General features: G+C 47.7%; 2 protein-coding genes across 2 annotated transcripts; one reads left to right on the forward strand and one right to left on the reverse strand.

Annotated features, from left to right (window-relative positions):
* Nucleotides 1-45684: 45684 nt before the first annotated feature.
* Nucleotides 45685-231490, reverse strand: LMF1 (lipase maturation factor 1; the record flags this gene model as incomplete). The annotated part of the gene is made up of 11 exons (XM_080619377.1): nucleotides 45685-45859; nucleotides 54973-55085; nucleotides 64329-64512; nucleotides 67358-67511; nucleotides 70227-70395; nucleotides 105418-105585; nucleotides 160004-160069; nucleotides 178094-178242; nucleotides 206941-206951; nucleotides 220656-220965; nucleotides 231289-231490. The coding sequence occupies 11 exons, from the start codon at nucleotides 231488-231490 to the stop codon at nucleotides 45685-45687; spliced, it is 1701 nt and encodes a 566-aa protein (XP_080475503.1).
* Nucleotides 231491-237999: 6509 nt separating this feature from the next.
* SOX8 (SRY-box transcription factor 8) lies at nucleotides 238000-241582 on the forward strand (the record flags this gene model as incomplete). The annotated part of the gene is made up of 3 exons (XM_080618414.1): nucleotides 238000-238442; nucleotides 239614-239852; nucleotides 240846-241582. The coding sequence occupies 3 exons, from the start codon at nucleotides 238000-238002 to the stop codon at nucleotides 241580-241582; spliced, it is 1419 nt and encodes a 472-aa protein (XP_080474540.1).
* Nucleotides 241583-288358: the final 46776 nt, after the last annotated feature.

A 288358-nucleotide genomic window follows, 5' to 3' on the forward strand; every position in this document is an offset into this window, starting at 1 on the left:
CTCAACGTCTGGGGTTGACATCATAGGCTCCTGCTTCGTGGGCTCTGTTTGTTTCGTTTGGGGTGAAGAGACAGCTCTCCTGCTCCTTGAGCCTGTAAGGCAAACACAGTGCCTCATCCTGAGCTCCAGGCTGTGAGGCGAATAAACCAAGGATAGAGCATCCCACAGAGGGCCAGTGATGAGGCTGGTGTTTGATCCATTTCAAGTGGCCAGCCAGAAGTGGTCCATAAAGTACTAAAAATGCCTCAAAATACACATGGAAATGCAAACAAGATTCTTCTATTCATGTTTCAGCATGAGAGCAACAGCTTTCCTGTCCCCTCACAGCACAGGTTGCTTTGCCATGCGCTCCCCCTGCCCCTTTCTATGTGAAGGGAGCTGGAGCTCTGCCATGCTGTTTGCTTGGGCTTGGAGCAACATGGGGCTGTGTTTGTCAGCTGCATGGAATGGGGGTAAAGATCCAGGGATAAAGGAGATGAGGGTGTATTTGGGGATAGCTGGAAAGCCCAGAATAAAGAAGTGGAACATTGACAATAATTATCTGCGGGCTGGAAGGTGGAACATCAAGGAGGGAGTACGTGGTGCCCTGCATCATTAAACTGCTGCAGATTATTGATGCTGCACCTATTGCTTCCCCAGAGGGGTAAAATAAGAGGTCCCCAATTGGATCCACATCAGTCCTGCCTGACAGGAGCAGTCTGGACATTAACTGAAGATGCAGAAGACTTCTGCTCGCTGGGAATGAGGACCGGGGTAGTGGGTTTCTATCCACCAGCTCCAGAAGCAGAAAGGGAATTTCTCTTTGACCGCAAGAGCAGAGCTGTGGAGCGAACGGACCATTAAAATGTCTGTGCAAAACAATTGTCACGTCCCATTTCTATTTGCTGCTGCTTCATTCTGCTGAAAGGCAAAGGCCTGTTTGTACCTGATGACAGGCTTGGGATAGATCAATTGGCTGGAAAAGACTCTGAGGATTGAAACCTACAATTCCACGTGGACAAGTGCTAATCCATCAGCCTGCTGAGCCCAACCAAGGTGCCGCAGGTCTTTCCAGGCACTTGGAGCTGACTCATGTCATGGCTCTTGTGCTTGTTTGGCCCCAAAAAGGGATGTTCAGTGTTGGAACTGTAAAAGAGATTCTTATAACTGAGCTTCTGGGAAAAGAGTTGTGGTCTTTTCTAGCTACCCTTGGCATCTCTACAGATTCACTGCCTCTGTTAATGGGCAAACTTTCCATGGTGACATGAAGGCGGGTTCCCCCTCGCTTTAATCTTTGAAGTGCCTCCTGGTACATTGCAATGGGCTGACGAAGTGTCGTCTGCTGTACGGAATCAGCTCTGCTCAGGTTTCATAGGGAAACAGGACTTACGTGATTATAACGTGTGTATGAGTGAATGACAGGCCCTATTTGTATCCTGATGTTGCTGAGATGGGAGGAAACCATCCTTTTTCTCCAAAAAGCAGGATCCAAGAGGAGGGGTTGAGGAAAAAACATGCCTTACATTGCAGGAGGAGAGAAATGGTGGCAGAGCAAGGAAAATGGGTTAGCTTGGAGCCTGACTTAGTGGCCCACCCCTTGCTAAATAAGAAATAAGCTTTTACTTGAACGCTGATTTTGTGAGGAAATGAGATTTCTGTGGTGATAGCCCCATAGGTGTAAGATTCCCTCCTGTTTCCCTCACAGCCCCAACCCTTGGGAATTACTGAATTCTGGTGCCCATTTCAACCAAATGGACAGCAGGTAGAAACCCCAAAGGTAACAGGTTCCTAAAAGTACTATGGTAAGAGATATGCATGTGCAAGAGAGAGACACCCTCCATCCATGCCTCTCGGAGCTCATAAAGCTTCAAATCCAGGAAGAGATGGGGCCAAAATTCCCAAACCATGGAAAAAGCTTGGTAGTATTCATGCCTATGAGACACCAGAGAGTCCACACAGGATAAGATGCCTAAGGAAGGGACTCTGGGTGGCTGATCAGGCAGGAAGTGCTCTGGGTGAGGTATTCATCATGTCTTTTTTCCCCACGTGGCTTTTCTGGTGTGTAAGAAGGGGTGAAAGCCCCAGTACAACTCAAAGTCCATCAACCATGAGGCAGGAATCCATTGGAAACTATCAGGACAATGTGGGTTTTTTAATGCTTGAAAGAAAATGGTTCATTTAGCTCTTTCCCCCTGTAATGTTTCCTTCCCCAAGACCAAATAAAGTCGAAATGAGATGCCGTGAGAAAGACTGTTCTCAGGGTGTTTCAGGCCCTGTAAAAGTGGTCTGGTTTGATGGCTTGCAGGGGGACAACAGCCAGGCCAGGTTGGGAGAATCACAAGGACCCACCGGTGCTAATTCCCCTTTGGCTTGGAGCCAGCCTGCGTGCCGGGCGGGAGAGAAGAGAAGTGGGGATGCTCCCTACCTCGGCACAGCGGCAGCCAAGAGCTCTCGATGTAAGAAACAGATGAATGTGAACCACGTTGGAATGCCTTCAACAATCTGCTAGCACTCTGCTCCCCACCGAAAGCCCAGTAAATCCCCTTCGCATTTCAGGCTCCTAGAGAGACCCTGAAATATTATCAGTGCTCTTTGACACTCTACCTGCCCCTCATCCCACCTGGCTTTCCACAAAATGCATTTCCTCTGCTTTCAGGACAAACCCCCCCTCAGGTTCATGCAAACCCTGACACTTCCATAGCACGAGGGTGATCAAGTCTCCTCCATTTTATATTTGGTATTTTAATAGGGTTTCCTTTTAGACCTTTAATGAGTTTTTATTCCCCTTTGTATATCAGACGCTTCAGTCCGACCGACAGTTTTACTCACCCCATGTGGAGTAATATGAACAGTCAGGACAACCTTTTATTCCTGTGGCAAGCTTTGCTCTGCCAACATTTTTCCTTCACTCACAGTCGAGGGGATGTGTTTTGACCCTTTCCTCACCGCTGCTTCACCCATCTTCCAGCCTTGGAGCAAGGATGTTCCCTTTGTTGCGGTGGCAGGAACCAGCCCCGCTGACCGTGCTCTCTAATGCCGGCAGCTCTGTATCAAGGAAAGGTTAAAAACAACCCAACAAACCCAAAACAAAAGCAAATGTGGGTTTTGGCTCATCAAAGCATCTGAGTTTTGCTACTTCAGCCTGAGCCCAGGCTTGCAGAATGTTTTATTACAGCTTGCAGTGAGTGGGTCAGGCTGGGGCTGTCCTCATGCCTTTGGGGAGCTCATGGGCCACGTAGGTCCCTGGTGTCACGGTCATGCTGCAAGGTCAGTGGGAAGAAGTGTGTGCCTGAGCTGCTCGTGGGTTTGAGGCCATCCCCACCGGTCCTGGACTAAGTCAAGAGGTGCCCAGATCCTGTTTTCCTTAGCCATGGATGGCAAGCAGTCACTGACACCGTGCAGGAGGGGTGTTGCAGGACGCAACGAAGGATTACACACGTCAGGGTGGGTGCTGCACAAATAAAGAGATGTCAGTCGTGACCCCCACTGGTCAAACAGTGGGTGAATGGGAAGGGAGGAGGGCATGAAAGAGGGGGAGAAAATCAGAGCCACTCTGAGAAGTCGGGAACACACGTGCGGACAGGCATGGAGTGAGCCCCTGCTCCAAGTGATCTCGAGGTATTGGCAGTCTTCAGCCACAGGGATTCATGGCAACATGAAAAGGCAAATTTTGGGGTAAGAGGACTTTTGGGAACACTCTTTTGGATGTTTTTTCCTGCATTTGGGAGCAGGGGATATGTGTGTGCCTACTGCTGTCTGCAAGGCAGGCAGAGTGGCTTCAGGCATTCCTTGTGTTTAATCACATAGGTCCAGTGGAGTCAGACTTTAAAAACACATGCCATTAAAGGTTACATATTAAGCAGGGCTTGGTTTTTTGATGTCGCAGAAGGCTTATACTCATCTGCTGAGAATTAGGAGGTTATTATTCTGCGGAAGCTAATCCAAATTGCCTGTTATCCATAGGCAGAAAATTAAAGGAATATTTAAGCCCATTCCACAGATTACAAACTCAGTGGCATAGCTCTGCAACCAGTAGTATTAGTATCTTGCATTTGATAGTTGCCAATAATTTAAGTCAACTGTTTAACATCTGGCATTACTATATAATGTCTGGCTTAAGCTATAACCTTTCCCCCCCCCGCTTTTAAAATAGCTTTTTCTGCTTTGAGAGCATTTTGATTACTAAAACCCTTCCCAGAACAGATTTATCCTGTGATTTAACATTTTGTGATGGAGTCTCATTTTGAATCAGTCGAATAATTGGCAGCAACTTTGGTATTAAACTGATTCATGATGTACATCCAGGCCCTTCAATAATTGAACATTATTGTCTTTATAATCGAAACCCTTTTTGCCCATTAAAAAGTATTGGAAACAGTCTAGTGATCTGCTTTGATTAAAAATAAAGTGCAGAGGATTGGGAATGATGAGGGATGGTCAGTCCTTCCCTCAGGTCAGCTGAAAGGCATTGCTTGGCTCTGCACAGCACCAAGCATAGGCTGTTGTGCTTGGTGGTTCACTAACCAGCAGTAACTGTGGCTGCACAGGGATTTGAACAGTCTCCATCCAAGTGATGAACACAAAAATACACCCATTACCCCACCAAGCACTGGCAATACCTTTGTGCTCACCGAGCAGTTGGTCCAGGAGCAAGGCACGTGGCTGAGGACAGCACGCAGCACCCCTTGCCAAGCCCATCAGGTAGCCAGGGATGTCCTCCCCATGACGGTGTCCAACAGCCTTTGTCTCACTGCAGGGTCTTGGAAGAAAACACTGTGCAGAAATTCGTTCTGATCTCTTCTTTTTGGGAAGCTCTAAATTATAATCAATAAACCTGGGTGAGAAACCGAGGCAGTGCATTAGAGCAGATCTACGGCTCTCAACACCACCGAGGGACTAACGGAGGGTGAAAAAGGTGCTTTGGGTCCCAGCGCCACCCGGGAGAGGAAGGCTCAGCGCCGCGGAGCCTCAGCACGCCAAATTAAAAGCTGTCCGGTTCACACTCCACTCTTCCCCGGCCTTTGGCAGGGGCTATGATATAACAGGTTTTGCATAGCTGCTAGACATCTTCCTAATAGTATCCCCTGTGAATTCTAAATTTCAGTCACAGCCTCTAAATTTTCATTAAGAGCAGTCACACAGAGAGGATGATGGATTAGATTTTATTGTTGGAAAATCTCCAGATAAAATTAAAGTGCTTCTTTCTTTTCTGAAACCTTTACCTTTCCCCTGTGGTGCCCTATAAATAAGGTATCAAATAATGTTTATCCTTTTGAGTTCTGCAATCTTACATGTTTCATACTTACTCCTGACCGCTCTCCTTCCTCTTCAGAGATGTCACTCTTCAGTTAAAGACACACTACCTCATGGACTTTGCTTTATTGCAAAGCAGCCTCACTTTGTGTCCCAGCAGCATTTAGGAGACTCCACTTAAGCCCAGGTACGTATTTGTAAATACATCGTTGTCTCCTTCCTTTTCCTGGAAGGTTTGCTTTCATTTCCTTCCTCCTCCCCATCCAATTCCCTATGTCCTTACTTTTTTTTCCCTGGCTCTCCATCCTCTCTGCGCACATCTAATCTGTCCAGCTTGCAGACAGATGAGACACCACTTTGGTATACGCCGTGATCATGGGGCCCACTTTCTGCTGGGAACCAGCCGCTGCCTCCAATAGCCAAACCATGATAAGTGGTATCCGCTCCCACTGCCCCTGGCCAGCAGATTTTTATAGCAGATGTTGTTTCTTCCTACAGTGAAAAGGAGAGGAAAAAACCCCGTGTTCTTTTAAGACCGAGATCTTAACCAGTTTTAGATGCTTTTAGCCTTCACTTAACTAAAAAGCAAGCGCCCTGCAGGCAGTTGGTAGGAAGCGTTCAGGAGCTGGTAATGCTGGCATGATTCATACTGGTGTCAGCTCGTTTAAATTAAATTCCACGGGGATTTATCCAGCAAAGGCTCCGAAGGAGTTTTAGACAGCATCCCCCACCCCGCTCACTTCACAGCATCTTAAATTAATACAGTGCACAAAGGCCAGGTCTGCACCAAGACAAATGTCTGGTTGAGAGAGGAGCTTTTTGGGGAACCAAATGGGAGGAAGGGTCCCTGCTTCCCACCACGAGCACAGGGAATCAACAGCCATAACGGGAAGAGAGAAAAGCAGTTTTTCTGCTGGAATAACACAAGTCATCATTGTCAAAGGGGGTCCCCGTGTCCTGAATTGGAGTCTCATGTGGGGACTCAGCCCTGGGGGTTATGTGACTTAGCCTAGGTGACCTCAAAGGACATCCTCCATCCTCAGCAGGGCTGCAGCCAGCAGCAGGACTTCCCCACTCCAGAAAGCTATGGCTGATTTACCCTACTTGGATAGGAAGGTAATCCACACTACCAGGGAGCCAAGCCAGCTCCTTGTCTCAAAGATCCACCACGGATCAGCTAGGGCCCAGCTCCCTCGATGTCTGCAGAGAAGGTGGAAGGATTTCCAAGAGCACACGCTATCCTTCTCCTCCTTACAATGCCTCTCCCCAGGACTATGCAGGGAGCTATCAGCACAGGTGATGTGTGGATGTCAAACTCCTTAAAATCATACGAATTTGACTCATTTGCAGCACTTGGGCAGCAGTATCTTGGTTTTCACTGCAGCTTTGATTAGCCACCACTGCCCTAAGGACTGGTTAACAGAGAAAGGACCCCAGGGCCCACCGGCACCCATGGCAGTTGTCTCTATAACTTCCCTTTGTCAAAAGCTGCCTCAGAACCACTCTCACACCAGCGGAAAAGTCATCCACGGGCCGGGAAGCAAACAGAACAGGATCCGAGTCTCATCCTCTCTGCTGCATTTTAATGTCATCCCAAAGGAAGCGGCGCGGCCTTGGCCACTTGCGGCAAAGGAAAGCGAAGCCGCTGAGTTTATTGGCCACTTTTATTAGCTTGTCTGTACCACGTTTCGCAGCCTGCAGTGCCAGAGACGGGGCCTTGGAGAGGCAGAGGTGAGCCCAGGAGAAGAGTGAAAAGCGCGAAAGAGGAACCTTGTAAATTGGGTACCAGCAAGGATGGAAGGGGGCCAGAGCTGACCGAAATCTGCCATGAAACGAATGAGATCGCAGCCTCCCCTTCCCTGTGCAGGAGTCACGACGCCCACAGCTGGGAGAGCGGCCAGTGTTATTTTTGGGCAAGATTTATGCAAGTTCCAAGCAGAGCCTCAGCAAAAAGGAAACGAGGGGGAGAGATGGAGGTTTCTTTTTTAACAGAGATGTTGGAAACACATGGGAGTCATGAGCAAAGAGTTCGAGCATCTACTCTGGGGTCGAATACCTCTGGACTGGACAGACCATGAACAGACCACCACAAACACAACTACTCCTGAGGAACAGCTAAACCAGGCTCCCTGTCTCTGCCCCAGGTCCCACTGCACGTGCTGCGTGCAGGATCACAAGGCCACAGTCCCACATTAGCTCATGCAAGGAGGCAGAATTGCTTTGGCCATTTCCTAAAAGGCCAGTCTCCATGGACAGGGTGAGAGCAAGCAGCATAGGGAAGGACAGGACCTTTAACTCCGTTTTCATTTGGGAGGGAGGTGTTGATGTTTTAAATGCCATGAATGATAGATAATTGGCAGTGTCTTGCATTCATGAAGTCACTGGAAAGCAAAGAAAAAGCTCCTTTTTCAATGCCTATGGTAACAACCCAGTACTGGGTTACAAGTGACTCAAGTGATGGAAGGGCACACTTGGAGCCGGGAAGCTGGGAAACGTGCCCGTAGGCCAGCACACTCAGCAGGCTGTTTCACAAGGATCTGGCCACCATCCTATCCTTGCGCCGCTGGTGAAGTCATTGTGGCTTTGTGCCCCTCCCCTTGTCCCATTCCCAAGAGGATGGGGTAGAGCAGCTCAGCATGTCAGGCAAAACATCATCGTCTTCGTGCCTGATGTCTCTCTGGGGCCCCAGTATCACAGGCACTTGGAAGACAGGTTTGAGCTGTCTGGGCTGAGCTCTTCACCTCCTGCCTTGTGCCAAGTACCCACAGAGTGGAGCAGAGGAGCTGAGTCAAGAGCAGTTCCTCGCTGGAGGACTTTGCTCATGGGCTCACCTACCCATCACCATGGCTAGAAGATCCTGGGAAAATGCCATCTCTGCATGGGGAGATGCTGGCAACCACAGGATTCTGGTGGTCCCTTTTAGGAGCAGATCTCAAGGTCCCTTCCAACCTTATCCATTCTGTGATTCTATGATCACAGCAAAATTCCCAGGAACCTCAGACCCTGGGGATTATGGAGGCATCTGTGCATTGTTTTGCCAATACACCCTGATCTTCTCTCTCCCTGGATAATTCTAATCTCAGGCACACTCAAGATAAGCCTCAAGACATTACACTGAAAGAAACAGGCAGCTGAAAGGACATGTGTGGCCTTATCTTCTCTATGCATTCATTTGAATAAATCTGTTCCAAAGGTACTTTACATCAATGTGTTGAGGGACAAACCCTAGCTCCCCTCTAGGGAGTTTGTCTTATAAATGAAGCCTATAGGAGGCTTTGAACTGACTCACAAGGGCACTGATGTTGCCCTTAGGAAAGGCTCTGAAAGGCGAAACCCCAGGATGCAATTCCATTTGTGCTCAACCAAACCATCCCTCTGCCTGTGCTCAGCTTTCCTGTTCATAAAGATCCCGTAATTAATACTGAATAACTGCTGAGGGGTTTTACAGGTCTTGGTGAAAGATCTGTTATTTACTGAGATGGGGAAGTTTAACTTGGAGAACATCACTGTGAGTCCAAGGCTTTCAGAAGAGTTTTATCAAATGGAAACTCAATGGTTTGTGGCAATAAGGAAGTTACCTTCAGGAAAAACCACCAAACTGAAGTTACTCCTATAGTATTGTATTCCTATATTAATATATTATTATATTCCTATATTCCTATATTAATATATTCCTAATATATTAGCTGAAGCAGATTGTTTTAGTATGGAGATGTGTAAGAACAAAGATCAAAACTCAACCACGTATCCATATATCAGTAAGAACAAATATCTTTGCTAAGGAACTCAGTATGGAATCATGGAAAGAAAACCATTTTGAGGAAGACCACCCCCAAAAATGCAATTCTTTTTTTCTTCATCAAAAATAAGGTTCTGAGTTTTACCAACAACAACAATGCTCAAAAGGATCTGGATTAACTTGAAAGCTGCTTCACTTTCACTCCATTTCTTTTGCCCCTCCGCAGGGAACTCCTCAGTGCACAGTTTCCAAATGGTAATGAACAACAGCCCTTTCTCTGTACCTTTTAGGGCCCGATCCACCAGGATCATCCATAAATATTACTTTAAAACCATTCCTGAGGAGCTCCCGGGGGCTGGGAGAGCAGCCAGTGTCAGGAAGTGTGAGCTCCTGCTCCCTCTCCTCCTCGGGACGCTGGTAGCCTGGTTGGGAAAGAACAGATGTGATAAATGCTGAGAGATTTACAGCACACCCCCCCCCCACGGGAGCCATAAGCCCACAATTTGTTCAATTTCAAAAGCAGACCTCTGCCCAATGCAGGACCTTTCAGCACTGCTTATAAAGCTGGGCTTAAAAAGCCCGTGATCCTTCGTGATAAAATACACCCAAAGTTCACTTTTCAACCATTGCAATGCCTAAAAGATGGAGATGGGACAGCTGGAGGGGAAGAAGGAGAGAAAGGGACCAACAGATCCTGCCCTGGCCTCGCTCCTGTCTTACTTTGGCACAGAGGTATCCTGTACTGGGCATACTTAAGGCGACGAGGCCAGGAGGGGTTGGAAACTGGTGTAGCAGATTGAATGACACTCAAGGGCTGCTCCCAGATTCCCTGCATGAACCTCGGGTGACCACTGATGGACCGCATACCTGTTCCTGACCTCCAGTGGGAGGGTAAAAACCCACTCACAACCAAGACATGGTTTGGTGTCACAGCATGACAGCACCAGTCCAGTCGATCAAACCTGGCCTTGATAAAGGTGTCTGCACAAATACCTGAAGGTCAAGATCTCTGTCTGACCTAGCTCCCCCATCACCTCCCCATCTAAGATGATCAGCCTTCAGGTAGTCAGGGTGCAACACCTCTTTTGAGAGCCTTACACATCACCACCCACAGGGCAAAAGGAGATTTTGGCATTACACGCAGATGGCTTCTTGACCTCTTCCAAGCCCACAAGTGTTTAGTTTTGGCTTCGCACTCAATGTGGCCCCAAACTGAAGCACTGGATCACCCCCTCCGACAGACCTGTGATGTCCACAGTGTTGATTTGGCTCCGAATGCTGAGCTGGGTCCTCCTCTGGCACCCCAGCCCTGGAAACCAAGTGAGGAGTGAAGCAACGTTACCCATATAATGGTTGAATAAGAGCAGAGTTCTGCATTTATTGCTTAAGTAGTTTGAAGTGATTGTAATGCAGCCAGATTTATTTCTTATATACAGTGGTGGACTTATTAAACTTCCAGAGGAGCTCTTTAAACTGTCACTTGGGGTTTAATTGCTGAACGTAACTCCCTGCTTCTACAAAGCTGCTGTGGAACAACCCCCCTTCCACTCACCCTCTTCTTCTGCTCAGACGGAGAAGATCCCCAAAAGCACAAAGGGTTAAAGCTTTGGCCTGCCTAGTCCAGTCCATCCCCTCCTCCCCCAGATAGCAAACAGTAGAAAGGAAAGGATTAGAGGGGAGAGATTTATGGACTAGCCCATCACAGAGCCTCAGTTCGCACTTTGATGATGGGGGAACAGCCCCGCTCCAACAAAGGGGCTGTAAAGCATGCCCACCAGTAGACTATCTATTCAGGGGAGCCAAATCCCTCCTTGGATTATTAAGGGCTCTGTAAGTCCTTGGAAAGAAAGGCTGCACCTTTTTTATTGCTGCATTATTAATAAAGAGCTGGTGAAATACTTACTGCTGGTCCGTAAATCTTCCAAGGGCAGGAGTAGGTTGCACAGACTTTTGGGCTGGAAGGAAATGGAGGGGCCATGGGGCTTGACCTACATCCCCCATCCCAACCATGTTGAGAGTCTCTGGAGCAGGGACACGGCAGGAGCCCAGCTCCACTCCTGGCATGCTGTGGTGTGCTGGCACTACCCAGCCAACAAGCAGCTGGAGTTGAATATGAGCTCAAACCAAACTAGCATCCACCAGGGTCGGATTTACAGGGCGGGCTGAGAGGAAATAATAGAATCATAGAAGGGTTTGGGTTGGAAGGGACCTTAAAGCTCATCCAGCTCCAACCCCTGCCACGGGCAGGGACCCCTTCCACTGGAGCAGCTTGCTCCAAGCCCCTGTGTCCAACCTGGCCTTGAGCACTGCCAGGGATGGGGCAGCCACAGCTTCTCTGGGCACCCTGGGCCAGCGCCTCAGCACCCTCACAGGGAAGAGCTTCTGCCTAAGAGCTCATCTCAGTCTCCCCTCTGTCACTTTAATAGCTCACACTTTTGCACAGTTACTTTGCTCCCATCACAAGCCCATTCCAAGCTGGACACCCAGGACCTGTGTCCCACGCAATGGAACATTTGCTCTCCCACACTTATGTCCTATTCTGAAAGAGCCATGAAACCCCTGCTTGCTCGAGGTGACCACAGCACCAGAGGGGGGACATCACCCATCTGCTTGCTCTGTGCAGGGCTCAGCTTCCCCTACGTTAGCACCTGTTTGGAACAAGCATCCCCACAATAGCCCGGAGGAGTTGGCTGAGCTTTAGAAAGAGTGCAAATAAATAACCCCTCAGGACTACCAACAAAATCTAGGCCTTGACAACAACAACAACAAAAAGTTTCCTTCCTAATTTCAGCTTCTGGTCATAAAATTTTACTTTCATGTAACAGCATGAAATCCGCACAACCGGAGCAGGGGTTTCTAATAAAAGGCAGAGTTGATGGAATACCCGAGCCAAGGTGGTTTTATAAGCCAGAAGAAGAGAGACAGAAACACAGAAGGAAAATAGTTTTCTTGAATTCCTTCCAGAAAAGAATTCTCTTTAGATTCCCTTTAGCCATGCTGGAGATCTTCCTCTTCTTGCATGGGTTTTCTCCCCTTAAATGCTGTCTCTCTTAACCTGTGCATTAATGCCAGCAAGTCCAAGCCTCTCACTTCTTTTTGCATCTCAGCCCTAATGCTTTTAAAGTGTTTACACACAGAGAACAGAGCAATTTTCATTAAGCTCCACCTTGCCCCAAAGCCCAAACTACGTGAAGCAAAGTGCAACGTGTCCTGCACCCAGGATAATGCTCCCCTTCCAACACACAAGACGACGGAGGGAAAACACTTCCCCATGTCCTAAACTATGAGGTTTGAGAAGAGAATAATGTCTGCTAAAGGGCCAGCAGCAGCTTTCAGCTCAGTGAAAAATGACTTCCAAATGCCCCCTGCCCTGGGGATTTTATAAGGGAAGATGGATCTTTCTATCTGTTTTCCTTTCTTCTTCATTTTTCAACTCTTGACCTACACTGTGAACAGAAACCTCCCGGGTGTGAGCCTTAGGAAGAGGAAATGCTTCCTCCAGTTCATTTGTCTTCAGTGGTCTGTGCAGCTGAAGAGACAGACGCATGTGGCCAAAGAGATGCTGTTCCCAACCCTGCCCATCCTGCCCTGGCTGCCAGAGGGTTGGATTTGCAGCTCCATTAGCAGGGATGAGACCGGCCATCCCTCACCTGGCCCTTTACAACTGGGAAAACAAGAGTCAGGGCAGCCTTGGCATCACTTATGGGCAGTCCAAATAGATCAATTTGAAAACCTAAGGTTAATGTATTTACCTGGGCTTGAAGGGCCAGATCGTAGAGCTGGGAAGGGCATTGTTGGACACTGCCTCGCAGACACCGTGAGTCCCAGGAGAGCTGCTCTGGTCAACTCCCACAGCCACCACGGATCAAAGCATCCCTTCTCTCATGACAGAGCACTGCAAGAGTCACAGATTCCAGACACAGCTTTCAAATGCCTTAAACCCCACGATTCCCAACTCAAAGGTTCAAGGGCAACATATTGCCACAAGATGTTCCTGCTTCCAGCATCATTCATGGTCATTGGAAATCACCATGGCAATAACCCCAACAGGGAAAGGATGGTGTGGTTTGCAGCAACCTGTTTGGGAGATAATCCAAACTGGATGACTGGGAACCAGTTCCTAAAGGTTTCCGGATGAAGAAAGTTCTGCTTAGCACATTATTTATAACCAGGGTGGAAATACCTAAAATGGGAGGATCTGCATAATTCAGGCCTAAGGGAAGTTCTTTGTTGCATCTTAGACAGCTCCAACACACATTGCCCTGGACATTGTCCACCTCCAGGAACAGAGCAAGGCCTGTGAAGGAAGGAAGGAAAGGGAAGAGGGAGTGAAAAGGAGCATGTCCAGGTCTCCCCACCAAGCCTTTTCCCTCTCTTAATGTGGGGCCCTGATTTTCTTATTGTTTCCCAAAGTGCCTCAAGCATGACCATGGATGGCAATATCCCTCCAGTGTCCAGCAGAACCATTCCATAAAGGCAGCCCAGGTGTTTCACATGGCAAACAGGAAGTGATGGATCTCCAGGAAAACAATTTATCAGACCTGTGGAGCTGAAACCGGCTGCACTTGTTCCTGCGTGATGTTGAGGAGCTAATGGCATAAGCAGGGGAAAGCATAGATGTGAGCAGCACAGCCACAGACAGCAAGAGATGATGCTTTGGGACAGGGCTCATGGACCTTTGGCTCTTTGGTACACCTACAGCATGACTTCCAAGTGGGATGTGGAGAGGAAGAGGCTGGGGGCAGCAGTTCCCATCCTCACCCCAAATTACCTTTATGGGAAGATGGAGGTGAGGCTAGACCACATCCTTCAAGCCTGGCACTTGGGCCATGAGCTCTTGTCTCTCCTCAGATGGAAGATAAGCAAAAGTCCTTGCAAGGTTTTCTCCTTTTGACAGTTGCTGAGAGTCTGCATGAGATGGGCACCAGCTGAGCCCACAAAATGGGCTTTCCACAACCAGGAAAAGGATGCTTCAGATGCAGATTTAGGGAGGGAGAGAGGCAGAACCTAAAGACCCCATGAGATTTCAGTGTCATGGTTTCCATCACGGACTTTGTTGTCCATCTAAGAAGCAGGAGATTTCAGTCTCAAGTTCACAACTTGGGCCTGTCTCCTTAGAAAAATAAAATGCAAGAAAAGAATCTTTATAGGACAATTTGTTGCTCTCCATGAAGGCTCGAGAAAGCCAAACTGCCCGGCCTGGAGCGCTGCAGCTCTGCTGTGGAAATGGATACGGCAGCATCCCGCCTGCCCTCTCCTTCTTTCAGCAGGAAGATTCCCTTTGGTTTACAGCAGCCCATGCTCCAGGGGAAAAAACAACAACTGCCGCTGTTCTTCTTTATGAAGGCAGCAAGAGGGCTGAATAAAAGAGGTTGCATCCAAAGCACAATATGAGATGAAAAAGACATCCAAGCTCCATGGCGCTAGATAAAACAAAGCACACAGCAAAAGAATCAAATGCTGAAATATGTATTTCTTGTGGGTATGAATAGAACTGTCTATGTTTGCCTTGGAGACAGGGGGAAGGAGGCCAAATGGTTTCATCTCAGCAGGTATTGCTTTTCAGTACAGAGACATCGAGCAATTTAAAGCCCTCCTGCCAGGCCATTTCAGCAGTCACAGTGGTGCTCTCGCTGAGCTGCTCGGTGCTGGCTCATGGAGAGGTCACCTCCATGCTGCAGCCCATGTACAGGTAGATGCCCTCATACCTCTTGCCCTATCACAGATGTTAGCAATAAGAAAAGCTCAACAAGGTCAAGGTAAATCAGCCATCTCCATGAGCTTTATCCAGCTATCACCCTGCTCCTCCCAGCCTGGCTCCCACACTGGGCCGTGCCAGACCATTTGGTGCCTCCTCTCTTCCATGAGCTCAGGGACTTTCGACTGGAAGGCAGGGAAATGGGATTTGTTCTGGTGGGCTGTAAAGCACTGGATAGCAGATAGCCATTATCCCTGGCACACACTGATGTCTCTAGCCGTCCCACAAGGACACACAGGAACCAAGACCCACAGATTTATGTCTTCTTCCTCCAAACAGCATTGCCCACTGCCATCCCTGGTTGTGCATGACCATGTTTCCCTTCATCTCTGATCTTGCCCCAGTACTTACATGCTCACAAGATGTCTCAGTGTGCCCAGCACCAGGAGGGTGCACACCATGCCAGCGTGGCCATGATATCACACAGTGCTTTCCTCTGCCTAGGAGGCAGGAGGGACCCATCTGGTGTTGCGTGATGAACAGGTCAGAGGAGCAGGGCCGGGTCCCAGAGGTGATGAGTGAGCGCAGCCAGTCGTTCAAAGAGGTGAAGGCAGAAGGTCTCCAGGTGTGAAGGTGCAGGAGCAGGTGCCCTGCAAATGTTTTCCATGTGTTTGCCTGGAAACTGGGATGAGCTATGATCATTATTATCTTCTCCAATGATGGAGAAGAGCCCTGTGGATGCTGAGCGCACCCAACTGCCCACCGGCAGGTTGGGCACGTCAGTAGTTCTGATATGCTGTGCTTCACAGAAAGTGCATGGTTGGGTTTCACCATCTGCTTCCCTCACGCTGGACAGCATCAGCATCTCCCCTGTTTCTGAGCAGCCCATCCATGAGCAGAAACTCGGTGCCTGACAGTGATGGAGAGCAGAAGCAATTGATGAATGACATTAAGCACAGGAGGAGGTAGGAGATGTTTCCTAGCTAACCCGTTCCTCCTGAGCAAGGCCAGACCTGCTCCAGTGTCTCCTCTGTGGTGGTTTGGGCCAGCCCGTTACCCAATCTTGTTGCTGTTCATCTCCATAGAGAAGCACCCCCATCCTCCCTGGGCATGTTGCCTCCTGTACCACCCACTGGTTCCCCCATGCTCTGAGGCTGAAAATATGGGTTTAATAATGTGTCCATGAATCATTCTGTCCATAGCAGCTGATATGGGCAGTGGTGCTGGGAATAGGCCCAAACTTCCCAGGTGCAGGAAAGCCAACACAGTCAGTTCCAGAGCTGGTGCCACAACTGGTGGCTCCCATCAGCCCATGGCATGAAGGTGACTGCCAATGAGACCCAAGGGCAGTGGTCACCATCAGTGCAACCCACCCTCCAGAGAAGCAAGGGTGGGATTCAGGACCCTGAGTAAATGGTACCATGTGAGATGCTCTGGGGTCTCAGGACAAACCATGGAACTGCAGGATCTATGGGACACTTGAGCCTGCTGGAAGAGCAGTTGGAGGCCAGGTAAGGTCCTGCAGGGCACCTCAATGGCACCAGGCACCTACATTCAGGCACCCAAAACATGCCGAAGGTCTTGACATGGGACCTGGGTCTTGGCTGTGGCATCAACTATTAATATCATGCAAGGATAACCCTGTGGTGAACCTAACTGTGCATCCTCAGCCATACAGACCTGAGCTCACAAGTGTCTGGGAAGGATCACTGCTGTTATAATCTCTCTTCTGCAGCCAAGGAACTGGAGTACAGGGAGATGAAGTAACCCAACCATGCTCCTGTAGTTCTTGGCTGTCTGCGATCTGCCTCAGAGCACTGCACTGACAGCATCTGTGCATGGGACACATGTTCTCTCCATTCACAAGACCACAAGAGAATCCTGCTTTCTCAGCAGCAGCGAGAGCCATAGCAGAGATGTTGTTGGCAGAGATGGCACCACCTCAGTGGCAGCACAGATCCCTTAAAGCTGACTAAAAAGAAATGTCATGTCAAAACGACCACATCAACATGCGTATTTCACAGCCCTCCCTAGATTTTTGCCATGGATTCTCCCAATGGAGTCACACCGGCCTCTGACAGACACAGGATATGTCTCATGACAGATTGGTTGTTTTAAAGGGATCCTGTTCTCCAGCTCTAATAATTTGGGAAGCTCATTTGCAGCCTTGGAAGCCATTAGCCAGCAATCCTCTGAGTCTGCACTGGGTTTGCAGCCTGCCGGGCTCCCTTGTCCCCAAGCATCCATCACTCTCACACCTCACTCCTGCGCTGACACTGAAACAACAAATGAGATCCTGCACCGGTGCAAAGCAAAGACCCACAGCTGCACATCAGAGCAGTTCCCCAGTAAATAAACTGGCTGGGATGACTCTTTCCCTGATCTTATGATGGATGATTTCAGATTCCGAGCGTGGCTTGGGTTCAGGGCAAGGGATCCTGTGATGAGCAGCACCCCATCACTGCAGCCCAGACCTTCCTGTTCACCTTGCTCTTTCCATCACCTCTTTGCACTCAGCAGTGATGACAGAAAAGGCAAGAAAAGTAAAGAAAAAGAAGAAATCACAGCAAAGACATATACCTGTGGCACGGTTTTGCACCACAAGGCCCGTTTGCTGCCCATACAGACATATGAAGGGCAGAAACCATTCCCACATTGAAGACTTTGACTCTTCCCAGCCTGCTTCTTTGTCTCTGGCACTCAGAGGACGGATGGGAAAAGCAGCCGTCCAGGCGCGGCGTCTTCACAGTGGGACTTCACCTGATATCAAGGCAACAAGAGGGGTTTTCACCTGATCCTGGAAACAATGCCATCCATAGAAGCCCACATTGTTACCTTGCCATTTGGAAGCAATTACCTGCATGTTATGTAAAACGCTTTATGAAACGACTGGAGAAATTCAGTAATGTGTTAATCATGGCTTGAATGACATCTGCTTAATACCAGAGCTTTCTGAGCTGCAGGAGGAGGGGTCAGCAGTTCAGAATGATTACCAAAACATATTGCTCCTTTTTGCCTTCTCCTACGTGTTAATTTTTCAGATTTATTATCTTAGGCTCCTGCCTTGAGTATTTTCACTGCATGTCAACATCTGTTATATCTCTGCATTTCACAGCTCTTTAGGCTTTGCCCCATGAAGCCTTAGGCACTCGGATGAGAGGTGCAGCCAGCTCTAACCCAGGGCTTATGCAATTTTCCAAACTAATCCAAAGGACAATTACAAAGGAAATTTGGCTCATGGAGGCATTTCTGGCATTAAAAAAGGCATCGGTAGATGGACTCCAACCCAAAGAAACCAGGTAGGTTTAGAGATAAACTTGGCTGTCAGGACAAGACGTGGTACATCTGGAGCGCTGCAAGTCTGCTGCTCTTTGAGAAGCATGCCGTGGTGGAAATGTGTCATGGAAAGATGCTCAGTTCATTTCCACTCCTTTTCTTTGCTCACACAAACCTGGTGTCATTCCATAAATGCCAGAAAATCCTCCAGGGATGCTCATCCTTTCAAAATGCAGAGCAAGGAATAAGCGATGTTCTGCCCAAGCCATTGTGGCCAAGGGGCTTGACAGGACCATGGAGATCTGGGAGCTGGCTGGGACATTGGGCTCCAGTCTGGGCACAGAGGTGAGGGACTGGACACTGCCCATAATAAACCCACAGTTTGGGCTAGGATTCTTCCTGATTCCTTCTATTTTTTGGGAAGGGGAAGCGTGAGGCTTACAAACACAGTGCTAACATTTACCTGCTGGTAACATCTTTTCCCTTATCTCCCATTCCTGTCTCCCTGGGGCTGCTTTTGCTGGCAGATATATAAGAAAGTCCCTGTCCCTGCTGTCTGAGATGCAGGCAGGAGCCTCCTGCCCATCACCTTGCAAAGGCAGCTCTTACCCATGGGAAACCAGCTGCTGGCTCATCCAGGGGGAATCTCCACCAGGATCCCATTTGCTCCTGTGGACAACGTGGCCTCAGCATGCGGATGGAGGGAAGAATCATCCTTGGAACGCCAGGATTCCTCTCAGGGCATCAGTCAATGGAGCTGTGATAGAGAAAGTTCACCTTAACATGACTGAACAGCACATCTTTATGCAGTGCCCTGGATCATGTTGCAGAAGACATTCACATTATATATGACCCAAATGATTTCTGCTCCCAACCATCAGCCACGCTTCAGATTTATGCTTTTTTGATGATTTTATTCCTTCACCCATGATCTGCCCCTTTTCCCAATAAAAATTACAGCTTCCATTTATCATTTCTCTGAGGATTGCTGTAGTTCAGCTGGGCCCCATCTCTCCTGCTTCACCTGACACGCACTTTCTGTCTACCTCCCTTTGTAGTTGTGTTGTTTCTGTAACCTTACACATCTTTCAACATCCTCTTTTTCTGGGGGTGAAATAGAACATAAAATAACCTCCAAATCCTTCAATGCCACCTCCAAAGCTGCAGAACGGTATCACATCAAATAAAACTTGTGTTTTATTTAACAAAGGAACTTCCTGCTCCTATTTTTTTGCTGCTTTGCTTAATTAGGTAGTTCCACTTGCTGTCTTTGGAGCAGTGATCCCCTTTTCCTCCAGATCCATTCACTTGTGGAGGGTTCATGCCATTTTTCTGGGAAGCACACAGAGAAAGGCACATCCCAATGCTCTGCTTCCTGTCACTGTGCTGCCATGAGCCTGAAAACACTCATTCCTTCTAAACTCCCGCCTGGAGTAATGAAATCATAAAGATGTGGGAATGGCTGCATTCCCCCAGGCTCATGGTCCCGTATCCATCCTGTGACGGTGGCCAGTGCACTTCAGAGGGAAGCAGAGACAACCCCATGCCCAGGGCTGTGCTGGGATGAGCTTCTGCCTCCCCTCAAGCAGAGCCCGGCTCCAGTTTGTGCTCAGAGCTGGGCAGGGACCCTTCCCGTGCTCTGAAAACTGCTGCTGGAATCAAAAGGGTTTGCTGCTGGTTGGGATTTGTTGTGTTTTGTCAAAAAATTCCTCCTTTTTCTCCATCTCGGAACACAACTTCCCAAACTTTCCATGAAAAAGGTAAAATACAGAGTGGTCGGTACCCAGGATGGGATTTTTCAGGACTGATTTTGAGTAGGAAAACAAGGAATGCTTGCAGACGTTCATTGAAACCTTCTTCCAAGCCTGAGCAGAAAGAGGGAAGAACAGAAATGCCGACATGGAAGCATAACCTATAGGCAAGAACTTTTGGAAGACTCTACTTTACTCTTTCATATTAAATCCAGAGCTTAAAGATGCTGCTCTGTACTTAAAGATGATTTGAAAGCACTGAGCTCTGGCAGTTGTTCTCCTGCACAAATGTGTGACCTTGGATGACACCGACCTGCCAAAAAAGAAGGGGAAAAAGAAGGTGTTGCTGATAGTTATTTATTTAATCCTCCGATTCCTCATTCATCATCAGGTAAATTTGCTCTTGGCAGCGTCGGCAACTTCCTCAACCGCAGCCAAGGTGACCACTAAAATTAGCATCAAATCCCAGCAACACTTTACATCATGGACACGTTATTTTTCACTGGACATAAATTGGGAGGTGTTTCGCCTTTGTTTGTAATCCCGGGGGATCTGGTCGTTACTCCGGGCATTGGTCCATGCTGGGGACGGAACCGGCCGACGCAACCGGCTCCAAATGTGGAAGTTCAGCTTTGTGTTTTAGTGGAGAGGTTTTTTTCTCAGCCCTTGCCAAGATGAATGAGTAAAACCTCTGAAGAAACGGCCCTGACGGAGACCTCGGACAGTAAAACACCATTTTCATCCTCTCTCATAAATTCTTTGCTTAATGAAAAGTCCTCGAGGAGCACATTTCCCTGTCAGAGCCAAGGAAAACAAACGTGTGCGTGGTTAAAGAGCACCGAGAGCTGTGAACGCCAGTAACCCTCCCCGTGTCCTGGTGTTACCAAACAGCTGCTGGAGACCTCCTCGTCATTCCCAGGTAGGAGAGCAGAGGGATGCTCTTTTTCATCATGCTCGTGCCATGCTGGGAGTTCAGTCCTCACATCCACACTGCTTTAACAGGCAGGAAACACAGACTTCTCCTCAGCAGAATACAATGTTTGGCTAAGGCAGATGTGAAAGGCCCATGGTGAGTGGGACAGCACAGGCTGGGGTGGCAACGGGTGCCCAGTGGACATCCAGTCATGTCCTCTCTCATCCCTAGGCATGATTTTGAGCTAGAGAAGTGAAGCAAGGCAAGTAGTGCAGGGAGGTGTAATTAATGAGATGCTTGTCATTAATGTATAGGTGTCGGATCATCCAGGGATGCTCACAACTCACCGGGCTGGTGTCCTAGGAGCCAGAAGTGTGGAGAGATGGAAGGTGAGGGCAGGTAATGGGGCATCACACACTGCCTGAGCCTGGAGAAGGCGGGTTATGACTTGCTCCATAACGTGCAGGATCCAGTTTGCCACAGACCTCATCCTCCTTGTCCTCTGAGGAAGCTGCAAGCATAAGAATCAGGAAAAATCCATCCCTGGAGACATTTAAGGCCAGGCTCGATGTGGTTTGGGGCCACCTGATGTAGTTGAAGATGTCCCTGCTCACTGCAGGGGGCTTGGACTGGTTGAGCTTTGAAGGTCCCTTCCAACTCAAACTGTTCTTTGATGCTAAAAAATCCATCAGCAATGGGAAGATGAACATTTCCTGCAGAAGCAGCCAGCAGGGATAACACGTGAGACCGACAGTCCTGACATCTCCAGGCACCACCCAAAATGATGGTTTAAGGTCATCGAGTCCAACCATAAACCTAAAATATTTAAGAAGCTGATCCCTCGGGATCACATAACCAGCGCACATGCCAGAGTCTCCTTTGTATGGGAATAGGGGACAGGAACACCAAAGGGTCAGAAGCCTGCGGTGCCAGGCTGCTCTGCAACACCCACCTGCACCCCAGTGCAGCCCCAGTACGTGAGAGCCCATTCCTGGGGCTGGGACACTTCAGCTGGGCAGAAGCACCAGGATCCCATCAGAAACAAGAAATTAAATGGGCTGCTGAGGAGCCTTATTGATTTCAGATGAAGGAATCCCCAGACAGCAGGAAGAGGGGGGCCTGGGGATGCCAAGGACATGGTCCTACCTATTGAGATGCTGCTTTCATGGTACTAAAGGGGTTGGGGGATAGGGTGGGAGGGGGGGGTCATGGTGCACTAGAGGGCACTGTCGCCTGCATATCCCGACAGGGGGGATGCGGAGGATTTGTAAAGATGCCCTGAGCCCACAGAGAATATAGGAAAAATCACAGAGTGGTTTGGGTTGAAGGGACCTCAAAGCTCATCCAGTTCCAAACCCTGCCACGGGCAGGGACACCTTCCACTAGAGCAGCTTGCTCCAAGCCCCTGTGTCCAACCTGGCCTTGAGCACTGCCAGGGATGGGGCAGCCACAGCTTCTCCAGGCACATCTGCATCACAACCTTTGCTGTGTAACATCTATCTATAGTATCTCTCCCATCTTCTCAGGTTGCAGAGGGATGCTGCATGAGAACTTCTGGGTGCAATGGTCAAACCTTTGCTCTCTGAATACTGCAATACCTTTTTTAACACGTTTCAACCCAGAAACACTCAGCCTTGCGCCAGGTCTGGATGTAATCAGGTTGCTTCCTCGGCTGGAGATGGTCAGACCTTTGGAGGGTGCAGCAGAGGCGTGTGTCTTCCTCTGGATTTTTCCTTTATAGATGGGATTTTGTTTGGGATTTTGGATGTGAGCAACAAGGAGCAGTCCTGGGAGGGGAGGAAGGCAGCACAGGGGCTGTATAGGCAAAAAACATCACTTGTTAAAGAAACTAAATGAACAAAGAGGCAAATCCTGCCCCTGCAATGCATCCTTCCCTGGGGCAGGCTGCTCCAGGGAGCAGCCAGACGGGACGGGAGCAGCTCCGATTTCCATGGATGCAGAGACAGAACACAAACTCCCCGGCTGGAGTTGGGCCAGGAGCCCAAGGCCGGAAGTGCCACAAGGCTCCTAACCACGAGGCGGTCAGGATTTGGGTTTTACATCACACCTATTTGTAGAGGAAGAGATTAAAGGCCTTGCGGACTCCTACGAAATCCCCAGTAGCAGCAGCTCTAGTGACTGGAGTCAAATCAGTTCCAGACTGAGACCTTCCATGAGTGGAGACCATTTAGGGGAAAAACAAGGAGAATATTCCAGTTGCTTCCCCAAAACAGTGATTTCTCAGCTCCTGGCACTGCTGGAGAGAGGTCCATAGGTCAGGAGATGTTTCCGAGTGACCTCACTCCTGCCTTTCACACCATTCCACAACAGTGGCCATACATGCCAAAGGGACAGAGAAAATCCTGATTTACATCACACACACATCCTGTCTTACCTGAGCTGCACCTCTGGAGCGTGGGGCCGTTGGGAATAGCTGTAGCTCAGGCTGGTCTGAATCCCAGGTCTCCCAGAAGAGCTCAAAGGGTGGGTGAGGACCTGATCCAATGTGGAGCATCCATTGGGAGACCATGGCTGTGCGGAGACTGCACCCCCCCAGCTGAAGCCAAACCCAAACTCCCCAGGGTTTGTTCTGATGAAGTGACCTGGCAGGAATTAAACTTCCCAACCACCTCGAGATGCCTTCGGAAGATGCTTTGTTTCAGGAGGGGTGATTTCAGCAGGAAGGGCTGAGGAAGAAGGTGTGAGGTGTCCTTGGGAACTACGCGCTCCTGTTTGAGACCCTGCAGAGAAACAGCTTTATTTGGGGGGGGGGGGGGGACCACCAAAGAGGATGGGTGCCCCTCTCCATCCCCAGCAAGCAGATATTATCTACTAGAGCTTTCTTTCCAGTCTTCTTTTCAAGACATGATGTCAGGGTTCTAATAACCTGACTAAGGCAAAGCCCTGGATGGAATTGCTATTGTGTTTATCAATTTCCTTTCTTCTTTTCTTGTCTCGGTTAATCATGGAACAACGTGATGGAAAAGTCCTGTTAGACCAACCTGCCTCCCAGCCAAGGCAGGACTGATCCCTACACCCACCGTCTTCTGTTTCATCCAGCCTATTTTTAACACATCCCTAGTGACAAGACATCTTGAATCACAGGAGCGAGGAATGGAAAAGACCTATTAGATCATGCAGTCTGTCTCCTGGCCAGTGCAGGCTGTTCCCTGCAGCCCAGTTTTTAGTGGTTTAGCTTCCACCTTTCTTTCCCTTGGGACATTATCCTGCTGGCTAACAGATCCCACACTCAGGTTTGCTTGATGTCATGCTGGAAAGCAGGAACATTCCTCAGCTGAAGGTGCTTGAAGACTGATGTGTGGGATGGGAACAGGGCGAACGACCTGTCCTGCTCCATGAACCCCTCATGTTCCCCTGTGCTGATGCTGTGGCCAGCACAAGCTGGGCAGACCAACCTCAGACAGACAAATTAGCTCTGCAGCATCACTGTTAATTGGCTTTTAGGCAGGAATGGCACAGAGCTGTCTGCAAATAGCCTGCCCGCAGCACACAAGTGCCTGCACACCTGCACATCCCTATGCAATCACCCCCAACCTGCTCTGCTTCCCCCAGCATGATCCCTCGGCACCATGCAGGGAGCTTACAAGGGTGCTGGGGGCTCCCATGGGTGCATGGAGCAGCCCAGACACATGCCCAAGCCACGAGGTGCCCTTTATCCCTTGCGGCGCGCGGTTTTCGGCTCTGCCCCAGCCTTATCTGCCTTGAGTAATGCAAAAGAATTGGTTGCTCCCCAGTGGACTGATCTAATAGCAGCACGAATAAAGTTATTTTGAACAGTTGTTCATGAGTTCATCTCCTGGAAAGCCTCAGCCCCAGCTGTTGCTGTGCTTTTGATTAAAATATAGAGAAAAAACATTAAACTCAAACTGGGGATTAGCTGAGCACGTCCCAGCCCTCCCTCCTCCCCGTGTCAGGTGCCCGGCCGGGCTATAAACCACTCTTTGTGTGCAGCTCCCTCACCCCTTTCTCTCTGAGTTGGCACCAGCGCCGCTGGGATTTGGCAGCGCTCGGCTGTGTGCCGATAGCGGGATGCGGGATGCTGGCAGCGCCGGCGCGGCTCGCGGGTGCCTGGCTGGCAGGGGTAGCGTGCAAATGGTCAGCCAGGCCTCCAGCCAAGTCCGTTTGTTAATGGGCAAGCTATGGGGAACTGTTTGGGGAGAAGCAAATTGAATTAGGCACGAGCAGGGATAAAGGGAGGGTGGGAGCGGGGATGCAGGTCCATGATCACCCCTCTGGGACTCTGACCTGCAGCAGACACAAGCATAAGTGCAGCCCCATGCAAGCCCATGGTGGTGGTGGGGTGTCCTCTCTGGGATATCTAAGTCTCCACCATAAGCAGCTTGTGGAGGAGCTGGGAAGCAGGATTGACCCACCACCCATCCAAAGCAATAACCACCACTCGTGCACCACGGACAAGCTCTGAGCCAAAGGCTGACCACAGGGCAGGGATGTGCAGGCTCCGTGTGCAGGTCATCCCGCACGTACGACCTGTTCCCGGGGTCTGTGGGTGAGCAGGGAGTGCAGCTCCTCCTCCCACCCTGCAGCCCATATGTTTTGCTGCTCCGTGGCCGCCTTCCTCTGCAGACGGTGAATCAGCCTCGTCGCTCCAGCAGCTCAGCCTCTGCAGGCTTTGTTTGTAAAGCCCTAACCCCTCTGATAGGCAGGAGAGCGCAGGATGGAAGCGTCCCCTCTCCCCTCTGCAGCCAGGGTGAGCCCATAGCCAGACGCGTGGTGAGAGCCAGGGCTCAGGCTCTGAAAAGTCAGCGCCGGAGCAGCTCGTCTCGCTCCTCTGCCTGCCAGAGCAGGGCCGAGCTCAGCTCCCACCTCCTGCTCCGGGGTTTGGCCAGGACAACCTGTGCTCTGGCAGCAGTGGGTTCAGGATGGGTGGGAGATGGTGCTGTGATCCCCACTAATGCCCCTCTGCCCAGCACTGCAGGGCAAGTGGACAGTGATGCTCCAGCTTCCCCCTTGCCATCAACACCTGGGTGCACTCAGTCCCTTCTCTCCAACATAAAATACAGCTGGACACATGTCCCAGTAGCTGGATGGACACCAATGCTGGGCTGGGAGAGGTGGGGGGTCACCCTCTTCCCACATCAATGTGGACTTAGCTGGGCTCCAGCTGAGACCCCTCTGGAAGGGCTGGATTAGCAGCCTGGACATCTGGAGCAGTGCTTGCTGAGGGAGAACTACTATAGAGCATGGAGCAGTCCCTGGGAGGTGTTCTTGCTGAGACAGGATAATTGGAGAGAGGATACGGACAATAAAGAAGAGTTTCACACTTAACTTTCCTTGTCCAATCAATTAGGTAATGACAGAGTTATTCCACACGTCCGCCTAAGGAGGTCTCTCCTCCTCCTGAATAAAGATAATTTTAAAAGCAGACCGATGAACTCACACCAATCATTGTCCCGAAGTTGGGAAAACTTGGGAGAAATGCAGCGAAATAGGGAGAATCAGATCAAAAGGCAGGAAAAGATGCTTAATAGTACCAAACCCTGCATGCATTTGAGGCTGAACATGCATACTGTCTTAAAGCTGAACTATATGGTCGCCCGTAAGGAGATGTGCAGCTGGGCTAAGTCATCACTATACCAACTAAATTAAGATATTAATCCATAACATCCGAGTCTCCTTCTCTAATTCTCTTCCCTGCTTTGCAAAGAGAGATGCTGTACCCAAAGCAGCGCAGTTTCTAGAAGCAAGTTTCACACAGCATCCCCCTGCCCTGGCTTTCTCGCCATGGCTCTTATTTTCCTTTTCAGCATCAGCATCTAAACATCTGGGTCGTGGTGGAGCTCAGAGCTGGAAGCGACACAATATAGTGAGAAAGGATGTTTTTGTGCTATTTCCAACCCTCCCAGAACAGAGAACTTCAGAAACCCCTTTACAAAGGCTGCTTTCTTCCTTGAGGCTACTTTGAAAAGATGGGTCGAATCCTCAGTTATCTGCCTCTACCAGGCTTGTACAAGACAGAGCCGATCAAACAGGAGGGGGAAGGGGATGATGAAAACACAGCCAAGTGTGGGTTTGTTGGGTTTTTGTTTGTTTCTTTTAGCTTCTTTTGGTTAAAACTGCAGTTCTGGAGCACCTCCAGGCTCCTCTGTGCTTGGGGAGGACGCGGGATCTCAATGATTTACTGAAGATCCCCACTGACATTTCAATTTGGTTTTTTTTCCCCACACTAAAATTCCAGTTTCTTGCTGAAATGTTGAAATTTTGGGGGCTTTTTGGGAGCTTTTTTGGGGCTTTTTAAAGAAGCTTCAGGTTCAGCTGGCCATTGATGCTGGTAGGAAGAACCAGGCCCTCTGAGCATCCCTCACTGGCAGCCAAAAGCCCTGGATGGGCTTGACAGGCATCAAGGCTGGGTTGGGAATGGGGACAGGGAATTGTCCCAATTTCCCTCCTCCAGCCAGAAAGGTGGTGAAAGACACTAAGAGACCTGGAGTCTCCTTAAACTCTGCACCCAGTGGTGAGGGTGATGCTCAGCTCAATCCCCCTTCTCCTACCCATTTGGGTGCTTCAGAGGATGCCGCACCTGCGGGACAGAGCCAATACCAACACCAAAATGATGCGAGTCCTGCTCCCTCCTCCTGAGCACTCCTGGGACAAGAGGTTATTCCGGCTCCTCGGCATGAGCTCAGTGTTGAGCCTGTTTGGAGGGGGCTGCCAGCGGGAGCAGCGCTGCCAAGCCCGATGCAATGCAGTTGTTTCGGGAGGTGGAGTCTGGCTGCAGAGCGCTGGCCTGAGCGATGCATTGGCCGGTGCTCAACTATGTCCCTGTGATGCTGACCGAAGGAAGCCCCATGTTTCACCTCCTTCCACACATCCCCAAGGCTAATCCCCAGCTGCCCAGGGGCAAACCTCCATTTTCCAGCTAGTCTCCAATTGAGGAACCGGATCCTCTTTGCCTGCCCCCAGCCTGCAGCAAACACTTGTGCACAGCAGCTTGTCCCCACAGGGAAAGCTCCTGGTCCCATTCTTGCTCCTGCATGCAAGAGCCCATGTAGAGTTGATTACCAAAGTCCTGCTCTGCCTTCCTTCTCCTGTGTGCCCTCACAGCCTCGGCAGGGCTCTGAAGTGCATCCCCCTGCTCCTATTCCCACCTCACTCTCTCTTCAAGGGTACAACCCCCTGCCAGGAATGCTTGGAAACACCAGGGTTTATTGCCATACAAAGCTGCATCCCACAGATGCTTAAAGCATCACCCAAACAGCATGAGCAGTGATAAGGAGAAATGAACAACATGGATAAAGCCAGCCCTGTTCAGAGCATCCTCACAGTGGTACCCACATGTGTAATGCTGGCCAAGCATCCCTATTGCATCCCATCCCCTGCCACAGCCATGGGATCCCTGGCATATCCCTGGTGCAGCAGAGCCCACAGAACCTGAGCAGGGTGGTTTTGACCCCACTCTGCAGAAGACACACACACCTCCCTGCTCTGGCAATGGTACCACGTACCAAACGGAGCAGAGGTGGGAAGAACCCAGCCCTGTGGTTGCCTCAGCCCACAGAGCTGCCAATTCCCATGTACTGGAAAACCAGGCGACATCACTTTTGTAGCGCATCCCTTGTTGCAGGCAGCCCAAGAGTCAGGAGAGCATACTTTGTCATATACATAATCTCCAAGTAAAAAACCCCTCATCTTCTGGATTCCCAGACAGTACACTCAGCATCCTCATGCTACTGATGTAATCCCGAAGGAAGGTCCCTAGGGCCCAGCCTTGCTAAGCTGAATCTGCACTGAGCCCTCACTGGTGCATGGAGGTGGACCAGTCTCCCCACAGCCCCTCAGCACTGGGACACCCCAGGCATGTTTTATGGAGCTGTTTATACACTTGCTGAGTGTCTAACTCCACTCTGCACCCATGGGGAGCATTAATAGCTCAGTAAAGTTCTTTGCTAATACTGTTCTTGCAGTCCTACATGTTCAGCTGCAATAAAAATTAGCCAGGAATAAAACTGACATAATAACAAAGAGGAATAAACCCAACACAGCACATTCCTTGGTTAAGTCCATAAGCAGGTACCCACCTCCAACCCCACAGACTTTACCAATAACTAAAAGCAGCAGCAAAGCAACCCCTGAGCTGAGGTACAACAAGTGGAACGCAGGAGCAGGCAGTGGCGTGACGCCAGGGTGAATATTTGACCCAAATTGCTTCAACTCCAGCTGGTTGCAGTGATTCACTGCATCCAGCCCCATCGCTGGCCTGGCCGGGCTCTCTGTTTGGGACCTGTCTCCAGAGAGACCGAAGGTTTCTTTGTTTTGTTTGTATGAACGCCTTGGTTATTCAGGGAAGCGTGACACCATTGTGGGAACACTGGTGTTCCTGGAGGAGACGTATGTGGTGGATCCATATTTGGACCGGGCTGCTTGGCTCCTCTGGGACCTCTCCTGCTCTTGCTTGACCTCAGGAGCATCATCTTGTCTTCGTGTGGCCCCATAGCTCTGTCCTGCTCCTCAGCTTGCCTGGCATAAGGAGGGCTATGGCCAAGAGAGGTCTATGTAGTGTATGAGGTGGGTAGGTGAAGGAGGATGTAAGGACTTGGATGGATCCCAACCATCCCTCTAGCCCAGTGTCTCGTACTCAGTGGATGGATATCACTGGAGCACCAGGAGGGAACAGACATGGTCAGAGATACCCAAAGCTGAAGAAGACCTCTCTGTGTTTAACAGCCCTTGGTGCTTGCTCTCCCTCGAATTCCCTGTATCCACCTTGAAGGAAGTGGGTGCACAGAGTGGGGCACTTGGTCTACCCAAGGACTAGGGATACAGAAGGGCCTCTGCACCCAGAAAAGCATGCACCCTAAGGCAGGTTAGACCCAAATGGGCTCAGGCAAAGGAGAAGGACTGGGAATGCTCCCCAAAACCTTGTCCCTCCACTGCATGGTGCCTCCTGCCACCCTGCCTTGTCATGCCGGCTTTAAAACACTTGGGAGTTGGGAATCTTAAATAGAGCCAGGCCCTCAGCTGTAATGTTCCCTCTGTCCTAAAGAGAAACACACCCCAAATACTTGAAATACAAAAATCCCAACCTGGGATCAATTCTTTTCCTTTTTGAGCCAATTTGTGGGAAGAAAAATCCCCCCGACTTTAGGAGCGGGTGGAGGAAGGGGATGAAAACAATTAGATACCATCTGAGCGGCTGTTCCGTGCCCTTCCAGGCTGAAATTGGCTCCTTTCTCCCAGAGAACTTCCCATAATGTGGAATACTGCCTTCAAGGGGTTTGGAAATACCAAACACAAGGATATCCAGAGCTGCTGGAGCTTCCCGTGTCCATAACATCATTCCTAGACTGTGGGGTTCCTGCTCCATGAAATGACCTTAGTGACAGATTTATGACAGGACCATCCACAGTCCCTCCTGGGGGAGGGTGCAGACCAAGTCATTCTTGCTCCTTCGCCTTCTAAGCACGTTTTCCAACAGAAAAACACCATTTTTCCTCAAAATGAGAATTTCTTCCTTTCACTTTGCCATTCAAACCACCCAAAAATACACATTTCCTTTCCATGGCCAGTAAAACCAGAAGCCACCCCAGCATCACCAATGCTGACCATGGTGCCAACGCCTCATCCACCCTGTGGACTCCTACTTTGAAGCTGTTTGGGCTTTGCCACGACCATGGACATCAAGGTTACATCCCAAAAGGTAGGGATAGAGGGAAACCCAAATGCTCACCCCATCCGAGCATGACCAGAGCAAGCTTTTAGGACTTTAGGACTCATTTTGTGGGCTTCTGGCTGTGGATTGAGCAGAGAAGCTGACAGATATGGGGGGAACCTCAGCATCCAGCCCAGCCTGACTCCAACACCACCTCATTTTGGGAGGTCGCGCACAACCCAGGTCCCCTTCCAGCCACTGGGGCAGCAGATGGCAAATTGAGGTGAAAAAATGCTGGAAAGGCAAAGGCAGGAGCGCGCTGCACTGTTGCCTGTCCCTTTGCATTCAGTTCTTGGTCAGCTAAATTGTTATTGAATAAGGCAAGCTGCGTCAAAAATGTGCTTTAATGAAGTGCAGCAGGGGCTCTGGCATCGTTTCCCAAGCGCCACGAAGGTTTTAATCCCCCGGCTCTCCAAGCCACTGCGCGACATATGCTTTAAAGAGGAGATTTCTTGCTCCCTGGTATTTCATGCATGTTATATTTTAAAGACATGCTGCCAGTTTAGTTTAGGCCCAAAACGCTGGTGTCATTTAGGGGGGGATGGAGAAAGGGGGAGATACTTCACCAAAGGGATTAAAAATAATCCCAATGCCACACAGAGCACAGTCCAAGTCCCCCCATGTCCCCACCAACAAGCCTAAAGGTGTCCAAAAGGATTTGGGAAGGTCTGAAAATGGCAGGGGGGCGATGGGCATCCTCTACACCCAGCCTCACATTCCACGGAGGATAATCCCAAGGGATTCTCCAGGCACCAAGAACGGACTTTGCTAATTAGTCCTGGCTTATCTCAAGCAAACTTTCTGCTCTGTTTGCTTAAGACGGGCCTGCAGTGACTAATATCTGGAGCAGGGGGAAAAAGCCCTCCTGGCATCTCTCTTCTTGCCTGGGAGAGCCTCGCTCGGGGAGATATTAAAGGCTTTTGTTTCCAGGAGCTGTCAAACCCCTCACCTTTCACAAGCACTAAAACGGCCAAGGGAACAAATCTATGTGAGTGGAATAATAATGTTTAAGTCGTAAATTGGAGCCTGTAAATCAAGGAGTGACGGGGCGGGCGGTGTAATGTCTCGTGAGTTAACATTCGAGGTTTGCTTTCACCTGAGGAAAAGGGGAAAAACAGCAAAGTCTCTGCCCTCCCACTCCAGAGATTGCTATAAATCACCCTAATGTTACACTTTTGCTCTTAAATAGACCGAAAGCATGAGCATGAGGAACAGACAGTGGAAGTGGGTGATTTAAAAAGTACAGTGCTGGGAAGAAAGCTTTAAAAACCCCCAAACAGACCCAAACCATTCCCTCTGTGCTTTTAAAGCACAGGGTAAATCCTGCACTCCAATAAACACACCCCCATGGACCAAACCTTGGTCCTGCCATGGTGCTGAGCTTGGAGAGGGCATGGGGACAGTTTGGGTGCAGCTGGCAAACCACGGAACAGGCCTGTCTGTCTCCATGGGTTTGCATTTTGGAACCAAACTGGGTTCCCAACTGGAAGCAACAGAACAGGAACCAACCCCAATCACCCCATACAGGGGACATTTGGAGACCTGGGGCTGTCACTCACCTGCTAATGAAGTCCCACTACTCCAGCTCATCTCCTGGGAGGGCAGTGGTGGGAAGTAGGGAACATGAGTGGAAAAGCACTGTGCAGTTGGGCATTGGGCTGTGTCCACATCCAGATTCTGCTCTCCCAAAGTTGAAAATACTGTTGTTTATTTTCCTCTGGGAATTCCTATTTTATCTGTTTTGGATAAGAAGAATAAAACTCAGCAAATCTGAACGTAGTGTCCCAAACACTGAAGATGCTTTGACCCTCACCTCCTCCCTCCTCCATCACCGTGGCATCCGGTCCATCCAAGAGCAGATCCCTGCTGCTCCCACTCAGTGCTCTGCAGGGACAGCAGCCACCAGCTCATGGGGCTCCAACCCCAGGACCCAAAGGGGTCTTTGCCACCCCTGGGGCTGTCCCAGGACAGCAGTGAGGAGCGAGGAGCTGGTGTGGAAGATGCTGAATGGAGACATTGGGATAGGGAGGCTGTGGCCACATGGCCAGGGGAGCACAGGGAGGAGGAGGAAGGCATTGGCATGCGGAGCACAAGTGCATGCGGGGCACTCTCTTCTGCCTAATCCAGTGGGTTCAAAGCAGCCTGGGCACAGCTGCAGTGTCTGAGCCCCAACAGGTGACAGCTCAGCTGTCCTCTCCCCACGGGGCTGTTATCTCTGGAAGGGGCTGGCCTGGGGGCCAGCTCCATTCTGCCCTCGGGAAGCATCCTGCAGCTCTGCAGCTTCCTGAGGGTCCCTACCCTCTGTGCCCATCGAGGTGGGATGGGGCACGGCTGAGGGGAGGCTCTGGTTGTGCAGAGTCCTCCTAAAAGGGGCTCTTGACTTGCTGGGAAAGGCAGGACCGAGCTCTTCTGCAGGGTGCTGGTGGTGTGGAGCTGGCACTGACACCCTGAGAGCAGCACACAGGGACAGCCCATGGAATCATGGAATCAGCCAGGTTGGGAAAGACCTCTAAGCTCACCCAGTCCAACCTTTACCCCAGCACTGCCAAGGCCACCACTAACCCATGGCATGGAGGGCCTCATCTACACGGTGTGTGAACACTTGCAGGGATGGTGACTCCAGCACTGCCCTGGGAAGCCTGGATCATGGTCCCCTCCAGCCCCTGGTCCTCTGCTGATGGAGCTAGGAATAGGATGGATCCCACCTCCAGCCCTGGGTGAATTCCAGTGCAAGGGCTACAGTGCAGCAGGGAAATATTTTATCCCATCACTTTGAAAACCCCTTTGCAAACTGCATCCTTCCATGCAACGGCCCTCGCTCCCAGTGCATCCAGCAGCAGGACCCGGAGAGGCAAATCCAGCCAAGCCTCTGTGCATCCACTGAAGCTGGAGGGATTTCTATTTCTCCTCCCAACTGTCTGGTTCCTCTCTGGAGGCTGCACCAGCTGAAGAGACCATCTGCCACCAGCGGGGTCAAAACACAGCGATGGGCAGCGGAATATGGCAGGAACACTTGTGCCTGCCCTGGCCAGAATCACAGAGCCACAAAATGATTTGTGTTGGCAGGGACCATAAAGCTCATCCCCCTGCCACAGGCAGGGACACCTTCCACTAGAGCAGGTTGCTTCAAGCCCCATCCAACCTGGCCTTGAACACTGCCAGGGATGGGGCATCCCTGTCCCCCAGGGATGCACCCGCATCCACAGCAGTCAGTGGTCACTGCAGGGTTCAGGCTGGGACAGTGGCACAGGCAGAGAGAGTCTGGGTCCACTTCATCCTGCAGTGATCCCATCCCCACTGTGAAGAGATGCCCCAATTTCCCTCATTTATATACAAAAATAACAAAGTGTGACCTGAAATATTTCCCCAGCAGCTGCAGCGAGGCACAAAGGGTCACACAAACACCTCACTCACCTCCATGCACCCAAGAAACACCCATTAAAATCCTCAACAGTGCAGGTGGGGGGCAGATCTGTGTACCCCCATCCCACTTAGCTGCTGCATTGCCAGCGACCCACTCGAGTTCCCCTTAAGCCAACTCAAGCTGCTATTGTCTGAGCAGCACCATTATCCAGGCAGCCACCAGACCCCCTTCCCCACTGCTCATTTCTCCTTATCTGCATAGTTTATTGAAAATTAAAATCCCTTTGCTTTTTTCCCAGGGCTCGGTCGGGAACGATCTCTTCTCTTGGCCCTACTTGACTCCAATTAGTTGGGATAACAAAGCTGCTGCTGTTGGAGGATTATTGACAAATGCTCAATGCAAAAAAGAATGGCAAGAGAAGGGTCTATTAAAATGACAACTTTCTAAGCCTGGAAACAAAACCTCCTGGTGATTTATAGTGCTGGGGAGGCACAGAAAATACCAATTCTTAGGTTTTTGATGGCATTTCAATTGATCGGACCCCTCCTGCCATGACTTCGTGTCTTGCTTCTCTTCATTAACCAACGGGTGACCATCAGCATCCTGCAACGTCGAAGCATCCTCTCCCCTCCCAGGACCACAGGGACATCACCACCAGCCATGGCTCCAGGACAGGAGCCTGGGGATACTGGAAGTATGGAAATACATCCCATAACAGAGAAGCAGCCCCATCCCTGCTGGTTTCCCAGGCCTAGGGCTCGCTGACACCGTTCCCATGGGCGTCCGTCGGCGCCGGCGTTGGGCTCCTGCCCCTAAAAACCTGCTCGATGCAGCTGCAACTATGGCACAAAAGGACTGAGGAGCATTGAGAGCAGCACAACTCCCTCACTGATAACTCCTTAATGGCGTTTCATAATTTTTTCCCTGGCATTTTTTTTCCTTGTAGATAAAAGAATAGGGGAGGGGGCTGTGTGCGTAAAAATGAAGGATACTTGATAAAGGGCAGTGAGTGTTATCCCTAAGAAAAAAATAAATGAAATAAATAGGAACCTCACAGAGCTTTTTCTCTTCCCTAGGTGGCTGGGGCAGCTGGCTCTTTAAATATTAATCAGGGCCTCATTGAGATGCAAATATGGGGAGAGGGAATAATGCTCCCGCAGCTGCGCAGCCCCGGCCTCCTCTCCACCATGAATGGGAATATCTGAGGACACAGGTGCAGGGAGCCGACCGCGAGCAGGATCCTGCTTAATAAGGTAATTTGTGAGCGATGCTCTATAGAGACGAACCGGAGCAATCTTTTACCACTTGACAGTATCTGACCACTAAACAAGGTGTTAATCTTCTAATTGTGGTGTTGACTGTTCCCTAGCACAGCGTTCCTGGCCTTTTGCCCTGACACTTGGCCAGTTAAAATCAACTTCACTGACGGGTCGGACGCGCGCCAACCGATCGGCGATAAATTATTTATTGTTCTATTTCCAGCATAACAAGTAAACAGGAAAGACTGAGCATCCCGCAGGGAAAAACAGTTTGGATGCACATCATTGGACCGCGTTGTGTTGCTCCACATGGGCACCCTCATCCCCTGTCCCCCCTTGAGGCCGTGCCATGCTCCCCTGCCTCTCACCTCTTTCTGCCGCGAAGGTGACTGCATCCCAGCTTGTAAGAGCAAAGCTGTGTCCAGTGATGGGTCTGGTGGTGGCATATGTGTCCAGGGTCCTGCAGATAGGGTTTCTGGGGTGGTCACCTCCTGTTCCTCTTCAGCTCTTGGTGCCCACTCTCTTCTTGGTGAACCAGGAGGGCAAGAAGAGAGACTAGAGGCATAAGAGCCCGTTATGGGCATCACTGCCTGCAATGACTGTGAAGCTGGACCAGGATGCGGGTGGCAAACATGAGCTCCCTATCACTGTGTCCTCGCTCCAAGGCCATCCATGATGGGGACCTTCAGCTGCTGCAGGAGAGACAATGGGGAAAGTGGGTCAGAGCCTTCAGCAGCATTTCACATAACCAGAGCCAGCAGTCAGAGGCCCATAAATACCTGTAAGGCTGAACTCACGTATTTTGCTCTCTTCTGTAATTTCCCATTAGCACAGGTGGGTCTACAGAACAGGGAAAAACAGGAAGGAAAGGCCTCCATGAGGGCACCAGAAAGGCACCCTCCATCACCACCCAACATAACCCAATGTGCTGCATCGCTGATTTAAACACTCATCCCCCGTTGCCATGCTTCTTGAGAAGGGATGCCCTTTCCATATCCCATTCCCAGCTCTTGGGGCAGAGCTGGCCCTGGGGCATGGCTCATTCTTCCCTCTGACAGGCTCGATGGAGGCGTATTGGGGCCGCTCCATCCACATGGGACACAACGGACGCATTCCATCCTTCTGTAACAGCAAGAGGAAAACGGCTTCGAGGCTGCGGATACAACACCCGCTGCGGCAGAGTATATTTAAGGTTTGCCTCCTGTGGTTGCCATCCTCCCTTTTCCCTGCCAAGCTTCCTTGCCCAGGCTCCCGGTGATGAATGACCTCGTCCGGGTACCGCCGGTACCAGGCGCGCGCAGCTGCGAGGCTGTTTCCCGGGGCGGGCGCTGCAGATGGCTGCTCCATCACAGCTGCCCGCTCCCTGCTCACAAAGGGACGGGAAACGCAATTAATTAGAGAGCAGGAGGGAGCGGGAAGGGATGCCGGGATGTCACAAGGAGCCGACCCGGAGCTCGCCCTGTGACCGGCACGTCCAGCCTCGCTGCAGCAGGCTCCGGCTGTGAGAAGATGCCAAGGGGTCTTGGGGCAATGGTTTCTGTGTGGTGCTGTCATTCCCAAATTGCTGGAGACAGGGAAAAGCACAACTTCTCATCCTTGTCTTCTGACTCAACTTCTGACTCTTCTGATGTTCGATCCTGGCCTCTGCGTTCTGCTCAAGGGGCAAAGCTTGGCTGTGCTGTGTTCCCTCGCAGGCAGGGCTGGATGTGGCTGCTACAGCCTTTGTAGGCGAGTGCTACAACCACCGTAGGTACAGGCAGCACCTCCACGCTGTCTGGGAACAGGCAAGATCATCTCGGAGACTGAAATCATGTAAATTCAGTCACCTTTGAATTTGTTGACAGTTCAGCAAAACCTTCTTAGCATGGGTAAAAGTTACTTTATTCCTGGAGATCAGAACAATTCTACTTAGCCTTATAGACTGGCCTTTTGTTTCCAAAGTACATTTATCTGCCTTATTATCTCAGCACTCTCAATATTATTAACAATAAATCACGACTAATTATTGTTATTTTCCAGACAAGGAATTTGCCTCCTTCAACACTTCATTGGGAACAAAACTGGAACTATAACCTGGAGTGCGGAGATGCCACTTCCCCACTTAGAACCCACTTTCCTTCACTTCAGGGCTCTCAGATTTGGCGTAGGAGACAAAGATTAATTTGCCAATTCAAGGCACCCTGCCAGGGCAGCACCCCAGGGGTTGCTTGTGCTGCACTGGGAGGTTTAAGACCCCCAGCGCAAGAGCCATTGTGTCTTACATTGCTGCCAGAGCTCACTGCATGGATCCATCTCCCATCCCTCCCATTTGTCACCACTGTCTTAAAAGCAACTCTTATCCGAGCTGACAAGCAGCAGGGACACATCATGGGCCTCAGCTCAAACAATCCCAAAAGGGCCAAACCCCATGGACCCGGAGCTGCTCTGGGAGGATGGAGTTTGCTCCTGTGGGCTGGAGGAGGATGTGGCAGTGCCAGCACCAAGCACCGTGCAGCAGGCAGCTGCTGCTGAGGTGTCTTTTACCCTGGACCTTGTTAATGAACTGAAGCTTAGGAGAGAGTGTGTGGCTGGGCTAGACAGAGAATCAACCAGGATTAGCAGCACAGAGCCCCCGAGCGAGGATTGGGCTCTTTATCCCTACACTTGAAACCCAACTCCTTGCCACAGCCGCCTGGAGGGATTCCTCCCTTCCTGACACTCCAGCCATCCATCACTAGCTGGGAAAATTACCTTATACAAGAGCCTTTACACCAATGGGACAGCTAGCCCTTGGGCTTCTGTTTTTCATTCCATTTTTCCATGGAAAAACAGAGGTCAGGCAATGCCTCAGCCATGGTGCATCTCTGCCCAGCCTGCCTGCATCAGGGAGCAAACACTGGGATAAACTCTCCAACATTCCTCAAACCAACCCACACAGGGCAATCTGCCTGCAGCATGGCATGGCCTGGTGGTAGATCACCTGTGAGAAGGGAAAACAAAGACATCTAAGGGGAAAAACAAATTCCTTGTCTCAGCCAGCCATGCATGTACATGGGGAGAGGCAAGGTGAGGGCATGGAGTAATAAACAGCTCATTCCCGGCAAAGAGGCGCTGCCAGCCGGCAGTGATGCACTTTGTGTGTGTGCTCTACATGCACACCATAAAAATAATGCTTTGTGGAGGATATGGAAGTATCCAGGCGGGGCCAGGCAGCTGGGAATCTGTTAGGAGGAAGTGCAGGCAGTGGGATCCTGCCAGAAGAATTGATCCAGCTTCTTGTGGGGTGGAAATGACTTAAAAGTCCAATTCAAAGCATCCTGCTTCCCCTGCAGAAATAGCTCTGAGCACAAATCACAGCATCATAGAATGGTTTGTGTTGGAAGGGACCTTAAAGCTCATCCAGCTCCAGCCCCTGCCACGGGCAGGGACACCTTCCACTGGAGCAGCTTGCTCCAAGCCCCTGTGTCCAACCTGGCCTTGAACACTGCCAGGGATGGGGCAGCCACAGCTTCTCTGGGCACCCTGTGCCAGCGCCTCAGCACCCTCATAGTAAAGAATGTCTTTCTAAAATCTAATCTCAGTTTCCCCTCTGTCAGTTTAAAGCCATTTGCCCTTGTCCTGTTCCTACAGGCCCTTGTCAAAAGCCCCTCTCCAGGTTTCTTGTAGCCCCTTTAGGTATTGGAAGACTTACAACAGAAACAATGCAATCCATGCTTTTTTCCCCTTGTAAAACCAAACATTTCATCTTAACATGAGGGGTGAAGAAAAGCAATAATTCATTTGAACCTTCCTCCCTGGAAACCAATCTGGAGAATGCCCCATTCTGCAGAAACACATAGGTAAAACCAGAGTGACCCGTCCTGCTGCTCATCCCCTGCGTTTCCAGAGCACATCCCCGCAGCATCCGCAGTGCTGGGTGGGATGCTCCAGTCATTCCTTCCCAAAGAGCCATCCTGCAGTGGGTATTCCATATATTGGGCCCAACATGAGGTAAGGCTTTGCACTAGACTAACACTTAATAAATGTTCACAAGAATTAGCCGAAGGTGACATTGCACAGCCTGATTCCTGACCACGAGCTGCCAGCCCAGGCTGGGGCTGGTGCTGCAGATGTGTGTTCCTGGAAAATGGAAGGCCATATGGTAAATATGGGGAAAAAACCTCAAATATATATATATATATACGTATCTTTATATATCTCTAAATGCTTTTTCAGCTGATCAGATTTTACTTGGTTAATCAAAGGTTGCATGATAAGCTGAATACCCATGAGCTGATGCTCAGTCCCATCCCTCTCGCCTCTCCTGTGAGCATCATTCCTTATCCTAGACATGTGCACTGGAATGGGACAAGCTCTGGGACAAAGCTCCACCAACTAACCAACAAAGCTCCCCTGACCACTTTTACAAGGATAAAATGATGCTCCTCAAAGTAAGGATCAGAAAATACCTATTCAGCCCTAAAGTGTGTTTGACAGCCAAACACTGGGATTTCCTCTTCTATAAACCTGGAAAAGGATCCAGTCCAGGTCGCTTCATGCTCTATAACGAGCAATTATTCCTTTCCAAAGTAAAATGAAATGAGAACCATTCCCATAATCACCCACTGGATTTTATCAGCATGTTTGGGTTACGCTTTCTGCCCCTTTGGCTAATACCTAATTGATTCTTTAATCTTGACAAGTTTTTTATTGACTGATACAAGAGCTATTTAGCCCATGGAAAGCAGGCTGCAAACCCTCCGAGACCCACGACACGGGGCTGGGATGACCTCATCTGAAGCCAACGCTTTATTTGATAATCTATCACTTATTTATTATTCTAAGTAACCACTTGCAGGTGGTGTGATTTTAGTGTAATTGTCCCAGCAACAGGCACGCACAGGGAAAAGGCTCAGCAATGTGCAACCTTATCCAGAGCAGCTACCGTGGAGGGAGCAGGCTCCCGGCCTGTGCTGGGGGAAATGGGGGGAAAACCCTGTGTTTTGGGGATGGGAAGGACATGGCAAAATCCAACTCACTGTGGAAGATTGAAGGCTAGGCCTCATCCTGCTCGCAGGGGGCAAGAAGGAGGCAGAAGAGGATGTAAAACACCAATGCCACTGGTGGGGACCTGTGTGGTGCCCAGCATCCACACAGGGATGATTTGGCACCTTCCTCCCTACCTGCCTGTGTGAGAAACATGAGCAAAAGGAGGATTTTAGGGAGTTACAAGGTACCAGGACACAGATGGCCCTGGAGAGCCTTGCACCAGGTTAGCATGGTCCTGTTTCCCAGCGGGTTCAGTGCTGGGATCACTTACCGGAGCAGCATGGATGGTACATGGACTCCAGAGGGTTCAGGCTGGCACAATCAAAGTAAATCATGCATAAATAAAGGTTTTGGGGTTTATTTGTTGATGTCTCCATATTGGTTTTTATCTACCTCAGTCTTGGGGTGGGTTCCTAGCCCTTTGCCATCCCCTTTGGAGCAATGGGCCAAAGTGGGACAGATGCTCCAGGGATGTGCCTTCAGCTCAGCAACACCAGGAGGCCTGAAGGCACAAAGCTGCCACTACTGTGCAAAAACCAGACCTGCCAAGGGTGTCCTCACAGCACAAACCATGGGGTCTGTTCCCTTCCCATCCCAAGGGGGGCTGCTTCCATTGGACCCCTTGCCAGGCTGTGCTGCTCTCCAGATTGGAATCTAGGAGGAGGCAGCAGACAAACCAGCCAGTGAATTGGCAGTGTGACTCGGAGCCATCCAGCAACAGGCTTTTAAGATCAATTAGTAATGCATTAGTCTCTGAGGCTTCAGAGCTAGGAATCCCCCCAGGATTCAAGCCACTTCGAGTATTTTCCCAGTGAGGAGAACCAGGCAGGTACTGGGAAGCATTGCTGGGAGCAGAGTATCTGCCTTTGGGCATTATCTACCCCTTCACTGCCTGCCCAAGCTCCTTCAACCAAGCCAAGAGCCCTCAGGAAAAGAGGAAAATGGTATTTTGAGTGGCAAGACCCTGTTGTGGCTTTGGTTTTAACCCCAGCTGGGGGGGGAAGAAAAGGCAGGGGGTTGGGAGAATGATTTTTTCATTAAAATAAGAATTAATCCACAATGAAAATAGACTTCTAATGGGAAAAGCTGAGTGGAAATGGAAGCTTTTAAAGATCCTTTTGAGTGACAATAACCTGAAGACCCTCCAGGAACTCCAGCCTAGAATAATCAGATTAAATGAAAACTAATATACGATCCTGAAATTCATCCCATGCTGGTCTAAACTTGGAGCAGCTGCGTAATTTAGCCTACAGGTTTCTGCCTCATGCCCAGCAGTTCACACTGAATTGTTTAGCCAAACTTAATCTACTGGGAAGGGAAAAAGCTCTTTCCTTTAATATGTGTTAAAGTAAAGCCAGCTTCTAAAAGCAGCTGGGAGCAGGGAAGGTACAGCAATCGTATAGGAATCCATGTATTTTTTCACAGGAACTCCCAGACTGAAGGTTGGCTACTTTAAAACAAATAACTACAAGTTAGAAATGATCCAGGAATAAGGAAATCTCGGGGCTGGTGCATTGTAGCTGCTGGTGTGGGTAATACCAGGGCTGAGCCCTGCATGAGGATCTTGCATAGGCACAAGCCCACCTTCTCCAGCAGCTCCTCACCACTGAACCCACTGGGGCCACATTCCCAAAACACGGATCAAATCCACACTTTTAGCCAGTGAAAGGTTTGAAAATGCAACCTGGGTGGATGTCAAAAGATCAAATGAAAGGAATAGCTTTTTCCCTCCCAAATCTTAGGGGTTTTACAGCAGCCCTAGAGGTTTTCATTACAGGAAGGCTGTCTCTTTGAGGAGTCTGGCAATGGGGAGATGCCCTCCCAGGGCCCAGTGACCAGCGTGGTGATGGTGGAGTTGGGAACCTCTCTGGTCCTGCAGCAGAAATAAATCCCAATGGGAAAACAGAACAGAAGCTGCTTCGTTTTGACCTGACAATGTCCCCTGAGATGCCCCAGTGGTGGTGGGAGCCTGAGCTGCTCAAGGCTGATATGTGGCAAACAGCCGTGCTGCATCCTTCCTGTCAAGTGGCTTTGGGACCTAGTTGGACCTCAGAGAGAAACAGTAAAGAGGGAAAACAGGATGCAGAGAAACCTCTGGATCATTGGGATGAGCTGGGAAAACACAGCCAAGATAAGTGAGTTGTCACAGAGGGGTTCAGCTGATCATTGTTTTGACTGATGGATCCAAACCCTGCACCCCAGGCCCATGGAACTGATGTCACGACTCCAATTCTCTCTGCTGGGTGCTTGGTGTGATCCCCCATCTCCTCACCTGAGGAAGAGGAGCCTGTGAGGAACAGAGCAGAGTCATCTTCCAAACGGATTTACGGCACATTGACTTGGGAACGCCACAGTTTCACAGAGCAAAACCCCCTCTCCAAGCAAACTTCTAGTCAACAGATAACACAATGTGGTTCCGATTTCCTCCCCCCTGAAAGAATTGTTTCTTCTTTACAATTTTTATCCCAGGGAAACGTTTCTAATTTAATCCCCTCATGCACCTTCCTCACTGCCTTTGAATGTGTATTATCTTCCAGGCAGCGCTCCGGAGTGGAGCGAAGAGTTTTGATTGAAAAAGAAAAGGAAGAGAAAAGGGGGAGAAAGAAAAGCTCCACAAGCACAAACAGGAATGGAAATGCTGGTCTGGGTTCCATTAGCCCTGACCCAGAGGTTGGGAAGCAAAAGAAGTTAATTGAATTGGGAAGGAGGGAGGCCAGCACCATTTGGGGATGCCCGGGGGATGTCTGTCACCCATAACCCGTCACCCATGCACGGGAGCACCCTCACCCCGTGCCCTGGCACATACAGAGATGGATGGGAATGGGGAGTACAGAGTGACTTAAATCCCCTGGCTTTGTGTGGAGGATCCCAAGGCAGAAGGATGGGTGTAGCCATGGAGATGGGATCCTAAAGGGCTTTTTGCTGTGGGAAGTGCCCTCCGGGGAGCAGAGTTGGCCTCAAAGAGGTAGGGATGGTGCTGGTGACGGGCTCTGCAAGTGGATGTCCCCAGAGCTGGGAAGGAGAAAAGTGCCTTTTCATGGGAGGCTCTATAATCCCATCACAGCAGAGAGCACATGGATGTGTGCTGCTCTCGGCCAACTCACCTGCCAAAAGCATCCTGCCCACGGTCCTGGGAGAGATGAGACAGGACCATGAGACAGGTCCAGCCTTGCTCTGTGCATCCAACTCCAGGATCCAATTCCAGACATGGAGAAGAAAACAAAAATGAAGAAAATGCTTGAAGAAACATCTGTCAGTGCTGGATCACACATCACACAGATGGGAGATGCTTGCCATGAGGCTGTGCTGGTATCTCCCATACCTATGGAAATACACTCCCACACTCCATATCTCTATGGAGATAAAACCCTGCACCTGAGACCTACACCAGCTCCTCCATTTGCAGCCCCTTGGTAGGTTAACCAAGCCAGGAAGGATGATAATGGGAGCGAGATGCGGGATCGCGGCACTCACCCTCGTCCCTCTGCGCGCTAATCGGAACAAAATGTTCTTCCATTGTTCACACAGAGAGATGGTTTCCAACTATGGCAAATATTTAGGAAAACACAATTGAGTCATAAATGTGATTCACAATTTGGAGCACCCTGTATGTTACTACAAGCCCTGCAATTCGTCTGGGTTTGAAAAAGACCCAAGGAACAGAAAGGACTTTCCCAATCCCTGGCCAAGAGCATTAACATCTTGCAGACGCATGTCAGCTCCAAGTGATAGGCACTGTATTCCCAGCGTCAACCACCAGCCATCACTCCCAGAATACTGGCTCATCCCTGAGAAAGTTGGGCACACACCGAGACTCCACATACTTTGGACCCTCCTGCTCCCTCCAGCCATCCTGAGCTGGATCCGTCAGAGATGGAGCAGCCGGGAAGGAAAAGCAACCCCAAACCAAGAGGAAGCCCAAATATACCCTTGGACACACCAGAGAAGGGGAGTGGTGCTTCCACAGCCTGGGATCAACAGGATTGTGATCAGATGCTTGGACACAACACCAGACACTCCTCAAACACAAATAAGTGCCAGGACACCCAGGACTCACCTTATTTATCACCCATCATCTTGGTCCCATGGGAGCTGGCATCAGGGCAGGCCATCACAGGACTGCACCCAGGGCCTGGCTGCCCTCCTGAGGCTGTTGCTCTTGGCCAACACTTTTAATGCTGGACTCAAAAATGAGTGAAGCTCCTGCTGGTTATTCAAAGCTGTTTGCTTTCATCCCTTGCCAGAAATATGCCCATTTGGTTCAGGCAGGCAAAACGGGGGCAGAAATGTGTAAAATGGCATTTCTGTGCCCGCACCCACAGCCTGTGCTGCCCCGGGACAGTGACAGTTACTGGTTGCTTTGCTTTTCCCAGTTTGGACCCATATTTCTTTCAAAACCACATTCAGATGCTTTTGGCACATCTCACATGGGAGGGGATGGGCCCTGAGGACAGAGATGTGGCCACCACCACTGCCTGTTGGTCCCCGCAAGGTTGGTGGCCCCTGCCTGGCACACAGCAACGCTTTCCCCTTGCACATGGATTGGGCTCAATTTGCTCTGGAAGGGTGAAAGCCTCATTGTAAGCTTTCCGGCCACTGGAATTCCTCCCCTGGGTGCCAAGGGGCACGTCTGCAAGAACCAAGAAGGAAAAGCCTGGAAAGCTCCTTTCTGTGCTTCTGCCTGCCCTCTCCTGCCTGGGTGTGTGGCTGTGCAGACTGTGGTGCTGGACCATGCCCATGGGATGCTCAACTCCTCCTGGATCCCAGCCGCTCAGACACCTCCAGCTCCCCAAACAGGCGGATTTCAGCCCTGGGGCCAACAACGAAAAAGCCCCAATTGTACAAATCCCAGGTTAAGCAAACAGGAAGGCGCAGCCCAGGCCAGGCCCCATTCAAACAAGCCCTGTTCAGAGGTGGTGGGGCTGGCGGCAGATGTGTTGACTCCAGCCTCCTTCCCAACCTAGAGACCCAGGAGCATCGGCAGCACTGGGACACAGGACAGGGCAGCCACACAGGGATGTGCTTGTCCTCAGGGCTGAGTCACAGAGCCCACATGGCAGCTCCAGCAAGGAGCTATTTTGGGTTCCTCAGTAAACCTGTGGCTTCCTGCAGGCGAGCCTGATACAACGGGGTTTTATGCGTGGCTTTGATCTCTTTTTTCCCCTTGCAAGAAGAACCATGTGCAGCAGAAGGTGCTAACAAGGAATTGATTATGATAAACCACCCCAGGCACTTGCTGGCTGTTTCGGACATCAGCCACGTCATGCTCGCACTTCCCTCCCATCACTGTGATTTGGGCTCACCAAGTAAAACGCATTTGATGGGACAATTTGGGGTGATTTTAAACACAGACTGAGACGAGAGGAGACTCCAAGCAGGAGGGACAAGGGAAATTCAGGGTGAGGTGGTCCCAGGGTGTTTGGGTCAGCAAAAGCAACACCAACACCTACCCCAAACTAACTGTGATGTTTGTTCATCTTTCTCCCATATTCTACTGCTGATGATTTCTGGAGCAGCCTGGCAATAGAAACCAGTTACCAGGCAAGGCTGTGATGAGAAAGATGAACAAAATGAAAGATGAGAAAAATCAGAGCACAACAGCAGGTGGGCAGGTTGGCTGGGAGTCTTCTGTAAAATATGTGTAAGCAAGGGTATGGGTAAAAAATACAGAGAGAGGCAAGAGATATTGTTTGTAAGGGAGCTGCTGCTCTCCCTCCTCCCCAGCTGGTCCCTCTTGACCTTGCTCATCCTCCTCCATCAGTCCCGCATGGGGTATGGCCAATTCCTGTCTTCATAGAACTTCTTCAGGCCCTTGAGATTGACAGGGGGGAAGTAAGGGCCGAGCCTCTTCCGAATCCACCACTTCCCCTCGCTGGCGTGCTTTCCCCCGGGTTGGCTGAATTTGTACTTGAAGTGTTCCCCTCGGATCCACCTGCAGAGAGACAAAGCACAGCCTCATCAGGAGGGGATGGCAATGCTGCTGAGTGAAGGTGGAAAGGCATCGGTCCATATTTACAGGCCCTGGGAGTGAAGGTTTTGAGTTTTTCCATAGCTGGATGGAGAAATGAGCTTGACAGCACTCAGTCTGGCTGGCTCCTGCATCCTGGTGGCTCCATTCATCCATCCTTGGGATGCTCACATTCAGATGCAGCGATGCGGCCATTCCTGATGGAAAGAGGCAGTGGGGAGCTTTCGCGCTCCTCTTAGAATCCCAGACTGATTTGTGTTGGAAGGGACCTTAAAGCTTCTCCAGCTCCAACCCCTGCCTGTGGCAGGGACACCTTCCACTGGAGCAGCTTGCTCCAAGCCCCTGTGTCCAACCTGGCCTTGAACACTGCCAGGGATGGGGCAGCCACAGCTTCTCTGGGCACCCTGTGCCAGCACCTCAGCATCCTCACAGGGATGCAATTTAATAATGATGCACCAGGCAGAGGAGCTTTACCACCCCCCTGTGCACTCCCACCACCACCAGCAGCTGCATACACCTCTCTACAACCAAGTTTGGAAGAAAAACAGCAGGAAAATTGTTTTCTAAGAGCAACTATGGAGAGTTTCTGCCTGAGACATTTCTAGGTATAGAGCTCAACTCCAGCCCCAGCATCCCTCAGCCCCAGCCCACGGCTGCTCCTTCTGCTCCGCAGCTTATTAGCAGAGCTACGAGCGCATCTGTTTTCTGGCTGCCTTGGGAGCTGCCAGAAAAGGAGCTTTGCAAACAGTGCAGAAAGAAGCATTCATCAGTGTCGCCAAACACATTCGGAGCCTGACCGTGCCGCTCGGTTCGGTGCCGCTTGATGTAGGGCATGCTGACATGAGAAGGAGTAACACCCCGGTCCTCCAGCGATGTGGTCCCTGTTTGCAGAGTGCATCGCTGCCTTTACTGGCTAAGTTCATAAAATAAGCCACAAAATAAAAATGTCAAAGTCATGTCAATGCTCATTTAAACCTGCTTTGCTTCACTACTAAAATACAAACCTTGCTACTGAGCAGGGCACGGCGCTCCCGCAGCTGCTCGCTGCACCTCGGGCAGCCATAAAGTTCCTTCCTACTGCTAAAATAATTAGGGATGACTCCTGTATATTTACCATTAGTGCTCACCTTTGGAACGCTGCCACTCCAATGGGTGATTGGAGACAACAGATTAAAAGGTCTGCTGTCATCATCGCATCTCGACATCTCAATTTAGATCTTGCTGGGTACCCAGATGGGCGATACAGGAGCGATTCTCCTAACACAGCACATGAACACGGAGCTGTTCCTCACGCCCATCACTTGCTGCTGCCTTGCAGCAACCCACAATAAATCTGTTTTCTGATTGTCTCCTGGCTGAAATGAAAGCAGGAAAAATATCCCCATGCTTCCCCCTCTGCTGAGGATAAAGGGATGGATCCAAGGAAACCCAGATTAAAGCATTTGGAGCTGCACAGGGACAGCTCTAATTTAAGCAATGGGTTAAGGCTGAGTGCTGAGGGAAGAGAGGGGATGGAGATGTTCCCCAGTTCCATACCACTCCACAGCAGAGCCTCCTGGGCCACCCCAGCATTCCTGCTTCCTGCCTGCTGATAGAAGCTGCAGGGAAGCAGGATACCACCCTCCAAATACAGGCAGGTCAATGGGAAAAGGCAGAGGTGATGCCTTAGCCCTGGCTGGGGCTCAGGGTGCACAAACCTGCATCTCATCACCATAAATGTAGCCCTGCAGCTGCTGGCTTCATTACAGCCAGGGCTGCTTCTGCACCTTCTCTCCCTCCTCTTTGCTGAGGCTGCTCAAAGTCAAACGGGGGCTGAAGTGTTGCTCCCACAGTGTTTACTTCACAGGAGCACAAAATTTCCTGTTAATAATTAGACATTACAGAGCAGCAACATTCCCGTGGGCCTGGGTCGCCTCCAGGCTCCTGCGCGGGATGGCTGGAGATTTCCAAGCTGCTTCCTTGCTTTCTTGAATTCAAAATACCACATCCACCTCCCCCAAAAGCTTCAGGGGCTGATTTTACGTCAGTTCCTCTCCTGCTTGACGCCTCCCTCTGCCTCCCACACTGGGGATTTTGGGGGTTTTCTTCACTAAGCAACTGCAGAGCATCTACCAAGTTGGACCCATCTCCATGTATACCCATGATGTGGGGATAACGGAGTGCCCCATGCAGAAGGAGCTATCTGCAAACCACATCAGGCAGAATTCCCATTTTCCAGATGGGGATGCAGAGAGCACAGAGAGCAGTTGACTTATCTGAGAAGACCTGGGATACCCCAGGAGATGTCAGGTCTCTGCACCAGACACAGAAGCGCCTTCTCCCCAACCTCAAGGACTGTCCTATAACCCCTCTGGAATGAAAATTTCCTTGTCCCTTTTGAACAGGCTTTGCCCACATTAAATAATACCTATCATCTGATTTGGTATGATTTTTCCCATATGTTCTCTGTCTATTAAAACTCTCATTATCAAAGGGGTTGACATGTAAAACTAGAACCGTGTGAGCATTAAAGCAACCACATGCAACTGAAGATGCATTTTTGTGGCATAAAGTTTGCCTTTCTATCTGACTACGTTTCAAACTCATCTGTTCAGAGCCTAAAAAAGAATCTGAAGAGTCCCCCCCAAACCCCCAACTTCTAAATTCAGCCACAGTCTTGTCCCAACCACAATCACTCTGCTTCCTCCAGCATGCTCCATCTGAGCCATGATCTGCTGTGTTGTGATGCATGGTCCACATCAGGATGACAAGATCCATGGAAGAGGAACCTACATAGCTCTGTGGGCTATGGAGCTTGTAAACTCCATGCTGAGCAATTCCAGGAGCTGAACCACTCACCCAGTGATGAGTTATAAAGCTCTGGAACACCACAACCTCAGGGCTCCTTCACCGCCAGCACTTCTCTGGGATCCAGGACACAAGACTTGAAGGTTTTCGGGAAATGGAGGTACCAAAGAGCCTTCACACAGCTACAGCAACCAAAGTGTGGAGAAACCGCAATGGAAATACCTCTGTGCAGCAGAATACCTCTTAGCATCAGAATCTGGATGACGACAGCAGCATCTGGACCCTGCGCTATCCATTCTCTCCATCCGTCCCACGGTTAGTGGGAGAAACATGGAAAACCTGGAACCTTTCCTTGCAAGACTCAAGTATGTAAAAGCTGCAGAGTTTAATACTCACCAGAGCGTCTCATTTCAGGGCTCACAGAGTTTACAAGCATCACTTGGAGCCCTGGACAGCTTGTAACTCAGGTGAGATGCTCGCATGCATAGTCACCTGCATCCCAAGATACCACTACAAGCTATAGCTCACCTTATCAGCAATTGCTTGTGTTTTGTGCAACTCTGTGGCTCACACAAAGACCTTCTGGCTGGTGGAAGAGATCCAGAGGTCTCTGAGCCCCCTATGATGCAGGAGACCGCCAGCATGCATGAACCATACTTGCTGCTCTGGAGACATGGGAACATCCTCAAGAAGGTCATGAAGAAGTTATCTGACTTCATCTACATCAAAAGGAGTCTAATGCCACATGGGTCACTCATGCTGGGAGAAGGATGGGCAAGACTCCTCTTTCAGAGGAGACAGACAGAAAGGTCAGGAAGGACAATCCCGGCTGCAAGCAGTTTCCCAGGATTTATGGAGCAAACACAACCGGCAGCTACTCCTGGCTCCCTGGGAAGCACCAGAACCAGATACCACAGCCAGGCAGGAAATGGCTCAGGAGAAGAGTTAGGCTGAATCCAGTCAGATCCGTGTGGAAACACACAAGGGATAAATAATCATTTGAGAAGCCAGAATGAAGCCTAGAACGGTTTGGGGTGAAGGTAACTTAAAGCTAATCCACTTCCAACCCCTGTCACGTCCAGGGACACCTTTCAGCAGAGCAGTTTGCTCCAAGCCCCATCCAACCTGGCCTTGAACACTGCCAGGGATGGGGCAGCCACAGCTTCTCTGGGCAACCTGTGCCCAGAATCAAGATACGATCAGATAAAGCAAGTGAAGTCATTTCTCCTCCAGGAGATGGAAAATTCTCTCTGCTATGACCACAACAGGGCAAGGGACAGAAAGGCCCCTTTGGCAGCTTCTTCTGAGCCCAGTGAAGGTGCTGGCAGAGCGACAGTGCTGATGCCCATGTAGATAGATGGAAGAGAGAGGACAGAACTACAGGGATGCCCAGAAGGACCCCACCACCCCACATGGGATACCAGGACCCGTCTGCAACCACTCTTCTGGACAAGCACTCTCTCCATCACCACCCACATCGGGCATCACCACCACAGCCTCGGGGAGGGCAGAAAGGCTAAAAATAAAAAGCCTTATTTTTTACATCAATATCTCCATCCCCCAGATGCCCGGTAGCAGCTGCACTGCAGCACTTTCAACATTCGATCATATATCAGCCTCTTATGACATCTTCCAACTGGACGTGTTAGAAATTAGCAGCAAGACTGGAGTTGGTGGGATGCAGGGCTAAATCTCCCAGACAGCTGTAATTAGTTCCAGAGGGTGCAGCTGTCTCCATGCAACAGCTGAGGGCTTCGAGGGAAAAAACCAGAGCCCATGGTTTCTGTTAGAATTAATGGCCTGACAGGCCAAGGCAGGCTGGGAGAGGGAAGAAAGAAACCAAAACATGGGGCGGCTCTTCCATTTTTAGGGGCTTTTTTTTGTTGTTCTTGAGGTTCCCCACTCCATTGTAAATCAGGGAGCAAGGGGCAGTGGAAAGTACAAATTCATTATAGTAACAGAGCCTCCATCATCGGCTTTCTTGCTTCTTCGAGCCCTGTTAGTAGGAGGGATCATAAATTCATCTTGGCCCACGTTTGCAGAAAAAGGGCAGTTTTATGGGTTGTTTTTCAATGCTGCTGAGTTCTCTTTCTCCAAGGCTCCTGCGAGGTCTGGGCCTGCAGAGCCAGAGCATCCCATGGGCAGTTTCTCCTCAAAACTCTCCTGGGAGATGGCAAAGTGGGGGTTTTCCCCCATGGACAGGTTAGGAAGGGAGGCTGGAGGCTGGGGCTACACTGAGGGGAGAGCAAACTTGGGTTTCACTGAAACCAGGTGTGATGGGGATGCAGCTGATGCTCCCAATGTAGCCCAGGCAGGAGCTGCCCTCACCAAAGAAGATGCTCCCACAGCCACGGGACAGACTAAACTTCCCCTCACTCAGCTTGAGCTTGCTACCCCTTGTTCTATCACTTACTACTTGAGAGACAAGACCAGCCACCTCCTGGCTCCATCCTCCTTTCAGGTAGCTGTAGATGAGCTCTGCCATCCTGACAATGCTCAGACACTGAGGTTGTTTTTAACCACAAGAAAATCACTCAAACTTTCACTCAGGACAATGGAATTATTTCATTCTGGCAATATCAGACATTACAATGTTGATGATAAATTAAAGATATTCTTTTAAATTATAGTATAGAGGGAAAGAAGCAGCAAACTGCAATAAAACATTTCACCATGATGAAACCCACTGCAAAAGTCAAAAGAACATGTTTCTACCTTTTCACCTCTGAGGATCCTGTCACCTCCCAGGACAGGTTCATTACTCGTCCCCTCTGGACCATATGGGGACATGGAGGGAGACTTGTCTGAACTGCCACAGGGTCAGAGGAGGCACTTGATTCAGCCAAACCCAAGTTCAAACCTTGAAGGACTCACATCCCTATGGATGCTCCTAAGCACCGCTTCTGTCACCCTGAAAGATATTTTGGGAGAGACCTTGCACAACAGAAATGCCATTTCCATCTACATCCCAGTGATGCCCATGTCTTCCAATAATCCTATATTCCCTGCTGCTACGAGTAAAGGACACCAAACACTATATTCGTCTTGTGTTCCTACAGCCAGGTAGCATCGAATGGGAAATGCTGCCTCCATAAATAACACCACCACTACAAATCCAGGTCTTCAGATCCATGTTGGGGCCTTTTTCAACAAAGTGCTACTATAATTGGAATAAAAGTCCTTAAGTGAACATGATTTAATATCAGAGACATCGAACACTTCAGGTCAAAAATAACAAACTGGGGTTTCTTTTTACCTCCTCCTGTAGGCAAAACTCTGATTTTTGTTTTCTTTTATTGTTGCAGTCTGCTTCCATGACGGTGTGTTAAACACTTATGAATTTCTCAGCCAAAGCCCTACCGTTCAGATTTACGAGGGCTGGTGTTTTATGAACTATCCGCTGCCCAAGCATATTTGGTAAATCCACATTCCACAAACATCACTGTGCTTGAAGTAAAGCTTCACACTCAGCTAGGCTGAGCGCTCAACAATACCCTCATTTTTAATCAGTCACCTGTTTCTCATTTTAAGTTTATCACACTTGAAAAAATACTATAATTTCTGGAGTTGTAAAGAAACCTACAAACTTTGGTCTCCGAAATTTCATTTCGAAGGCATTAACTCATTCTGAAAGTCCCTTGGCTATTGAAGGTGTAGAGTTTCCATTAACAGAATAAACTCCGTGGAGTATGGAGTGTAATGTTCTTATGGAAAACAGTCCCTTCCCCTAATTATTTAGTCTAGCAGGGAATGAAAATAATTAAGTCTCAAAATTCCCTTTTGAGTGAAGGGGGGTGCAATATGGTAGGAAAATTAGGCTTTTTTTCAACCCAGCTACTGAAGGGAGCTGAGCTGTGGTGGGCACAATCAGAGAATCAGAATCACAGACTGGTTTGGGTTGGAAGGGACCTTAAAGCTCCTCCAGCTCCAACCCCTGCCATGGGCAGGGACACCTTCCACTGGAGCAGCTTGCTCCAAGCCCCTGTGTCCAACCTGGCCTTGAACACTGCCAGGGATGGGGCAGCCACAGCTTCTCTGGGCACCCTGTGCCAGCGCCTCAGCACCCTCACAGGGAAGAGCTTCTGCCTAAGATCTAATTCTTCTATTAATCTAGTTCTATTCACCTAAACCTGTCAGAATCGGGATGAGGCACAAAAACAGGGAAAAAAGAAGGCAAATAGTCACACAACACAAACCAGGAATGACCAAAGAAATGCAAATAGCAACAGGCATCAGTGACTGATGGGAGATCTCAGTGCAGGATCCAACCCAGACCCCAGCCCAGGGCAGGCTAAGCTGTGTTCCAAGCCCTCACCTTCACCCCTGGGTGCAATCCTGGTGGTGCCAGTGTTCCAGGTGTTGGGATTTGGCCCAAATTGTGAGCCACAACCTGGGATGCAGAGTGAAAGGGGGTGTTGGATGTTGGCCTGAGCCCAAACAAGCATTTGTAAATTGTTATTTTTATTTTACACCACCCAAAAATACCCCAGACCCATGAAAAACTTTGAAAGCAAAGTTAATGCCAGAGCAAAGGCAGCTGCCACATAAACCCAGCGCTGGATCCTGATCTTTTCCTACTATAAACTAGCTGCTAAGGAGTGAAAACAGAGGCTGGGCTTTGGTTAAACCAAGGTAACACATGAATCGAGATCCTGTTCCACAAAATCTATAGCCCCGTGTGTTCAGCTGCATCCATGCTTCTGTGTAATTACTCACTGGACCTGCCTGTGTTCCTCTGAATGCTCTGCAATCCTTATCCTATAAAAGCTAACAAAGATAAAGATTTGCTTTAAATGCCTGAACATTTCATTTCCTCACCTGTTAGAGACTACAATAAACCACCCCCATTCCCCATCTGGAGCAATGCAGTGTTATCCCAGCGACGTCTCACTTCATTATTTCATTTTAAAATGAGTTCTTGTGTTCAACTACTTTATTTTCCTTTTCATTAACATCACCGATGCCAGAAAGCAGAGCAGAGATGCAGCCTGTCTATGGTAAAGTCTTGCAAGGCAAGATGTCATGTACATTTATCGATCTTTAATCTGTTACGATGTCTTATTTTCAGCCTCAAACATGATGAACACCAACATTTTTTGGCACTTGGGGACATGTGATAATAAACAGGCCCGGGATTATCAAATGCTTCTGTCGCTCCACGAACCACAAGAGCTGTTTATTGCCAGCAGGCACCAGATGGTCCTGGCTTCTGGCTGCTGGCACCAGGGGACACCTAATTCGAACTGGTGACTTGGTGTCTAAAGGGCCCAGGTCCTGCTAAAATCCCAGGGTCAGCCAGTACTCATCTTTCTTCTAGTTATTGTTAATAAAAGAAATCAATGCAGAGGAACATCCTGCAGTGAATGGCACTCAGTGAATTTCTGGCACTGAACCTTGAGGACATGAGGGAAGTTTGGTGAGACTCAGGTAATAAATCCACCTGAGATGAAGCCAATGCAATACAGGTTGTATGTAAACCATCTCAGAGGAAGTGCCTTGGTAAAAGGTGGAAGTCTATGGTGTCTTAGCTGGCAGAGGAGTCTTTCCTCAGCAGGTTTGGGGGATGCACTGTTCTAAAGCTGAAAAACATCAGCAGGGTTCAAGAGGAAGTTCATTTCATGGTGCTGTGAACCTTCCTCCCTGTTTGCAGTGCATCCTAAGAGCCTCAAATGGAAAATATTAGCAAGAGCCTAATATTACTTGAGTTGATCCAAAATTCCCTTAAAATGTTTTCTCAGCTAAAAATAACTTCTTCAACAAAATAGAGACTTTTGTGAGAAATTTCCTTTTGTTAAAAACATTCAGTTTTTCATCTGTGTCTTTCACTTGCTGATGTTTGCTTTGTCTCCTCACTGAAAACACAAACACTTCCAAGACAAGTGTCCACAAAAACAATCATTTCTGCAGGACTGCTTTGTCTTTGAACTACCTCAGTAGGCCGGTAGAACTGGGGGTCACAAAGTGATCATGGCAAAAAATCTAAGGCCTTTGGGCAGGAAACCACTTCAGTGGTCATGATTCCTGTCCAAGAGAAGCAATGCTGAGCCCTTCACAGACCCGCTTTGGAACAAGCTCAGCCATGGTCCTTGTGTCCCCACTGGGAAGGTATTAAGGTGCTGAGAGCACCAGCTCTTCCTGGTGTCCTCATATAAACTCCACTATTTAAAGATCACCTGGGTGCCACCAAATACAGACACCCATCTATCAACAGAAACCATGTGTGCACAGCCAAGACAGGAACACCACTGAGTCCAGGTACTTCCAGGTCCTTGACGAAACTCAAAGCTTACCGTGGAGGTGCTCTGCCTGCAAAGGGGTTCGTTGCCATCAAGGACAAGGTTTCCTCTTCCTGGGCCAGCAGCTTCCCAGCCAAGTGGATGATCCATTCATTCTGCTCATAGGTCTTGGGGAAAGAATAGGAAACATAAATGTTAGGTGCTGCTGGGCTTGTTATGGAGTGTTACTAGTACTAAAGAATTCACATGGTCTCTGGGGAGAGATTACAACTGATTCAGGTAGCAAACAATGTGTTGCAGGGAACAGATCCCATGGGATCCAACACCCTGAGGTCTACACCAAGACCTTCTGTCATCTGCAGGGAGCAGGGAGAGCTTCACTGAGCTTTTCTCATCTGGAAATTGTTCCCAAGGGTACGGACACAACCAAGGGTGTGCAAATCACAAAGGCTGAATGAGTTGTTTGTTAGCTGAGCTGGGACGGCTACGTGCACCTTCCCAGTCTCCCCAGGCTGCAAAGCAGCATCCTTCATCCTCTAAGCATCCCCAAAGGAATTCACATCACAGCCGAGGGACCCAAGAGTGTGCCCATGGCCAGCGATCACAGCTCTGCTCATGACAGAGACTAGGTGACAGTCAGGGATTCATCTTCACCCTCACCCAGCCCAGTGACCTCTGCTCAAGGCCTGGGTGGGTATTTCTGCCCACCTGCATCATTCCTGTGCCAGGAAGAAGCCTACAACTGCTGCTGCCAGGAAAACATAGAGCATCACTGGTCTAGGGGACATGCAGCACACAGCCTCTCCTGGGCAAAGGCACCTATCACCTCTTGTTCTCCCCAACACCCATCAGCTGTGGCTCCTCCAAACCTTGGATCAGAAATCAATTTGTGACTTCACACATCTCTAACATGGTTGGAGCATTCTTGCCAATTCTGCACCCCAAATACTTGATCTAAATAATTTCTTTTGGCAGCAAGCCCCACAGAGGACAGTAATGGCATGTTTTGAAATGCCAATCCATCCATTGCTTTAAATAGGTTGCTTTCTCTGTTGTGTTATCCAAGAGAAAACAGAAGAAAGTGACTTCTCTATTCCCAGTTCCAATCTCCTCTTTATTTCCTTGCATCTCTCTGTCCTCCTGACACCCCATGCCTGTGCCTTACCCTTCACCACACAGCCACTGAAGAGAAGCAGCTCGGCTCTTGGGAACCGCAGAGGCAGAACCTGACTGCATTTCCCTCTCTGCAGGAATCCATGCATCTCATGTTCCTGCTGAAGTTCCATAAAAAGCATTTCCCCTTCTGATGACTTTCTGTGCCTTCTGCTTCCATTATGATTCTATTTGCCTCCTTTTCTCATGTGTACCTAAATGGATTTTTGAATGCAAGCAGTAGGGGACACTGTGGGAAAGCGAAACCCAGCAGCTGTACCTGCAGGACTGTGACTAAGGCAGAGCATGAAGGCAAAATTACTCTGCAAAGCTTCTCTAATGGCAAAGTTTGTTATTCCCGTTGCTAAGGGAAGCAGAGGAGAGAAACACCAGAGATGGAGAACATCAAACACTGGTGGGAAGGTGCATCAAGCAGCGGCTCTACCTCACAGGGTTCCTCATCTGTGCTCATCACAACTGAGAGGAAAACCACAGCTATTTAAGACAACAACATCGTAAAAAAGATTCTCTCCCCTTCCGCCTGCTTCCATCCTGCCTCACTGCGTGGTTCATTCCAGCATCACCATGGATGGGTGCTGGAGTCAGGGATGCTTCCCACCACCAGCCCCGTGCTTGCTCTGCCCACCCCAAGGCCCCGTTTACCCTCTGGTGCATCCCTCTGTTCACCAGCATCCTGTGCCACCCTGTCTCCCATCTCCTGGTGCAGAAGAGGTGGTGGCGGCTCTCAAGGAGGGACAGGGCAACCTCAGTCCCTGGGGGATCGAGGTCACCATGGCCCCAGCACAGAGATCCGAGAGGTAAAACATGGTGGGTCCTGGAGCCAGGAGCTTGGCATCATGTGAGATGTTAAACACCAACCTTGCAAATCTGGCAGGGATGCTGCAGCCCTGCCAAGGACCTGGCCATGTCATCATGGGACAACTCACACCAAGACACCCACTGTGCCAAGCAACCCTATACCCCTTGAGAGCTCCATGATGCCTGAGATGCTTATTTCAGGCCAGGCTTTACATGGATGCCGGCACCTGGGGAGTCCTTTCCAAGAGGTGAAACAGCAACTGCAGATGACCAAGTATCTTGAGTCAGATCCTCAGCATCCAGTGCCTCCCTGGACATCCCTTTTTAAAGTGCTCTGTTTGATTTTAAGCTCTATTTGTAGGAGGGCCTGGGAGGTGTGAGGGTACCTTTGTGCAAGCTGGGGACAAGAGAAGAACAGAAAGAGAAATCACCAGACCCCCATAGAGCTTTACGGAGGACCCCAAATCTTCAAAGCCTGATTCAAGAGCAGGAGGGTCTGTAGTGGTGGGACTGGCTCCCTGGCTCACACAGTCTCCAAATCATTAATTAGCAGCTCTATGTGCCCCAGAGTTGGACTTCTGGTTTGTAAAGTGTTTTGCTTGTAAAATTTACAACATGTCTGGCCCCAGCAAAGTCTGTGGTGAGAAGTTTCCACCCGGAGCAGCCCCCTGCACTCCCCCCAGCACCAAGGCTTAGATACTGCACACCACTGATGCTCAGAGTAGTGACAACCATGCTGTTTAACTCATCACTCTGTAAACGGATACGGTGGCAAAGGGAGAGAAAAAAGAGCCCAGGAGATCTGGGCTGCGTCCAGGGAAGCATCACACCCATAAAGTGGGAGGGTGATGGTTCCTCTGTCTGTGGATCCAGTGGGACCCAGACCTAAACACCATCTGCAGAGTGGCAATGGTCAGGATGGGAGGGATTCCCTGGTACTGACGTTCTGCCAGCTCTTGAGTGTGCCAAGCAAGAGAGTCATAGCTGGAATCATCCAGTAGATTAACAGTAATAATAACAAAAGCCAGGACAGATGCACACATTGCATCTATCTACACATACTGTGCGTATCAGGTTTATCTTTAGGTTTTGGATCTTCAAAGAGCACAAAGAGAAGCAGCTGGGACTGACCCTGCACCAGCGACATAAGGCCCCAGGCTGCTCTGATTCCATCAAGACATGTGCATGGATCAAGGCTCCAACACATACCTCCTGCCCTCCAAAATCTGAGCTGCACAAGTCACTGTCGAACCTGAGCAGAGCATCCCTGAGGAGGTGCAGTCCCCTCAAAAGGAGGGACATGCCTCCCTCCTTCATCTTTTGAGAGTTTTCTTTCTGTTTTAGCATAGAAAGTAACTAAGGAACCCTAAAACCACAAAAAACCATCATCAACCCAATGAAAATGCATGAGGAAGGACCTTCACCACCAAGCCAAAGCCTTTCCATGTTCACAGACAGTCCATGCAGATCCTCAGTAATGCAACAGACACAGTCCTCCAGCAAATCAGATCATCTCCAACTCTCCTTACAACTGGTACCAGCACTCAAGACCTCCAAAAATCAGGCTTTAGGTACAACACTGTGGACTAACAAAGAGGATCTGGGACTAGGTATTAAAACACCACGAGCTTTTATTTCTTGACAGGCTTTCCCTGCCAGTCTCACTGCCTACACTGCTTTGGGATGGGGGTTTCCTCCTCCTTACCCACACATAGCCCAACACGAGGGGCTGAGCATCCCTGCACACTGGAAGCCACACTGCCCTCAGACTTCTCCTTAGCTGTTGATATTCTCTGACACTTCACCAGTGTATAAGCACATTCTCACCTTGAATACATTAGCTTCTATACAGAAGCATTTAATAACTTTACACAATTTAAACCCCAATCACTGCTAAGTCAGGCAGCAGCAAGGAGCTGGGGCAAAGCAGCTGCAGCAGCGACAGAACTGCAGAGATAACAAAGCAGAAGAGAACATAATCATCACCAAAAATCCATATAAAACCCACCCGGCGCTACAGGGAACATGTTCCCAACTGGAATAATAATAAGAAGAACCCTTTTCCTCTAGCTTTAATTGGTCATTTAATGAAAAAGGACTGTGGATTAGCGTGGCATTTTATTGAATCTCAGACCTGGCACAGGCGCACGGGAGGAGGGAAGTATGAGATGCACATGTGGAAACAGCTGGAAACTTGGCAAGGGAACCCAGCATTATTATTTCACATGGTTGGGAGCCCTGCACCATTTCACCTCGGTGTCAGTGAGTGAGGGTGGATGACAGAGGGGAAGGGGAGGTTTATGTTTCCTGTGCTGTGTCATAAGGAGCATTTTGCATCACAGCCTGCCCACCATGGGATGGAAAGCCGTAACTCCACCATCCTGGATATTTTCACCCAATATTCCCATTGCTGTTTACACTGCTGTAGTTAAGCACCTTCAACTGTTGCTGTTTAGGGAGTCTGAGCTATCAGCTGGAGAAATAACCCACATCCCACAGAACAGAGGGTATAACTAATGCATCCCTTTGCTTTCTTACAATATTCTAGCTTGCTGCTGTTTGTGACCATCCTGCTTCCCAACTGACTTAGCCAAGGAAGGTCAAAGGCTACACCAAGGGCATCCCTTCTCATTATCCCCAATAACCACATCCCCTTCTTTCTATTAGTTTCCCAAAGAGGCAAGCTGTTTCCCTGCAGGTCTGGCTCAATGTATAGTATTTCAGCAGGGGCAGTTTCTCAAGCCTCACTAAAAGCCATCCCTTAGCTTGTCCTATTGGAAAATGCCTGGGAAAGCAGCAGGTCCCCGGAGGCAGAGGGTGCAGTGAGAGCACAACAGGTCCAGCTGAGGAATAAAAGGCTGTGTGAGAGAATGGAGCAAGACTTTGGGAACTGGCTTTTAGATCTTGCCTATACAGGGAAATCACACACCTGGCATAGCTCCCGTATCACCTCTGCTTTGGAAAGAAAAGTCACTTTGTTCCAGAATGGAGTCTAGACAGGGAGATACAATAGCCACTGTAGACAAGAATCATTCCCTCCATAGACAAGGTCTCACTGTATTTATACAGCCTGTGGCACGATAGGCTATCAGTCTTATTTGGGTTTCTGGGCACTTCCATCACAATATGACTCTTACAGGTGAGCCCCATGATCCAGCCTGCAGGCTGTCCAAATGCAGCCTGGGGGTTTGGAACGATTCATATTCATAGGGAGACAACTCATGATGGTTAAAAGAAGAAAATCAAATCCTTCCACGCTGAACGTGGACCAAACTGGATGAATGCTGCAATGGAAAGTGGAAGTGAACAGAGGCCTGTATTTTTAGAAGGGGGAAGAAAGGAAATGTAAAAGGCTGAGCTTAGTACACTGCGCAGGAGGTTTAGGTTTTATTACGTTACACACCTCCTCCTCCATTCTGCTGCCTGTAAGCACCTTCTGGCTGGAAGACCAAGACATCAGAGGCTTGAATCAAGCATTTCACAAAAGTATTAATCTGCCTTCTCTATAAACTGAGGTACTTTTTCTCAGCTCTTCCAGTTCATGTCACAGTGATAACGTGAAGTCTCTGTCACAGCTATCTCCCTGTTACCAACCAGCGGAGACCCTCAGAGCATCAATCCCATTGCTGAAGGTTCTCTCTTCTCTTAGGGAGGCAGCTCAAGTTTATAAATAAGCTTACTTACATGTTGTATTTGAAAAACACACGTTGCTTCTCAGGGCCTCACAAATACTGCCTGGTGGTAGGTTTGCTGATGGTTTGTGTAGGACACAGTGACCTGGGCCACTGGTCTGACACACAGAGACCTTTGGAACCCCTTCAAGGTACAATGCAACAAGACACTGGGCTTTAAGAAATGGTATGAAGATGGCATTAGCTTTGTTATTTTCTGAGCTATTTGGTAAGCACCAAGAATGTGCCTTCACTTTGACCAGATGTAGTCCCCTAACAGAATAAATAACCTTCATGCCACAGTAAGGAAGGGAAAAGCCTTCCCTTTGATTTTTCTTTATTCAGAGCACTGAAGGCTTTCCACTGCTGCCCACTGGTGAGGAACAAATCTGTGGGAGGATAAACAAGTGGCTTTCGTAAAGTCCAAGCCATCCCACTACCAGGAAAAGTGACCAACGCGAAGCCCCAAAACTATGAGCAGTATTTTGTTTTCTGGCTGCTGTTTATTAACGATGCTGAATCCACCCACAGCCTGCCAAAAGTTGTAACACTTCTTGTGCCAGTAGCAAAGCGTAGCTCAGTTCTGGGTTGTGATGGCTGGGCTCCTACAAATGCCCACCAGAAATGAGATATCAATTACAGGAGTGTTGCCATCAGCAGCTGGAGGACAGACATTGCCTATCATGGTACCATGTTTGCCTTTTCACATTGTGCTCATCTCATGATGCACACTCAGCCCAAGAGGCTTCCATGGAGCCCACAGGCATCACCACTCACCCCTCTGTGTCTGTTCAGACCATCACCAGTTTCATTGCCCTTCTCTGGAACTTCCCCAGCAATAGCATTCATTAAGTGTGAATGAGGTGGAATCAGACCTTGGTTTAAACTCCTTTGATGGAGGTCACTGATCCGGAGTGACCAACCTCAGCAACAAGTGCCTGAACATCAGCTTCTGACTGACAGACACATTACTGCTGTTGAGAGCACCCTGCACAGAGGAGTCCAGGTTATCAGCTGAGTGATGGAGCAAAAGGGTCCTGTCCGAGGCAGCTGCTGGGAAACTACTGAAAAGGGCCACACAGATTTCCACAGACTGCTGCCGGTTTGTGGGAGTTTTTCCCCTTCTACAGACGGGAAGAAGCAACACAGACATGTTTCTGGATGGGTTCTGTCCCTGCCAGAACTAAATGAAGGGCTTCAATTCAGAGCTACAGCACCCTCGGGATGTCGAGACATAGGAAACAAAGAGGGGATTTAGGGAACAAGTGAAAAGGCATATTATATTTAGATAATAAAATTAACATGAGGAAAATTGTTTCCTGGAAAATAATGCCGTGTTACATGACGTATAATTATGGCACTACTGGAATGGTAATTAAGAGGCAGTCAACTAATAACTGCAATCCAGAGGTGGAGCAGCACCGTGGCTGCTCTGTGCCAAGGGCCTGGCCCACCCGAGCTCCGACTCTTCAAAGGGAATCCTGCAGCTACAGCCAAGGTGGAACGTTTCGCAGGAAACCCGGAGCGGAGGAAGGCGTCGTATGTCAAGTGGTGATGAGGTGCAAAGAGGAACCTGTCACAAGCAGCACAAAGGGATGGTAAATATCTTTCCCCCAAGTCCCCACCTTTTCTGCAGCCTGTCAGAGCTGGAGATGTCAGCTCCTGACCTGGCCACTGCCAAGAAACTGCAGAACCAGCCCTGTGGCCGCCTGCTTGGGAAGTGATGGGGCAGACGGCGAGCCGTGGTGCAGAAAATATCCAGAACTTCTAAACCCAAATTCCACTAATCCAGAGGCTGAAGTAACGTGGTTTTATGGACTCTGTAAACTGGTGTATGGGGTTTGCAAAACTTGCCTGGCTGCACAGTTTTCTTCTGGGGTTTTGGCTTCTGGTTCCTCATCCTTTCTGCAGCTCGGTGCGGCCCAAGTCTAAACAACACCCCAACAGCAGTGAGCTCTCCTGGACAACAGCAGGACAGGCAGCTTTGCCAGGAGCTGGCACCCAAGGTACAGCTCACAGTTTGCAAACAAACATTTGGCTACTCTGAATGGGATTTCCTTCCATGCTTAAGCAGGTATCGACATGCCTGAACATCCAGATTTGCTGCTGTGACTGGCTACTTGCCCTCCCATGGTTTTCAACAGGAGTCATCCCCACTTTTCTGAAGGTTTTTTTCTCCTTTCCACTCCTTTTGTTAAAACCTTTTCTAAGCAGGGTCTAGAACTGCTTCATGGAGACCTGTGTGCACCAGGAGCCATGGGAAGGTCCCCAGGGACAAGAAGGGGTGAGAGAGTCCTACAGTGGGCACAGGATGCACATGCTGGGACAGAGCAATGGACCCATTTCCACCCCGTGCCGTGCTCCAGAGCTGCACTAACACCTAGCTACACCTCCAGCACTAACCCACCAGAGCAGGAGCCACACTCCCTCCTCCTGCCAGCATCAGGAGACCCGCAGTGCTAATTGCTGCTAATGAGCTGGTGTGGACAGACACCTCGTCAGGCACACGCTGCAGCAGCCCCTGGGCCCAGGTGAACAGAAACTCTTGGGGGGACCTTTCAGTGAGTTAAACACTAATAACAAAGATGCAAAGAGGCCATTTCCTCTTCCTCCTTCTCCCTAGGCTGTCCTGTCCATCCCAGCCACTCAGCACCCGACCCAGCTCTGCAGAGAGACAGCACTGGGTATAACAGTATCAGAGCCTCCACTCGTCTCTGATGCATCAGTATTTATGCCCTGTCCTTTGATTTTAAACCTGAGATCACTTTGTATTTTCAAGCCTTCAAGACATTCCTGCCCTGGAAACAAACAGCTTTACTCTCATCTCAGAAATAACCTTCTGTTGGGATTGCTGGATTCCTCTTTGCTGCTGAATACAGTCAGATTCAAACCAAGAGCTCCCATTCAGCCTTCTGCACCTTTATGTAATGCTGAGCACAGTTGGTGGCTTGAGTTTTAACTTTTGCTGTCATTTTGCTGAGGGATAAGCATATCTAATGCAGATTAAATGAAATTCCAGCACATAAGAACTATGGGGGTAAATATAAACCCATGGCCAGAGAGCGATGGTTATGTCATCGCTGAGGAATCCGAACGGCGCCTAAATGAAAATACCACAAAGAAAGCAAACCCGGAAGTTTGGGGCGGGGGAGAGGAGTGAGGGAAGAGGAAGATACAGGATACAGGAACAAAGAGAAAAGCCCTGGATAATCTGAGATGGGTTTGCCTCATGCCATTGCTGTAAGCCCCAGTTTTGTAAAACCCGGTCTAAGTTCTCACGCTCACATGAAGGAGATTTTGCAGAATAAGCTAAAAGATACAGGAGAGTTAGTCTAACCAGCTTCCCCCTGTTTTAATTTATAGCTGTCACCTGTTTGCTGGTACTATGTGGGGAAATTATTTTGAGGGACTCTATATCTATAGGTAGGCAGTGGAAGCAACTACTGGCATCCCCAGAGGTGTCCCAGCAGGGATGCAGGCTGGAGTGGGCAGCCAGGGATGCCACCACCCTGGCACATCCAGGGGCTTTGTCAATGTCTTTAACTCTTTATTGCAGAGAAACAATTAAAAAACCTCACATAAATTTTCCAAGAGTTTCATTATGCTGTTAGCAGCCATCCTTTAGAAATAACAACACTTCTTTTAACATAATTAACTTAGAAGGGGCTTCAAGTATCCCCTGATCCATACCAATACGCAGTAAATCCATATAAATCGTTTTCCTTGGTCAAGGGACACCCAAGTCTCAGAAGCCCCAAAGGCATGTACCTGGAAGGCAGCAAACCACATCAGCCAGTCCAGGCGGTAGTGGTAGGGGCTGATGAAGCATGGCCTCCTTTTCAAGTTCCCAGGCTTGCATTTGAAGTCAAACTCCTCCCAGACAGCAGCAGGGTCATTGGGATCCAGGCTGGATGTCCCCTGAAGGATGACCTCTGTTCTCTCCTTGGTTATACTGTGGGATACAACATGATATTGGCTTTTGTCTCAGGTCAGGTAAAATGAGAGTCAACATGACAACAGAAGTCAATAGCCTTGTGGTAAGGTTGGATCCTGATGGCTCAAGCTACAAGACAAGCTTTGTGTCCAGACTTTTCTCCCTCCAGCAGCAAAGGACATGGAAAACTTCAACTTCCATTCCCTCTCACGCTCCCTTCTATCACACTCCAGTTGTGTCAGTTGAAGGAGGGGAGGTTTCACAGGCAACTGCACACAGAAATCCTGCCTTGAAGGTCTGGCCCCCAGACCTCCATCTGCAGGATCAGCAGAGCAACTTCTAGCTGGGACCACTCCAGCATCCCCTTTGCAAGCCTGGCTCTCCCTGAAGCACCGCTGGCCACAGGGTGCTGAGCTTCAGCTCCAACCTTGGATGGCAAAGGGCAGGACACACTCACCATGAGCCCAGGTCAACTGGCTGCAGCTCCCTGAGCTTTGGGGTGGTGGTTGGCCCCATATGGAGTACCCCCCAGGTGCTGCTCTTGGGGTACCATTAACAGCTGTCTCTATGTGCCCAACCATTTCACCATCCTGGCTGGAAGACAGGTCTTGTGGAGCTATTACTCAGCAAGAGGAGGAGGAGGTAACATGTGAGCCAACACAAACCAAGCCAAGAAAAGCAGAAAATGAAAACAAAAAGGCCCCCCATACCCAGTTGATGTATAGAAACTCAGTTAAAAGCTCCTCAGCTTTATGGCAGGTCATAGGTATTCCCTATGGGGCTTGGTTGGACTCTCTCTGCACAGCAAGGTGGTAGAGCTGTGAGGATGGCAAACTCAAGGCCATGGAAAGCTCATGTGAAAACAGCACCATCAAGTTCTCAATGACCTGTCAGTGACGCTTGCCTACACTGGAGAGCTGTTTTCCATAACTAATACAGAACGGCCTAACTCTGCCTATCAAAGCTGTCCAGCTCCCAACACCCTGCTCATTTTTTACTACTTTGGTCCTTCCTCCTCCAAACCAAGAAACTGAAAGTTTGGAAACAGCCTCCACCTTCTCCCCCAATGGCTTCCAGTGATAGATGCTTACAACCCAAGGAACGCTGCACGTCTCTGCTTATAATTGTTACCTACATTTAATAGATTTCTGGATTCTCCAGCCAAGTTCCATATTATTCACTGGGTTGAGTTATGAGCTGTGGCCAGCTGCCCAATGGTTAGAAACACACTGTAAATCAGGGACACCAAATTACTAATAAAAGTATGTTCCTACTGTGTGATTCAAAATATGTCAAGTTTCACATAATCGTATATTCATTATAAGCTGCAATCCTCTTTTTATTGGTTTACATAGGCTGGAATTACAAACATATTACAGCAGCATTTCATCACATGCTCTTTAGGTTCTGGTAACTGTTGAAACAGAAACCATAGACTGAAGAAGAATAAGAACAACAACCCAAAGAAAACAATCTCCCGTAGCTTCACCACTCCAGCCTTCAAAGAGGTTCAGGGGCTATTTCTCCTTCTCTCTCAAAGAAGAGGGAACTTCAGCATTTTCCACAACTAGTGCTTATTTTTACTATATTAAGCATGATATTTTTAACCCTGTTTTTTTCCGAACTTTTTTCTTTCCACAGAAATTTCTGCTATGTGAAAAATGGGGGAAAACATCATATTAATTTGATGGGCTTCAAGGTGTCCTCTGCATCTCCAGTGCTCACAGTGAGACCTGCTCCTCCCCTTCACCACCCGCTCAGCCAATCCTCCCAACAGCCAACCTGCTTAGAAATTCTATTTAATTACTATTGGCATCTCCTCTGGGACCTTGTCCAGAGATCACTAACCCATGAGCTGCCATCCCACCAGCTCAGACCTCTGGGGAACACTCCATGGCCACCATGGTGGTGGCCAAGCCAGAGGTCCATGCGAAGAAGACTGGCCCTGTTGCTGTCCCTGGGACAAGCTGTTGTGATGAAGCCCTGTTTCACAGAATCATGGAACGATTTGTGTTGGAAGGGACCTTAAAGCTCATCCAGTTCCAATCCCCTGCCACGGGCAGGGACCCCTTCCACTGCAGCAGCTTGCTCCAAGCCCCTGTGTCCAACCTGGCCTTGAACACTGCCAGGGATGGGGCAGCCACAGCTTCTGTGGGCACCCTGTGCCAGCGCCTCAGCACCCTCACAGGGAAGAGCTTCTGCCTAAGAGCTCATCTCAGTCTCCCCTCTGGCAGGTTAAAGCCATTCCCCTTGGCCTGTCCCTGCAGGCCCTTGTTCAAAGCCCCTCTCCAGATTTCTTGTAGGCCCCCTTTAGGCACCAGAAGACTTAAGGAAGATGTCTCAGAAGGCAGCAGCCACAGTGCTGCTGGGTCTGTCCCCTCAATCTGTCTTGGTCTTTTTTGAGGTCATTTATACTTTCGTCTCCACAATTTCCTGTAGCATGAATTCCCCAAGTCACTCGTTGGAAAAAGCACTTCCTCTTGTTGGCTTAAAACCTGCTACTCAATAGCTTGTGTGAATATCTACATGAGGGAGAGCAAATGTGAGCAGGGGAAGAGAAGCTCACCATAAATAAAGCTGGCTGGTGATGGTGAACACTATCCACTGGCTTAACTCTCCTATGGATATTTTCATACCACTATTACATTTGCTACAACAATATAATGAGGTAACTAAATGTAGCTCAAAGAAAATAAATGATAATTCAGTGGGAAAGAAACTTGCTCCTTTTCTCCTTCTCCCCCATAAACAGACATTCCAAGTCTATTGGCTACTGGAAGGATTTCTGTGTTGGTTTAAGGCACACACACTGGCTGTTGGACTATTCTGGAGAGAGGAACAAAGCAAAATGATGTGCATGTACCTCCCAAAAGCTCCGTAGGTATTCACTATCCTGAGAGGGTTGAACGACGTGTTCATGACTTGTCTGGAGTTGAGCAGGTTTAGGACAACTGGGATGCTGAGATAAACAATGAGGAGGCCGAAGGAGATGTTCACTACTTTGCGGATATAGCAGCCTGTTTGGGACACAGAAGCAGATCAGAAGAAGGTGATTTCACTGCCAGCAATGGGCTCTGCTCCCCCAGCTCCCCTAAATGACCCTCCTATGGTGGCCAGGACCCTGCCTGGGTACTTACAGCTGTTCTCAGGCTGGGGCAGACACACACTCCACCGTAATCAACCTGACCTTGCCAAGGGCCATACACAATCGCTCCCAAGATCTGCCTTTCTCTAAATAGTCTCAGAAAGGGCTGAAAAGAAAAATGTCTAAAATGTCACATTAAACAGTGCTTTTATACAGGGGAAAAAACACAGCTGGCACTTGCACCTTGCTCAGAATTGCCCTCCTGGTTTGTAAGCTGTGTATGGAGAGACTCCAGCTCCCCATGGCTGCCCCAAACTCTCACCACCCAGATTATTTCTTGCATTTTCCTCCTTCTTGCTCACTACCTCCATTTAAACCTCATTTTCCTTTTGCAAAGTCTCTATTGCTTATTCTATGCACCAGCACTTTGGTATTGGGTTTGCAGGAGCAGCACAGGGCTGTGCCGGATTTCAGTCTAAGGAGACACTGACTGCAATCAGACAAATAAGCAGATGTGACCTCGGAGGGGTTCCTACCCTTATGGCCATTTTAGATTTATTTAACATCAACAGCCAAAGGATCAGATTCAAAGCAATTGCATGGAGCTTCCCCCTTATCTCTGCAGGAGAGGGATGTTTATTTGAACCTCTCTCAGAAGCTATTAATAATTGTTTAGTCTGAGAACATTTCTGGAGAACATGTGATTTGGAAGGAGCTCACTGAGATGCTTCCACTTGCCCCCTGTGCTGCTGTGGGAGTTCTATAAGGCTGTTGGGCATTTTCTTGTCTTTTAGATGGGCTGAACTTCTTAACCTGTAATTAAAGAACACGTACAAACACATGGACATGGACTGTGCATGGCCATGACTGTCCTTCAGCAGGTGGTGATTGTCATCATCATGCCCTTGGAGTCACAAACGATCTACATGGCAAGAATGGAGCAAAACCTGGGGACATGAGCTAATGGGATCTGGATGGAGCAGGCAGGAACAGAGCACTAGCAATGGGAATTGGAGGTCTCTGTAGGAATTACACACACACACTTCAAGGATGTGGTCAAAGCTTTGTAAAATCAGGCCACGAGTGGGGCATGGCTGCATGCCCTCTTGTCTTCTGCTCCGGTGACCCAGGGGTGAGGGCTCCTCTAAGTCTTTTGCCATCAGCACCAGCTCAATGGCCTCTGCTTTGTTAGCAGGAAAAATATGTAGGAATCCAATTCTACCCAGAACATTACACCCTGGCCTTTACTTATAGATTACCCCTTTGTAAAAGCCCAGAAGGGACACCTCAACTCTCCAGAGCGGTGGCATGTATTGATGGCTCTCCTTGCTTGGGCATCTTGGCTCAGTTAAGGTGTTTTCTGGAGAACATCACAGAAAAGGAGCAAGTTCCTCAATAAAAAGGATCTACCTCCCCTTCACAGTGACTCACCAAGTGCCAAACCAAAGAGCTGCCCTTTGGCTTCTCTTTCAGAAAGGAAAGTGCAACTTCAGTGTTGTTTGGGACTGGATGCAAAAACAGAGCTGGTAGGAAAGCTTTAGGCATTCTCAGCCTCTAAAGGAAAGCTACTGGTGGAGGGAAAGCTGGTAAAGATTTTTTCCAGCAAAATATGTAATATAGGAGACAGAAAGCTTAATGGAACTGCATTAGCCTTGCTGGAACTAAAGCTCCTGGTTAATAACCCATGTTTCTTGGTAGATGAGAAAGGACTAGAGACAGATGCTGTCTCCTGCTGATATTTTTCATTCTTCTGACAGATGTTTGGTATATCTAAAAACGAGCATCTGTGATTGTTGTTGATATGAGAGGCAATTTGTTGCTTATACATGGTTTATAAAACTGCTACAAACACAAGCCTACATCTGTTATGCAGCCCCATGAAAAATATTCCAGTGTTGCTTGTGCAGGGGATGTTCTGGAACAGGGCTGCTTGAAAACTCCCTTCAGAGGAAACACCGGCTGCATCGATCCCTTTCCTTCAGTTACACACCCCCTTGTATTTGGTTTTCCATATTCCCAGCAGCCAGGGCTCTTTTCCTGTTAGCAAAAGAGTTGTTGGACCAACACTGGATCAACAATTTATTTCTTTCTAGAAGACCAACCTCATGTCCAGTTACTTAATCAGGGAAGCACGGTGTTCGTGCAGCCCTAGCACCCATGGGTGCAAAAGGCAGGAGGGCAGATGGGTCACAGGGCCACTGTGCCATGGGGCAGAGAGGAGAGCAAATGTGAGAGCTGCTTCTGTGCCCAACTTCCAACACAAAAATCTTCACCTCACAACAAAATCACAAAATCTTCACCTCAAGCTGCGCTGGGGGCTTCATCCTTGACTTTAAATCACAGAGCCACAGACTTGTTTAGGATTGGAAGGGACCTTAAAGCCCATCCAGCTCCAACCCCTGCCACAAGCAGGGACCCCTTCCACTGGAGCAGCTTGCTCCAAGCCCCTGTGTCCAACCTGGCCTTGAACACTGCCAGGGATGGGGCAGCCACAGCTTCTCTGGGCACCCTGTGCCAGCGCCTCAGCCCCCTCACAGGGAAGAACTTCTTCCTAATGCCCAATCTCAATCTCCCCTCTGTCAGTTTAAAACCCTTGATCTGTCCCTTCATGCCCTTGTAAAATGCCTTTGCTAGGGGAATAACTCACCCAGGGGAAGCTTCTCCTTGGCTGCCTCTTTGCTCTGCATCTGCACCACACGCTCTTTCACCCTGGAGCTGAAGAGGAACCCCAGGCTGACGTCATCAAAGCAGGCGATGCTGGGCACCATGGTTAGCCAGTTGAGGAAACTCAGGTTTCCACTGATGATCAGAAGCACCTACATGGGAAAGAAGACAGCAGAGGGTGTTGCATCAGCTTAAATGACAAGCGAAAAGTGTGGTAAGGGAACTGCTGGATGGATTTTAGCACCTCAGCACATACTTTGCTGCTTTTCCATGATTGCAGCAGTGATGGCAAACCTTTCCCTCCCTGTTCAGGCTCCAGCCCAAATGTACCCCACTGGCTTGCAATTGCTTTCAGCAGGAGAAAGCTCAGCCAGGGTACAGTGTGATTGGATTTCCATAGAGCTCCTGGGGCTGGCACAGCGGGTCAGCCCTTTGGAATAGTCTGCTTCCAGCTTATGCCAATGTATCTGTGATAGCAATGTTCCTGAACCCTTTCAGGAGGAAATACTGGAGCTTCTAATTAAAGAGCTGCATTAAATATGAAAGTGTGGATTTTTAAGAGGTCTTTAAAAAGAATTTTAGCTTTTGTTGGCCACTGAGATTGTCTTGCATGTGTAAGGCAGAGAAAGTGGAAAAATCTGAACCTCTGGAAGAGTCTCCATAAGCATCTGTACACACTGGGAAGGGCCTTTTGAAGGCACAGGTTATTTTTTGTCTTACTCTTACAATGACCTGAGAAATGAGAGGAACCTTCTTGCCATTCTCCAGCAAGTCCTAATGAACATCAGGCTCATCAGTCTTTGGGCACTGCTTGTTTAGTCTTGATCATGAATCACATCTTCACAGCACATGGCTTCATGTTGCAGGTGTAAGATGTCACTTCCTCACCACATTCACACATCAGCCATGGGGAAGGTGCAGGTAAACGCTGCTCAAGTACATGCCAGCCCCCCACTAGAGCCTTTCATTAGAGCTTCATATAAACCCAAACATACACAGCAGTTTCTGCTTCCTCACAAGTGCTGGTTTTAATTTCTATTTTTCTAGCCTAAATTTATCCAAGCCCAGTCTATATTTACCCATATTTTTCCAAGCCAGTATTTTACCTGCTCACAGACCCCTGTTTTATTCATACAGTCACATCCCCTCTCCAGTTTTCCACTTTAAAGCGCACCAAACCGCTCTGCTCTCCTCTCCCTGCCTGCCCATCCCAGCAGCCATGCCCTCCACCCCAGCAAGGTCCCATCAATCTTTCGGGGTGCTGACAAGGACCGTACGGAGGAGATCAGATGGGTCTCACCATGAACTTGTACACGCTAGCATTTCTCATGCTCAACCAGACCTACCTCCCCTCCTGCTGTGTTTTAACGCCACATTTATCTTCTCCACCGTGGTGTCACATTCGTGCTTGCCATGTTTCATGTGAGAAGGGAGCACTGCCAGCTCAACCTCGCTGACACTGAGGCTTGCACCAGATGCAGAATGGATGCTGGGAACTTGCTCCAGTGCCAGGGAAAGGTGTTAAGTGAAGCCAATCCCAGGGCACTGACTGTGAAGACACATCTGGGTTTCCCTGGGGCTGCCCACCGTAAGCAGTCACAAAGGAACATGTTAGGAGTGATTTAGTGCTGGCATAAAACAGTATCTGGGAAGCCACACAAAAAAGACAAGAATTGAAAAGCAGCTGATGCCTCTTCAGGGCTATTTGAGTTTTGAGGCTGATTTGGATTCTTGTCCCATTAGGCACATTACTTAGGATTCAGCCCATATTAAGTAGCTGTTCCTCAGACATTTTAAAACAAAAGAGGCAGAAAAAAGGAAGGAAAAGGAAGTATCCTCACCACCTTATCCATAAAATACGAAGGTTATAAAGCTGACTTAACGTATTACAAGTCAGAAAATAATGCCCTGATATAACAGTCATTTACATTTCAGCCTTCAGACCAGCTAATAAGAACTTCCTCACTTTCCAGCAGGGTTGAAAGCTGTAACCTCAAGTGGCACCACCACTATTACTCTATTTAAAGGACACTTCTCCATTCACACAGCTGAACTTCATCCTCCTGTGAATTGTCTGCTCACAGCTTTAGTGCATGTGGCCAACAAAGACTTTCAACATGGTGCATGACCAAATGTGCAAACCCACAACACCCCCAGCATCCCGCTGCAGGCTGAGGAGCTGCAGTGTGGACCACATAGACCAACCTCAGCCTCTCCTCTTGTGAACAAGTAATGAAGCTTTTGGAAGCCCTGAGGAGATGCAGAAGCTGAAGCACTAACCACAGACCCAAGAGGCAGAGCTCCAGCCCAAGTTGCACCTGAGGACAGTGAGTTTCTGGATGAAACCCAGCTGCTTTGAAGAGCCAACTCAAGTCAAACACAAGAATACTCCTTAGGAGCTGGAAACCATCACAAACCTCCCACTCCCATGGCAAAGCACATGTCTGGACCTGCCTTCTCCGACAGACACAAACAAAACCCCCACAATTAACACCAAAAATCTACATCCCAAGCAAAGAAGAAAACTCATGGAACCTCCAAAGCTCTCCTCCTCTGGCTAGGATGATGAAAGCTCAGACAGGTACCAGTGGGTATCAACCCTTCTGTGTAATGTAGCCACTGTCATGGTAAAACTTTGTACAGCACAAGACGGACCATACATCAGCAGATCTTTGCCTAGATCCTGGGAAGCCTGGGAATGCTGCAATATATTTCTTCCATATTTCTTCAGGGCTTTTAGAGAGCTGTCTTGACCTCACTCAGAGGTCTCCAACATCTCCTGGGGCTTGTTTGGGAACAAGGTCTTCATAGCAAGCCAACTGTATGGGTGGGAACAAAGAGATGAGCCCACCACCCTATTTCACCAGCAGGACACGTTGTTTGTTTTCAAGGGCTTTTGGGCATTACTTGGGGGTTGTTCTGAGGATTTTGTAATACTCACAATAACGCAAGGAGGCTCCAACTGCAACGTGGACCTGTTTAGCTTGGACTTGCCAAACCAGATGGTAAGAGGACAATTCCTGTCCTGAAAACAAGTAAATGTAAACACATCGGACAAAGATCAAGATTAGGATGTATCACAGCTGTGTTATAGGCAGAGAATGGAAGAATTTTGGCAACTAATTCTGATTTCATCAACGCTCTCTGGGGATATCACCTTAAAACAACTCATAAGGAGCCTTCCAGCAGAACCTGAACTAAGACCCAAATCTCCCAATTACAAATGCAATGTCTTAATTACAAGTCCCCCCTGCAATACCTGTGTGTCCAAACGCTGGTCCCCTGGCTTTCCTACTATTCACAATGCAAACATCAATAGCACATGGACTTTCAGCCAGTGTTCCGTTAAAAAAATGGATGTTTTCTCACTAAAAATGGCAAGAAATAAAATGTTAAAAATATGCAATTTCATGCTTTGTATGACTGGCACCAATTTTTTAAGTATGGCAGTCTGTAGGTTACAAGTTCCAAACCCCAGCAGGACCCTTCAGTCACATAATCTTATGAAAAGTAGAGATCTGACCTATTACAGTAAGTAACAACAGTCTTAACTATTGTTTAGTTAAAAAATAATGACTTCTTTAGCTTGAGTTGGATAATTATCCACAATTATGAAGAGAAGAAAAGTATTTAAATCTGAATTACATACGAGTTAGGACCTTGGACATGTTACACCCCAGGTTTGGTCCTCCCCCTTTGACCTGACCGTGATTTAGTTCAATGCATATTAATCAGGCTGTGTTCATTAACACACTTCTCACTTAGCTGCTTTGTTAGGAAACTGCTCCTTTTCTGATGCGATTTGCCTCGTGCAATTGCAGTGCTATTAAGAAAACAGTTCTGCACTTTGCCACTTCTGCTGAGGCTCGCTTTGCAGCTTCATACGGAGTGACTGGGTGGTCCATGGGAGTTTTTTTCTCCAGTGATTCACCTCTCTTTATTACTTGGAAGTCAGAAGCAAGAGATCTGATTTCCACCAGCCCTTAAAAAACCAGGGGATTCAAAAATAATATGAGTTTGGCGTTTTCTGGTCTGTGGGTGGAATCATGAACCTGACATGGTTTTAGCTTCAGTTATTCTGACCGAGTTTGGATGCTCACACCAGTCACTGCTCCGCACCAGAGCTAAACCCCAGGTTAATATTATACCCTGCTTGAGGGGGGCTGAGCACCATGAACCCTCCTTTGCAAAAATAAGCCTTAAAGGAACTCCCAATTCAAAGTTAATTAACAGGAAAACAGATGATTTTTCAAACAGGTGCCTCCTTGCAAACGGTTTTGAGGCAGTTTCTGCAGGAGGTGTATGTTATCTCATTGACATGTCCAGCCAGAGCTGGTGTAATGGTTAGACTTGATCTTAAAAGGTCTTTTCCAACCTGTATGATTCTATCATTCTATGAAGCTTTGTCATTGGAGCAACTGGTGTCTTCTGCAGCGCTGCTCCTGCGAGCGCAGCATCTCCTGAGGTTAGTGGATCCTTTGCAATTCAAACTAGCATTTGCCTTGGCAGGCAGAGCACATTTACCTAAATCCTTCCTTTTCTGCATGAAACCTCCTAAGCTTCCGTGTCTTCCTGTTCTCCCTGCTCTGAAGCCGCACTGGTTCCTGGTGGGAAGTTTAACTTAATGTTAATTTCTCATGTTGGATGAGCCAGGTTGGATGGGGCTTGGAGCAAGCTGCTCTAGTGGAAGGTGTCCCTGCCCATGGCAGGGGGTTGGAACTGGATGAGCTTTAAGGTCTGTTTCAACCCAAACCATGCCCTGATTCTATGATTCACAGGCAGAGATCTTTGATCACCGTGTGCTCACCTCCTGCCCTGGGAACTGAAGGGGGTGAATGCCTGATGCTGGTTATTTGGGGTAAGTCACCAAACTCCTCAAAGTCTTATTTCAGTCATGTGGGTGCTGGACCTCCTCTGCACCCACGTTTGGGGACAAGGACACAAAACCCCTCCAGGAGCTGGTCTGGCAGCACACGGAGAGCATCACTGCTCCTTGCCCATCTGCTGCAAGAGGAAGAAGAGCTCCTTGCACCCATCTCACAGTAATTTCACCCTTTGTACCATGCCAGACTTCACCCTTCTGCACTCCTACCATGATCATAATCCAACTGTATCTGTGCATCTCCACCACCATCCCAACCTCTATTGCCACGAATGGGCTGCACCCTCCCTACCTTGGTTTTGATTTGTGTTTACTGTCTTCTTTCTTGCTGGACAATATTTAAATGCACAATTATAACAAACAGATGGTATCAACCCCTGTGGTGATTTTAAAAAGTCTTTTATTAAAGCACAGTATTAATCATGGTAATTGGGTAGGAACTTTAAGGTTATAAAACTACAGCATGTCTAATGAGCGAGCTCCTTATAGGAGGAACTGAGGTTTTTAATCTAATAATGTCAGTTTTATGGATTATGACTGGAGTTTTATGAAGTGTGATATGAAATACTGTGGATTCATGGCTCTCCCTGGATTAATTTGGAAAAGTAGTTTTCCTGGTTCTAGGCCCAAAAACAATTATTCCTTACATTTCTGTCCCCTGCACCGTTACCAAACCCCTCTGTCAGAAAATGGGCACCTACACCCATAACTTTTTTACAGGTTTGACTTCTTTGTTAGCTGGGGTTGATTTTTTTCAATCACAGATTGTTACAACCTTACAGTAGGTAGGAGAAGCTCGTATTCCGGGTAGCAGACTGTATATTTGTCGAGAAGGAACAACAACGGCTGTAAACTCTTAAACACAGTCAAGGGCGGGCTGGAGCTCACCGGCTCCATGTAAGCACAGGGACACTGTCACCACGCAGCACTGGAGCTTTCTGGTATTAGCCCATTGGAACAGAAGAGCCAAAATTTGGCTGCCTGGAAGAGCTATAATTCATTTAAAGATAAAAACATAGCTGCAGAGAGATGGAAGAGACCTCAAGAAGCCCTTCCTGCTGCCTCAAGGTAGAGATGTCTCTACGTGCACTGTAGTGTGTTTATCTAAACTCTTCCTAGAAGCCTTGCCAAGTGATGGAGCCAAGTCCATGGCCTTCCTGGGCCTGCTTCCCTACCTTTACATTATTCCTAATATGTACCCTGACTCTCCCTTGACACTATTTAATCCCATGACCCCTTCTCTGCTCACTGGCATCCAAGACTGTTCTCTTCTATCTGCAATAGCCTTTCACATAGGTGAAAACTGCCCTTTGCCCACTGCCTCTTCCCTCCTACTAATGTTCTCTTTTTGGTTCACAGAATCCCAGACTGGTTTGTGTTGGAAAGGACCTTAAAGCTCATCCAGTTCCAACCCCTTGCCAGGGGAAGGGACACTTTCCATTAGAGCAGGTTGCTCCAATCCCCATCCAACCTGGCCTTGAAGGCTGGATTACATGATCCCAGTTGGTCCAACCGTGCCTTGTGAATCCAGTTGTTATAGCTCTGCTTAGTCTCACCATCCTTTGGATTGTCTCCACATGGGACATATCTTTCCTGCAGAGAACACCCAAAACCGAGCAATAGTTTTCAGCCTTTACCAATGGCAGAGAGCAGGAAGGATTTATATACCCAGGGCACAAAGCATTTATATATTCCAGTAGGACATTTGTCCTTTCTGCAATGATGCAGCCCTGCCGACTTGAACATTCTGAACACTCATCATGTGCACCAATATCCTTTACCTGAGCATGACCTACTGATATCAGACATCACTAATGAAAACCCTTAATGTCCTTAGATAGACCCCAAGCCATCTCCCTTGATAAATCCTTCCCTCTGACAGCAACCATCGATAAATGCCAAATAGATTTTCCAACCGTTTTTCTCCACCAGACAGTACTTCCTACTTCTTATAGACCCTATTTTCTTGTTTTCCTATTTTCTTTGTTTATGAGATATTACGTCAAACACTTTCAAAAGCCTCAGTAAAAGCATATATTGGGTATCCTCTTTTCATGCACCCTGTCTTGTCAGTGAAGGAAAGAAGACTGCTTTTACACAGTCAGCCCCTGGCAAAACCACGCCAGCTGTAGTTATCCCCCTTGGTTTTGGAGGTATTTAGAAATTGACTGTTTCATCATTATTTTTCACAGTATCTTTCCAGTAATGGCTCTGTAATATCCTGGATCTTCTTTTTTTCTCTCTCTTTAGAGGACAGGTACTTTATTAGCTCTTCTCTGCTCTTTCATTACTTCACCTATGTTCTATGAATTCTCAAAGATCATCACTAATGCTGACAGGGTTTCAACAAGCAGCTCTTTAACAGCCCGAGGACAGATTTGCTAAGGCTCAGATGATTTGAAAAGGTCTAACTTGGCAAAGTATTCTCCAGCTCTCCCCTGCTCATGGCTGAGGTCATCCTGCTTTGTTACTCGTATTAATTATACCAACAGCCACAGGAGATGTGACTCTTTTAGTGATGACTGTTACAAAAAGGGCACTAAAGGTAAAGCACTGAACAAAGGGATGAATTAAGAAAAAAAATAGGATGTAGAAAACTCCAAAGTAAATCTGCTTCTTGCACTCAAAATAAACAACCACTTACTCTGTGCTAGTGAAAGCTGGAGAAGAAAGAGCTCAGCTTATCTGTGCACTGTCAGAGCTGCCATACCTGTGTTCCTCATGGATCTTCTCACTGCAGATCCTCAGAGCTCAAGACAGCAAAGACCACCTCCTCCTGACAGACCTGCTGCTAAGAATGCTTCTGAACGTGACTTCGCATATCACCAAGGAAAGAGGAAATCAGTCTGTTAAGATCTATTTATGGACTGTTATGAAGAAGCAGATGTGAGGAGGAGCCCATGCCAGCACTCAAGAACGTGTGTGCTGTGCCCTCTGGAGCTACCAGGTGGCATATGGTGCTGGCAGGACAATTCAGTCCCCATCTCTTTCCATCCCTCGTGTTACAACAGTGCTACTCCACACAGGGCTAAGGCAAGGATCCCCACTGAGAGAAATGCCTGCACCAGACTTACCTCCCATGGTTAAGCAAAGGCACAACAGGCTGCTCAGCTTCTCCTGGGAACCAGAGAGAAGTAGGAGTTCAGAATGACCCAACCAGGCCATGCATTTGAGCAGAGGAAGGCAAATCCTGGTGGTATGGGTGATACCAAGGGAAGGGGAGCTTTGCCATCACCCACCTCTGTTTGCCCTGTCCCCCAGCATCACTACTCGCTCCTCTGCCTGGTTTTCCTCTGGGTATCCAGCAGCCAGGCTGGGTGAAAGGTGGATGGAGGCAGATGGTGCCACTGGAATTGAGAGCACAAGCGCTACCAGCTGCGTTGAGGCACTTCCTCGCCCACAATCTCTGTGCCATCTGTGCCTGGGATGGAGCTTTGGGAGGAGAATACCAAATAGGGATCCATTGCTTTGGTTTTGGTTAAGTAAGTGGTTAATTCCACTGTCCTGAAACCTGCAGCCCCATCGCCAAAGAATCTCCTACTCTCAGAATAACTGAAACTCGGAACACCTAAAGTTGGTACTTCCTTAAAGAGATAAGAAGGACAAGGCTCAAAAGCCAAATTTGATTTTAATGTGCCTCCAGTTACTTGTGTACCACGAAAACACAGCCTCCCACAAAAAAAAAGCAGGCTATCATTCCCCCATCTGGTTTCAGTTTGAAAAGTATAGGTAGTTTTTCCCAGAAGTTATTGTAGGCACGGGCAAAAAATTCCCATTAAACAACAACAGCAAGAACATTTAATTTCCCCCTACTATTAATTTAATCTCTTGTTAACGTCTTGATTCAATATTTGCATGAGGATTTAATCTCTGCTTTGCAGAACTGTTTAGTGCAGGGAAATACATACAAAAATAATTACCTCTGTCCACTTGCTCTGGTTTAGTGGATAAAATGGGTTTCTGAATCCCACATTGATACAGAAAGCTACTGGAAGTACCAGGAGAAAAGGAGCAAAGTCACTTGTGCTGAGAAGATGAGAAAGAAGAAAGTGGCTTTACTTGGGTTTACTTTTGGATGCACAATCAATGAGGTGATCTCAACTTAAATCACATTATAAACCACAGCCCACAACAGAAAGCAAATTCCCTTTGTCCATCCCTTACCTGCCACAGACCAACCCATGGATCTCAGGACACCTGGACACTCCTCAGAGAGCTCAGCCCTCAGTTTCCAAGAGGGGTGGAAGCGCCTACCCAGCACACTGGGAATATCACGGAATCAGGAAACAGCCCAAATTTGGTAACCAAAACATGATTTCATAGGCGAAGGCTGAGTATTTCCTTCCCACAAGATAATAGGAGAGAACCCACATATTATTACCACATTTAATACAGCACTAAGGAAATAACATGTCCATTGCATAGTTGCACACACCCGCTATGCACCTCTAGTTAGACTGAAGATAGGAAATGATTCCTTTATAGCCACGAGAATTAGCTACAATTCAAAGCATTTTAGAATTCACATGCTATACACAGATTTTTGTTTCCTGAGCTGGGGGCTTGAAGAACTGTGTTAAAAGACACTCAGATTTATCCCTAAAAAGCAGAGCTCAGTATTTATAAATATTAGAAATTATAAATTTATACTTGTATAGATGGAAACTCCCCATAACATAAGTGTATAATGTAAATACTGAGCAATAAAAGAACTACCGAGGAATAAAATCATTATTGAGGAATAAACCAACTACAGATGCACAAATGCAGTGGTGCAGTAAACTTCACTAGAACTTGTCCTTGCACTGGGTCAGATGTTGACACATTACAAATTGCACTGTAAGGCTTTTGCAATCCCTGCTCTAAGTACCTGGTCTAAAGTTACAAGCAGAACAGCGCTAAAGCAATGGGGAACCAACCCCTTTCCATTCCTGTTACACACCTGACATTCGTTCTTGATCTAAACATGAAGCAATATAAATGTTTCACTCCATGCTCATTTTAATTTGTAGCTGTATGAACCACCTATTGCAGTGCCTACAGATTATGGGATTTGAGTGTGGAGCATTCCTATGGATAAGCCCAACTTCCAGCTTTTCAATGGAAAATAAATTTAAAGGGAATCAAGAGAGTGAAACTGGAGTGATTATGGTTTTTATATATATATATATACACACATATGTATTTATATGGAGTTTATATATATATATTTGGGGGATTATATATATAGAGAAGGTTATATATATATTGGGGGGGTTTATATATATATGTATCTACATAACTATATATCTTCCCAAATCTCTTGCTTCAGCATTTCACTTAACCTCCAGCGATGAGCGATGAGGAGAAGCAGAGATGCATGGTGGCTCGGTGCAGGCTGCTCCTTCTGAAACACTCAGGATTGAGGCTGTGATACTGGGATGAGAGACAAGTCCAGTGCCAAAAGAGTTAAACTGAGTTTCTTTTCTTTATCGTGTACCCAAGACGCTGCGGTAAGTATCCCTATTCTAGGAAATTCTATAGCTTTAACTCGATTACCAAAGTCCAGGGTGTGAATTTAGGATTTGTTGCTCACGTTGGGTCTGAAACACAAGCAGCCTCCTCCTGCCCTGCTCCCGCAGAGCCGAGATATGTCTCCAAATTACCGACTTTGACACATTTCTTCTGCTCTGCAGCTTTGTTACGTAAAATACCTCTTGGTGTTGCTTGATCCTTTGACTCTTTTGCTAGAGGCTACAGTGTTCCACATTAATATATTACAGGCTGAATAACTGCTGAAGGACTGTTTATGTAAGTGTTGGACCAATATAAAATGAAAGAATAATTTCACAGAAGGAAGGAATTCTTTGCTGCTCTGCTCCGAAATATCAACATCTTTCCAGCCCTGATGGTAAAACTGAACTCCTAAAGGGGGCAGCTGCCATGAAGACACTTAATGGTAAAAACCTTCCAAAGCATTTCCACGGACCAGCAAAACTCAAGAAGCTTTACAGCAGCATCCTACATCAGAGAACCAATTTTAGTTAATTTCTTGCTGATTTTACTTCAATTTGCTCCAAAAAGAGTTGATTTTAGTGTCAGGCCTCCTAAATGAGGATGCTGTTTAAAGGCAGGAAGAACTGAGAGTCCTTTAGTTTGGGACAGAGTTTCTCTGTGAAGAACGTGTCAGCACATGAAAAGAAGGTGACAAATCAGAGAGGGAGACGTTCAGCTTTTGAGGTCCTATAGGGATATCTCAGAAACAATTCTAGCTGCTAACCCCAAACCAGCCCTGCAGGCAGGTAATGTACTAACCATTAATGGAAGACTTGGCAGGACACCACCAAAACTACTGTCACCATCAGGAGTAGGTGGAGCAGCAAGAGGCAGAGCTACTGGAGCGAACTGCCCTGTCGGTTTGTACCAGCATGAGATCAGGATCTGGCCCCAGTTCAGTCCCAAGAAAATGGCATTAGCATGTAATTATGGGGCCTTGTGTGGACATTGAAACAGGATGTGAAACCGAGTTCCTGATTACTCATGGTCATAAAAGAGACCATGGAACTTTCGACGAAGCCGGGAGAAGCAGGATGCAGAAGATCCCAACCCAAACTCCAAGGCAGGTTGTTACAACCAGGGAACAGCAGCACATCACAGCATTCCCACAGGAACCTGGCAACCAAGGAGCGGTGACACCCCATCATGGCCACAGAGCTCTAAATGTGCTGCTTGCAAAATGCTTTAGGATCCATCCCTGGGACAAGAGTGCTTGGAAAACCAGAGCATTGTTCCTATAGAGCAGGCCTGGGTTTCCTCACTTGGCGCGAGAGTGGCGCTCGTTCCGATTAGCTCATTTCATCAATAAAGTCAAGCAGCACATTAAAACATTTCTACATCTATTAATGGCCCAAGTGTTTCACTAACCAGCTCCATCCCACTCATTAAAAGTACTTTTATAGCAAACGTAAAGTTGAGGTCCAGCAGAAGTGGTATCTCCAGACGAGTTATGTTGGATAGAGCCCCACGCCGTGCGCTCCAGAGGGATGTTGGGCTCTGCCCTCCATCTGCCTCCTCTATGGGGAGAGCAGGTTGGAAAGGAATTTTTCCAATCAGAATCTGTGGATTCATCAAAATATTAAATGGGCCAGAGCCAGCACCTTCCCCAGGAACGCTGTTCCCATCCAGGATGCCTGAAGACCATCAGTCGGGTTTGTGGAATATGATCAAATACCTAAGTCAATGCCTAAAGCATTGAACAATACCTATTGTTCAGATATTGAACGGGGCTTAGAAGAGACCTGGAGAGGGGCTTTGGACAAGGGCCTGTAGGGACAGGCCAAGGGGAATGGCTTTAACCTGCCAGAGGGGAGACTGAGATGAGCTCTTAGGCAGAAGCTCTTCCCTGTGAGGGTGCTGAGGCGCTGGCACAGGGTGCCCAGAGAAGCTGTGGCTGCCCCATCCCTGGCAGTGTTCAAGGCCAGGTTGGACACAGGGGCTTGGAGCAAGCTGCTCTAGTGGAAGGTGTCCCTGCCCGTGGCAGGGGTTGGAACTGGGTGAACTTTAAGGTCCTCTCCAACCCAAACCATTCCTAATTCTATGAAATCAGAGCTTGCAGAGGTGACTCACAAGTGCCATCCAGTGTCCAATATTTTCTTCTTGCAGTAACAATGACAGGGTCAAGCTATGGGGACCCCTCAAGCACCCGCTCCCTGCATCCCAAACCATGGACTGACCAGCTCTCACCAGGGAGACACATGTAATGGGTGGCTTCCACATCAATGTGAAGCTGCTACAAAGCCAGGTCTGTCACCAGTGGAAACAGACAAAAGATCAGACAGATGAAAGGCAAATAAGCTGAAAGCAGTTACCTGACTATAAAAAATGATAAAGCCAGTTTTTTTCCTGTTAGCACAGTATTAAGGTCTTCTCAGCGTGCAACAGCAGCAGGGATTAATGACGAGCTCTTGGCTGTTTTGGTTGAGAACCAGCAGCTGGTTTATAATATCAAACCCAACTTTCTTACTGAAAAGCGACTGAAGAACTCACCCGTGAAAAACTGTTTCACAGCTTCCTTTGAAACCAGTTTCACATTTGAGCTAGACACCCTGTAAATAGCACTAAAACCCAGTCCTAAATATAACCGCGTCTCTTGGACAGCGCTCGCTGGCCCGGGCAGTGCTCACCGAGGCAAGTTGTTCTGGGAGCATTTTGTTGCAGGTTTTTATTTTTCCTCTCTGCTGAGGTCTGCCACATACTCGGATATTAAGACATCGTAAGAAAAATTCCAACATGGCAATTAATCATTAACTGTCATAGTTTTCCATAAGGTGCAAATGTAAGGTTATAAAACTGTCAAAAACCTGAGCAGTTACACGGGCTGCTGGTGCTGCTGGCTGGATGCACTGCTGGAAGCGGATGCAGACAAATACCTGTGGTGCTGTGGGCTGCAGGACTTTGGGAGCAGCCAGGGCATCACATAGCCATGGCAGAGGCTGTCCCCATGGCAAATGGGTGGTCCTGGTGTGGTCCCTGTGCTGCTGATGGAGCAGGGCCTCTGGCTGGTGTGCTGTCCATGTGAAACCACCTGGGGTGGTTGTTATTGTAATGTAAGGTTTGGTAGGAGCCTGCTGGACATCTTGATGCTGTGCAATGATGTGCAAAGAACCCAACAATAGAAGATCACTTACTCAAGTGGCAAAAGGATGTCCCTTTAGCTTTACACAGTAGCAGGGATCAAGAATGGCTCTCTAGGCATCTCCAGCACCTTGAGTTTTCCCAGACACAGCCGTTTCCAAGGTTGGGGACAAGTGTTCAGCTCCATGGAGCCTTCCCCACCAGCTTCAACAGGACCAAGCCATTGCAAGGACAAACCAGTGGTCTGAGTCACGAGTTGCTCAAAGTACAGACACCATTTCATTTGCCATTCCTCCTTCAGAGGAAGCATTATCTCCTGATATTAACATACAGGAAAAGAAGCATTCAGCAAAAGCATTTTTCACCCTAGCAAGAATAACCCTTGCTTGAGCTCTATCTTGTTTTAATTGCCTAATAGGAACAGGCTGTCAACAGGCATAAATCAATAACTTACCAATTACACGGCAAAGCCCAGAGCTCCACTATAATAAATGCTAGATGATTATTAAAGTATCAATAATAAAGTAGAACAGTGTTAGGAGTAGAGAGTGAAAGCCCCTTTTCCAGAATATCCTTTTCTCTACTAATCAGGATATTCTTCACTAGGAGATGTGTGGCTTCAAAATTCCCTCTGCAAGAAATGATGCGAATTAAAGCCTGCTCTCTCAAATCCTGGATCAGCCCGAAGTCACATGGAACTGTTTATATTCCTTGATTGAAGGAATGCTAGAATACTTCTGGCGAAAATACTTCAATTCCCTTTCCACATCGAGTCAACTGCAGGCTCCTTTGAAATTCACTTTTTCTACACTATTTAGACAGATCTAACAATTGCCAAAATAAGAGCAAACCCCATCAGAGGAAGGGAACACATCAGGAAAAATCTATTCTGATAGCAAACTTTTTGACTAGTATCCATCTAGGTCTTGGTCAAATTTGGATTAAATTGGTATTAAAGACAGAGTACAGGGAAAACAATGGTCTTTGGAATAAATGTAGATGGGCAGGCTGAGTACCTCAAATCTCAGACAGGCCTGGCACAGGGAAACAGGGTCTGTGTTACGAATCCCTTTTAAAACAATCCAAAGCCAAGGTTTTGGTTCAACCGATTGCACAGACATAGCAGCCAGCTGCAAAAGCTGGATCAGGACTCTGCTCCCCAAATTCACTGGCGTTTCAATCCTAACACACAGATTCAAACTCATCTTTTCCTTTGAAAGTTAAAAGGAAAGGACACGACCACATCCGCAGGCATAAGGAAAACGCAAGGAGAAAGTAAAGGGGATGTCACATCTGATCAGTGTGACTCTACAGTGGAAAACACTGGTGGCTTCTCTGATTTATGTCTTTCTGCAGCTACTTTCTTTGCCTCATTAAAGTACATAATTTCAGTAACTCTAAGCTCTTAGCAACATCTGCAGTAAAATATTTAACTTGGGTTGGCTACTCCATCACTGAAAGCCAAGCCTGGGTGGATTTCAAACTCTAGGATGACCTGGATTTTTCCACCAAACCAACCTCCTGCAGCACGTTTGGAGCTAAAACATGTAGGGATGTGGAGCTGAGTATCAGCCCTGGGCTTCTGCAAGCTCCGGAGAAATAGAAAACAGTTGTGGCATGAAAACACATTGAGACAAAATAAGCTGGTGCCTTATGTGGGGCTGTTACCATTTGATTTCAATAAAGAAAGGCTGCAAAAGCCTCAGGGATAAAAAACTGAAGTACTGAATATAAAACTTTTAGTAGAAATGGTGTGGTTAGGTAGAATAAAAGAGGAACCTGAAGAAGGCGCAGAACAGGTACCGTGCATCAGCATCTCTGTCAGTGAAGAGCCTTTGGAGCAGGCAGCAAAGCACTGGCTGTTCCCTCCTGCATCTCCCCTGAGCTCCCTCCTGTGTATTAGAAAATGGGTTGAAAATTGTGACAAACCTATGTTGTAACCCAGCAGCTCACACTGTGTATGTAACATACGAAAGGCCAGGTTGGATGGGGTTTGGAGCAATCTGGTCTAGTTGAAGGTGTCCCTGCCCATGGCAGGGGGTCTGAACGGGATGAGTTTTAAGGTCTCTTCCACCCCAAACCATTCTGTGATTCTATGATATGCCCAACCCATGGACATAAACCTTTATTAAATTTTCCAAGGCCAAAAGAAGAAGGAAGAAAAGGCATTTTACTTACATCCCAAATGGCAGCTTACCAATCCCCGAGCTGTCAGTGGTGGTGATTTAGGTAAACAGCAAATGAAATGTACATGGGCAAAATCAGATATGCTGAAGAAAACACAGAATGTGTTAAAGAACATGTTTTTATGCTGCCATCTGCAGCAGTTTTGTTTCAGTGTCAGGCTTTTGCCTGTAATTTAGGTTACAATGGGAACGAGGTGTATTTTATGAAATGATCAATAAAGGAGAACTTTCAGCTCTTTCCCTCCCTGAGCAGTTCCTTCTGCATAGGATCAAGTCATATCCATGGATGGAGCCAGGGACAGAACGCAGGAGGACCAGGATGCTCAGCATTACTTTGGCTGTACGGAGAGGGCTTTTATCTGTGCATTCCTGTGCACATCTATTTGCCTGTAGAAAGCGAAAATAAACCCTCAATACATGTACAGTTTAGCACTAGATAGCAATTCAAACCTTTAAAGGAAGCTAAAGAAGCCTGTTTAGCAGAGGAAGACATAAAAGAGAATGTGCTCTGAAGGGTTATATGCAGAAGAATAAAGGTTGTGTCATTTCTCTCACAGGTAGCTATCTGCACGCATGGCACTTTGTGGTTTCAAAAGCAGCCTAAGGAGCCTGTCTCCTACAAGGAGCTTTGAAGATTTCCACCATGAAGAGGTTAGTACAGTGGGTATTTCCTGGTAGGATCATACTACTTTTCCCAGCGCGGCTTTGGCCTGTGTCAGATGGGATCACATGAAATGTAGATCCCGGAGGATGCTGGAGAGGAAGCAGAAAATGCCACCCACTTCCAAGGTCACAGCTGCAAGGAGATCCCTGCTCATGCTGCTGCACTGATCGCTTACATATGAGATGAACCTTGGAAGAGGAGAGAAAATATATATGCATATCAGAATATTCCAGGAAGAGCTGTCACCAGGCAGCCGTATAGCTTCAATGGGTCCTTGCACTGACAAGAACTTAATGGCAGCTGCACTGTTATCAAGAGGAGATGCTCTCTTGGAAAACAGCAGCACAGGGCGTGAGGTTTTCCAGCTCAAAACAATCTCTAGCACAGGATGAAATACAGCTGCCCGTCCGTGTGTAAGTTCCTGCGCTCCAAAGCGAGTGCGTGACTCATCCAACAAAACCCAAGTGCATCAACATCAGCCACAGGGCTGGTTTGAAAAGGTTACCCGTTATTCACCAGCACAATTACATTTGTCAACAGAGGGAGAGAGCAAAAAGTCAGCACTGCCTGGTTCTGTGATTCAAACAGCCTCATCCAGCAGACTGGAGTCATGAGCTCTTCTGAGCCAGGTGACAGCCAGCGTGACATGAAGATCATAGAATCATACATTGGTTTGGGCTAGAAAGGACCTAAGCTCATCCACTTCCAACCCCCTGCCACGGGCAGGGACACCTTCCACTAGAGCAAGTTGCTCCAAGCCCCTGTGTCCAACCTGGCCTTGAACACTGCCAGGGATGGGGCATTCACAACTTCCTTGGGCAGCCTGAGCCAGTGGCTCACCACTCTCACAGTGAAGAACGACTTCTTTACATCCAACTTAAATCTCCTCTCTTTAAGTTTGAAGCCATCACCCCTTGTCCTATCCCTAGAGTCCCTGATGAAGAGTCCCTCGCTGGCATCCTTGTAGGCCCCCTTCAGACAGGATTTGAAATAAAAATTAAAAAGAAAATACAAATCTTATTTCCAGTTACACTCACTGATGTAACTGCAAATTTTTCATCTTCAGGATGGAAGAGGGGGAACAAGACACAAGGCAAGAGAGCCCAGAACGTGCCAGGCACTGCCTGGTGCTGCTGCAGGGCAGCGATGGGAAGGATCTAATAATCCCAGGCTGCTGCATGCCAGCAAAGAGCTGGGAGAAGACACAGAGAGCTTCCCTGGTCCAGTTTTAATGCACCATCAACATCGTGATCAGCACTTTGGCAATGTGGCTGTATGTGAACATCCAGTGCCAGGGCAGAGCAGCATGAGATAAGCAGGAGTAAAGGTCCTTTGTGAGACAAGAGTGGGGCAGTGGCACTGCTCATGTGTGCTAAATGGGCTCTGCAAGGAGAGAATCCGGTCCACACGCCAGGAAGGTCCTTAATCCTGGGCCTTCATGTTATGAACTTCAGTCCAACGTTGTTACGGGGAGTTTTAGCATGGTTTTGTAGCTTAATTTCTTCTGACAGTGAGAAGGAACCCTTAAGGTTTCTGTAAACCAAAATGTTTACTAGTGAGTGCCAAACAGAGAGCCGGGTCCAATGTGGCCTGTGAGCAGCCAGCCCCACCGCTGCAAAATTACACCATGGAGCACAGGACGTGCCACAAGGCATTAATCTCCCAACGCACAATTTCAGCCTTGAAATCTCTGCGTGACAGATACATGAGCAGCTCAGACATGACTGAGGGAAGTTTAACGAAGCAGCAAATTACAGCTCTGCCCAGGATTTTCCACCCAAGACACTACATAGGTATTTCCCAGTACTCACTCATGGCAATTGTGGTCAGAGCAGCTCCTTTCTGGCGTCTTGCGGTGGCACCGCTGCTGTCATGGTGCTGGTGGTGGTCATGGGTCCCTGGGCCACATCAGGCCACTGTCACCAGAAAACAGATGAGTGCTGCCAGCCGAGCACAACAAAGGGTATTTGCATGGACACAGTGAGCTGCAAAGGAGCCCTTTGGTACCTGCTTGAGGGTGTCTTGTGGGTGAGCCTGGTCCTGAAGACCCTCAGAGTTCCCTGTTTCAACCTTGCCCTGGCCAAGGAATGGTCATTAGCCTGTGAGTTCATGCGTGTTCATGATCACATCATGAACTTCTGGAACTTCTCTAATGCTTTGCTTTCAGGATGTCCATGTGCTTTCCAAACTCGGGAGAGGACAGTTGACAATACAGAGGCAAGAAGAGCAGCAGCGTGATGCACCTAAGGAGAAAGGAGCAAGGGAGCAGAGCCCACCTGAGACACATATACGGGATGCACCTAGCCAGTTCTCTGCAGCAATCTCAGCTCTGGAAAACAATTCAGCTGTGGTTTAAGGAATATCAGATCCACTTTAACTCGATCCATTCACAGAAATCCCTCAGCATCCCCAAACACAATTACTTTCCCAAAGTATATTTAATATATCAGACTTTACTGATATAACAAATGAAAGTACAGATTATTTTAGCTGTCAGAGACAGGTTGGAGCATCCTCTGACCAGGGCATCTCCACCAGAGCCCAGCCGAGAGCACCAACTGCCTAAGCTGCCAAGGAGAACCACAGCAGGACTCTTATCACAGTAGTGGATGTGTGTGGAGTATTTCATTTGGCACCCTTTGGAGCTCTCCTAATCTTTTCCTTTATGATTAATATTAAACAAGTCATATTCCTTATGGAATTTCCTAACTGTGCCTGTCTGTATTTTTCTCTACATCATGGTTAATATTTTAAGATCGCCTCTCTCTTTTTTTTCTTTTATTTCACATTCATATGTTTTTTCTCCTTTTATAAATGAGGTTTCTTGTTTAGTAGCCATGACAACATCTGACTGTAGTGGTTACACCACAGCCTGGGGTTTTTTTCTTTCTCTTTTCTCCCCCCAAAGCTGTCTTAGAGAAAAAATAACCTCTAAATAAATAGAAGCATCAAATAAAAGGGGCAAGTTCGGAATTGACTGCTCCTCCTTTCCCTCCAATGACCCACTTCAACAAGATTTCCTAGCATGGTGGGTGAGGACTCATTTGGCTTTAATCCTGCAAAGTCTTATCCACTTAGTTAACTTCAATGGGAATACTCAGAGCACATCAAGTGAAACACATATGTAAGTCTTTAAAACCTTGAGGCCTAAGCCTGAAAGGCAGCAAGCAAAAAGCTGGAGTTGCATTTTCCTTCTGGGCGTTGATCTTTGCTCAAGGGTTGTAGTGCTGTGGGGGTGAGCAGAGATGTGAGGATGGGGATGGGATGACTTCCATGAGATGCTGTAGTTCAACACGATCTTCTGAACAAGGACCACCATGGGATTGGTGACCACAGCTCCTGCCCAGCCACCTGATGGCTTCTGCATCTCTTGCTCTGGACTCTGAACACACCCCAGGGGCTGGAGGCAGCAGAACCCACTTGCTTCCACCTCTGCACTCTTCATTTCGATTAGCAGGATGAGGTGGTTAAAGCCTGTCAGGGCAACCTGGAGATCAGGCAAAGGAATTTCAAAGCAAAGGGGCATCATACCAACAACAGACACTTTTGTGACCTAGGGAATAGCTTTTACCTAAAGAAACAAACATTATATTTCAGTTTTTCAGGCAAAGGAATTTCAAAGCAAAGGGGCATCATACCAACAACAGACACTTTTGTGACCTAGGGAATAGCTTTTACCTAAAGAAACAAACATTATATTTCAGTTTTTCAGGAGGCTGGTAACCAGTAGCTTACAAGGAATTTAGGCCTTGGAAAAAACAGGAGTGGATTTTGTTTTAGACTTCTCCCACGAGCACAGTAAATGGCAATGGGTTACGGGTCTGTGTTTACCCATGGCAAGAGACAACTAAAATTCCATGGTGTGTTTTACATACTGAACATAAAATACCAATTACACAGAGCGCCCAACCACACTGAAAGCGACACTGGAGCAAGAGGAGGCAACGAGGAAAGGAAAAGGCTGGGAATTTAACAAAGGCAGATGAACCTTTAATACGGCAGAACCTCTGGGAGCCCTGAGACACTGTGTCCAGATGTTCGGAGGTTGATGTAACCTGACTCCAAGAAGGAAGAGGATGTATTTCTTTAAATTCCCTGTTGTGCTTTAATTTACTGCAGTCTTGCAGAGGACGCATGTGGTGATCACAGGTGGAGTTTCACATTGACCATAAACATGAAGTTGGGGGCAAAAAGACTCGAGCTTTTTCAGGTTTGGCTGCCAAGACGGTTGAGGTACAGATTTCCATGAAAACATCTCCCTGCACTTCCCCTAAACTCCAGTAACTGGAAATGGAGGCCAGAGGAAAACCCTTCAGCAGAGATATTGGTGGCACCAACAGCCCTTCCACTGATGGCAACCAGGACCAGAGACAGGCGATCGCTCAAATGGAGCATCTCAGCTGATCACTTTGTCTTTGCTGGATGGAGAAGGGGAAAGGGAAAGGAACACAGGATGGATGAACAGCAATATTCTGGAGCTCCACATCTTATCTGCAGTCACATTTCTTCTAAATTGCCCCATGGAAACAATCTCCCTACTTCTTTAGTACCCCACTGTCTGCCCCACTTTGTGGGGAGGAAAGGAAAAGATTGGCCCTGCAGTGTCTCTGGCACCATCCCATCTGCCCACTGAATCCCAGATACAGAGCTGATTTGGATGCATTGGGTTTCAGTGCCTCTCTCCCCTAGATCCTGACCCTTTCCCCTTGGCTTTGCTCCCACTGAGGTTTCTGGCCCGCAGTGATGAACAGTGTTTGATTAGGAGAACTGGCAGATTTGCTGTTGTTGCTACAGAAGGATTTATGTGGGGATTAGAACTGGTTTTCAAGGGCTGGCTCTGGGATAAATGACATTACTGAAGCAATAAAAGCAACCCCTGTCCCTTTCCCATTCTCCACTCCTGCCATCCCAAGCCCTGATCCAAACAACACTGTGATTTGGAGGACATCTGTAAATTCATGTTGACTATGTCCTGAGTTTTCTACTGCCCTGGTGCTTCTGCATCTCTTCCAGCATCTCGCAGCAGGAGCTCTAAAGCAGACCATGATGGTTGACTGTGGATGAGAAATGACTGTCCTTCTCTCCCAACCTCTTTCACACTACAGGAATGTGGAGTTCAGTAAATACCTCTTTCCCTAACTTCTTATTTTGTTCAGGATGAATGACCTGAGCTTTTGTATTTTAACTTTGTTCAAAATCCACTGCCTCCTCAAAGAAGGAGGATGCAGCTGAAGCATGAGATACACAGGAAACTCTTATCTTGAATGCCAACCAGCCTCAGGACTTCTGGCACAGGGCAGCACAGACTAAGAGTCCAGGCAAGTATTATCAGAAGACATTGCAAATTGGGTAAAAATGGCTCCTGCAGAGGAACTGGTCAAGGTAAGGATGAAAAGAAATTAATCAACTTCTTTTTACCAGGAAAAAGCTTCACAAAGAAACAACCAATGCAGTTATTAGAGTGATTCGTGCCTGTCAGGCACTTCCCAATGCTTCAGGCATCAGGAAACAGGCAGATAAGGACAACTGCTTCTGCATCCAGGACAATGTAGAGGTATCTGGTACATGGATGAGAGGTCACTTCCATTCCAGCGCCTGGTTACAAAGGCTCAAAGAAGAGATCAATGCACATGCCCTACCAGCCCTGACCACTGTGCCACACAGGCCATAACCTGGTACTAAACATTCCCAAACTGCTCTAAGGATTTACTGCTTATCTTGTGAGGTTCTCTGCTTGATTTTCTCTACGCTCCCATTGCACCACCTTGTATACATCAGTTGTGCAACTGAGAGAGATTGTGCTATGCACACGTAGATGTTTCCTCTAACACCAGCATGAGTTCAGTAATGATGTTGCATAGAAAATAACCAGTTTTCTGAGCTTTTAAAAGGTTCAGATCCTTGGATCTGTAATAGCTGCATGAATCAGCTGCATGGCTACCAGAAAGCCTCAGGGATTTTCTCTTTCATCTTTCCTCTCACCAGCACAAGTCACGAGAAGTGCCGATGTGATGAGTAGGGAACACTGTTTTAGGCACTTGCTTTCCCAGCCCTTGCTGGCACTGAGCTAAGGTTTCTCAGTGCTTGAAAGGTTTTGCAATTAAAGTAGGGTGTAAATTCAAAGTGCTATATCTCTTCCTGAATAGCTCCACATGTGGACACCAAGCCTGGACCAAATCTATGTTATTCCTGTTTAGCTTAACCTATCTTCAAAGGCGGTTGCATATGTGTGAAACAAGCAGTTAATCAAGAGCACCTCCCATGGGCAGACAAACCATCTCCTGGCAGAGTTGAAACTAAAATCATGGAATCAACCAAGTTGGAAAAGCCCTTTAAGCTCCTCCAGTCCAACCGTTTCACAGCACTGCCCAGGCCACCACTAACCCATGGCACTGAGGCCACATCTCCCTGGTGTGTGAACACTTGCAGGGACGGTGCCTGCAGCCCTGCCCTGGGCAGCCTGTTCCAATGCCTGAGCACCCTTTGGGGCAGGAATTGTTCCTCAGCTCCATCTAAACCTGCCCTGGTGCAGCTTGAGGCTGTTTCCTCTTGTCCCATCCCTTGTTCCTTGGGAGCAGAGCCCAGCCCCTCCTGGCTCCATCCTCCTGTCAGGCAGTTGTAGGGAGCGATCAGGTCCCCCCTGAGCCTTCTCTTCTCCAGACTGAACCCCCCAGGTCCCTCAGGTGCTCCCCATCACACTTGTGCTCCAGGCCCTGCATCAGCTCCGTTGTCCCTTTCTGGCTCTGCTCCAGCACCTCAATGTCTCTCCTCTACTGAGGGGCCCAGAACTGAACACAGGATTCAAGGCGCAATCTCAACAATGCTCGGTACGTGGGGATGATCATTGCCCTGACCCTGCTGGCCACATTCTTGCTTATACAGGCCAGGATGCTGTTGGCCATCTCTCATGCTTCAAACACTGACCCGGAATAAGGTATTTTGGGGCTTGAAGCCACATTAACCTCTGTCAAATGTCACCATTACCCCAAGGAAAGGAAAAGGTGAGACTTGGGGTTTGCAAACAATTCCCTAAGCAAGGATCACCACCAGCGATTGTGCAGCATCTCCATTCTGCACACCCTGGGAAGAGCTGGGTACCGCTGCCTGCATCCAAATGCAACATCATAAACCACAGCTGCTGGAGGAGCATCTCACACTGATCAGAAATTTCTCTGAGTCACCAGCTCCAAACCCCCCCCCCCAGTTTTTATAGGAAGATGAAAGCAATGAGTGACACAGGTTTCCTGCAATTTCTAGCTCTTGCATCACCAAAGAGATAATGTCTTTGGTGGTGCCTGGGGAATCAGATAATACAGCTGTGTAAACTGCGTGTGGGCTAAAGTATCTCAGGGCTGCATCCTCATCCCAACACTTCCAAATCCAAATAAAACCTCTCTGGAGGCAGCATCATTACAGAAAAACATTAAACCCAGCAACTTGGCCCTGAGCAAGCAAATGAGTTATTTTCATCAAAGCAAGACACTACAAAATCCATCGCCACTTCTATCCCTAAGCAGCTTGGACTCCAAGTTCCACGGCTGTTGTCTTTGATTTGGAATGACATGGGATTCATTTTAAAGGCTTTAATTAAAGCTATCCAATCTTTGTGCAAATGATACTGGTAAAACTGGCACCTCTGATCTGAGGGTAGTTTTACATTCAGCTGATACAAGGTGTGCTTAAATCCAACTATCTGCCCACAGATTGGTACCTGCAGGTGTCAGGTCTTTGCCCATCAAGTCCCAGCACAGTGATGCATACAGATGGCACCAGCCTTCATCCCCAGTCCTCCCTTCTGAGGAAGACTCCTGCTGCTCCTGCTGGTGAGGAAGATGTACAGAACTATGTCTCTGCAGGGACATCTGGACATGGCTAAAGGGAGAATCAGATTTTCAACACAGAGGGGACAGTTTGTTCACAGGAGCTCTGACCCACTGGGCTTCACTAACCCAATCCCAGAAACCCAGAGGAAGAGCATAATTTAAACTGCTCTGACAAGACGATGATACCAGAGGAAAGACCAAAGAGCAGCACTGGTAGGAGGGTCTCACTTCAGCCAGGAGAGCTCGCTGTAGCCATTAACTGCAGCAAAATCCTCCCCTCGCCCCAAGAACATGGCACCAAAGGCAGCAGCCCACTCCCAACCCCTTCCACTCCTCGAATGGGCACGCTCTGTCTTCACACATCTATATCTGACACTATTAAATGTTCTCTTCATAATACATTTATTATAAATTCCCTTGAAAAAGGAGTTCATAATCTGCCATCTGTTTCCAGTTAGGCTGTTCTGATTTCTTCTGTTTTGAAATGGAATATAAAACATTATTTAAAGGTCCCGTAATCTAGATGGTGGGAGGAGAGAAACCAAAATCCAAATATCACCACCACTATCACCCTGCTGAAAACCAAAGACATGCTGAGAGCCAAGGGCTGGGAAGATGCAATGTGACCAGATCAGGAATAAGGTACAGAAAATGTGATTAAGCTTGGACAAACTTTACCATCACTTCAAGGCATTACACTGAAACTGGATAAATTTACAGCTTAAAGACATTTGACACGTGTTAGTGGGCGAGTCCTTTGGCTTGGGCAACGCTAATGGTTCGTAATGGGTTTAGCCTTAATAGCAACACCTAAACATAAATAAATAATCATCACTGGCAATATGGTAACAGTACATGTTCAAGATCATGTCTCTGACTCCAGTAACATCTCTGGTTTATAGCTGGTCTGGCTCTTATTACATGTAACATTTTATACATACACATACATGCAATCACATGCACAACACATACTTTATCTTCCATCCTTGTTTGGACCCAAAGGCTGCAGCACAGCACCAAGCGAGTCACATCTGGGAAATGCAGATGTTTTGAAGCTATCACAGCCCTGCCAACTCAGATCATTTACTGACAACATCCTCATAATTGATTTTTCTCTTTGAGCCCCAGTACCTGGAAATTATGCAGACACAAAGGGTCTAGATCACAGAGATCTTGAAAATCAAATGCAAAATTAAAACTGAGAAAACAACAAAAAACAACCCCAACCAACAAGCCCAGAGCCTCAGGAGCCTCAGTGCTGCACAAACTCTTCCCTTGGCAAAGGAATGACCACATGTGGTGGATGTCAGCCATGTCATTTAATACAGCTCTGGAAGGTGTTCACGTAGTGCGAAGAGGAGAGCGGTGTAAAGACTACATAGAGGAGGACAGAAAATGAGACCTGGGAGGACCCTGGAAGGTGGAAGAACCACCAAGGGCAGCCAGAACTGGTTGTATTTTCATTATATTTAAGCAAATCTTGCAGCATCGGGATCTAATTTGTGCTCTTTGAACGCCACTGCTTAGCAATGTGCCCAAAACATGGGGCCAGTGGAGCTGACCTGCTCCCTGGGTCTCCTTGGCTTGGCCACAGTGGTGGCAGAGGCACAGAGACAACACCAATGGCACCAAACCAGGCCACCACCACTGGGACAGCCCCACTCACGTGGCACCTTCCACCATGAACCTAAAACTTGGCTGGAACTCATCCCGCTAGCACAGCCACATGCTCTCTCCTCTCCCTGCCACCAAAACCTTTTGCCATACAACAATTATATACTGCTCTGAACCAGACCCAGTGCTCTTGGACAGCCAAACTCACTCCAGCTCTTCCTGGCCACAAAACCAGGAGCCCCAGCCGACAGTGAAAATTAATATGGACCTTCTTGCTGTACTGTTATATTGTTATAGCCACAGCATCACTCTGCATCCTGGGGGCCTCCCATGTGAATCTGATTTCAGAGCTGGACATGATATCTTGCTCTCAAAACCACTATTAATAGTAAAGGTGAGACAACAGACATCCCAGCCTGGGACACCTTAAGATGCTTTCAGGACACACTGAACCTTTCTCTGTGGCAAACCAGCCCATTTCACATCGAACAACCAAAAGCAGAGACACCAAAACTCCCAACCTGACCGTGTCTTACATAACCACATTCTGTTTTCAATGCTAAAAGCCCCAAGAACCCGCAAAGCTGAGGCTGTGGGATCCCTCCAAAGCTCCTCTCTGTGTGCCAGCAGGATGAGTGATGGTAACTCAGCCCAGCTCCAGGGCTCCGGCAGGGGCTGCTGCCAGGCGGCTCCGCCTGTTGGAGTCACTGACGGTCCCCATTCCAATTAATCAAGTTCCCATTCTGATTAACAGCATGATTCATGGCTCTCGTTAGGCGCATTCTGGAACAAACAAGGCTGTATTTCAAGGCCGTTGGCTTAATGGTTAAAATAAATACCTTCCAAATTTCTATTTTCAAGTAGCTGAACCTTTTCCACCTTTACAACTAATTCAGACTTCCTTCAAATTATTTTTCTAAGTAATATAACAATTTGTTTTTCATTAGAGCTTGTCAAAGCCGGACTTGGGTTTATTTTGAAAGAAACCAGCACTCTCCAGAAACTGTTTAGTACAATTTGAATGACGCCCAAAGGGGTTATTGCAGCCACAATCAAAATAGAGTTTACAGCACTGGCTAAGGGTGACACTTTATTTAATGATTGCAAAAAGAGAGAGAGAGAGAAAAGAAAGAACTCCCCCAGCCCCTTGAATCAGAAGCTAATTAAATGCACTCCTATGGCTAACAGTAAGTGTTTCTAAGTCACTCTGACTACTGCAGAATGCAAGAACTTAACTTGTTGCTAACTAATACCAGACACCATTATACGAGCAGTGTTATTTACTAATTTGGGGTGGTATGTGCTGGTATTCTCGTGTCTGGCACGGCAGATACTATCAAACTGGACGTGAAATCAAATATAGGAGTGATTAAATAGTTTGGGTTCTGCCTGTTTAAGTTAGGGTTTTTTTTTTTTTTGGGGGGGGGGGGTTATAGCTTGGTATTTAATTTAAGGTGGCTTAAACATAACAGAAAATATACCCTGTAACTCCTTTGATTTCACATTCCTTTCACTTTGCTGTTGAGAAAAGCTGAGCTGGAGCTGTGCCACGGCTGAGGGTGGAGGCTGGAGGACCCATTGGGGTTCCTGGACACCCTAGCTCCTGGAGCAGGATGGGTGCACAGGGCTGGCTAGAGCCACCCAGAGGCTATAGCACTGAGGATTAATCTCCATCATCCCCAGTCCAGTGCCTTGAGGTTCCCAAACAACCTTTTATAACACAATCCCTTCGTCCTCCACCTCGGACCTGAGTCCAAAGCAGATTTTTAAACAATTTGAGCTGCAAAACTATTTTCCACCAGACCATTCCTAGCAGCAAACTCATGTTCTGCTGCTCATTTCCCTGGGACATCCGCATTTGGTGTTTCTTATTAAACCACAACAAAATCAACACAATTTGGACGTTTGCAAAGATGAATTTCCTCTTCGTTTTTGCTGGGATCAGGTAATGCTGCTGCCCAGCCCGAGCAGCAAACACCCTCCCACTGCACCCTCACAGGGATGCTGCGGCCACTGACGCTGGTCTGGAGGGACCATGGTCCCCAGCACATGACCTTAAGGGGGATCTGCAGCTCAAATCAGAGGCTGGCTTGGGGATATCACCTGGAGAAGCATCATCTGCAGCCACTCTTATGATCTGAACTTGAGGGTCTCACACTGTCAGTTTCTATGGGAGAACTGCAGAATGGATGCCCAGATACCAATGCCCAGTACCTAAAGTTGCTGACAAAGAAAGCTGGAGATAGGCCTTTAGGGAGAGGCCAAGGAGAATGGCTTTAACCTGCCAGAGGGGAGACTGAGATGAGCCCTTAGGCAGAAGCTCTTCCCTGTGAGGGTGCTGAGGCGCTGGCACAGGGTGCCCAGAGAAGCTGTGGCTGCCCCATCCCTGGCAGTGTTCAAGGCCAGGTTGGACACAGGGGCTTGGAGCAAGCTGCTCCAGTGGAAGGGGTCCCTGCTTGTGCAGGGGTTGGAGCTGGATGAGCTTTAAGGTCCCTTCCAACACAAACCATTCCATGATCCTACGATGTTCTAGCTGCTCCTACTGCAGCAGCTTCATTCTAATGCACAACGTGTTCATAAGGTACCAGCACTACTGCATCAATACAAAAAACCAACTACTAGAGCAGTACAAATCTCCTAGAGGTGGAGAATTAAAGCACAAATGAAGGGCCTGATTCTTCTGCCACAAGCCTGGGATTTCTGTAACCCTGATAATCCTCCTGGAGACACATCTGATTTACACCAGCAGACGAAAAAGAACAAAACCCAGCTCGTATCTGACAAGTGAAAACAAACACTGGATTCAGACACTTTCTGCAGGGAAGCGGGGGAGCTGTTTAATTTTTGTTCCCTCTCTCTGGGCTGCTGCTGTGACCTCTGCTACCTCCTCAGTCAGCAACACAATATGTTGCAGCTGTGGCACTGCAACAGCATGATTTAATTTGCTTGTGTGTGGCTGGAAGGGGCAGTTCATCCCTCCAATGTCTTGTGGCAGAGGCAGCCACAGTGGGGGCTTGGTCCAAAGAGAGGAGGGGGGGAAAATCCCTGCTTTGCCTCCATGCACAGCCTTGGAGAGAGGAGATGGGAAAAGGATCAACTAGAGGAAAATGTCCATTTCCATCAACATTTTAAGGAGGTTGGGGGTTGTCCAAGCCAAGAGAAAAAAGGGCTGAAAATTTCAACTTATTCAACAACTTCTCTGCTTATAAAGAACTAAAAGAAGAGGAAAATGACTTTGCTGCCCATTCTCCTGCATGTTCCCAGGATCACTGGGGCTGTGTGTCTCCAGTGTGGTGCCCAACTGGGCAAAGCTGGTGCTTGGAGCTTGTTTTCCAAGGTGAAAAAGCCGGGAGCTCCAGGTCCTCCCCCTGGCCCTGCACCAGCTCGTAAAGCCACCACATTCCCGCACAGCTCCTTGGCCGGACCCCGAGAGCTGTCTCGGGAGGTTCTTTTGTCAGAACTTGGAGTTCAAGGGGGTTTTGGCTTGTGGAGGTTTTATCTTTGCCTTCCGCAAGGCTGGAATTCAGCTTCACTCTTGGCATTGTCATCCCTCTGCTTTATACATGGCTCCTGCTGAAAAACATCTTGGGACAGCCCAAATTTCAGCCTGCTGCCAAACCTTCATGGGAGGAGGATGGTGGCAGTGAGGAACTGGCAACCACGAGGCTTCACTGCTCCGGTTCCTTCAGAGAACTTCTGTCCTGATGGATCATGCTGGGGCTGAGCTCATCCCGGCACGAATGGCCCCCGCCAGGAGCTTCCCAGCCTTGGGGCTATGTGGAGGATGCTCCATGAAGGAGAATGTGCCAGGAGTTTTCAGGAGCCATGGAAAGGGAAGGAGTCAGGCTGCCAAAGTTCGTTCAAATCCAAAGGGATTCGAAGGCGTAAAACACTCCCCACATCCTCAAAACTCCAAACTGTGTCGAGAGGACTGTGACCCAGAGAAGCATCAAGAAATGACCCTGCCTTTCCAGCAGAAGAGAATCATAGAATGGTTTGGGTTGGAAGGGACCTTAAAGCTCATCCAGTTCCAACCTCCTGCCACGGGCAGGGACCCCTTCCACTGGAGCAGGTTGCTCCAAGCTGCTGTGTCCAACCTGGCCTTGAGCACTGCCAGGGATGGGGCAGCCACAGCTTCTCTGGGCACCCTGCGCCAGCGCCTCAGCACCCTCACAATAAAGAATTTCTTCTTGAACCCATCACCCTTTGTCCTATCGCTACAGTCTCTGATGAAGAGTCCCTCTCCAGCATCCTAATAGTCCCCTTCAGACATTGGAAGCTGCTCTGATGTCTCCATGCTGCTTCTCTTCTCCAGGCTGAACAGCCCCAATTTTCTCAGCTTGTCTTTGTATACTTTCCATTTTCTATTTAATTATTTATGGATTTTACCTTTGTGACACTGAAGCTCCTTCCCATCTGGAAGAGCTGAAAGGACCCCATGCCTGTAAGAAACCTCATCCCCCTCCCATTGGGTGCTCCTTGCCATGCCCTCTAACCCAGCTCTACCTGCCAGCTCACAGGGGCAAGGTGGCTTTTTCCTGGCTTTTTGGCTTTCCTCTCGCTTCCCCTCATCAACTCGTTTGCCAAGCTGTGCAATTTTACTGCCTGGCTTAAGGAGCCAAGAACTACGTGTGCTGCTGTAAGCTGTGTGTTAGACGTCGTGAAAAACATGCAGCTTCAGGGCTTTAGGAGCCAGCTCCAGCCAAACACCCACCAAGCAGCGAGGCCGCAGCTCACACTCTCTCTGGTTTCACTCATGGATGCTGGAACTCAGCTCTCTCCGGTGATTGAGCAGGGATGGACCCACGGACACAGGGAGAGGATGCAATGTCTCATAGGCGGTGTGGTGGGAAGACGTCCTACACCACTGACCTGCAGGCAGGGGAAAGGACTTGCACTTTCATCCTCCCTCCTCCTAAAAACCACAAGGTCCTTAGGGCACGGGCAGGCTCCGGCTTGATGCTTTTACAGAACCAAGAATAACATGGTCCAGACCTCACCTGTGGTCTGCAAGACCCTCCAAGACCTCTTCTTCCCCCTCCAGATATAACAACCATGTTTTGGATTTGATTTCCTCCTGAACATTGGGATGCTTCAGATTTACATGTACATTTTTGAGGCACAGACCCCAACACCATCACAAAATCGGCCAAGTGGCACCATCAGACTCAAAATGAAAGAATCACTCATCAATGTGACCTGTAAAACTCTGGTCACTGTGACCACCTGCAGCTGGGCTTTTATCCCATTAAGTGAACATCACATTCAACAGCCACTATCATAGACATGTCAAGAGACATTCAGTGAAAACAACCCTATCCTTAGAATCAGAGATGTCCAAACCCCTAACCCCAGCACTGGAAGTTTAAGCCTAAGGAAGGGATGCAGACATCTGGCTCTAGCCACGAGCATCCTGTCAAACACAGTTGTGCCTCTACATAGTACTACAAAGTGTGCCTTTACTCCTCAGCAAGGATGATAGTAAGTGGTAGCAAAATGCTTCAGCAAACTCTGAAAACCTCTAAGGACTCTTGGTTATACATGAGCAAAGAGCAAACTCCACTTCAGGCTTATTGGGAGGTTTTTGTGGCTCCGAGTGGCCATTTCTCACCAGTCTCGTTTTATGGGGCTGGAGCACAGAGCGGAGAAGGGAAGGAGCCGAATTACAAGTCTCTCCTCCAGCTTTATTCCTGGCAGAGAACTCCTTTGCAGCAGTGCTGCTCAGCACGTCAAGTCTGGCACCTGCTTACAATAAATCCCTAATGATGCTGAAAAGTTAAATGTCCATTTAGGTTAATTTCTGAGTTAGATTTGGATTTTGACATACTGTAAATGCTAGAAAGAATGTTTCTGTGAAACAATGCTGTGTATTTGCCTTGGAGATCCTCTGCAATTGGCTGCCCTTCACTGAAGATTTCTTTCTAAATGCCTGTCCTTCATCTAAGATTTCTTTCTAAATGCCAAAGGATGCTCTCAGCACAGCCAGTCTAAAGGGGAGCCTTTGCCACCATCATCTGCTAATGCTTTCATGCCAGCTGAAATCTTTTGAACAGGCCCCCTTGCAGGTGGGATGGGTCAATGCACTACTTTGGGACTCAGAAACCCGAAGTACTGCAAGAAAGATGCCTTATGGGGTGATGTCAACCTGTGCAGATGGGAGTTTGGGAGGCTTCACTTTTGGGACACATAGGATTGGGCTGATGGAGCCTGGCTGTAAAATCTTGGATGACATTTTCTTTCCACTCACCTTTGATCCTGGTAAACATGTTTCTGGGCGCTGCAATGTGATTGAGAATCTCTCTGTGTGCAGATGTCCTGCAAAAACTACACCCACAGCTGTAAATCACAAAGCCCTCCCCAGTCTGGTGGTTAGTGACAATAAATAATGATTTTGCTAATGGGAACTGGCCAGTGTTCAACAGACTCCTTGATTATGTGTGTTGCTTTTTTTATAAGCAAAGACTATATTGAGAGACTTGCAATAAGTAAAACTCTCTGATTTATTCAAGATCAAAATTGTGGCTGTTCAATCTGGAGAACAGAAAACTGCGTGGAGACCTCAGAGCAGCCTTCTAGTATCTGAACAGGGCCTACAAGGATGCTGGAGAGGGGCTCTTCAGCAGGGACTGTAGAGATAGGACAAGAGGTGATGGGTTCAAACTGAAACAGGGGACATTTAGTTAGGTACAAGGCAGAAGTTCTTCTCTGTGAGGGTGCTGAGGCGCTGGCACAGGGTGCCCAGAGAAGCTGCGGCTGCCCCATCCCTGGCAGTGTTCAAGGCCAGGTTGGACACAGGGGCTTGGAGCAAGCTGCTCCAGTGGAAGGTGTCCCTGCCCGTGGCAGGGGCTGGAGCTGGACGATCTTAGTGTCCTTTCCAACCCAAACCACTCTGTGATGAAAAGCAGCCAAAGGGGGAGATTTCTGGAAGCTCCAGCTACAGGGTATCAGAGCAGACAGACCCAAAACAGATCACAGCAGCATCAATGCACATGAAGCTCCAAACCCATGGTGTCCCAGCTCCTCAGGCTCCCTGGTTAGGGTCTGTTGAGGACATGGGTGGGTGGGGGAGCACAGGATGGGGATGGTGAAGGGATGCACCTACACAGTGCATGTTTCAGTCATCATATCCCAAATCTCCCGCACAGGAGGAGGCCCAGGATGATCTGGCACACTGGGACCAGCACATTCTCTCTATGGCACAACCAGCACAACCCCAATGGAATCCAGTGGGGAACAGCCATCCATCCTCCTGCTCCCGCAGGCTGCCAAGCCCCTTCTCTCTGACGTTTCCAAGCTCACTAAGCCTTTTTCCTTACAACCATGAACTAGGCAAGAAGAGTAAGTTCACACTTCAAAAAAAAGAGACTTTTTCCTTTAAAGCACCACTTTTTTGGGTTCCTGACAAAGCAATATTCTCCATGCCAGTTGGAATCTGGAAAAACACACTCACTCAACCTAGCCACCATGACTCCAATAACAATTATAAAATGTCCAATAAAACTTGCATGTAATGTCAATTCAAATCTTGAAAAGCAGAATTAAGTGGTATATCAACATTAAACTTTATTGCTTCCTTTGCAGAGCAGGAGTATTGTCAATAAAAGTCATTCTGAATGAAGAAAAGGGCAGTAAATATTAAATAAACAGGTTTTTGTTGAAATGCTATAAATGCACCAGAGCTGCATTTTACACTGGGACCTTTTTCTCCCTTGCAGACTCCCCTCATGATAGAAATAAGTCAGTAATTGCAAACTATCAATAAAGCACCAGTTAAAGGGTGGTTAGATGCATGCATTTACAATATGTCATTATGAGCCTTTACTGGATGTAGTTGGGTTTTCTCAGATCCCACTGACTCCGTCTGAAGTCCCCCGGCACACAAACACTCCTGCTGCTCATTAGGGACCCTCAGAGAAGCCATGTGGGTGCTGGAGGTGAGGATGTCTTCACTATGGGGGTGCTGAGGCACTGGCACAGGGTGCCCAGAGAAGCTGTGGCTGCCCCATCCCTGGCAGTGTTCAAGGCCAGGTTGGACACAGGGGCTTGGAGCAAGCTGCTCCAGTGGAAGGTGTCTCTGCTCGTGGCAGGGGTTGGAGCTGGATGAGCTTTAAGGTCCCTTCCAGCCCAAACAAGCCTGTGATTCTATGAGATTCTTCCCTGCCCCAAGACACAGAAGCTGTGCCAAAGCCTGGAATTTGGTAATGAGGCTTTGTTTTCTGATAGGCCACTCGCTGTGTTCTGCTCCCTTCTGGGTCCACCAACCCTAGAAAGAGCCTTTGCCACCCTCCCTACACCTCCTTACACACAATTCCTGCTTGCTAATCTGATCCTCACCATGTTTCAACATCTGCCTGCTTCTGCAACAAGCAGATGACAAGAGACTGGATGTCTTGCATTGTCCATGAGACAAAGATCAGTGTTTCTGTGGCTGAGCTGAAGATATCCCTCCAGTGACACTTAAAACCTCAGCGATGCCTGTTACACACAACTGAGTCAGACCTCTTCTGCCCCACTGCCAGGACCTCTAGCTGCCTGATAAGATCCATCCCAACAAACCAAACCCAATGCTAAAAGGTGTGCTGAGGGTGCAGAGGCACAAGCTTCTGCAAGTGAACCAAGTTCACTTATTCACAACTTACCACAAGTTCAGTGGTACCTGCACACAATGGGACATGTTTCAGATGAAGGAGTGGCATCTCTGTGGGGAACACATGCAAGAGCTTCTGTCCTTTGACTTTTATGTAGATTTATTTATTTCATGTGCGAAAACCACCCAACACCCCAAAAGCAACTGGAATGTAAATGCCATTATTTTCACTACGAACCCTGCCTCAGTAAATCTGGTGGTTGTAAAAAAGCAGTTCAAACATCTTCAGAGATAAAGAACAGCCCTGGAATGTTAAATATATATATATATATATAAAAAAAAAATATAAATCCCTTCAAAGGGTGAATGATGTCTATAAAAATTAGCTTTTGGAGAGATTGCAAGTATTCATCCCAGCCATCCTGGGCTGACATTTCTCTGCCATCCATATGAGTAGAAACCAAACCAGCAGCTGAACCTCCAGCAACACACTGTGAGCAGCCACACCAGCGCAAACCACCCGAGAGCCAACAGCTCAGAGCTGTGAATCATCCTGATTCACTTGAGCCTGAACCCTTGACCTGCCAATTGAGTCAGTTCCTCTGGATGCTGCTCCAGAAACCCCACATGTGCCCACATCCTCATGTGAGGACAAAGTGTGCACCTCGGTCACCCAGGTCCCAGCCTGCCCCACAGTCAGGCAGGAAGCACGGAAAGCAGGAGACATGTTACACGCTTCCAACACTCTCTGCTCCATCCTGGGTGAAGATGTGACCCTTTGGAATCCAACCCACGAGCATCTCACCTGGAAAAGGATCTGCAGGAGGCCATGCACGATGCACATCCGCCGCCCCAGGAACAGGAAGAATGGCACCACCAGCTCAATGAAGTGATTGACCAAGGTCTCAAAGCGATGAAACCACCATGGTGAGCGATGCATGAAGTAGGCAATAGGGTTGGGCACTGGCTGTGTCTGAAAGATGGAGAGGAAGAGAATCAGTCCCCCTCCAATGCTCATTATTGAGGGAGCTACAGAGCTCTTGGCCTTTTTCTTTATTTCTTTCCCCACGTTTACTCACAGGAGAATCATCCTTTGCCTCTGGGCACTCATTTCTCTTTAGACAAAATTACTTAATTCATTTTTTTTCATGCAACACAAGGAATCTTTATAAGCCAAAAGATCTTTTAAAAAGCAAGAGTTCCAATTCTCTCTTTTTTCACAACTGAACCCCACTTATATTAAATTAAAGCACTATTTAATACTGAAACGTTACACGTAGCTCGACCCCGACGGATGTTCATTTGCTCTGCATGAGCGCTGCAGAGCATCAGAGCAGTTAAGCAGATACAGAAACCGAGAGAAAGAAAGATTTTCTCAGGGTCACACAGTAGGTCAGAGGGAGGCAGGAATGGAAACCAGATTTCCAAACCTAGGAGATATCCTTTCAAAATGTTTGAATTTGAAATAAATGTAGTGGTGGAGTTACTTTCCAAACTTGTAATTGGGGAGAGGGAAGCGTAATTCCTCTAAACATGCTATCCTGGTTAAGGTATTTACATACTGGCCTTGTGACAATATTATTCTTCTATCAGCCTGACATTTTTTGACACTGGGAGATCTTCCCTCCAGGATAATAAAGCTGCAAACTTCACAAAGGGAATAAACCCAAACCCTGATATGTCAATAACTGTAATAACAATAATTCCCTACCAAGGAAATTCTGCCACTTCAGCATAAAGAATGAAGGTAATTTCAATTTATCTTCGCATATCTGAGAAGCTCAAATCCATTGGAATTATTTTAAAGCTGTGACAAGAAAAAAATAAGAAGATGGAGACACAAATTTTAATAGAAGGAGACACAACACATCTTTAAATTATTTGTAGTTAAATCAAAAATACAAACAAAACAGGGGAAATACTGTACTATGCATGGCAACCAAGCGTGCTTCCACTGCCAAATCCCACAACTATTGTAATTCCTTATTAGCAAAGCTGGGATTAATAAAGTTGTTGCTTTATATGGGTTTGAGGCTGCTGTAACCCCTTAGGACAGGAGACCGCATCCTTCCTTCCTCGGACAGCGGTGCCGGATGGAGCGGTGTCGGGGTCACGGAGCTCTGCCAAGTCCACTCCAGCAAGGGGGTGGGAGGTCAGGGCAGACCCCCGGGTGCCACTGAGGGTCCTTCCCCTCCACATGGGACCTGTTTTGAGTTAATGTGCTTGTTGGACTGCCCTGAGCATTCCCAGAACATCAGGGAGGCTCACAAAGAGATTTTTTTTACCTTGATCCCAAATTGCTGAGAAATGCTTTTATCCTTCCAAAAAGGCAGGTTGCTTCCTTGACTTCTGCTGCTCTGATTTTTAAGGAAAACTGACCTAGATGAGGGATCAGGCCTACAGGTTGTAACATTTAACCTGAGATGAGCTGGTTTCCAGTGTGTAATTGCCTGAACCCAACACGCTGGAGCTGCAGAAAGGCGACATTCCTGCTTCTCCTCCTGTTAGTTTCCCCATCTACACCTGGGGACCATGAAGAACAGGCAGCGTTACACATTTAATCACATACCTACTTATACATGTCATTAAATCTCATATTGTGATGGCACTGAGCAGTTATTCATTTGATTTTGGCGTTGCAGGGCTGGGCTGACACCGTTTAATGTTCAAGCAAAGACCATCCTTAGTTATTGAACATGCCATTTGGTTCTCAAATCTGCTTCCCCTCCATCACATGCTCACGCTGATGCCTTCATCTATCAAAGCCAATTGCAACCATCAAACACTGCTTGTTGATTTGGGCTGGGACTCAGCATATTGCCCCCCAGTCTGCTGTGCTTAAGGGCATAAAGAAAATTCTTGCTTCTGATCCTAAAATGGTTGGGGTTGGAAGGGACCTTAAAGCTCATCCAGCTCCACCCCCTGCCACAGGCAGGGACACCTTCCACTGGAGCAGCTTGCTCCAAGCCCCTGTGTCCAACCTGGCCTTGAACACTGCCAGGGATGGGGCAGCCACAGCTTCTCTGGGTTGTTCCCACAAGCAGAAGGAAGTTCTTGGACTGGGCTCACATAGCAGCCACGTTTGGGCCAGTATGGGAACATGCTTTTAGCAGCAGCCTAGTTCTTATCCTGAAGTAGAAATGGGGAAAAGGGAGAAGCAAAGCACAGAAACCTGGTGTGGGTTAATAATTCACTCCCAGGTGCTATAGCATTGCCATTCTTCACCCTATCAGCACCAACACAATCACAGTGTCAGGGGGCAATGCTGTGTGACAGGCAAGATAACTCAAATGACAAGCAAGACTGAAGTCTAAACCAGCAGCAGATACATCACAAATAACACACAGGTCCTCAGCATTTGTTTCAACAGAGGGAGAGAAACACTTTGATAAGAGCAGTGCTGGGATCCTTCTTCCCCACCGCTGCTCTGGCGTGTAAACCTTGACTGTGTAAAACAAAACGCAGTGATAAAGAAGGGATTCGCATGTATCAGAAATTCATTAGAAGGATGCTGGGGGAGGAGAGCACTCTGTGTGTGTGTGTGTTCCTCCCAATGCCTTCCAGATGCTGTGAGCACGGGTGCAGCACAGCACCCGTTTCCTGGGAAGAAAGCCGTGTTTACTCAGGAAGGGGAGCTGAGACAAGAGCAAAGACTCAGAGCGACGTGTGAATCACCATCCTGCTGCACACAGGCACCTGTGATGCTGGAAAGTGTTATGGGGTCTTTTTGCATGCGAGCTGACCACTGCCCAGGGGTGCTGGGGCACCCAACATCCTGTCCAGTGGGTCCCACTGCACCCAGATGGGGCTGGGGAGAGCATCTGAAGCACAATGCTGAGGTTAGAGAGGAAACGTGCCCAACACAGGCATGCTTAGTGCTCTCCAAGTGTACTCTTATCACAGAATCCTAGACTGGTTTGGGTTAGAAGGGACCTTAAAGCTCATCCAGTTCCAACCCCTGCCACAGGCAGGGACCCCTTCCACTGGAGCAGTTTGCTCCAAGCCCCTGTGTCCAACCTGGCCTTGAACACTGCCAGGGATGGGGCAGCCACAGCTTCTCTGGGCACCCTGTGCCAGCGCCTCAGCACCCTCACAGGGAAGAGCTTCTGCCTTAGAGCTCATCTCAGTCTCCCCTCTGGCAGGTTAAAGCCATTCCCCTTGGCCTGTCCTTACAGGCCCCTGTCCAGATTTCTTGTCCTATGGAAACATCGCAGCGGTGTCTAAGGTGATGTGTCAAAGGCTGGCAGGAGGTAAAAGGGAGGTAAAAGCATTCCAGGATCATTTCACCTACTGGTTTCGCTTTACGCTTTGCTTTGTGGCTGCTTTGCACGGAGAAGCATCCAAGGAAGCAGCCAGGAGCTTCCCTGCATCAAGAACTGTGAATTCCTGACACACAGACACAGGATCACGCAGCTCCAAGTCAGATGCAGGTAAATAAGCAAGCCCAAGGCAGAGAGGAACAGAGCAGAGCCCTTGCCTCCAACAAGCCCTGTTTCTGGCTACCTCTGTGAAACATAAAATGTTTTTAAATCAAAAAGCGATTAGCAAAGCCCAGCTTTATGTGTCAGCACAAGGTGCAACATCATAAACCTTCTGCCTCCCTCACACCTCCCGCAGCCGGAGAAACGCTGCTCTGCAAATGGGGTTGGAACTCAGATGGGGGAAAATTAATTCCATAATTCACAGGGCAGATTTGTAACGTGTGACTGCGGGGAGACACTCGGGGGGGCTGCATGAATTGGGGGTCACCAGCTAAGGCATGTTCTCTGGCTTGTATCGACCAGGTTTTATGAGGGCTGGGAACAGAGTCTAAAAATATGCACAATAAACTGGGGTTTTCTCCCTAAGGGGTCTATGGTTTAATTATGTTCTTAGTGAGAACCATTAAAGTGCTAAGTACCTGAAGACTCCTAATTTACTAAACTATACGCTACTAAAACCCAACAGAAGGCTATTATACACCAGAGTAAACGCTCTTCTCTGGGACTGTAAATGCACATGGTCTCCTCTCAGCCTCCTTATTGGTGTGGCATTACATAAACTCCGACAGAGTATTTAATCCCACTGTTAGATATCCCAGCCTAGCCTAAGGAAAGCTCCAGGTCCCCTATACGTGTGTGTGAAAACAAGCCCCACATTGTCCTTGAACAACCCACTGCTCAGGCAGGGCTGGGCATGTTATTCCTACAGTGTAAGTGGCACAACTCTCAAGCGTGATGTTTGACAGGGAAGACCCTGTCCTCTCAACATCACAAAAGAGCAGAAGCCCAGAGATACATCAAATAAGTTTTATCCTTTCCAATGGTGGGTTTTTACCTTCCTTCACAGTAAACCACATCAGAGCTTTGGGAGCCTCTGTTGTATTTGCTCGCTTGTCCAAGCTCCTCAACAGTTCAAACTCACAATGCACCTTTCAAAGACCAGTAGCAAGTTCTGAATGAATCAGCTTCAAAAAGGTGAACAAAATCTCCATTATTCTACCTGTTTGTTTAAAGTAAACTCAGATTATCTATTGATTCAGATAACCCAAAGTATACTTGGCATTAGTATTAAAACAACATTAAGGACAGCCTTTCAAAACATCCTCTGGGTGCCTGTCGCAGAAATCTGGGTGAATAACAAAGCGAGCCCTAATATTCCTATACGCTTTAGATGCTATCATTTCTTCTGCCATTGAAAGGCACCTATTTAACCAAAATACTCAAATCCGAGTGCACCTAATGGCAAAAAACCCCTTGAAAAACAAAAGGAAATGGAACAAGAGCAAATATTAATAAATGATGAGAGGAAGCAGCTATTTCATCAAAAGAAATAGGATTAACTTGGCACAATGAACACTGCAGTAACAGCTTGAGGGCACCGGAGGCTCCAACAGGCAAAAGGGAGGGGAAACCTCTGGCACAAGAAGAAAGGTGTGAAGAAGGTCCTTGCTCACTGCAGGAGGTTGGACTAGATGACCTCTGAATGTCCCTTCCAACCCAAACTATCCTATGACTCTAAGACAACCCTGGAAAACCAGGCTGTGAGGTACTGCTGAAGGTTTTCCTGAGCGTTTGTGGAAGGTAAAGATGAACTGCAAAGCACAAGCTCCCCAGCTTCCCAAGGCACTGAGGCATGAACTCATCAAAGAAAAGCTCTCGGTTCTCTTGTACTCTGGACCAAAAAATAAAAAAGATTCTCCATCACAGAGCATAATTTGATCAACATGATCCAACAGACTGTTTCCCTGCCAGCCTATTCTGCTTCAGATCTTGACCCTTCCTCCTTACGCATCTGCAGATCAAAGCTCCACGTTCCCAAACCCGAGCAGAAACGGCTTCTCAGCCCTGTGCAGGAGAGCAGGAGGCAGAGAGGAGATAAACTGGGTCACTCACAGCTGCTGGGAAGTGTGGGAAGACGTGTGTCTTGACTGGAGTCAGACCATCTCTTGCACTACAGCAACCAGCAACTGCAAAACACCCTTTCTCATAACAGGGGGAGATGATGGAGAGCTGCTGCTTCCTCGTGGTGAGGCTTTGTGGTAGGAGCTCTACATGCGCAGCAGCCTTGATTGATGAACAACACAGTGATTTTGCATGAAGATACACATGTAGGCAAGGGTTTTGAAAGGAAATTGAGCAGCAAACTGCTCAGCCTCTTGTGTAAGCCTCAGCGGTACCCTGTGCTGTGTACATTTTATACACACGTTCATGTGCAAGGCTCCACGTGCGTGCTCACATACTTCATACACAACAGCTAACCAGTTAAAAATAGGCCCTTTGAAGCCTTCCAGTTATTAATATGATTCCAATCAAAATAAATCCCTAAGAAATAAACGAAAAAGTTGTATTTATTTTACAATGCACAGATCTAATGTCTGAGTGGGTCACAAGGGGTTGGCTCTTCAGTAACGCAACATCAAAATAACTAAGTCTTGATAGATGTATTGAAAAGTTCCCTCTATGTCCTTGCTGGGCAGAGCTTCCCTTGTCCAGTCAATAGTAATATTCAGTTCATAGAAAAACATACTGGAATCTGCCTGCTTTAAGACAGCAACCCAAGCCAAGGAGATGTGTGTTTGACTCGGTGCCAGCACGACCATAAAATGTTGGCAATTTAGTAGAGACGTAGTGCCGCGCCACTCTCCCAAAGGACCTAAATAAACTTCAGATGGAGAACATATATTTTTACTTTTTATATATATAAATCTGCTGTTTCATTTTTAACTCCTTTCCCCAACCATTCCCTCTGTCTAAGGGCTTTCAAAGCTGAAACAGGTCCCTCCTGCTGCCGGCTGAGCGAAGCCTCAGCAATGAAAAGTTAAAAGCATGAAAAATCAGAGAAATGATTCACGTCTGGGCCTTGGGTTTCTTGGGGAGTGATGGCTGCACATGAGGCTGCACACGCCGGAGGGGAAAGGGGCTTGGGAGAAAACTCTGCTGTGCAATTTCATGCCTCGGCATTGTAAAACATCCCAAGGAATTCTTTTTCTGCCCTGTTCACACAGTTGCACTTGCAAAGTTATCAGCAGAGGTAAAACCTTCCTGCCACATCCCTGACATTCAGCTACAAAGCCAAGCTCTGCTCGTGATGACTCAGTCCCTGATTTAACACCAGTGAGGATGGACTTGACCAGGGGGACAGTGAAATGACGGATTTGGGAATTCCAACATGTTGCGTGGGAGCAGAGGGATCTACAGCTGCACTGTTTGCTTTTCCAGGCTGCACCCTACATCCTGGTCAGAGCCATCCTTCTCCAATAACAAAGACCACATTCCCACAGCCCACAGCATACCTGTTTATTGACACTACTCCTCTGTAGTGTGCCTCCGAGCTGCTGGCTGTACATAGAGTTAATTGTGGATGTGTTACAGATTCACCTATTTATTCTGTACATTCTTGGAGGGGTCCAGAGCTAAAATTACACAAGGAACCACTGAGCTGTTCAGGCTATTTATTTGTTCAAAATCCCTTTAAAATAATTACCAGGGCCTGGAACAGACATCTTGGCTCTGGTGGGACCAGAAGAAGCTGGTGAAACCAACTGTGGTACATTACTGCCTTTGAGGAGAAGGCTTGTTTATTAGGAACACCAGAGATGGGTCATGTTTGGTTTAGGGAGTGGACTAGGTTGGAAGGTACGTCTGGAATAAACAGGAGCTAAGGGCAATACCTGCTTACTATGAAGTTCCCAGCTGAAAGGCAACAGGGAAGCTGCAGCAATCCTTAGAATCATGGCATGGTTTGGGTTGGAAAGGACCTTAAGATCATCCAGTTCCAACCTCTGCCACGGGCAGGGACCCCTTCCACTAGAGCAGCTTGCTCCAAGCCCCTGTGTCCAACCTGGCCTTGAACACTGCCAGGGATGGGGCAGCCACAGCTTCTCCGGGCACCCTGTGCCAGCACCTCAGCACCCTCACAGGGAAGAGCTTCTGCCCAAGATCTAACCCTCCAGGTTTCATAGCCAGTTGCCATCAGATGGTGCTTTTGTGGTGCATCTCATACTTCAAGATTTCCTGACACAGAACCACGTTCCCTGGCCAGGGTTCTTGGAGAGAGCTCACCTTTCCCAACGGATCACCAGGCAGGTCTCTCACCAATATTTTAAATTGCCATTTAAGAACATATTGCAAACGTGATCCTTTAATTGGTCACTCTTACGGCTCTCTATTAGAGAAGACAAGTTTTTCCACACAAGGTAAATCCCTGCGAAAGCACTGAAAATGTTTAAAAACAACCCAGTCCTGATATATTTATTATATATTTCTCTCTATATAAATAATTTCATGAAAAGGAACGTACTGAGTGGAAACTCCATTTAAAATGTGATCCCAGATGGTGGCAAAGCTCTAAAATTGCAAGGCAACATGTAAAGAAAGATTAACGACCTCAAACAGGCACAAATTTATGAGGTGAAAGCCCCTGTAATCCTAGAGAAAAATGATACCAAACCTTAGACTAGACAGCTAGAAAATACCTCTGCTTAGTTCATGTGGCCTCTGCCATTTTACATTTTCTTTTAATACACATTACTTTGGGGTTCATTTAGTCCTTTCTCCTGCAGGGCAGAGGTATTGCTTTGGTACATGAGCACGATGATGGATTTGCCAGCTCGCATCAGGTACCCCCTTACCAGGTAAAGCAGGTAACAGCTATGCTGACACATGCTGGGAATAAGCATCTGAAAGGACAGAAAAGAGCCAGGACACCACTTATCATCACTGCAAGACCCAAAGCTCCACCATTAAGTGGACTGAGATGACAAGTTTCCAACGCTAAAGCTCATGCAGTTCCTCATTCTACCCAAGAACACAATATTTTGAAGGAAAGAATGTCACCATGGGTCACCCCAGCAACCAGCACCTTCCATTCTGGTGACTGTAGATAGGACCAGATGGGACCTCTGGGTCCCACAGCCCATTTCTCCTGAGATCTTTGGCACCACAAAGATCCTCTTGTTCATCCCTCTGATGATACCCCTCTGTGACCTTTGCAAAGCCACTCGCATGGTCTTCTCCAGACCACTCTACTACAGTACTTTTTCTGCCAGAATTTTCCTCTAACTGGGATTTTCTGACCCTTCCAGCAGAGTTCCTGGCACGCTGTAGTCGATAACAGCCATGGAACAATATCAAAATCTTTGTGGTGTTAAACCAGGGCCAACAAAAGGATATTCAGTCAACACCACACAGCAAGACAGCAGAGAGCCCACACCGCTGCTTTGCTGAGCTCACTGTTTCAAACCATGGTTATTCCCCGGTTTGCTGTGAACTGCAGATGTAGCAGGTGAGCAGAGAACTTCGGATGCAGCACCAGGACACTGCCTGCTACAGTACATGGACAATCATAACCTATAGGTACAACAGCGATGAGGATGCAAACCAAATAAAGGTTTTTGTCTCCCATCAGAAGCTTCTCCTTCTTTGGGGATGTACCTTGAAAGCCAGATTAACTGCTACAGAAAGAGGGTGTTCATTCTGAACATCTTTCCAAGCATCTTTGCAATGGCTATGCCTGCTCAAGCAGACCTGGAGACCGCAGGCTTCAACCTACCAACCAACCATGATTAAATGCGTACCGCGGCTGCTCTCCCAAAGGCCCTCATTACTTCACTTCTTTTCCCTTTTCAAAAGTCCAGTGCTAACCCCAGGATCATATCTCCTTCAGAGGGCTCTTTTTTTTTGGTGTGTGCTCATAAATACATCGTTCAGCACCAGGCCAAGGAACACACGGGCAAAACCCATGGGCAGCGAACGCCAGCAAAGCGCCGGCTCGTGCCTGTGTTTGCATTAGGCAGTTTCGTGGCCTGGACATTTACACTTGTGTTAGTTTGGGGCTTTTTTTTTTCCATAACTTGAGACAAACAGTGGGATCTTTCATAAAACGTGTTCACAAAGGGTAAATTGTGTCATTAGGAACCGACTACCTGGATGGTCATTTGAATTCTCCGAACTGGAACGCCGCGGCACTCCATGCCAAATCCAGCGCCCGGAGCAGGAGGGGGAACTTGGCGTCATGGGCTGTGTGGTTTAACTCTCCAACTGCCTGAGAGACGGAGTGGGATCAGCATCTTCTGTCTCAAATGTGGGTGTTTCAAACACCCAGCTGGCTTGAGAAGCTGTTGGAAGTGAAACATCCACAGGGTGGAAAGGGGCTAAGGGTATAGTGTGAAGACATCCTGGTGCTGGGCAACTCTGCAAGTCTCAGTCTGGGCTTTACTGAGAACACTTTGAGCCAAGTCAGAAAAAGGAGGAGAATAATGCAAATTGAAAGTTTCATATTGAAAAGAAACAAAAAGAGGGATCCCAACACTGACCAGTTAAGTTTTGCAAGGCTGGAAAGGGTGAAACAAGGTGAAGATAGTCAGGTCCCATCCATCCTCCTGGATGTTTGTACAAAGAGCTGCCATATGTTCCTATAAAGCTGTAACTTAAAACATCCTTCCAAAATAACACAATTGCCCCCTGAACTGACTCTTCACTCCACTGGAAAGCTGGAAAAAATGGATGGCTATCATTAGGAATAAGTGTGTAGCCCAAAAGCCACAGCACAGAGCCTTTGGGAAGCCCTGGGCAAGGCTTCTGGGGTGGGTAACATCAGTGAAGTCTGCTCCTCCATGCTCCAGTTGTTGTGGCAGCAAGTTAACACATTTTTATTTCTTTATAACCTGGTCATTAAAGGCAAGATGAAAATAAACGTCCTTGGGATTTGAGAAAGTACAGAGTATGGAGCTACTCTACCCTTCTGTACTGAGAAGTAGACCAAAGTACTACCTGGAGCAGGCAGAAGATGTTTGTGCTCCTCTAGACCTCACCTCTTTGCTTCAGACACTGAAATAGGGATTTCTAACACATGTTCTCATCTTGTTTCACATGTTCTTCCAGCCCATTTTTCAGAGTAACTCCTGACAATTCTGCCACATACATTCTCCAATGTATTGACAGGTCTGGCATGGTTATGAAAAAGATGTAAATTTGTTTCTTAATCCAAAATGGTTATGCCAATTCAATCCAAGTTGAATACACAGATAAAATAAGATGTGGTATAGCTTATCCCTATTCTCCTCTAGAAACTACATTGGTATAAACACTATTTCTCTGTAGCTGAATTAGTGCGGCTCCTGGATACACTGTAAGCAGGCAAAAAGATGTCTCTGTGATTGATTCTTGGTCAAAAGGGCCTTTTAAATGTGCAGATAAATTACTCATCCCTTTCACTGGATAGCTAGTAATGCTCACACTAAGGTTGCAGACTGCTTTATCCTGCTTGAGGCACCATCTCTGCAGAACAGGATTCAGACCTGAATCTCCTGTTCATCTAAGGGCACTTGTAGAGCAGGATGGAATAAAAATAATCCTGTTTGTTTCCTAGGGAAAAAAAGGAAGAAAAGATCTGCCAAAGCATGAGAATCTGGGAAGCAGCAAGTATCACCTCCTGCCATTCTCCCCCACTCAAACACCAAAGCAGGGAAAAGCAGGTAGCTGGTCCAAAGATGTAGCCAAAAGCTTAGCAGAGCTTGCTTCTGTTTTAAGCCTCTCCCTAGTAACAAAGGATGCAGACTGGAAGAATTTAGGACAAGTAAAACAATTCACAAGAAAGCTCTTTGCCATCAGGAGGTGATGACTAAACTCTTTCAACAGTTGGATGAATCCAGCAGCCAGTTCTGCTGTTTCTTGCCAATGAGCTGCACCTCAACAGCCATTTAACAGGAATTGCATCTTCCTGCACAGAAACCATTCAAAGAACTATTGTTTTTATAAATGAAAGGGTTAAAATAGTGAATTCTTACAAAGACAAGACCATTTGCTAGGAAGTAATACACACAGTGACACAGATAGAAATATTCTGCTAAAGACAGGAAACAGGCTTGGGCATCTTTGGACATCTGGATACAGAAGTGGGCTTGTTCTAAATGTCCTCACCCTGCTCAAGGCCTTCCTTGGGTAAAAATACTAACTCCCTATACTTTTAAGGACAATTTAGGAATGGGAAGTTCTACAGAACACCCTTAATAATCCTGGTGGTTTACCTTCCAGCACAAAAACGTGACAGACTTTCAGCAGCACGCGTGTGTTAAACGAGAGGGACTTGAGGTCGCTGGAGGGGATGGGTCAAGTCTCTCCCACCAGCACCAAACCACGTGCATCTGAATGCTCATATCCTTTCGCCTCAAGGTCCATCATGTACCACACTTGTGTAATCCCCTCGCTTGTTTTGTAAGTGTTGCTTGTTTCTATGCTTTTCTAAAGCAAATAAATAAATCCCATCGACAGATAAATTCCACCCAATAAATGTGTTGCTCCGTTATCCCTGTGGACATAATAAAGCCTTCACACTTGTCCTGAGTTGGAGCACTTGCAAATCATCGCTATAAATAAGACTGCCAACCTAAGCCAAATGTCTCAATTTTAATAAAGCCTTTTACCTCCTTTCCTAATACTAAATAACATCCCAGAGTAGGAGCTTGGAGCCTGAGCAGCCAAGAGGGATAGCAGCCCCCTTGCTCCGGCTTGGTGCCGCAGTGCCCGTGCTGCCTGGTCCCGGTGCTGCCGCCGTGGTGTTTACCCAGGCTGGGGTTTGGGGCTGGATTTCTCACATATTCCCATACCACTGGCACCAGCCCATCTCCCCCTGGGAGAGACACGCGCCTGATCCAAACACTGTGCCCATTGATGCCGTGGGGCTGGGGCGATGCCCGGGCGGCGGCGATGGGGGGGGGTGTGTGTTTGCCTGATGAAGTTAGGTTCTCTCTGGGTATTTAATATTCCCCATCATGCAGGCCTGGTTCTCCTTGAGCCTGCCTGTCAGTTAAGCCCAGGGATGTTTATTTTAACGGCCACTTGTGGTCAAGGCTGGTGCCAGTTGTACGGCATCGGTTACGCAGATTTAACACTGGGGACTCGGCCCCCAGCTCCCAGAGCACAGAAGGCAGCCAGGGCCGCCCCAGCCTAATGTGAAACAACTGAACTCTTCCAGCAGTCCCTGCTCCGGCTTTAACCCTTGCTGAGCAGGAGCTGGGCTGTCTCACCCGCAGCTGAGCCTCCCTGCTGGCTACAGATGTTGTCCCTGTGTCCATCCCACTGGGCTTTGTCCTTTCTCCTGCTCCCCAAATCCCCCTGGGGCAAAAAGCCTTGCAGGGGTGATGATCTGAAAGCTGCAAGAAAATGTGTTCAGTTGCTTAAGGAAACAGCTTTCTGGGGAAGAAGAGGATTTTTATTGCTTGCATGGATTTATCATTACCCCAAGCCACAGCAAACTTCTGCTGGGAGGGATGCTCAGGGGCAAGCTCAGCACCTCTGCCTGGTGAAGCCCTGGCCACCACCACATCCCCTGCAGCTACAACCGGGTGACACAAAGCCAAGCCATCCACTCACACCTTCCTCCTGAGGACAGGAGTCTGGCTTCACCCTTCCTCCCCAAACCCAAGTCCCGTGGAGAGCATCGCAACACAGTCCCTGCCACTACGCAAGAGCCAGGAGTATGCTAAAACATTAAATAAACTGTGGCCTGCAGCAAAATTATGCATCATTTCTGATCATCTGGATGGTCTCCAAGATGCTAATCAGCCCCAGATTAAGCCATCAACCAAACTGATGAGCAATCACATTCTGTCAGTACAGCTGGACATCATTACTTGGGAGCTGATCTTTCACCAGAGAGGGAAGGCTGCTTTTTGCCATTGATCAAACTGGAAGAGAGGGAAGTGGGAGGACTACAGAAGACCTGCATTGAGTTGCCACGGTCTCTCCACCCCAGCAGGTCCAGCTCCCTGCCCTACATGTGCTCACCATCCCAATGCAAGGACCACTGCATTTAGCACAGATGCTGCTGTCGTGCCAGCCCCAATTTGCCCAGAAACAACTACTCCCAGTCTCAAAGCAGGCAAGCATGGAAACGTTTTGCTGAGTTACTAGACATCAAGAGGCAGATATGTTCTCCATAGAGAACTATCAGCCTGTGGAAGTGCTGCAACTTGACAACCACAGATACTGTTAATAGCTATGTGGGACAACAATTAACAGAAACCTGCTAATGGTGAAATATGGAGGAAATCTCAGCATTGCAGTGCTCAAATCCCAAGTTCATTTGTTGGGAATTTGTTAATGGGAACAGATTCAAGGCTTGTTCACAATGTAACCCTGCTGGGTTTGCAGTTCTAGCTGAGACCAGAGCTGTCTAACTCTCTACGAGTTAAACCTACCCAGTAAACTATTTACAACTGGAGGAAAAGCAGTTTGGGTGTCTAACAGGGAGATACGTCTGGAAGAATCACTACAAAACACTCACCTTGAATTTCTTGCTTTAAAAATAATGAAGTATTTAAATAGAATATATGAATGCTACCAATTTTAATTAAGAGAAGGACTTTTTCTTCATGTACTTTAATATGGCTAAAGAGGAAATAACTAGAGTTGCTGTCAGGGAATTTACTCTTTCCAGATCTCAGACATGGATAACACAGCACCATGTTTCCAAACAATTCCTTCCCTATGGTTTTCTCATCTGTGTCAGTTTTTCCATAGCCAATGTACCCCACATTTTATTAGGCTGTATTGAGATATTAGAGGGTCCCACTCTTCCTGCCCTCCCCAGTGTCAGTGCACATCTGGCTGCCACTGGGAGCCAGCACTGGCCCAAGTCCTCCCTCCATAATACAGCAATAGATTTTAAGTGATGATCTTCATAGAAAGCCTAAGAAGTGAGGACATAATTCACTGTGTACAGCTGAAACTCTCCCACATGTTATATAGGTGACTAATACCCCAATGAAACCTCCTCTGGTAACTTGACATACAAGGAGGAGTTTCTCCTCTCAGTAATTCCTTTGCTGCTTTAGTTGAACCTGCACCAAGTGCATTCCTCAAGCCCCATTACCTGTGATGAACAGCTCATTTCTAACCCCTGCATTTGAAAGGTCTTTATTGGCTTCAGGAATTATATATAAAATCACAGATTAATATAGAATCACAGACTGGTTTGGGCTGGAAGGGACCTTGAATATCATCTAATTCCAATCCCTGCCACAGGCAGGGACACCTTCCACTAGACCAGGTTGCTCCAAGCCACATCCAACCTGGCCTACAAGAAACCATCCATTTCAGAGCAGGTGAGCACAGTGATGGAGATGAAACAAGAACACAAGCTCAGACGCTTTATAATAAACCCCTGGGAATACGAAGGCAAAGCTGTGTTGTGTTAAAACTCAAGACTAATTTCAAGTCTTGTTCCTTAGTGCAAAAGCTGGAAACAAGCCCAAAAGCGAATGGCAGAGGGAAAAAATAATAACCAGGCCAATTGTATATTTCTCCTGGAAATTCCATGTCGGAATGGACCTCGCGACTCACACTCACAGGCTCCAGTTTCAATAAATCAACACAGCGTGCAGGGAACAGTAGCACGAGTCTTTCTGTCTTTCCATAATACACCCAGGTAAAATCACCGTGAAGCCAAGAACAAAATGCCCATTCTTCCTGGTGCTTGGCAAAGGGACAAATTACTTTCTGCACCTCTCTGTGTTGAAGGACTCGTTATTAAATGCAGCCTAAGCTGCCTTTCCAGCTGTACTTAAATCAAGGGCAAAATAAAGCCAGCGCCACTGTCCACAAGAAATTCAGAGAGCAAAAGAGCAACGTTGGGATGAGGCCACCCCGACACACGTCTCTGCCTACCCAAGTATTTAAATCATGTGGATTTGCAATGCAGAGCAGAGCCAATGATTAAGGGATGATTGCAAGTGTCTAAGCCTAGCCCTGAGCATCTCAGTGCCAAGAAAGAGCAAACAAGAAGGTGAGAGTGAGCTCAGAGCTGTCCCATTTGCTCATCCCAACTGCGTTTGCACAAAATACCCTGTTAGTTTTGTTTGGAGAGCAGTTTGTCCGTGTCTGGGAGCCAGTTATCCTGAATGCTGTGGAAATACGGAGACAGGGAGAGATCAGAGCAGAAAGCCTGATAAAGATATGGTGTAACTTAAGGGAGAAAAGGAGTACAGAAGAAGTGATGTGGCTAAAACTTTATATTAAATCAATACTATATTAAATCAACACCACAGACCAGGACAGAAAAGGAATCTCTCCATCCCTCGGTCCCCCACCTCCCCTGTAATGACATTTCATGCCACTTCTCCTACGAATCATTTTACATTTCCTTTATAATCCCTCTCCTTTGTGCAGCATAAATTAGTTACTGGGAAGCACCAGGAGCTGAAACACGGCACAGGCAGGATCTCAGAGGATGAGGGCCTCCCATCACGAGCTCCCACAAGCTGCCAGGTGGGAAGAGTCAGGGCTTGTAACCAGTCTTTTCTGTTCTAACTCAGTGGGATTGCTGGTAGGAGCAGAAAATGTCTACAGAGACTCGAAAAACATCAAATCTGTCTCTTTTTCCTCCCCTGAAATTTGACTTTTCAGTCTTTTGGCACAGGGGTTTTGGGAAGGAACAACAAAATCCCTTCTCTACAGTAATGTGGTTTATTACAATCGCAACCAGAGCGTGCAAATGGGCAGTGGGTCCAACCCTCTGAATCAGCTCTGGAAGCCTCTCCTGTACCAGTGGAAGCAGGGGAAGATGTTTCCCCAGCCAGCGACCCTGTGTGCTACAGGGGAAAGCAAAGGCTTTTGGATCAGCCTCTGCCATAACAAGAGTCAAATGAAAAACAGCCACAGGCTTATCCTTTTGGGGGTGCCATGCACAGGTAATTTGGATTTTCCATCACATTCTTCTGCACTTCTGCACCGAGGCAAACTTTCCCCCGAATAACCCCCCAGCTATTTGTTGTTATTACACTACATCTTCAGCTTGCCACATAAAACACCTTGGAGAATTTGTGCCTTCCATAAAGTATTTAAAAAGTAAGCTCCTCGCCCACACAAGCAGCTCAGTGCACTACAAGCATGCACTGACCCCAAAAGAAGAGTTGTTACAACCTATGTATTAGTGATTAACACATTCCCAAGTTAATGCATTAATTAAAGTAGCATTTACAGATAACTAAGCCAGGAAGCAAAACTCTTTACCAGCATGTGCCATCAGAACTTCCATAGCTAACCATAGCCAGCAGCTTCCTCCTATACTTAGGGGAAAAAATAGTTATGAACTGCTAACCATTGCTTTGTGTTAAGATGGTACTTGCTGTTAATAACATTCCCAGGGATCAGGAAGAAACCATGGGAAGAGCAGCCAACTCCGGAAAGCACTGAGAGCCCCTCCGAGTCAGACGGACCAGAGAGTATGCAGCATCTCTCCGGCTGCAGGAAATGCTACAGAAAACTGTGGATAAGGATAATTTTAATCAGACTTAGAAACTGGGGCCATTTCAGCTCCATAATGATGACGCTTTACAATCTGTCATCATCTTTGAGCAGATGTGGCTGGGCTGGGAGTGCAGGCGAGGCTGCATCAGCCCCAGCCCCTCTCCCTCATCCCACCAATCTCTCCCCTCCACACTGATCCGTTTTTTCCACCTCTTCACCTCACTGCCAGCAAATGTATTAAAACTACTTCAATTATTTTCTCCATGCAAACATTGCTGGGGTTCATCTTACGAAACACAGGTACTTAAAGGCAATCCCGTGTGAATAAAGAACTAAATCAGAACTTTTCACTTACAAAATAATAAGATCTGATAGTCTTACCCTAGAGCAAAAGTTCTCAATATGTAGAGCACACGAAACTCATTTCTGATGTTCCCAACCAACAAAGCAATAGATGTTGTATGAACACCTTCTTCTGCTCCTCAACCAGCTTTGGTGCAGTGCAGTTCTGCACGCTCACAAGCAGTTACAATGCCCAAGCCCCACAGCTTCATTTACAAAGCTGATATTCATATAGACAAATATGTATTTACAACCTGACTAAGCATCTGTGCAGGGTCTTGACCCTATGGACCAAAGTACAAAAGTGTCCTGGAGTTTTGCTCCATCCACACACTTTTGCTCACATCTTTTTGGAAGTCTGCATCTCGCTGTGTGTACCTGGAACAAGCAGAACAACTTGGTCCTGCGCTTGATACAACCTGCTAAGGGCTAAAGGAATTCTACATAAGCTTCTAATCCAACAGTATGTCTTAACTTAAAAACAATTCAACTCCAAAAACGTGATTCCAACACCTCATTCACCTGCAGCACATCTGAACATCCAGCTGGTCCCCAAGACATTACAACTGGGAGGTTGGAAGGAAAAGCCATACACAGAAGTTGGGGTTTATAAGCCTGCATTCCATAGGATGAGAAGGAAAACATCAGCACATGTAGGGGGAGGAGGATAAGAGCTTCAAATGCAAATCCATTTCTCATTCTGCTCCGTGACGACAGAGACCCCAGCAAGTCATGGCTACAGCACTCACACCAGAGATGCAATTTCCATTCTTCTTTCTTACTTGGAGAGAGCAGGTCTCTGGCAATCTAGGGAACTGATACCAACCACCAAGGAGATTTGCAGAGGTTCAGGAGGATGCACGTTAAGTCACTGCAGAGCACACCCAAGGGCAGCCTGCTTATAGAATTCAGATTGATATGAATTTTTCTTCAGCTCTGTGGTTTCCCCATCCAGCCAGCACTTTGAAAAAGCCTCATTAAGAAGTCACTGTCCTCCTCTCATGAGCTTTGAGAGGAAAAGCAAAGAGCAACTGACTTTCTAAAGTATTGTAAGATTTGGATGAACTAATAAATACAGATAAAGCAGCACAGGAAAGGGGAAGAGTGAGGACAAATCACTGCCTGAAGGATTTCCTCCCCAGACTCCACAGATCAGTCACAAAGAAGCTACCAGGAATGCGAAAAAATATGCTTTTATTCTTATCCTGGTTATGTTTAAAGAGGGTTTTTACATGATTAGGGACCTCTTTGTGCAGACAGTGCCAATAGGTGTCAGCTTGCAGCAAGGAAACTGGGAGCCTTTCGCAGGTCTGAGCCTTCGGCAGCCACCACTTCCCTCAATGGGTCAATGTTTGCTGCTGCCCCAGCGCCGCACCGGCTGCGAGCAGCACGGTGTGTTGTTGGAAGGAACTGGATCCCTCCCCTCCTCCTGCCCTGGAACGGCTTTAACGAGGAGTGTGGTTCCCGGTGGATATGGAAAAACTAACACTGACGGCTGCTGCTGCAGCCGGGAGGAAAACGGGCTCCTTGGAATCAAAACAAAAGGCGGCTCTGAGCAGATGCGGGGGGTGACGCAGGGAAGGGGTTCGTGCCCAGCCCTCACTGGGGACCTGCACGTATCATCTCCCCAGCTTCTGCAACATCACTGGTACAAGTTAAGTGACGAGATACAACTGTGTCACCATGCTCTGTCAGGCTGTGTGCTGCTGGAGGCTCCTACTGTCACTTACCCCTGTGACAAAGGGTTGGTTAGGGGGACCCTCTAAGGTCCCCAACACAAGAGGGACGTGGAGCTGTTGGATTGAGTCCAGAGGAGGCCACAAAGATGCTCTGAGGGCTGGAGCACCTCTGCTCTGGAGCCAGGCTGACAGAGCTGGGCTTGTTCAGCCTGGAGAAGAGAAGGCTCCTGAAGGGGAGACCTTAGAGCAGCTCCAGTGCCTAAAGGGGCTACAGGAAACCTGGAGAGGGGCTTTGGACAAGGGTCTGTAGGGACAGGCCAAGGGGAATGGCTTTAACCTGCCAGAGGGGAGACTGAGATGAGCTCTTAGGCAGAAGCTGCTCCCTGTGAGGGTGCTGAGGCGCTGGCACAGGGTGCCCAGAGAAGCTGTGGCTGCCCCATCCCTGGCAGTGTTCAAGGCCAGGTTGGACACGGGCTTGGAGCAACCTCGTCTAGTGGAAGGTGTCCCTGGATGATCCAGGAACTAGATGATCTTTAATATCCCTTCTAACCCAAGCCATTCTTTAATTTTATAACCTCCAAAGACCAAGGACCTCCATTCTGGCTGGACCAGGGAAGAAGAGGAGTGATGGAGACCCACCCTAGAAGAAAAAAAGGAACTGAAGGAGCAGGGAACCCACCTGGAAGAGCTCTGGCCCAGTAGGAAGAACAGGCAGATGGGGTGGCTCTCCTAAGTGCTGCTATAACTTAAGCCTGGCTGCAGGGGGATGAGGAGGCTGTAACAGACTCCTCTTTGGTCTGATCAAGGTCTGTACAACATGGTTGAGTGGGATAACACAAGAGGGGCACCATAAGTGGGGCAGAAAGCACATAAGGTGGTCTGGCTCAAGCCCAGGGGAGCAGGAGGTAACCTGGTCCTGGGTGTTGGGCCAGGGGGTCAGGATGGGATCCAGGTGAGCCAGCATGGCAGAGCGGGATAGGGGATCAGATCCAGCTCTAGAAGGAACCAAGGATCAAGCAAGCAGAAGGTTTCCCAAAGCCAGCTGGATGGAGATCAGAGACGAGGCAGACCTCAATGGCAGTCCAGCTCCTCTGGTACAAATCTCCCACCTCATGGATGTGATCCAGGTCCTGCAGAGCTAATGGAGCAGTAACTTTTTCCAAAAACAAGAGATGTTGAGAGCACCGGTGTCCAGGGCTGCTGGAGAGGTGGGCGAAAGGCAACGGCAGCTCCTCCAAAAGGGTGGCTTTGTCCAACAGCAACGTCTGAATTTCATCTCTCATGGCTTCTCCATAAAGAAAATACACAATGTCAAAGCCCAACTATCAAATCCTGCCCAGCAGTTTGGGCATGAACAGCCCCAAAATGCGCATGCCCCAACCTCCAGCTACAGTGACACAGAGCCTCTGCAAACAACAAGGTTCTGCTCTTCGTTTCAGAAGGTTTTTGACCTTTTTCTTGTCCTTCAGTTATGCTTCATACCAGCCACTCCTCACCACACAGAATGGGATCTGCTACTTAAGAGGAAAACAGTGCTGAATAGGAGGATGAACGACTGAAAGAAACTCAGAGTAACCATGATTAAAAGAAGTGCATGGATACAACTGAGATTTCCATAGCTGTTCAAAACAAGAAACTAAGCAATTAAATTCTATGTTTATTATATTAACATACTGTTTTATTAATGCATTATTATTATTAAAGCAATATCATAGAATGGTTTGGGTTAGAAGGGACCTTAAAGCTCATCCAGTTCCAGGCCCCTGCCACAGGCAGCGACACCTTCCACTGGACCAGGTTGCTCTGAGCCCCATGTGCCATTACACCAAAATACTTTCATAATAACCCTGGTGTAAAACTGTTAACCATAAATTTTAGGCTGAAATCATCAGTGGTGATAACTTTGAATTGTAAAAATCAATTCTTAAGATATTTAATTATTTTTAAATTTCTAGTAAAAACTCCCTGCCATGTTTTACTAAGTGAATTTTTCACTTTCAGCAGGAATTTGAACATAGAGAATTACACATGGATCACACTCATAACCAAATCACAGACACCAGTGCACAGTGATAATTCACCTACCAGCAACCACCTCATTGTGTGGGAAAGGGTTAATTCCAGCCACGTTGGAGCTTTATTGTGTGCACAGCCAGAATTAGCTTACACTACAAAATGAAACACCGTGAAAGCTGTGCTGCATTAACGTGAGTGGAACTACATAATAATTTATGAACTGGACTCTGGTTTACACCACAGACAAACAATCGCGAGGCAGGAGGTCTTAGGAAGCCCAGGGTTAAAGGTGATTGCATATTACCTGAACTTCCCTTCAATAACTCAACACATGACTATTAGCCTGCTTTATCTGGCTCTATTAAGAAGAGCTGATGAAAACTTTTAATCTGCTTCCAAATGGCTCCAGGCACTGGGTAGATATTCTCTTGTTTTGCTGGGAGCACTGAAATAAAACAAAACCCATGGCGCTCCACTCGCCAGCCATCGTTAGAACCTGAAGAGCTGGGTCCTTGCAGTGAGTGCCCTGCTTTGGGTGATCCAGCCCTGCCTGCACCCTGCCCTGTGCAGGCAGTGATGCTGAGCACACCCAGCAGGCACTCGTAGCCATGCTCCAGGTCAAACTAAACGAAATCAGCACTTGGCACAAGCGACCTTTCTGTTCTGGGAACATTTCATAGCTTTAATTGCACCATCAGTTTATTCTACTTATAAATGTTATTGCAAGTGGTTTCCCTCCTTACATTACCAGTCCTGCCACCAGACAGCCCTGATCGCACACCACATCCCAAGGAGCCCTTTGTAGGATGCTCCTGGAAGGGCTTGTTCAGTCTGGAGAAGAGAAGGCTCCTTTAGGGGAGATCGTATAACAGTCTTCTAACAGCTATAAGAAAACTGAAGTGGGACTTTTGACAAGGTCCTGTAAGGACAGGCCAAGGGGAATGGCTTTAACCTGCCAGAGAGGAGACTGAGATGAGCTCTTAGGCAGAAGCTCTTCCCTGTGAGGGTGCTGAGGCGCTGGCACAGGGTGCCCAGAGAAGCTGTGGCTGCCCCATCCCTGGCAGTGTTCAAGGCCAGGTTGGACACAGGGGCTTGGAGCAACCTGCTCTACTGGAAGCGGTTGGAGCTGGATGAGCTTTAAGGTCCCTTCACCACAAACCATTCTGTGATTCTATGAAACCTCAATCACAAATTACCACCAACTTACTACAAATGACAAATTCCCTCATACCCTCAATTAGGATGAACAACCTCTGCATGCTCACTGCCTGAACGACAGCTCTGCTCCAAGCAGCCTTTGCTCTAAGGAACCCCAAGAGCTGCCTCTGCCTCTCCTGCTCCCAGAGCATCCCACACTGTGTAACAGGGCCCAGGGCTGCTCCTTGTCCCCATTCTCTGCTGTTCTTGGACATGGGAAGCCAGCACCAAATACTAAGCAAATTCAAACACGCTTTGCCCCAAAATAGCATGACTTTGCCTGACAATAAAGAATGACCTTATGGTCGTGCCAACAAAGTTTCCCAAAATAATCCTTTCATGGGTTTCTGTGATAGCAGCTGTGAGCATTTCAAAGCACAAGCATTAACAGGGGTGTTCCCCCTGCTCCTTTTCAGCTTGGCAATACTACAATTAAACAATAGATTTCATTTCTTGATTAAAAGCTGTACTACAAGGCTACTGCTTTATTGTTTTGCATATTTGTTTTACTATAGTGATTACAGGGTTGAAACAAAGACTGGGCCCTGCCCCAAGGAGCTTACACTCTTAGTTACTGCTAAATAATTACTACCTTAATTAAGGTAGCAGCTCCTTACAGCTCCAGCCCTAATGCCTGTTGTTGCTCTTACAAGGACACATCTAAAAAGCAAGGGAGACCCTGGAAGAGTCTCATCCACTTCTGCAGCTGAAAGTCAGGGTCTGGAGATCTGAATATCACTGCTCCTGGGACATGCTGATGTCCCTGGGAGGGACCAGGCTTGGGAAAGACCCTGGCACCCTCTACTCTAGTGGAAGGTGCACCTGCCCATGGCAGGGGTTGGAACTGGATGAGCTTTAAGCTCCCTTCAACCCAAACCAGTCTGGGATTCTATGATCTGCGCACACAGGGATGTCTTGATGGACAAGCTCCATCTCCCTGCTCCAGGCCATTGCAGTGCATCACTTTTAAACAAGGATGGAATTAACCCAATGTATGACTATATCCTGCAGCTCCAGCCACTTTGTGTGCAATGTGTGTATGTATTAAAAGAAAATAAACAGAACTAAATTGGAAATCCTGGAAACAGGATATTTATTTGCACTGCAAGCAATGACAGAGGCATCTGCTGCCTCAAAGCTCCTACAGACTGAAGCAACTGTTTAAGAAGAACAAATTTGGGGATGTTTAAGTAACTTGGAACAGAAATAAACAGCGTGGGTCTGAAGCAGAGTGAAAATACAGAGCAATCACCAAAACCTGTCAAATTAAATGTAAGAAATGAAAGACCTTCATGACAGTGACTGCACATACTCAGGGTTACTTGGGCTATGCTTCAGCCCAACAGATTATTTACCTTTCCAGCCAAATCCATCATCCCCCTGACATTCCCAACAAACACAAACAAGGAAACTCAGCTTTGTTGCTGAGTTTTAGGGAGACCAATAACAAACAAAGAGGGAGATGGATAAGTCTGTGCTCTACCTGCTCCAGGCCGGCACTGGGAACCCCTCTGCATGTGACACTTTCTAAACAGCTCCGGAAAACAGGAATCAAGACACAAGGACAGAATCCTCTGTTAGCCACCGGTTGCACCTGACATAACACAACCTTTCCTTGTCCCCAGGACAGTAAATACCCTTTGATCAGGGCAGTCACCCCACCGGGACAGGCACCTGCCAGTGCCAGGGGCCTCGGCACCCCAGTGAGCAGGAATGATGTAGGATGGGACCACCAGCAAATGCTAGGCTCACCAATTCCCAAGGGGTTTTCCAGGACAGAATGGCTCAGACAGGGCAGAAACAGCAGGAGATGGAGTTATTTTGCTCACTCCCATTTGCTCAATGTACTGAGCACACCCTTCTGCCCCATCCCAGACAGGAGAGGTACGGCACTAACATCATCTTCCTGTTCAACCCATGGGACACCAATTAAATTGGGGTTAACTTGTGCTACTGGTTAGCACCAGCCTGGTAAGCACTTTATTTGCTTAGTTTCCAGGCAAGGAAGAGGAGGACAAGGGGGACAACTGTCTGCAGTCCCAGGGGACCTGCACCTCAGATAACCACACTGATCCCAGGGATGTGCAGCTCCCACGGCTTGGGAGTCCATGGTCTCCTCCGTGCCCACCACCAGCCCCACCAGCCTCTGAGCACCATCAAACCCCCCAGTGACCACAGAGGAGGTAATAAGGGATGGCAGACAGGAAGGCAACAAGGGCAAGGGCCAGAGCACCCCATATTTCTAAGGGTGCAAACCACAGAAGCTCTAAAATGTAAACCTTGGTGCTTAAAACAGACCTAAGCCCAAAAGGCACATGTATTTTTAATTTAATAACTGACCTCGTGGGTATAAACAAGGTAGAAAGGCAACAAGGTTTGCTGCTGCTTCTCTTTACACACAAGTCTGTAGAGCTCAAAACATTCTGTTCTGCCCGAGACTCCCAAACACTGAGGGTCTGACACTGAATCCTGGTGCCTGCCCTGTACGTATGGTCCTTCATCACGTGCTGAAACAACTAAGTGGTATTGCTATGACACATGGAAGCTGCTGCCTACCAGACTAATGGGTATATCCTTATTTTTGCCTGTCTGTCTGTCTCTGCTTGTCCATCTGCTCATCATATCACAGAATCCCAGACTGATTTGGGTTGGAAGAGACCTTAAAGCTCATCTAGTTCCAACCCTCTGCCATGGGCAGGGACACCTTTCACTAGAGCAGGTTGCTCCAAGCCCCATCCAGCCTGGCCTTGAACACTGCGAGGGATGGGGATTTTTATCCCACCAACCCTTTGCTCCCTACCCAAACAGCACTGGGCACAAACACATCCAAACCCCAAGCCGGGGCTCTGGGGCTCCTCTCCACACTGGGAATAATCTCAAGAAACAACATCTGAAACCCTTACTCCCAAAGCTGTGGGATCACTGAGGGTCTGCTCCTGTCGCTGAGCCAGGCACAGTGCACGGTTTGCTGTGGCTTTTAGCTGTGGCCAAGAAAGAAACCCACACCACAGCGCCTCAGGAGAGGAAGGAAAGAGAGAGAGAAAGGAGGAAAGGCAAGTTAGGGATTTCACACCTGGAATATGTTTAGGAAATGTAGTTAAAACAACTCTTGATCCCCGTTACTAAACTGATACAGTTTGAGAATCTCTTGCTCCACACTCTCCTCCCGCAGCAATTTCCCAAGGCAAAGCAGCAAAGAGCAGCACGAGTCTGGTCTGGGAATGCTAAAGCAGCCAAATGGATCCTGCCTGGATGCTGGTGAAAAGGCAGCTCCAGCAAAGCCATCTCAGCCCTTTACTCCCATCCATGTGGGAACAGCCCCAGAGATCTTGCTGGGAAAGCAGGGATCAGGCAGCTGCAATGCAGGGAAAAAACAGATAGCAAGGAGATGGTGAAGGAAAAAATGAGGTGAGAGAGAAATAACACACACCTTTGAGCTCAGAACTGCTGCTAAGCAAGGAGCAGAGGAGGGGAAAAGTGAAGCATGGGGCTGTGAATGATTAATTACATTGAAAACAGGGATTTATAAATAAAAAGAATACAGGGAATACACATTTTATGAATTAGAAGGTTTTTCTTTGTTTGACATGAATACAGATTAAAATACAAGCAGAACAGAGTCACAGAGCAAGCCAGTACAGCAAGACGATAGTGCAAGGGTTAAAGCATTGGAGCGCAGCAACTGAGCTCTGGGTGCCAGGCACAGAGACAAGGAGAAGATGGGGAAATGGGTGCCTGGTGACCAGAGGAGAAAGGATCCTATTTTCCTCCCAACATCCCTAATAACAGAAACCAAACTGTGAGTGAAGAGCTGCAGAGAGCCATTCTCCCACAATTCCCATGAATTCAGTTTATACTGATGGCAGAAGAGGAAAAGCTGGGAGGAATGGGAGCAAAAGCACGTGCTCACAGAGCACACAGAGATGAGGGTGCAGTTAAAACAGCTTATGGTTTATCTACAGACCAGTGCAATGGATATTCCTATTGTTTCCAGACCTACACATGGTCTCAGCTCCAGTGTTTCCAGGTGAGGACACACAAAGCACGTCTGGGCTTCACGGGAGGAGTAGCAACACACCTCAAACATCAATACAGGCTTGTGGAAAGCAGAATCCACTGTAAGAAATAACCTAAATTAAAGCAAAACCCCTTTTTACCCCCCTGCAAACTTTACAGACAGAGACAGGAACTGGAAGTCAACCAATTCATGTTAGAGCCTGGGGTTTTAACTTCTCCGGGACATCCAGTCAGCCCCAACTCTTTCCCTCTTTAAAGCCATGTGTAATATTGAGGCAGGTAAGAAAATCAGAGCTCAATTAGAGCTACTGTAACTCCGCAATTGTTTAGACATAATTGTCTAAATAAAATAAAGGGTTTAATTAGCAGCATCAGCCAAATGAAAGGCGTATTTGAATAAACATGCTGCTGCTTCAGTCAAAAGCAATTCCTGTTCCACTTGGTAAGAGCAATCCCGGCTGGAGGCAGATGGTTTTAATAATGAAGATATTTTCCCTACTTCAAATTAAAACCACTTTTTGGGGGGTTTCTTTTTAAGAAATTCTGCAAAGATTGGTGCTGAGAATAATCAATATCTCACGTTCGCCCCAAGAACTGTGTCATCCCTGATAAGGGGATGTTAGACAGCAAGTGATGCTCTGACATCCACTCCTGTCCTAACATCCATTCCTATGTATGCTGAGGACTTAAAAGAAATGTTTTTGCATCCCACTTCAGTGACATAAATAAACCAGGCACCATGAGACCACACACCACAGAGCCACAGCCCCTTCTGTGTCCCTAAACTCTGTAAATAGTGTGGAGATGGAGTCCATGCATCCCAGTTTTGTTCATTAAGATCTGGAACTCTGTTTTTTTTTTTAACCTACTACATGTTTAGAACCGAAGGCAGTTCTTAGGTAAAATAAAAGTGAATTCCATAAAACAGAAGTGTATTCCAGCTCAGTTCTCCCCTCCACATGGACTGCTCAGGGTTAGGATGAACTCTTAAGAGTAAACCTACATAGTAACAACATAAAACCCAAATAAATAAGAACCAAGACAGGCCCCTCTGAACTATCAAGCCTCATCCTAATGGTATCTGCTGAAGTGAGAGAAGGAGGTTACAGAGCCCAAGTCACACAGATGTATGGTGAAAATTAAACATGTTTTCCTGAACCCAGAAACGGAAGCTGCAAAACTGCTCAACGTCAGATACAAGAGAAGAGTCAAATTAAGTGATTTTTCACCCATTCAGCCATCAAGTAGTTACAGGAGACAGACTACACTGAGCTCCTCACTGAAGTCTGAGAGCCAAGAGTGTGATTTCCTCATTCTATGTGGTAATGAAAAATGAGGGGAATTTATGGGTACCTACAAATTTAACTGAAGGGGCTCAGAGCTCTTAATTCTGTTCTTCACAGGGTGGGCTGGTGTGAGATGGAAACCCAGGGCATGATCCAAGCCCACTGGATCTGGGAGCTGCCCCCTACCAGAAAAGCACCCTACCAGAAAGCTCTGCCCTTGGAGCTTTGTGTTTGGTCTCAGAGCCATAGGGAATGACCTGGAAAGGAGACCAGCTACTGCTCACCCACAACCTCCATGAGCCAGAAACAACCCCCTGGCATCCCTTCAACACTGGGAGAAAAGACTACAAGGTTGAAGGAATATAGGGGAAAGCAAAGGTGCGGACAAGGCTCATCTCACTGCCTGCAGCATCCTCACCCCAGCCCTCAGTGCAGGGGCCTGGGGGCCACCTGCTCCCATCTAGCTCAGCTTCACCCACCATACACGAGACCTCTCCTGTCCCCATGCTTCTTTTTTGCTCTGGTTAATAAACTTCAGCATCAAACCTGGAGCAATGCAGGCAGCAGCATTAGAAGTATCCATCTGTCATCCCCACACTAATATTGTTTGCAGCCTGGCTCTTGGAATCCAACTTCTGCAGTAATGAAGGAAACCACTGGGAAAGCATTCAAGAATTCCCTGAGCAGTGTGTTACTGAACCCTTCTCTACAGAAGCACATCAGAAAACGTCACTCTGCAAAGCAGGACCTGTGCATTAAACAATGTCACTATTAGGCATAAAAAGAATCAAGTGGCATTTACCACATTTTCCCTCTGCCTGTGCTGATGCTGCTTGTGTGCTGCTTGGAGCAATCACACATGGAAACACTGACCGAGGACATCCCAGGCTGTGGCACCCACCGGCCACCACATCAAACCCTGCAGATCCTTGGTGAAGCTGCTCTTTCCCTGTTCTACAGACCAGAGATACAACCACAGCACCAAGGAAAAGAGCACAATTCCCAATATAATCGTATATTTACTAAAAAGAAACAATTTTCTTCAACTCATAAATTGCAAAGATACCTTTTATGATTGTCTTTATATAGGGGATGAAGCCTGTGACCAAATATTTGATAGATACTGCAAAGGGCTGAGTGACCTCCCTGCTTTTCCAAACTACAATTGAACTTCACTACTTAAAGTTTGCAGAAATAAGGAAATCCATCTATCCCTGGAATGCTACAATCAACAACTGCTACAGCCCTAACAGTTTACCTGTCCTGCAGACACTGAGCAGACCTTCAAAACACATCTCTAGTTTTAACAGCCACAGTCTTTCTTGATTCTAACAATACGTACAAGCCTGAACTCTCATTCTACCCCCAGCCCAGGAACAGTGCAGTGCTTCACAGGGCAAACCCTTCTCAAACACAGTTTACATTTGATTTTATCAGACCTAGGTAACAAAAAAATCACCTGGCACAGGGTTGAATGGGTGCAGCTGAGCAGCAGAAGCTCAGTGCACACACAGGGTGCCCGAAAAACAGAAAAAGCAAAGCAGCTACTCTCTGAAGTCAAATGGCAAAATGCCTATTTTGTGTTGAATGCCAATGCAAACTACTTGCTGACCCCTCCAGTGGTTTATTATTAGTGATGAAGTCCCCTGAGATCTCTCCAAAAGCCGTTTTTCTGCTACCAGGCTCAGTCCAGCAGAAAACAATAGAGATTCTGCAGCTCAGATGATATGCTAAGATGAGTAACAGGAAGGTGAATGAGAATGGTGCTCACAGTGGGCTCAAAACCAATTCCAATTACACAATCCCCTCTTCGAAAAGTCCTATTTTCACCTCATGCGAAGCAACTGTGGAAAACTCTCACGACCAAAAAAACAAACATGGCTTTAACCTGCCAGAGGGGAAACTGAGATGAGCTCTTAGGCAGAAGCTCTTCCCTGTGAGGGTGCTGAGGCGCTGCCACAGGGTGCCCAGAGAAGCTGTGGCTGCCCCATCCCTGGCAGTGTTCAAGGCCAGGTTGGACACAGGGGCTTGGAGCAAGCTGCTCCAGTGGAAGGTGTCCCTGCTTGTGGCAGGGGTTGGAGCTGGATGAGCTTTAGGGTCCCTTCAACCCAAACCAGGCTGGGATTCTATGAAACACAACTGCTGACCAGGATACAGGCAAGATGGAAGCCTGGAAGCCACTAGCAATACGTGCCGGGCTTTCTTTGCTCACCTTCAGCTTTGCTAAGAAGGAAGGAGGGAAAGGCCACCACCACATCAATATGGAAAGAAATCTTTCATGTACCTGTGCTTACTCATCCCGTTTCTCCTCTCCTACAAGGTATCTCTGTGCTGTCACAAGGTTGTTTTGCAACACAACCTGGAGCTCCCTGGTGTTGCGTGTCTCCCACTCCTTTTACCTAGCATCCATCTCACCTCTTGTGTATAAAGGAGAACAAGGCTCCCAAAGCTAAATCCTCATCTCAGGAGAACCTCAGGTTACTGGAACTGACCTCAGGAGCACTGCAGCTACAGAGCAACCTGGTGTGTTGGTTAGCATCAGATAAAACAAGGGGCATTTGAAATACCATTTCAAATCAAGGATGCTGCTTTGATGCCATGACAGACTAACGTGAAGGATTCTCTCACAACCCATATTCCAAACCCTTGCTCAACATTCGCCAAGGAAAATATGATGAGACACTACTGCCACACCTCACTGCCAAACACTGACATCTCTGCTGGGGATGGAACAAGCATTAGCCCAAAATTACTGACAGTCCCTCCAGACACCAAACTTTTCACTTGGGAAGGAGCAAATATAAAGGTAACCAACCAGAGAGGCATCAAAAAGCATTTCAGGTCATTTAGTAGCCCAAAATCTTTCAGTGAGAAGTCTGACCATCTTGTTTGCTTTCGGAAACAGGGTCGTGCCATACTGAAGAAACCGTCAGCGTGTGCTGCTTGAATGTTACAAAGCTTTCATTTGAGGGCTGGTTTGTATTTAAACTGCAAAGCTCAGGGGATTCTCCAGGACCACAGAAAATTATTTTGAGAAAGCACATTGAAGTCATGGTGTTGAAAAAGCAGGGAAGGTCCTTCAGGCTGGAGCCCAGGATTCCAGAGCAGAGCTGAGCTGTGCTCTGTGATCCAGCAGCGCTTTGTCAGTAACTTCACTGGGGCTCTCCAGGTGTTTGCTCCAGTTTAATGGGTAACTTCATGGCACTGCCATCATTCACTCTTTTAACGGGGCTCTTTCCAAAGCAATTACTCATTTATAAGGGCTGTAATGTTTTATACTGTGTGTTTTGGTGTGGGACCCAGCAGAGCTTGTGCCTGGCAGGGCGCCTGCAGGAGGGCTCTGAAGACAGGGTCCAGCGAGGGTCTGCTGATGCCCCTGCACATCTCCAGGGTAACTCCAGTTGCTGCTTCGCACTTAGTTCCCTCACTGCATGTTTTCACAATGGGATAAGATTCACTTTTTACTTCCTGTGGGTTATCCCATGCTTATTTGTACAATTAGATCCTTAACGGAATCTTTCAGATCAGAGGGATGGGTCTGCCCCACTCAGCAACAGACTGTGCTGAAAGTTATGGAGGAAAAAAAAAGGCAAGCATGGCAAAAATCCAAGTATGCAGCATTTCACCTGAAATAAGGATATAAATGGAAGCGATCTATACCTGATGACATTGGGTTTCAGCCATATCTATTAAGACTAATGGGAACCACACAATCTAACCTTATTAGGGGCAGATACAGGAAAGCCTCACATTGCTGTAACACAAAAATGATCTGAGATGGGTTTGATGAAGTTCCAAACTGACTGACTGCTCGCTGCATATGCTGTCCCACAGACATCCCAAAATCTGTGTGCTCCCACCACATGAGCCATGTCCCTCCCACCTTCCCTACCCACAGGTACCACAGGGCTCAGACCAGGACAGTGGCTTCGAGATATTTCATCCATAGAGAGCAAGAGGCTATGGAATATATAAACCCACTTATTTAAGACACTCTGATGGGTTTTGCCACTTGTCGGAAATCAAAAGAACAAATATAAGGGTAAAAACATATAAACCATCCTTCAATTTGATTGAATTCTGTTTGTGACTGGAGCAGCTCATGTCACCTTATGAATTCCTGCTACTGCGGTTGATCCATCTGCACACACTGCTCCGGCTGCTATTCAGGTCAGCACTCCCTCCTCTCTCTTGCTCTCTGCCCAAAATTGCATTTAAAACACAAATAATAATAATAAAGCATAATAAAAATGTCACTAGACAAAGCAAATAAACTCCAAGTCCAAACCTGCTCGCTGATATTTTGTACAAGCTCCTATAAAATTAACTTTTACAACTTTTACTGGCAACTTCAACCTGGGTTGAAATTATTCTCTGATTAGTGTGCCCATATATCTCAGGGCAGGCAGTGACCCTCATCCAATTACGTTCAGAAACGCTTTGCACACACATCCAGGCCTCACAATTAAACCCGGGATAACGGAGAGGGCAGGAAAGTCTCCCCTCTGATTTCTGATGGATGATTTGGAACGTGGTAAGAAAGATTTGCTCTTTTAATCCACCCACTAAAATCAATCATGCACAAACTTTAACAGGCAGGGAGGGTGTTGTGAGGGGGGGCTCTTTGGGAGGGTGTTTTTGTTTTAAACACAAAAATACAAATAAAACCCCCTCAGCATGCACATTGCTGGCTTTCATTTCCTTGAGTAAACAGCGTGTCGCAGGCACGTTGCTGAGGGCTGGGGAAGAGGAGGCAGACCTGAAAGTTGGGCTCATTACTGCTCTATGAAATATGTCTCCAATGTCAGGCCTGGCTCGGGTGCTGCTGAACTGAGACATGAATTACTCCAGTTACTCTATCAAAAGTGTCAGTACACAAGTGGCTGTGGAGTTTAATTAGCCTGACCTGCCTGCACCAACACTGCTCTGCCCAGTGAAACAAGATTATACTCACGCTGAGCAGAATGAGCTCAAACAGCCCCAAAAGTATTAAAAGGGGACTGAGGGTGAGGGCTGATTGTAAGTTTACAACTGGAACAGATTATAGCCAGGTTGCACTGGTAGGCTGGCTGTGGGGGAATGGGTTTGTACTGGATTTACCCCTCTTTAAGGATACCTCCATTAACAGAGCTCGGGCTGGAGGAGCTCCTAGTGCAGCAGAGCATGTTTCTGACAGCACATCCCCATTGGAGAGATAAGCATCCTGGAGGATGCTCAGCTATTGGGAATGCTCTGCACAGAGCTTGGCTCAAAGCTTGCCTTTACTGGAAACAGAGATAACCTGGACCAGTACAGCCATGCTGGCAGAACAATGTCCTGTCTTTATTGTATCAGCCTAATTCTTGTCTCTGAGCGAGCGGTGACAGCTTGGTGGAACAGCTGGTGGGGCAGTTCTTCTGACACACTTCCTTCCCATCCTGATTTATTTCAGGACTGATGGACACATTCCTCACCCGCCAGCAGCTCTGCTCCACGGCTGCGGGTCCCCACGCACAAGGGGGTGTTGGGAGGGGAAAAGCTGGTGCACACACTGGGAGGGCAGAACCCAGGTCTCTACAGTCAGGAAGCACAAATTCAATGAAAAATCTAGAGGGGTCCTGAGTCTGTTGGTGATTAATTATTTTAAATTACAAGTTTAAAATAGAAATTGTAGTATAAACTGTATTAAATATGATTATATAAAACACAATTGTATTTTTAAGGTTAACAGCTATTACCTCTAGACTACCATGGGCAGGGACACCTTCCACTAGAGCAGGTTGCTCCAAGCCCCTGTGTCCAACCTGGCCTTGAACACTGCCAGGGATGGGGCAGCCACAGCTTCTCTGGGCACCCTGTGCCAGCGCCTCAGCACTCTCACAGGGAAGAGCTTCTGCCTAAGAGCTCATCTCAGTCTCCCCTCTGGCAGGTTCAAGCCATTTCCCTTGGCCTGTCCCTACAGGCCCTTGTCCCAAGCCCCTCTCCAGGTTTCCTGCAGCCCCTTTAGGCACTGGAGCTGCTCCAAGCTCTCCCCTTCAGGAGCCTTCTGTTCTCCAGGCTCAATCAGCCCAGCTCTCAGCCTGGCTCCAGAGCAGAGGTACTGCCAAATCCAGACTTGCTCCTGGCAGTACTCTCAAAAGCCACAGCTCAGTCAATGACAAAGAGCAAAACAGTGTCAATTATCACCAAAAAAATAAGGTTATAATAGGCTACTAAAAGCAAATATAAAGAGAAACAGTAAGCCCCAAATTAAGAAACACATCACTTAAAAGGTGACAGTAACAGTGATCAAACCAACAGAGAGGAGTGAGAGGTGCAGTTTCGGATCCCTGGATCAGGATCAGTGCATCTGCCAGCCTGTGAGGTCTGAAATCCACAGCAGCAGCTCATATGTTAAAAACACTACTACTGCTGTGGATTCGAGAGGCATTGAGGGAAGCGTGAAGGAGCTGAAGAGGAAGCAATGCTGAACAGAGATGTTAAGAAATCCTCCCATCCAAAGAATGTGAAAGGACAGGCAGGAAAAGGGGAAGAGAAGTGTGAAAATAAGAGAGGGAGGAAAAGGCCCTGCAATGCCCTCAGGTATTTCATGTGCGAATCCTGCCCCGGCAGCCTTGGGCTGTGATGCACAAAGGGGTCCTTCTTCAGAGGAGAGAGAAAGCCATGCAGAACATTCACCATAGCTAATTCATTTAGGACCTTCAATTACAAGTGGGATCTTGTGACACTGCTTTATTTGTAGCCTCTTTTTTCCCTTTTTAATAAACAAAAAGCAGATAAGAAGCGTGACACCTTCAACGGCTTCACAATGGTTTTCCTGCCAGCGCCACATGCCTCAGGGACCTGCCAGAGAGCATCCCACGTGGAAAACCTCATCCCTGTCTTTGAGAATCCCTGTATTCAGTGCTCACCCCTAATCAAAATATCACCATACCAGCTTGCTACCCAAGAACATCCTCTAGAAAAGCACCAGAAATGACATTGCTTCAAATATAAGAAGACACAAACTCCTGTTTCTTTTAAAACCAGGATTTGCTTCCTTCAGTCTTTGCATTCAGGGCAGGCAATGCCCAGTGCTGTGGGAAAAAAAAAAGAGGAAGAAACAACATTGGGTTGTTTTAAGACTGCAAAGGGAAAATGCTGTTGTTTCTACGCCACAACATGGACAGATTTACACTATAACAGCCACATAAAAATGATAGAGCTTTGGCATGAACTAAGAGTGGCCTTGTAAAGGTGTCAATGGGGAGCTGGGGACCTCCACTCCAGAGCCAAACTCACCGAAAGCAAAATCTTGATAACCTTTGGGGTGAAGCCCTTTGGGACAAACTCAAACTGCTTCCCCTTCACCCTCTGCAAATTAGAAGGAACTCTGCTGTCCTCACAGCCACCCACCCCGCTGAAGCGGCCCCTCTGCATGTGCAGCTCCCCACATGTCTATGGGGAATAATGGGGTCATTCTTCCTCCCACCTCAGCCCTCCTACGAGAGGGCCCAGGGCACCATCCTTCCACAGCAATGGCACCATTTTAGTTTAAAGGAACAAAGGACATTCTCTGAGCGAGCAGACTGGAAATAAGCATTTAAAACCAAGAGTTTTACCCCACAGCATTAATATTGTGGAATGGTTTGGGTTGGAAGGGACCTTAAAGCCCATCCAGTTCCAACCCCCTGCCATGGGCAGGGACACCTTCCACTAGAGCAGGTTGCTCCAAGCCCCATCCAATCTGGCCTTGAACACTGCCAGGGATGGGGCAGCCACAGCTTCTCTGGGCACCCTGTGCCAGCGCCTCAGCACCCTCAGAAGGGAGAACTTCTTCCTAATGTCTAATCTAAATCTCTCCTCTATCAGCTTAAAAAGAAACCTCCAAAGAAACTTGGAACCAAAATACCTAGCTTTCCACAAGCCCTTGGTGTAGTACAACATAACAAGTCAATGGAGGCCCTACTTTCTCCAAAGGGAAGGATTTGGGATGCTCCAGTACTATGGGGAAGCACTAGATGGCACTCCTAGAGACAGCCTGAGCCAACAGCTGTATGATGAAGCAGCCCAACCTCTGGACCCAGGCCATAGGCTGATCCTGGAGGTAGCTTCTGGCTGCATCTTCGGAGTGCAACAACACCATTAACTTCCTATCCTATTTTCTTTCCTAGGATGCAGATTTCTTGCATGCAGTGCCCCAAAGCCATCAGAGCCATGTCATCAGGAGCTGAAGCTCCATAGCCTGGTATCCTATAGACCTGCCCCTGCACATCCTCCTCTTCCACCACATCCCATTTCAATATTCTTGACCCACCACAATTCCCGTAACATCAACACCATGGAAAATCAGGGCTCTCCAGGCTTCAGCGATGCCCATGACACCCTCTAAACCCTTTTCTCCTTCTACATTTGTGCCAGGTTTTCTTTCTTCAGCAACACCAATCATATTTTGTTTCAATCATATATGAAATGATCCTGAGCTGAGGGATGCTTTTATGCACAGAAGTCCATAAAACTCCTATCTTGAAATGTCAAATTCTCACACATGGAAGTATTTATCACACCAGAGCCCCACAGACTAATGAAATTCCTACCATTAAGTAAAGCTGGAGGACAGCACCCCCACTGCAGAGCAGATCAGATGCTCATCTAATAACCACAAAACTAAGCGCTGCATCGGTGGCTTTAAATTACTTTCAGTAAAGATAAATCTTGGATCCTTATCGAATAAAGAGATGCTTCTGGTGGCCTAACCCAGCAACTGGAAAGATGAGGGACTCAGAATGTCCTGGTTGAGTCTGGCTTTCTGACCAGAGGCTGCTTTCAATGAAACATTAAAAAGGAGGAATCTTTCCTGCCATGCAACTGAACATAAAGCACATTCTTGAGCAAGCTTCAAAAGTTTTAATCATCCACTCAACGTGGGTACAGAGTAACTTAGATTTGGCAAACCATAAGCTGTGCTTGGAACCCAAAATCCACCCTGTAGAGCCAAAGGAATGCTGGGCCTCGGAGGGATGGTTCACTCTTCAGAACAAGATAAAGTATTAAATTTCTGCTAAATATCAAGCAATAAAATGAAACTCAAACGTTGAGGGCAGGGAATGAAAAGGCTGATGTGTAATTGCTTTGTGCAATTTGTGTTTCATTTACTTGAGAGGGGCCACTTCATAGTTTATCAATAGCAGGTGGTGTCACAGCCAGACACTCATGGTCCCAGAACGTGGGTATGATTTATCCCGTGAAATCTGTACAAGAACCAGGACAAAGCTCTCAATATCTTTGATAATAAATTCTTTCAGCAGGTAGAACCAGATCCTGCAACAAGCTTTCTTAAAGGACTACAATAAAGAAACAGTAATCCAGAAGCCATAAACCCATTATAAATGTACAGTGCTAAATTGTGAGTTAATTATTACTCACTGACACCTGAGACCCCTGGACACACTGATGGCCACCGCATTCAGGACCAAGATGAACACATGCACACTGCAAGGAATTCTGCCAAAGATGCTTTTATGGGAGTATGTTTTGGCTAAAAATCAACTATTCCCATGGCACCTGCCTGTTGCCTTTCTGGCATGTGCTCCCACAGCACACGTAAGACACGTTATGATCCCTTAGTTTTATGACAAATTCCATCTCCTGCTTTTGATGGTGCTTACTCTTCCCCAAGCCCAAACTGCAGAACAGAAGCACAAGGTCTGGCATTACTAGGCTTGAATTTACTGGCTGGCAAAGGAGGGATTATGGTCAAGAAACCGGGGCTTAGGAATTGGCAATGAGATACATGGACAAGTCCTCTTAGAGCCATGGGAGAAGAGCCAGTGGAAGTTCCTCCTAACAACAAGCACATCAAGTCTGATGCTCTACTGAAATCCAAAGCTGACAATTATTTTCCCGCTCTGTGTACCCACCTGGCTTCAGACAGGCAGAATCTTCCTTTCCGTGCCTCTCCCACTGACTGTGCAGGCTACTCTGCCATGGATGGCTTCTGGTCTTTGGTCCTCATATGGGTGACCTTCCAGAACGATTCCCTGGATCTGAGTCTCTGAGTCCTATGAACATCCACATTTGCACTGGGCAAAACCAGGTACAGAGTCAGGGCATAGGCTGGGGATTGTCTAAGAGGAGCCCAAGGAGATCTAAGAAGTCAACTCTCCTTGCTTGGCATCAGGTGCTGAAATCTCCACACCTTCAGCAACACATGCCCAGGTCTGCTCCAGCTACTCTTTGGAATCAAGGTTACGAGGTTATAAGAGGTTATGTTAACAGCAGGAGAAACAAGTCCTCATTTCAACCATAGGCAAATCACATAAAGCTTCAAGTCATCATTTCAAGCTCTGTTCCAGGACAAAAATCACTGACCAGCTTTCTTGTGGCCTTCAATCCTATACTCCAGCAGCAGAGTCTGATGGCCAAGGAGAGATTATACAAATTTGTAGCTGTTTTACCTCTAAACTACAACTTTTGGAAGAAAAGACTAGGGGAGTAACTGGGCCATTCATCCCAGAGGGACCCTAAACCCAGCTCTGGTGCACACAAATGCAGTACCCATAAACCCAGCATGTTGTGGAGCCTCCTTAAACCAAACATGAAAACACTTATTAAGGGTCTATGGGGGTTTGTTTTTCCCAGCGTGAAAAGTCCTACAGGAGAATTCAGGGCTTGCTACTGTGCAGAGGTCTGGATGCTCCAGAGTCATGTGAGCACCAGGCCACCATCTCCAACAGGCTCTAATACAGAGGTGGACTAAAGGGCTGCGTGAAAAGGCATTGTGGTTATGGCTATAGAGTGCTTTTATGTCATGCACTTCAGGGAATGTCAAAGCATGTCCTATGCAGGGCATCTGTGCAAAGATGCAAGGATGGGCTCTATGAGTATGCAGCCATTGGGAAGGATGTGACCTAAACAGCCAAAAAGGTGCTGTACAGCAGGGACTACCCAGGACAGCTTAGGAAAAGGCCAAACCTTATGTTCCCCATGAAGATCTGGTTAAATGATGGATGCTAACAAAAAATTGAGAGATTTTACCCACTTTTACCCATCACCTTCAAGCTACAGCATTAAACCAGCACCTCAGCAGCATCAAAAAAGCCCAAATCTGGTACAAAGCTGCAAGTTAAGCTCAATGGAGACTCCCTGGAGGTGGAGGAGTCTGCTTGGCCTCCGGAGGAGGGCAGAGCTGTTCCCAAGCACTGATCCAGCCTAAGGGCAGCAACGAACCCCCTGACCCCAACTGCCCCCTCTCAGCAAGCAAGGACCATGGGATGCAGCCACAAAGGGCTGCTGCAGGGTCCCCTCCAGGAAGCAACAATGCAGCAGCCAACACTGTGCTTTAATCGTCTCACTGATTTCTCCATTTTCAGTATTTAAGGGGTTGTTTGTGTCCTATTTCATCACAACATTCTCATTACTCATCAACCCCCTAACAAGTGAAATCCATCCCAAATTCCAGCTCGCACCCTCATGGCTGCAGTATCACCTCCCAACGTACAACCACGTTGGCTGTAACAGACAGCCCTTTGTTCTTCCACAGAGGAGAGCATGTAACCTATCCTAACCTAAAGGGAACTGTTTCTTTAGTGTACAGTGTAAATTGAACTAAAGTGCCAGAGAAACAGTAAGGAATTTCTGAGTGCTCTCCTAAAAACCCCCAGCCAAAACGGCTCTCGTATAGGTGACATATAAGATTTCCTAGAAGAGGAAATATCAGAAATCCAGAAGTCAGTAACATCTTAACTAGCAAATTAAACCCATACCAGGCTCGATGCAGAGGCAACCCTGCTAAAAGCCTGTCTTATTGCCCAAAGCAAGGACTCACAGGGGAGAGATTCTGAGCCTGGCATGAGCTCCTTAGAGATCTGCTGCAGGCAAATCACATCCAACGAAAACCGGACTCATTCTTGTCAGACAAAACAGGAGATGGTGCTGAACAAGGAGTAAATATCTGCAAATACATATCCTCTCCTGAGCTTCAGCTTCTCCTTTGTGCCCGTCAAGTCCTACAGGCTCTCACTCCTGCCTCCTGAGCTTCTGTGCTGAGTTACTCTTAAGTTACTCTAGCTAGGGAGAAGAGTATGAATTATTAGGTCTTACAGGTTACACATACAAAAAGCCTAAACAGAACAAAGCCATAGATAAAATCCTCAAAAGCATCCAAGCTGCTTAATTGTCACCTTCAGATCTTTTCTTTCAGAAGTAAAAATAAAAGCCACAACAAGCCTCCCTGTATCGCTCTTTTCCAGCCCTTCTGACAGCACCTTGTCCTTTGCAGCCATCCCACAAACGAGAAAACATCAACTACCAATTTCAGAAGCACTTTCTAGTTGGGAAAGCTTTGTGTTTAATGTCGTAACACACATGGCTTTTGGGTCCATGCAGCAACGCACCCCATTACCCACAGAACTCCCGTCCACCCTCACTCATCAGCTTGATAAACTCATTACAGCAATGAGGAGAGTGATGGGCTGGATGTTAGTCACACTGCTGAGATTTACAGGAGGAATAAACCAAGAGAAAGCAAATCTCCAGTGTTTCAGCAGCTACCCAGCCACGTAACACAACTGCTGCTGGCCTTTGCATCCCCCCAAGGTAATCAGCTAACGCTTGTCTCTGGTAGCACACTGGGATCATATGTGTTGCTGCTGCAGATTTGGCACAGGGAACTGCAAAAGGGAGTTATAAAAAGTCCTGTTAGACCCCGCTCGTGGTTAGGAAAACGTACAGCAGGAGCAGATTGATGAAAATTGCACACAAACATACACAGAGGAATAGTCGTGATCAAACATTCTGCAGAAGCAAAATGCATTAAGGGAGAAAAGCTGCTTTTTGAAGACATATTTCTGGTCCTGTTTCTTAGGAAAGGTCTAAAGGCAGTTCTCACTGATGACAAATTCATAGAGCACGGTGAAATTCAGACTGGTGGTTTTTAAGCCACCTTTAAGTCTTTAGATTTAAAGGACTGGCCTTTTAAACTTCACATGTACAAGGTTTGGGGAAACCAAGGGATCAACCTGCTGGAACTGCTCAGCACCTCTCACATGGAGCATCCCAGCAGGATTCAGCCAAGAAATGGTGAGCTCCCAGCCCCTTCAACCACCTCCTGCCCTGTGGGGCTACAGTGTGAGGACCACTGGCAGGAAGAAAAGGCCATTAACAGAAAAGCATCCTTTTAGGGACCAAACCAGGGCACCCCAACATGGGGAGGGCACACCTACTTCCTCATGGAGGGTGTCAAGGTGCTCTCCCTCAGTGTCTCTTTGACAATCTCTGCAGGACCTTCCCAAGCACCCTCTGGTAGGATCAAGGTTGGGATAAGAACTGCTGGAAGAAGATTCCCTAATGACAGCACCCAAACCCAAGGTCAGCACACAGACCTGCAGTGCAGGTATTCAGGAGGCACCCTCAGGTGAACTTTAATCTCAGCAGGTTACAAAAGCCAGTTGCTCTCTGTGTAATAAAACCAAAGCTCAATTAGGAAAGGCAGGTTTGACCGGCTTGGAGAAAACTACCCTTTGATAACCACATGCTACATTATCCTGTCACTGCTTTTGGCAGAGAAAAGAGGTCACTGCAGATCCCTACCAGCCCTCCTGTCAATCCTTTGTGCATTCAAGTAGTTCAGGTTCAATGTTCAAAAGGAGGAAGAGGCTGTGAACCATCCATCAGCTCTGTTTACCAACAGAACTAGTGAGCAAGGGCAAAGCGAGACAGCACTGAGCTGGCAACAGCTCACAGGGCTCAGGATGTGACCATGCTACCTGCTCACGGGGCTCTCGCTCTGCATGGCTGGAAATAACTACTCTTTCTGACGATTAAACTTCAAGTGAGTATTCAGCGGTACTAAAAAATCATGACATAAGGAATTAAGAAACATTCCCAGACCGTTCTTGCTCCTGTTTGGTTTCCCAGTCCTTTGGCTGAGCAGAGCAGGGCAGTGTTTCACATCACCTCCCAAACTGGGTACTGAAAGGCTGCTAAAATTGCAATTAACTCCTTGAATTAAAATATTTCCCTTATTTGCCTCAGGGCCAAGGATAACACATTCAAGCAGATTTCCATTGTGGGCTGCTTGCAAACTGTTAATTGCAACTATTGCCTTAAGGATTTATCAATCCTTACTCATCTCATGCAGAGCATGGGCCACCTCCTGTGTGGGATTCCACTTCTGCTCCTTAGGCAGATGACAGGAAATTTTATCAAACAAGATGAAAAACTGTTGCAAGGCCCTTGAGCTACCAACAATCCTACACGTTCTTTGTTAGACAAGTGGGTATTGCAGCTAACTCACATTTAATACCTCAATAAATGCTCTTTAATTGTACTAGTTGCAGAACGGAATCTGCTCAGCTCCAGCAGTTGCTGGTTCATGTCACCCCACGCTCTCCTCCAATGGGCCTGACACCCAGAAGGCTTGACACTTCCTTAACTGGAAGCAGTAATATTCCCAAGAGAAAATGGGGGTGAAATAGGGGTGTTGGATACAACTCACCATGGCAACCAACGCTTGGAGGGCCCAGCCTGAAGGAAGACTGGAACTAGCAGCAGGACTCCAGATGGAGAGGGGAGGTGGCTGGTCTCTTCTCCCAGGTAACAAGGGATGGGACAAGAGGAACCGGCCTCAAGCTGCACCAGGGCAGGTTTAGATGGAGCTGAGGAACAATTCCTGCCCCAGAGGGTGCTCAGGCATTGGAACAGGCTGCCCAGGGCAGGGCTGGAGTCATCGTTCCTGCACGTGTTCACACCCTGTGTAGCTGAGGCCCTCAGTGCCATGGGTTAGTGGTGGTCTTGGCAGCGTTGGGCAACGGTTGGACTTGATGAGCTTAAAGGGCTTTTCTAACCCAGTGGATTCTATGATTCTGTGTTAAGCAGGTTCTTTGAGGAAGATGAGTTCATGGAACAGGGCTACAAGAAGAGATAAAAACCTTCTCCCTGGGCAGGTGACTCCCTCATGGCTGCAGGGCAAAAGTGGGCACTCATCCACCTCTGGCATTGTTAGTGCCACATATTGATTGCAGAGACTGACAAGCTCGTGTTACATTCCAATGGATCCAACGCGACACTTCAAACTCAATATTGTCTCTGCCTAATTGGACAGGATCCAGTTCAATTCTGTCAAACCTCTTGATTAATGCTAAAGCAATAAAACCCCATTTAGCCACGGAGACGGCCAGACTGAAAAGGGGAAAAGGAAGAATATGATCCTTGGAAAATACAGATAAGTGAATTCATGAATATGAGGGAGAGAAATACCATTTTTAATACAAATATTTCCATAATGCTTGCAAGGGCAACAATTCACATCCCCTACTTTTCCATGTAAATTGGTCAAGAGGTAAAAGCCTCTCGTGAGTCCCTAGAGCAGTCACAGCTTTTGTCCTGGAATGTGGTTATGGAAAAGTTATTTCTTTGTCTCTACTTATTTGGAGACAGACTAGAAAACCTGGTTACAAAACTGCTTCACTCGAAATCCCATGAAGTGGAAGCAATGGGTCTGAACTGCAGATGGGAACACTCCTAATTTTGAGCACAGAAACCAGCATCCCCACATCTGACTCCACATGGGAATTTCATAGCTTAAATCGAATTAAAATAAAAGGAATGGCTGCCTTGTTTTAAATTGGTGGGAAAAAAAGCTCCTTACTGCTTTTATCTATATTTTATCTCGGAAGAGGCTGCTTTTTGTTGCAGCACAAATGGCATTGTATGAGAGATGATGGGATAACTCTATACATGAAAGAAAAGGGCAGCAACTTCAAATGCTTGAAAACACTGATCCTGCCACAGTGTTAATAGAATGAGGCAAAACCCAGTGGCTTTCCAGATCTGTTGAGTGTTTAGAGTTGAAAGAGCTAATCCACATTGAGTTACTCTCCCAGCTTTTATGTATAATACGTACCCAAAAAGATAAGCAAATTATATGACATTATATATAATTACAGAAGCTCCTAATTGCATAGCACAGTTCGTAGGCAGCCCAGCAAACGCCGTGCTTTCCAGAACAGCAATTCCTGAAGTGAATACAGTAAATCAGCTTTTGCTTGCCACTGATTTGAAACTTTAACCTATAAATTAAATTAATAAGAGACAAAGGCTTCTTTTGTGCGTTTGCAAGCCTGTAGGATTTTACAAATAATAGGACTGGAAAGTGATTTATATGCCAAGATTAAAGGTCAGTTTGGCGCACACGACTTTGGAGCAAAACACCCGAGAAGAGACTTACTATTAACTCATTCATGCACCATCCTAATGTTGGATTCTTGTTACAGGGTTTGCTGTGAGCACTGGAATAGTTGCAAGACAGAAAAAAAACCCTGCGTTGGAGAAGTACGTGGAATTCTTCCTCATCTATGGTAAGGATGGAAATGTGTATGGGAATTGTATTGGGCCATCAGCCTCCCATTACTGAAGTGACATTATCCATGTGCTGCAATTCCAATCAAGTATATGTTCAACATGGAAAGTTTGAAAATACAGGGAATTGCATGGAAACAGCATAAATTAAGTGTAACAATAGAAGATGTGCAAATAATTCAAACTTCTATCAGCGAATGGAAGGGTTCTGCTACTGATGATATCTTGCCAATGGCTGGTCCTTCTCCTGGACAGCCCAATATTCCTGTGGGAAATAAAACTTCAAGCTGAACTTAAAACTTTTGGTGTATACAATAATCAATACAGTGTTAACCCGAGACCCACAACAGCTTCTTATGGTTATTCCCATATGAAATTCTTTGGAAGAGACCAGAGGAGAAGGAGGAAACGCACAAACACCCACCACAGGGAATGCAGCTTCTGCAGTAGAACTTTGTTGTGTGTCTGCTGTTCTGCAGGCAACAAATTCAATATTTTACTTATTAAATTAAGACAGACCTCTCTATTCTATGAAAATCCATTCATTTAACACATTTAGCAGTCAAAAGAAGAGATGAAACAGTAGCACGTTTTCATAATGGGATGAAAATGCAATCTTATCTCCAAAGAAGAAAGCAGCAGCTTGTAAAGCAACACCCTATTTGTTTAAACTCTATCTGCAATTAAAAGCATGTAGGTATTTTGCTTTCCCTGGAAAAGCAGATGGCAAGGAGGCAGGCTGCTTTTGGATAATTTAATTGTACGTTGGAGCTCTGCACACACCATTTTGCAGCTGATGCTACATGAAATCACTGTGTTCAAGTTTCAGTTTTGCTTAGACTCATGGACTGTTGAGAGCAAACATTACCGAAAAAGAAGAGCATTGGATTTTGGCAGACACCGACAGTTTGCATCATCCCAAAGATCTCCAAAGTAAGGGAGCTGGAATGATGGTTAATCCCTACAAACACTGAGGAAACAGGAATGGATGAGAAGACCAGCTCTCCCTAGACTGCAACTGATACGTTGCTATATAGGAGACCCAAAAAACAGTATTTAATGCCCACGCATGCCACAAAGGATGATAAAAAAATGAGAGAGTTTAACCATCTGGAGCACACAGGGATGGGTACATCACTGTGAGGGCTCTGGGGAAGGTCTGAGCAACTCCCAAGCTGGATGTTGTGGCTGCCCCATTCCAGAAGAGGGTCCTGGTGGACATGGTTGTGGAGCCTGGAGAACCATGACGCTGTGGTAGAAATAAAGATGCTGCTGACACTGTATTGTGGAGGCCAACTGAGCAATCCTCTCCCATAGAGCAAGAGAGACAACAGACATGCTCCTTGAATGTTAACCTGCTCAAGCAAGTCCAGAGGAGGCCATGGAGATGCTGCGAGGGCTGGAGCAGCTCTGCTCTGGAGCCAGGCTGAGAGAGCTGGGCTGGGGCAGCCTGGAGAAGAGAAGGCTCCTGAAGGGGAGACCTGAGAGCAGCTCCAGTGCCTAAAGGGGCTGCAGGAAACCTGGAGAGGGGCTTGGGACAAGGGCCTGTAGGGACAGGCCAAGGGGAATGGCTTTAACCTGCCAGAGGGGAGACTGAGATGAGCTCTTAGGCAGAAGCTCTTCCCTGTGAGGGTGCTGAGGCGCTGGCACAGGGTGCCCAGAGAAGCTGTGGCTGCCCCATCCCTGGCAGTGTGCAAGGCCAGGTTGGACACAGGGGCTTGGAGCAAGCTGCTCCAGTGGAAGGGGTCCCTGCCCGTGGCAGGGGTTGGAACTGGATGAGCTTTAAGGTCCCTTCAACCCAAACCACTTTGTAACTCTATAATTCTATGAAACACTGGAAAGCTCTTAAATTTTCTTCTACTATTTTTCCCTCTTGTTTTTGCCTTCCTGTTAGCACTGAAATTTGTCATCTTTCTCCTCTTTGCACATTTCTTAAAACACACCATTAACTAAGCTCATAAATCCACAATTTAAATAATTACCAGAGCATTGCCTCTGCTATCTTCGAAGCTGACAAACCTCCTGGGTCCTGAACATTTCCATGAGCAGTTGATTATTCCCCACAGCCCCCTGGTAGGCAGAGGGAAGCAATGGGCTCCATCATTCCTGTCCACTGGAGAAGCTGCCCAGCTGGATAAAAGCTAGGGACAGGGTCAGAGCACACAGAGCTGATTAAGTGGCTGAAAAATCGGTTGTAAGGACTAATCTGATTAGGATTGAAAAAGAACAAATAGATGTAGGGAGGAGGAAGAGAAAAGAGGAGAATATTTAAGGGCAAGTGATGAGGGTCCTGGGTGGTCTCTAAATGAGGTTGAAACAGTGGGAGAGTGTAACAAAGAGCTGAAATCCAATAGTTGTACAGGAAGCTTTCACCAGGCTTAAAACAAATCCTTAAGAAAACCAGAAAAGAATCCAGGAAGAGGAATTGTATTACTGCTGAAAACGGTATTGGCATATTCCCAATGCATTTAGAGCGTGTGACTGACAGTTCTGCTGCTGATCCCGGCAGTGGGGAAGGATAATGTCTTCCTATGCTTCAAAACCCTCCAAAGGCTCACAACAGAAAGATCCCTGGGGGACATTTCACTGAACTTTCGCTAATTTATCCTGGTTTAGTTTAATATTGCTGGCAATCAGGGGAAAGCTGGGGCAAGCAGTGGGAGGCAGGTGCCACTGACCAGCCTGGCTTATACCAACGTGAGAATCAAGAGGTTGCTCACTTGACTTTGCCTTAATACAGTTACTTTTGGTGAAGAAATAAAGAGATAGAATCCCACAGCAAAACCTGGGCTCTGCCACTCATGGTAAGGGTGACTGGGAGGGATCTCCTACTGTGTGCTAATCCCTCTTATTCCCGCCATTAGTTTCCTTCTAAAGCTATCCTGAAAGTTCCTCTCTCACCACCTACTTACATTCAATTTACTTCAGTAGAATGTGGTTTCCTGAGCCTGGACCAAAGATGCTGCCTCTGCTCTATGATGCCGATTCACAGCTCTGCCTTTTCTTTCTATAGTTCTCTGAGCAGATATTCCTCCTCCTACATTCACTGCCAGGATGCTGATCCTGATGAATATCATAGCTGAACTAATGTAGACTCTGGGAACCAGGTGTGATTCCCAAGTGGCTAGGAATCCCCTTCCCATTCATCTGTCCTGTTTGTTGTTCAGGGTAGGTCATGCCAGACTCCTGAACCAAACACTGCTGACAGCAAACCTATGGTCTCACATGTGCATGACCCTGGAGAGCAGCTTCTCTGCCTTCTCTGCTTAAGACATCACCTACAGTGTCTTCACTATGAGGGTGCTGAGGCACTGGCACAGGGTGCCCAGAGAAGCTGTGGCTGCCCCATCCCTGGCAGTGTTCAAGGCCAGGTTGGACACAGGGGCTTGGAGCAAGCTGCTCTAGTGGAAGGTGTCCCTGCTTGTGGCAGAGGGCTGGAACTGGATAAGCTTTAAGGTCCCTTCCAAAACAAACCACTCCGGGATTCTATGTTCCTGCAGGTAGGAGAAATCTGATTTTGCTCTGCTTAAAATCAAACACTGTTACTCACCCTAGTTCTTCTAGAGCATTCTTTAACCACAGAAGACCTGCATCCCTTGTCACTGTTTACGAAGCAGCATGACTGGACACAAATGTCAGTATTTATCATTCTGTCTTCTAAACTCCCAGCTCCACAAGCACAGTTACACTGGAAAAACTTCTTGCCTTTGACAGCTCAGACTTCACTTCCAGAAGCGCTGATCAGCTGCAGCAGAACCTGCTGCCAGCATCCCAAACCCTGGAAAACCAGCCCAAATTCCACCTTTAAAAGCATTTCCTCCCTCTCTTTTGAAGTGATATGCACATTTAACTATTATTAGCACAACAGAGCCCAGCCCAAAGTTGGGAATAACAAACATTTCCAGCAAACTGCACTCAAAGAGATCTTGCATCCAGTGTAGAGCACCTGGGATTCATCTGAAAACCCATCTCAGATAGAGACCTTCTTGAAGCAGCCTGATACAAAATCCAGATACAGTGTAATAAGCTTTTGATGTCGTGTTGACATTTATCTGCCAATATTATTGCTTCATGCACTTACCTTATGATGGATCCTGTTACTTAATTGATCACAGGCAAGGTCAGGAACCGGCCCTTCTTCCATCTCTAGCACTGACATCATGCAAATCACCAAAAGCCAGAAGAAAGCACCTAATCCTCAGTTCAAACCCACACTAGGCAGCATTTCAGTACGTGTGAATGAAGACAACTGGTTTTTCAATTATGCCTCCAAAAAGGTCCTGTTTCAAAACTTCTGACCAAATGGAAAAACTCAAAAAGCGGAACACAAACTGCTTTTCCCTTTCCTGTCAGTCGCCTTAACTCAAAGAACAGTTTGCTTTCACAGCAGGAGATGAAAATAAACTGCATTTATAATCCACCATGGTCAGAACTTCGTCTTCTCCTTGCTCTCCTTACAGAGGACTCATCAACACCAGCTTTGGCTTCTATATGGCAAGATGTCCAGTGAGGGCAGAGATGAACCACAACTCACTTGGAGTCAGAATCACAGACACAACTAGGTTGGAAAAGACCTTTAAGTCCACTCAGAGTACACATTTTACTGTTTCAAGTAATGATGGGCTGTGAGGAACCACAGAAATGCACAGAGTATCTACCAAATCCCATGGTCACTTCTTAAAATTCTCCCAGATGCTGAGGGCAGCAATTGCCCTAGGCTTCCAGCCACACATCCAGCAGTGCTGAGCTCACTTCAGGCTTTGCAAGCATGGACTGCTGCACTTCCATATCCTTTTCATAGAATCATGGAATGGTTTAGGCTGGAAAAGACCTTAAAGCTTCTCCAGCTCCAACCCCTGCCACTGGCAGGGACCCCTTCCACTGGAGCAGCTTGCTCCAAGCCCCTGTGTCCAACCTGGCCTTGAACACTGCCAGGGATGGGGCAGTCACAGCTTCTCTGGGCACCCTGTGCCAGCGCCTCAGCACCCTCACAGGGAAGAGCTTCTGCCTAAGAGCTCATCTCAATCTCTCCCCTCTGGCAGCTCTGGCACATCTCCAAAATGCTTTGACTGTTACTTCTTTGAAATATTCTTGTTTTCTGTTTAATTCAGCACTATTTCCCTCGCATGAATTTGTAACTTTAAACACACATATTGAGCAGAAGGTCTGAGTACCTGCTTCCCTGTTAGGAACATTTTTGCTTCCAGCATTGCAAACTGTTGGAATAAAGCCCATCCTGAGACATCAGGGATGATGAAAGCAGATCATTTTCTGATTTATCAAAACGAATTGCTAGATATTATTTACTTTTTGTTTCATAACAGATTGGGATAAGCAAGATGAAAAGTCTAACGAGGCTTAATGGAGGGAAGAGAAGGGAGAAAAGAAATCAAGAGGCAGTTAAAGAGCAGTTAGAGCTTCCTTCTCACCCTTATCAGCACAGCTATCAGTCAGCAAGCCCATAATTAGGTACAAAAGACATTGTGCTCTGGAGAGCTTCTCCAGGAACCCCAGCGCTGCTGCATGCCAGAAGCTGGAGCAGTGACTGACAGCCTCTATTTCAGAGAAACAGTCACAGAATAATTAGTGACAATTTGTACAAATCAGAAGGAGTGACCTTTGTGGCTGCGCAGCGTCCTACGCGTAGAACTAAAACGTGACTCAGTTGTGAAGTAGAGGCCGCTTCAGCAAAGTCCTTCAAACTTTCCTGCTTCATGGCAACAGACTGATACTGAGCACCTACAGATGACTCCAGTACATGGAAGCAAATCATGGGTCTTACTTCCAATGCTGACAGAGATTTTGTTGCTTTGAGAGCCGGCTTTGGCTTTCCTTTCCCTTTATCCCTCTGTCTCTGCACTAAGTGTGCCTTCCTAGCCTGGCTTTCTGCAGCAAAGGATGCAAATCATTGAGAAACTCTTGGATAAAAGGCATTCCCCTCAAAGCATCACCTAAAAACAACTACCTTAAAATTAAAAGTACAGAATTGCAGCCCTGAGGAGAAGGATTTGGGGTGTTGGGCGATGAGGAGCTCCCCATGACCCAGCTTCAGTGTGCACTTGAGCCCAGAACCCCCCCTGTGCCCTGGGCTGCACCGTCAGAGTGTGAGCAGCAGCTCAGGGAAGAGATTCTGCTCCTCTGCTGCATTCCGGGGAGAACCCCCTGCAGTCCTGATCCAGCTCTGGGGCAGCAGCGCAAGAGGGATATGGAGCTTTTTGAGTGAGTCTAGAGGAGGCCATGGAGATGCTGCGAGGGCTGAAGCAGCTCTGCTCTGGAGCCAGGCTGAGAGAGCTGGGCTGGGGCAGCCTGGAGAACAGAAGGCTCCTTAAGGGGAGAACTTAGAGCAGCTCCAGTGCCTAAAGGGGCTGCAGGAAACCTGGAGAGGGGCTTGGGACAAGGGCCTGTAGGGACAGGCCAAGGGGAATGGCTTTAACCTGCCAGAGGGGAGACTGAGATGAGCTCTTAGGCAGAAGCTCTTCCCTGTGAGGGTGCTGAGGCGCTGGCACAGGGTGCCCAGAGAAGCTGTGGCTGCCCCATCCCTGGCAGTGTGCAAGGCCAGGTTGGACACAGGGGCTTGGAGCAAGCTGCTCCAGCGGAAGGGGTCCCTGCCCATGGCTGGGGCTGGAACTGGATGAGCTTTAAGGTCCCTTCCAAACCAGTCTGTGATTCCATGAAAATACGAGCTGTCCTTGTAGTGAGCAGAAGGGCCACAGTTTCCTTGCCTGGTTCATGCCACGGCTCTCACCTCTGCTGAGCTGCACCCAGCACCAGCCCAGCCAAAGACAGTCCACCCAGGTCCCACATAAGGGACCCTCTGGGTGTTTTGAGCAGTCCCTGGGCAGTTTCAGTGCAAAGCAGAGGAGCAGGATGCCCAGCAGGACCCTCCTCCCCACACTCGCCTGCCCCAGCAGCTGCTTCAGCAGCTGTTCCTACCAGTTGGTGGCTGAATTTTATAAGATATCTGTCTGTAATTAAAAAGCAACAGCACTTTGGCAGCCATTATAAAAATGCATCACTGGATTGCATCCCACAGGGACTACTTCTGCAGTGGAACATAGGGCGATGCCATCGATGTGACCATGGAGGACTTTTCCCATTTCTAAAGCCCAAAGATTATCTGCTTAACTGCTCTGCCAAGACCACCACCAGCATCCAAACCCACAGGCTCCATTTGGACTGGTTGTGGGTCAGAACTGCTGGTCTCCAGGCTGTGCCACTCCAACCTGGCCTGTGCCAACACATATGGTCGCAAGGTGCTCTGCGGTGCAAGCACTGAGGGTCGGGGAGCTGCAGGTTTGTGGAGAGGTTGTAAAATACGGGTCTTGCACAAGAGGATTTTCTCCATTTGGAGCACGTTAAGACATTGTGCTTGTGCCAGCTGAGCAGCACACCCAGAACTAGCAAAGCTTGGGCCAGATAAAGCTTGGCACGGGAGGGAGTGGGAAGGGGCCCCTGGGGAACAAGTCGGTGCTCCCCGCTCCCATGCCTGGCTCACAGAGATGGTATCTAACAGCAGTTAGAAGCTGTTGCCATCCATGCTTGGGCAATGTCCTGCATGCTCCAGAAACAGCCTTGAGTGGCCAGAACCTTCCATAGCAGACTTCTTCCCTGGTGCAATGGGAGCCTGGCTATGGGAAGGAGATGCTGCACTCCACAGGGGCTGAAATATGCCTCTGGATCACGGGGACATGCCCAGCCACACCTCCACTCTCACACAAGCCGGGAACCAAGGCTGCCTCTGTCTTCCCCAACAGATGAGATGCTGCTGAACACCGTGGGATCTGTGCCATATGCTCCAGTGGAAGCAGAAATCTAGCTCCAGCTTGCAAACTGCTGCAAGCAGATTTGTAAACCCTTATGTACACAGTAGATAAATGCTTAATAATCATGATGACAAACAGACCTGAAACCCAGAAGCAGCTTCACTCTGCATTAACTGCCTCAGGAAGAGGTTCCACTGAGCAAAAGCCTCCCTTTGACTGGGACTCCTTAACAGGGACAAAAGCCAACAGACAACAGATAAAGCCCATGGCACATCAGACTCCAGGACATCACTTGCCTGCACCTTCTCAGGCAGGTCCATTTTCACATGCTAACATGGACACATCTGCACGTGAAGCTCTGGGGCACCAGGAGCCCTGATCCACATCCATATCAGGGTGCAAACATAATGCACCTACCTGGGAGCTTATGGCCAAGTTAGCAAAGAAACTAACACAGAAGGAGGTTGAACTCTCTGTTTATGGTGTTTTGCCAAGCGGGGATTAGAGTTTGGGACTCCTGGCACCCAGAGCCACGATTAATCCACCGACTGCTTCTACCTCCACCCCAGCCTCCAAGCAGTTTCCATGTGCCAGGCTGGGTATGGTGGTAAAGCAAAGTCTTCTCATCTCCATCAGTGCCTGCCTTTCTCTTCCACACTCACTGGAGCCCATCTACCCCTCAGGGATCAGAGCAGACTTAGGCTGGTAGGAAAATACCTTTCCTATGTAAACCATGCATTCTGCCATTTCCCTCTCCAAATTACACAGCGTCACAGATCGTAAGCCCTCTAAACAGAGAGGCTTCAGTTGAGGAACAGATCTCCATAAAGGCTGGGATTAAGGCCCTGCACATTAGAAAGGAAAGAGGGAGGGAAAATATGCTCCGTTTAATTACCCAAGCCATAACAACATTTTACTATTTCACACACGATTCCTGACAAAAGGGGAAATGTTATTTTCCACCAGCATAGCTGCTGGTTCTACTACAAATAAATAGTCCAGGGCGCGCTCACCATGCCAGAGATGGAGGCCATGTGTTTTCATTAATTCTCTTGGCAGAGAAGCCCATGTAGATTTTGGACTGCAGCTCACGACTGGAACAAGAGAGCTGGGGTGGCCAACATACATCACAGCAGACTCCACTTGGCTCAAGTCCACTTACGAGCTGGTCCAATACCCAGTTATATCATCCTAATTATGAGCAGATTCCCAGTTCCCTCCCCTCCTTGCAGATGTATCTTCAGTATCACCCTTTTCTCCCTCCCTTCTGACCGGTTGAAAACAGCAGGTGAATTGCACCTTTTTGTTATCACTGGGAGACAAAGTTTGGCCTCTTTCATTTTCCTCTTATTGCAACTTCTTTTGTGTGGATTAAAATAATTTATATTGATAATGTGATCTGCCCCCTGTCCCTGTTCCCAATTACTCATACAGGCTGGGGATCCTGCATTATGGATATGACAGGAATGGTCTTAATTAGCCCTTGTGGGCTCCAGAACTGATTCTGGTTTTGATTTGAACTATCTGGGATTATGCAGGCTGACTGATGTGGGCTGGGGTCACGGCGGAGCCGGCCCCGGGGTGCTGCGGGGCTCACTTGGAGCTGGCTTTTCTCAGCCTGCTGCCAGGTGCCTGGCAGGGCATGGCAGAAAGGAAGGACAATTTACTGCAGCCACCTCTGTGTTTGAGATGAAGAGTGACAGCACTAAAGGGTCTTTGCATCCAAAGTTTTACTCAGAATGAAGCAGGATACTGATGGGGCAACAAGAGCTCACTGAGCAGCCTGTGTAATGGGCATTCAGTGAGTGAAACCCACTGCAAGTAAAAGAAGGTAACAGAAAAATAAAGGAGCGTTAAAGCTGAAAACGTAGAGCTTCCTGGACCTGCAAAATTCCATTTCACAATAAGCAACCAGTTAACCAGGAGCAAAAAATAAAGGTGTCAGCACCTGGGAAATGGATGGATCTCTTTCCTATTTTGGGAAGAGGAATCCCAAACCTCTAACAGGACTGGTAACACAGTTCCTGGCACTCACATGCAATTCTCTGCACACAAGGTGGAAAGACTGAGGTCCTGTCCGAGCATCCCCACTTCCATTGCTCAGTGCCTGCCCCGCACAGCCATTCATAGGCAACACCTCAGAACACGTTCTGCAGGTCAGGGAAGTCAGGCTCGGCGAGGGTTAATTGGAAGGGGAAAATGGTTTCCAGACGTGATGAAGGTCCACTGAGAACATCACCCCGAAGGTACACCCCCAGGGGCTGACAGCTCAGGTCTTACCAACAAATCCAGCATCAGAAACTGCCCCAGGCTGAGAGAGATTATAGAGCAGAGGCACTATACCATGGTGTGCAGGTTTCAGTGGCTGCAATGTTAATCTAAGGGAGGGAATATTGCTCCAGTACTGTGTTTCCTTCACTAATCAGGGCTCCTTGCCCAGTGGAGCGTTGCTGTATGCTGCAATTTCTTTTTTAACGCTGTTTATACAAAACACAAATGCAAAAATCTAGGTAAAAGAGAGGGGAAGCTGAGCTCCTCTCTCCATAATCACAGAGGAGACAACACTCAGAGCCAGAACTCAAACCACAGTTTCTAATCAGAATGCAATGTAATCACTGCAACAGATGTCCAAAAGATAAAACTGTATGATTCTGAATTGCCAGCGATTAGTGCTCTGCATCTTGGAGAGCATTGAGATGCTCTATTTCTATCTACATACATCCACGTTTTGGAAGTATAGGCAGAAAGCATTCAACACAATGAAAACTCCTTTCTGTTCCTCTCCTGCAGGATTTTAACTGAGGACGTTCTCAGTGAGGTTCAGGTCTGCCCCTGAATCAGTCCATGATGGTGAGGGGAGGGAAAGAGAGAAGCTGATCTTTTAGGAATGCAACTGGGAAAAACAGCATCACCTAGCTGGCACATGGACATTGCTGCACTGCCAGAGACAGAAGGCTATGATAAAGAAAGAAAACATGGAGAGCAAATTCTTCTACCAAAGCAAAGCAGACAAAAGAAATTATCCTTGATGTGCAGATCACTCACCTCATAGTGATAATCCATGCAAGTTAACTCCTGCCAACAGCGATCTCCTCGGATTTTAATCAGACCCTGGTGAGAAAAGAAATAAAAGACAGAAAATACAGTCACAAATATTATATTTTATCTTGTATGTCAAGGTATTATTGCAAGATGCTAAATACTCTGGTTCAACTACAGGGAGAGCTGGTAACAGCAGGGAAGTGCAGAGGCTCCCACACTGGCTCCCAGCATCACCAGGTACCAGGCAGGAGGTGCAGAGCATCAAGGAGCAATAAGAAAAACAAAGCTCTGCCACTGGGCCCTGTCTGTGTAACAGTGAAAAGGCACCTGCAGACCTAAACATGCCATGGTCACAATCTTAAAATCCAGACCCAGGTGTCTCCCTCTCCCAAAGCCGCCTATAGAAAAGGAAGCAGCGACACAGACAGCGATGGGACCTGCAGCCTCACAGAGCTGGACCAGAGATGCAACCAAAGTAATTAGAGAAACAAAAGAGCAGAAGGGGAAGGAAGCTGACAAGATCTAAACACAGATGAATGCCCTAATGACAGGTCTACTCCACCTTAGGTTAGAGGTTGGCAATGAAATAAGCAGGTATCAGAGGTTCCTGTGCATTGATATTTCAGGGCAACAAGAGGGTGAAATTTCCAAATCAGTGGGTCCATTCCAGGGCTGGCAGTAATATTGGGATTAAATTTCTTTGCCTCAGTGATGAAGAGTAGAAAGGAATCAGTCGTCCACAGCAGGAAAGACACCTGGCCAGGGATGAGCCTGCTAGCAGGAAGCCTTGCAATCAAGCTGTGCCAGCCCCAAGGTATGCAGGTTCAGCCTGTCGGCTTTGATGTATGGGAAAGGTCCCTGATTAGGATCACAATATCCCAAATTGAGGAAAGCTTCACTAGTCAAAAGGTTGAACCAGCTCTATCATCTGCATACAATTAGGGGGTATTTGCCTACCTCTGACATTGCTACTAATTGCAATGTTCCTGCTTTCCTTAGTAGAAAAATACAGGGAGTTCCTGTAAGGGCCAGTTCCTGGATATACCATGAGCATCCTGAAGCTTCTATATGTTTGTACTAGGGAAGGTTTTCAATAAGAGACCAGTGACGTTTCAATGCTAAAATCTGAGGGCTGAGAGGAGAAGATGCTCTATGGCACATCCTGGCCTATTGTTTTCATCCAAATTCCTTAAAAAAATAAATCTCCACTTGCATCATTAAACATAGTTTAGTGTGTCTGGGGCTCAGGAAAATTCCAAATTCCAGTTAAAGATCCTCCCCCTGCCCCAAACTGTCCCAGCATCGTAAGTAAATATCCAGAAACATCCACTTAGGAAGAAGCTCTTCACTATGAGAAGAAATACCCCGGCCTGGGAAGTCTCCATCTCATGAAAGGGACACCTCGTACCAGCACCAAATCCCAAACAGAGCTGGTGCAGAAGGCACAGAGAAAAGCACAATGGATGCAAAGTGATACCACAGAGGATTTGTGTGACAGGAGAGCAGAACGGTGCGTACCAGCGGCTGCAGTTTTCCTCTCTAGTGAGTTACCCAGCAGATCCCATCACTCGCTCCTCCGTCAAGCTGCAAAGGCTGGAGCAGCAGAGGCAGGGACAAGATAGCCTTGCTGTCAACAGCCACGGCTTCATCTTCCCCTCCTGAGTCACCCACAGCTCACTCTGCCCCTCATACCTTTTCTACAGTTACAGGATATATTGATAGCATCTCACAGGATGTGCTGCTGCTGGCACAGAGGCTGGACAGACACTAAGAAAGGCTCTGTGCAAGAATGCTAGAATATTAAAAGAGGACAGCTATCTTGATGACCTCCTCTTCTACCCTGGCCAGGCTGTAATCAAGCTCTATTATTCAGCAAGGATAATTAAAACAAGTATACGATAGAAAAGCACCGTAGTGAAAATCCGAATCTTCCCTGCAATGAGTCACTAAGGGACTGTTAATCACATTTTGTTTACTACAAAGCTTTCAAACAGGAAAGTCACTTAAAGCTCTGAATATCAAATCTGGTTTGCAGCACGGAAAACTCCCACTCTCATAATTAGGGGGCGTTTCAAGGCTTCTTTCCCCTGCTGCCGTCTTGGAGTCCACTTCCACTCCCACACTGGCATCGGAGTTTTAAATGAAGTTGGACCAAGAAATAAGAGTATGTAGTGCATGAAAACCTACGTGCTCTGTAGCTCTGTTTCTGATGAGGAGGACCAGGAAAGGAGGATGACACATGGTGCCCCACTGAGTAATCCCAATGGGAAGAGCTGTGGATCCCTGGGTATGGCCACAGCCAGGATGAGCTCTCACATACCTTACTGCTCCAAGCTCGGATTGACTCTGGTTTTACACACTCTTCCTGTATTATTTGGCTTCTGCTGATATTTCTGGACGTCAGCTCCTGTTCTCTTGAAGGTGCAAACTTAGTCTGAGAGATGGTAACTGGGTCCAAGTGAGCACAGGATAGAAGGAGGAGGGGATGAAATGGGGATCCCCACATCTGCCGGAGTTTCACATTCACTGGATTTCTCTCAGTCTGCTAACAATTCCCAATCCATTCTCAAGATTCCTGTGTGTATACGGAACTGGCCTGGACTCCACAGCTGCAGTGCATTATGCTGCCATACCACAGATCATAGAATCATAGGATCAACTAGGTTGAAAAAGACCTTTAAATATCATCGAGTCCAACCTTTACCCCAGGACTGCCAAGGCCACCACTAACCCATCGCACTGAGGGCAAACTGATCTCCCATCACGATTTCCATTCATGGTCGCACCTCCTCTCTCGTCAAGGTTTTCCCTTATGGCTGCCCCTCATGATCTCCACTTGCAGCCAACCTTCATCTGTCCCTCATAGCGGCTGCCCTTCTGCTCTCCATCATGATCTACCTTCATGGCTGCCCTTCCGCTCTCCCTCACGATCTCTCTAAATGGCCGCCCTTCCGCTCAACCCTCATGGCTGCCCTTCCGCTCAACCCTCATGGCTGCCCTTCCGCTCTCACGATCCCCCCTCGTGGCCGCCCTTTTGCTCTTCCCTCATGGCTGTCCTTCCGCTATCCTTCACAATCTCCCCTCATGGCTGCCCTTATGCTCTCCCTCAAGATCTCAACTCATGGCCACCCTTCCACTCTCCCTCAAGATCTCCCCTCATGGCTGCCTTTCCTTTCCCCTCTCAATCTCCCCTCATGGCTGCTCTTCTGCTCTCCGTCACCATCTCCCCTCATGGCTGCCTTTCCTCTCCCCTCTTGATCTCGCCTCATGGCCGCCCTTCCGCTCTCCCCTCATGGCTGCCCTTTCGCTCTCCCTCACGATCTCCCCTCATGGCTGCCTTTCCTCTCCCTTCTTGATCTCTCCTCACGGCCGCCCTTCCGCTCTCCCACAAGATCTCAACTCATGGCGGCCCTTCTCTCCCCTCATGGCTGCCCTTTCACTCTTCCTCATGATCTCCCCTCATGGATTCCCTTCTCCTCTCCCCTCATGGCCACCCTTCTGCTCTCCCTCACAATCTCCCCTCATGGCCACCCTTTTCTCCCCTCACGATCTCCCCTCATGGCTGCCTTTCCTCTCCCCTCATGATCTCCCCTCATGGCCGCCCTTCCGCTCTTCCTCACGATCTCCCCTCATGGCTGCCTTTCATCTCCTGTCATGATCTCCCCTCATGGCCACCCTTTCGCTCTGCCCTCATGGCTGCCCTTCCGCTCTCCCTCACGATCTCCCCTCATGGCTACCTTTCCTCTCCCCTCATGATCTCCCATCATGGCCACCCTTCCACTCTACCCTCATGGCTGCCCTTCCGCTCTCCCTCACGATCTCCCTTCATGGCTGCCCTTCCACTCTCCATCATGATCTACCTTCATGGCTGCCCTTCCGCTCTCCCTCACGATCTCCCTAAATGGCTGCCCTTCCGCTCAACCCTCATGGCTGCCCTTCCGCTCAACCCTCATAGTTGCCCTTCCACTCTCATGATCCCCCCTCATGGCCGCCCTTCTGCTCTCCCCTCATGGCTGTCCTTCCGCTATCCCTCACAATCTCCCCTCATGGCTGCCCTTACGCTCTCCCTCAAGATCTCAACTCATGGCCGCCCTTCTCTCCCCTCATGATCTCCCCTCATGGCTGCCCTTCTGCTCTCCATCACCATCTCCCCTCATGGCCGTCCTTCCTCTTCCCTCACAATCTCCCCTCGTGGCCCTTTCCATCTCCCCTCATGATCTCCCCTCATGGCCGCCTTTCCTCTCCCCTCACGATCTCCCCTCATGGCTGCCTTTCCTTTCCCCTCATGATCTCCCCTCATGGCCGCCCTTCCACTCTCCCTCAAGATCTCAACTCACGGCTGCCCTTCTCTCCCCTCACAATCTCCCTTCATGGCCGCCCTTCCGCTCTCTGTCACAATCTGCTCTCAGCTCAAACTCAAGGGAAGGACCCAGACACGCAGATCTCTGGAAAGGACGGAAAGGAACCAGCCCATCTCCAGGCTCTCAGGCAGCCAGGTACTCATACACATATGACTAAAACAGGTCAGCCTCAGATGGGACAGATTTAAGACCAAACCTGGTGTTTTGCTGTGTTGGAGGCAATTCCCGGCTGTGGGACAGACCAGGATGGACACGTTCCAACAAAGGCCTTTTCCGTTTCTTTTGGAGGGCGCGTTTTGAGAGTCTGATCTGCTTGATCCCTTCAAGATCCAAGAACATACAAAAGTATTTAGAACGTTCTGTAGCCTCCAGGCAAGAGCTACAGGCAGCTGCTACCACAAACCCGCTGTACCAGCCTCAGCCCAACTGCTCCTTCTCTCACATGTACAAGCCTCTGTGGTCTCTAATGAATAAGTTCAAGGATCAGGAAGCAAATTAAAATGCAACACCTGCAATTTCCGGTGTTTGGTGTTTCCCATGCCAAGCATGGCTCCCATCTATCCTCCCACCTTTAATTTCTCCCTGTGCTGTTCAAGCATCTCTAGGTACCATGTGGTTTTTGATACAACATCAAAATTGACCTGTTAGTTCTAATTTATGCTGTCAGAAGTTGGAGATGCTCACAGGTAGGCAATGAGCAGGAAATGACAGCTAAATGTGTACCCAGCATCACTCACTTTGAAGACTGGACCGCTGCTCAATGTACTAAACCGTCCCTTTTTGCAGCATCCTTGAAGACGTGAATACAACAAGACACCAAAGGAGAGGAAAACCTTTCTCATCCCACTTTCAGCTCCTTGTCCAACACAACCATTTCCCTGCCTTATTAAACTTGCCTGCACACAGGGGGCTATATGCCAGCTGGGAACGTCATTACTCCCGGTTATCTTACAACACACTGACCACATTTCACAGGTATGAAATATCGAGGAAAACCTCCAGATCCCAGACAACCTGACGCCACACTACGTATGGGTATTTATGGACTTAAACTCATCCAGTTCCATCCCCCTGTGAGGGGCAGGGACCCCTTCCACTGGAGCAGCTTGCTCCAAGCCCCTGTGTTCAACCTGGCCTTGAACACTGCCAGGGATGGGGCAGCCACAGCTTCTTTGGGCACCCTGTGCCAGTGCCTCAGCACCGTCACAGTGAGGGTCACTGCTCAGTTCAACTCACTGCTATTATAAGAAGTCATTGCTCTCATTTATACATTCTTTTATATTATTCCAGCTTGGCACAATGCCCCATATTGCAATGCAACCATTTGGGAAACATGGAAAAGATGTGCTATAGGAAGCTCAGCACACTAACTTGTTTCTTATTATCTACATTCCAAAATTACTTGAAAAAGGGGTTTTTTTCTCCTCTTTTTTTTGAGTTCGAAAACTTAGGAAGTTTCTTCCAAGCCCTGAGCTAGCAGGGCATTAACTAAAAACTTGAATTCTGCCTTTATTTTGACATAATGATTGGAGACTAATGGGCATGAGACAGGGAATTTTGGAAATAGGTTATATTTTTCCCAGTTTATGTTCTGCCCTAATTAGTAGATAAAACCAAAGAAGGGGGGAAGATATTTTTGAGGAGAAGAAAATGGCTTTTACATCTTCTTTTCTTTTGCCAATGATAAAGTCCAATGCACACTCACACACAAGCCCATGACAAAACCAAGCCCCCCCAGATCCCTGTTTGGACACTGCGGGTGAGTGACCGGCCTTTTCAATCCCTGCATATCAGAAGGGAAAGCTATCCAGCAATATAAATTAAATAGAAGCTAAAGGGAAGGAAACAGGTGGCTCAGTGAACCAGCAACTGCCCTTTCACCTCCGTGGCCTTGCTTTGAATCCAGCTCCAACCAGAGTTATTAAATTCATACTGCTGGGATGGGGGGTACAAAGACGTGCCAGGGTTTGAGCACAGCAGCCCAGCTCGTGGCAGCCAGAACGTGCACACCAGCCCCTTCCAGTAATAAGAAAACCTGGCCTGGGGAAGGGGAAAGTTGAGATCTTTGTCATATTAATTTATAGCTGAGTGTGGCTCCAGGCCATTCTGCACACTCAGAAACCTCCCCGCATGAGAACTATAAAATGCTCACCCTGGATTGAATTAACATCCAGAATGAAACATGTGCTCAATACCTTCTCCCCTCCTAAGCTCGCTCCCTTCAGGGCATGTCTGAGGAGCAGAACAGAGGATGGAGATGCAGCACCTGCTTGTGCTTCGAAATCACCAACCTCCGGCGCTCCCAGGCTCACAATGAAGGTGCATTAAATTCAGCAGCGTTTCTCATAGAGTAAGGAAAATCACATTGAGGGCTTTTTACTTATTAATGCAAATGGTGTTCAATAAAATGCCTGGTTTTAATCACCAGAGCCACTGCACCATCCTCGCTCAGCCTCCATGCACTTCCCATCCACCAGCCCTGCTCCATCCATGCGCTCCTGGTCATGTATGAACAGCATTTCCCAAACCCAGCCCTGGAAGCACTGGAGGTGTGGTGGGTGACTTTTGTCACTGTACTTTCATTTTCTTTGCCTGCTATAGGTAAAAGAGGGCTGGAGCAGCTCTGCTCTGGGGCCAGGCTGACAGAGCTGGGCTGGTTCAGCCTAGACAAGAGAAGGCTCCTTAAGGGAAGACCTTAGAGCAGCTCCAGAGCCTAAAGGGGCTGCAGGAAACCTGGAGAAGGGCTTTGGACAAGGGCCTGTAGGGACAGGCCAAGGGGAATGGCTTTAACCTGCCAGAGGGGAGACTGAGATGAGCTCTTAGGCAGAAGCTGTTCCCTGTGAGGGTGCTGAGGCGCTGGCACAGGGTGCCCAGAGAAGCTGTGGCTGCCCCATCCCTGGCAGTGTTCAAGGCCAGGTTGGACACAGGGGCTTGGAGCAAGCTGCTCCAGTGGAAGGGGTCCCTGCTCACTGCAGGTGCTGGAACTGGATGAGCTTTAAGGTCCCTTCCAACCCAAACCATTCTATGATCACATGCACTTGACCAAGATCCTATTTTGCCTCCAGCATCATCATTAGCACTGATAACTTACTACAGTGGTAAAGCAAAGATGACCACACAGTCGCTTGAGCAGATCCACAAGCAACCAGAGAAATAAAATCATATTTCCCAGCAAATTCTTAGCAGAACCCACACTGCAAAACATCCTCCTCCTGCCTGCTGCAGGATGACCCAGCCAGCAAGGCACTGAACAAGTCTGGTTTATAAAACTCAGTAATCCTGCTGAAAAATAGCTATTTATGAGTAATAAATTCTCTTTCAAACGCAGTAGATTGTTGAATACTTCTGCAAGGTTTGCCAACTGGCGGCCCAGGGACTTTGGGAGTGGAAATCAGAATCACCCCTTCACTCCCACTGAATCAATTCCAGTCTTGCTTGGCTGAGTAACCTCACATGCACCCTCTCTTTCTCCATCATTGAAAGAATATCTAACAAAAGGGATTTCAGGCAAAATTAAGTCATAGAGAGCAAGTTCATGGACAGTTTTTGTGTTCTACAATTCATGAGTTTGATTAAATCGTGGCACAAATCCCAAACCTCCATGGCACATGGTGGCACAGGGAAGGTAACACAGGACTGGAAGGCAGAACCAGAGGGGCATGTGAGCTATGCAACTGCTGTGTCCTCCAAAGACACCTCCCTGTTTGGTTTTAGGATACTGAAAGCTGAATTTACACTGTGGCATGGTGAGGATCATCTTCCCAGATAACAGAGAGGATGGGCATGTGAAGAGAATGGGTCCTCGCTTTTCTGCTGCACTGTTTCAGTGAGAGGAGCATTTCTGGGCACTGCTCCTTCTTATCGCATCATTCCTAAACCCTGCCATTAGGATTAAGCTAAACACTGAGGTGTGAAGATCCCTGCTACCACTACTGGAAGCTCTGTAAAGGGGAATCCCCCCAGGCCTGCAGGACCTGCCCCAGACCTTCTGCTCCAGGACCAGCAGAAGGCTCAGAGCATGGGAACCATGTGGGTCCATACCAGGAGAGCTAGGCAGAAGCCCTTTCACCATGTCCACATCATAGCCACCACAGACAATGACAACTACACAAATCCATCTCCAATGTACCCCTCTAAGTGTCCTCCAATGCATGTCCTAAGGCTGTCATCCCACCTGGATGCAGCTCAGCCACCTCAATGGAGACAAGGGGGAGAATCTTCCAGGGAAGGTCCACACAGGTCCAACCTCCAGCTCCCCCAGACCTCCCACTAAGCTCTCACCTCATCTCTGCTGGTCACATCTCTGCTCTCCAGATTTACTTCAGATCTCTCTCTCCCTCCTTCCTGTGTTCACTCTCCTTCCAATTGCCTTTCTAATTAGCTGATTAAATCTGCCTACACCCAAACAGGATCCACAGCACTGCCCTTGCTGCCTCTCCCCCATCCACCAGCCCCACTTTCATCCCTGACCCTTTCCCAACAGATCACACCCAGGCTCAACTCTTAGTTCAAGATGCACCATCACACAGCTCCGTAAGGATTTTACACTTCCCATAAGGAGCAAAACATCTCCAAACTGTTTCCTTACGTACTTGATGCCAGCAAGCATGATTCAGCCAGGGTGATCCATCACCCACTGCCGTGCTGCATCTCGCTCCGCACCCCCTGAGCCACGCAGCTCCGAGGGAGGGAAAGCGGCTGAACTCCCAAATCCTTCCTTTTCATCCCAAGCAGATTGCTCTGCCCAACTGTACCCTTTCCAGGCTGCTGTACTTTGGTGATTCAAAGTGAAAGGGGGAAAAAAAAGCCTAAATAATTAAAATGTCATTCAAGCGCGAAGCCGATATGAGTCACTGTTACAAAAAATATCTTCAAAATTCCTTCAGGAGTGGGGGATAATTATATTCCTCCCTATCTATTGATTTTTCTCTACAATGCAGATGTCAGATTTTCCACGGGTTTTTTTTCCTTTTTCCTTTTTTTTTTTTCCTTTTTTCCCTGGAGTGAGTGTCAAGGAGGAACAAAGCTCTCTTTGAGACTTTTTCAGCCCAAAATTAATGCTGAAGGGGGGGAAAAAAAGTGGTACAGACAGGGCAATAGCACGGGAAGCTGGGAAAAAGGCTGGTGACTCAAGCTATGTCTGCAAACCCCTTTTGATACCAGCTCTGGGGAGAAGGGTGGGGAACGGGGCACCAGCCTGATAGATTTAGAGTCACTTTAAAGACATTTCTGTGTCTTCATGCCACAAAAGATGGGTGAAAAAACCCCAAAATCTCAATGAACGGCAATTCTAAATTCCAGATTTAATGCTTTTTCATTATATAAATATGAAACACTCCCAGAGAAGATCGCAACTGGTGCCTTGCACACAACCACCTGCAGAAAACATGGTTTCAGCATCCTTTGAAAGCCAAACCTACACCGGTGTATTCTGAAGATGTAATTTACACCCCAAGTTCATGGAAGAGGAAGGAGCTTTATGAAGTTAAAATTTCAATCATATAAGGATTATAGGACAGGGGACAGCCAGCTGAGCTCAGCCTAGGCTGTGCAAGAACTGGCACCTGAAGCACTTGGATCCAAGGGACCCAACATGATGCCTTTAGACCACGCCACTAAATTCCTAATACTAAACACTGCTCCAGCTTTCTTCTGCATTCGGAAGGATAAATCTTGAATATTTTCTGGACTTTATTTCAGCCTCACTAATAAATACCATCCCCAAATGCTGTATTCACCAGAGTTGATGGGTATGACGCTAGAGCTGTGATACACAGCAGTGGCACCATCCTGCTGCTGGATGTGTAAAACTGCCTCTGAACATCATGAGGTGGGTTTATGCCTTCTTTTTCCTTATATACCTCAAAACAGTCACAATATTTCATTGCCCAGAGAAGCAAAGGCTCCAGCTTTTTGAAAACACCATACAGTTTCTAAGGCCCTTTCATACCTCAATGTTCATGTTATGGCTATCAAAATTGTTTTCATACTTTTAAATACTTGCCTAATTTATAAGCCCAAGTTTTCACCTGCAGAGCTCCCTGGTGCAGGGCTTGCTATGAACCATGGTGGTGGGAGAGGCTGGACTTGGTGCAGACCTCTCCAACCCTCCAACAAATCCCACCTGCAGGCTCTGCCACCTGGTCCAAGCTCTGCGGTGCAGGAAGGATGACCTGGATCAGGAAGAAGCTCTTCCCTGTGAGGGTGCCCAGAGAAGCTGTGGCTGCCCCAACCCTGGCAGTGTTCAAGGTCCAATGATGGCGCATCTGTATTACGTGGAGAACATGAGTTCTGGTCCAAGATTGGCAGATTACAGGACCAGGCTCCAGATCCTCTGGAAGAACCCATCACCAGGTGAACAAACCCTACCTGCCTGATGCTCTGAGGATGCCTCCAGGCCCCTGAGCTCCCAGGACAGGTCCTACTCATGGAGCAGGTGAACATCTGAATTCTGCTGCAAGGGACACAGGCTGGTCCAGCTCAGAAGCCAAACCAACATCACCACAAAACCCAACTGCCAAATACCTCAGCTCACGGACTGGAAAACACTTTCCTGAAAGAGAAGTCACTGGTGTTGATTTTTGTTGTCTCTGTCATTGGTTTTTCCCCTCAGCCACCCGAAAGCCCCTTTGAGAAGCCACCAGGACTGCACCAGCATCTGACTGACTTTGAAGACAGCGCTGCAAGGAGTGGGTGAAAGGGATTTATGAAAAGTACTTGGCATTAAGGGCTCCCGGCCTTTTACAGCCACCGAAGGAACAACAAGTCTTCCTGCCAAGGGCTATTACTAGACAAATGGAGAGAGATCAGAGGCACAAAGGAGGTTGCTAAGGAGTCAAGTGTGGGATCCCTGCAGAGAGGAGGAGGGCTGCAGCTGGGACGGCAAAGGTCAGAACATTGCAGACATCATTTTCCAAAAATTCCCATGAAGCCCCGGCGCGGGAGCCGGGAGCCTGGCCCTGCCGTGCTCGCCTATGAATAATGAGAAAGCCATAAAAGAAAGCTCCTTTTCTTCCCTCCTACCCACGCTAATGTAATAAAACAAATTAGAATAATTATTCTCCATTTCAGAGCCGTAATGCCCAGGATGAGGGCACGCTTGTCACCGAAATGACAACTACATCCGTTTGATTCTCCTCCTTGATATTTACAGAGATCGCCTAAATTCCAGCTTTGATTTCATTACATTTAATGCGATTTTACTACAGGCATCCAGATTCTGTTTGCTTCAAAGTCTTCCTGGTTTTTGCCAGCAAGTTCATCTCCCTTATTAGCTAATCACATCCCCACCCTTTCCAGTAACCTTTCAAATGCCACCCACGTTCTGACACTTTTTAACAGAATCCAAGCAAAAACAAAACTTAGAGACACGAAGTTGAACATGAAATTCTAAAGTGATTCGCTGCAGTTGCTTGAAAGAAGCTTTTTTTTCTAATAGGAAAGAAAATGAATGATTTAAAGAGCTTAAACATCTAATGAGATACAAATAATCTGGAAAGAACTGATCTTTCTCTGTGAAAACACTGTGAAAAATGGACAACGTTTACTAAGAAACAATGATGAGAAGTCAGTGGAAGCATTTATTGCTAATTATTATAAATCTTTCTGCACTATTTCCTTCCCAAGACTGCCTCTTTAAATGAGCTTTTTTCCCTCTTGTAAAAGGCGAAACATCTTTTGTGTTAAAATGCCAGAGGATCTAAATTATTTTCTAAGTCTCTGCCTGCCAAAAGTGCTCTGGGACTTTTCTGTTCCGCAGCGGCTTCTTCCAAGGATGCACCAGGAGAGCTCAGGGAGGCAGAGCTTGGACTTGTGGGTTCAGAGGGAGTTACATTTAGAAAGGGAAATCCAGAAAGTGGGAAAACACAAATAAAGAGAAATCTTGTTTACAGGAAGTAACCCCAGGCGAGGGACCGCCAAGGCACACAGCGTGCACAGATGCACTTGGGCTTCCCTAAATTCTCTTGGTGCACCTCAGGACCCTCTGCATGATGCACCCTGCATAAGGAGGAGCATTGGGCCAGACTCCTGGGAAGGGCTCTCCAGTACACGAAGATACGGTAGGAGAAGAAAACCCCTTCCCTGTATGAACCGATCCCTGTCCTGTGCCGTGCCATCAGCCTGGGAAGGAGACAGCAGCCCCACAACAGTCTTAAGGGCATCGCACCAGGACACTGCACACAGCAGACTGTTAGAATATTCTTATATAAACCACATATATATTATAAATATTATTATTATACCATAACATAACACACGTATTAAAGGATCTAATTCTTGGGGCAAATTGAGGCTTGGGCTTAAGCTCCCCAGCCAGGGAGCAGAGCCTGGAGGGCACAGACCCATCTGCACAGAGACCCCGCAGAGTCCTCCTGGCTCCAACACCTGCAGCAGCCAGTGATAGATTGGCAGCTTTAAATCTGAATTTCCTTGCTTTGGGCACTTTTAAATTAAAGTGGTAATGTGCTTTAAATCCTGTTTCCCTGTTTTTTCACTACACTCTTCAATCCTTTCCTCCAGAAACTAATCAAGATGTCTCAGACTCACTTATACTTCGCCTCAGCCACCTTCCCTCATAACTTATTCCATATGTCTGCGATCCTTTGCAAGACACGGCTCCACCTTAATTCCCTATTTACTTCCAGTTTCCCAACATGCTGTTACACCCCCAGAGCTTGAATCCCCACACACACTGTATCTTTACTAGTGATAATTATTTGTACAGAACATCACATCATCATACTCGCAAACATCACCAACCTGGTCCTTCGACTCCTGTACACATCTCAGCAATGCTGCTGCTCACAGGACATTGCAAACCCCTCCTGATACAATACAAAATGCTCATCGGAAACCCTTGAGAAACAACCACCTCTCTATGAAGAGTCCAAGCAAGCCACGTTCCATGCATATGGGCTCACCCATACGTACGTGTCTATAAAGCATCACTGCTTGCACAGCACCAATATCTCCACCTGGTTATGGCAATAGGAAAAGGACCTAGGGTAAAGAGGTGCAGGAGAGGTTGGCACAGAGAAGCTCTGCTGGTGATTTCTAAGGTGCACAGTACTTGCAGCAGAGGGGCACTGATGCGTCCTGTCCATCACAGGGGATCCGTCACCCAAAAGATAGGGAACAACAGGAAAGTGCCTGTCAGTTCTCCATTTCCTTCAGAGCACACTAAAAGCATTTTCCCTCCCTTGTTGGACAGGACTGAAAAAGACTTGCTCCAGTGACACCAGCTCCATTCCTTGAGAGACATCATCCAAGAGACCTGGACCAAAGCGGACACATCCAAGCAGCAACCCTCTACTGTTCCATAGCGGTTAGCAGCTGTGCTGCCCAGGGATGGCTGCTCCTAGACTATAGTTCTGCTCCCATGAAACAGGGATGCAGCAGGACTGCAATAACAAGAGAGTGGGAATCTTGAGGCGTTTAACCCTCTTGATGACTGATATTCCCACTGACATCTCCCTTACTCAGAGCCTGTACTGACCTCAGATCCACTTTATCAGCACAGCAAACACCAGCCCTCAGCTGCAATACAGAGAACTGCCAGATTGCATGTTTGTCTCACAGAGAGAAAGGTGGTGAAGGAAGAGGGACAGGAGAAGGCTTTAAATGGAGATGATAAAAAGCCACATTGATTAAAGGATACTGTCACTGCTGGGCACTTCCAGAAGGACCGCTAACACAGATACCATCCTGTCCATGTGCCATGTACAAGCAGTAAACACTTGCATTTGCTCTGGTGCAAGAAACCTCAGTCTCAGCTCTTGCTTCTCATTGGCCTCGAATCCAACCTGACCTAAAGGCATTTCACGTGCCTCATGCTTTACAGGAGGAACACCAGCTGTAAGCAGATAATGACATTTCCATGCTGCCTTTAGCACCAGCCCTCCAAGTGCCAGCTGCAGTTGTGGCCACGCAGAGCTGCAGTAAACCAGCAGCAGCTCATGCTTCCAGGCAGGATTCCCTCGCATGACTTTCCCTACTAACTTCATCTGTGGCAGCAATCCAGGCCGTGCACAGCTCATACACACTCATTAAAACCTTCAGGAATACTTCAAGTATCTCCAAACCTGAAATAACATGGAGCAGAAGAGACAGCCCATGTGCAAACGCCATCACGCACCCCCATAAAAGCCACTCCTGTCTCCTCCACTCAAAGCTGACCACAATTTAATGCCTTCCCCAGTTAAGCCAAAGATGTAATGACCCAAGGACAGATTCTGGCATGGGACTGGACAGGATTTTGGCAGCACCAGCCTCAACACATCTGCCCAAGCGGGAAGGGGTCCCAGCACCTTGCTGGTCACAGCATCCTCTGCTGGACAGAGCTCCCACATCCTCGCTCCTACTCTGCCGGTGCTGTTCCCAGTTTCACCCTGGCTCAGTTTGGGACCTGTTTCCCCATCCCAGTCCCTAAGTCGTATTTTCTGTCTCAAGCAGTGGGACAGTTCTTACAGGGGACTCACTGCTTGCTCTGCTCTTTGTTAAGTCCTTGCCCTATCCCATCACTACCACTCTACTTCAGCAGCTCCAGGTGGAAGAGGCAATACTATGCCAAGAGTTAGACCTGAACTTGTTACACATCGTGTTTATATCTGCTTTACTGACAGCAAAATGTGCTGATAGGAGGGAGCAGCCCCACCTTTAACTGCCTCTTGTCAAAAATCCCCTCTGGTGTGAGGCCTGAGGAGCTGTGAGCAACAAGAAGAGGCAACACTTGGGAATAACTGATGAGGAAATTATAAATGTCTATAGTCAAAAGCACCCCCTTTGCAAGTCAAGATTCAGTTTGATGCACACCAAGATGCAACTCAAGCTCCTCCGCAGCAAGTGGGATGGGGGTGCTGGAGCTCCTGCAAGGCAGGAAAACCCCAGGATAGAGAAATCAGGAGACACCCCAGCACCTAGCACTGCAACCCCTTACCCATGAGGCTGGCTGGAGGGGGCTCAGGGCTCAACCTTGCCTAGGGCTCTTCCCAAAATCCAGTTAAATCACATTCCCACACTCCCATCCCTTTACATGTGCTTTTTCAGTTACTAAGTTTTATCAGAGTTACTATAGTTACACCCACAGGTGTTGATGAAAATCAAATTCTCACGTTTCTGAGCAACTACACACGCAATGTCTCTTAGACACTGAGCTAATGAAGGAACAGAAGCTGTATTTATGGTTTACGTGTGCAATCACTAACGACTTTCAGGATCCAAAGAGCTACTATGAAGTTTCAGCAACATGGTGTTAACAATTCATCAGCTCAACCCCATCAAATGCACCGAGCCCCACAACGGCTCTATGGGGAACGGAACAGTTGGGAAGCGAACTCTGTCTGCTGAAAACTCTATGCATATATATATATATATATATATATATATATATGTATATATATGAGAGAGGGCTGAGGCTTTGAGAGTGCACCATTGTGCCTTTGATGTCTCCCCAGGTAGCTGCAGATGTCAAAACACCTAATAATCCATCCTAATAATCCAGAACACCACCAGGCAGTGCCGCCAAGCAAAGCACCCCACTGACAGCGTGAGCTGCTCCTCTTGGCAAGTCACCATGGTTTGTTTAACGTCCTTGGTTAATGCCTGACAGCCAAGCATCTCTACCTACCCGCTTGTGGAAACACAAACCAACACTTTGCATCTTCCAAGCTTCAAGAAATCAGAGCGACAAAGAGTCACAAGGAATATGACAAAGACATCAAGTCACCGAGGACTTTTGAGGCAAATCCGCCCCGTGAATGTCTGTTTGCATCACTTATTTCCTAACAAGCTGCTCCTCACACAAAGGGACCGCTATTCTGTTGCCTCTGTATGCTCCTAAGAAGCATTTGTCTTTACATCCTGCACTAATGGGTTATTAGGCACATCAAACATATAGATTGAATCATGTAATTATGCCTTTTAAAATGGCAGCAATATTTGAGATCAGCCCAGCAGTTGCTGCCAATCAAACCCCAGAAGCAGAACCTGCTCCTTGCCTCCTGCAAGAACACAGACGGGGTTCTTTTACTTCTCATACACTGCATGAGCTCCCCTAGGCCAGCCTTGCCAGCTCCCAGGGAGGTCATGCACAGTAAAGCAAGACCTGGACATGATTTCCATGGGGAGGATTAGCCAGGATACACAAGGCTCTCTCACACCAGTTTGGAGCTGGATGATCACAGAATCAACTAGGTTGGAAAAGACCTTTAAGATCAAGCCCAGCCTTTACCCCAGGACTGATGGTGCTCAGATGCTTCAGCAGCAAACCTGGTTAAGACTAAGACAGAAGCAGAAGGAAGCAGGACCATGCTGGGGATGCTGGGGATGATCAGGAGCAACAGTTACCTTCTAACAGGAGAGAGATTAACAGGGAGACACAAAAGAAAAGGCAGCAAAGCAGGGGAGCAGGCACTGTGCATCCCTGAGCTTCATGTGCTGCTCAGGCATCTTCCACCAGCTCTATGGACTTCTATGGTTTATGTGGTAGAAAGACCAAAGACGTATCACTGCTCCAGTGCTCCTTCACTTTCTGTCTGCAGAGATAAATTCATGGCCAATCCCACTCCTGGGAAAAACAGCCTTGAAAACACATTTGTGCACATGCTGCAGCTCCTGCCATGATGAGGGAAGAGCTCAAAGATGGCCTGTGAGCAGGTGAACCTCTGCTCCAGGAGGATACTTCAGTTCCACACATTAAACTCACTTCCCGGTGCCTGCAGGCATCATTACCCCGGCTGAGAAAGAAACATGCATGCGTTTGGGCCCCAAAACATTAAAGATACCATCAATCACTGATTTCCACTTGCTTGTATAGATCCCCTCTTAATGACCTTTCCATGTTTGCCTCTCCCATGCCTGTTACTTATATATCAGTGACCTGAACAGACAAGAGACGTGGGGTGGCAGCTCTTCAGTAGAGGCTCTCCGTGAGACAACGGAGAGTTATTGCTCTCCAGATAAACCAAGCAGCAGCACAGATAACAGTAACAAAGACGTTTGGTGAGCACGGTTTTCCTTCATATCTAACATGTCCCATAATTCAAAATATATATTACAAATAAGCAGGAGCAAGACTCCTCTTTTAAAAGGAAAACAGGATGCAAACTTGGTGACCCCGTAACTTGTGCTTCCCAGCACTTGGTGTCATGGATTGTCAATCTCTTTCTATAGTCATAATCCTTAGCTTAAAGTTCTGGGATATTCTGAAATGGCCTAAATGTGGATCGAGATGACAAGATAACACCCCTGTCACACCTTTATTTTAACAAAGACGTGTCAGTTCCGTATGGATTCTTTTACAAGCTGCTTGGGAATTTCCGCCAGCACCAGGACAGTAATGCACCAATTGTTCTCTTTGAAAACACGGAGCAGAGAATGACATTGCAGTAAAGCACACACAGAGCAAAAATAACTCAGGGTAAAGCTCCTTGTTCCTGGAATTACCCACTGGATTCTCAAGCATCTTATCAGGAGCCAATCACAAGAGCAGCACCAACATATCAACACTGATATTCTTACTCCTATGTTTGTCCACCCTAAACTAAACACTAATAGTAAGCTGAAAGATGGGGTGAATCAGAGCAGGAAACATTTCCTGCTACACTCTTCTTCCTTGTAACCAGAAAAATCCCTAAACCAGAGGACTATGTCGCGTTGGACCAGGTTTGCTGCTGGGATGAGACAATTCTTTTGCCGTCACCTCGAAAATGCAGATATGGGAAGTCCCACTTACTGCTCCAAGCATGATCCTGAAGATCAGCCATCGAAAGCCCCAGATGACAACGCTGGAAGGAGGAGTGCGCTGGGGCAGGCGGGAGAGGGTCCAGAGTGGGCAGAGGAATATCCCCAGGAAACCTGTTTCCAGGAGCTGTGATTCCCATCCTGTAGTGCCAACATGTGAGAAATGAGAAAGAAAATGGTTATTGGTAAGTCCTGTGAGTTATCCTTTCACTAACTGTAAACATTCAAGCAGAAAAAACCCATCCACACTGTAACTGATGCTTTTTCAGTTCCATTTGGAGGAATGCAGGTACCAACTCTGCCCTAACAGACACACAACATTCTGGGGATTGATGCTTTAAGCTATAGGACGCACCTATGTTTGGTGTGTTGGGCTGTGCAGTTCTTCTGCAAGCACACGCATCAACACTTTGATCTTTACCTGGTTACTTGATGCAGCATGAATCATAGAGTGGTTTGGGCTGGAAGGGACCTCAATGCTCATCCAGCTCCAACCCCTGCCACGGGCAGGGACCCCTTCCACTGGAGCAGGTTGCTCCAAGCCCCTGTGTCCAACCTGGCCTTGAACACTGCCAGGGATGGGGCAGCCACAGCTTCTCTGGGCACCCTGTGCCAGCGCCTCAGCACCCTCACAGGGAAGAGCTTCTGCCTAAGAGCTCATCTCAGTCTCCCCTCATGCAAACTCCCTTTTTTTACCTTGATACGCGTAAGGTTCCTTAAATCAAAATGCAATTGTTTTTCTTAAAAAAAAAAAAATCACACATTAGCTATTAAAAAATCCCCATTCTTCCTCCCATACATCCTGTGCTTTCTGGAATAGACACCCCAACTGCCAAAACCAGCACTTCTGAGACAAGTGAAGTATATTGTTATAAAACCAGCTGCACCAGGAAAGCAATGGCTAATACAAAATGTGAAAGGTTAATTGTTACTAAACCCAGCTACACACAGCAGTTACGGGTCTAACTGGCACCAAACTGGTAGTATATCTCCCTCATTTCTGCCCACACAAGAATCCCACTGTTATCAACGTTTTCATATGTAAATCACTGTGTTCCCTGCAGACATATAGGATGCATGTGGCTGAGCGGGAAGGCACAAGCCTCTAGGAAAAAAGTCATTCCCTGTGAGGGTGCTGAGGCGCTGGCACAGGGTGCCCAGAGAAGCTGTGGCTGCCCCATCCCTGGCAGTGTTCAAGGCCAGGTTGGACACAGGGGCTTGGAGCAAGCTGCTCCAGTGGAAGGTGTCCCTGCCCATGGCAGGGGTTGGAGCTGGAGGAGCTTTAGGGTCCCTTCCAACCCAACCCATTCCATTCTATGCTATGCTGTTCTAGTCTGTGCTATTCTATTTTATGCCATCCCACCCTATTCTATCCCTCCCATTCTATTCTATTTATGCTATGCTGTTCCCTACATATGCATTTCCCTTCAGGAGCAACATCCTCTTTCACCAGTGAGGACACAGTGGCATCATTTTTTAACCTTGGTATTAAATCCAACTCCTCAGGAGGTGTTTGCATGTGCAGAGGAGAAAGGCATGGAAGGATGGTGTGATCCTGAGTGACACATTTCTTATGCATTAAGCAGGTTATACGTGCGTGCATCAGCCCATGGGGATGAGTGTGCAAGCGCACGTGTGTCCGGAGGGAAGCCAAAGCCTTCCCAGTATGCGCTGGCCTCCCAGGATCACGGGTTCAGCTGCACCTGTGCTGCTTGCTCCAATCGACAAGCCTGAATCCTGGCACCGCCACAGCACCCGGCTGTGGTTCCAATGGCATGATCCGTGCAGACCGTGCCAGCAAGGGGACAGCTCAGCGCCGCAGCGGGAGGCAGGAGCCGAGCAAACAGTGCTGCCAGCTGCTGGGAATAACCTCTGCAATTCCCTGCTGCCGACAATGGCACCAAACAGGGTTTAACTGCAAGTGCAGTCAAGGACAAACGACGGTCACAGCACCCATTCAGAGGTCTCTGGCTGAACCTCCTTGACTTGTGGTTAAATCCTGTCCAGTGCCAGCTGCTCTGCGCAGCAATGGGCAAACTTGCTAGCATGAAGTGCTGTGCTGGACCTTGCTTTGTTACTGACCTTCACAGATCACAGCAAGTTCCTGCTAAAAACCAAGCTTAAAGTACAGATCTGCACGGAGAGGCTCTGATTTATTAACAACCCTCTTCCTGACGGACTGAGCCTGCACAGCTGGTAACGTGGTCATGCAGATCAGCTTTCCATACTAGCATGCGTCACCCAAACAGTCACACACCCTGCCCTCAGCAGTGGAAGCTCCTCTCCTGCCCCCATCCATCTTCCTTCCACCCCAAGCACCTCCTTGCCCTATACCCTTCCCCACAGCAGCCCTCTCATTCCCAACCCACTGCTCTTCCCTTCCCCATTCAGCATGGACTCATCCTGACACTTCTTACTCCACTTCCAGGCGTCATCATGTCCAAAGTACTGCTCGATGCTACTCCACAAGCAACCCAAGCACTTGTGACAGTTGGATTACCCGAGGTGCTAGAATGTGTCATGGTTTCAACTAAAAATTACAGCTAAATCATGAAGACTTTCAAGGACATGAACATGTTGTTCAACACCACAAGTGCATCCATAGCAAAAGGGGTGAGCTCTGCTCCACCTCACATTCGCTTTATTGTAAGTTGATATTAGAAAGCAAGATTACGAGATCCATCAACGCAAACCTTGCCTTTTGAACTGCTGACTTACCAACAGTTGTTCCTGTCTACCCTTTGAAAGCCTCAGACTAATTCCCTTGCAATCTTAGGTTTGAGGCCATAACCACGCATCTGCTGAATGCTGCTGCAGTTTGAGTATCACAACCTTTTAACATCACTTCCCAAACACACTGTGATACCTACAAGGTGTCAACCAAGCCATCACACCTTGGAAGGGAAGAACTTCAGGAAGAACTGGTACTTAGCTGTCCCATAGAGCTAAGTTGTAACAGTAGTTTTCTCCCTATCCTTATCCTCCTCTTCTTGCTATAAAGTGGGCAGTGCTGATGAGATGTATTTGCTGATGTGGCAGTGCCAGGCAACGGAGCCCAACACAACCACATCCTTCATCTCCACCAAACCACATACGAACCCTCCTTCAAGCTGCAGAAATTCCCATTCTCGACCTTTTTGGACAGTTCTATAACAACAAAAACATGGACATGGAGGAAATCATAACCTGGGGGGATGTAGAGGGGGAATCAAATGATCCCTGACTTTGGGGCTGTGAGAGGGGAAGGCAAGTGATGAGCACTGGGCGTTTTAGGAGCAAAGGTCTTTTCCCTGTAGCAATCCTAGTTTATCCATACAGTGATATTTTTGGAGTAAAACCCATTTACTTAGAGGCATTGCGGCTACCCGAGATGGCAATTCCCATCCTCCAAACCCCAACCAACGCATCCCTATGGCCGGGCTGAGCCTCGGGGCTCACCTCCAGCCCGGTCCCTCCGGCCCCAGCGCACACTGATACTGCTGGGAACGAAAGGGTCACGTTGTTGACCCACCTGCTCCTGTTTTCTTCACTTGGATCTAGTCAAATTTCAGCAGCTGCAGCGCGGCACAAAGCGCCCCATTGTTATCCCCGCGCAGGCGGGGGGAGCCACGGCCTCTTTTGGGGCAGAAGAGAAGAAAACTGAAATCAAATCAACTGCCAACGGAGCCCCACGCGCGCTTCCAGTGCCTGTTAACATGCTCCGAGCTTCATGGGGTGAAATCCATAGTTTGGTGTTTTCCAAAGGTCTCTGCTGGGGCAGGGAAAGAGTGGGGAGGATGTGACGGGGGGTAGGAAAGGCAGGGAAGGGGAAGAAGCAAAACAAAATCAAAACAAGCTTTCCCATATTCCTTATGGGAAAAAAAACCTGAGTTTGGGATGAACTGTCTCCAAAGCAGCCCCATTACAGCTCCCTACAGTATCATTTCTAATGGAATAGAGATTGTACACCATAATATCCTTCAGGTTTCCAGTCTTCTCCTTTCTTATTTACCAATCACATAGCTGATGAAAACCCAGCTGAGTTATCACAGCTTGTCCATGGCTCCAGAGGAAAGCCTTTCCCACCCAGCCCAGCTCCATCATCCTTCCTGCATCCGAGACTCGTTTTCTGTCTACATGGACACTCAGGAAGAAAGCAATGAGGCAGAGAAGTGCTGAAAACCTTCAGAACCAAATACTGAGCAGTCAGCTCCAAAGATAATGAAGTTTCTTATTTTCATAGAATCACAGACTCAACCAGGTTGGAAAAGACCTTTCAGATCATCATTTTCAATTAATCTATTTTTCTGAGAAAAATCAGGTGGTGAAAACCCAGCCCCAAATCCAGCTTTGGCAGAAATAGCTCAGATACTGTATTAATCCCCCTTCCTAAACCACGGGATAAGGGGAAACGGCAGTGCCTCTCTTTGTCCATCTACACGTTAACTTTACAGGGCACACGCTTGCATGGCCCAGACAAATGTTTCCCCAATGTCCACGTGTTTTACAGCCCCATCTGCAGCAGCGCACGGGGCCGGGAGCGGACACTGCAGCTGTCTCCCTATGAATATTGTGTGTCAGACATCCCGGCAGCCAGAGCAAGGCAGATACCCAATCCGGACCGACCTACCCTGGGATGAGATTAACTGCTCCCGAGCCTCTCCTCCCCTCCCTACCTCCCTGGAATCTGCTATGAGCTCATTCCAGCATCAGCATTAAACCACCTGTTGAAAACGGCACGGGTCACGCTGGTGGCTATGGGGTTTTCTGACCAAGGACTTCAGTCTCCAAATACTCTTTGCAGCTAACATGTGTGGGTCAACCGATGCAAACGAACCAATATCCAGCAGTGAGTAAACACTGAGTAAGGGGGTGTTGCCCTGCTGGTGTGTTCCCATGGGCACTGGGATGTTCTTTGCTTCTGTACCCACAGCTCATCCCCCATCTCCTTTCCCACTGGGGTCTCCTCCTTCACGCTGCCACTCATTTCCCACTTGCATAAATGAATGCAGATTGAATTAGATCTCCTCAGAACTGTGCTGATGGATCAATACTTCTTTTCATGAGTACATACTGCCTTAAAGGAAAACAGTCAGGTCAAACCCAGAGCTCTTTTCCAACAATGAAAGATAAACCTCAAAAACAACCCCCCAGAAAACCCCATTCATGGAAAAATATTTCTGCTTTTTCCTTACTTTTGGTTTTTTAATTTTTTTTTTCCAATCTCTGTAAATCATTACAACTTTCAACATCCATAGCAACAACTTCCTCAAAGGAAAGCAATGCTCCAAACCGTCCCAAAACGAGCCACATCGTTTTGAGGTGTCTCGCTAATGCATCCTCTCTCAAGTTAAACACTGTGCCTGCCAGCTAACCAGAAACACCTTTATCCCCAGTGTGAAATACTGCCCATGCTAAAACCCATGGCAAAATCATCACCAGTTTCAACTGGGTCTGGATTTCACGCAGAGGTTTCACACGTCTCAGCTACCCCCTGTGGAAACGTGATGGGTTTTCCCTGCGCTGAAGACAGGAGCCAGGGCAGGTGCACCAGCCAGCGGGGAAGGCTGACGGTATCATATCACATAATAGTTTGGGCTGGAAGGGACCTTAAAGCTCATCCAGTTCCAACCCCTGCCACGGGCAGGGACACCTTCCACTGGAGCAGCTTGCTCCAAGCCCCTGTGTCCAACCTAACTTTGAACATTCCTCCACTCTTACCCCGGATCACGCTGCTGCCCCAAGCACCAACAATCCCAAGATCCAAACTACCTTCCCACAGTCAAACTCTGCCATGTCCATTTTCCCCAAACACCACCTATAGTAAAGATTTCAAACTCCTCTTTTACCAAAGAGAGAACAGGCTGCTAATACCTCCCATTTCTGCGCCAACAGAAGAGTTCTTGGTGTTGTTGGAAGGTTTGGAGCAATGTTATCGATAACTTTTGTTCTTCAAGTATAAACCACACAGAATATAAAAATATAATAATTTAGCATAAAAACTTTTAAAAGCTTCCAAGTGCTCTCCAGGGTAGTCATTAGAAACTACTTAGGTACCAGGAGGGTGATAACAGTGAGTTAATGCAGCGTTAAATTAGCCCTCCTTCCATGCAGAACTTGAAGTGACAGAGGAATCAATTGGGAGGGGTTTTATTTTCTTCTTTAACTCCTGGAGTTAATGGATTTCCTGTTTTTAGCTCTGTGGGCGGCTGTCACTCTGAGGGATCCAGAGATACTGGATTTAATTACTCAGGTTAAAGTAAGGAAAATAATTCCACTTGTCTTCATATGAGCTTACGGGCACCAGCATCTCAAGCATGGCCAGCATGGCAAGAACACGTTAGCATGGCTGCTCATTGGTGCTGTCCCTCATGTGCTTCTCAAAGCCCTCCTGGGCTTCTCAATGCTTCAAGGCATCCCTCAACATGTTCACATGGCCAACAGCCTCAAGACCTGTGCCACAGATCTTGGTGAGCATCAGGAGTGGGTCACAGCCTAGAGATGGCTTCCTGGGGCTCCCTCCATCCTCCTGCAGGCACATTTTGAGGTGGTTTGGGGCCCTAAGGCAACCCAACAGCAGGTTTAGCAGTTCCTCTGGACTCACCTCCATCAGTGGGGGATTCATTCCACCTCCCTTTAACAGATAATCAGGAGTAAGGTCAACGGTGCCCATCAGATAAAGATCAGCAGGGTTTAGGCTGGCCACAAAGATAGGGGAGAAAACAAAAGCTGAGCATCCTGTAACAGCCCACAGACCAGGGGTCACACTGAGAACTTCATAAATGAAATGGGAAGTGATGAAAGGGACTGACTGAAATAAGATGTGGAACAGAAACATGAACAGAATGAAGGGAGAGGCCAAAGACAAGTGACACCACCATGACCAGGTGACAGATCCATTTAGTGGTACACATTGTGTTAGGGCAAAGCAGCGTGTTCCCACTCAGACAGTTCTCAGCAGAAGAAAGCAGCTTTAGAGGCTTGACACAAGAGAGCCTGAAGGCAGGGAACAATCCCTCGCTGCCAGGAGCATCAGAGGGAAGCTTTCCCTGCAAAACCGATCACCTGCAGAGCTCTCTGTTCTCATGGCTCTGTACTGCTGGAAGCAAGTCTTGATGGATCACTGGTTTGGATCCAGTGCCAGGATTCCTCCATTCCCCTGTGCGGAGGTTCAGGTGTACACTGCGAATACCAGCAGAGACCATCTACTGCCAGGTTCCCAAGGCATGAGGAAAACAAAAGGGAAAATATGCATCATCACTAAGGAACTCGGGTTCCTGGGACAAGGAATTCTAACCTGGAACTGATTTTCTTTCCAATTACCCTTTCTGTACCAGCCACTTTGAAGTCCATGATCCAGCTAAAAGCCAGTTACAGTCTTCTGATGAGTTTTCTCTCTGGAAACCCATGCTGCTCCTATGAAAACAATTTACGATGGCACAACCAAGTGCACAGAGTAAGGAGGGTTTGGCTTAAAAGAAAACAAGCAAAACCAGAATATTCCCAAAGGAAAACAAAGGCAAAGTCTGGACCCTTACCTACCAAACCAGAACAGTCAGGGTTTGATTAGGAATCAGGAGTTGTTATACACATTCCTGCTATGTGACTGGAGAAGCCCAAAATTCACCTCACATAAAGCTACTCCAGGGATATTCTGCTTGGCTTTGGTGGCCACAGGACATAAACTGCACCAAGAGAAGAGGCAGGGAGAAAACCAATGGAAACAAGCACAAATGTTCACCCAGGAAACTCATGGTCCTGCTGGGATCAGGCAATGGAGCCTCTGACACCTCTCTGGGGCTAAAACTCCTGGGAACATCATCTTCCAACTTGGCCTTGCTGCACACGGACTCTGTCAGAGACACAACAGGAGCCTCCAAGCATCTGGAAGAAGCGGCAGCTTATTCCCACTCTGAACCTCAGGAGGAAACTGCAACCAAGGGTCCTTTGTCTGAGAGAAAGACACCAAGGGCTTTGGAAGACAGAGCTGAGTCTGAAATACCAAAGAATCCCTTTGGTGCCCATCCCTTCCAGGTTACATTCCCTCTTCCTGGGCTTTTCCTCCTTACTCTCCACCAAAAAAACCCTACAATGAAGCAGAAAGCCAGCAAATTCCCACCTTTTCAAGCAACCTGCTGAACACATTTTATCTGCTCTTTATGGACAGGACCCCTGCAGCACGGTGCCATGTGCCTGCAGAGCTAAATTGCTAAAAACAGGTGTCTGTTGGGTGTTAAATCTCTCTTCAGGCTGCTTTGGCAGCTTAAGAAACCATAAGCAGCTGTTAACATGGGTAGCATGGCAACATTGAGCCTAACAGCTCAACCAGCCCCCTTTCTTCACCATTTCTAGACTCTCCTTCCCCACTCATCCACTTGAAGCAAGAACAAATTAAACCCAATACCATGAAGGCACCTGGCAAGCTCTTTTGCCAGCAGACAGAAAGCAAGCCTTGAAATAAAAAGCATATTAGTCAAGTTTTTCCCTGCTGTATCATGTGAGGTTTCCAGTGCCCTGGAGAGATCACATTTTAGCCTCATGCAAGCACGTGTTTTAGCATCAACATTTGCAGATGATGATAAATGCTCACCGAGGGATGACTCCTTCATCAGGCTTCCCCATCAGTTTGAAGTGGGCCTCCCATGTAAAATCTCTGCCTTCCCAAATTTTTCCTGAACATAGTGCCTTTAAAAGGCCAGTTTATATCTATACTGAATAGGGAAAAAAAGGCTGCATAGTTGATTAACCTCAAGGCAGATACCCCCATCCAATGCCCCAAAGGATCACAGGAGTGATAATAAAGGTGTAATATCAAAGGTAATACATGAGAAGACCATGAGCAGGTTATGGCCAACTTACAGGTTGAATGTGAAAGGCCATCCTAGTGCAGAAGAGGAAATACTACAGGTCCTACAAAGAAGTTCTAGAGAAGGAGAGCACAACTTTGCATGTTGGTTTTAAATGGGCTGTTCTTACCAATGACATCAGCCATGGTCACGGTCCCACCACCCATCATCAGATGCCCATTTCCTTCAGCAGTGGCAAACACCAGAAACTATTTTAACCCACACATGTTGCTTTCGGTTACATTCCTGAACCATCTTTTACACTCAAAACCTTAATATAACCCACAACCAACCAACTAAAAAAAGCAGGATACTATTTACACAAGACAGCATGAGAAAAACCACTGCAGTACCTATAATAGGAATTTTCTGATTCCAAAAGGGGATTTTCTCTGTCTGGAGTAAAAGCTGGCTTGGGGGATTACAGTTAAATAAGAAAATGGCCATTGCTGTGTCCTTTAGGACATCCCCTCCATCCCAGCCGAATTAAACAGGACTCAGCTACACCACTAACTCAACTGACTAACGAAGCTCTGGTGATGTAAATCTGCTGTAACTCAGGAATGGTTTCATGCAGGCATTTTTCAACCTGATGAGGTCAGAAGTGACCAAAATGACTAATGGGACCTCAACACCCACAGCTTTAACCTCCCGGAACAAAGGAAGAAAGAGGGAGCAGGGGGAAAGGAGACCAAACGCGGAACTCAGGAAATCAAAAAGCTGCTTTCAAAACCCATCTGATTTTTAAAGGACCTGATGGATACGTAGGAGGAAGCAACAGTTTTTTGGCAATTACAGGATGAATGCCAAGAAGCCAACTGCATTAGGAAGTTGTTCTCTCCCTGCACAGTACAAAGAGATGAGCAAACAAACAGGCAGAACTGCTGATGGTCAGAGACCTGAACTATGCACCAAGTCTTCTGAGTCCTGAAATCTCCCTGTCGATACAAAGAGATGAACTAGATCAGCAATCATTTAATCCAGGGCTTGAGCAACTAAAACATCATATAACGGGCTGAAAACTGTAAACAGTAACAGAAATCAGAACTACTTCAACATAATTATTTTCAGCTACAGCAAATGGATCTGTGGGCAGCTGTTAAGATGAGTCTGCAGGAAACATTAAACCTCCCCGGTGAATCTGCTGCCACGTACCAAGGACAATTTACCAAACCCACCCACTGTCAAAGCTGGTGTTCTTCCCATCATTACTCATCTTGAGAAAGAGCCGAAGAGTCCTTTGGACACCTTTAAACCAATCTGTTAATGGGTTTCGAAGGCAGGGAGGGAAGGAGGATGCAGCAAGCGCAGGAGTCGCGCTCAGCCACCTCGAACCAAACCCATCTTCATCAGAGAAGAGCTAAGTAAAACGCTGCAGGCCTGATGTCAAGGTTTCAGATGACGACCTCTTCACCTCATCCCCCAGAAACAGTCACAATTAATGCACAGCATGGAAAAGCCACAAAGTTTTATCTATTTTTTTCTTGCCATAAACCAGCCCCAAACATTGCCCTGATTTTGCCTCTTTTCTTCCCTCTACTACAGAAATTCCCCACCATGATCAAATTACTCACTGGTCTTGACTAAGATACACAGAGAGGAGGGAGAAACAAGAGTCTTAAGATCTCAGGTCACTTCTTTAAGCTCTTTTCTCAGCCTGTCCTAACATTTTACTCCCTCTATGAAATGTGGATGCGCAGCGGTGCCCCAGAGCAGCTTCCACCATGTCAAAGCTTACAACCTGCAAAATACCAGGGGTAAATACCCAACTATAATATGCATCTGAAATAGAAATTCAGACTTGAGATGATAAAAAAGGGTAAATATAAATCAGGTTTATGTTGAGAAACAGCCACATACGACATTCATTAAATATTGCTCCTATTAAGATGCCATTCACTATGTTTCCTCACCACATGTATAGATACCGCTAAACCTGAAAATCTCAGACACTGGCAAGAGCTGGAGACAGGGACCCTCATTAATGTGAACCAGCACTGGAAGAATCACTGTGGATTCCATTTTTAGGAATAAGCAAGTTTCAGAGTGGTAAGAAAACAGAAAGCTAAAGCAACACAAAGCAGCGTTATTTATTTTGACAGCTGCAGTTTGGTTGTTTTAACTGGTTATGAGGGGTTTAAAAGAGACTCTGAAATACACGAGAGACACGGACCTGCTTGAGTGAGCGCAGGGGAGGCCATGAGGATGCTCCAAGGGCTGGAGCAGCTCTGCTCTGGAGCCAGGCTGAGGGAGCTGGGCTTGTTCAGCCTGGAGAAGAGAAGGCTCCTGAAGGGGAGAACTTAGAGCAGCTCCAATGCCTAAAGGGGCTGCAGGAAACCTGGAGAGGGGAAATAGAGATGAAAATAGGAACATGCTTCCCTGCAGCGGAAACTGCACCTACCAACACATCCTGGTTAGCATCAATAGATCCCAAATATTTAACTGCCATTTGCCTGAAGGGCAGGATAAATTACCATTTCTAGGTCCTTTATTTCCTGTGCCTCGAAATGGGTCATACCTTGATGCACCTTGAAAGGGTCTTGCCAAAAGCCCAGCGAGGGCAATGGGAGTCTCCCGTCCAAGGAACATAGGGATGAGGATCATGTGTGGCAGGATGGACTCCACCACAAAGATGCACAAAGGACAAAGATGAGGGAAGAAGGGGAGTAAAACATGCATGGCTGTGCCTAGTAGCAGAGGAGGGCAGCAGCACATCCAGGTCCTAAAACCAGCAAGTTTGGTGCCTAAAATGGTCCTGGGCAAACGTTTCATCTTCCCTTTCACCTGCACTGTGCACGCATTGCCACAGAAACAGCAGCTCTGCAACCTGTCCTTGGCTATCCCCTTTGATGCAGATTCCAAGCCCAAATTCACCTGGGACAGGAGGAAATGTTCCCTAGAGCCCCGAGCTGTCACGTTCACCTGTCAAGAGAATAATATGATGGGAGAAGTATCAAGGGAGCGATCAAGAGAATCTTGGAAAGGGAATTAACACAGATCTATGTTCCCTGAATTACAACATCCACCTCAAACTCGTGCACACTGAAATCTGTGTTTACCCAAGGCAAAGGAACTACGTAATTGCCCTCCGCAGGAATGACTACACAAGACTAAACACGTGCTGCATGCTCTGTCAGAAGCCTCTGGTCCTCCATAATCTGCTTCAGGCCATGCCATTGCCTTTGCATTGCACTTCAGGTACCACCACATCAGGCAGCAAAGGGATGCAGGAAGGAAGGAATTAGCGGTGGCACCGGCAGGTTTAGAACCACAGGGCTCTTCCTCTCTTGTTTTCTGCCCCATCCATCAAACCAATTTCCCTTGATAGGAATTAATGACACTAATTATTTCTGTCACCCCCTCCAGATGCAGGGTCTGGGCAACTGTTGGAACTGGGTGGCTTTAAGGTCCTTTCCATCCCAAACCATTCCATAATTCTATGCTCTATAGGGCCAGAAAGAACCATGGAGGAACCCTGAAGCTCCAGACAGAGCAACATTATGAAGCAACAGCTAATATTTTAAGCCTCACAGTTCTATTTTTATTCATGTCCACATCCCATAGTCAGCAACAAAACACAGCAATAAAAAGACAACCCTAAATCCAGCCTCAGCTTTCCTCTAGCCAGGAGATCATTAAAAAACCCCAGAACACAATAACAGCAAACCCAACCAAACAAGCAGCTCCACCACCACGCTCACGGGATGCAGTCTTTCATTCTGCATTGTCCAACAGCTCAGCTGGCACGGCTTTTGGGTCCAGGAAAGCATTTTTTAAACCATCAGCCCTTTCTCTACTTCCTAGAGCTCCTGGCACACATTTACCACTGATTGCTTCTGCTGCAAAACTGAAACCAATGGCAAAGGTGTTCTTGGGGATGTTCAAGGCAGGAATTTTTATAGAATCATAAAATTATAGAATGAACCAGGCTGAAAAAGCCCTTTAAGCTCACCCAGTCCAACCGCTCCCAGCACTGCCTTCTTATGAGGAAAGGCGGAGGGAGCTGGGTCTCTATAGTTTGGAGAAGAGGAGACTGCGGGGGGACCTTATTAGTGTATATAAATATATAAAGGGGGAGTGTCATGAGGATGGAGCCAGGCTCTTCTCAATGGCTAACAATGATAAGACAAGGGGTAATGGGTATAAACTGGAACACAAGAGGTTCCACTTAAACTTGAGAAGAAACTTCTTCTCAGTGAGGGTGACAGAACATAGGAACAGGCTGCCCAGGGGGGTTGTGGAGTCTCCTTCTCTGGAGACATTCAAAACCCGCCTGGACACATTCCTGTGTAACCTTATTTAGGTGTTCCTGCTCTGGCAGGGGGATTGGACTAGATGATCTTTTGAGGTCCCTTCCAATCTCTAACATACTGTGATACTGTGATACTGTGATACTGCCAAGGCCACCCCTAACCCATGGCACTGAGGCCTCGTCTCCACGGTGTGTGAACACTTGCAGGGACGGTGACTCCAGCCCTGCCCTGGGCAGCCCGTTCCAATGCCTGAGCACCCTCTGGGGCAGGAATTGTTCCTCAGCTCCATCTAAACCTGCCCTGGTGCAGCCTGAGGCCGTTTCCTCTTGTCCCATCCCTTGTTCCTTGGGAGACCAACCCACATCACTCCATCCTCCTTTCAGGTAGATGTAGAGAGCAATAAGGTCCCCCTGAGCCTTCTCTTCTCCAGACTATAAATAGAGCAGCTTTTGTTCTGCTTGTGACCACAGACATTCAGTATAGATTCCTAAAGATGTAGCAGCCTTCATGCTGCTTTGTTGTGAAGAGGAACCCAGTTGACCATGGCCCGGCCACCACTCATGGGCTGGTTGGATTTGCACACCCCATCCCTTAGGTGAAAACCCAAAGGGCTGGCACAGCCAGTTTATCAGCAAAGATGTCCTGATGCTCGTGCAACCTCTGGTCACAGACCTGATGCAGGTCACGGCTTTCTGAAGACAAGATACAGGTTGGGCATTCCAGCAAACATCTACCAACAGCACCCCCAAACGATGCCCTTACACAGCGCAGCTGCGAATGCCATGAAGCCTTCCTGGTAAAGAAAGGAGGAGAGAAGAAAATCATCGCGTTTTCCCATAAATATTACCATTCCCTGAGTTGTGCCGAGGAGCTGCCAATTGGAAGGACTCAGTGGTTTGATGATAACACAACATAGAGCAAGATTTTCCTCTGCCCCTACGAGCAGCCACAGTTCTCCTGCCGGCAACCTGGGTGGTGGCTTTCCCATGCGTGTGACATCAAATTCACTGGTGAGGATATTCTGTACCGTGTCATTAAGAATTCTTGCTTCTCATTTGAAGAAGCAGCTTTCTACATTCTTATATAAACCACTGAAATCAACCACATGAATAAAACTCACCCGGGATAGTGACAACTGATATTAAACAGCTATTCACATATGTCCCAAGACCACAAGACTCGTACACCCGCTCGGCTCTCCCCGCTGTAAGAAATCCAAATGACTTCAGTGCCTAAAACGAACCGTATGAATTAATCACTGGCTTTTCTGTCCTCACTCTCCGGTGCTATTAATTCAGGCTGAAAACGCATGTGCCCCAGAACAGAGAGATCCAGCAAGGGAGCGCGTCGTTCCTTAACCGTTCGGCAATGTGAAGCCAACCTGGAAATGCAGAATAGCAGGGACCACTTGGGGAGTTTCCATACAAATGGTTATCCATACCCCAAAGCAGGGGAAAACAGCCTGCCCTAATGCAAGTGAATGGAAACACCTCTAAAACAGTCCCTCAAAGAATGCATTCTTTTTCATCAATAGAAAGCACTGCCCCGGCTTTGATGTGAGCTTTCAATCATTAATGGGAAACTTGTCAGTAAAGCTGGGGGCTGAGATTCCCAAACTGGAAACACGTGTGAAGGTAGCCTGAACACCAGCCCCGCTTACCCTGGTGATTTATCATCCACCTGAGGCCGGGCTACGCTCACACCAATAAAGCCCTGGGTGGAAGAGAGCAAAAGTGTCTTAAAATCATGTGAAACATGGTAAGGGAACCAGAAGCAATCCTAAAATACCTGTGTTATTTGTTCAAATAATTACTCTATAAACCAGGCACATTTTAAATGGTACCATGTGCAGTGAACTTACACACACAAAACCACTCCTCTATACAAAAACTACTCTTCTTCCTTTGATACTACAATAAATGCATTGCTCGGTGTAGAAAGCCATTGAAAAGGGATCAATAGCGTTTTAGCGTGACACAATGTCCTAAACGAGAAGTACAGATATCAAAGATAAAGCAGGTTTTAAGGTCTCTAGAAATGTTGAAATAAAGAGAACAGAGCACAGCAAACCTGACCTAAAGCAGTGAAGAAGTGCTCTGTTCCAAAAGAAGAGCCCAGATCCTCTTCCAACCGACGCATCTGCAGAGAGGAGTTCTCAGCAATTACCTGGAATCTCTGGTGATGCCTGGTGGTCTGTGGAGCTATTGCCATTACAGGGGGGTCCCCAGAGGGTGATCCAAAGTGATGTGTGACAAACGCCATGCTCAAGGCAGTGGCTGTCAGCAGCAGGAGTTACTTTTGGCAATCACATGAACCTTTAGTTCACAGCAGTTTTCGACCTGCTGCTGGTACAAATACAGCCTGTTTTGCCTTCCATGTGTGCACAGGTCATGGCTTTCTGAAGCAGGGACACAACTGCAAACCCAGCTACTTTCTTTCATATACAACCCAAGCAGGAAAAGAAGCTGCTGGCAACCCGGGATTTAGAAGTGAAGTAAATCACTTGGGAAAGATATTAATGTACAGGATAATTTTCCGAAGAGAAAGTGCTGACCCTTAAAGAGTGGCACTTGTCAGGAGGTTTTGCATTCAATTCAACAAAGGAGAAGTCCAAAATGCTGTTTGTAACCATAAGTTAAGAGTTTAAAGGTATTCCATGAAAAGGTACAGTGATTTCTTCTGGACATAAATCCGAAAGGTAAGACTGCACAACCTCAGTGCTTCATATCTAACAATAACAAACAGATGGAAAAACATTACCATAAGTTATTCTAACTGTCCAAGCTGTGTGCCAGAAAGTCTTGGCCAAATTCCCCCGCTTAACTATCGATATTCCATTTTCACTGTGCAGATCCCGGAGCTCCCTATATCCCTGTAGTTGGAGATCTATGCATTGAGCTGCTTGCTTTTAAAATACATCAAGAAAATCACTGCAGGGCTGACGTAGCACTGCAGCACGGGAGCAAGGAGTTTACCCAGCGAGCCGTGCTGTATCACAACACAGGAGCTGCAGCCCTGATCACAAGGCCCAGCAGCCCACCAGAAAGCCCTGAGGATGTGGATTTAGTTTTGCTTTCTATCTGGGGTAGGTTTTAAAGACCAAATGACACTTTGGTTTGAACCTCACCCACTCTGCAGCAAGAGCACAGGCAAGAAGACAGCTCTTAGCACTGAAAGCCTTCCAGCTCCCTTCCCAAGGGCTCTACAACCAACACAGCTGTAAATGCTGGAGCCTTTTAGGACAAAGATCTCTGTGCTGTGCCCACAGATCCACATGAGTGTGGAAATCAGTGCAGGGTGATGCCGACCTGTGCCAGAGCCTGGAGGAATCGCGGCCCTGGGACCATTCCCAATAGCTCAGCTCCAGCATCATACCTGGGCACTTCGCAGGCACCAGGTAACCTCCTCTGGATGAAGGCACATGCATTTCCATGTGAACACCAATTCCTTTAGCTGGATTTTCTGGAGCTCAGCTTTAAAGCTGAATCTAAAGCACAGAATCTCAACTTGAAAGTGCTTCCTTCTCCTCTCCCTGGCTGTTAGTTATCAGGCACGTCTGTTTGAAAAGCTGAAAGAGCCAGAAGAGGTCATATTAAGAAGACAGCCAAGTAAATGAGAATGGAATATATTTATCAGTTAAATACAGAGGACAAACAGTGGCATTTTGAAGTTTAACAACGGGCAGAATAGATGAAGCTCTGCATTATCCCCTCGGACACCTCCCTGGCATCTCCCTCCCCTCACTGCCCTTCCCCATCCCTCCAGCGCTGTCTCCACCGGAGCAGAGCAGCCCGATGATGCTGGCTCTGCGCTCTGCTCTCCTCCTGGCAAGACACCCCAGACCAGCTGGGCAGATCCAATGCACGGATGCTATTCCAGATCAACACCCGGAATCTCATGTTTACCAAACTGCGTTAAAAGGCAGAGATGAAGCCCCTTTTGCCCCATGGCAGCGGGTGACAGCGAATGGCTGTTCCATAGCTACAGCCACCCGGTGCTGTCACTGACAGCATCTCTCCTGCAGCTGTGAGGCCGAGCAGAGACATCACACAGGGGATCAGAGCTCGGCCACACGCTCCAGCTCCCTGCTCAGAAACACCACCATTACCTCAGCATTCCCAAACAAGGCACAAGAGCCGTCTCCCCATTGCTTTCTATCCTTCATCCTTGACCCTTTCCATTGCTGCTTTCCCCTAGAGGAGCCTTCCTGATGTCTCCTCCCTACCCTGCACCCAGGTTGCTCACTGCTTACTTACTGCACGGCTTATTACCCACCTTGCTGCTTTTGGTGGGGGGATCATCTTTGTTCTCCTTTCACCCTTTCCACACAAAAGTACCACCCTATCTTGGGGAACTACAGGATGACTTTTCCCCTTGGAACCAACGCTCAGCTCCCAGGCAGATCTTCACTGTGAGCAAGTGCTGTCACCCCGTGCTAGCCCCAACACCTCCTTTGCAGAGGGAGAAACCCCTTATCTGCACAGCAGCAGGACCTATTCCTGCCTTTGCTGTTTCCCACCCATCCCTGGAAGCCATCCCAGCGTGGGCTTGGGCAGGCAGGTCGGAGCCCAGGCCAGCCCGGAGGCAGCTCCAGGGAGGTTGAGCAATCCGTGCTGAGAGGCTGAGGCTGCACAGCTAAAACCACAGCCAGCCGCTCGGGATTCCTTGTCCTTCCTACGCACAGCAACAAAGGGCTCCATCCCGCAGCTCTTCCAGCCAAGCTCGAGGTTAGTCGCTGCATCGGACACGACCCAACATGGCTCAGACAAGAATGAAACAAAACAGAAGATCACCCCGGATCTCCTCCCTCATAAATGCTCATGATAAATGGTAACTCAAGACAGAAGTAACCTCATAAACCTCCACACCTCAGCTACCTGCTCCGCTAAAACCCGGAGCTGTTTAGTCTGCTTCTAATGGTGGTTTAATCACCTAATAGCCTGAAAGCATAGGATAGAGATCAAAATCCCACCACTAAAACGCTGTTATTTTAGGCACTGTGCCTTAACCGAGCAGCAACCTCTGGCTCTTATGTAGCAGCTTTACATAAAGGCCTGGAAGCACCATTGGGAAAGGCTTACCCCTACCTGATGTCATGGGAAACAGGACGTGGAAGATGCAGTTAACACGGACCAGGCAAGTGGCACCATCTCCAGCCCCACCAGTAATGCAGCCTGTCCACTTCCGTAACAGGTACATGCCCCTGGGGACAGACACCACCTCCTTCAGGCATTAATCCTTCTGCTGAGCAAGGAGAGGAGCCACTTCTCTGATTTCCAAGACAATAAAGCACAGCATCACACACCTTCCTCTTCCCAGCCCAGCCAGCACCCTCTCCGGCTTCCCTACCTTCAGTTTTCCTGCAATTCAAGAGTTCTCCTACAGGGATTATCACAGACCGGCTTAGATGGAAGGGACCTTAAAGCTCCTTCAGCTCCAACCCCTGCCACGGGCAGGGACCCCTTCCACTGGAGCAGCTTGCTCCAAGCCCCTGTGTCCAACCTGGCCTTGAACACTGCCAGGGATGGGGCAGCCACAGCTTCTCTGGGCACCCTGGGCCAGCGCCTCAGCACCCTCACAGGGAAGAGCTTCTGCCTAAGAGCTCATCTCAGTCTCCCCTCTGGCAGGTTAAAGCCATTCCCCTTGGCCTGTCCCTACAGGCCCTTGTCCCAAGCCCCTCCCCAGGTTTCCTGTAGCCACTTTAGGCACTGGAGCTGCTCTAAGGTCTCCCCAGAGCCTTCTCTTTGGGCATTGCCCCCAAAAGAAAATGAAATCACAAGAGAATTGCAATAAAAGCACCAACTGTTCTGAATCACGGCACGAGAGCCAAGGTACAGCAGAGATTTCAGCACTGGAAACCGGAGGGTGGAATTTACTTTGAAATCCTGACACTTATCTCTTTTGACTAACATAAAATATGTACCTTGGCTCACGCTCACTTCCTATAAATGACTGGGAAGAGGATGGCTTAACACTGCGGTTTCACCCAGCTTCCAAACGGAAAAGAAAGCCATGAGAAAATTATTTCTCTGGACTAAAAATAAATAAATGAATCCCATTTTTTAAGTGTTTAAGGGAATATGGTGGATACAGCGAGGAGGCGGTGGGAAGTTTTTGGCTAGGTGGCATTCTCCTTAAATCAAACACGATAACATGAATCTGCAATACTCAAGTGCTGGGACAGGATGTAGGAAAATAAAGGCATCCCACTACAGCAGTGATGAAGCACACGGGGCTGTGTAGGAAGCAGAGGCATCAGATTTGCCTTCTGTGCAAAGATGCCCACAAATCATATAAGCCCCAGGTATTTCAACTCCCAGTTACCACAGGAAATTCCTGACAGTCAAACAAGATGCTTTGGGGACAGTAAGAAAACTGGCAGCTCCCAGGGCTGTGCTCCCTGATGCAGCATCCGAGATACGACTCAGCACACAAGGCCAGGTTGGACGGGGCTTGGAGCAAGCTGCTCCAGTGGAAGGTGTCCCTGCCTGTGACAGGGGTTGGAGCTGGATGAGCTTTAAGGTCCCTTCCAACCCAGACCAGTCTGGGGTTCTACAACTCAGTCCATTTGCTCACATTCAAATCCAGGGAGAGGCAGGGAAATGCAGTATCTCTGGTTGTTAATAACCTACAGATCCGATCTTCATTCAGCTTTGAGGTGCTGCAGAATTCCATGTTCTCACATGCACAAACACTTCTTGTTATGAGCCATGCAGCTGATGTCTAAATTTCTATACATTAAACCTCTCTGAGCTGCCTCACACTGCTTTTCTCATTTAAAAACAGCCCAACAGAAAGAGCTGCAGTGATTTCAAAACGCTAACTTGACTTCTCTGATGCAGAAATCTGTTCAACCCAGTGCACTCCCGCAATCTCCATTTCAAGGAACCAACATTTTAGGACAAAGGAACTTGAACAAGAAATCCACAGATGGCTCCATTCATGTGGGCAGTCACTTGTGCATCAAGTTCTGCAAAGACAGTGAGGAGTGACAGCTTGTTCCCTGCTCCAGGCAGATCAAGGAGTCCAGCACTTAGAGGATGATCAAACTCGACCTCTGGCTCTCACTCCATTACCCAACGTCAGTATTTCTACCAGCCTTTAACTGTGGAGAGAACACAGCAAATGAAATTAACTTCAAAATCGAGCCTCGTGAAGAAACCCAGGCTTCAAAAATGGCCTGCGCCAGCATAAGGACATCAACCTCTTCAGCCCTCAGCAGCATCAAGCAGTCAGATAAATACCCTGCAGACGATCACTTTAAAGGTGGAAAAACAAAACCCCACACCACTCCTCCTCCCAGCAAGGAAAAGGAGACAGTAATAGATGAGAACGTCCTGGCACACGTGTCCTGAAACAAGCCCTTTATCCAAGTCAGTGGATTAATGCTGGCTTTTAATGCACGGCCAAAAAATAGTTAGTACCAGCTACAAATGGGCAGGAATACTGCACTGTTCCTTCTCCTTCCAAAATGTCATTTCCAATGGTTAGTGCTCCCTCCACATTTGCCTTCGAGCAGTTGGGATTCTGCACAGACATTCAGAGTACAGGCAGATCTGCTGCTGATCCTCCAGACAAAGAGCTCGTTAAATCCTACGATTAAAAAAGACGGAAGATCTCAATCCTTTAACCTGACCCAAGCTGCAGTGCATCTCTGCTCATCAAACATTCCTCATGGAAAGCATCCTAACTCTTGGACTTCTACTCAAACTTTCACACTCCAGATCAAACCCAGAATAAAGGAAGGGCAAACAATACCCTGATATGAGTTGGATTCCTTAAAAAGGGCTTATACTCCAATAACTTTCCTCAGAGCTCCACACAAAACTTCCTTTTGCTGCACAGATGCCAAGTCCTGAGACCTCAACTCTTTAATTCCTAACTCTATCATATACCCTCAGGAACACCCAACAAGACTCACCGTCCTCAAGAAGAACACTGCTCCAAACCTGTACATTCAGAGCTGCAATCATCCTCTATAAATTACTGCCATAAAACTTTTATGTGATATATATCAGGTCAGAAAAAGGGCATAGGAATGGTTAACCAGCCATAGATAAATCAGATACACGTTAGAAATGACAGTGTGGTTAATGGAAAATAAAAAAGCCAGCAGTTCCTTGGATGTCCTTCAGTTTATTATTGTTATTCAGGGGTTATTCTGCACATCAAGGTTTATTTAACTTCAGAAAAAGAGGAAAATAAAAATAAGACTTGTTCTCCCATGCCAGACCTGAACTTTGGATGGAAGCATGCCTTGAAGACAACGCTGCCCATCTCTCATCCTCCTCCCATCAAAAGCCTGGCGATAGCACAGCGAGTTTAAACAGCGCCTTGCTGAGAAGTGTCAGTCTGTTGAAGCCAACACTGCCATGGAGCTCATCCGTTGTTTTCACTGGATCTTCCCCAACTTGTCTTTTTCACTAAAAATCAGAAAAAAAACCCCTCACTGTCTCCCATTTTTGAGGTGTATTGAGCTTCCTGCGCTTCATTTCCAGGTCTGGGTCCTCCAGATCCAGGTGTGCCTGAGCGTCCTGACTCTGGGCATTTCTGACAATGGACAAATACTGCAGGAATAACCAGAGTGTCATTATTCATAGAATCATCACTGACCCACAGTGTAGTTTCTTGTAGGCACTGGAGCTGCTCTCAGGTCTCCCCTTAAGGAGCCTTCTCTTGTCCAGGCTGACCCAGCCCAGCTCTGTCAGCCTGGCTCCAGAGCAGAGCTGCTCCAGCCCTCACAGCATCTCCATGGCCTCCTCTGAAATAGGAAATACCTCTGGAATTTGAGCTAAATCTCTCACAACAGACTCTTGCCTTCTTACTGTGGTCAACACTTTTCCAAATGATGAGAGACAAGGATCCAACATCTCTGCTTTAAAACTAATCCTGGAGGAAATTTCATTTAACTCAATGCCAACACATTAAGGCAAGAGCCTTAACCAAGGAGCTCCTGCAAGTCACCAAATCCAACTGGCCTTTTCCTGAGGCAAATCTCTGCCTGCAAAATGCATTTCTGTTTGTTTCCTTTTTACAAAGATTAGGACAAAAGTCAGTCACAAGAGCTGTGGAGAAACAATCTGCTTAGGGAAAGGGTTTCCCAGTTTCTGCAAGACCAGCATTCCCATTCCACCCACTTGCATTCCTGTATTAAGTGAAAATAGAAACACATCCGCAGGCTGCTCATCACTTACACAGGTCAATGTCCAGGCAACGTGGCAAACAGCTGAAACAAAGTCACTTGCATGGAAAGATGCTGTTTGAAGAAGTGATGTGCTTGTTCCAGCACCACCATTTACACCCATCCTTGTTAAGAAGTATTTTATCCCTTAAACCCATTTGCATAATTGCCGCAATCAAAGGTGCTACTTCACAGTAATAACTTTAATGGCAGATTTTTCCTTAAACACTCTTTCTAAAAGATACCTCCCGAGGTTGGTGCATCCATATGCTAGGGAAAATAAAGACAGGAGGTGACACTTGGGGAACGCATGGTGTGGAGAGGGACCAACTGGTTTGTGCTTTATGATGCTCAAAATGTCCTTCAGAACATAAAGCTTCGTCACTTCAACAGCAACCACTTGGTACATTGGCAACTCCCTGTTTTATTTCTATTAATTCTGATATTCACTGTCTGTAATCTTATTATGGGAGAATCTGGCATCCTTCTCACTCTTCCAAGTGACAGTCCATGTCTCGCTCTTCGGATTGCCTTCTCTGATTATAGGTTACAACAAAAGCCATAAAGCCTGACAAGTGCATTCAATACATACTGCAGTGATTCCCTGGGTGATGTATCATTAATTTAGGGATGAACCATTAACACATGGACAGTGGTTTCCACAGCCAGACAACAAAGAACACCCCCAGCAAAACCTTAAATACAGCTTTCATGTTTTGTACTATTACATGCCTTCAGTTCAGTAGTTGCAGACATCTACAAACAGGCCAACTGCTGTACCAAATACATATATACACATACACAAATATATTACATATTCCCAAGACCTTGTGGTATCACAGAAAGCCTGGACAAGCAGCCAGGCCCTTGGATAGGGAGGGAATACGTACAAAGCTGATAGTTACTCAGCACTTTTGAGGCATGGGGCTCACTACAGCAATTTTCTTAACAAGTTGGAGCTCTGGCCTGCTTTTCTTGGCTGCATGGAGACAAGAGCACAAGATCACAAAGATAATGGCTACAGGGCTTCAGTAGCGCTGTCGAGTTTATTTTAAGATGGGTAAAAACCACTGGCCCAGTTTTGAATGTAAAACGCAGACATAGGGCAAACAAACCAAGATCCAGCTGGAGGTTAGTGGCAGAAACCAGCTGGGATTTCCATCCCGCTCCTGCACATTAGTCCAAGGTTTGTGTCACCCAGATCACAGAATCCCAAACTGATTTGGGTTCAAAGGCACCTTAAAGCTCATTCAGCTCCAACCCCTGCCACGGGCAGGGACACCTTCCACTAGAGCAGGTTGTTCCAAGCCCCTGTGTCCAACCTGGCCTTGAACACTGCCAGGGATGGGGCAGCCACAGCTTCTCTGGGCACCCTGTGCCAGCGCCTCAGCACCCTCACAGGGAAGAATTTCCTCCTAATGGCTAATTTAAATCTAAATGTCCTGTGTCAGTTTGAACCCATTCCCCCTTGTTTTATTCCTGCATGCCAAAAGCCCCTCTCCGGATTTCCTGTTGGCCCCTTTAGGCACTGGGAGCTGCTCTAAAGTCTCCCCAGAGCCTTCTCTTCCCCAGGCTGAACAACCCCAACTCAGGCTGTCAACACAGAAAACACAGCTTCATTTCAAACCCCAGTGTGCTTCACCAATGCAGCTGCCTCACCAAGTCCATGCTGGGATGCTCCTCACAGGAAGCTTAACCAGGACCCCAGGACCATCGCGGCTTTGTCCGAGGGGGCTCCACACCTTGTCCATAGGGCAGCTCCTTCCCCAAGCAGCATCAACAGAGGACTTTGGGGGAACACTTCCACTTAATTGAGGTTCTCAAACCAGTCAGGCCTGACTGAAGGCATGTTGCCCTTTAACGCAGGTCTAATTACATTAAAACAAAATGCTTTCGTGAACATGGAGAAAGGCTGGGGAGAGAATGAGACAAGCTATAAATTAAAGCAGAGGATATGAATACCATGCAAGCTGCAGTGTTAGGGTTAACGTGGGTCTGGAAACAGTTTAGAGAAAACCTGGTGTGGCTAAGGGCCAGCTCCGAGTTTAGTTGCTTTGGGCTAATCGTTTCCTTCAGGCAGGCTACTCCAGCACACTAATAGGTTTTAATAAAAACTTCCAATTGGGCCAGTAAACCCCTCATTAAGCTGTTTTTAAAGCATGAATTTAAGAGCGGCAAGGGTAAAAGGTCACGAGGAGTATTTAATTCAGAACGGCTGGCAAAAGGTGCTGTTGTGATTGAAAACACCAGAGTTCAAGTGTCCAGGGCCACATAAACATCCGACTCTGTCACTAGACCTGGTTAAGTGACAGCTTGAAAAATAGATTTAATAAGACAGAGAGAAAAGTTTCCCACTCTTACACGAGAAATAGGAGCAGCAGATCACAATATTAGCCAGGAACAGGAACCATCGGGCAGCAGCAGCCCTGTCCCTCCCATCTCAGCATGGGAGGAGGATGAAGAAAGAGCAGCCTTCGGCCATCTGGGTGTTCAACCCTGCAGGGATTCCCAAGGGCTCGCAGGGTCACTCACGCTATGGCTCCATCATCTCCTGCTGTGAGCAGAACCAAGTGCTCCAGGAATAAGACCAGCCCATGCTCCATGTCCTGCTGCCGATATCTCCCCCTATGTCATCTGCACAGCAAGCTCCTGGAGTGACAAGTGCCACCGGGTGCTTGTGTGACACTTGGGTGCTGCCATGTGTAAAGCAAAGCTGGGCCACTGAATCCTCTTGTACTTGGGCAACCTGAGCCCCACCACCAGTGCGGATGGTCTGTAGGAATCAATGTGTGAGCCCAGACACCTCAGTTCACTTTTGGACCTGCACTAGTGAAGTCTGACCTCAGTCATTTCAACTTACCCTCATTTCCTCCCGTGACAGCCACGCTGCTCACTAGTATAGTGCAACTCGTGTGCGAACTTCCCTCCTTCCTTGGAAACGTTCACTCACAGAGCAGAGACATCTCAATCTCGCACAGCAAAAGCAAGAACCCCAGCTGTGCACTCTAACATTGCATTTTATGTCAATGCACATCTAAAATTCAGGATCCCTGAAGACCTTTTAAAAGAAAAGCCTCCGTGGAACAATTTGCATTGAAGTAAAGAGTGAGGGTTTAACAAGTGATGGAGAATCACACACACTCGGCTCTCAACTTTTTATTCTAATTCTAATCAAAACACATTTCAGCTTAAATTCTAAGATAATAGATGCAATATAAAATTTGGGGGCAGGCAGGATAGGAACCAAATTATTTGCTTATTCCATGTTTACAGATAATGGGAAAGAAACAAGTTAAATTCAACCTTCAGTGATTGTCTTCCCTCCATACCAAAATTAACAAGAGAATTTACCATAAGAAGAAGAAAAAAAAGCTCTTCCTTTTAAAACAGGCTTCAATTCTAGCCATAGAGTTGGCCTGCAAAGCGTGCACACTGGAACCATCCCCAAGGAAACATTTGCTTTGGCTCCAAACAGGACACGTTTGTGCATCAAGAGTCAAATCAGATCAGCTGCTTCTCCATCCTCAATCCTGTTTAATGATCCCATAGATAGCCAAAAAGTAAACAGATGCATTTCTGTCTTTTCTGCTGGGAATCCAAATTGCTGCTCCAAGAGGTATCCGATGGCCACGGAGGTGACGACGTGGAGTCAGGATCTCCCAGGACAGTTACGTCATTTTCCCACCTCACACCTGGAATTTTCCTCTCCAGAGGGATGTGACTGTCCATTACAACTCATATGATCATTGCAGCTTCCCTGCAGCTCTGCTTAGCTCCCTGCTGCTATCTCATTTGACCAGTATCTCAAGACAGATTCAGGGCCAGCAAACCATCTTCTGAGTATCTGGGGCTACTTAACACAATAATAAGGCAGAACAGAAGAAAGAAGAAAAGAAAGCCTATAAAAGAGCATCATCTTCTCAAAGCCTCTGCTAGAACAGAGATAATAAATCACCATTAAATCAGGCTTCCACTGGGGTATCTCAGACAGAAGCATCATCAGCAACTTCTTCTCTCCTGCACATCCTCGCTCAGCAAGGGTCAGAAACAAGCCAGGCTGTCAACACCACAAATCTGCTGAAACAGCTCTGGTCTCATTCTGAGCCTGGAGAAAAATGTCCTTCATTTTAAAGAAGGACAAAACACCAAGTTAACCTTGCTGGTTCCTTCTAGTCCCAGCACCACAGCTGCAGCCTTCAGAGAGAGGGAGACCTGCCATTCCTGGAGCTGATCCAGGACCAAGGCCAGCTGGCTCATGGTAGCACACACAGGTCATCGAGGCACCTAGACAGAGGATCCAACAAGGAGGGCCAGGGGGGAGATTTAGGCTTGGGATGAAGTTGCCACAAAAGGTCACCTCTCTGGGAGCTGCCTGGCTGCTGGCTCTGAAGGTGTGCTCCACTGGAGAGGCAGCACATCCATCCATCCAATCCATCCATCCATCCATCTCCCACAGCCTCAGCTCAGCTAAGAAGAAGCAAATCACTCTGGCCAATAAGCAGTCCCTCTAGAGCACAGACCACACTCAACAACAGGAGCACTGCCCTGCCAAAAGCAGGGAGGAGAAGAAGCCATCAAATCTGCCATCAGGGAATGTCACCCACCTGAGCTGTGCCTATTTACATGGAGGGACGTCATATAAACCCACCACACGCTTGCTGGAACAAACCGCACTACATCTAAAGCCAAATTTACACCCAAATAACAATAAATAAAGCCCAGAAGTTATCAGAGCTCAGCTAATTTCAGCACAGCTCTAACCCCAGGCTGACACCATGCCAGGATCTGTATGGCCGAGCACCTCTCCACCCCTCAGAGATACCAGTCCATCGTGGCCTGTGCTTTGCACTGTGCAAGCTCTTGCACGGCTGCTTCACAGCTCATTCCCTGAAGTGAGGAGTGGGTTTAATAACTGTTACCTGACAGGAGTAAGAGCAAAGAGCAAAACCTGTGGCAATTCCGGCTGATCCCATTTGCCCTAACAGCTTGTTGTTATTTCCAGACTCCCGAGTTCTTTAAAATTCATAGGGACAGCCTGCAGTTTTAATAGAGGCTACCAAAATCCATGCTAAGATGCATCAAAAAGAGCACACTTCCTGGAGGGGAATAGGAAACAGTCAGCATTTACAAAGATCTCTCCAGGAATAATTCTTTTTTTAAAGCTCTTGCTTTGAAGTACACGCTACCAAAGAATAAGGCTTCCAGTGCTCAGCAATATTTAATGGACTTCAACAGCAATGGATGACAATGTTGTTGTTTCAGCTATATTATAACAAAAATATTGTGGTTTTCCTGTATTCTAACAAAAGTAACTCAAGATTTACATCTCATTCATCTTATTCAGAAGTAGCCCTTAAGCCAAAAACAAGGGAGGGAGAGACCCTACTGCGTACAAAGGACTTCAGTAATCCTCATAGGGTGACTATCCAGTTGGGACATAAAGAAAAGCCAAAGAAAGATAAAACACCACTTGCAAAAAGCAGCTTTTCTACAACCATCAGTGAGAGAGTAACACACATACAGAAGATGAGCAGCTTGAGTTAAAACTAAGACAGGCATCCTCACTAACCCAACAAAAGTCTGGATTCATGCTGTAAAGTCCAACTGATTAAAACACCCACATCCAATGTGAAAGTATCATCTAAACCACAGAAGAGTGGAAACAAGTCTCCATACTCCTCTGCTTACGCACTTGGTGAAGCACAAGGTACAATAAACCAGCTCAATCACTTAAACTGATTACAACAATTGGTAAACAAGGAGACATGCAATTCCATGAAGGAGAATCATTGAATGGTTTGGGTTGGAAAAGACCTTAAAGCTCATCCAGTTCAAATCCCCTTGCCCTGGGCAGGGACACCTTCCACTAGACCAGGAGAGAAGGGTGAGGATGCTCAGTCACTACTTTTGCAAGCCTCCACAACACACAGGCACGAATGGACTTTATTCTTGTGCCTTACATCAGAATAACCAAATTTCTTCCCAGAAAATCAGACCACCACCAGCAGTTTTCCTAACATTTCCTCAGAGAGGAACATCTTCTACCAGGATTTCTAACGTTCCAGTTAGATATCAGCTATGGGTTGGAACACTTAATGCTGAAAAAACCCCAACCTGTACAAACCAGGAATCAACCTTCCAGACCTCCAAGGGAGTAGTATCTGCACCTCATGCTAGTGGAAAAGTAGATGATACAAGTAAAAGCTTCTTGATGTTCATACAAATCACCAGTGGCAAGGGAACTGGAATTTGGGAAGAACAGGTTCCTTCACAGGAGACATCCTTCAGACCCTGCTTTGCTTGGTTGCTTTATTTACCTATTCATCTTTAATGCCACCCTCCAAACAACGCTGTTGTACTTACAGAACCCTTCCACCAAGTCTCCTTCAATCCCAATTTACAGCATTCACGTCAGTTTTCCTTTCCTTAAGGGCATATGGGCAGAAAGAAATGCAGTGAAAGGCAGAAAACCAAACATTTGACAGAGAAAGGCAGAGAAGGCAAGTTAATGTAAAGGCTACATACCCACAAATGCCTCAATACATTACTAGTGCAGACTGGTTCTCTTTTATTCACTTACCAAAGGAATACCTGCAAAACAAAATGAAGAAAAAGCAAAAATAAATTAAAGCCTTGGCTGTGGAACTGCAGGAACCTACAACTCGTGGTAGTTTTGTTTCAAACTTCACACATTCTGCTCCAAAACACATCTGTCAAGAGCACGGGAACACGCTGGAACCCCATAATGTGCAACTCGCAGTACTAAATGGGAAATTGCTGCTACCTGGCAGTGAAAGAAAATTCCCTTGTTTCTGGGCAAATTAAGCTGTTATTTAGCACTCCAAGCAACTGGAGTTCAAGCCTTCTTTCAATACCGATGCTAACCCAGAAGAGCCCCAAATCACAACAGACCCTGGGCTGCACAAAGGGCTGCTCTGACTTGAGACACTCCTCTGAGCAAGAACTAGTTGCCAGTGCAGCTTCACTGGGTGCCACTGCAGCGTTAGGCATCCATGGTTTCCAAAGCATGTTAAGCACTTCCCAGGCAGAAAGCAACAACTGAAGCTGTCATAAACACCAAGTTAAGGCATACATCTGTGGTGATGAAGCCAAGCTGCTGAGAAGCAAGAATTTACTTCTCACTGGTGAACTGTCCATTGGGTTTTCATTCCCTGTTGAAGCCAGAGAAGCCTAGCACCATGCCATCTGCTACTGAGTGCTATGTACTGGGGCTCACTGACCCTCAGTGCCACAGGAAGATCCCTGATACACACTTACTGTAGTATTGCCATGTGAAGTTTTGCCACAATCTACTACATCATTTAACTTGCCTTTCACTGAAATTACCTTTAGCTTAGCTACAACCAGTAGCTATAAACCATTGGACTACCAGTTCCAGTAACATGTAAACCTCAAAGGTTAACAAGTTTTAAGATGCTGTTCTTCAACAGACAGCTTGTATTTACTCTCATTATGGCTTCAATCCCATATCACAGCTTTATTATTTGTATCTGCAGCATATTGGATTACATTAACCAAAACCACCCTGAAACAACCAGAACCCAAACCAAAAAACACCCCAGGCTTTTAAAGATTTGCTCTTATTGAAAATACCCAAAATACCCCAAATAGGTGTGCATGGAATTCGAGTAGCTCTAAAATCCATCAATCGAAATGCTTTACTACATATTTAACAACAATTTCATGTGGGGCTACTGATGAAGAGAGAGCAGTAACTTTAAAATGCACAATAAGTTTTAACTTGCTTAATAAAAGCAGCTCTTTATAAAGATATCTGTCATTAAGGGCAACCTAACTTTGCTGTGCTCCACCACACTTGTGGTGCAGTTAAACATAAACTTGTACGAATTATTCTTCTTTCTTGGCAGAAGTTAAGAACCCCCTGAGGCTCATTTAAAACACACACACACAGAGACAAACACAAAATGAGGAATTAATCAAATATTGTATTCTTCTGAAGCACATTAAGTTTTCTGACGTGTGTCTGTTGCTGATTACATCAATCCCGGCTCCATAACTTGTCATGTGATGACAGGCAAGCACTTGTGAATTTATTTCTCTGAAGAAGCTTGCGATACAAATGCCAAGGAAACCAAACCAAATGGCCCACTCCAAATACATAAAAGCAGCAGGGCTTCTTGTAGGGATTTTTTTGGGGGGGATTTAATAGGTACAAACAGGCAGGTACCCAATTCCTGCAGACTTCAGGTTGTAGTTTGGAACCCAATTACCATTACTCCTTTTCAACATCCTCTTCCTTGCTTATACAGAGTACTCAGAAGTGTTTATTAATAAAAACCGATGGTTTTCCTACTCCCTGTTTTAGCATTTGGAATGTTACCAACAAATAATAACAAGTAAAAACATGGATTTGATTTTGAAGGTTTTGGGGGGTTTGGGCAAATTTCAACAGATCTGCACATTGCCAATCTCAGAAATGTTGTAATTTCAAAGTATATTCCATTTGGATTGTCTAAATCAAATTAAAAGGTGATTGTCATTTCTGTTTCCTGGTCAGAGGAACAATGTCATTAGCCGTGGCTTGGCATTAGAGGCAAACTTCCTGTCATGCTTCAAAAGACTCCAAGTATCAGCTGACAATCATAAACATCATTAATACTTGGGTTAAATTGTTTTCACCACATTGTCATGCTGATTAATTCTAGCTCAAGTCTATTCCTGGAAAGCAAAAACTGATAGGAAAACATAGCTCAAACTACATTAAACTCCATCACTCCTGATGAAAACACACTGCATCACCCGTGCCCGTGGTGGAGGCAGCAGGGAGAAGACAACACAGGTTTGAAGACATCGCTCTGCAAGAGCTTCCCAGGCCACCACTGTGCAAACAGGGAGCTCCCAACCCAACCAGAAACACCCCCTTTTCTCTGTAACTTCATGGTTTTTCTGCCTGCAGAGCATGCAGGATGATGGTTTCTATTTGCTTAGGGCAGATCAGCCAGACTTGCCCAATGAATTTACATTCCTTCCCCATAGCTGCACAGATAATTCAACACAAGTGTTGTCTGGGACAGGGACTCCTCTTGTAAGGCTGTAAAACAGGACAAAATTCCACATAAAATCTATTAGAAATAGTATTAGAACATAGAGAGGCACTCTTGCCTTTACATCTCTTGATGCTTACTGAGAAAATACATCTGTATTTATAACCCAAAAACCAGTTCTACCCATCGTTCACATCCCAGCAGTGCCCAACACTACAAGATCATAGAATAACAGAATAGTTTGGGTTGGAAGGGACCTTCCTTGCAACCAAATTGATTTCCACAGGCAGGATAATTCCCTGCTGCATCCCTAATCTGCAGCTGGTGTTAACAGCTTCTCTCACTGTTCTCCATGGAGAACATCCTCTATGGAAAGTGAACCCAGATGTCAACTTTCAACTCCATTATGAATCTTACCGTCTAGGCTGCATAACTTGGGACGGGGGAAAAGGTATTTGGGTAGCACCAACATTTCAGTAACAGGGAAAGCTGGATGAGCTGCCTGCCATAAATCCAGGCATTGGATTAAGGGAGAAAAAAATGGGCTAATCCATGGAATTATAGAAAACATGGAAAATCCATGTGCCCCAAGACAGGACTGACTCTGTGAGGATCACCGCTGACAGATGCCTGTCTAAGCTTCGATGGAAACTCCACCTCCCCCTCCAGGCATTCAGCCCAATGTTGGTTCCTTCATATGCACATTTAGAAGGCTTTTCCTCACATCTAACCTGTATCTTCCTTTCCACCACATAAGCCAACAGCAGCTTATCCTATCCACGTGAAGACAGCGAACATGGAGAACAGCTTATTCCCATCCTCTCTGCTGCTTTCACACACTTCAAGATCTTTGCCTCCTTTCCCAGTTTTCATGGAATAGTTTGGACTGGAAGGGACCTTAAAGCTCATCCAGTTTCAACTCCCTGCCACGAGCAGGGATGCCTTCCACTAGAGCAGGTTGCTCCAAGCCCCATCCAACCTGGCCTTGAGTTTTCCTTTCTCTCAACTAATCAAACTCAGCTCCTTCAGCTTTTCACCACAACAGGCCACTTTCTTCCCTCTTCTCTGCCCAGCATGGAGCCAGACCCAGTTCCAGCCCAATGTGACAACCAGACACAATATCCCCAGCTCTGAGACATGCAAAACCTCATCCACTGCTGCACTGCACGTGATGCTCCTAAAAGTTGCTGGTTTACGTGCCTGAAAGCTTGTTTGGTGAACCACAATATACCAACTAAATTAAAGCTGTAAACACTGAGGACAAGAAAAACCCCATATTTTCCCTGTGTGTGTATATACATGTACAGTACCTGGCACCTGGGATCCACTTCCTAAGCACACTGCCTCAAAGAGAGAAGCCAGTTGGCAAACCTCACTTCCAAGAGACTGGGAGTCCATCAAAATGAGATGACAGAATTAGTCGAGTGCACCATTAATTTCAGAACATCATTAACTTAAAAGTGTGGGGGGAAGAAACATTTCTGACAGCTGGTTTCAGTTGCTGCCAAGCCTTTAGCATTGCACAGCGGTCGCGGGGGGAGGAAATAAGCTAGAATGGGAGTAAATGAAACCACTCGTCTGGTTTCTGGATTCACTTTATTGTGGTCACAGATCTCTAAAAACTGGGATTCAGCGCTCTGTAATTACAACATCCACATTTAAATGGAAGGCACAGGGATAACATTAAAAAAAAGAGAGTGCTCGAGGATGAGGTTTGCTCCTCGGTTTGCACATGGTGCTGGGAAAGGTGCCTGAGCAGACCTAGAGCCAACCAGGAGAGCAGGAATGGGATGGGATGAGACAGCCGCTCTCCTGGAGCAGCACCGGGTGCTCGCAGCCATGCCCCATCCCGTGGCTGCACAAGTGGCAGCTCCCAGGCAGCAAATCATCAAAGCACTGCTTTACTTTACCCTTACAAGGCAGGGAATCAGGATGGGATAAGAGACCAAATGTGAATTACCCAACTAAGCCCCAGCACTCGCCAACTGTTCTGCCCGTGCTCATTTCCAAAGCTAGAAATGATTATAAGCCGTGGCTTACGTTACTGTAGAATTATCCAGACTTAAAGTTTGCTTTGGTGAAATCCTTCCCGTGCCAAACCCAGATGCTGAAATGGCAGCCCTGAGAACCCTGCACTGTGCTGCTCCTTCAGCTGGATGGTGAGTCCAAGGCAGGAAAGCTGAGAACGGGAGCAGGCAGCAGGAAGGTGACTGCAGCAGCACAACAGCTTCTCCGCCCTGCTACAACCACACCAGGTTGCCAAAATCACTGCATTTCCCTAGGCAGAATCAAACTGGAAATCCATGCGCATGGCAAGTACCAACAGACACTGACGGAAAATAATGACGGCAGCATTTCGGTGCGCATACATGCACAAGGTGAGTTTTGCCATCCTGCTTTTTCAGCACCAGCAGCAGAAAGCTTTTGGATTTCTGCTGCCAGCAGGTAAAACCCCAAGAAAACTGCATTTCTGTAATCCCATTCCTTAGAATGGAATGATTAAGAAAAGAAGAATCATTAAATTGCATTAATCAATCTCTTTCCAAAGGTTGCCCCCACACTGCCAACCATTCTGCAGCCTGAGCACGATTCCCCATTAAAGGAAGAGGTCTGCAGCAAGGCTATGGAGTTTGGTGGAAGCATGGCTGTTTCCTCTCCATGAAGTTCAGAAAGACAGGAGTCATTCCAATGCAAGCTTCCACCGACTTTCCCAAGACAGCCTGCTTGTTCTGCAGTCACTTGCCTCCCCTTCTCCAGGAATAAATGTCTGGATTAAGGCTCTTAGGGAAATCAGTAAACACAGATCCCACCATGCCTGGACCCTTCCCTAACCCCTGATTGCTTTTCAGCTGTACCCATTGCTCTATGAACATTCTTTCCAACCACAGCTGTTTGAGAAGTCAGAGGAGTTCAACAACATCCAGGGTTGGACCAGAGTGGGTACGTGAAGCTATTTGGCAAGTTACAATTCAAAAGAAATCATGAAAAAAACCCATTATTCATTCTTTTCCTAAATCTTTCAGCTGTGGAATCAATACGCAAGTCTGTATACCGGCTACAGTTGGCAATGACATGTGCCAGGTAATAAGCAATTAAAACATGTTTGTCTCAGTCTCTGGCAAAGGCCTGTGGTGCATCACACACTGCACAGCCACACCACCAACCACATAACCTTCTGATCATTGCTTTGCTCTCATTTTTCTCATCGGCTGTGATTTGCAGGAGTGACTGGAAGCTAGAGACAGCCTGTGCAAAGGAAACAGTGCTGTGTTAACTGTCCACAGAATACACACAGCTCCCCATGTGCCACTCCTATTCCCACTGATGTTTGAACATGGTCTTCTCACGATGTCAAGTTAGGAACAGGGGAAGCAGGTGAAAGAATGTCACGACGTGCCTTTCACTGACATTTGCCAAGCTATCAAAGCATCACACGCTATGATGTTAAGTCATTTTGTCAGGCTTTCTGCAAAGCCAAGTAGCAAACACAAACCACTGCTATTTTGTGCTGTCCTAGTACTGCACACAAGTAACAGGGATGTTGGGATTAACACGAGAAAAGGTTGTGAACCAAGACTTGCAGAGCAATTCCACAGCACACACTGAACAGACTGAACAGGCATTGTGGGGGGAAGAAGTGTTGGTCAGCAATGGGATGCTCATTTCAGCACACGAACACGCACCATGGTATGGACATAACCTGCACACACCTTAGGGGATGCCCAGCACAATGCTGTTTTCTGATGTAGACAAACAGATGATCTCTTCTACATATGGTGAATTAATTTTTATAGACCTCTGGCTATCTTACAGCAGATTTAAATAGAAAGAAGATCCTCCAAAGGTGCTATTATTAAGTGAAGCCACCACAGTGATCACAACCCAAAACACTGTGCAACCAGTCAATGTAAAATACTCAAATTCCTCTCTAGTTCCTTCTTTTTAAACCTATATAAGTTCCTCCAAGTATTCACATTATTCAGATGGCTTTCACCTTAGAGGCGCTACTTGCTACAAACACAACAGCCCCAGCAGCAACGCTGCAGCTGCTCAGGAAGCCCCTACCCACCATTCTACCGAAGCCTCTTGTTTTGCATATCGTGTTGCAATGGCAAGTTAGACTTGCCATGGGTCAGCTCTTCTCCAGGAATGTATTCACAGAAGCAAGAAACCACCAGCCCTGGAGCAGCCCAAAACCCCACCAAAGCATCCCTTAACAGCCCTTAAAGCTTTTGGCAGCTCTTCTACCAACAGCTCTTGCAGATTATCTCACATTTATAACATAGCTGGACCTGGCTTCAGCATCAGGTCCATCTCCACCTGCCTTTTTGGTCCACTCCATCCAACAGAATAACACACAGGTTTTGGAGCAGAAGTGGACAGGAGCACGCACAAGCCTCCTTGGACATCCTATGGCAACTGTGTTCTTTGCCCCTTCAAAAAACCCAGCCTAAATTAACAGCATACAACCCATTGCCACCTGCATTTAACTGCCTCAACCAAGACAAGAAACCTCTGCACAGCACACATTTACAGGTCTCGAGGAAGAAGGAACCAGCCACAGCATCACACTCCTCCTGCCCAGCCACACTGAATGCCAGGCGAGTGGATGGCAAAGGGCTGGCCCCTCTCAAGTGCTGCATCCAAACCCAACGCCAGCCTAGGGCAGAGAGGGGAAACACTAAATGATTCCTTTCTGACATCAGCCATGATTAAATTTTAATCTCTCAAACAAAAATATGGTTCTCATTAGCCTCATTAGTTCCCAGTTGTACTGCAAGGCAACAGTGTCACATGGTATTAATCTTTGTTTTCATTAATATGTCATATCAACTGCTCACAGCATTCTTTGAAACTGATCCGCTCCCTCTCTTCTGTGCGAGTAGGAAGTGCCAAAAAGCAGCTTCCTCGACAGGAAGGATGACCCCCTGAGATCCTTCAACTTCGGGTTTACGTTTCAAGAGATAATCTTTTCTTTCTGGGCAAAGAGGGAGGGGAGTCTGGAGTAAAAGGGATGTGAGGCTGCAATCCACAGTGACAAAGAAATTCCTGACATTTATTGCCAAGGCCAGATACAGGAATAACATATTCTAAGTTTTCTTGTTGTTGTTGTCATTGGGATATTTTGAAGAGCTAGAAAAATAAAGCCAGGTTGCAAAAAGGGCTCTTTGCGAAGCCCCTGGCAAACTTCAGCTGGCTCCAATTTAGCATATGCATCAAGATGATACTTGCTAATGGGATTCATCTAAAATCATAGATACTTGGCTTTTAAACACAAAACTGTATACAGGATGCAGGCACATTAATTCTTGCTTGCATTTCAAACCTTCCTATCTGTAAAGCTGATAACAATTAAGTCCTACAGTCCCTCAGTACAAGCTTGTATTACTTCCAGACAGGCAACCAGAGCAGGATATAGACCGATGGAAAGACCTTGCCAAGGTCACAGTTAAACACAACCTGACACATCCATTCCTGCCTATACAGTGAGGTCTCGGAGAACTTCCCAAGTGAACCAAGCATACTGATGAAACCCAGGGCACACAGGTTCCTATTCCCTGCTTGCACAGCTCCTGATCTTCCCGTATTTGCTTACTCAGGGGCAGAAAAAGTCTTACTGAATTACCCATGCTTGTTAACAAAACCTGCATTAGCTCAAATGCACCCATGTGGTTATGTTCATTCACCCTTGATCTGGCTCAGGTCTGCTGGAAGCTCAAAGGGTGAGTCTTCCATCTCTGCTTGCATGTCAGGCTAGGACTCTTCTAGTCATAAAATGAGTATCTCCATAAGTGCTGTGCCCTTCTCATAAACGGGTCACAAACCAGCACACTTAAAACCAGGAATGATGTGTTGCTAAATCCAACCCACATTTCACACGGTGGCTGTTTTAAAAGCTGGAATAAGGAGCTCAGAAGAGATCTGTTTCTAACCTTTACTGGGTAGGATGACACAAGACAAAACCCCAAGTGCTTTAGACTGAAACTCCAAAGCCGTAGAATGTAAGAGGAAAGGAAGTGGGGAAGAAGTCCATTTAATGGCTACTAATGCTCTCCTGGAGAGCGAAAACACAGCCTGAGTATCTCATCGGCCCCCCAGCATTTAATGGAGCTCAGCCTGAACCAGCCACGAGTTCATCCTCTAGCACACAGAAGACTGATTAAAGTCCTGAATAGGTCAAGTGCTTTTTAATGAGACATCTAAACCACAAAACCTCCACGACATACAAGTCTCTCTTCTTTCTCTCTTGTAAATGAACTTCTGAGGACTGTAATTTAATTGCAATTAAATTACATGCCTTGGAGACATGCTTTCATGACCCGCAGTATACTTGTCCCTTCACTGAGTCTTAAATATTAAAAGCTATTAATATTATGTCCAGTCAGCTAAATATGAAGAAACATGAGGCATTTGGGGCCAGAAATGCTCTGGAGCATCTTGGAAACCACCCTGGCCATGTGGAATTGGAAAGGCACAGCCTGAACAGCTACGGCTCACAGTCTCTGGGGTTGTACAGTGGTGAAGCACCAACCAACTTCATATTCCTTGCAGAAAAAAAGCTATGCTGCTTACTCTTATTTTACCCTAAATAACCATTAGCAGTAGCTCCAGCAACATTTTCCACAAGGGAAGAACACACTTTTCAGAACGCTGTAGCCACCTCATGCTATAACATTTTATTTATTGGCTTGTTTAACCTATTCCCTTGAGCTCTTGTAACTCTACCAGAATCTTAGTCATGAAAGGGAAAAAAAAGGCAATAGGATTTAAACCCTTACAATTTGAGCTTTTGTATCGAGTGTCTTTACAAACTGTACTCTTGAACAGTGGGCAATAAGCTTTGTAAAATGAACCAGCACAATAACCAAGGGGAAAGGAAGGGCTTTCGGATGACATTTGAAAATGCCGGAGGGAGATGGCTCTGTGAGGAAAAAACAGAAGAAGAAACAGGAGATCAAGTGGTGGAATAGCTGAAAAGTTTGTTTACATAAGAAAATGTAATAGCTCTCTGGAGACACCTTACTGGGGGATAAAAGTGATTCTATCCCAGAATTACAAATTCACTTTAGAAAGGCATTAGTTATCCTGGTACACAAGTGATTTAAGCTCTGCTGGAGCACCTTCCCAGAGAGCCTCTACTGCTCATGGTCCACCTCTGCAGACATGAGCCCCAGTAGCACAAAATAAAACCACAAATGGAGGTTTCATGAGGTCACCTGCAACAAGGACTTCTGTAGTAAAGGGGCAGCTTTTCCCATTCTTGTTTCAATGTCCCACAATCCATTATGTTAATATTCAGGAGGGAGGAAGTGGCGAGAAAGGCAAAGCCATTTGTATCGGACCTGTGGAGCTGTGCTGTTCTTCCAATGACTGAACCTGGACAAGCAGGATTTGCAGTCTGCAAAATGGACCCTGAAGCATGAAGAATTCCCACAAAACCTTTTTAAGCATCTTTAGCTTGATTAAATAGCTCTATTATACTCAAACTGGGACCACTTTTTACTATTATTCTATTGAATTTAGGCATAGCCTGAAGAAAGGACAAGAAAAATCAAGTCTAAAACGAACACAATGATTGCTGACTTCACCCAGCCTATGGGTCAGACATTAAACATGCTTTTGCACCAACAGGTTTTTAGATTCTTGACTGTCTTCTACTTCAAAAGAAAAAAAGGAAAGAAAAAAAATCCAGTATTTTAAGACACATTAAGCTTCTGAGGCAAGTGTGGCACTATTGTATGCATGCCCCATGATGCAGAGGTTTAATCTGAGCACACCCCAAACATCACAGCTATTTTGGGAATAGAGTACCCAGAACTGCAAAAGCTTCCTGGGGCATTCCACTTCCAAATTCAGCAAAGGCAATCTCAGCTCCACACTTTACAGGTATCAAAGTTAATACTGTTCCCTGAACTGGCCTAGTTTTGAGGACCACCAAAGTGCATCTTGTAGCAGACACTTCACCTGCACTTTGGCAGAGCCAACAGTAAACTTGCAAAGTCAAGAATTCAGGACAACATCCTGGCCTCAGTTCTCAGGATTTCAGGTTGCCAAAGTAATGCTTATCCCACAAAATCCATTACAAACAGCTCACATCCTGTTCCAGGAGCAGCTTTCCTGAGGGTTCTAACACCCTCAAAGCCCTTCAGCCGGTCCCGTGCCGTGCTGTCCCAGCAGGCTCAGCTGTCCCCAGGCACACAGTGTATTCCCCAGCTCCCACATGGAGGCCGGCAGTGCCGGGGCAGGCAGACAACGTGTTCTGCCCTTCAAAGGAGACAGTTTGCTCTTCTAAAGCTTCCTCTGAGCCTGAGCCCAAGCCAGCTGGACAGTAGTTGAAAGACTCCTTCAGCAGCACCCGGTATCTGGAGACTGCAGCCCAAAACAAATAGAAGCATTTAAAATTAAAATAGAAAAAGAAAAGGCGATAAAAGGAAGAAATTGTTCCTCACTGGCCTCAAGAAGAGAGCTCTATTCCTCCTTATCACTCTGTATCCTCCTTCAACTGGCTTCCTGGGCATCTACTGCAAAGGATTTAGCTGGATTGGGTCAGCCCACGGCTCCATGCCTGGCCCAGAAGTGCCGGTTTGCGGGAATCCTGCGCCTGCCAAGCTGAAGAGGAACATTTTAAGACAGATCATACGATAACTCCAAAACAGTGTGTCTACAGGAGGAATTTCGTCCTCATTTTGGAAACCTTTTTGCTGAGTTACCTCATAACCCTCATACGGAATGCCTGACAACACTGTCCTTTGCTCCTTTCACAAGATCTGCGGTCTTCAGCAGGTGCTTTGGAGAAGAACCGGAACTCATCAAAACCTCTCAATCTGCCCGAATTTGTAAGACAACATTAACGGATCACTTAAACCCACCTACAACCAGTGTGAAAAGGGAGTTTTAAAGACAGCCTTAGCTTTAAGGCCACTGCTGCCACCCATCCACGATCAGCAGCAGAATTCAGATCTCAGCTCATCCCTTGCGGCACCACAATTCCCTGAAGGATGGTGAGAAATCAGTTAACTCCCCCTTTGCTCTTTCCCCATGTTTACCTGCCCTGTGAGCACCCAGGGAAGTGAAAGTCACACTGTATGCTCAATAACAATAGGGTTTTGACCACCCAGTGACCCATTTCAGAAGATCTAATGAAAAATGTAAACCGCAGCTGAATGAACTGTTCTGCTGGGTTGCTTTGATTCTTCTCCCCCTCCCCTTTACAAGAAGAACTTAATTTCCTGTTGAATATATTTGATGCCACAATTATGAAGAGATGAAGCTGAGGCGAGGCCTCCTATCCCCTCCTCTTTTCTCCTACCCCTCCCCAGAAGAACTTGACCCATTCCCTTAGTTGTTGCTCTACACCAAGAGTAACCTGCCTGTGCCAGAGTAAATTTTAAACTCCAAATCTAAAGCAGCAAAGGAAGCAAAAAAATACAGCCTTATCTCAATATCAAGAGTCAATTCCTTTCAACCATAGCATCCACAGAAGGCAAACTCTGGGCTCTACTTGCATTCCTGATGGCCAGATCATTGTCTTCAGAGCTGCAAAGAGACCTAACGCTTGGCCACAAGCTCCTAACCCTGCTCAGGAAGAGGCGTTTGGACATGGTCTGCTGGACACTGGTGGTGCTTTGGTGTGGTAGAGGAAAAGGACTCCCCTTTCCATCCCCTGCCCTTTGCCTCTCCCTTAAGGACTGGAGACATGAGAAAACAGCCACTCTGAGTTCAACGGGCACAAGTGGATTTCCTTTGGCAACACCTCAAGAGTTCTGAAGGGCTGTCACCCCTCCAGCACCATCACACCTCTTGCCTTCAGTCTGCCTGTAGCAGGGAAAGCAACTGGGAGCAGAAGAACCAGCACAGAACAAGACTACCCAATGACACTCACAGAGAATACATTCCAGCCAGCTTTGATTTTGTAAATCAAAACTGTAACAACATTATAGCACCACTGCAGCCTCAGCACTGGTACACTGAGCACAACAGAGTGCCTTGTGGGCACTAACAAAGCAAGACTGTCACGCTGATGTCTTAGCTAGCCAGCTACTTCAGGAGCAAGCCACATCAAACCTTCAGCCTCAGGAGTCACTGCAGGTCCAGTTCTCAGCTACAAAACCTTTGCAACCTGAAGTGGGAGTTGTTATGGGTTTTTTCCCCCCACTCACAAAGAGGAAAGAGGGACACATCCAGATTTTGCTGCTACTACAGCACAGGCTCGTGTACCTCTGGAAACGAGAGCAGGATGATACTTGAATTCTTGCCCTGTAACATAAAACATCTACAAAAATAGACAATTTTGGAATAACTTGGAAATGGGCAACAGAAAACTATCCACCAAGTTATTTTTCAAGCTTTGTGGCCTTCTTTCACAGTCTTAAGCTCATGCTGAGTTAAGAACTCAGAGAACAGAGCTTTTCAGAAAACTGTTATCCTTCACCCACTTACATACCATTTGGAGTAGGATAGGAATGAATGTGACAGGACAAGGCTCAGGGCTGCCCAAGCACGTGCAAAGCCTTAATGTTAAAATTCACTGAGCCCATCCAATGGCCCATCCATGACGGGGAAAGTCTCCTGTCATGTGTTCTAGAGCCAGAAGATGGGATAGAAACCATCCCAGTGACACAGCTGTGCCATGCCCACAGCTTGAGCACCTCTTCATGGCACAGCCTTTTACGCTCCCAAAGTTACCACATCACCTTTGCTACAGGCAGAGAGGTACCTGAAGAGATGAACTAATGAAATTACGGGGTTCTACAGGCCCATCCTCTTTTAACCAACATATCTGGGGACTTCACGAGTGTGAGGACCACCTAAAGCCTTTCCTTTTGCACCACTGCCATTCCCTGCAGCAAGGTGCTATGCAGACAGTCACTATTTCTCCTTTACTTTTTCCCTGCAGGCATATGTACTTATCTTGAGTGCTCCATCTCTCTTCTGGACAGAACTGAGAATTGAGAAACCATCTCAAAAGGAATTATTAGGGGAATTCCCTTGCAACAGCCATGAGGGAAAGCACTCCACAGCAAGGACAACATGTAACACGTTATGCAGCCAACTTGCTTCTCAGAGGAGAACAGAATCAGGGCAGATATCCTGCATGAGAGAGCAAGGGCATGCCTACAACTCATTTTTGCCAGATGCTTTCCTTATCTCACATGCCCACATTTCTCCTTAAAAGGTTACCAACCTCAAATGGCAAAAACAAGTCAATGTGTACAATGAACAGAAAGAGATCACTGAGAAAAACAATGCAGAGAGATTGTCAGCTTACCAGATTTGTCCAACATTGACCAAGGAGAGGTAGAGAACCCACAGGATAGACATGAGGACCATGTTTGCACATCCAGTTATCAGTACAAAGGCTGAAGTTGCCAGGCCAAACAGGGAGAGATAGTCCAAGGTGCTGTCCATGTCTGACCAATCCAGAAACCAGATGATTGTTGGTGCATAGCTCAGAGCATCCAGGTCTATCTTCCCCTTGAAATACTTCTTGACATTCTGCAGGTACAGCTTACATGGGAGCAGCCCCTTCTCTCCTATTAGCTGCTTGTTTTGATGATAGGCCACCAGGAAGGCCACAACTAGAGGAAAATAACGAAGGGGGAAAACAGTGTTAGAAATCACCCAGGGTGAAGTACATATTTTGAGTCCAGAGTTACAGAAGTACATTCATGCCTCAGGAAGGAATTTATTCACATGTCCTCATCTGTGTTAAAACATAACACACTCATTCCTATTAACCACAATGCAGAAGGCAGAGGAATTCTATAAATACTGTCTCTGCCTTCCCACCAGGAAATGGCACAAAGTCTGTTTTGAGATCATTTTCTCCTCCGCAGCTGTAAGGAACATGCCACTTGCTTCAGGCAAACTCAACAATGCACTGCTGGGAAAAGCTCCCTGGAACTGAGCGACCTGACCCAGTGTAGGAACAGGAGCTGAGTCCGGCTCTGTTAGACTCTGCGTGACCCTAGGTTAGTCACATACACCATTCATCTCCTAATACAGATGAGGAAAACAGCCTAATTGCACTGTGGAGTACAAATGAAAGCATTAATTTCGAGGCCTGCAGACTGATTTTGCTTTCCACAAAAAGCATATGGAATGGGGACACTGAGAACCCCCAGTTCAGGCACTGAGGTGAGGCAGCCAGAAGAGCACATACAACTCTTGAGCTCTGCAGCAGCAAAGATACCACTGTACTTCCCAACCCTTCCTACTCCAGTTCCACAAAGTATCTTGCCATGTAAATAGATGAACTTGGTGTTGATGGGAATTTACAGTGTCTGCTGCTCCTAAACTGACCCACACAGCCTGACAGCAGGTTGCGTCTGCAAGGTTATGCTTTGATGTAGAACACAGCACATCTTCATCTTTACATAACACTGTGCATCTATCAAGCACTGGTGATAGGGGTAATGGGTTCAAACTTAAACAGGGGATATTTAGGTTAGATATAAGGAAGAAGTGCTTTACCGAGAGAGTGGTGAGGCGCTGGCACAGGGTGCCCAGAAAAGCTATGGCTGCCCCATCCCTGGCAGTGTTCAAGGCCAGGTTGGACAGAGCTTGGAGCAACCTGCTCTAGTGGAAGGTGTCGCTGCCCATGGCACAGGGGTTGGAACTAAATGATCTTAAGGCCCTTTCCAACCCAAACCATTCTATTATTCTATATTATTAATGAGACAGCTTAAACCCAGACACACCATTAAAGAGATGTTCAAAAGACACCTTAATTCTTTCAGCAGTGCAACAGGCAATGGTTTTCCACCATTGCAAGAGATGGTAGTTATGCTATGGGTTGACCTTCTGGATCCTCTCACATCCTGGTAGGCTGGAAATACAAAGTCTTAATACTTTCCTGTCCTCTAAACTGCTGCTTTCTCCATGTCACTACAGCTCTCTCATTTATAGTGTTTAGGCTCTTGCAGTGCACAATCTCAGAACAGCCAGATGCTTTTTTTAACAGCACATAAGCAATTTAATTACAGATTATAGACCTAGAATTTGATGTTCTACAGAGAAAGTTGGTCAGATTCTAGGGATTAGCTCATATTTTAGGAATCTCCTCCAGTTACCAATTTGCAGTTCGTAACTGCAGTAATCTCCCTGTCTCAGACAAAATGATGAAGGCCAACATTTCCTGATTAGGCTCCATGCATTTTGCTCCCAGCATCCAATGTACCCATCTTTCAAACACTATCCAAACACCAGCCACGTCACACGCAGCAATACCAGAGGTCTTGCAAAAGGCCGACTTGTTCCCCCCCCCCTAATCCTCTTTAGTTAATGATCAAATCTGTTTCCTTCCTTATCTGAATACTGTCATTCTGCAAACAAGAATCCTGGTGTTCATCTGGTCGGTGTCTCTCACTGGGAATGCTGGTGAAGAGTCTGTGTGAAACTAGACCCCGAGTTCAAGCCCGGATTCCTGGTTCTTTGAAGTCTGACTAGCAACCAAAAGTCTGCAGCCCCAGGGAATACAAATAAATGTCCCATTCCCCCCAGACACACACAGAGGTCCCCAGTGGACTTCAGTTAATCCACTTAAGCCTTACTCCATCTCTCTGCATACACCGTGTATTTTGTTCTCAGTGAAAAAACACTGAAGCTCACAATCCAACGTGTACTGGAGGTCGCTGGGAAGGTTCCCACTGATTTCAACAGATCCTGAATCACAGCACTAACTTAATAAAGTGTTGGGGGGTTAACTGGTTGTGTCTCTTCCCATCTGTCTTTTATACCCCATGAAGGACTTTAATAAAAGACAGAGAAAAATTACTCAATTATGGACAGGGAGAGACAAGAGAAAAACTGATCACACCCTAAAGAATCAATTTCAGATTAAAAATTAACATAAAACTCTAAAATTTACATTAAAAACACCAAATTAACATAAACCAAGTGGTTTACATTTTAGAGTATTCATTTCTCTACCAACACTCAGTTTGGTGCAACTGCATAATCAGAAAGCGCGACACATGAAACCAGAAGAAATATAATGTTTCTGAGCCTCAGACAACTTAATATCTTCATTTTTGGTTTAAAAAACATGAACACCAATTCTGCCTTAAAACTCCATGCCTTGATTTCCCTTGATTAGCACTGCAATTTGAGGCATAGCTTTCCAAAAGTGCTAATCAAATTCACCTCTAAATGTCACAGAAATTGCTGCCCCAACCCATAACTGCTAAGCAGGTTTTTTTACCTTAAAAAGCTCTAAATTAGACCCCTGCACAGATGCAGGATAAACAAGGAAAGGGTAAATTAGGAAAAACAAACTATAGCTATTGCAGAACACAAGTACTGTACAGCCTTTTTAAGCCTGAAGGCAGCAAAGACTGCATTATAGGTTGGCATGAACTGCACAGCTAAAGATTGCCCAGTTTGGGCTCCAAAGTGGTTTTCTCCCAAACCAGCCATTTCTCAGGATGCTGCACTGCTGATATGTTGCACATTGCCATTTCACAACTAAATCCCATCAGCAATGGCCCCAATTTATGGAGGACTCATCTAACCCTAACCAAATCCTGACCATTCTACCTACATTTCCATCCATTGCCCTCCCAACCATCAGGGCCCACGTCTGGAGAGCACCGTTTATTGCTCGCACATGTGCAGTGCTTCCTGGATGTGCTGCTCCTTCCCAGATCCAGCTCCCTCTCCTGGACACTGCCCAGGCTGAGCTGCTGTCTTACACCACATAGTGCTCCCTCATCACTTATCTCCAGCATCTTCCCGAGCACCTTGGAAGGGCAAATCCCATAGGCAGCACCCGCTTCTCAAACTCCACCACCAAATTATCCAGACCTTCTCTCCCAAGGCACCAGCTACAGCTGCAAGAGGCTTTGCCCTGTAGGCAGTGGTTCCTGTGTTATCAGACACATTGAGTAGTTGAAACTAAAGACAGATCCTGCAAAGGATTTCAGCAATGTAAGAGATGCACATATCTAGAGGGGGAAAAAAAAAGGAAGTTATTGATCAGTTTGACCTTGCTCCCTCTCCCTGAACCCCTCTTGAGAAACCATACCCCTAAAGTGCCAGTAACACAGACCCTGCTCCCTTCTCCATGAACCTTCCCTTTGATCGTGGCTTTGTCAGCGGAGGGAAGAAAAGTCCCTTTGGCCCCCAAAGCCTGTGCTTTTCTTCGTCTTCCTTAACCTCTGTTCTGAAACCTCTCTCCCTTTGGCCTTGTATCTCGGGTTTTTCCACTCTCCATCTTCCCACTCCCTACAGGTAAACATGGTCAAACAAGCTGACTTCCACCTGGGGCACTGGCTGGCATACTCACTGTGCTGCTGGGGCATGGGGCAAGGTTTACTGCTTCTCATTTGTCCTGTAGCTTCTTCCTGGAAAGGGGTGGCAAAGCAGTTCTATTACATGAACCAGAATTCACATAAGTCAGACAACGCTGAGGGACCCACATACGCAGCACACTGGGTTCAACCATGCCATGAGGTCTAAAGCACGGATAAAGCCTTCTCAAACAATGGCACTGCATACTCCTCAGCCTCTCCAAACGCTCTGCAAAGCTGCGCTCTTGAGTGTCTGTAATGCTCATGCCAGCCAGATTGGTTCTGATCTCTGGCAGCAAAGAGAGCAAGGTCTTACTCAGAAGGATGCTGAATTGTCAAAAGAGCCAGCAGCCACTCAGCACCACTACTGGCCAGGCAAGCAGGTAACAACTCAGTCACCAACAGAGCTGCAAGACTCTGCCTCACACTCAGGATAAGCTTGTCTTCCCTCTCAGCAAATCCCATTCCTGGATTTGCAGTCTTTGGACAATGCATTCACCAGCATCTCCTGTCAGTTCAGGATTTATTTGTCCATCAAGAACCAGGCAGCTTGCCTCCAAGCCACCTCCAGCTCAGGCACATATTGCACAGAGGAGTCCACAGCAGGTTCCTCCAGGATGGAGCAAGCTGATGCGGGGCTTGATCCAGAGTCACCCACTCCTTCCTGCCCCTTTAGCAGGCCAAACCCCTCAGAGTGACTCTCACTTTCTGTTATCAACTTAATGAAATGAGAACATAACTGAGAAAGGAGCTTTTTCAGAAAACACTTTGATGACCAGGAGGCAGAAGCTGATGTTTGCCTATAGCCATCCTTTCCAACATCACAGATGGGAATGATGTGAGGCCATGGCTGGGCTCCTAATCCAAGGATATCCCCTGCAGGCTCTCAGCACAGCTCTGCACACCACCAAGTCTTCAGACCCAGCATAAAACCCCATCACCCTTGCAGCTGCTCGCTGGCTTTTCCCCACTACTTCCCAATTTGGGTGTTTTCAGCCCATGCCAGTCTCCTCTGTTCCACTTGAAGCACTTTGCCATTCTCCAGACTCTCTGCTCCTCTGTGGATTGAAAACACTCATCCTGAGCAACTCCCCTGCTCCTTCCCACTCAGGAGCTGGAGCCTTTGACAGCTCACATGGGAGCAGCTCCTCTACCTGCTGCGAGCTGATCTTTACATAAGTAATACATGTAAATTGTCAGCGACTGCTAATAGACCTTCACTACTTATTCTCACCACAGAAGGTGCTTTACTGTACTTTTCCATTAACACTCGCCCCCACCTTCTCCTTCCCCTCCCAGCCTCCTCTCTCCCTTCTTCAAATCCACATGCTACCTATACACACAACCCAAGAATGCAACACAAGAGTCACCCATTTGAAATTATTTGGTCTGTTCATATTGCCCTGTCACCTCAGCTCCTTTACCCCGCTCTAGGCTCAGCCTGCTATGATGGGAGAATGAGAGAATCCCATTCTTCATGCTCTGTAAAGATTTAAAGATGTGAAATCCAAAACTTTCCTGTTATATGGCTTCCTCTCTCCCCCCATTAAAAGAAGTCTTAACTTTTAGTTCAAGCCCAAACCACAAGAAGAAATGAACCAAGAGCATAGAGCTTTGCATGAAAACCAAACTACACTTTCCACACACACACAAAATCTGCCTGGAGCCATATATCAAGTGCACCTTTGACCCAAAAAGGCCCTGTGCTGGAAGCTGGCAAGCTGTGGTTGCACTACTGAAAAGAAGAAGGGGGAGAATATTCATGGTATTTTCATTATTATCAGAAAAATTAATCAAATACGTTTTCAATTGATAAATTCCCCTGCAAAGTTTTGCAACACAGAAGTAACAACACCCTAGTACTGAGCAAAGAGCCAGAGTGAAACCAAGCACCCCCTTTTCATCCTGCAACCCTACAGCCACAAATAAACACACAACAGAGGAGTCTGTTCTTAACACTTTCTTGTTTTATTGCTATTCCCAGCAAAGCTAAAGACTTTGGGGTGGTTGCTTTGGGGGCTTTTTAAGTGCTTATCTCCCCCTTGCCTCTTTGCTTGAAATAACGTGAAAGCAAACAAAAAAGGCTGGGCTGCGGGACTGCTGAAGAGCTTCCCAGTAGCACCCAGGTTGTTCAAAACCACACCAGTGCAGTCCAGCCTGCAGCTGGAGGATGCTCTGAGAAGAGGGGACACATGGCTTGCTAAGAGGACACAGCGCCAACCTCCTGCTGTTGTTGTACAGACCTGCTAACAGGCACTGTGCTGAAATAAAACCTTTCAGGGGAGGAGAAGCTTCAGAAGATGTACTATAATCCTGGCTGGGCAAGCTGAAAGCTATTGGGAGCTCTGTAATATAACTGAGGGAAGAGAAGGGGGAAAGCAGAGGAGATGGCAGAGAGAAAGAGAGGAGGAAGGACACCAGAGACAGCCAGGAACCTACAGGAAGCCAAACCCTCCCGAGAAGGCTTTAGATTTCAGAATTAGGAAGAAGTAGCACGAACCTCCCATAGCTCTAGCTCTGGGGAAAGAAAATACTAGTATTAAATGATATGGAAGGAGAAGGAAAATAAACTGGATTTAAATAATAACTTATTTTACAGCACTCTGTGGAGCCTGGCTGAAATTGGGAAGGGTAGGGTCTAATTACTTAAACTTCTACATCTGGAACCTGATGATAGCAATCAGCCAAAAAAGGGCACTTTGCAATGATTTAGGAGGAGGGTGAAGGGATCAAATAATGCACATTTGTTGTCAAGAGCTCTGGGAGCAGCTATTTACTTGTAACAGCACTTTCAACAAGACCTCAAAGACATTCTGCATTGACAAAATGTCCATCTCTGCCATAAAGAACACAGTGCAAGACCAGGGTGGAAAACCTTCAAATCTCAAAACAGCATTTCTCAAACCTCCCTGTCCCATGAATTACTGTGTTAGGGACTGCAATTAGCCACTGAGAGACAGGCTGCAGTGGTGGAAGCCTGTGAGATAAGTCTTCAACTGGCACAGCAAAAGCACATGAAGATGCTTCTGCAGAAACAGAGAGAGGTGTCTGCGCAGCAGAACACAGATTAAGACCTACACAGTTGTTCTCTTCCTCAGTGTTCAGGGCTCAATTCTGTGTTACTTCACACTCTCCTCCTTCAGAAGGGTTTTACCACTTGGTCTGCCCACACTTACTTGGAGAAGTGGAGAAATAGGTCCCAGATCTGAGAACATCTCCAAGGAGACTGTCAGCTCTTAAGAACTTCAGCACCATCAAATTCACAAGAGCATGGTGCCAGCTACTACTAAACAGAATTGCACAGAGAGGGGTTTCACTCCCTGTAGTGCTCAGCTGGGAGGACCTCACAGGCACAGCCCTGCTACAAAGAGCAAACCTCCTTGAGCACTTCCAGCTTGGATCCGTTTCCCCTTCCTTCCTGTTCCTGCAAGCAGCAGGTTGTTCTGGTCAGTGACCTCCATGAATCCTCAGCTCCTTTCCCACCTTCCCATCTCTAACGTGCCTCTCAGACAATAGCTGCTTTGCCAGGGACTTCCCAGGTTCTGGCTGCTTCTGGAAACCCCCTTCAAAAGAAAAAAGAAGAGGAAAGCTGTTATAATTAAAGGGATGGGGGAGAAGGGAGCACACTTCACACCTGCCTTGTTCTGCCTGTCCTCCTTCTGCAGAAGATCCAAAGGGAAAGCATCTCCCCGGCTCACATCAGGCAATAAAACAGCCCCTCAAGAGTGGAATAGTGGATAGGAAGGAGCTGACATGCCCCCAGATCACGCTTAGTGATTCTGCCCCTCACCTATGCATGCCTGTACAGCCCAAATTGTGCTTCTTCCCACACAGTCAAAGGGTCCCTCATTCTTCTTGCCCTCCCTTGTCCCACCTGAACAAGCTTGCAGCTCACACAGCTGCAAACAAGCAGGAGCTCCAACCATCAGGATGTGACCACTTCTCTGATACTTTAACACAAGGTCCCCCCAAAGGATTTGCTGCTTAATGAAGCAGGAATGAAAAGGTTACATTTAAAAGGGTGAAATGAAAGAAGGAAGGAAAAACATCCCACAACTGAGGAATGTCAAACTGTCACAGAGGCATCAGCGGTTTCCTCAGCAAGTCTGAGACTCGGCGTGTGTGGAATTGCCATGGCTGGGAAAAAGTAATCTGTCAGAGTAAATGGTTCCATCTTCAGAAAAGAGCTTGGACGAGCAGCTTGGCACAGAGGCTTTAAATTGTTTTCTGCTGTTTCTAAACGCAGGCTCTCTGAAGAGATCAAAAGGCAACCTACCTTCCCTCGAGAGCATCCCAGCCCAGCAGCTGAGCCATGGGCTTGCAGCCTTTGACAGGGGAATCCGCCTGCTCACAATCTCTCCATCTGAGACACAACAATCAGTTTCCACTCCACCAATGTTTGGGTTGTAGGCAGCACAGCATCTTCCCCACGCTGGGATCAGAGCTGGAGCCCAAACACTGCTGCAGGCAATAGCCTGCAGCTGGAATTTGACCTGTCCCAAATCTGGCCCAGGTTTCTGGCTTTGGGCTGTTACTCAACCAAAACAAACAGCAGAAACCACTGTTACCTGACTGCACCCAAGCAGAAGTTGCAGGTAAATGTCTCCTCTCTTGTGCTTCTTCCATTACAAAGGAAAAAACCATCCTCCTATTCTGTTCTTTCCAGCTCTGGTACCCAAACTCTTCCTCCGAGGCTCCCTTTCTCACAAAGGTTTCCTCACTCTGGACTGCAGAAGCAATTTGGGGTCTCCTCCCCATTCTGCCCCTCCCAGGTGTTCCTATTCCCCTCTCCTAATTTGAAAACGGCTGAATCCATTCTCCCTATTTCCTGTCATCCCGCTTTCACTCCCAGCCTGCAATCTCAGCTTCATCCTCTGGCTCATTCATCCTCCATCCCCTTCCCACTGCAGCCCATGGGTTTCAATCATACCCACACTGTAAACTCACCTGATCCTGATGTGGGTACTTGTTCTTCACTTCTCTTACTGCTCTCGTTGGTCAAAATCCAGTTTCCCACTCACAAAGTCCCACACATTTGACTTACTCTTCACCTTCACGCCCAACACACCACCACCCTACAGAGCAGTGTTCAGTCCCAGATGTAGCATATTTATAACCCCAAATCCACAACCAGAAAGCAGCAGCCTCCACCAGAAGCCCAGCAGAGAACACTAATCAGTTTTTCATAAGGAAACTGCAAACTGAGCTATGGGAAACTCAGCAGTCTGGATTTACACACGAGGGAATATCGGAATCGCTTTCATTCTGACTGAAAGAGTCATAACCCCGCATTTCACCAAGAGCTGAAGCCAAACTAGAAACAGAGCACGTGTCAAAGCCATACAAAACTACAACTTCTGCATGGTTTTGATGCAAAATAATCTAAGCAGGCTGGCAGCCTACAAATTCTAATGATTTTGCGGACAAATCTGGGGCAAGCTTAGAATTTGTAGCGCAGTGTGTTACATGTCAGTTTAGGTTTCACTGTGAATATTTTCAAGTGGAGCACTCACGGGCTCCAAGCACAGCTCGCGGCCTTCCTTGCCTAAGGGAGAGCACACCTGAGCTCAGAAACTGGTTTGATCATAAACTGCTTTAAGGTCATGTCGGTTCCAGGTCCTGACTGGCACCCAAGCATGTGGTTGCTCTCCAGACCTATGTAAGACAGTAAAGACTTGCTCCTGCACAAGACAATGAATCATAGAATTGAGTAGGTTGGAAAACACCTTTAAAATCATTAAGTCCAACCATTACTGCAGCACTGCCACTAACCCACATCACTTAGGGCCTCGTTTCCACGGTGTGTGAACACTTGCAGCGACAGTGACTCCAGCACTGCTCTGGGCAGCCTGTTCCAATGCCTGAGCACCCTCTGGGGAAGGAATTGTTCCCTATATCCAGTCTAAACCTCCTCTGGCACAGCTTGAAGCCATTCCCTCTTGTCCCATTCCTTGTTTCTTGGGAAGAGACCAGCCACCTCTTCTCTCTTGCAGCTACCTCCCAACATCTACCTTGAAGAAAAAGGACAACCAGCTCCATCCAGCTCTGCAGCCTCATGTGTGAACAAACTCTCCTTCCAGCTCCACCAACACGGGAGCCTCAGCACTATCCTGGCCATCAGTGAGTCCCACCAACAAAGCAAGAGCTGGAAACAGGAGGCTCTTCCCATTCCAGTCTCAGCCATCCCCTCAAGCTTTGTGCACACAAACACATACCCCAACATCCAAAATTAAGCAGTGCTTTGGTAAAAGGCAGGCAGGGCTCCTTAGAGGCAAAGCACCCTTCAAACCATGTCCTACAAGTGGAAATCCATCACTGAGCAAGCAAGGTGGCTACAGGCCTCCTCCTCTCGCAGCAGGTCGAGGCCTGGCTCCCCAGCACCAGCAAGGAGCCCCCGGGAGGGCGAGCACCCACCGGAGGCTTCTCCCTTTCCCGGGGCAGGGCTCCCTCCACCTCACCTGAGGGTTTACAGCGGGGAAGGCCATGAGGGATGGGGCAGCCCCGGGACTTTACAGGGCTCTGCGTGGCGACAAGCCCGGGGTGTATCGGGCCGGGCCCCCACCCGCTCCCGGGGCGGGGGAAAGAGGCGCGGGGCAGCGCCCGGAGACTCACAGTAAAGCCCGGCTATGGATCGCAGCAGCACGATGCGGGTCAGCCAGAAGGTGCCTGGCGGTAACGGCGGCCCGCCCTCGCTGCCCGGCTGCCCCGCCACAGCCCGCTCCGGGGCCTCGGCAGGGCCGCCCGCTGCCGCCGCCGCCCGCCTCTGCCGCAGCGCCGTGCTGGGCGCCGCCATGTCGGAACCCGCAGCGAGCATGCGTGAGGCCGGGCCCGCCCCCCGCCGCGCCGAGGACTGCTCCCGCCGCCGGGCCGGGCGTGAGGGCGGTGGCTGAGGCTGCGCTAAGGCCTTGGGGGAGAATGGGGTCTGGGTGGAGGTAACGCGGCAAAACGGCTTTTGTATGGAAAAATAGCGTTTGTGCGCCCCTGCCCCTTCGAAAAGCAGAGAGAAAGTGCAAAGTTAAAGGAAATGAATAAGGAAAGAAGCAGGAGTTGGCTCCAGAGCCTTTCATCCACCCCTGGCACAAGGCCCTGTGAAGCAACGAGTCCACAGCCCCTTCACCTCACCCCACAGAACTACAGCTCCATCCCTGAGGAATCAATTCAAGTTAATTCCTCATGTTTTCAATATTTCCTGCTTTTGATGCTGCCATGACGTCCATTCCATAGCCATTAAACACCAGGGACTGTGTTAGATCATAAATACTGGGGTTATTTCAGCCAAACCACTTTAATAAAGCAGCCCAACAGTCAGCGATGAGTTGGGACGTGCGCCGTGTATCCCGCTCCAGTAAACACGGCCGTGCTGCAGCCTTCCATGGCCTCTGAGAAAGTATCTGTTATCAGGTGTAACGTTATTCAGTGCTTTTCAGGCTGTAAAGCGGTCCCTTCTAAATGCCTCTTTTGTTTTTCCAGTTTCCCATCACTGCTGCTTCCATTGTTCTCCTTAGGAAAAAAAACCCCTTACATAATGGTGCATTGTATAGGGAAAGAAAAATAAGCTATTTGTTAAAAGCCTCTGGTATACGGCAGTTTCGCTCTCCCTTTGGATTAGCCACGAGGTTTTGGCTAGATACATTTAAATAGATGTAAGCTAATGGTTTCCTTTGTGGGGTCTTTATGAAACTTTTACAGCAAATTCCACGTTAACTGGAAATGTCTGTAAAACAAACTGGATAATTGAGGAAATTACTGAGGGAAAGCGGAGGGCTTAGGCAAGAGATTTAGCAAAGAAAAAGGAATAATTGGAGCTGGGAAGGGAACGCTGAGCTGGGTCGGTTTTCATTGCCGAAGATCGCTCCGAGCTGTGCCAGATGTGCAGGTTGGGATGGTGGCAGGAATGAACACGGACCCAAGCTCGGGGACACTGTGTGTCAACAGCACCTTTCAACAGGATGAGCTGTGAAGCTTTAAGTCTATTAAATGGCAGAAAACCACCGTTATTCTAAAAGACCCATCCAATTCTTATAAAAGACAATGGAAGCCTTTCCTTTAGCTTTACTGGAAGATGGTTCAAGCTATAAAGGAAAACGTGATAAAACAGTAGATTTGAGTATCAGATGATCTGATCTCTGTTCTGAGTTCCTGCTGATGCACTGCTAATGTGTGGACCATCATCTGCACTGGGTTTTCTGCTCACTTTATTTACCATCAGCTTTTATTCTCATGCTGTGATTTTCCCTCTTTTCAAAGTAAGCTATCAGAAAAGAAAACGCTGTAAAAACCAACTAATGCAAGCAAAGCATTGAAGAGCAAAGCTCTGAGCCTTCAAGTCTCAAAGGGAAAGCGATTCATAAATGTCAGGCTGGACCGCAGGCGCTGAGGCATCATTGATGCTGATCTTCATTCAACAAACCGCCCGCCGCCACGTCCCCCCGCCCGACCCTATTTTGCTGTGTTCCAAACAGCTGCAAAAGTGACAGAGAAACAAGCATTTACTGTCACAGCACCCAGCAGCTGTCCCCGCCAGCACCTCAACCCTGCTGTCCCTGGCACCCTAAATTACTCTGTGTTCATTCAGGTCTAGTCTTTCACCCCTCTGGCTGCCAGGAATTGGGTTTAAATACAACAGAGAGAGCGAATGTGCGCAAAAATAAGTATTTTGTGAAGCAGCATTGACATTTGGGGGCTCCTCTAAAGAAAACATACATTCAATTATGTATAATGCAGTTATACATGATCCCGCTGAGCATTCAGCTGCGTTTGCTGAATGAGAGATGGGAATCTCGCAAGGAATTTGGGATATTCCTTCTACTAGTTAAGATTTTTCCAGCGGTAACATTTTTTTGCCATTAAAATCCCTGATCCTTCCCTGTGGAAATCTGATCTTTAACTCCTGGGTTAGCAGGATTAAGGTTGAAAAGGATTTTCAGAGGAAGAATTACCTTTCTTTTTTTCCTCCTGTATTTGTGCACGATCTATAATGAGGGGGTGCTGATTTGGAAGAGGGATTTCTAAGCAGTTCTATCAGACAATTAATAATCACAGTGATAATAATTAATAGAACTGTGCTTCTCTGTTACTTGGAAAAGATGCTGCCTAGTCTGAACTGTTCAGGAGGAAAGAGGGGATCTTTTGCCTGTGCCATGGGGATATTAAGAACTAATAATCATAGAAGTCCTTGTTAGGAAAAGCTATTTTCTTTTAGCAGAATTCCGCACCAGGCCATAGCATGTAAGGATTTTCATAAAGCCCTCACTGCCTTTGGCTCACACTGAAGTAAAAGTAAATGTCCTTTTTCTCTTATCTGCTAGATGAAACCTAGAAAATGGCTTAGGAATCCCATGCCCCCCTCTCCACTTGCATTTTGAACAGGAGAGGGGTCATTGGAGTCCTGCCCAGTGCAGATGTGCAGAGCTTCTTATACCAACACCAGGTAAATGTCCATGGCTTGGAAAAGAGCTGCTGGGGGACCTGTTGCTCCATTGTTCAGCCTGCAGCTGCCAAACTATTCCTGTCCAGAAAAAGGAGGGATGCTGGAGCGAAGCACCCCATTAACACATTAAAAACTAATATTAAACCAATATTTAAGTCTCTCTCTTTCCCCCCCTGTTCTCAGCACAGCACAGCAGCTGTGCAAGGGCACAAGTTTGCATCGACTCATTGTGGATAAGGGATTCTAGAGTCCCTAGCTCTTTGCAATCCATGGAAACACCTCTAACAACCGGCTTTGGATGAGGCTGTGCACTAAAACCCTGGTTTTGCTGTGGTGGGAGCACACAGTGACTCTCCTGACAGCACAGAGTGATTTATCACTCCTGCCGTGCAGGTGAAAACAAGAACTTCAAGAGCATAGCTAAGCACAGGTGTGGGAGCTGTGGAAATGCCAAGGACTAAATACCCCAAGTGTTAACTAAAACCTGCAAAAGGGTTCTGTCCCTTTTACTCAATAGCTGTTCAGAACAGCAAGGCTCATTGCATGGGAACAGAAGACAAGTTTTGGACCTAAACTGATCCGCAAGCAACTGAAATGTATAAATTCAGTCTTAAAATGGCAACAAGCAGGTACTGGGTATGTGCCGGAGCCTTCCCAAGTGCACAGCGTCAGATTGGACCCGTCACTATCGTTCATCCTGAGAGCAAAGCTTTTCAGCTCTTCTGCTGCTGTTTGAATTGAAAGTAGTTGAAAGTTACTACAGAGCTTTTATTTTCTAGCTTTTCAGCTATGGGGAGCTTTCCTGTAAAGGACTGAGCACTTTCACAGCAATCTCTAAGCTGCCACTAAACTCCTGTATCCTCTAGGCAGAGCATTAATCCTGCAGATGTCAGGGGCTTTACTTTAACACAACACATAGGTTACTCTTATCTGATACAGGGTTGTTTTTTTTTCCCCCCGTAAAACTCTTTCTATTTGCTCTTTGAAATTCCCATGTAAGATCTGCTCCCAGTTCAAAGGTAGCCAGGGTTTGAAAAATGGTAACTTTACTACTTGATCAGATGAAGCAATAGAGCCCACCTTTGGGCTGGGCCTGCATCCAGCCGGGGAAGGGACACAGTATATACGTGCTGCAGAGCATATCCCATCATGTGCAGTGGTTCCCACATACTCTCCTGCTTGGAAAATAGAATCCTGGAATGGTTTGTGTTGGAAGGGACCATAAAGCTCACCTAATTCCAAATGTTTGCCATGGGCCGGGACACCTTCCACTAGAAAATGCCTTCCCTGTCTTCTGCTGAAGATGAAATTTCCTCTCGCTGATATAAGTGGGTCTCTAACTGCTCTGAAACCAGTGTGCACACACACACTTATTCCTGCATAAGGAATTGGTATGGCAGAAAGAAACCAGGACAGGAGATCAAGATACCTCCATCTCATGGGGATTCTGATGATTCCCAAGTGACAATGTAATTTAGCCAAGCATGCAGGCCTTTATTTAATTACCTGATCCTCAGCCATGCTGGTGTGAGCTGGCCAGGAAATTTATTGGAGACTGCGGTGAACTTTAAAGATAATGAAGCAATATTAAGAGGCTAGTGGCACTCTGCTGTATTCACTCTCTGTCTGGAACAGCCAGCTCTCTTCCCTCTGCTCCGTCAAACCCTCTATAACCATACCGCACTTGGGTGCACTCTTTAAGGCTCCCATGGGCAGGCCGGGTCTAAATGACACATCCTGTGGGATCACTGCAAGACTTGCCCTGCAGCTCCATCATTTGCCCATCCCTGTGCAAACATCACTGGTACTTTGTCCTACAAAATTTGAACACAAGACCCCGTAAAACAAATGACGTCACTTGAACCCACTTCTTGTCCCAGCACAGTCTCATTCAGTTTCATTGGTGTGTGAACTCAGGAAGCCAGAGCTACTGAAGGTCCCAGGTGCTCTGGTTCCCTCCTCTCCCTGTGTCATCCCAGCTTCTTGCAGCCTTGCCCTGCTTGGACTCATCTCAAGGCACAGCAATGCTGCTCCCTTCACCACCCTGGCTGAGAACTGATGCTCAGAGACATGAAATGGTTTGTGCACCATTACAAAGCCAGACGTGCATCAGGACACGTATCCTGCTCTGGGTGTCCATCTCTAGAGTAAGAGCAAGCAACTACTGAAAGTTGTTCTCCTCCTCCTACCTGCACTGGACAAAGAGGAATTCAAGTGTGTAAGCTGGGAAATGCAATTCCCTGCCCTGAGCAGAGCTGGGGAGCCCTGAAAGGCAGCACCATGAAAGGGGGAAGCAAACCAACGTCTCCAATTCCTGCTGCCTCAAGGGTTTCTTTCCCTGGAAGAAAAGTTCAGTTATTCCTCACTTGCAAGTTCAACACATATAGTTTAAGGTTTGAGCCTCAGAATCAGTATTTGTTTATAAAGACACTTTGTAAAATTCTATTTAAAACCCCTTTGTTCACTCACTTTGTGCCTCTGAAACTGAAAGCTCTGTTTAATTAATAAAATCAGTAATTTCTTGAGAAATTACAAATGAGAAAATAGCATTTTTAAAGAAAATAAAACCCTGCTTTGCACTTTAGCAGGATAAATTCATTTTTACATAGAAGGCAAATGGACTTAAAGCACATTTAAACAGTGTTACATTTAAATTCAAAGCGTACTTTTGATTTCAAGGTGATTACACATCGTAGCAATTAAACAAAATGCATTCAAACCCACCACGTTCCTGTTACTTTTTAAGTGCTGGAATGCTTCAAGCACTCACACAATTCCTACTTTTCCTCCTGTAAATCTTGTACTTGACCCTTTTTTTCCGAAGGGGCAGCAGAGGAGCAGCGGATAAAATGGGAATTTGGGGAGTTGCTCCTTTTTTTCCTCTCAGTCGCAATTAGAAGGCTGGATTCCGCGGCTAATTAGAATCAAATGCTACAAATCAATGCTGCAAAACTCGGGCTCGCTCTGAGCGCGGCAGGGAGGTATTTTAGGGAAGGGGGTTTAGGGGGACCCGAGCAGCACAACCCAGCACCGGAGCTAACGGGGAGATTTTGCGGGACCCTCTTCCGCACGCCCTAGACACAAAGGCTTCCCCCGAGGTGCTGCATCCTCCTCCGGCCGGGCCGGGCGGGAGCATTGCCGCTGCCCGATACCAAAAACGCAGAGGAGAGAAAGAGAGGCGAGACGGGCCGAGGGGACGTGGAGCGGCTCGTTCCGCTTCTTTTCCCGTCGGAGAGAGCGGGGAGAAACGCTCAGCGGTGCACGGAGCGCACGGCGGTCCCGGTGCTCAGCTGCCGGCGGGCTGCACGGGAAGCTCCGGCTCCACTTACAACCAAGCCGAACCGCACCGGTGCTTCTGCCACGCACCAGCCTCAGCCCCTCGCCGAGGGGCTCCAGCAGCAGCCGCCGTGCGCGGGGCACGACCCCAGCCCGCGGCACCTCCCGGGGGCGGTAGCGGGGGAGCAGAGAACAAGTCAGAGCCCCGCCCTTCATGTAAATAAGAAGCCACTCTCCACCAATATGAAGCGGCGAGCGGGCGAAAGCCCCACCTTTTATGTAAATAAGAAGCCCTCTCCGCCAATGGGGAGTGGCGTCGGGGGCGTGGCAATGTGGCCTCCCTTTAAAGTACATCGTTGCGGGGCCGGTGCGCGCATTAGAGGAGGAGCGCAGCGGTGGGTGCGGGTTGTGGGGCCGGACGGAGCAGGACTTGTTTGGGGTGGTTTCCGCTTTATCGGGTGATTTTTTCGCTTTTGCACCTTGTTTTTATTATTCCGACTTTTTTTTTTCTGTCGATATTTTGCTTTTTCGCGCCTTGCGGGCGCCTGCGGAGCGGTGCGCGGCTTTCACCCGCGCCCGCGGGCCGGCTGTGCCCCTCGGCCCTTTCCCGTCCACCGATGCTCAACATGACCGAGGAGCACGACAAAGCGCTGGAGGCTCCGTGCAGCCCCGCGGGCACCACCAGTTCCATGTCCCACGTGGACTCGGACTCAGATTCGCCGCTGTCTCCCGCCGGCTCCGAGGGGCTGGGCTGTGCTCCGACGCCCGCCCCGCGCCCGCCCGGCGCCGCTCCGATGGGCAATAAGGTGGATGCGGCCGAGGTGGACGAGCGTTTCCCCGCCTGCATCCGCGACGCCGTCTCACAGGTGCTGAAGGGCTACGACTGGAGCCTAGTGCCCATGCCCGTCCGCGGCAACGGATCACTTAAGGCTAAGCCGCATGTCAAGCGGCCCATGAACGCCTTCATGGTGTGGGCGCAGGCCGCCCGCAGGAAGCTGGCTGACCAGTACCCGCATCTGCACAATGCCGAGCTCAGCAAGACCCTGGGCAAGCTCTGGCGGTGAGTCCCGCGGCCGCGCATCCCTCCAAGGGGCTCCGCGCCCGCACTCTACTCTCAGCGGGGCCGCTTCGGCGGCACTCTGCGTTTGCACCCGCTTCCCCCTTTCTAAATCTCTTTATCTTTCTGTATGTTTTACTGCTCACGGGGGGCTTCGTGAAGCGCTTCAAACTGAAGCTCAACTCCCCCCCCCTCCTAGCGTGTGGCTGCGCTGCGAAGGACACGCCGGTCCCAGCCCTGAAAAGCCGCTGGCCACGGTGGGCTCGGCTCCTGCCCCAGCTCCGTGTCATGCATGGATCTTCCTTGCTCCATCGCCGCCATGTGCAGCCTGGGCCCTTTCTGAGCCTGGCCAGGGTTCCCCTGTCCCCAGGACATCGAGACTTTCTTAGTTTCTTCTTTTACAAAGGCTTTCTCTAAAAGTTTTTCACCTTGCTTGGTTCACTTGTTGCTGACAAGTTATAAACTCAAGCAAGCCAATTGCGAGCTGTTATTTTAATCAGATTTCTAATTCCCCTTCTCATTTGTGTGCTTGCACGCTCAGCGCTGTGACAAACTTTTTCTGTTGGTTGCTCTGCTTCCCACCGAGCCACATTTTATCCTGATACATTCAGTCACATCAATTTATACCAAATGTACATCTCTCCTGCTTGGGCCAGGGATGCTCCCGATGCCGTTTTGGACTCTCCAAGAGTTTGCAAACAGAGGTCTTCGGTGGGGAAGAGCTTTGAAAGAAATAATCCCATTGCTGTCCCTTTTGTGGGCTCTTTGTAAGCACCAAACAAAGCTGGAAATGGGCAGCGTTGTTTGTCGGGTGAGGGGGTGGCATTTGTAGGACAAACATGGGAATAATATTTGGGAAAGGCATTTCAAATGGGGCAGGGGGATTTTGTTTTGCCCTCTTATCTGTATCCGTAGTGGTTGGGGTTTTTCATGCCTCAATAGCTGGTATTTTTAAATACGTTTTGACAACACAACTCTTTTTTTTTTTTTTTTTTGCCATGGCAAATTTGTTCTGTAATTAACTTACTGGTGGTTCAAATCAGTGTATGGGAAGTGGGGATGTATGAGCCCAAAAACAGGCTGAAAACTTCTAACACAAAGATATTAATTTTGGATTATTTCTGTTTTTTCTCTTTATTCTCATTAAAAACTATATAAATCCCTCCCAAACCAGCTTGCTAAGTGAAAATGAGAAACGTCCCTTTGTGGAAGAAGCTGAGCGGCTCAGGGTCCAGCACAAAAAGGATCACCCGGATTATAAATACCAGCCCCGGAGGAGGAAAAGCGTGAAAGCCGGGCAGAGCGACTCTGACTCTGGTGCTGAGCTCAGCCACCACGCAGGCACCCAGATCTACAAAGCGGACAGCGGACTGGGGGGCATGGCTGAGCCCCACCACCACAGCGATCACACAGGTAAAGGGCAAAAGAATCTGCAGATCCCAAGCATTTTTGGTTTGGGATGTGAACCCAGAGCAGGCACAGGCTGCTTTCCCCCCTGTGTGAATATTGGTGGGATTGGGAGCATCCAAAAGCAGGGATAGCTGCCCCAAGAGCTCTGGTTTTGCACCAGAATGTGGCCACGGTTTTCTTTCGTAAATGCTGATAGAGGTGACTGCGATTGGAAATCCTGAAACTGCAGGGATCCTACATTCCCAGCTGTCCTGGGAGTGAGGGGAATTAATTGTGAGCTAAGAAGGGTTAATAACGCATTGGCCATGCAAGAGGTGCTTGGGGGAGTGGGTCCTGAAGACACTGCTTCCCCCCCCCCGGAGCTCCCCGCTTCTCTCCGGCACTGCAAATTGGCACAGGGAGTGTGTTGACAGATTCCAGGAGGATTGCGAATGTCCTGCAGCTACAGACGTGTCTGTACTCTCACCCAGCCTGGCTGGGGATCCCGGCACGACTCCTCTGCCTCTGGGAGAGCTGGGCTGGCCTCGGGCTGCCCGCTTGGAGAGCAAGAGGGGACCCTCCAAACCCATCCCTTGGTTCTGCTTCCCAAGTAAGGAGGGGTTTGTGGAGTTCAGGGATGTCCTGCATGTCCCAGAGTGGTCCTGATGGATACGGTGTGCTCCCTGGCTTCTCTGTGCTCTGAACCTACACCCATGTGGGTGGATTACCCTAACTGACAACATGTCCATGCCATGATTGCTGGGGGACCTCAGTCACCTCCAACACTGGGCCATAGATTTAAATCCTGTTTCATTGCAATAACAGTGGGTAGAAACATGGATTTTTTTTTGATTGCTGGGGGACCTCAGTCACCTCCAACACTGGGCCATAGATTTAAATCCTGTTTCATTGCAATAACAGTGCGTAGAAACATGGTGTTTTTTTTTTTTAATGTCCTTAAAGGAATGGGTCTTCTGTAGCCGCTATCATTAAACCTTGTTCTTCCTTCATACCCAGGTCAGACCCATGGACCACCCACCCCCCCCACCACCCCCAAAACCGACCTCCACCACGGCAGCAAGCAGGAGCTGAAGCATGAGGGCCGCCGCCTCGTGGAAAGCGGCCGCCAGAACATCGACTTCAGCAACGTGGACATCTCTGAGCTGAGCAGCGAGGTCATCAACAACATGGAGACCTTCGATGTGCACGAGTTTGACCAGTACCTGCCGCTCAATGGCCATGCTGCCATGCCGGCTGACCATGGCTCCAGCGCTGCTGCCGGCTCCTATGGTGCTTCCTATTCCCACTCGGCCACGGGCACCGGCGGGACCAGCCAGGTTTGGACTCACAAAAGCCCAGCCTCAGCATCGCCATCGTCCGCTGACTCAGGCCAGCAAAGGCCCCACATCAAAACGGAGCAGCTGAGCCCCAGCCACTACAGTGACCAGTCCCATGGCTCCCCTGCACACTCCGACTATGGCTCCTACAGCGCCCAGGCTTGTGCCACCACCGCCTCCACCGCCACGGCTGCTGCCTCCTTCTCCAGCTCCCAGTGTGACTACACGGACCTCCAGAGCTCCAACTACTACAACCCCTACCCCGGCTACCCCTCCAGCATTTACCAGTATCCCTATTTCCACTCCTCCCGCCGGCCCTACGCGACACCCATCCTCAACGGCTTGTCCATCCCGCCGGCTCACAGCCCCACTGCTAACTGGGACCAGCCGGTCTATACGACCCTGACGAGGCCTTAAAGGATGTGTGGAGCCCCCGAGGGCTTCCCTGACATATGCACTAATGAAGGAATGAAGACGAAGAGCGTGGAGTGCCGTGATAAGTTTCCGAAGTGCCTCCTGAGCCGCTGGGAACTCTGCTCGTTGCGACTGGATGTCCCCTTGCTTCAAAACTCTCCAAAAGGACAGAGCTCTATTTTTCTTTAATACAATTAAATGAAATGAAAAGTAAAGGACTGGTGATTTTCCTTTTGAATAAATGAAGGACAAAACCATTCAACTCCTCTGTGAGGACTGAACTGAGCTTACTCGTCGTGAAAGTTGACAAGTGCAAAAAAAAGTGGAGCTGGGGGGGGTGGGAAAGGGAGGGGAAGAAAAAGCTGTTTGAGACTTTAAGGGTCTATTGCAATGTGAGGAACGGACCAACCTTGAGGGCAAGAACTCACTGGGACCAAGGCGGAGGAACCCCGAAAGCCCAGCTATTCCATGTAACAATCTCGTGGGAACAAGCGAGTCTGGTGGGACCAACCAATTCCATGTCTGAAGTGTTTGTTTGATTTTAGTCGAGTTCTTCTGAACAAGGTTTGGCTGTAATTAACATTTTGTTTTGTTTTATGGAAGCTTAAAATGGGTTTTGTTTTGTTTTCTTTTTTGGTGGTGTTTTTTTTTTTTAATCTGTTAAATATGTATTTATGTTCTGTATTATTTTGTCTTTTAATTAATGAAGTAATTTTGTGCAAAAAAAAAAAAAAAACAAAAGTAGAATTTTAAAAGATTTTAAAGATTTGGGAGTGGGAGCATAAAACTAGTGGAGATTGACACAATAAAATGGTGTTATGAGTCTAGAGGTTTTCCTTGGTTTTTGGGCTTGGGATGCTTCAGCAGTTGTCTTAGAGAGAGACTGACCCAATCTGCCTGTCGCAGAGCTGGTCACCAACAGGGAATGCAAATGGGAATGTAAAATAACAAGGCGGGGGGGAACAGTTACTAATTCAATTGGGAGGCTAAAATGATTGCAACAAGGAGCAGGCAGTTTTCCTGGCTACCTGCTCTTGGGTGTTAAATTGGGACTTAAGGCATTGCAGAGTCTTTGTGCGCTTTCGGAACCGGGACTACTTTATAGGAAGATGTAATTTAATGAGAAATGATCAACTTCTGCTTTAATTTTTTGGCTTCTAGGGACCAGATATCACCCATCAAGCTGTGAAACTAAAACCTTCTCCACTAAAAAAAAGTTTTAGGTACTTAGTTTTAGACTAATATTTTCATTGATATATTTCTACTTCTTCCATTGTATGCTGAGCATATAATAACCACCTATTTTATGGTAACTTGTGCCTTTAAGAAACCTTTGTAAATCTAAACCCACGTTTCAGAGGTTATCATCTTTTTACCTTTTCTACGTTTCCTACTTTTTCTTTTTTTCTTTTTTTTCCTAAAAAAAAATATTTTTTTGCATATTTCCTTTTGCGGGGACATTGGGGGTGGGGGAGAACACAGAAAACTCCTTTTTATGCAATCTATTTTTCTGTATAAAGTTTGAGAGACTTTGCCTGTTACTTATCTGTTCTCTTCACTAGCTTTGGACTAAGCAATGCTAACTTTTGTACAGATCCATTTGATGAAATTAAAAGTTGCTTTTTATCAAGCTACGTGTTTGTTTTCTTTCTGCTTGAGCCTCTTGCTGGGCTGAAAAGAAACACGGGAGAAGGAGACGGGCTCCTTGGAATAAACTGGTTTGACTGAGGTTTTCTGTTCTCAATGGCTTGTTGGTTTTGGTTGCCTTTTTCTTTTCCTCACTCCCTTTCCCTGTATTTAAATAATCTCTTCCTATAGGAATTTTAATTCTTTTTAATTTACTTCTTCAAAAACTGTATTTCCACATCCATAATCCTAAGGATTTCATAGGATTTTACTGAGGCTGCTCACATGAGGAAGGGTTTGCAAGGTCAGGCTCTGCATGGTTTTAACCCCAGTGCCTTTTATTCCATACAGCACATAGGAATTTTACAGTAGCAAGTCCTGCTTTCTGGTTGGTGAGCCCTTGTAAATACCTCTTAATTATGATAGCAACAAAATTATACCTTGCATGTAGTGGGTTCTTTTAAAAATACAGTCATTAAAATAGTATCATTTGTGACTTTTTTAGGTTTGTTTGGCTTATATAAACTGAGCTGCAGTTTGGTTTCCCCAGGTCAGGCAAACCAGTGCGAGATCTCTCAGGCTGGGCCCTAATTGGGAGGAGAGGGAAAAGCAGGACTCTGTTGCAGCACAGCACTGTGGAAAATGGTTTAACACGGGGAGAAAATAAACGTGATGACAATTAATGAAGCTCAAGGACATTAATGAAGTCTGAACAACAGAGTCCCAAAGCAAATGCGCTGTTTGCTGTATCTGCCAAGAGCTGTCTTGCCAGAGAGTCTGTAACTGGACACCATTTTCTGTGTGCTCATTTGCAAAACTGCTGGCAAAAATGCTTTTATTGCGCTATAAGCCAAAGCTGTGGAATAACTTTCTTCCCTTCCTCTCTCCTCCCTCCAGTGACAATGCAAGTTGCGAGTCTTAATCCTAACTCATGCTTCAAAAATAGATGTGTGTTGGTTTGGCCTGTCCTGTGTGCTGAGGTAGGGGTTCCTCTCCAAAGTCACACGCTTTAGGGGAGGGAAAGAAGGGAAAAAGCTGAGATGGGAATGTGAGTGCTTTGCTTTGCTTTTATCTTGGTGCTTAATCGTAGAATCAATGAGGCTGGAAAAGAACTTCAAGATCATGAAGCCCAATTTGCAGTGACTTCAGTGATACCTGGATTAATCTTTAAAATAGACTTAAAATACCTGCATGTGATGGTATTGTAAATCATCCAGAAGGGTGAAATTAGGAATTGCAGTCTGGCTCATGGTACAGGGTCCCACCTGCAGGCTTGCTACCAAGCTCTCCTAGTTCCAAACCCCTGCCACAGGCAGGGGCACGTTCCACGAGACCAATTTACTTCAAGCCCTGTCCAACCTGGCCTTGAACACTGCCAGGGATGGGGCAGCCACAGCTTCTCTGTTCACCTTTGGCCATGCTTGTTTTTGCTTTCTATAAGCTTTCAAACTCAAGTTAGCTTTTAGTAATGTCTGCAGAAAGGAAATAGATTTGTACTGTTCACTCAGAGCAAGAAATAACATGAGCCTTAGAGAGACCCCTCTGCTTCTCCCTGCTGCAGCTCCCTTTTGAATAGCTAATGCTGAATGGTGAGTTTCTTTTTTCCACTGTCTTTTACTGCCCTCGGAATTGTGGATAATCACTGCACTGCTGTTGAGTAAAATACAAAGACATTACCAAATGAATGTTGAAGAGGCGGGTAGGCAGGTAAAATTCACTGGCCTGAATAATCCAGTGACTCAGGCTTTAGGTTGCACTGGAATTTTTTAAGAGCACCAGAAGTTCATTCCCCATGCCCAGATTTACACTGATTACCAGTCTCCCATGTAATTTCACTGGGAGAAAAACACTGTCTGGGGACACAATTTGTATTCAGAGATGAACATTTCAGTTTGCAATTAATGCTGTTAGTAGAAACCCATTTTCATGCATGATCCCTTTCTGCCATTTTATGTGTCGATATCGTCCACAGAAAGTGATTTTCCATGAGCCGAGCGACTTCCTGACGTGAATGGCAGCATTGTGTGTCCCGAGCTCGGCTCCGATGGCTCTTGTGTTGGCGTGAATCTGGAATGTCTCTGCAGAAGTCAATGAGATCAGGTGAAACCAAGACCAGCTTTTGACCCCTGGCTGTCAGCGAAAAAGGGTTCTCAAGATAATTGCGCGTATACAGAAGTGATAAAAGTTCCTCTTTTTCTTATTCCTGGAGCAGGGAATTTGCTGTTTATCTGAATTGCTCAGAAGGTACTGTTTAATAAGAAAGAGGAAATTAATTTTATAGACCATATCCACATTCCTTCTATGTGGTGGAAAAAGTCCCTTCCCATCCTCCTTATCCCCTCCCACCTTTCCTGCAGTGATACCAACTTTTGTTACACATTTTTTTACAGTTGGGTATTAGGTTTATGGCAAAGAAACTCTTCAATGGCATGTCTATGACAGCGCTCAGCTTTAATGAACTCCCCTGTGGGTATATCCCTGCTCCCTCTCCATGGATTGACCTCGTGGGGATGTCTGGCAGATTCTTAAGCACGAATTTGCCAGCAGAAGGGCTCCAAACTCCTGTTCTGAGGGGGTGGGAGGAAAAGCAAGGGGTTTCACATCAGCTTCTGACTGCTCCATGAGGAATGGAGGGAGGAACCCCAGCTCCCAAGGGAGACGATACCCCACACCTCACCAGGACCCTAATCCTCTTTGGAGACCCTGCAGGGGCTCCACAAGGGTTTTTTTGGGGCTCATCACATAGGACCCTAATTAACGAAGTAAAAGGAGCTGCCTAGAACCATGGGAACCAGGCAGACCCAGTCCAGCCCTGTTCCCATCTCCTCCACCACCACTCAGCTGAGTCAGGGTGGTGTCACTTTAAGTTCACTTTCTGCATGTTATACTCAGGAATTAGGGATGGCACCGAGCGGCAAAAGCTTGGGAAGGGGAAGCCATTTCCCAAATGAGTCAGCAGGAGATAAAAATAGGCACCCAGAACCCAAACCACAGAAAATGGTGCTTATTCCAAACTGTTCCGTTCTCCTGCCATCCTGCAACCCCAGTTGCCACAGGGCAATCCCTATGGATGCGATGTGATGCAGGGGCTGCTTCTGCACACACAGCACTGTATTTTGGGGATGACAGCCCTTCAATCAGCCCACCAGCTCATAGTGGGTCTCGGGGTATGGGGTTAATGTTGCACAGAGACAGTAGTGGGGCTGGGGCTGGGTTTTGTGCCTTAGGTGGAAAGTGTATAGATATATATTTGCTGCATGAGGAGGGACGCAACAGGCAATGTCTTTCCAGGAAACCACACAGTCGCCAGTGAAGAAAACAGCTTTAACAGGGCTCAGAAAACAGCCTACACCCATGTTTTGCTGCAGCTTGCTGGTGGTGCATCCTTGGGATGCTGCACACCTCGCTGCTGTTTGATAACCGAATGCAAGATGCATTATCCCACCAGCCACCAGCCCTGGGGAATGGTTTGGCACTTGGATAAACAGGGTGAGTCCTGCTGAAAGAGGGGCTCTGCCCTCCCCATGCTCGGAAGAGCCACCGGTGTTCTGGCTAACCCCTATATAGCTGCTCCCATATGGCCGTGGAGCTCAGCCATGCACAGTGTGTCACTGGCTTAACTGGAGTGTTGGTTTTGACCTGATTTAGTGAAGCCCATGCACAAAAAAAAGAAGAAAAAGGGAAAAAAAAGCCCGTTGGACACACTGATTCAGGTTTAACAGGCAGCTTCTTTCAGTTTATCTTAAACCAATTAGAAACGAAAACCAAGCCACTCCTAATCCGAAATAAGAGGGTGTCCCTCCCTGCTCCGCCGCCCGCTCCAGGGCTGGGTTGCTTTAGGGAAAGGGATGGGAAGTGGCACCCACACACCCGCTCCAACAGCCGTGCTGGCATCGCCTCCTGCTCCCCGTATTTGTTTGTGGCTGTGTGTGCAGGCAATATTGTGACTGTCAGAGACGTGATATTAAAACATTTACCCAAAATACCTCTGCCTGCCTTTCTCCTCCCCTTTCTCGTCCCCCTCCTCCTCCTCCTCCTCTTTTCCGTGTATGTCTGTACTGCCAATGCAGCACCGGAGGTCTTCACCCAGGAAAGGGTTAAGCGTTTTGAAAGGTCTTGTTTGAGGTAGAGTGAATTTTAACCACCACACACATAACGAATGCGAAACAGCCTGAATTGCTGGTGAGGAGCCAAGAGCACAAGAGAAGAGCTGCTGAATTTTAATGATTCATTATTGCATGGAAGGCCTTTGTCTTCCTTTATCCGGTGCACAATAAAAGAATTAATTGGACAGAAAATGGCAGGGCAAAGAACTGACAAGTCATTAAGGGGCTCTGAATGGCTGATTAGGTGCACATTGGGGGTGGAATTTCAACTGCACTGTTTCAGCAAGGGCTCCGGAATAATAATGGCATGGCACAGTTTATATTTTGTATGCAGTACCAGAAAGGCCTTTATGTTGGCATTGTGGTGCTATTTATTATGCTGTCTATTTAGCCATTGTTGGCATTGTGCTGGCAATAAGAATGCACAAACAAAGTTGGGATTTTTAGTATATTTTATTTCTTAACTTCACAAAGGCAAAATAATTGGGAATCGGAATCTCGCTCCATGGATAGTTTTATTAATTTCTCTGTGTGTGTGTGTCCAGAAGCAGCGGTAAATATTTAGACTTGGGAGAAATAGCTTCATTTAGAGAAAGGAAAAGCTCTGCTCAAGTTCTCCCACTTCCCCCCTGTTCCCAAGGAGCTGCTGGTTTTTGGGAGCCTTGTGCAGCTGGTGGATCCCCCACCAGCGATGGGGCACTGACCACTTCCACACCCCGACGCCGGGAGGATGCAGCTCAAGGAGAAGCAGCCAACTGGAATTATTGGTAGCTAGGAAGTCCATTGAACATCCCGCATACGGATCCTTTGAGGCGGCTTCTGCCAAAGGTTTGTTGTTGTTGTTGATGTTAAGCAGTTGCCTGCGAGTTCTAATAAAAACCACACACACAGAGAAGGGAAAGAAAGAAGAAATACAAATCCCTGCACGTTGGGTAGGTGTGATTTTGATGGGGGACGCGCTTCTTTCTTTAAAGAGGATAACAGATAGCGATAGCAGTTCGCTGTTAGGTCTGGGACATCTGGTTGAGAGTTTCAGGGGAAAAAGAAGGAAACTTGAATGAAGATAGAAAGATACAGCTCTTTCTTCTTGCAAGTGATTCATTACAATGCAATGAAAATAGAAAGCTGCCACCTTCACTTCACTTTCATACGATAAGGATTACAGTTTTAACCTTGCTCACAAGCTCACAGAGGATAACTTCATTTCTGACAACCTCCTTCCTGTCCTCAGGATGCTGCCTGACCTCGCTGCTGTTTGATGACCAATGCAAGGTGCTCTCCCATTCCTGAATCCCAAGCAGCAAATGCCCCTGCAGCTGGCCTGAATCCTCCTGCTGACTTATGGGAAGCTGGGTTGGGCTGGGATGGACTGAGATGGACTGGACCCTGCTCACATGGGCAGCGGAAAGGTGCCAGCTCTGCATCCTGACCCATACCCTATCGCTGTCCTTCCCCTCCTGGCCCAGGAATCCAGGTCAGGGAGGTTCTAACACCACGTGCATCACCACAGCCCTGCTGGGATGAGATCCTACACATCCTTCAGTAAATGACCTCTCCTGGAGGAAACAGCAGGGATAGCTTGGGTTTTCTCCTCCTTCACAGTCTTTGTTCCCCAGTTTTCCTATCCAGGCAAGCTGATCTCATCCCCCATTTGATGTCAGACAGAGTGGGTGCTGGAGCAAGACCCAGCAAGAGAATGGAGGGTGTCACCGTCCACCGAGGTGACCCCACAAAGCCCTTTGCAAAGGGAGCAGGCTCCACACTCAACCATTTGCAAGAAATCACCCCAAAAGAGAAGCCCAACCTTGTGTGTCCCATGTCTCAGGGCCTGGCCCTTTCTCACACTTCCTTTGTTTTTTCCTGGGTACTATGGGCTAAAAATGGGTTAACAATATATATATGGATTTGAAAACGTGAGAGGGGATTTGGGTGTCAGGGAGACGGATGAGCTGCAATCTGAAACTTTTTAGGTAAGAATAAGTGAGAAGGAAAATGGGGTTATTACAAAAAATGCCATTCTCAGTAGAATACAGCCCTTCTGCAATAATATTTTAAGAGGCAGTTAGTGGCACTCTGCATTTGGGAAAGGAAAGGTGTGCATGTCAACCCCAAATAAAATGAAATCAGAAAGGGAAAAGAGGTGGGAAGGTGGCTGGTTCCAGTGGAAATTGTAATGTTCCTCCTGATACTTCAGCTTCTTAACAATGTGAAAGGAGGGAAAAAAGGATATCTTGCTGTTTGTGCTCCTGCTTGGATTTAATACAACTCCTATTGAGACCCTCTGTGGGTGAGTAGTGATTTCTTAGGCTGTTGAGGTCCCCCTGCAGCTCTCACTGCTCCAGGGCCACCTGAACCCCAGAAGGTCGTGGGCTTTGAGAGCCTCTCCTGGTCACCAGATGGAGATAGGGATAAAGCTGGACTCAAGCAGACAAAAGTCAGGCAGGGATCCAGCTATTCTCAACATTTGGGAGAAATCAGATGTGTGAAGGAGGAGCTTGGAGCGATGTCTATCAGAATGAAGTCAGGTGAGAGCTTCGGAGCCAGATTCCAACCATCCCTTAAGAGCGGTGTGTTCAAGCCCTGGAATAGTTGGCCGAACCCCACGCCTGGTGATGGGATACAGAGAAGTTAAAAACACATCTAAAACACTTAACGAAATTCCCAGATGGAAGCAAGTTTATTTGTTTTAATGAAAATAACTTAACGAAACATCCGAGTGGTAAATGTTTGTGTTCTATTTCTGGGAATGCAGGAAAGATCCTCTGAAACCCCCCCGAAAACAAGAAATGCTGAAACAATCAGCCTCAAACTACATGATATTGAGGTCTGCTTGGAAAAAAGCAGGAAGATGGAAATATCTGCGCTGGAAGAGAGCAAAGGTCTGTCTCAGGAGTGTCCTGCAAAGGCACATGTAGGTCTACCATGCAAGAGCAACCCTCAAACCAAGGATACAACTGGGCTTGTATAAAATAGCTCTTCCCCTGGTCTCTGCCAGCCTCTGGCAATCAGCAGTTGCTGTGAGACACTCAAAGCTATGCCTAGGAATTGCATCTTTTCCATGAATTTCTCTAACCCTCCTTTGAACCCAGCTCTGCTCTTGGCCTCTGCCTGTGGCAGAGCTCTGCTGATGAGCTGTGTGCTCTGAAGTTAAAACCCATAAAGTCTTTTTATCTAATTTATTCTAATTCTAATTTATCTATTTTATCTAATTTTCAATTTATAAAATTTCTTTTTATCTAATTTTTTATCTAATTTCTAATTTTATCTAATTTTTTTTATCTAATTATCTTTTTATCTAATTTTATCTAATTTTTTATCTAATTTTATCTTTTTATCTAATTTAATCTAATTTATCTAATTTTTATCTAATTTTCAGCTTTCTGCTTGATTCCTGTATCATGAAACACACCAGGTGATGGCAAGAATCATCAGTCTCCTTTCCCCTTCTCCTTTCCACATTGGGTGCTTCGCTGCCTATACCATAAGGCCTCAGCCCGGGCTGGAAAGAGCCTTCAGGAAGCAAGGAACATATTTCAGCTTCATACCTAAAATATCCACTTTGCGCTGAATTGACTGACTCCACTTTGGGGTTGATACACTCTTGATGCTGATGCTGGTGGCATTTGTCTCATTCCAGGGTGAAAAATGGACTTTAAAAGGCAGGGTTTCTGGTTTCTGAGCAATAAATCCTCCTTTTTGGGCCATGCCTTCCAAGTGATTGGAGTGCATGGGAAAATGCACTCTAGGGAAAGCAGACAATGCAGAAAAGGCTGTAGCATTGCCTGAAATGACATTTCTATGGCAAAGCAGCCTGGAGAGGACTGTCATATACATGCCTGCAGGAAGGAAGGGCAGACCCAATGCAGCAGATGGAGCTTTCCTAGGGGAAGGCAGGGAAAGCTGGGGCTGGATTGCCACCAGAGACTGGGAATGGTCAGATCCCAAGCTGGGTGATGTCTTCTCATCCTGCCCACACTCAGGGCACCTTGGCTCACCTGGGAATTGCCATTGGAGGAGGCTGAGACCTGGGATGCAGGAGATGCTCCCTCATCCCCTCCCATGGGAATGGCTGAGCTTCCCTACGTCCCCCCTCTTGGGATTTCCTGAGGTTTCAGGGCCACCCACCCCAAATCCAAGGATGCAGATTTTGAGCCCTAAATGGCTCCAATGGCATCTTTTGGATTTTTCCCTTTTGCCTAATTACAGGGATTTATTTTTACTGCCCCTAGGGGCTTGTTCCAAAACCCACTCGGCTCAGCAGAAAGCTTTCACAGACCTAGGCACTTGCTGTGGCTTTTCCTATTATCTATTATTTGCTGGTTCTCATTTAATTATTAAACAGGAGCTGCAGATATTAAGCTTCCAGGTGCCTTGAATTCAAGGACAAGATTCCCATCGCTTTCAGAAGGTCCCTGGATTTCCCTCTGGCTCCTGACACAGCCATGAGTTCACAAACTGGATCAGTGTTGTTATGTTACAGGTCCAGTCCACTGTGTTTGGAGCCAAATAGTCCTAACAGTCAGACATACAGAGATGGACTTTGGCCAATGTTTCTGCAGTGCACAGCTGAGAGCTTAATGCACCTCTGCTGCAGATAACGTCTGCTCTACCTTCTTGGGAATGGTGCTTGCCGGCGCCTCAAATCGCTTCAAACATCATTGCTAAGCACAGGGATTAGGAAGGATTTGAGGCATCTGCTCCCTTGTGATGTGAGCTTCAGCTCTCTCAGGGTGTTTTATAACGGTGATGCTTTCCCCTGGGTTAAAACCCTTCACTATTCTGCAAGAGTGTAGAAAATGAAGATATTATTTGCCTTTTTATTCTGTTGGCAGTTTTTCTAGCTTGGGATGTATCCCATGTGGCACCTTGGAGGAGAACAGGCAGGGGACCTCGCTGAGCATGCAAGGATGCATTTCAGGAAGCAGAAACGTTGGAATTCCTTTATCAGCATAGAGTTTTGCCATGGATTTCATCGAAGGCTCCACAGCCTTTGGAAATGCTCGTTTCTCCTCTGCCTTACAGCAGTGCACATAGGGATGATTTCCCCATAGGTTCCCCTATTGCAACGGAGAGGAAATATTCCTACAGCTCTGTCTTCCCCATGGGTTGTCTGATGTTGTCTATACTCAGGTGGACATGATTTGAGCTAGGCTTGCTGGAGTAGAGGTGGGATGCAAACTGCTGCTGCACAGCCTGATGGTAACTGGATACAACACATTTTCCCACACTGAAAAGAAGGGATTTCAGACTGAAGTGCTGGCTTGCTCTCGGAGTTGAATGCTTGACTGTTCTCTGTAGGAAGAAGCCTTCATCTAGAGGGATTTCAGAGTTCCTGGAGGAAAATCGTCACCCTCAGGACACCTGTCCCTGCCTTAGAGATGGGATTCAGTGCCATTTCTGTAGGTGTAAAGCTCTATAGCAGCAGTTAATATATGCATACTTCTGGGTTCCCTCATTACCATTTCAGTTGGCTCGTTTACATAATAACACAGAACAGAAGATCATTTGCATAAAATTAAAACCAAGGGGGGAGGAAGAAAAAAAATCACATAACTGAATGTTGCTTTTATTGGGAAAGGCTCAGGGAAAGGAGCCTTCTGAAGTTATTTATATCCCCCCAAAGCAGCAAGGAGGCTAATCGGCAGGGAACCGTGCTTTCGGCACAAAATGGGACTTGACCACTTCAATTTAGTCATGAAATATTAGCTCACTTAGTGGCAGAGGGTTTGAAGCAGCTGGGTTGGAGCTGACGGGAAATCCCCTCCCAGCTGCAGCGGGATCAGCGCGACTCGGAGCCAGACAAAAGTCAATTCCCCCCGCTCCTGTCCCGCGGCACCTGAAGGGGCTGGGAAGGAAGGATCTGCTCTGTGGTTACGAGCAGGGTGATGGGAATATGCCATTCTCTTCCAGCACTCCTGCTAATGGTCATTTACCTCATCTAGGGGCACCCTCCCCAGTGCTGTGATGCTTCATCTACAACCAAGAGCCGGAGTTAAGTTCCTTGTGGGCTTCCCTGGTTCCCTGTTTTGTTCTGATTTCATAGGTTTGTGTTGGAAGGGACCTTAAAGCTCATCCAGTTCCAACCCTCTGCCACGAGCAGGGACACCTTCCACCAGACCAGGTTGCTCCAACCTCTTTTTGGGTGCTTTTTGAGATTTGTGCCTTTTCTTCTGCTCCTCACAATTTCCATGTCCAAATATTCCCACATGAGCAGCCCTCGGCCACCCCATCTGATGAGTCAACATTGCCATTGGTATAATAACAGCAATTTGGGTTTGAAGAGTCACCACCAGGACAATAGACCCTCGTGTTTCAGGGGTAGGGAAAGCAGTGTGCCAGTCCTCATCATGGACAGACAAGGTGGTGTGGGTTACATGGGGGAAATGTGAGACTGAGCAGTAAAACATCTCCTGATTTGGTATTCAAGGCATGTGCAAAATGGCCGTATTTGCATGAGAAAGGTTGGTTGAGAGAAATCTTTGGCCAAATCCTATTTCCATTTATAAGCCTCCAAACATGCAGCATCTTTGCTGACACCAGGAATGTTACTTCAGGTTTACACAAGGGAAATGAGAGCTGAACCTGGCCCGAGAGTACCCAAAGCCTAGGAAACACCGAGCTCTTTATTACAGCAACTGCTGGCAAAACCATCACCAAAATTAAACTATAACCTCCTGTAACAAGCTGGATCCTCATTTTTAACAATGGTGCAAATCCCTCTGTAGATTACTGGGGGAAGCAATGCTGAGCTTGGCAAGTCCATGCAGCGCAGATGGCCTCAAGGTTGGAAACATGACCCTCAACTGCCTCCTCTGTCTGTTCTTTGGAGACCGGCTCTGGACTGTGGGAGCACTGGGATAGAGGGACAATGGGACAATGGTTGTGCTGGGATGTCCCTGTCCCACAGCATGGTGCTCTGAAACAAAGTCCAAACACGAGCATGTGAGGGGCTGCCCCCCTGGTCCGCCAAGATGAATGCGCATTGTTGGGCATGGGTGTGGTGGGTTTCAGCACACTGAGCCTCCAGACTTGGACTCCTGCCCCGGATACTCACATGGCCTTAATAATGCTCTTCCCCTTCTCTCATACTTCTCCATGGTTTCTCCTCCGTGCTGCAGGCAGTGCAGGATTGCCTGTGGTGGAGCTCCACGTACCCATCCTGGCCGGTGTCTTTGGAGCTGAACCCTTCTTGTTCACAAGAAGCCACATTCTACTGCCCAGCAGAAGGAGGGGAAGGAATGGTCCCACTTCAGGTCCTTCATCAGAAGTATTTGGGTAAGATCTCCACTGCTGGATACCCTGTCCTGAAAACAATGAATGGCCACCAGGAACCTCAGCTCTGGGATCTTCCTTCTGCCTTTGTGCTTGATCCAGAGCCCTGGTGGTATATCACACTGATGGGTGATACCTTGAAATCCTACTTTCAGAAGCCTATAAGAGCATGCACAAGGAAGATGCTACATGGCTTGGGATGGGCTCAATCCTGACGTCCCACCCATTGCCAACAGCATGAACACAATGTGGTACATCTCCTTCCTCCAGGTATCTGCTCCTCCTGTGGGCAGCAGAGTGAGCTGGGGCTGGGTACTGGGCACTCGATAGAAAGGGAAGTGATGCTCCTTAGAGTCCTACGAACATGGCTTTTGCAGAGACAATGAGGCCCCAGCTATTTGGGCTGTTTCCTTGTGTCCTGTACTGAATATTAGAAGGAAAAGCGTTTACTTCACTAGTTGCACCAGGATCCCTGTGAGAGACTCCCATTAGCACCCAGTGAGGGTGTCCCCTGTGCTGATATGCACTGGATGGATCTTCTCCAGATTCCTCCATCGCAGGCTCTAATTGGGCCGGGGGGAATCCACAGCAGAATTTCACAGCTCACTGTTTTAATAAACGTTTGGAAAACACAGAGTGAAATTGAGTGAGGACCTTTCCAATACACTAGTAGTTTGGAACACATGGATCATGCGTATGGGAATAGTCCTGGCCCGGAAAGCATGGGTAAGACCCAAATAGCTCCAAGAGACAGCTCTCTGAACACTGCTTGGAAGCTGGATTCAATAAAGAGTGATCCCTTGGAGCTGAGGAAATGGGACAACCAGCCTGCTGAGACCCCGGCCTTGCTCTGGAGGGATTCAAGGCTGTTGGCAAGTGCTGTTCTGTGATTCAGGACAGATGCTCTGCCCACTAATAATGAGAAGAATAGCTGTGAACACTGTTAATTGCCAACTGTAAACTTGCTTCTGTGGCTTGCAAGTCCCTCTTAGAATCATAGAATAGTTTGGGTTGGAAAGGACCTTAAGATCATCCAGCTCCGACCCCTGCCACAGGCAGGGACACCTTCCACTAGAGCAGCTTGCTCCAAGCCCCTGTGTCCAACCTGGCCTTGAACACTGCCAGGGATGGGGCAGCCACAGCTTCTCTGGGCACCCTGGGCCAGCACCTCAGCACCCTCACAGGGAAGAGCTTCTGCCTTATATCTTCAGCAGAGGCTGCAGATGACACGAACTTCCCTTTGCCTTATGCACACAGCATGGCCACGAAAGGACCTGTAAGGATCAAACCCTGGAGCGACACGGAGGGAAAAGTCAGGGTTTTACTGCAAAAAAGCAGAAGATTTGGCCAAAGACCCCATGTGCTCCTTGGGCTTTGCAGCGGGGAGGCATAGCTGGGTGCTGAGCACCACCCTGTGCGTGCCCAGCACCACCCTGCACGTGCCCAGCTCTGGGAACCTGCTGCTGATTTGCAAGGGAAATGATGGATGAATAACCCTCATTTCGCGGGAAGGCCGTCCCCTTCCAGATCGAGTTCACTTGTTATTCCAATCAGCCCGTAAGCCTCATTTGAATAATTTGGTCTTTCTTCCCTACCCCGCTATTGCGGTCAGAGCAGGGTTTTATGACTCTTATTAATATTATTACTCCATGTGCTCATCCCAACAGCAGGGTTGGTGAATGCCTTCCTGCCTGCTGAGGGCTGCTGGTGGCTGTGGTGGGCTGGAGGCTCTTGATGGGGGGGGGGCTCTGCTTTTCCTCCCCTTTGGTCCTTCGTGCAGCCCTTCACTCTCATCACCACATCAAGAGCTGCCCATAATCACAGGATGACAAACAGGGGAGCAGTTTTCAAGGCCCCCCTTTGGTGTCATTCCTTTCTCTTTGGCTGCTCCAAGAGCAAAGAGGCTATTTTTTGCTGTCAATGTCTGCTTTTTCTTTCCTCTGAGAAGGGATACTAGAGACAACACACAGCCACAGTGGTCTCAGCTGATGGGGGAGCAGCCCACTGCCTGCTTTCTTGCTCTGATCAGACCTATTCCTATTCTTATCCCCATCTCCATCCCCATCTCCATCCCCATCCCCATCCTTATCTGCATCCCCATCCCTATTTGCATCACTATCTCTATCCTCATTCCCATTCCCATCCCCGTCCCTATCCCTATCCCCATCGCTACCCCTATCCCTATCCCCATCCCACCAAGGCACTGCTTCCCCATTTGCCCGCACCTCCCGAACTGAGGGGGTTGCAGACCGTTATGGTGCAGGAGGAGGCATGCAGATGAGGTGCAAAAAAGAGGGGCAGGGATTTGCATCCTTTGCTCCATGTAGACGCTGCTTGGAACTGTACCAGGGCGGGAGGGAATTGTTTTACAGCTCTCTTGGTGGGTATCTGTGTCTCTGCTGCTGGGCCCACAATGGAGTTTGAAGGACAAGGACCTTAAAGCTTGGTCTTTTCCACTTAAAATCCTGTTCCTCTTTGTGCAGATGCAGCTGCATCTCTTGCTATTAGACGGCTTTTTTTTTTCCTTTTCCTATGAATTACCCATTCCTTTTGTAAAACTACCTGAATTTTAGCTGATTAACACACTCTCCCCTCTCATTCCAGAGCTCTGCCTGGGATAGGGGCTCAGCAGACCCCTACACCAGCTTTTTCCTGGCTAATCCGAGCATTTCCAGAAGTGGATGCATTTTCCCTGTGTGATGCTGCTGCTGCTTCACACAAGAGGGAAGAGTTTTTTTGCCCGTAGCAAACAAAACCCATGCTCAGGGTCCCAGCACATCATCGGAAAGGTCCCTTCAAGTCCTGGGTGCTTCACTTTAGGGGGTCTCTGTGTCCCTCCTGGGACGAGGAGCTGGGGCCGCACCGTGCCCCGTTCCCGTTACTCGCGTCTCTCTGGCTCCTCCTGAAGGAGACAGCCCCGTGTAGCTGCGGATGGAGAAGGGAGCGTGGCACGGATTGCTCCTTGCCTGCGGAAGGTGCCATAATCTTGGACGGAATGAAAACAGGGTTTTGGAGCCTGAGGAGGACACGAATCCCATCCTGCTGTCTCCTTAATAGCGTTATCCCTGCCAACATGACAGCATCCTCCTCTCAGTTCAGCCAAATCCAAGAGCCAGGGCTTGAAGGGACACGGGCTGGCAGAGACAGGGTTGGAAGGAGCAGTCACGAGACAAGCTGTGGACACTGCTTTACAGGTCTTCTCTCATCAGGCAGCAAGAACAGAAACCCATCCTTGGAGAGGGGAAGGGAGAGGTGGGCTCTGCCCTGCAGGACACAGCCCTTTATTTAATCTCCCTATCCGCAGGGGCTTGGATTTTGCTACCCTGAGCATGGATTTTGTTACCCTGGGTTTGAGTTTTGTATTCTGCTGCCACGCTCTGATTCCCAGATCCTGACAATGGTAATAAATATCCCCCTTGCTTTGCCGTGAGGAGGTTTCCTGCTCAGGCTGAGGCACGGAGCCGGTTTGAAAGGGTGACCTGCTGTGCTGGGTTGCCCCAGGGCCACCGAGCCCTGGATGCCCTCATGGTTCCTGCTCCTTGCCAGACCTTGTATAGAGAACTGGCACGGAGCTGGGAGGCGGCCATTCATTCTCCAGCCAAGGCACAGCCCTTTTTTTCTGGGACATATATTTCATGTTGCTTTGTGCTGTTTTTCTGTGGGATAAACGCTGCAATGGGAAAACAAGACCGTGGCTGGAAGGGAATAAGCAGCTACGAGGGAAAAGGGATGGATGCTTGGGAAGGGAGCAGCTTGCAGCGGGATGAAGCCCCCAAACTTGTACTCAGCTCGAGCTAAAGGCTGGAGTGTCAGCTTGGGAAATGCTAGGCAGTGGTATCATAGCACCCACTGTGCAGGGAGAAATGTCTTGTATATTGATGTGCCCATCAAGGAGCCTAAAGCATGACAGAATTCCTCCACTTCCTGGGCACAGGTGTGACAGACACTTATTTGCTTGTTTGTATAGGTCGCCTGAAGTGAATCACATCCTCGGGCTCCAAAATAGCTGTGGAGGTTTCTCCGTGGGGACTCAGTCACCCCAGAGGAGAAACAGGAAAACAACAAGCTAAATATTAAGGAGATGCTTTGATGTGAAACCCAAAGACAGCTCTCAGGGTAGCCGATTTCCCCCCTATACCCACCTAGAGTGGAATGAATGAAGATGTTATTTCCAGACATTGTCAGCAAACACAAGCCTACTCAGTAGTTAATTTCTCTCCCCCTAAGCTAATTCTTCTCCATTCTAAGGAGATGGGCTTTATGGTTACTTAGTCTGGGTTAAAAGTCTGTTTCCCTCACTGGACTGGACTTAAATAGCAATTATTATTAGGAATGTTATTGACTGTTTCAGGGCAGCAAACATCTGGACACTGTAAGTTACATACCTGCAGCATCCTTCCCTCTGAGCTCCCCAGGGCTTGTTGCCCGTGAGGGCTATGGTACAAGCAGGCCTGCAGATCTTCACTCAGTTCAGCCTAAGACCACTCACAGTGTGCATCCCAGATGCTGCTCATGTCTGTGTTAAGCGAAGGGGCTGAACTCAATCCCTATTAAGCATCAGGGAGGAAACAGGACAGACACAGTGACCAGAGGGGCTGGTCAGGAGCTCAGACTCTCTGGGCTCCTGTATCTCCATCTGTGAGGACCTTTCCTGGAAGCAGGAGTATCCAATGAGGAGGGATGTGAGGGCTCTGCTGAAATCAGAAGCCTTGCAGCATCGAAAAGAGATAGCTGAAACTTTGACACTAATGTTGTGGCCCCCCCTTACCTCCATCCCTGACTGTAGGTAGCTTGCCTGACACATCCTCTCTGCCACCACCCCTCGGCAGGGCTCTCCATCCCTCCCGCTACACAGGCTGTGTTTTACTTGTAGTGATCACAGAACCCATCAGTTCACTGCAGCCTTTCCCTAGGGGAACATCAGCTTCACATCCCCATTTCTCACCCAGAGCACATCGGGGGGGCCACCAGGGCTTCCCTGAGTTCTTCCTTTCTGGAAGCCCTTTTTCTCTTAGGTGACATTAACGGAGAGCTCTGTCACCCCACCCCGCTTTAACGAGTTCCTCTGGAACATTCTGTGTTCAATAAACCAGAGTGCTCCCCATCTGAGGTGAATCCCCTGCAAAGAGAAGGAGAGAAAAAACAACCCAAGGGCTGTGTCCTGAGCAGACTGCGCTCCTGTCGCCAGCTCCTGCCACCCTCATTACGCCGTGGAAGAATGTGCACATGGCAGAGGTCCCTGAACATTTCAGGCAGGATATTGCCTGCTCCTGGATGCAGCCTCTTTCCCCGCTGCAATAACATTTGCTATAATAAGCCGTGACTCCATTTCAGGGAAGGAGGGAGATGTTTTGGCTGGGCTGTTCCCTGTGCACAGAGGTGGCTAAACGGTGGTGTTGGGGGGGGGGGGGGATTTGGTCCTGTCTTATTGTAAGCACTGACACACAGTGCTTGGGGGGGATCTGCACAAGGGAACCCCTGCAATGGGGTCGGGTTGGCAGGGAAAAGCTGGGGATGCCCTGGGGGTGCTGAGGGAATTCATTGCTCTCCTGCTTTCCCCCATGGGATACATCCAGGCTGGGCAGCCGGGATGGCTCCAGGCAGCTGCCGGGGCTGCAAACTATCCCCTTGGCCTCCAGCTTCTGTGCCAGAGCCCTGTGCTCCCAACCGGGCAGGCAGCCCAGCCTCCTCCTCCAGCCTCCTCCATCCCGCTCCCTGCGGCTGGGATCCTGCCCAGATACCTGGGAATAGAGCATGGACACTGTGCACTGCTCCTTCCTTTGCAATGCTGCTCCTCTCCCTGTCCCCCTGCCTAGGAGTCACCTTGTCCCCATGGATCCGGTCCCCTGCATGGGCACAGGGAACAAACTATCCCAGAGGGGTTTTTGCTTGGACACTGAGTCTAGTTTGAGCTGCTGAGGAAAATGCAGGGGAAAACTCACTGGTTTCATAGAGCTGGGGGCTGGGATGGCATTGGAGTGTCTTGTTGGCATTGGAGTGTCTTGTTGGCTGTGGGGTACCATCAGGTTATCTCTGTACTGGGCCAAGAGGGAGTGCTTTGCTGGGCCCTCACTGCCAGAAGAGCATCCTATGGTCGGCATCCATCCAGAGGTGCTGAGTCCATCATGAGGTCTCTGACAACAGCTAACACTTCTCCCCAGCCCAAACCAGTCCCTATTCCCAGTACGAGTTTTGTCTGGTTTCCATTTCTGGGCTTTGGTTGTCCCATGCTGGTCCCTGCTAGGGTTTGCTGGCAAGAGCCTGTTACCACCCCACCTTTTCCTTGTGGGTGGACATTTGTGCCCTGGGTGCCTTTGGTGGTTTTCCAGGGATAGCTGTCGGCTCCTGGCTGGCCAGAGCAAAATGAGCTGGTCCCCTGCAGCCTTTAGGGAACAAGGCACCGATTCAGTGCGTGCTCCTCTCCCATCACCCTTTTCCCCTTGGTGCGCTAAACCCCTCCAGAACATACCCAAAGAGCCATTTCTGGGATGTGTCCCTGTGACAGCAGTGCCACCCCATGCTGTCCCATCCCTTTCTCCTTGATCTAACACCAACCCCATGGGCAGACAGGGTCCGTTTCCTTGTGTGTGCCAATGTGGCTTTGTGCCAGCCGGGGGAACATCGAGACATCACTAGAGCTGTGTGTTGTCTCCACACACTTGATTTACCCCCAAAACAAGGTGAGCAGACGCTGTTCAGGAAGGGGGATCAGTGCAGAGGCTCCTGCGGACCCTGTAAACCTTGCATTGGGCTTGGCTTTTGGGAACCATAAATAGAAGCCAAGTCACTCCAATACCAGGACCTTGTAAGAGCCATTCATAGCAGCAAATTAACAGCTACATCAGCCCCATCTGTGCACGCCCCGGGTTGGATTCCTGCTCCCTCTGTTTAACCCGATGACCATAATTACACCCTGGTTTATACACCCGGCGGCACCTGAATGCTTTACAAGACAAACACCTAATCCCGCGTGGAAATTATAGCCACATAATATCTCTTTTCATTATTTGCTGAGGTGTTGAGTCTGATTACAGCACACACTGTTTGCTTTGTACCAGGGTAAAGCCCCTGTAATTTCTCTGCAAGTCAACATCATTCCAGCGAGGAGGCTGAAAATCTACAGGCTACTGTGCAAACGAGCTAGCAAATATTAATCCATGGTGAATGATGTGGGAGGAGGAGGCAGGGAAGGGGCGAGCAGGGTTATTTATACCCCCCAAGCCCCGAGATTAATAATGCCAGAAGGAAAGATAATAGGGGAGGATGAAGGGCATGAACCATTCCTGCTGCCACTGTCCCTGTTCCCTGTGGGAGCAGCTTTCCTGAGGGGCTGCTAATGGGATGGGGAATACCCCAGTTCAGAACATGGGTCCTCCCTTGTCTCCCATGAGCTTCAGAAGGTTGGCAGAGATGGGTTGAGCTTCCCACGTTGTCCTGAAACGTGGCACTCCGTGACTAGGCATGGGTTTTCTGGAGGAAGTCACTTGATAGTGCCGTGACTCAGTTTCCCCCTTGCCAAACACAGCATAGGAATGCTTTCTAATTCCCAAGGGCAATGTCCTACATGGACAACAGGACACTCAGTGCTATGGCAAGGGGCACCACTACATGTATTTAAAGTAAGGACATGTGAAAGGTCTTTGTCTGATGCTGTTGGCCCAAGTGAAGGGGTGCTGCACTGGAGGGCACAGCACTGCCCTAAGCTAAGCACAGGCGCTTCACTCTTCATCAAGGCAGTGTCAGTGATTACAGTTGAGACCCTGTGCTGTGCCCCTGCAGCTGCCACTGAAAGAGCCAGGAAACCTCGTGGATCTCCTGTGATCCCCCCAGAATCCACTTTCCCATCTGCTGCATTATGAGGGTATCACCTCCCCAGTGCATTGCTAAGTATCCAGTCCTTGGGGTGCTTCCCACATGGGAAATCCCCTCATTTCCCACCTTTGCAGCCCCCGAGAAACAGAGAACTGGAGCCCCCACATCCCCCCTGGGCTCCCTGCAAGCTCTGCAAGGAGCAGGGCAGCAGCAGCAGCACCTCTCCATAGCTCTGCAACCCAGCTCAGCTGCTGCGCCCTTGGTCTCTCCCCAGGAAAAACATCACCTTGGGCTGCAATGCAGCAGGGGTGACGGTGTCTGGAAAGAAAGAAGGATTTGCTTTAACCTGCGGCGCGCGGGTTTGCAACCAAAGTATACAGGCAGGCTTTGGGCTAGACTGTACCCTGGGCCCCAGCCAGGTGATGGGCTGAATCCTCCTCCGTGGTTTCAGGGCAGTTCATGCCGGGTTTCCAAGCTGGAGGGAGCTGATGGCAAAGCACCGGCAGCATCCATGCTCCCGCCACCCAGCTCTGGTGGTGGCACGAGCAGGGGGTGATGTTATTGGAATCCATGTCAGATGGGTGTTAATGAAGGAAAACCAGGCTTGTGCATTGCACCTCCCTTAAATCTTTGGGAAAACATGTTTGTGTGCTGGAAAGAGGAGGGAAATTATGGATCCCAGGGGCAGATGGGGGAATGGCTCACAGGGGACCATTGGGGTTGCATTTGCTGCCTATGGAGGTCTGAGCATCACCTCAAGCACCATCTCCCGCTGCCCAACTCCCTCCAAAACCCTCCAGAGGGGTTTTAATTACATTAAAAAAGGCAAATGCAACTAACACAGCTTAAACCAGGCAGGCTATGGGGTGCAACGTGTAGAGCTGCACTGGCTTCCCCATCCCACCACGCTCTGACTCCCGCAGGCACACGCGTGTGTACACGTATGTGCACATGTGGCCGCACGCGTGCTCCTGGTACCCGTACGGAGGGATGGGGTCCGTGGCGGGCTGAGGCTCAGCCTCCTGGAGATGGGGATGGAGTGAGCTGTTTCTCCAGCGCTCAAGTTTTTCTTTCAGACTCCGAGCTGCCTTGCCAAGTGTTATAAAAATATATCAGTGTGAGCCAAAACATTTAGCACTCCACTTATTACTTTAAGGTTATAGGTTAAACAAATTCCTTCTCAGAATTTACTGTGTTCATTTTAGCTTCACAACACAGCCCTGCTAGCGGTAGATATATTTCACACTGTAATACCTCCCTTATGTATTGGGGAGGTGGGGGGAAGGAGAAGAGGAAAGTAGCTTTCTAAACTTTTATGTGAACAAAAGCTCCCATATAAACTAGCTGAAAACAAGTCCTTTGCAAAAGATAGTTTGTAAAACTTATTTTCCAGTAACCAATAAACCAAGACTGAAAGGTGAAGTTTGTTTTTACCTCGCCTCATGATGGTTTTTTCCCTAAGTTTCGCCTGTTTTGTGCAATAAAGCCTAAAAAGAAAATAAAGAGCCCAATTCACACCTTGGGCAAGCAGGTGTAATCGTTCTAGTGAAAGCTCAGCTTTGTGAGGCAGGTTTAAACTCCTCGGAGGTGGTGTTTGAGTCCAGATAAGGGGTATCTGCTGGAGTTATCTTACATGCAGCTTTAGTCTGGGAAAAAGAATGGTTTGGAGGGTGAGGACTTGTGCTTTGCCACTGGGCTCCCTCCGCTGAAATGAACCATTAACTCTGCTCAGTGATCTACATAGAGTCATAGAATGGTTTGGGTTGGAAAGGACCTTAAGGTCATCCAGTTCCAGCCCCCAAACATAAACTAATTCCAGGGCAGATAGGGACAGGCCAAGGGGAATGGCTTTAACCTGCCAGAGGGGAGACTGAGATGAGCTCTTAGGCAGAAGCTCTTCCCTGTGAGGGTGCTGAGGTGCTGGCACAGGGTGCCCAGAGAAGCTGTGGCTGCCCCATCCCTGGCAGTGTTCAAGGCCAGGTTGGACACAGGGGCTTGGAGCAAGCTGCTCCAGTGGAAGGTGTCCCTGCCTGTGGCAGGGGTTGGAGCTGGATGAGCTTTAAGGTCCCTTCCAACCCAAACTACTCTGGGATTCTATGATTGTGTTTCAAAATGCTGAAGGCCAAAACGCTCCATCAGCTGGAGGTTCCCTTTGCATTCACACAGGTACCAGTCTGCACTTTGCAAAGTATAAAGTCTGTACAAAATCTGAGGTTATAAAGAACTGGGTTTCCATTGCTGCTCTGCTCTGAGCTGTCCTACAGCCTGGTCAGAAGGGGGAGAGGGCTCATCCTGCCCCTACATCTACTTGCAAGATCAATGGCCTCGAAGCTGCTGGCCTTGTTTCTATGGAAAAGACCTTAACAAAAGGAGGGAGGGGGAAAAGAAGCATTAGGTCCGGTTCCCATTTGGGGTTTGGATTTCACTTAGGAGGGGAGGGGAGCGGGAAATCAGACATGGAGGTGTCATGTATGCGAGCTAATAAAACTGGCCCAGCAGATTGAAGATGGAGGAGCTGAGGGACTCTTTAGAGGGATCCGTCACATAAATGAGGAGGTGGAGGAAGTCTGGATGATAGTAACCCCATATTAAAACATTCTGCCCTGTCAACAGGCGAGGAACTACACGGTGGAAATGCGCCTGTGCTTGTTGAACTGTGAAACCAGATGTCTTAGAGCAATAACGATTGCACAGGAGGCGGGGAGGGCCGAGAGGAACACGTTTGTGTACAGGGAAGGGAAAAAAAAGCCGTACTGCTACAGCCGTGGTTTCAATTAAAATGGCTCAAACCGAATATTGCTGCTATTAATGGGATGTCCAGCTGTGACGCCGCCATGCAGTATCCTCGCACATTCGGCACAGGCAACATCTGCGGCATAATCCCAGCATCCATGCAGTGGAGCCAAGGAGCTGAGAGGCAGCTCACATTTTTCCCAGTGGCTGGAAAGGCCCTCGTAGGAAAAGGGGAAAAATACAGGCATGGGAGAGGGAGAAGGTGATGCGAACTGTGCCTAATTTGTATCTTTGGGTAAATGAGGATTTTGGCATGGAACATTGGGAATATGGCATAAACCCAAGCTTTGGGCACAGCAGAATCAAGTCTCAGTTACTGAAATAGGAAGAAAATGATGTTTTTCCAAAGATTAAGGCAGCTGGAAGAAGCAGCACTTTGATTCCGTGCAGCATTTAACCTGTGCTCGAAAGGAAAAACAGCCCAGCCCTCAGGTCCAGCTCTGGGAGGGGAACTAATAAAGTGGAGGCTTGCAGAACAGGAGCTGTTGCCACCACTTTAAGAGAGTGTTGCCTTGCGCTGTGTAAACTCAACTGCACTCTGGAAATACATTCCTCGTCCCCTGAACAGGATCTTGTGTTTCTGTGCCCTGCGAGGCACCGGGAGAGCGGCTCCTGCCTTCCTCACAGGAGCCGTGTCTGGGGAGGTGGGAAGGAGCCGTCGCCAGCGCACGTCCCTGTTGTGCACCTCGGGGGCCTTCTGCAAACATCTCACCCCATTAACGGCACCGGGGCTTCAGCTCCTCTGCAGCAGCAGATACAACACAGACAGCAGTGGTGCTGCAAAAGAGACCCATAGAAAGGTGTCCCCAAGCAAGGACAGGCAGTTCTTCCCCGTGAGGGTGCTGAGGCGCTGGCACAGGGTGCCCAGAGAAGCTGTGGCTGCCCCATCCCTGGCAGTGTTCAAGGCCAGGTTGGACACAGGGGCTTGGAGCAAGCTGCTCCAGTGGAAGCTGTCCCTGCCCGTGGCAGGGGTTGGAGCTGGAGGAGCTTTAAGGTCCCTTCAACCCAAACCAGTCTGGGATTCTAAGACTCGATGATTTTTGAATGACTGGAGCCAAAACATGCTTTGGTGAAAATGTCATATATAGGAATTGCAAATACCTATTGGAATGACATTAAACTGATTGGTATGCAGGGTCTGCAACCTGATTCTTTCTGAAACTCCTCTTATGAAGTCCTGTGCTTCAGAGATTACTACAAAGTGTAAGCAACGCCTCAGTGGCAAAATAGGAGTTAAAATCACAGATCCAACAAGACTTGGAAGACACGTGGAATAAAGCCTCTAGTTCCTGTTTGGGAAGGTAAAGGGATACTCAAGTAGATACTGAAGCAGAGTGAAGGCAAGGCAGAGGAAAATGTATGTCCTTGAACACTGGGATGAAAGCTGTAAGAAAATATAATCTGTTGCAGGAAAAGAAGGGGAGGCAGGAACATGTGGATTCCTGGTAGTGACTGAACATGAAGAAATAGCTTGGAAGAAAATGGTGTGTATAGAAAATCACTGGTTCTGTGGAGAAATAAATGAAGAGGAGGAAGGTGTGCGGATATATGGGAGGCTTGAGCCCTGCACTCTTTGCATTCTGGTTCTCTCCAAGAGAGGGCAGGAAGCATCAGAGGTGGTGGACCAAGAGCAATGGAATAGAAAGACCCTCGAAAATTGACCTTCAAGTGTCAGCTCCTCAGATCTGTAACCCACGAATGTGGAATACTGGCAAAGGGCAGTAAAACATGGTAAATCACAGACTTTCAGCTCCTCAGATCGGTAACCCATGAATGTGGAACACTGGCAAAGAGCAGTGAAACACGGTAAATCACAGACTTCGGGATTCATGGCATCACAGATGTGGATTTTGCGGCCTCAGCGTCCTGATGCTGCCAAGTGGGAACTTGGCAAAGTCGTTGAGCTGCAACTGTGGACCTTGCAGGGTGGTGCTGCGGCATCTGAGCATCTCTAGAGACTTCTGGATCCTGCAGCTTCTCTGGACCCTTCATGGTACCTTTCTAGAGGCAACCAGGAGCTCTTCAGGGCTTCTCTGGAGCCCCACAGAGCCATCTCCATAGCACAGGTGCAAAGTCTTCTAGAGCAGTCCTGACTCTTTTGGAGCTCATAGGAGCTTTCTGAAACCATCTTGGAGCCTGAGCAGACCTTGTCCTAGAGGAATCTGACAGCTTCTCTGGACATACTCTAGGGTAATCTCAGACATCTTCACTCCCAATGAGACGCTTCAAAGCTTTCCCAGCACTGCTGCAGACTTTCCCTGGAGCTTTTCCAGAGTCTCTTGGAAGTCACAGCTTTCCTAAAGTTGCAAGCCACCAGTTTTGGGAGTCACAAAATAAAGGGAACAGCTGTAAGAGACACGCAGTGGGACTGCGTTCCATTAAGAAACTTAAAGAGACATGTTAACTCATGTTAAATTAGGTGTAAAATCGATCTTCCCAGTTTCCTGTCGCTGTGTGGATCATCAGCAGAGAGCAGAGTACCCCTGGGCCACTGTTCCATGTGTTTGTCTGCACGCTGAATACCGTACAGGATCCAAACAGATGCTTCGTTATCAAAATAAGATGCACTGGGGATGGATTCAAGCCTTAAGTAGAGAAAACTTGATGGTGCTGATAACACAGATGTTAGCAGTGAGAGTCTGGGCTGTTTTACACGATCATCAGCACGTCGGTAATGGCTTGGGTTTGCTGGGATTGTTTACTCTCAAAGCTGACATACGGATCAGCTCCTCTGGTGTGGGGAAGACACAGCAATAGGGTCCAAATCCTCTTTTAAACCTAACTAAGTCACTCCTATGGTCCTAATAGCAGTGAAAGGCTTGCTCCAGCCCCTGTTCCCACTTTCAAATCCCTTTGAACTTGCTTGTATCCTGAGTTAAAGTTGTTCCTTGAGCCCCTGCTTTCCAATGGGGCCCCTCATCTCCTTAGCATAGGAAGGGGCAGACTTAAAATAGTTCATTTCAAGAAGCTCATGGGCATCATCAGCACACCTCTAACCTTTGGTTACATTGAGCTTTGAGCTGCACTAGAACACAAGCACAAGCTCCAGGTTTCTCTAAGCTTTCTGGCCAGTAAGCAAATGATTCAACCTTTGCAGTGTGTGCTCTTCCTTCAGGGGTTCTCATGGAGGCCTTGCATAATTCTGCTCAGGACCATGATCCTCTTCTCTGGGTGAACTTGGTAGGGTTTTGAGAAACAAAATCTCATAGTCACAAGCCTCAGACACGGAGGTCTCTGCGGGATTAGCTCTACTCTTGCTCTCTATGATTAATATTCTTCCTACACTTCAACATAGTGCTGCAGGTCAGCTGGTGGGGCTCCCAGAAGGATATAGGAGTTCCTCAGCCAGTGAGGCTGTTTGCAGATGTCTCAATTCATCCCTCACCTCTCCATAGCACACAAGGCTGTTGGTTTGGTTTCCACCTGCAGTGTTACTCATGCTGCCCTTGGGTTCCCACACAGGCACACCTAAGCTTACTGAGAGTTTCCCTATGGAGACACCCACTCACCAGTACCAAAAGGGAAGGTTTTCCTTTACCAAGTGGTTTCTGATGCTGGCGTGTTCCAGCTGTATGTTCATTCACTCGTCCCTCCACACAGGTAAAGCAGACCTCAACCCCAACCAAATCCATCCACTTTAAGCTCCTCTTTCAGTGGCAAAGCACAAAAATGCCCAACATTTTCCATCTAGCACCTGAGCCCTTCTCTCCTCCAGCCTCCTCAAACACCCCTGCTTTGTCTCACACCAACACTGCTTTCCCATGTGTGGCGGAGGGGTGTTTGTGCACGCATGGCTTGTATGGCTTTTATGTTTTCGCCGGGACAAGGAGCAGTGTAATGTCTGTCTGCTTTTCCTGCTTGTCTCGTTCTTGGAAACCACATGTTCTTCCTTTAGCAGCAACTCCGTATTTATTAATCTGCAAAACAAGACTCTGAGCAGTGGCAAGCTGGCCGGGCTCCAAGGAGACCCTTAGTCACTTCATTTACGCAGGCTGCAATAAGAGGAGGGCGAAGCCGTCGGGGAGTAATTCGAACACTCAGACGCCTGCACCGAACTCTCATTTCTACCTCATTAACTTTACAGTTTGACAACTTCACAAGCCAGGGACTTCTGTCGTGATTGCTGCTGCGCAGCCAAGTGGCAGACACCTTCTTGCCGTGTGAAGGTTTACTTCATAGATGGTTGCAATGGATTTTCCTGCCCGTGCAGGGAGTAGCTCGCAGCTCTTGGCTATAGTAGGGTCTTCCTGTGGGTCACAGGTATGTTTGCGTGGTGATCACCCCCATGCTCTTCTCACAGCCTCTGCTGCTCCGGGTGGGTGCCTGGCAATGGTCTTGCACACCATGAATGAGTCGTTCTTGCTTTTGCCTAGATAAAGGAAAAGTCAGGCTTATGCCAAGTTAGTTAAAATGAATTAACTAAGCCTGACTTCACCTGCTTTGCCTCTGAAGATGCAGCTTTAGCTGAAAGAAATGTAGACTGCAGGCCAGGGTTAATAGTGTGATCTGGTGTTGTATCAATAGTGGGTCAGCAGGTGGAGTTTGGGTCAGGCTTCACTAATTTATGTTAACTATAGGGGCTGGGGGTAAATGCAGGTTTCCCCTTCTGTCGGGCAAGCCTTTGGAAGATCACTGCATACCCATGCTCTGGGATTTTGTCTTCATTCTCCCTTTGGTCCTGATGCTGTACCCACTGTTCAGCTGAGTCCTACTTACCCATCTCTGTGGTCCTGCTGAACCCACTGAAGCTGTTTGGGTGCCAGGCACATAAGGGTTTCCTACATTGGGTGCTCTGGATTTCCACTGCAGTACAAGGCTGCAATTGGCATTAGTGCCAGATGCCAAAAATCGATGTTTCTTGAGATCTATCTCCTGCCCCCATTAACAGAGCCTCTAGAAAAACTTTTCATGCACATCTTCAGGCTCTGTAAAAGCAGAAGAGAACCCAGGGTCCTCATCCGAGAGTTGAGTGGGTCTCAGCACAGAGTCTGTATTAAAAGCTCTGGGTTTTTTGCCTTGCCGTTAAGAAAGTGACTCAAAGGCACCCAGGGAGAGATGAAGGGTTGGAAATACAACTTTAATAACCCTTCTTCTGTTTATGGGGATGTTTTAACCTTTCAGAGTTTCCAAGAGCTAATTGCACAACCGCCGTCTGGGCTTGCTGGTGCCTTGTGCCACAGCAGGTGATGCAGAGATGTGGAGGGCTCCAAGGGGGAGTAGGAACAGTGGTGTGACACCAGCACCCTGAGCTGCAGAGCCTTGGGAGAGCCCAGAAGCAATAGATGGGAAAGGTTTTTAATCCTCATGCTTCAGTGCTCTCAAAGTTCTAATTAACAGGGGTAAGGACAAACCCTCCCTTTCAAGCATCATGGCCCTTGGCTGCATGTTCTCTCTTCCCTCTTAAGCAGTTGGCTTTAGTCACTCCTGAAGACAAGGGAGACCCAACTCGATTAAGTTCCTCACTCAAAGCCCAGCGCGGGGATTCCTGTGCTCCAAGGTAAGCTGTTACATTGAGTAGGCAGCTTATGCATCCATCACTGCCTGGGGTTTCACATCCAGCCCTGGCTGGCGGAGATAGAAAACGATCAGCTTTAGATGATAGCTCAGAGGCCTGCCAAAGCAACGTGGCTTTGTCCTTGGTGAGATACGTATCACCAAGGCAGTGATCCAACGATGCAATCATTGCACATTGACCTAGTTTGAGCTTTCAGACCCTTTCAGTAGCTCAGACTGATCTCACACCGAAAAAAAGGGTATAAAACCCAGGAGTCTAACTGGCAAAATGCTTCTCATATGGTGTTCCTTGGCCTACTCCACAACAGAGACATAAAGGTGCCTTTCCAGAATCCTTCCCAGGTTCCTCTTCAACCCAAAGGCCGTATCACAGAGAAATTGCATTGGGAACATGGACAGGAAATTCGTTTGGCTGCAGAAGGTCTGCTCAATGGGATGAGAGCTGGTTCATCTGAGGGAACAGTAAAGGTCAAGGGAGGGACTAAAGAGGAAGGGGAGAAGGGAAATGCAGTTGGGCATCACACAGTAAAGCCTTTGTTTGGTGTTATGTGTGAAGCACCATCGAGGTGGAGAGGTTTCTTCCTGGTAGCAAGAGTAAATGGCAGGGTAAGGTCCTTCCTTAACCTGAGAGAAAGGTGATTAGATAAAACTATATCCATGTAGTGCAGGATCTTGTCTTATACCCGACGCCTCCGAGAGGTGCCAGGCACCCTGCAGGTGTGCAGTTAATTGCTGCCTTTCCTAAAACATGTTTGTAATGTGTAGGTGTCTTCTTCTCTTCTAGTGGATAACCCAGCAGGAGCTTTGTCCTGCTGCTCAAGCCAAGGAGGGGATCTCCTGGTTCTCTTGAGAGTCCATGCATACATGGGGGTGTCTAACCAGGAACAGTTAGAGGGGACAGCACAGTTCTACTCTGTATAAATATAAGAGGCAGAAGAAGATAGATAAAACGTGTGGCATAACCCCCTCCAGTTATAAAGTGCTTCTATTTTCACTTTCCTCTAATAGAAGATCAAAGAGGCGTTTGATGAAATTAAAGCTTTGGGCCAGCTCTTTTGATGGCATAAATTGACTTGACTCCAACTTAGTGCAGGTGAGAATCTGACTTTATCTATTTAAATAAAACTGGGGCAGCACAATAGGTTATAATCTTGTGGAACTTAGCGATGAGAAATGATTGTTACAGAGAATAGCTCAAATGGTGCCAAAATGGTTTAGACTTATAGATGTGAATTAGAATAGAAAAGGTCATGGCTGTAACAAAAACTAGAATATCAGGCTGGGTTAGTTCACCTGGGAATGAACAAAGAGGTGGTGTGCTTCGAAAAATCTGGTGAATCCCTCCAACACTTTGAAACCAGCCCCTTTTCCAGCCACAGTTTGCTGCTCAGCATCAGTGGGGGAAAGGGTTGGGCGCAAAATACCCACGAGGTGAATTTCATGGAAATTCTTGATCTTCCCTGAGCTTGAGTGCATCAGTCTCCTGATGAAAGCCCATTATCCCTTGTTATTATTTACACAGGGCCAAGCTGAGCGTTGAAAGCAGCAATGCTGACTTCAAGTTCACCCTCTGCAGACTCCAGGTATTAACACCACAAGGGGCTGATCCCAACCACAGAAGGTAAGTGGGGCAGCTGAGTTCACCTTGCAGGGAGAAACAGTGGGCACAGTTCATTGCAGATGTCTGGGTAGCAGAAGATACTGGATTCTGATGAATTAAGAGTTTCACACACCAAGCAGCAGGTAGAACTTGTGCCCTTCTCCTTTCGGATGCAGCAGATCCCTTTGAGTGCCCTGCACCTCATGGACAAACAGCTTAGGAATTCCCAAATCATCGCGTCATGGGGCTAAACTGACCTGGAGCCAGGATTTGGGCTGGAGTCAGGATTTAGGCTGCTGGGGAAGGCTGAGCAGTCAGACCCAGCTCCCTGGGTCCATAATGCAAAATCAGTGTTAGCTCTGCTAGCCCAGAGCACAGGGCTGTGCTGGGACCAGCAGCAGGGGTGGTCACTGAGCATTATGGGGTCCCAGCACCCCGGGATGGCCCATCTGAGGAAGGGACCAGGGTAGCAGCCCTCATTTCCATCACACAGAGCCATCATCCTGCCTGGGGCCTTGCCCCTCTCCCACATTAAATCATCATGCATTCAGTATTCAGTCATGCAGCAAATTAAACCTGGAAAAAGATGTTTGCAGTTGTTCCAAATTAATTGGGTCGCCCAGGCTGAATCCTGTGTGGCTTCATTGCTCCCAGCAGCAGTGGCGCGGTGGTGGCATCACTGATGTCCTGGGGACACTGCTGTTCCTCAGCCCTTCTGCCACCTTATTTCCCAAGCAGCCCTAGCAGCTCCCTGCTGTGGAAGTGGCAAAAGTTTGGACACTTGTTCCAAAGCAGAAAGAATGGGTCATTTTGATTTTATTAGCAGCAGGAGGTGAAGAAGTTCGCTGTAAAGTGTGGCCACATCATCACCTTTAATGCTTTTCAGTGCAGTGAAGTAGGAGTACATTTAAAGGAGAATTTCACATTTAAAACTAAAGCATTTCAAATCTTTGCCCCCTAATAACCATTTCAACTGTATTTATCAGTCGGTGCCTGTCTCTGGTGCTCAAGGCAGCTCTCATTAGTTATCCAGACTGCATTTTAATGGGAAGGAACCTTCCTGCAGACGCAGCTTGTAGGGAAAATCAAAAGGATGAGCCCATGCTTCTCCTGACAGACACGATGTGATGCTGGCTGAGCTGAGGTGACCTCTCAGTGTGCGCCTGAGCGAGGCTTGGAGGAAATTGCTCCATGGGTCTCGGTGCAGGCAGGTTCTCCCTGGTGTGCTCAAAGCCATTCCATGTGCTCCTGACCTGCTGGAAGGAGTTCAGGGCTCATTACTCCAACTACTCACTCAGCACCTACCTGCTCCCAGTACCACCATCTCACCCACTTCAGAGGCTGGGCGATCTCAAGTGGATTCTCAATTCATGCACAGACTGCTCTGTTATTTATTTCACGCGATCCACCAAGAGTTAAAGGAGAAGAAAACATTTGGCTTTTAGCGGTTTACAAAGCCTCATTACAGCCGAAATAAAGCAACCACTAAATCTTGTGTGGTTACAGAGGTCACTGCCGTTCTGGCACCGTGGCGCCAATTCCAAGGCAGGAATTTCATTTTCCTCCCAGGAAAAGTGCACACAAAGTTGAAGGGATGACAAGGGGCTGCCTCGCACCAGCAGCTTGCACAAGGGCTCTTTCATGCGGGAGGGCTCCGGTGCGTGCGGTCCCCTGGGAGCATGGCGCTTCCCACTGGAATGCCAACAACGTGCCATCGTAATGGGAGCCCTGGTGCTCGACGCTTTCACCTCGCTGCTTCGGCTGGAGAGTTCAGAGAGGCTTGCAAGAGGCTGAGATTTTCCTGGCTGCCCTGTGAAATAAGTAGGTATTACTTGACTGTGCGCAGGGATGGAGGAGAGCCAGGGAAAGACAGAGCCTCGTAATGGCATTCTTCAAGCTGTCAGATGCTGGGGGTGGTTTGGATAATCCAGGACTGCATGTGCATCACTAACCCCCTCGCCTAGAGGAATCCAAGCTGGGGATCTCTCAGCTCTTTCGCCACAGTGCAAGAGCATCCATGATGCAGATGCAGAAGCCGAAGCCGAGGTCAGGTACCAGCAGAGAGCTGGATTCCCGGTTCCGGGAGCTGCTGCATTCAGTGATTTGTGGTCTGGACAGAGGCTGAAGTCTGCAGGAAAATTTCTTCCCAGCTGGTATGTATTAATAGCTGTATACTGGATCTCCCATAGCAATGAGCTGAAATACTGCATTTCCATAGCAGAGTGAAGATGGGAGAGGACACAGTGGGGCAGGCGATGCCAGCCAGGGGAGTGTGTTACCAGCATCACTTTGCTTTTATGGATGCAGGTGATTCCTAACAGGGATGAAGGCTGGGTGAGCTGAGGCTGCCGACCCAACCTGTCTGGCTCCTGGTCCACACAGAGATGCTCAGGGAAAAGAAGAGGACAAATTAAACCCCTAGCAAGGCTGGTGCAGACATTCATTCAGATTTAAAACAGCTTTAATTCCATTTCTCACATCACATGCCAAGTGAATCAAGCCGAGCTGAATCAATGGCATTTGAGTTCTGAATGAAGAGGTCTGCTCTGAGTTTGAGGATGGCTGAACTGATCTGCTCTAAATTCGCACCTTTAAGTAACTGGAATTAATTTTCCCGAGTGTCACTGCATGCAGACAGAGCCTTGGTTGATTTAGACAGAGAATTCCAGACCCAACTTCTTTCCATTCACTTGCGTTCATCACGCCACCAGCATAGCGAATGCAATAAAGCTGATTTATTTAATAAGTGTGCTATAACAAATTAAACGAGTTTAATACAAACAGATGATGCAACTCATTTAAATGTTGGCTTCTTAATTAAAACCCAGCAATTGTGTTTTGCCCTTTTATTGGCTTCCTAGTGAAGCATGGTTGTAAAGTTACTTAACGCACACACACACACACTCAATTACTGGTCTCAGGTTATACAGCTCTCTTCCTTCACCTCCATATGGGCTTTACAATGAGGCAGGTTTGTTCCCAGCGCAATCAGCACGCCCCGCACCACGTCTGCACGGCAACCTGCTGCCTTCTACCAGGGGAGCTGGGCTGCTGCAGTGCTGGGCTGGATTTACAGTGGCTGCTGAGCAGGGGGATGGCAGGGGTCAGAGGATTTATTGCTGCTGCACAGCCCCGGGGCGCTGGGTTGTGGTGTTCCTCAGTAGCAGCAGCGCCGGTTGCTGCTCCCGAGGGAGAGAATTCAGCATTTATCAGGGCATCAGCAACAGGAGTGGTGCAGACACACAAGCTGCTGGGGTTTGACAGCAGCCTGTGTGCCCTGTGAAGGTTATGGGGGAGCCACAAGGTTCATTTAGAGTAATGTTGGGATTTTTGTGTGGAGTCGTGATTTCCCTGTGGTGCTTTGGACAGTGCGGGGTCCGGGAGCACTGTATTTGTGCTGAGCTTACGTATCTGGGAGGGAACTCAAGGCCAGCTTTGCACTGGGGGTACAGCACCAGACTGGGGTTCAGTCTGCACAGAACCTGACATGAGAACCCTTGAACAGTACTTCATCTCCTTCCCAAGGAAGGGCAGCACAGCCCTGCTGTATATAGGTGCTTCACAGCCATATAACTTCCCCAAGCAATAGCTGGTGCAGTTCCATTTCCAGCAAACCTGCCATTCCTGCTCTTCCTTCCTGAATTTGGCTTCAGCCATGGGAAACCAAGCAAAAGGAGGAGGTTAGAAGAAAACTCCGCATGAGGAGCAGTGCTATTCCTTCATGCTGCTGACACACTGTTGACACAGCCTCTGATTTACAGCCGTGGAAGCTACAGCAAGTCCCATGCAATCCACGATAGCATCCTACTGGAGAGAGAAGAAAGGCCGAGCTCTTGGGATGCCGGGCAGTGGAAGATGACAGTGCTGGTCACAGGCAGAGCCCTGTTTGCCTGTGACCCGTTTGTTTTGACAACAACCACCCAGCTCTAATTGCCAGTCTTATTTTTTCATTATTCTTAAGACATAACACTCTGTTCTCGCTGCTGTTTGCACTGGCAGCGCTCCACGTAACGCAAGGTTCAGGAGAGGAATACGATTTCTTGCCCTTCCGTATCTCATTTGTTTGGGCATCATTTCTGACTAATCCCCAGTTAATTACTTGAAGATGATGGCTTTCACGAATGAAAGAGCACCTTTGTGCTTGCTGTGTATTAGCACTTACATATCATCGTTTAGGAACACGGTTCTGTTAGCAGATGAAATACAACAAACAGTTTCGGCCTCTGCTTCCCTTGGGAGATGCTTTACCACCAAGCAAGCTACTGGCTTCTATAGCATGGGTGGGTCAAGCGGGGTCTTTCTCTTCATTGTGGGTTTTAGTGTGGGTTTTGTTGGTTATTTTATTCACAAATAGTTTCCAAAAACCTTGGTGGGGATTAAAAGGACTTACGAAACCTTGACATTCTTCGTTAGGAAGGAACATAACTTTTTGGCCAGTCCTACGCAAACCACGTCAGCTCTGCCACATGAACTTCTGCTGTTGAAGCTGAAGGGGTAATGCTATTAAGAAATAGCAGCAGGGTGTTGTTATTTTCTCTAAGACCCAGGCGCTTAGGAAAGGCACAAAGTCTCCAGTGCTGTTCCGCATGTTTCTGTCTCATGGCTTTGTGGTAAGCAAATCCTAAACCAATTTCCTGACCAACAGCTACCGGTGTGCTAATCACTGAAGAATTCAAAGAGGAACAAGGTACTGAGGCTAAAAGGAGTATGCTGCAGTGTATATAATGGAAATGAAGTGATGGAAGTGAAGTGAGGTTTTGAAAAGCATTCATTTTCAATTTGCTTACCTGAATTAGCATGATCTTACAGGGAAATGCTGATTTCCAGCCTGCAAACATGTTTTACTTGATACCTGGGACGCTGCAGTTACTCGAGATTAGTATCTGTCTCTGTTATAGTTAATGCAGGACATGCATGTGTTGAACAGGAAAGGAATTGCTTGGCATGGCAACCTCTCTTCTTCAATACCTTGCTCTTAATTCTGATTCTTTCTTTTGTGCGCATGATACCTCTATAGAGAGAGAAGAAAAAGAAGGATGTGAGAATGCACATAGGTTAAAGCAGTTAGAAAAAAAAAATAGGAATAAATATAATCATAGATACAGGAGAGCTCCTAAGTGCCTACAAATAATTATTCCAGAGTTTAGTGGCAATTCTGCTTTACGTCTTTGGGATACTTTACAAATCTCAGTCAATTCAAATCTACAGCATCCCTGTAAAGAACAAACCCAGTTTCTAGGTGGGGTAAGTCATAAACCAGGAGGCCTGACTAAAGAAACGTGAGACGCGTGTGACCAGACAACCATCCTTCCTCCCCTTGGGAGCCCCGTTGGCAAAGGTTGGACAGAAGGAGTAATTAATACTGGCAATGAAAGGCAAATGAACTATTTCTGAGTAGGTGAAGGAAAAGGGAGAAGGTGACCTGGAGGTGCTGACTTCTTTCTGTGCCCCAGGAGATCCGTGTTCCTCCATGGGTCTCACCATCTAATAAGGAGCAAATGGGCATGTGGAGGATTACTGAGGAGAGAGCCATGAGGAGGAAATGCTAATTGCAAAATCGAGCAAAGCATTATGATTTTCTCATCCAGCCCCCTTGCCCTGGATGAGAGCAGCCATGAGGTGCTGGTAATGATGAGGTGGGATTTCTCTATTATTCCTTCAGACCACAGGGCTGGGAGAGCACATGGAGTAATTAATTTTGACTTACAGAAGCTGCATTAAATTGGATAGAAATGGGTGAAAATAGGATTAGGAATGGAGTTTAGCCAAGAGCAAACAGAATTAAAACTCTTTAAGAGCAGGTCAACACAGCTGATGCCATTGATGCAATGAAAGGAGACAGCTTGGGACATTTCTGAGGGGTAGCGTCATGTCAGAAATTGTAACCTGCCCAGTACTAGTCTAGGTAGGGAGAATTAAACCAGCAAAGAGTGATTTTTGCTGCTGTTGTTGTTGGGTTTCTGGCTGTTGTGTCTGGTCTGAGCTTTCCGGCTTCTAAGGCTTAATTTCAAAACAATCATGGAGAACAAGCAGGAGTCTCCATAAACCCCAATAAATATGCACAGTGCTTTCAACACATGCACTGAAATCTAATTAGTATGGGATTATGCTTGTCACAAATCATCAGAAATGGAAGGATCCTGAACATGAAAACCAACTCCTCTCCCTGAAAAGCCTTCTCACAAACCCCAAAGGCTCAGGACAGTTGCTTCCATCAGCCTGAGGCCATGTCTTCAGTGTGTACATGACTCTGCTGTGTACATGACAGTTTCCATCCGTTGTCTGGGGCCAGGAATACATGGACTGGAGAGCCTGGCTTAATGTAGTTTTGTTGTAAGAGGATAAGGACACTCTGCTCTGGCTGGGTTCGATCTGGAAGCTTGTTTGACTTCTCTGACAGTTGGTGAAAGTCTTGAGTGTGTTTCCCATCGCTCTGCTTTATTCCAGTGTAAATCCTGCAGACTACACTGGATCAAGTCTGCTCTTCCTTACACTGTGTAATGCCACTGAGTCCTTGTTTAACCCAAAGTTGCTGATACCTGAATTTCATAGAATCCCAGACTGGTTTGGATTGGAAGGTGCCTTAAAGCTCATCCAGTTCCAGCACCTGCAGTGAGCAGGGACCCCTTCCACTGGAGCAGCTTGCTCCAAGCCCCTGTGTCCAACCTGGCCTTGAACACTGCCAGGGATGGGGCAGCCACAGCTTCTCTGGGCACCCTGGGCCAGCGCCTCAGCACCCTCACAGGGAAGAGCTTCTGCCTAAGAGCTCATCTCAGTCTCCCCTGTGGCAGGTTAAAGCCATTCCCCTTGGCCTCTCCCTGCAGGCACTTGTAAAAGAATATCTCTAAAAGACAAATGTCCAGCCGTTGTACAAGGCTTTTCAGCTTCACCCACCAAGTACTTTGGCGAGCATTAGCTAGTGAACACAAACCTTTACATTTCCCCTTTCTCCATGGCTTTATTAAACAGCCCATCAATGGATGGTCACAGCCAGAGGGTTTGCCAGTGTGTACAGTGGCCACCAAAAGTCCTTTTCATGTGGGAATCCAATTTCTGCAGCTACCAGGAGCTGCACATAAGCATGGATTTCAGTTGTTTTCTCTGGGGTTTCCATGGTTGCTGGCACTGGTTTGTGTCCTTGTTTTAAAGTGGTCTGAGGTAGCACAGAACATTGCCAGGAAACCTCAGGAGTTGGCCAGTGCCCCACAGCCCTGGGAAGGGGCATCACCAGCCACGGGGGCTGCCCTGTCCTCCAATGGCAACAGCTAATAGGATATTGGTGCTCAGACACATACAAGAGCACAAGTGCAAAGTCAAGGCAATCAGTCCTGACAAAGCAAACATACTTTAAAACCCCCTCTGAAAGCCAGCTCCTTAAACACACGACACACAGAGCTCAATGGGTTCCCAACCTCCTCTCTTGGTGCCTTTTAATTGCTGGGATCTTTCCTTTCTCTCGTTACTGGATCATTCTGCAGGTGTTACATCACATCCCCGCTGGGAAGATCAAAGCTGAAGCTCTGGCAAGCTCAGCCCAACACAGATTCATTTCTGCTCTCACCCCCCCCAAGCAGCCATGCGTGTGGTGCAATGGAGACACAGTCTGTGGGGACAGAGGGGCTCTGCAGGGACACACACAGACCCCCAAAACACCCAGGAGGTCCTTGAGGGTTGCTGTGGTGGGAGAGGGCAAGTGGCTGGGTCTGGTTCAGCTCTTCTTTGCTGAGTGTTTCGCACTTATTCCTGTCAGGCAGGAGCAAAGCCAGGTCTGGAGGCAGAGCACTGAGCTCTGTCTGCATTTGCTGCTCCAAGTGAGGGGCAGGATTGTGCCAAAACTGCACAAATAGAGGATGGGTGGGGGACACCCAGGGTCAGGGCCCTGCTCTGCCGCTGACTTCAAATGTGGCCTCTGCCAAGTCACTCAGCCTGGTGGTCTCCACACTCCACATATACAGCAGGAATGTCGTACACAACGTGGATGTTACACACAGCAGGAATGTCCCACACAGTGGGATGCTGTGCACAACATACATGTCACACACAGTGGGGTATCGTACACAGACAGGATGTCGTACCAGTTCCTGCATGCCACGGGATACGCTGTTGAGGCTGGATGCCTGGGAACATGTTAATGGATCAAATGCTCCCCTATGCCCAAAGTCATTTCCAGCCCTTGAGTTAAAACCTAGCCTCCAGCCTTGCCTTTTGGAGGTGGCTGTTTCCAGAACTCACTGAGTTTTGTCTGTACCCTTGTGCAGAGGGGTTGGTGGGAGCATTGGCCTTGGGAACCAACCATTCCAGGCAGCTCGGGACACAGTGACATGGGCTCATCCTTGGCTCCCTGCATCTTGGAAGCAAAGCAGGTCCCACCCCAGTATGACACAGTGGAAGGTGCAAGGACTCAGTCACCCCTTTCTCTGTCAGCAATGCAAGGAGGGGAGGTTAATATGATTTTTTATCTTGATAGTGCCTCATTACTGTAAGTCAGTTCAGATCTCTGCCAGGCCACTTTCCCTTCCTCTGTGCAGCGTTTTGCCTCCTCCCCCTTCCTCCTCAGAAGGTAACACTATCTCCTGCTTGGGCATGCATTCCTTTCTAATAAGGTATTATGCCTCTATTTATATGCATCTTAGGTGCAGTCTGAGGCAGCTGCTGCTCTCCAGGGCCCTGGGTGAGGAGCAGAAAATTGGATTCAGCCTGGAATGTGCGGGTGCAGTTGGACATCTGCACCCAGCCAGGGGCAGCCCTTTCCCTGTGAGGCTTTAACAGTGAGATGATGCTCCCTTTGCTCCGGGCTGGATGGGCAGGGTGGTCTCCTTGGGGTCCTACCAGCCTCAGGTGGTCCGGGTCTGTAGACCCAGGACTCTGGGAGTTGTTCTGCTTGAGAAGGTGTTTGCGGAGACCTGGTGCGATGGACACGTGGACCAAGGGGTGACTGTGTAAGCACAGCAGGGTTGAGGCTCCCAAGTTACTGCCCTGTGCAATGGATTCAGGATTCGGTCTGCTCCCAACTGGCTGTGCATGGTTTGCATGGCAGATGTCTGGGGGTCCCGCCTCTGCCTGCTTCCTGATATCACTCCCTTGCTCTGCCATCCAATCCCAGCGTGACGAACGTGACACAAGGACCCAGCTGGACTAAACCGAAATCGTGTGGTTCAGCATCCCTTTCTGGATTAAGCTATTAGGGACCAGACTGCTCAACTGCGCCAACTTTCCATAATGATTTTCAAAGCAATAAACCCTTTTCCTTGGAGCGGGGGGGGAGCTTGGTCCATCTTTAGGAGCAAGCAGCGCTCACAGGATGATACTGCTGCTCTGCATGGACAAGATGAAGTGACTGCTTCGCTGTTTGGCTTCTCCCCAGGCTAAAATCCCAACCTTTGGAAAGTCAGTGTGGTTTTTGCTGCTGTCCTTCATGAATGCCATGATTCTACACAACCCTTCTACAAAGCCTGTGTTTCACCTGAAACGTGACTTTTCCCTTTGAGACAACACATGATGAAACCTGTGGACATGGCCTTTCCCCTCCCACACTGGAATGTGGTGCAGGGCTCTTGTGGGGCATCCAGTGGGAATTGTGAGCCCCACACCTGCACCCCAGCAGGCCAAGGCATGAGAGAGGCAGTGCCAGGGCTCATCAAGGAGCTAATTAATGGCCATGCTGCTGGTGTGGGAGCCCAGGGCTTCTCCTCCGTGGTGGGAAGAGGGCAGGGCGAGCAGGGCTCTGACATCAGCCCTTCCTCCCTGATTAACTCTGTTCAGCCTGCACTAATGAGCCTGAACTCTGAACCCCCCTGGGAGAGGGGGGAATCTGCCTCTCTGGGGCCTGATATTGAGGGGATCTGCCTGGGAATGGAGGCTGGGAAGCCCCTGTTTTCCTGCCTCGCTGTCTTTGTGTGCAGTCAGGATCATAACACAGCCCAGCTGGAGAAGCAGGGGGTCAGATTAATTGGTCACTGGCATACAGGCTCCAGCCTCCACCAGGAACCAGCAGATAGCCCTTATTAACCCTTTTGGCATCCAGGGCTCCTGCTGGCATGGTTTTGAGGCTTTCCAGAGGAAGGAAGCAGTAAGCTGAAGTTTGGAGATGACCTGGTGAGGGGATGTGCAACCCCATGGGGTGGGTGGATCTGTGCATCCTCTGACGCAGCACTGCAATGCTGCTGCAGCTCCTCAATGACACAATTCCCACCCCAAGCTAATTCATAGGGGTGGCAATAAGGGGTAGAGAGGAAATTGTGTGTTGAATTAAAGGTCTGTGGTGTTCAGGTGGGCTGGTTTGCCACCCTGATACTGACAGAGGTGCTCTGGCTCTTTCTGAAATGGCATAGAAAGTACCTCTGTGTTCACTGTGGTCCTTCCAAATCCCCATTTCCACCACAGTTTTCCTAAATGCTGACTTTTGGGAGCATTTTTATTTTCAAAGGGATTAGTTTACAAACAGCTCACAATGCTGGTTTAGTGTAATAAATAAGGTGCAGCTTAGCAAGGACCCCAATCTTCTCATCTTTCCAGGAATGGAGGCTGTCTTCAGTGCCCATCAGCCGATTTAAACATTCCTGATGCCAGAGGAACAAGGATCTGTGCCTGCCTTTTGTCCTTGTCCTCTCCAGGAATTGCAAGCTGCAGACACCAGCAGGAGCAGCAGGGAATTACTTAGGTGTGCTGTGGATTCTCTGCCACTTGAAGACTTTAACCCCAGGAGTTTTTCCCAAGGATCTGCTATGGCTCACACAGGGCTCATAAGCTTGGTGTGGAAAGGTATGTCCTGTATTACGTGTGAAGTCAGACTTGATGATCATAATGGCTCTGTCTGGCTGTAAGAGAATAACATCCCATGTGGGTTTCCCTTCTCTTTCATGTAGGAATATTCTCAAGGAAGGCTCGCAGTGGAGGTGAAATGGCAGCTCAACACTGAAGCAACAAGCTGAGGCTGCAGGGCATGGCTCAGGGGGAAAATCAAAGGGAAGATGTCTTTGTTACCAACCCAGCTGCAACTTCCTGCTCTGGCTAGAAAATACCCTAGGAGGTGACTGTTAAGTGGATTGCATGCCTTTGCCTTGCCTTGCTTCCCCATAATAAGTGAATAATGAACTTGTAGGACAAGGGAAAGGTGGAATTCCCAGAAATTATCATCCCGAGGTAAGCACAAAGAGAGGCTCTGTCTTCATCCATCAGATCCCTATAAATAGGTATTGTCACTGAAGGAGAGGGCTTTCCTCCACTAAGCACAAGCTATAAACAAATACTTTTGATGCAGTGTCACTCCTGTCAACTTAGAGTCATGCCTTTGAATGCAGGGGGTGGATCTAGCACTCCAGCCAGGGTCAATGGACCAGTTTCCATCAGGAGTGTATTCTCCATAGTTCTCTTTTTGTCCCCCCAGCTTTTAGTCCTGATGATGCTCCAAAGCTCTTTCTCCCCTTGGGGTTTTTGACCTATGTGATGTGGATCTTGCAGCTCTTGCAGTGGTGATTTTGCATTGTGGCTTTTGGGATGAGGAAAGCTGGTCACCCTGCTCTGGCTTATGCATTTACATCAACTGGGGTGTTTTCCTAACTGAGGAGTCAGATGAACTCTGCAGTCATGATGTGCATTTCATATCAGAAATGTAATTTTATTTATGGTGAAAAATGGGATAATAGGACCCAGCATTTCGGATAGGCTGGTGGGAACACAACTGCTGTTTTGACAAGCAGCTCGGTGGGTACAACTGATGTGTTATACAACACTGGGAGAGCAATGGTGACGTTTTAGTACAAGCCACCATTTTCCAGCAGAACACTGACATTCTGGAAGGGAAATGTCTTCTCTTTCAGAAGCTGAATTGTTCAGGTGCAGTGACAGAAGTGCAAGCAAAACGCAGGTTACTTACATCAGGCTTTGTTGGTGGAGGTACAAGACTATTTGCTATTTGGCCTTTCAAAATCACTGTCTATGTTGGGGTGGGTGTGAAATGAGGAACCTGGGAGATCAAGCCAGTGGGGGCTCACCTGGATATTGCTGGCCTTGAGGAACCTGCCTGAGGTCTGATGCTATTCCATCTTATAACTAATGATGAGGATACCCTGAGTGTATGATCACTAAATTAGCACTTGATCCTGGTGCTGGAGGGTCTGCCTCGTACTGGGTGACAGGTTGGAACTCCGAACAGGACTGAGTGAATGACCCACAAGCTAGGATGTGCTGAGGAATGAGCTCGAAGTATTGCAGGAATAACCCATGGGCAATTGGAAAGGATGCAAAGGCAACCAGACAGGCAGGGGTTCTGCAGAAAACAGCCTGAAGATTATTACTGGCCACAAACTGAGCATCAATCAACATCTTGATGGAGAAAGGGATGAGGTGCATTTGGCCTCCAGAAGAGAGAACTGGAAAAGCAGATGAGAGCACTCTTCAAAACCCTTCTGTAAGAGAGGGCATGGTCAGTTCTTCACATGGGTGGTGGAGGAGAGAGTGCTTAAATGTCAGTAAAAGAGGTTCAGACTGTATTTGGTTGAAAGCTGCTATGGGAGAAGGAGAGTGAAGCAATGTCACAGATCTCCCACCAGGGTTTGTCTGCTTTAAGCGCAGACAGAGCAGAGGAGAAGCTGATCCTGCCCACACAGAGAGCAACATGAGCACTCTCCATCAGACTGGTAGAAGCTTTGTTTTCATGGGGCTGACGGGTTGCACCCAAAGGGCTTAGCGGAAACCTCGGCTCCATTCCTCTGGGGTAGAAACAGTTTATTCTTGCAAGCAGGTATTTGTTAATTACCTTCCACACGGCTGCGCCGCCTTTTGCTGTGCTGTGATTATGTTACCCGGTGAAAAAGGAGCTGCGGTAACAAGTCAGAGCACAGGGAGCAGAGGAAGGCTAATGTTTCAGTGTGCTTGTGTGCTAAGCTCAATCCTCTTCTCCTAAATCCTCTTAACCTCTGTGGGTTTCTTTTCAATCACCTGTGTTTGAATCAAACTTTACTAACATGGACAAAACCCAAGAAACAGAAGGCATCTTCTTCTACCTGGTGAGCTCCACAAGCTAACTAACCCACTAAAACATTTATGAATAGACTAAATGCTGATCATTTGAGCTAAAAGTCACTGCTCTCATTCTTGCCCCGTGTATTGTCTAGTCGGGCATTGTAATTTTAGGCTTTGCTCGAGGTACACATCTTTTAAGACGACTGTGACCAAGTAATCAAGGCTGTCATCACAGCAGAACCTGGCACTCGAGTCTAAAATCTCCCCACTGGTCTTTTTCATTTCCTGGCTCAGCATCAGGGGAACAGATTATGTGATCTGATAGGTAAAATTATCCCATCAGAGGTGAATGTCCTAATAAAAGGCTTTTGCAGGCCTGGTTCTATGATATCCCTGAGAAGGGTACATTCATTTGAAGCCCTTTATATGAAGGGAATGCTCATTCCCTACGGAAACCCAGCGGGACAAAAGGTGATTCTAGCTGCTAGAACACACACACAGGTCAAGGATGCAAAACTGTTGCATTTCCCTGATCGAAGGAGGGAGGGGGAAATAAAAGGAACAACAGGAAAACACCCCATGTTGGATGTTTGGCCCAAAATTGAGAGTTGTGTTTTCCCACCTGGTTAAACTTTGGGGGTGATGAGCACTACTTGGCCTGTCTGTACAGACTTAATCTAGAAGGCTTAATAGGTGTTTTGGGGGAAACTTGATTGGGTTCAATGAATATGCAGAATGAAACATGGAAATCTTTCTGGGTGACCTTCTCCAAGGTCTTTTCCCATTTCCCTCACTGTTTGGTCAGCTGCTTTCTCTTTAAAGTGTGTTTTGAAAGGAGCTTTTAAAAAAGTGGGCAAAAAAGCTTTCTGAGATATACTTTCAGTGATGCAAACTAGTCAGTGAGGATGAGGAAGGTGGCCTCTTGGGGACTGCCTTTCTTCAAAGGGTCCTGCCCAAAAGCTGGTGGGACATGATGCACAGAGCATCTGCTGATTGCTGCCTGAGCTCTCTGCTTGGGAGTTTCAGCAACTGAAGGAAGAAATGAGGATGTGTCCTTCTATCACCCTAGGGGATTTTGGGGAAGGAGGAGGGCAAAGTGTTTGTACTGTTAGGAGTGGCTTAAAGGGATGAGGATGCTGGTCAGAGGGTGGTGAAGGCAAACAGGAAGATGTGGTGGATCACTTGGGTGGTGATGTGGTGGGTGAGCTGGGCCCTTTATAACCCTGCCTCAGTGGTGTTTCCACACCAAGTCCTACAACTCACTTCGTCACCCCAAAACCCCCCACTTCCCACCACAGAGCACCCTCTACAACAGTTGGGATTTGTTCCTGCTTCTTGGTAAGGGTGGGGGAGACAGAGGCAAGCACATTGCACGTCTGAAAAGTGTGTTTTCAATTAAAAGAAGAAAAAGAGCTCCAAAACACACAGTGGGTTAAACATTACAGTAAAAAGCATTCAAGCTGCTCTTCCACTGCAAAGTAACCAACAGTTTATGTGTGTGATTGCAGGCAGGTGGTTCCTGTTCGTATTAAAAATGAGTAATTCAAGCTCTCAGAGGATTTCTTCAGAGACAATCTGGACAGACCTGGAAGTCCGATGTGCCTTTTAAACCATAAGTGTTTCCCCTCTGCATCCCAGAATTCTCCTTCCCAAGCATTTTTAAGGAGCTCTTGGCCAGCGGGTCAGGATCATCTCACTGTGTTCAGGGAGGGGAAAACCTGTTACCGTAAATTAAGACATTTCCCTGCAGCCTTCAGAGAAGTCCAAACTGAAGCTCCTCACTGATGGTGGGTGGGAAACAGTCAGTCTTGCCCACCCATTTCCCACTCCCTTTGCCTGCATGGGACGACACCACCACCCCATTCCAGCCTCCCTGGGGTCATGCTTACAGCTCACTTGTAGCTGTGCTGGGTTGGGTTCTGCTCAGGCCTGGATGAAACAACCTGGTGTGCCCCAGCATGGGCTGTTCATTGCTCGTTGTGTTGTGTTATGTTGGAGCAGGGACTCTTTTGATGCTGTTAGCGTGCTGCTGGTTTCTAAGGAGGTTATACCACAGACGTGTAACAAATCACTGCTGTGCTTCAGCTTCCAGTGAGAGCCACCTCTGCGTGTCTATGGGTATCTTGGTTATCACTGTGGCTTTTTCACTCCCAGCACTGGCTTCCTGCTTTGCTCACCTTATGCCACAGTCCTGCTTTCAGTCATTGTCCCAGCAATTAAGATGTGGGTCTCCTGCTGGCTTTGCTTAATCAGCAAATCTCCTTAACAAATGGTTTCCCTTAACGCCATGATGCAGTCAGACCCTTTCTGTGCTGTGTGATTACAAATCCACCCAAAGCTTGCAGCAGGTTCTTGCTCAGTGTGATGGGTTTGTTTGGACAAGGGCTGCTCCTCAGGTGCCCTCTGTTGTCACTGCTTTGCTCTAGAAACACCTGATCCCTTTTGAAGGCATCGTGGCTCCAGCTTCCCTGTGCTTTGGGCTGTAGCTGTTTGGAGATTCTCATCACCAAAGCTCCATCCAGCCCCTCTCCCTATTGCACAAAGGAGAAAGCAACTTTAATAATATTTGAGAAGAAGGCCCGAAGGCTGCACTGCCATTTAACTTGATCACCCGGGGGAATAAAAGAATACCACATGCAAAGATCTTTTACTTAACATTGCGATGTTTAATCTTGCCCAGTCAGCAGTTTTTGAACATATTCCAGGAAAGCTTTTAAGCCCGTTAAAGCTGGGCTTTTGCATTTTCAAGTGATACTTTAGCTACAAATGACATGCTCTACTTGTCATTTGGCTTTAAAGGAAGGTAATTAAAATCTTCCTAAGAGTACAGTTACACCGGGGAAAGAAAGAAACAGAAACTAAAATAAAGAAGAGCGGGACAAGCCCACAAAAATGCAATTTAGCAGATGTAAAATGTAAAGGAAAACTGTTAATAGATAAAGGTATCAAATGCACAATAGCTGTTTGCCGAAGGAGGACTAATATGGGAGGTACTAAGACTTACACTCAAAAGCATGGGCAAGGCTAGGGAATTTCCAGCATATATTATTTGCAGGTTTTAAGGCCATTGGAAGCCACAAGAAACAGCAACTG

This window comes from Psittacula echo, assembly GCF_963264785.1.
Source record: "Psittacula echo genome assembly, chromosome: 5".
NCBI classification, from domain to species: domain Eukaryota; kingdom Metazoa; phylum Chordata; class Aves; order Psittaciformes; family Psittacidae; genus Psittacula; species Psittacula echo.